The 254,703-nt window shown below is 50.5% G+C and overlaps 2 protein-coding genes across 5 annotated transcripts; one reads left to right on the top strand and one right to left on the bottom strand.

Annotated features, from left to right (window-relative positions):
* Positions 1 to 14,417: 14,417 nt before the first annotated feature.
* On the bottom strand, positions 14,418 to 85,852 carry mfsd9 (major facilitator superfamily domain containing 9). Of its 2 annotated transcripts, XM_072476636.1 has the most exons (6): positions 85,695 to 85,852; positions 70,493 to 70,580; positions 63,772 to 63,815; positions 51,037 to 51,166; positions 25,461 to 25,670; positions 14,418 to 19,981 (listed from the first exon to the last, which is right to left on the bottom strand). In XM_072476636.1, exons 1-6 carry the CDS (start codon positions 85,791 to 85,793, stop codon positions 19,167 to 19,169), a joined length of 1,386 nt encoding a protein of 461 aa, XP_072332737.1. In that variant the 5' UTR covers positions 85,794 to 85,852; the 3' UTR covers positions 14,418 to 19,166. The 2 variants fall into 2 exon arrangements, with proteins under 2 accessions (XP_072332737.1, XP_072332738.1); XM_072476637.1 differs by lacking the exons at positions 63,772 to 63,815; positions 70,493 to 70,580 and having other exon boundaries at positions 85,695 to 85,851.
* Positions 57,917 to 209,074, top strand: tmem182a (transmembrane protein 182a). Of its 3 annotated transcripts, none has more exons than XM_072476640.1 (5): positions 57,917 to 58,069; positions 140,342 to 140,462; positions 164,830 to 164,928; positions 166,982 to 167,119; positions 208,126 to 209,074. In XM_072476640.1, the coding sequence occupies exons 1-5, from the start codon at positions 58,025 to 58,027 to the stop codon at positions 208,350 to 208,352; spliced, it is 630 nt and encodes a 209-aa protein (XP_072332741.1). In that variant the 5' UTR covers positions 57,917 to 58,024; the 3' UTR covers positions 208,353 to 209,074. The 3 variants fall into 3 exon arrangements, with proteins under 3 accessions (XP_072332741.1, XP_072332742.1, XP_072332740.1); XM_072476641.1 differs by lacking the exon at positions 57,917 to 58,069 and adding an exon at positions 86,040 to 86,069; XM_072476639.1 differs by lacking the exon at positions 57,917 to 58,069 and adding an exon at positions 109,310 to 109,789.
* Positions 209,075 to 254,703: the final 45,629 nt, after the last annotated feature.

Here is a 254,703-nt window from a genome sequence, read left to right on the forward strand (position 1 = left end):
AAGGCTGTCCAGAACCCAGCAAGCTTGGGACAAGCCCAAAACATGTGGGTGTGGTTGGCCGGGCCCCTCTGGCACCGCTCACATTTGTCCTCCACCTCCGGGAAGAACCTGTTCTGGTCAGGTGTGCTCTGTGTACCACTTTGAGCTGCATTAGGCTTAGCCTTGCGCAGGAGGAGGTGGAGTTCACCCTGCTCAGTGCTTCGCTCCAGAGTCCCCATCCTACTCCTGTCCCCAGTTCGTCCTCCCATTTTGGTCTGGTCTTGTCCAGTGGAGTCCGGGCTCTGTCCAGTAGCTGTCCGTATATTTTCCCACATAGCCCCCCCCCCCCCTTCTTGTTGCTTGTGCCTATCAGGTCCTCTAGTAGTGTGGTGTCTGGGGCCCCAGGGTACCCCACTGTCTCTTTGCGGAGGAAGTGTTTTATTTGGAGGTGTCTCATTTCCTGTCCTTTTGCTAGACTCCACTTCCTCGCCAGTTCATCTAGTGTCGCCAGTCTGTGCCCTACGTAGAAGTCCCCGACTGTCAATATGCCCCCGTCCCGCCTCCATCTTTTGAAGGTGGTATCTAGCATGGCTGGGGGGGGGGGAATCTGTGATTGCCGCAGATGGGGGCCATGGGGGACATTTTAGTTATCCCGAAGTGTTATCTGAGCTGGGTCCATGTTCTCAGCGTGGCCGCTACCACTGGGCTCGTTGTGCATCTTGTTGAGGAGGATGGGTGTGCTGCTGTGGCCAGGGCCCAGAGGGTCATTCCTTTACAGGATGCCTCCTCCATTTGTACCCAATCTGTGTCAGGTTCTTGTACCCATCCCCTCACGCTTTCTGCCGTTGCTGCCCAGTGGTAGTATTGTAGGTTTGGTAAGGCCAAGCCCACTTTGATTGTCCTGCTTTGCAGTGTCTGTTTTGGGATTCTCAGGTTCTTACCCCCCCCTCCTCCACACACACACACACACACACACACACACACAAACACCATGATTAGACTGTCTACGTTTTGGAAAAAGGCCTTGGGGATGAAGATTGGAATGGATCTAAACAGGAAGAGGAACCTTGGTAGTATGTTCATCTTGATCGTCTGCACTCCCCCCGCCAGGGAGAGTGGGAGTTGTGGTGTTGGGTGCTCTGATGCATAGATGAACCAACACAGTTGTATTTGGTACAACTCTATTTTATTTTAACTTCTATATACAGTTCGTTCTGGATACTCTGCACGTTGTGTCTCCCTGAGTGTGTAGTGTAACAGGTCTGTCCTTGTCCTGGTCTCCAGCTAATACTGGCCACCAGGTGTCGTGTTTGTCCTTTCATACTGTCACTGTCCTTGTCTGTGATTGGTTGTGGTGTTGTGTGTTCTGATTTGTCTGTTGGTGTGTCTATCATGATGTGTGTGTTTGAATATCATGACATCCTCCCTTTTTACAAAGATATGTGCCTACTTGGTTATAAATATAATCGTGTCGTGTGTGCATCTAAGAGTGTGTGTGTGTTATTTACGGCATGTGCATACGACGTAACTATTTACATGGGGCGATGTCGGGTGCGTCATGCTAATGAGGTTGTACCGTAACAAAACATGAATGCAAAAAAACTTTGACTAGTGGTCCGGTCAAACGATATCTGGAACGATAAAACAACAGCAGGTTATAATACAGCAGTGTTTAACGTTTAAACGTATGAGCAGTGTTATAAGTCCAGTCTAATAGGTGTGCGACAAATTCAGGTTGACCGCCTCAAGGGTGGGTCAAGAACCACCGGCTGATGTGCCAGCCTGGTCAACTTCTGTTTGTTCATTTTCGGCATTACAAATATCTGTCCCATTTTCTGGTTCTGTATCCTCGCGAACATGTTTGTCGACTTCATTGAGGTGGCCTGATTCAGGCACCTGTGACACCTCAAGAAGAGGCTAGTCCTCAAGTCGGTTCAGTTGTGGAGATTCGGGTTCACACTGGTTCACATTGGACTGTTGGAGGTGATGCTGTTGCCGAAGTCTCTCCTTTTCCATTTGTTTTACTTCCTGCAGTGCTTGGTTTTCCATTCGTGCAAATATAACATTCAACATCTGTGTTAGTGTTGCCTTGGCTGTGGTTTGGTTTATTAAGTTTTTGCTGGCCAGGTAAATATTGTAGCACGTTCTAACAGCCTGTAACACAGTTCCTTCGTGTATTTCTATATGCTGAGATGTTACTGCAGTTAGTAAGGCCTTAATTATCTGCAACTGAACACCTTCGTCGGTTTGTGGTCCTTGAAAACAACCACATATTGTCTCTATGATTCTATCAATTAATTTCTTGCCAGGTGTTGTACTGTCTGGGGCATTACCAGTGAGATGCCCATAGGCAATTAATTTCTGTAAACAGTCAAGTGATGTGCTGACTATGCGGGGACATTTCGACTGGCATGCCAACTCAAAAGGGAGAAAATACATGTCTGCTTCAATAAAGTTTGCCTTGGATTTGACAGGTGGCAAGGTCCCAGAAACAGCCTTAGCTTCTGCATGGGGAGGATTTTAGCTGCTGTGGCCTGGTCACGGGTGGCGATGGAAGGGGCATGATCCGTGGCAGCTCCACGAAGTCATCCTTGGGAAATAGTGGAGGATCCGGCGTGTGTGCACGGTTCAGTTGCGAGCATGGAAGGCGGCGCAAGGCTCGCCGATTGCGCCTACGCACCAATCCATCCGCCATGCATACCAGGAACGAGATGGAGTCTTTTTTCTTTTTCTTTTTGTGGTGGTGTCGCTGGACGGCATCTTGTAGCCGATGGGTCGTTGCCATTGAAGAAGCACCATCACTAATGTCATGCAAGGCGATGAATGTGCCAGATGTTGAAGTCGGCCGAGACCGTGCACGCTGGTTCCGGCCACATGCTGTGCTGGAAGGGCGACTCCGCAGAGGAACGTTGAAGCATGTCGCCTTGGAGAGAGAATTGTTGCTCGCATCAACGTCTGGCGATGGCGCAAATTGGTGTATCCGTCTTGGACCGCCGGTGCTGGTCGCCACTGCCGACCCAGTGTGACTGCCACGTGATCCATTCCCTGTCGCCATGGCATCCGCCGTCACCCTGAACGTGCCATCATCGAGGCCGCGACACTGCCCGTCCGGAGCAAAGTCTGGCGTACACGAATCAGAGTCGGCGTTTGGCTGCTCCTCATCTGGAGTCCGGTCTGCCTTCCGTCGATGCTCCCCGTCCGGAGTCCGAACAGGTTCACTGGAGGCAGCCGAGATTCCCTGAAGCTGCACTTCTGGAGTCGGAACATGCAGGAATGCATCGACCAGTGGAGAGGCTCGAGTCACCAAGGGTGGAAGCGGTGCGGCGCCACCGCAGTCGTCAGTGGTCCCACCATGATCGTCGGGTGCCTCTGTACGCACTAGGCGAGGTCTGTCACCTTGCACCTTTTGCATGGGAAGCGGGATGGTGTCTTCACTCGTCTCACATCCCGTGGATAGATCCTCATTAGCAGCTTGCTGTTCACTAGGGTTGGGTAAATTGTCAGAGTTTTCATCTGGTGGTGCAAACCATGTCAGTGGACTGTCATTGTCTTGTCGTTGTCCTTCATTTGGGCTTTTCTTCTTTGGAATTTTAAATCTTCCCCCAGACATTGCAGAACCTTGTTTATTACCCTCAAATTCTCCCATATGTATGGTCTCGAATGTAGGATCCAATGTTTCTTTCGACATTGTACTATTTTCCAAAGAACATTCCGTTTCAATTTTCTTCTCAGTTACCTCATATGTATCTTTGTCTAATGTACATGCCTTCATAGTCTCTGGGTCTGATTTTGCTGGGACTGGCATAGTCACAGTCTCTCTTTTACTGTTCTCAATTACCCACATTATACTCCCCAGACATAACTGCTTAATCTCTGGGGTTAGTGTGGTACAATGGATAATCGGGTCGACCTTATCTGCATCTTCACCATTAGTGGAAAGCACACTTGGTTCACTTGAAACTGCTGCGGGTTTTAAGTTCTTTATCTGGCTACTCGATGTCGGTGTCCTCAGGATTCTTGCTCCAATGTTCTGCTCATTTATCAGTGGAGTGTGTATAGATTCAATGTAGTTAATGTTCCCCTCAAGGTTTGAAGAGTCATTACTGACTAACTGCTGGTCTCCGAAGTTGGGACTTTGCGGTGTTGTGTTGAAGGGAGACATTTGTCCCTGCTGTAGGTATGATTCAGGTTGTGTTATTTCCATTAACTGAGGATCAATGTCTTGTCCATTTTTTTTATCCGTACTAAAACACTGGCAATTCTCAGTCTGCTCCTTGCAAGTTAAACATACAAGTAATTTCTTTAGCAAATCCTCAGCATCCTTCTGTGACCGTGCAGCATTATTAATCTCTGTTCGGCTATAATGATCCTGAAGGTCAGCGCATAAACCTTTTTCCTTCGGGCTTGGAAGAGGAGATTCCTTTGGCTTGTCTTCAGTTGGGCTTGAACAGTCATCAGCGTTGTGCCCTTCATTGTAGCACGAGAGACCGTCATGGTCATGCTGCTGTGCAGTGGAGCATGGTAGGCTGTTATAGCCTTCTTGCTGTTCACGTGAGCATGGCAGACTTGCATCGTCTGCCGCTGGTTGGTCAGGAGAGGTTGCTAGACCCTCATGGTCTTGTTCCTGCAAGGACTGCGCATCGGAGTCAAGCGTTTCTTCTTTCGTGGAGTCTGTCCACGAGCTCGCTGCGGAGGCTTGTGACTCTGGAGTCACTTCTTGTTCATGCAAGGACTGCGCTCTGGAGTCTTGCATATCTTCTTTCATAGAGTCGGGAACGCTGAGCGGGACGTGGACCATGCTCTGTGTGGCAGCAGGCCGCTCCCTGTCTGTTAATTTCAGGCTGCGGCATCATCCTGCACTGATGAGTTGGGACGTCATATCTGCTGGGTTGAAGATCTTCAAATCCGAAAAATGAATCCGCATCTGTGTCGGATTCAATGCGAGGGTCGCCAATGTGCAACACGAAAGGTTCGTCTGAGTCGTAGTCGTCTAGGATCTTGGAGCTGTCATTGGGCTTGCGAGGTCCAGAAACAATGTAAAGATCGGTATCAAAGTATTTGAGGTCGGAATCATCGGCTTGTGCGTAGGTAACTGCTTGTTGCAGGGTTCTTTGGAGGTCAAATTCATCTCCTGGGTCAATTTGCGGCAATGTGCTGTCATTCCAGGTGAGGGAAGGTTGTTTTACAGCTTTAACAGATTTTTGTTTTTTTTATTTGGGACGTTTCCCTTTTAAATTGGATTTGGGACGTTTCCCCTTTAAATTGGTGCGGTCTGGGGTCTCTGACATCCTGACGCTCGGTATGTAGCACGTAGGAAGCGACTGCGCATGCGCAGTTCCTTTACCGATGGCCGTTTTCTTGACTGCGCATGCGCAAACGAAACTTCCGGTTCTGCGCACTGCTCGCGCAACTGTGCTAGCGTGATACCTTTAGCAAGATGGCCGCCGACCTCGACCCAACTCTCTCTCAGGCCCAGGATTTCGGCCTCTGGGAATTCGGCCTCCGGGATCCCGGCCACGAGGTGAGTACTGCCGCTTTTCTTACCTTTACTTGCCGATTGGAGTGCGTTTTCCTCACAGTACTTGGCGAATTTGTCCAGGACTGCCTGGTAATCGTACCTTTGTTGCCTCCTGAAGAACCTGAACCTTGTGAATATTTCTTTTGCTCTTGCACCGGCGATGGTGAGGAGAAATTCAATTTTTTCATTATCATCCAGGTCTTTGAGTTCAGCTGCCAGCAGGAACAATTCAAACGCTTGCCGGAATCGCCGCCAGTTTTCGCGGAGATCGCCGTGGCACTGGAATGGCTGCGGAACCGGGAGCCAATAAATCTTGCCTGGGTACTGCTGGTTGTCTCTGTACACTGAGGTATGCCGGCAGGTATCGATCCACTCCTGTACCATGTGGTGTTGGGTGCTCTGATGCACAGATGAACCAACACAGTTGTATTTGGTACAACTCTATTTTATTTTAACTTCTATATACAGTTCGTTCTGGATACTCTGCACGTTGTGTCTCCCTGAGTGTGTAGTGTAACAGCTCTGTCCTTGTCCTGGTCTCCAGCTAATACTGGCCACCAGGTGTCGTGTTTATCCTTTTATACTGTCCCTGTCCTTGTCTGTGATTGGTTGTGGTGTTGTGTGTTCTGATTTGTCTGTTGGTGTGTCTATCATGATGTGTGTGTTTGAATATCATGACAGGAGTGAGCCCCACCTTTGAAGGTCTCTTCTTACTTCCTCCACCAGGCTGGTCAGGTTCCACTTGTGTATCTGTGTCCAGTCTCTAGCTATCTGGATCCCCAGGTAGCGGAATCTGTTCTGGGCTGTGTTTGAACGGGAGCCTCTCCAGCTCTCTCCCTCCCCCGTTTGGGTTCACTGGGAATGCTTCGCTTTTGTTTAGGTTAAGTTTGTAGCCTAAGAAGGTTCCAAACTCTTTCAGCATTTGCAGTATTGCCTTCAGTTCTTCCTGTGGCTTCGAGACAAAGAGGAGCAGGTCACCTGCATAGAGTGAGACTCTGTGCTCTCTGTCTCCTCCCCGGATTCCCTTCCAGCTTTTCGCGTCCCGCAGGGCTATCACCAGGGGTTCGATGGCTAGCGCGAACAAGAGTGGGGACAGGGGGCAGCCCTGTCTTGTTCCTCTCTGCAGAAATATTTAGAGCTGGTGGTGTTAGTTCGGACGCTGGCTTTGGGAGCGTTGTACAGGAGACTCACCCGGGCGATGAACCCCGCTCCGAGCCCAAACTGTTCCATTACCTCGAGGAGGTATTTCCATTCAACTCTGTCGAAGACCTTTTCTGCGTCCAGGGAGACGATCACCTCTGGTGTTCTCTCCCCAGAGGGGGTCATTATTACGTTCAGCAGCTGCCTGATGTTCGCTGTGAGCTGCCTACTCTTGACAAAGCCGGTTTGGTCCACTGCGACCACCTCTGGCAACAGCACTCCAGCCTTTTGGCCAGGACCTTTGCGAGTATTTTCGTATCCACGTTCAGCAGTGAAATTGGTCTGTATGATCCGCATTCCGTCAAGTCTTTATCTTTTTTGGGTATCAGTGAAATTGTGGCCTTCGCTAGCGTTGGGGGCAGGGTGCCCCTTGCCAGTGAGTCCGCGAACATGTCCCTTAGGTGTGGGGCCAGGACTGGTGCAAATCTTTTGTAGAAGTCCGCCGGGAATCCATCGGGTCCCGGTGCCTTCCCCGCCTGCATGGAGTTGATGCTCTCCATGATTTCTCCCAGGTCTATTGGTGCTTCCAGCTCCGCCCGTCTGTCTTCCCCCACAACTGGTAGTTCCAGTCCGTCTGGGAACAGTTTCATCCCCGCGTCCCTGTTGGGGGGCTCGGAGGTGTACAGTCCCCAGTAGAAGGTCTCAAATGCCCGATTGATCTCCTTTGGTTCTGTTGCCAGTCTGCCTCTGCTATCATTTACCTGTGCCATTTCCCTTGAAGCTGCCTGCTTTCTCAGCTGGTGAGCCAATAGGCGGCCAGCCTTGCCTCCGTGTTCGTAGAAGGTCCCCCGTGTCCGACGGAGTTGGTACACTGCTTTCCTAGTGGATAGCAGGTTAAAGTCCATTTGCAGCTTTTTCCTCTCCGCCAGCAGCTCTACGGTCGGGGCCTCGGAGTATTTTCTGTCGACTTCCAGGATGGAGTCCAGCAGTTGTTGCCTGGCCACCCTCTCTTCCCTATCTCTACTTGCCTTGTAGGCTATGATCTCTCCTCTAATCACGGCCTTCAGTGCCTCCCAGAACGTTAAGGGTCAGACCTCCCTGTTTTGGTTGTTACTCACGTAGTCGCCTATGGCCCGCGATGTTTTCTGACAGAAGGCCTTGTCGGCCAGGAGGTCCGTGTCCAGCCTCCATGCCGGGCGCTGGGCACGGCCTGTCTCCAAACTCACATCCATATAGTGTGGAGCGTGGTCAGAGATAACGATCGCGGAGTACTCCGTTCCCGTGATCCCTGGAAGCACCGATTTCCCCACTGCAAAGAAGTCGATACAGGTGTATACCTTGTGTACTTGTGAGAAGTATGAAAATTTCTTCTCTCCCGGGTGCAGGAACCTCCATGGGTCCACCGGCCCCATCTGCTTCTGCTTCATAAATGCTCCTAGTTCCCTTGCCATGCCCGTCTTTTTCCCTGCTCTGCGGTTTGATCGGTCGGTCAGTGGGTCCTGTACACAGTTGAAGTCGCTCCCCCATGATCAGACGGTGTGTGTCAAGGTCGGATATTTCTGCCATGGTCTTCTTTATGAATTCTGTCTCGTCCCAGTTGGGAGCGTACACATTTGCCAGTACGACCGGTGCCCCTTCCAGGACACCGCTGACCATGACGTACCGTCCCCCTGGGTCCGTAACTGTCTTGGTTTCCGTAAACCTCATCCTCTTACTAATTAATATTGCTACTCCCCTAGCCCTCGTCCCGTAGCATGAGTGGTATGTCTGTCCCACCCAGTCCTTCCTTACCAGCCGTCGGTCCTTCTCCCTCAGGTGCGTCTCTTGTAGGTAGAATATGTCTGCTTTCAGGCTTCTTCGGTGGGTGAAGACTCTGGATCTTTTCACTGGGCCGTTGAGTCCCCTTACGTTCCAGGTAACAATCCTGGTGGCGGGTTTTTGACCCCCCCCGGTCCTGCGGGGTCACCCAAACTTACCTGGTGGATGCGCCCCTGCCCTCCGAGGTTTCCCTTCGTTAGGGGGCCGTACAAAATGGCCGTGGTCACCGCTCTCACCATGAGGTCAGGCCCCAGGGCTCCTGGGTTTCCTTTTGTCCAGGGGGCATCAACCATGGCCGCTAGCTGTGTGTACGCCACGTGGCTGCGCCCCTGCACTCCAGGGTCTCCCTTCATCCTGAAGCCCTCCCGAGTTGCTGTTTGTGGCACCGTCTTGGTTCCTCGCCCTGCTCCATGCCTGCCGAGGCCTGTGTTCGTGCTGCTTATCTACCCCACCCTTCCCTTTGCTTCTCTTTTGTTCTGCGCTCCCCCCCCCCCCGACTCCTCTCCCCTCCCTTAGTCCGTTCCTCTGTCCCCCCACTGTGTTCTTCCCCCCCTTCTGCCCTGCCCCCCCTTCTCTTTGTGCCAGGCGCTCCCTCTCCCCCGAGAAGCGTGCCACGGCCCTCCTTTCTTCCTGCCCTCCCGTGTTAGCCCTCCTCGCTAGCACGGTGGGCCCCCTCTCAGTACTTGCCCTGTTCTGGTCCTGTTTTACCGTCCTTTTGCTAGCCCTTGTCTCGCCCTCCTGTCCGTCTTTTTCACCCTCATTCGCCTTGCTTCGCTCCCCCCCATTGCATTGAGAGGTGGAACGAGCCCGGGAACGAGTTAGCACAGTCCCGCACAGTGCACCAAACACGTGTGTACAGTTCTTGATCGTGTTGTCTCTGTTTGCGGTCTGCCCGCTGTTCTTTGTTCCGATTCTTCCTTTCTTTTCCATCCCCGTCGCTTTCATGATGGCCGTTGTGGCTGTCCCTCCCCCAGTTTGTTCGCTCTGACGAACACCTCCGCTGCCGCTGGGGTGTTAAAAAACCGCTCCTTCCCCTCAAATGTTACCCAGAATTTGGCCAGGAATAACATCCCAAATTTCACATTTCATTTGTAGAGTGCTGATTTGGCCCTGTTGAATTCAGCCCTTCTTTTGGCCAGGTCCGCCCCAATGTCCTTGTACACCCTTATGGTCTTCCCTTCCCATGTGCTCGCTTTCGTCTGCCTGGCTCACTTTAGGATTTTTTCTCCGTCTTGGAACCTGTGCAGCTTCACAATAATCGCTCTGGGCTGCTCCCCAGATTTGGGCCTGGGTCGGAGCGACCTGTGCGCCCTGTCGATTTCTGGGGGGTTTGGAAACTTCTCCCTTCCCACTAGCTTGCCCAGCATTTGGGTGACGTAGTCTGTTGGGTCTCTGCCCTCCAACCCCTCTGGCAGACCCACTATTTTAACATTCTGCCGCCTGGACCTATTTTCCTGGTCCTCCACTTTCCTTCTTCGGCTCCCCTGGGTCATTGCCAGCCTTTTCACCTCAGTTTCCTGAGTTACCATCCTGTCGCTCTGGTCCGAAGCGGCCCTCTCCAACTCCTGAATAGTTTTCTCCTGCACCTCCATCTTCCTTTCCAGGCCGTTGATGGTTCGCTGCATTTTTCTGTTGTCTCCGCCAACATCTCCTTCATCATTGTGTGGAGCTCCGTCCTGAGTGCCTCCCTCATGGCGTTTATCTCAGTTTTTATCTCCTCCTTTATGGCGTTTATTTCCGTTTTCAGCACGCTTCTCCATTCCTCCCCCTGTGCAGGGGGGGGAGGGGGGGGGCGATGGTCGCCGCATCCTGTTCCTGCTCAGCTGCTCGGCTCGCCAGCTTTTCCGCTTCCTGGTTCGCCTGAACCTCCGCCTCGCCCCGTGGGGTCGTCTGCCTGCGCGGCCGCAGCTCCTGCTTTTTTCCTTCGCCTTCGCTGCTGTTCCTTCTTACATCTCGCTGACCCCTCAATTTATTATTTGGAGGCATATTTCTGTCTGTGCCTTCCTTTTAAAAACGATTTTTTTTTATAAAACGGGATTTTTTTTTTTGAAAGTTTTTTTTTCCCCTTTAAAAAAGTTTTTCTTTTTAAAAAAAAATTTGCAGGAGAGGAACAAGGAAGGTTGAATTTAAAAATTCTTATTTTGATCTTGTGATCCTCTCCGTGCTCCGACTTTCAGGCCGTTTCTGAGCGATCCCCATTCCGCCTCCAAGTGCAGCTCACCGGGACCAGTCTCTTCTTTTCTTTCCCTCTCCCTCTCCAGCTCCGTGGATCGGAGCTTTGGCGCCTGGGCAGGGCCGAATTTGCGGGGCCTCAGGAATTTTTTTTTAGGTTGAAAATTCCCCAGGAACCCCCCCCCCCCCCCCCCCCCCAAAAGGTGTGATTTTGGGGCTGTGCGGGAGCGTCTTTGCTGCGGCCGCTCCGTTCGCGATCGCCACCGGAAATTGAAACCAAGTTATTGAGGAGTTTCCGATACCCTCAAGACAAAGGGAAATAATGTGAGTTCTTGGCATTAGTGGATTTGATCGAACAATTGTGCAAAAGTTTTGTAGCGTGATTGCTCCACTGATGGACTTGCTGAAGAAGCGTAATAAATTCCAGTGGACAGTGGAGTGTCAACATGCATTTGACTGCATAAAAGCTGTGATAACCAATGCTCCTGTGTTGGAGAATTACAAGGGACTCTGTGATCAGATTGAACTAAAGTATCTGACTTTAAAGAGAAATGCCGAGGCGTAGAGAAATGGACAGATCCTGCAGAGACCTTCTGGTTCAAAGAGACTGTCAATCGAGAAGGATTTCAGTTGGAGGAAGATAAACAAAAGAAAAATGGACTATATTATTATACCTGTTTGCGTGTGTTGTTTTTTTAATCGATTAAATATATACACTGTGTGCATTTCTTAAAGGATAGTGAAAAGGTGAACAATGAAACTATCTTGAAGTTGATGGTTTATTTTTTTTTCTTGGGGGGTGGTGTCATGTGAGAGTACCTTGAAGAAATGGGTGTTTATAAATGGGTGTGTATATAAATATCTGTAGTGAGAGTACCTTTAAGAAATGGGTGTTTACTACTGCAGTGATGTCAGAAGTGGGTGGAGCTGTGCTGTCTGTCTGCTTTTTAATTTCGTTTTCGTCTGTTTGCTGCAGGGTGTGTTTTAATTTCGTTTTCAGAGCTGGATAGCTGCAGTCACAGCCAGAAGGTGTATAAATCTCTCTCTGTAATCTAAAGACTGTAAATCGATCCTGGTGATTTAAAACTAATAACAGTAGTGACTTTAACCTGATGTGCTTCTGGTAAAAGGTGTTTTAAGTCTTATGGATGTTAAAAGGAAAGCTTAAAGGATTACTTAGTGTTGTATTATTTGGGGGTTGTATTTGAATTAACGGTTGCTAAGATGCTCACTGTATGTTTCAAAAAGGTTAACGAGTTCATAGAATAAACATTGTTTTGCTTAAAAAAATACTTTTCCATTTTTGCTCTACCACAGCTGTAGAGTGGGCCGCGTGCTCCCCATACCACAATCTATATAAGTTGTGGGTCAGGTGAACTCCATGATTCACCTTGGGGTTCTCTAAACCATGGCCCGTAACACTACTATCATACCAACATATGAATTAGAAGTAGGCCACTTAGCATCATGAGCATGCTCTGCCATTTAATAAGGTCATGGTTGATCTGATTTCTCCACATTCCTGCCTACCCCCTATAATCTTTCACTCAAGAATCTATCTACTTACGCCTTAAAAATATTCAAAAATCCTGCCTCCACTGCCTTTTGGAGGAAGAGAGTTCCAAAGCCACTTCTCTGTGAGAGTAACATTCTCCTAATTTCTGTCTTATTGGGTGATCCCTTATTTTTAACCACTGCCCCTGGTTCGAGATTCTCCCACAAGAGGAAACATTCTTTCCACATTCACCCTATCAAACCCCTCAGGACCTCATGTTTCAATAAACTCATCTCCTTGTCTTCTAAACTCCAGTGGAATCAAGCTTAGCCTTTACAAAGTCCGTATCACAACCCGACCATTCCAGATATTAAGCTGGAAAATTGTCTCTGGAGTGCTTCCAATGCATGAACATTATTCCTTAAATAATGAAATCAATACTGTACAAGGTAGTCCAGATGAAAACATAATCTCACTGCCTTTTTATTCAATTCCTCTTGCAAAAAATGATAACATTCTATTAACCTTCTTAATTACTTGCTATACCTGCATGTTAACCTTTTGTGATTCATGCACTAGGACAACTAGATGTCTCTGCATCTCCAAGCTCTATAATCTCTTACCATTCAGATAATCTACTTTTTTATTCTTATTGCCAAAATGGATAATTTTACATTTTCCCACATTTTTCTCAGTTTGCCAGATCTTTGCCAACTCATTTAACCCACTAATAACCTAGCTATATCTCACTGTCACCTCCTTATGTCCGCTTCACAACTTACTTTCCTACCTATCTTTGTCATTAACAAATTTAGCAAACCTACCGTACGTCCCTTTTTCCAAGTAATTTATTTCAATTGTTTTAAGTTGAGGCCCTAGCACTGATGATGCCTTTTTCTCCATCATATGCTCATCGAGTGGGGATGTTCATTACCAATTTCACAATGTTAGACTCCTGCCATCACGCTGCACCGGAAAAGCAGCTCATTGCGGATCAAGTGCCTTGCAAGATTCAACATAATATCGCGAGACGTTGCAAGGGGAATCCCACCCACAATAACCTCGGGCGAGCGCCGTTCTGCTCTGGTCCCCACAAATGGGGACCAGACAGAACGGCACTCGTGGGGGTCTCCAAGGGAATTGGACGTCCTGAGCTGCATGTCCTATGGGCAGCCTGATACCCTGGCACTGCTGGTGCTACCTGGGTACTCTGGCACTGCCAGCCTGGCAGTGCCACCTGGGTACCAGCCTGTCACTGTCAAGGTGCCCAGGTAGCATTGCCAACTGGCAGGAGCACTGCCAGGTTGGCACTGCCAAGGTGCCATGTTGTCATTTTTTTTGCGCATGCGCGATTGGGCCAGGCCTGCCTGATGTGGGCCTTGGGGGGTGGGGGAGGTCAGGGATTCTTTTCGGTGTCTCGGAGATCGGGACGGCATTTAAAAACACTTGGGAGTACCGGTGAGCAGAGCTCCCCATTGTAGAAAACGGGGCTATATGTGGTTTCAGCCGCACTTTCCCGTTCAGGCCCCTTATTCAAAGGAGTCGGTTTGAATAGCCATATTTTTCTCGGCACTGTGAGTGCGGGAAACACGCAACTAAACGCGCTCGTCCGGGGACTTCTGGAAATATCGCGTCCAATATGTAGACCTGAGCAGACAAATTGTTGCCAGTACCTTTTCCACATAAGCGTCACGTAATGACCATAACCAATAAAGTAATGTCCAACTACCTCTAATGTCACCATCGCGATTACGTTCCCCCCGATCCCCAACCAATATTCTGGGGTTGGTATCAACCAGAAGCTTAACGAGACCAGCTGTAGCAATATCATCTAGTATTATGAGCTACCAGCATAAGGAAGGAGTGAGGTTTCCTGCTATAAGTGGCTCCCCTCTTGATCTCTCCTTTACCATTTACGTGGTTCAACTCGGGTCGGGTAACGGACCATTTATGACCTGCTTGGATGTTTGCAGCCACAACTAAACCCAGAGAAGTTGACACAATCAAGGATAATGCCAATGGCTTGTTCAATGCCACATCTATTGAATTCAATATCCACATTTGCCACTGGTAGTGTTGCGGCAGTGTGGACTAACGGCATGTAATACCGCAATTTGCCAAACTTGCTCCTCATCCAGCTGCATGACTTCAATTACCAAGGGCAACAATATTATGAGAACCCTTTTGATCCAATACTACTGGGGGAGCATAATTTCTCAAAGAACTGAAATAATTCAAGATGGCCCTCTTATTTTTTCACAACAATGTTATCCGCATCCTGAAAACAAATGGAAGTTTATTAGTATAGCCATTTTATTAGCCCCAATGCACAGTTCAATAACATAGATTTATATTTTGTCTTCAAATGTTTTGTGTAATCATTTAACATTTAAAAAGAAACATTACCACAGAATAGACTAGAATCTTCTGTAAACCACTGTCACACTAAATTCAAATAAATAACCTGTATTCCCCCATTCCTGTTTGTAAGCTCATTATACAGTTCTGGCACAGAATATTGGGTGACATGATCCATACAAAGATATACATAGCTAAAGTAAAACCTGCCACCAATCAGGTTTTTCTGGGAAATTACAATAAATGCATCATCTCTCCCTACCCCCACCCCACAAGATAAAATAATTTGATAAAGTTCTTGTGATTGAAAATTTATATAAATAAGGATGTAAGAAATAGGATCAGGGAGTAGCCCATGTGGCCCCAATTAACCTGCTCTGTCATTCAATATGATGGCTGATTTATCTGCCTCAACTTCATTTTCACTTCTATTCCCCATAGCTCTTGATTTACTGAGATCAAAACCATTTTATCCAGGCCTTGAATATATTCAATGATGAAGCACTTGCAACCTTCTGGAGTAGATATTTCCAAAAATTCACAACCCTCAGTGAATAAATTTTTCCTCATCGCAGTCCTAAATGATCAACCTTCTCATTCTGAACTTGAGGCCCATGTTCTAGATTCCACAGGTAAGAGAAACAATCTCTCCAGTATCTACCCTGTCAAACCCCTTCAGAATCTTGCATGTTTCAAAGAGATCAACTCTCAAACTTTTGAGCTCCAGAGACTATAGGCCCAATTTACTCAGACTCTTACTGGAGGGCAACCATTTCAACCCAGGGACACAATCACTTGAACCTTTGCTGTACTACCTCCAAGGCAAGTATATTCTATCCTTCTTTAAATATCCTTCTTTAAATACTCAATATTCTAGGTGTGGTCTCGCCAAAACCCTATAATAATAATCTTCATTAGTGTCACAAGTAGGCTTACATTAACACTGCAATGAAGTTACTGTGAAAATCCCCGAGTTGGCACACTCCGGCGCCTGTTCGGGTACACTGAGGGAGAATTCAATGTCCAATTCACCTAACAGCACGTGATTCAGGACTTGGGACGCGGGAAGAACGTGCAGACTCCGCACAGACAGTGACCCAAGCCAGGAATCGAACCTGGGACCGTGGTGCTGTAAAGCAACAGTGCTAACCACTGTGCTACTATGCCAACACAATTACAGCAAAACTTCCTTGTTTGCATACTCCAGTCCCCTTGCAGTAGAGGCCAACATGCCATTTGTTTTCTATTGCCTGTTGAATATCCACACTAACATTTTGTGTTCCTTGTACCCAAGTCTCTCTTGAAAAAAAAATCTGCTTTTCTATTCTTAATTGAATAACCTCACACTTAACCATATTATCCTCCATCTGTCACATTGTTGCCCACTCACTTAATCTGCCCAAATTTCTTTGCTGCCTATATGCTTCTCACAGCTTGAAAATCATCACAGGGTGTAAATATTTGAAGAGGGGAATAGTGAAAAGTGAAAAGTAATTAGTCGTAAAATGAAAAAAACATCTTTGTTATTTTAAAGAAAAAAGATAAATACTAAAACAAAGATAAATATACTTGATCATGAAAGGAACTCATGTTTTTTTATCTATTAGAGATGTGACGGATATTTTAAATACAAAAGATTTGTATTTATAGTGTTTTTCATCACTACCAGACATCTCAAAGGGGTTCACAGCCTATGAATTACTTTTGAAGTATAGTTACTAGTGTGATGTAGGAAATCATCTTCTTCCGTTCTCTGCCTGAAGGTTCTTGGTGATTATTTGAAAAACAAAACATATCAAAATGCCATGATTTTCAATAGAGACAGGGCAAGGAAGGCAGACCCTGAATCTACCTAAGCTAGAACAGGGATCAAATCCTGTGCCATTGGCACTAATTTGATCCATATTCCAACTGTCTGCCAACTGAGCTAACTGATAAAAGGGCTGTCAGGAATGTAGACAGTATGAGAGCATTGGGAAATATGTAGTTATCTTGGAGAATGAGAGGTGGAGGCAGGAGATCATGCAACGGGAACACTGGAGGAGAGAGGAGAAGGTTACTAAGCATAGAAAGATGGGCTGGACTGGAAGGTAGTCAGGTGCGGCAGCAACGTGGAGCAAGATTCAGGGTGTGACAGGACAGGAAAAGAAAATGGTGATGAGGTTGCTGATAAAAACTTAACATTTGAGTTTCTTTAGGGTTGCTCAGGGCAGTGGAGAGTGAGTGGAACAAGATAGCCGAGATGAGCAATGTCAGTGAGAGGAAGCACATAGACCTCAGGAAATGTGGTGGTGATGGGGTGGGTGGCTGGGAAGCAGTGTCTTAGGCCTAATGTAGCAGGGCTGGGGAACATGCAATGGTGAGGCCAGAATGAGTACTGGTGAAGATGCTGACTGATACCCCGTGTGGTTGAAGAGATGGGAGAGAAGGAAATCAAGAAGAGGCAGGTATCTACATTGGAAAATGGGCGAGATCATAGAATCTACATTGCAGAAGGAGGCCATTTGGCCCATCGAGTCTGCATCGGCCCTTGGAAAGAGCAATCTACCTAAGCCCACACCTCCACCCTGTCCTCATAACCCAGTAACCCCTCCCAACCTGTTTGGACACCAAGGACAATTTAACATGGCCAATCCACCTAACCTGCACATATTTGGACTGTGAGAGGAAAGCGGAGGAAACCCACGCAGGCACGGGGAGAACACGCAGACTCCGCACAGACAGTGACCCAAGCCAGGAATCGAACCTGGGACCCTGGAGCTGTGAAGTAACTGTGCTAACCACTGGGCTACCGTGCCCCCCGATGGGACAGGGTTTACAAAGTGGGTGACACTTTGCAGTATACGGTCAAACAGCTACCTTGATTATCCACACAAAAGTAATTGCACTTCAGAAAACAATTAATCCAGTGGTTGACAAGTGCTTTAGGATGTGATATCATATGAATGCACATTTGTTCTCTGTTTAATTTGGAAAGACTGTAAAGTCAGCACAATAAGTATATATTACAACTTAAAACTACACTACGGCTGTGACAGAAGTAGGATAGCATGGCTATTTTATAAGCACAGACGATACATAAGTTCTAAATTATGGGGTAATAAATAAATTAATTTACATCGTGAAAATTCCTGTCCTCTGAAGGGAATAACTCTTGCTCGATTACAGATGTGCAAGCAGCGGGTAATAAGTGACTTCCCCACATTCATATTCTTCATCTGTAGATCTGGATGCTGACTGTCAGCAGGATCTTTGAAAGTCTTTATTTGTCATCCACTGGCAAACAGAAGTGATTGGAACATGACCCAAAGCAGGAACTATGATTTTAAATTCCCCCCTTACATACCATCCAAACTACTGTCTTGGTTAAGATTAGGTAATTCAGCACAGACTAAATTTCAAATCCCTGGGGCCTATTTTGTGCTTCACAAGGAGGTCCAACATTTGGGTTATTTAAAAAAAATAAATGTAGAGTATCCAATTATTTTTTTTCCAATTAAGGGGCAATTTAGCATGACCAGTCCACCTATCCTGCACATCTTTTTGGGTTGTGGGGGTGAGACCCACGCAAACATGGGGAGAATGTGCAAACTCTACACGGACAGTGACCCGGGCCGGGATCGAACTCGAGTCCTCAGCACCATGACGCAGCAGTGCTAACTACTGCGCCACTGTGCTGCCGCTACATTTGGGTTAGTTTATTTGATTTGACATTAAAGATAGATCTTCAGGTTGAAATCTTTCCTTTTATCATTTATTTTTTTCATTCATAAATTTAGAGTACCCAATTATTTTTTTTTCCAATTAAGGGCCAATTTAGCATGGCCAATCCACCTACTATGCATGTCTTTAGATTGTGGGGGTGACACCCACGTAGACACGAGGAGAATGTGCAAACTCCACATGGACAGTGACTCGGGGCCGGGATAACCTGGGACCTCAGTGCCATGAGGCAGCAGTGCTAACCATAGCACCACCGTGCCGCCCCCTCCTTTTATCATATACAAACCGAGCAAAATCCTCTGGCCTCCCCACAGTGTTTTCTCTTGGCGGCAGGAGGCAGCCCGTTGTTGGCCGATGGTGGGATCTTCTGGTCCCGCCGCTGTCAATGGGATTTCCCATTGAACCTGCCCCATGGCGCCAGGAAACCTGCGGCGGGGGTGCACCATCAGCCGGGGTGGAAGATCCTGGCCACTATGTTTTCTGAAAGGAGCCATTGTACAATATTCCTGTTTGTGGCAAATCACAAATCACAGTGGCTGAGGTCATTTATATTGTGAGCAACTTTAGCCTTAGTGCAATTGACAGTTTTCCGATTAACGATGGCAATGGTTAAGACATTAAAGCTAGCTTCTGAACAGAGGAAAAATCAGCACGTATTCTGATCATTGGGGTGGTGGGGGGCAATACAAATAAATGGACGGTGGTTGAGGTCAAGGTTGGGATGAACTACAGCTCCTATCTTGGTGCACAGCTTGCTGACATTCACTGTCAAGACTCTGATATAATGGGTACGAGACAGGAATCAGCATCTATGGAACTGTAGTCCAACAAAGATGAGTGTAGCCAGAAATAAGGAATAAAGAACAGGAACTGGCACAAGAGTGGAATTAAACATTATTATTCTTTTGCCCATATTTCTCTTCAAAAAAGTTTGTATTGCTTCCCAATACTTTCTGCAATTTCTTAATGTAACTTGACTTTAGCCTCTGTAGGTTTACTGAGTTTTGAATGAATGGAGGTCATAAGGAAGATGGCTAGCAAAGCTAAGGCAGCTCCAAGTCTGGGTGGACCGCACACACTGAATTCCTGAACAATCCCAGAAAGCAAGGGGGCAAATATACGTGCAACAGCGGTCACTGACTGACTAGCTCCTATCAACGTACCTCTGGTTTGCCTCCTGCCTTGGCTCAGTTCCATGTCAATGATGCACATGCGGCCAACAGTGGTTGAAAAACTCAAAGCAGTTGAGCACAATACAACTACCTGTAAGGATGTTGCAACAGAGTACATCATCATCATGCAGCATGTGAGGATGCTTGAATGTAACAGCAGTAAGATCATTTTGTCATTATAGAGCCTGGTTACAGAGCCAACTATAAAACTTGATAGCACTCCAATTAGTCCACCATAGCTGATGAGATATCCTATTAGTCTGGGCGTCAGTTTAAATCTTTCTTCAACAGCAAGAACAAAATTGCTGTAATACAGGAGATTAGCTAGGGCCATCAGAAACCTTATCAGAAAAATGTTCCACAGATTAGATTGGATTAGTCCTTTTATATTTTCTCCCACTGACAAACACTGACTCCAGACAGAATTTAATATTTTGTGGCTTGCCACTCCATTGGTTGTTGTAACTACTGGGTCAGTGGTGCTATTCTTAATGTTTTCTTTCCATGAAGTAGTGCACTTGGTCTTGCAATTAATTTCAGTAGTTAAGTGCAGTTCATTTGCTGGAATATGTAGCCACTCTTCGTAAGGCAAACTCCAGACAACACCTATAATAGTAAAATATAGTTAAACAGTAAAACTACACCATACAATGAAACACAATCTCTGACATTTGTATTTAACTACAGCAATGTATACATCCTCAGCATCTCTTTTGTGTCGCACGAGAGCTTACTACAGGCTGGTGGACAAGGAGCAAACGGAGCAGGAACAGCAAGGCAAGGCATTTAACATTTCCGAGGGTCAGAGAATAAAGTTTGACAACAGATTAGCTGTGCAGGAGGCAGGCTTTAAGGTCAAGCTGTAAACCGAGATTCTGCATCTCCAGGCTCAACTTGAGATAGAGATTGAAGTCAAAGCAAACCATGGTGAGAGCTAACAATGGTTCAGTTTGTCAACATTTGGCTTGAGAATATTTTGGTTCATTCAGACCCTAATGTTGAATAGATAGAGTGAGCCACTGTCTGGGGATCAGTGTAGGAGGCTGAGATATAAGAACATAAAAACTAGGAGTAGGCAATTCAGCACCTCAAGCCTTCTCCACCATTCAACAGTAAAGTCTCCATAGTCCCAGATGACCACAGGCTGCTTTCGCCTTTGAGGGGGAGAGCTGACTGGTGTTGATTTAACCTGAGGGTCACCACGCCTCAAGCGAGGGGCAAAGGTGAAAAGGCGAGCCTTCGTGAATAACATCAGCCAATACTGGATTGAACCAGTGCTGTTGGTCTTGCTCTGCATCACAAACCAGCTGTTCAGCCAATTGGGTTAAAACCGGCCTCTGCCATTCAATACGATCATGGCTAATCTCATCTCGACCTCAACTTCACTTTCCTGCTGATTCTGCATAACCCCTCAACCCATTACGAATTAAAGATCTGTCTATCTCCTCCTAAAATTTACTCAATGTCCCGGCATCCATTGCTCGCTGGGGTAGTGAATTCCACAGATTCACAACTCTTTCAGAGAAGTAGTTTCTCCTCATCGCGGTTTTAAATCTGCTACCCCTTATCCTAATGCAAGATTATTTGTGTGAAAAGGTGGTTTGTTCACTTTAAATCTGATATTTTCTTATCTTTTTAAGGCTTCCTGGTGGTTACGGTTAAACCTATTTATCCTGATTGTATTGATATTAATATTATCAGAAATGTGTCATAGCTAAATGTGAAGCACAATATGAAGCACCTAGAGAATGCAGTAAAAGTATTTATGTACTCCATTGAATTATCTATACTCATTGTGAACCATGAGCTGACTGAAATATGGAAAGTTACCAGAGTGCATTTAATTAATATTCAAAAGCATTGTTAGCAAATAATATACCATTTGCAGTGATTCCAAAATGATTAGGAGCACAGTTTGTAGATGCGAAATGGAATTCACTGGGATCTGGACTCGATCAACACAAATAACAGCATAATCTGGATTGCTTCAAAACTGGCAACATGTTCTATAACCTACAAACCCTACTGTTCGGTAGGAAACTATTTTGCAGAGTTATGAATCACATTATTTTTAAAAATAAATTTAGAGTACCCTATTGTTTCTTTTTCCCAATTAAGGGGCAATTTGGCGTGGCCAATCCACCAAACGTGCACATCTTTGGGTTATGGGGGTGAAACCCACACAGACATGGGGAGAATGTGCAAACTCCACACGGACAGTGACCCAGGGCCGGGATTTGAACCCGGGTCCTCAGCGCCGCAGTCCCAGTGCTAACCACTGAGCCACATGCTGCCCGAGTTATCAATCACATTAGACGAGTAACGAAAGAGATCGCCAACAATGGCCCATGAGAGTAGAGATGTGATGGGTTTCACTCAGAAATAGGGCCCTAGATTTTCCGATTTTGCAGTTATGTGCCAACACCGGTGTGGGAACTGTGGCGTTTTACGACACCAATACTCCCGGCTCCCGAGGCAAAAATGGGCGGAGAATGGTGGGGTCCGTGGCCGCACATGTGCATGGCGATAACCTGCAGTGGTCACGCCGTACAACATGGCGCCAGTTGCGCACGGACCCGACTTGCCAGATAGTGCCCCCCTGGACCCTCCCTCGCCACCCTCGGACCATCCCCCTACCAGTCCCCCCCAGCGGTCGCCGAAGCCCCCCCGGCCAGTGGTATGGCTCCCCCTCCCGACTGTGGCGCCGCTGGACACAGTTTGCAGCCGCCATGCGAGGTTAACGAAAACTCAGAGCACAAATGAACCGCGTCGTCGGGAAATTGGCCCATTGGGGGCGGAACATTGGGGGAGGGCCTTCAGGTGACTTCCTGAGGCTGTCCCAACGGCATGTGGCGTACTCATCAATGACGCCGTTTTGGAGGAAGCAGAGCATACAAAAACAGGCGGTGCCCCCAATTCGGTCGTAAAAACGGTTTCTCCGCCCAATCGTGTTTACAATTTCGGCTTCAGGCAATGGAGAATCCCGCCGAGGGTTTATATTAGTCTTGCAAGTGCTGGCAAGAGAGAAAAAATGAATGGGTGGCAGACTTAATGGAGGATTCTCTCACAGTACTAAAGAAAAACATTTATACTGGTGGTTGTGTTCAGACGGAATCCATATTGAGAGTTGAAGAATAGATGGGGAAATGCTCAACATGCCACCAAAATAATATGCCTAAAATAGATGGAGATTTGCAAGAACGTTTATCCCAAAATCGACTCGAAAATAGATAATGGATGTGTTAAACTGGGAAACACCTTTCAAATCCATTCACACTGCTTCTTGGATCAATAAGATTCTGGACCAAGAATAAGGAAGCATTGCTGAATTTAGTTCTGGAAATGAAATGGGATGTGAAAGTAGCGGCACGATTCTCCGGAAAGATTTCTAAGTCTGGTAGCGGTTGGGAATTACCACGAGGCCAACAATGCTATTCAACATTAATTGGTCCACTTAAAGATGCCTCAAAGGCTTCTCGTCGCAAATTAAAGCTTGCCAGCTGATGCGTTGGGACCGTGCTCGCCAGCCCCCCGCGAACAAGGTCGAGCAGCACTTAAGTAGCACTTGCTCAGCCAAACCCAGCCAGCTCGCAACAATGGCGCCGAGGAGACCAGCCCCAAGATTCGGGACACTGATCTAGGGAGGCTGCTAGATGCAGTCGAGGCCAGGAGGGATGTTCTGATCACTGGGGGTCCCAGAAGGTTAGCCATAGGGCAGCCAGTTGTACCTGGGATGAGGTGACGGCGGTTGTGAACTTCGGGAGTGTGACCTGGAGGACTGACCGTCAGTGCAGGAAAAAGGTCAATGATCTAAACCAGGCAGCATGTGTGAGTAGACACCATAGCCCCCCCACCCCACCCCCCGAGACCTATCCCCCACAGAAATGTCTACCCCCCTCCAACTTCAACCTCCCCAACCCTTCCTTCAACCTCCCCAACCCACCCCCGCCTCCTTCAACCCGCTCAACCCCTCCTTCACCACCCTCCCCCCACCTAACAACACAGTGAACCATGCGTGTGGCTAATGATGCTCTCTCTGTGTCACATCAGTAAAAACTCTCCCACAACCGCTGGGAGAGGGCCCAGACTGGCTGTGGTGTACAGGACATAAGAATCCTCACCACATTCAAGGAGTGTGCCTGGAGGTGACTGGGGTGGCTGAGGACAGGGCTGTCACCAACGTGGAGGCCGGCGGATGCTGTAGAGGTGAGGAACCACCAGGCACCAACCAGAAGACCTGTCAAACATGAGCCTTACTGACTGACTAATCCATCCCTCCCACCGACCATATGTCCATTCTCCCGCAGGTCCTCCAGCCAACAGCGCCGGCCCATCCCGGGCTGCACCGTCTCCAGCCTCCCAGGAAAGTACCTCGGAGGAGCACCGAGGATGCCACCACAATAGTCGCGGCACAACTGTCATCCCCACCCTCCACCAGTGCAGATGCATGCACCTCGGTGGAAAACGTTAGTGGTCAGGCTTCTAGGGCACAATCTGGTGAGCACCACACTGCTGCTGATGTACATCAGGTGGAGGCAGGAACTCCCAGGCGAGACAGCAGTCAGAGAGGCTGCTGGATCCCAGGATCTAGTTGGGTCCCTGCCTGATGCTGAGCCTGTCCGGGCTACCAAAAGCTAATGGAGATGTGAGGGAGCGGCTGGGACATTCAGAGGGATATGTCAGCGACACTCCAGCAGATCTATAGTCGCGCAGGAGATGGGGTCAGCAATGAGTGGCAGAGGCCAACACTCCTTGGGCGGAGACCGCAGTGGAGAGCCTGGCTCATGACGTGAAGGAGTTCAAGGCATCACGCAGTCAGTGATGGCCATGGCTGAGGGTCTAGGCAGAATTTCCACTTTGCTGGGAGATGTGACCCAGTATCAGGCTGATCTTGATGAGGTTCTGTGGGACATGTTCCGCTCCCAGATGGGCATGGACGAGGCATGGCAGAGCATGCCCTAGTCACTGAGGAGCATCGCCGAGGGCGTCGACACGATGGTGCAGACCATGGGGACCACCAGGGCTGACAGAGCCAGACTTTGGAGGCGCTGGACACAGTCTGCAGCCGACACGCGAGGTCCCTGAAAGCTGAGAGGACACGCGACCAACGCCGTCGGGAAGTCAGCCCATTGGGGGCGAAGCATCGGAGAGGGCCTCAGGTGACGTCCTAAGGCCGTCCCAACGACGTGCGGTGTACTCAGCAATTACGCCGCTTTTGAGGGCCGGAGCATTTGAAAAATGGCACCACCCCTGATTTTGGCGTAAAAACGGATTCTCTGGCCAATCACCGAATGTGATTTTGATGTTGGCAATCGGAGAGTCCAGCCCTTAGTCTCAGAAATGGAGAATCCCGCCCTCTAACTTTTCCTGGGTTACTATTCTGCTGAGTAAGTCAGACCATCCAAAGTCTCTGCCTCTAATTCAGAGTTTTGGAGGTTTCCAAGCGCAAGATAATTACCCAACAGAAGTTGAAACTTCCCAGGTGATCCCTATGTAGTCAATGAGTGGAAAGTGTGAGGTGTTCCCCAGCCATCTTCTGGGGTACCTCCGACTATGACTGGAGGTTGGAAGATCTGGACTATAAATTGCTATTTCATCTGGAAGAATGTGTTTGGTCCTGGCATAACGAGGAGAGAGGAGGCAATGGAACAGGTGTTGTATCTCCAGTGCTGAGGAGAGAGGAGCTGAAAAGGCTGAAAAATCTCCCTTTTTGTTCATTTTCCCAATCTCCGCCACCCCCCTTCACTTGTTTAAAACTTTTTACAATTCTAACTTTTCCTAATTCCGATGAAAGATCATCAAGCTAGAATGTTAATTATTTTCTCTTGAACAAAATGACCGAGTATTTCCAACGTTTTCTGATTTTATTCTAGATTTGATACTTCAATAACACAACTGTCTCCAGTTTCTCAGTCACTACCCCCTTTTAATGAATGTCCTTTGGTTGAATCTAAATGTTTTGGGAATCTGCTGCCGGGAATCTTCCTGACACAAGTAACTGCAAAGTAGAGGATGTAAAACAATAGGTATCTTAATTGGGAACAAACTGAATGAATGTACTCATATTCTGTACAGAGAAACGTACCTGCATCCACAAAGAAAAGAAAACAGCAAATAAAGGAAGTTGTGTAGAAACCTCCATCCAGCTCAACAAGATATCCACTAAGTACAGGGCCCAAGATGAATCCCACCTTAGAAGCTGCACTAAGCCTTCCCATCACTTGGGGGCGTTCATGGTCAGGAATCAGATCTGCCAGAAGAGCTTTCAAAATAGATTGCGTATGTTTGAAGAGACCTGAAAGTAAGAGAACAAATAAAGATGCCAATTAACGAGGACACAGGTATTAAACAAGGAGGTATTAATACAAGGAGACAATTTAGTTTGATAATTTCAAGTATACGACTATTTGCTTCAGAGATATACAATCGTGCACTTCACAATGTTGTTCATTTCGGCAGCATTGCAGAGTGGATCTCAGTTAGCTCAGTAGGATAGAGGGCTGGTTTGTGGATCAGATAACCTGAACAGCATGGGGTCTGATCTCCATTCTCGCTGAGGTAGGTCTCCCGCGGGGCCTGCCTCCTCACCTTAGCCATGGGATAAAAATGGCAGTACTTTGCAGTGGTTCAGAGAACATTCACCACGGAACTGCCTTCAGGCAGAGAACTCAAGGAAAAAAAGAAACACCTTTCATTTTGCCATGCAATGCTGAAGCAGTCTTGGGCAGCATGGTAGTGCAGTGGTTAACACTACTGCTTCACAGTGTCAGGGACCAGGGTTCAATTCCAGCCTTGGGTAACTGTGTGAATTTTGCACATTCTTTCAGTCTCTATGTGGGTTTCCTCTGTGCTCTGGTTTCCCCCCATAGCCCAAAGATGCCCAGATTAGGTGGATTGGCTATGCTAAAATGCCCCAGAGTGTCCAAAGATATGCAGGTTAGGTGGGGTTACGGGGATAAGGGGGAGTGGGCCTCGGGAGTGTGCTGGTTCAGAGGGTCGACGCAGGTTAGGTGGGGTTACGGGGATAAGGGGGGTGGGGGTGCGGGGGGGGGGGGGGGGAGTGAGCCTCGGGAGCGTGCAGTTTCAGAGGGTCGGTGCAGGTTAGGTGTGGTTACGGGGATAAAGGGGGTGGGGGGCCTCGGGTGCGTGCTGGTTCAGAGGGTCGGTGCAGGTTCGGTGGGGTTACGGGGATAAGGGGGGTGTGGGTGCGGGGGGGGGGGGGGGGGGGGGAGTGAGCCTCGGGTGTGTGCAGTTTCAGAGGGTTGGTGCAGGTTAGGTGTGGCTACGGGGATAAGGGGGGTGCGGGTGCGGGGGGGGGGGGGGGGGTGGAGTGGGCTTCGGGAGCGTGCTGTTTCAGAGGGTCGGCGCAGGTTAGGTGTGGTTACAGGGATAAGGGGGGTGAGGGTGCGGGGGGGGGGGGGGGGTGGAGTGGGCTTCGGGAGCGTGCAGTTTCAGAGGGTCGGTGCAGGTTAGGTGGGGTTACGGGGAGTGGGGGTGCGGGGGGGAGTGGGCCTCGGGAGCGTGCTGTTTCAGAGGGTCGGTGCAGGTTAGGTGGGGTTACGGGGATAAGGGGTGTGGGGGGGGAGTGGGCTTCGGGAGCGTGCTGTTTCAGAGGGTCGGCGCAGGTTAGGTGTGGTTACGGGGATAAGGGGGGGTGTGGGTGCGGGGGGTGGAGTGGGCTTCGGGAGCATGCTGTTTCAGAGGGTCGGTGCAAGTTAGGTGGGGTTACGGGGATAAGGGGTGTGGGGGGGAGTGAGCCTCGGGAGCGTGCTGTTTCAGAGGGTCGGTGCAGGTTAGGTGTGGTTACGGGGATAAGGGGGGTGTGGGTGCGGGGGGGGGGGGGGGGGGGTGGAGTGGGCTTCGGGAGCGTGCTGTTTCAGAGGGTCGGCGCAGGTTAGGTGTGGTTACGGGGATAAGGGGGGTGTGGGTGCGGGGGGGGGGGTGGGTGGAGTGGGCTTCGGGAGCGTGCTGTTTCAGAGGGTCGGCGCATGTTAGGTGGGGTTATGGGGATAAGGGGGTGGCGTTGCGGGGGGGAGTGGGCCTCGGGAGCGTGCTGTTTCAGAGGGTCGGTGCAAGTTAGGTGGGGTTACGGGGATAAGGGGTGTGGGGGGAGTGGGCTTCGGGAGCGTGCTGTTTCAGAGGGTCGGCGCAGGTTAGGTGGGGTTATGGGGATAAGGGGGTGGCGTTGCGGGGGGGAGTGGGCCTCGGGAGCGTGCTGTTTCAGAGGGTCGGTGCAGGTTAGGTGGGCTTCGGGAGCGTGCTGTTTCGGAGGGTCGGTGCAGGTTAGGTGGGGTTACGGGGAGTGGGGGTGCGGGGGGGGAGTGGGCCTCGGGAGCGTGCTGTTTCAGAGGGTCGGTGCAAGTTAGGTGGGCTTCGGGAGCGTGCAGTTTCAGAGGGTCAGTGCAGGTTAGGTGGGGTTACGGGGAGTGGGGGTGCGGGGGGGAGTGGGCCTCGGGAGCGTGCTGTTTCAGAGGGTCGGTGCAAGTTAGGTGGGCTTCGGGAGCGTGCTGTTTCGGAGGGTCGGTGCAGGTTAGGTGGGGTTACGGGGAGTGGGGGTGCGGGGGGGAGTGGGCCTCGGGAGCGTGCTGTTTCAGAGGGTCGGTGCAAGTTAGGTGGGCGTCGGGAGCGTGCTGGTTCAGAGGGTCGGTGCAGGTTAGGTGTGGTTACGGGGATAAGGGGGGTGGGGGTGCGGGGGCGGGGGGGGAGTGGACCTCGGGAGCGTGCTGTTTCAGAGGGTCGGTGCAGGTTAGGTGTGGTTACGGGGATAAGGGGGGTGGGGGTGCGGGGGAGAGTGGACCTCGGGAGCGTGCTGTTTCAGAGGGTCGTGCAGGTTAGGTGTGGTTACGGGGATAAGGGGGGTGGGGGTGCGGGGGCGGGGGGAGGTGGGGGGGGAGTGGGCCTCGGGAGCGTGCTGTTTCAGAGGGTCGGTGCAGACCCGATAGTCTCCTTCTGCACTGTGGGAATTCTATGATTATTATGAGCAGCACTATCACCTTGCAGGCCAGTAACAAACAATTAAGTTATGGTTTTGATCAATGGCCAACACTATCCCAAGTAATAACATGTAAACAATTGGAATTGTTGGCTCCGCAGAGGTGCAAAGATTTTCTAGTTTCTGGCAGTTTGTGTGCTTGAGCTCAGCCTTATAGGTGAGTGAAGAGTACGTCCACTCTATCAGAGCAGCACTGGCACAGTCTGACAATGGAACATCTGGTCACAGATGGAGTGTGACTTGGGGACACAAATAAAATCGCACAATACTGAACAGAAAACAGTGAACATTCTTGTAATGACTAGTCACTTGCAATTTTTCTTTCCTTCCTAAATGCATTTTTTCTTCGAATGCATTTTGAATATTGAAAACAAAATTAAAAGCGCTAAGAACTAAAGAAGGTGAGAGCAATAAATTATGTACAAATTTTTCAAAATTACGCATTATCTTTGACATATCTAACGGTTGGATGTATAATGTCAGATGAAATAATCAAATCAGTTTTCTGAAACAATGGCCTGAATTTTACAAGGAGCCATACCGCTCACCCCGCCCAGAAGAAATGTCAGGCATGACTGACCCGCTAACGGAGGGAGGCCTTAAGCAGATGAGGGTGGGGCTTCTACCTCTCAACGGGAAGAAGATCACCCCTCAAGAGCCACTGGCCAATCTGATTGGCTGCCAGCTCATACAGTCCCAGCAGCATCGGAACTCAGTGGTGGGAGCAGCTGCGACTGCAGGTAGGCCCTGGGATGAAGACAACATGGCGTCTGGAGTGAGGCAAGTCTAGGGTTTTGGATGGGGAGGGATTCGGGAGCCTGTGGAGCTTGGCAAGGGGTGTGTGGGGATGGGTGGGCTGTGGTGGCCAGATGGGAACTGACAAAGGGAGGGTAACATCTTGGGATGGGGGTGCCAATGATGCACACAAGACATTCCCATAGGATATACCATCTTTCCATCTCATCTTTCAACAAGTTGGATTAAAAAAAACACCTTCCCACTCCTGCCCATCTGCCCCTGCCATTATACCATGGGCAGTGTAATAATTTAGTCAATTGGCTTGTTACAAGCTCACCTACCCGTCAATTTATTTTCTAAATCATGGGTGACTTGCCGAAATCATCGCCATCCACCTATCATTTTATGGGGACTGGGCCGGATGGGCAGAAAGTTTGGGGGCTAGCCATGCATCATATTTTACATGTCTCTCCTGCCAAAAATATGTGCAGTATGGGGTGTCCATAAAATCCAGCCTGATACAACATGTTCCAAAATCAACACGAGGACAGGCATAAACAGATTAAGTAATGAGTCATCATCAGCCAAATTTAGTTAATAATCTAACAGCAAGGAAAATTTATCTAACAGAGATCATAATGTATTAAATTTAACATTTGGTTTAAAAATGAAAAATATAACCTACTTAATACGATTCTGCATTTTGGTGTGGTTCACTTGAACAGGGTGAGGCAGGGACTGACAAATTGCAAACTGATCAAGACTATCATTGGAGTAAGCTACAAATGAACAATGAGAGGAGGGGAAAGGTCATTGTCTGAGGTCTTTCAGCCATAGTACACTGAAGGGACTGGAAAACTTGTAGAACCCCTTGGGCTGCATATTTAACATTGAATATGAAAACAAAAGTATAGAATTTGCATTGAGGCCCCTCAGGGAGGAACACATTGCATGAAGAAAATTTAATCATAGTGCACATTTTGTTATTTTTCTTAAGTAGGCCACAGACAAGTCCAAGTCAAGTAGGTGAAAGAAAACTATATTCATTGTGAAGCAATTATATTTACAATATACATCAGATCCCAACCGGGTGTGGCCGACTTGTACAGAACTCAATCCCTGAATTTCTTTGGGCATCCCGCCCCCTTAGCAGGTGAGCTCATACTCAGCGAGATTCACGGGAAACTGATTGCTTCAACCCCGTAGGTCTCGTGCGAGTTATAACATTTTCAATTTGAAATGTTTTGCGCCCATGGCTGATATGGAAAGTACATTGAAAATATCAAAAGAATTGCAATTGTACAGAGGCATTTGAATGGAACACTGTATGGAGACGTGTTGAGTTTTAAGGCACTTCTGTAATTTTACGTTGAAATGTTTAGTGATGTAATTTTAGAAATGTTATGAAAAAATAATCTTTCTGGATTAAAAAATAGTTTATTACAGGATCTGCACATAGCCATAGGGGAGCTAGGTCTCCTTACAAAATAGCCATGGTCCAAAAAACAAGCAAAAGATAAAATTAAACTAAAATAAAGACTATAGTGCTAGAATAGGTTGAATTTAAGGGATGGAAGAGATAATTGAAGAGGGAAACAAAAAAGCTAATAAGAGCTACAAAAAGGGAATATGAAAAGAAATTTGTGACAGATATCAAAATTACCAGTGAAGACTAAAGACTGTTGTGTAGCACCACTAGATATTAATATAATTGAAGAAATTAGGCCATGCAGATAACAGCCAATGGCACCAGATGACCCGGGGAATTGCATAACAGTGGCGCTATGCGGACAGATTTTCAGCCCCAATTGTTCTATAAATACAATCACTGATGAACATCATGGGGGTCACCATTCACCAGAAACCTAATTGGAACAGCCTATGGCTACAAGAGCAGGTTAGAGGCTGGGAATTCTGTGGTAACCAGCTCATCTCCTGACTCCCCAAAACCTTTCAGCAGTGTGACTGAAGACTCTCCGTTTGTCTAGCTGAGTGCAGCTGTCGCCATCTGGGATGGCCACTTACGACAAGAAACATGGACGTTAGCAAAGCCTAAAGGTAAATATGGACAATGGAAGATTCAGGCAGACACAGAGCCTGCATGTATATTCGTGAGCAGAGAATCCAGCCAGCATCGAAACCCCCAACCGATTAGCATTTTAATGACCCATCTCCGTAAGACAAAGGACTGATACTCAGATAACCGATACAATTCCAGACACATCGGCGCCACTCCCTTTACTCAGGAAGCATAAACAGCAAGGCCAATGACCGCTTAGGACACCAGCCATCAAGGCACCCACCCCTTTATTGGCTCAGATCGAAGGCAGTGATCGAAGTCTGCCGAATTATTGGGTCTTAACCTAAGGACCGCCCAAAAGAGCGCGAAACCCCCCAAGGGTAAAGAGAGATACTGCCATGTGTTCGATCTCTTTTGGACCTGGCGCTCCGGCAACGTCCATCTCCAACTGCAGCACCATGACCAGAAGCAAGTCCAAGTTCAACGCTCGCTACCAGACGGATGGGCCTAGCTGAACCGCAGTTACTTCTCCAGACCCAGCAGATCCAGATTCAAACAAAGGCCACTGTTCCTCTGACCTAAGCCGGGTGCCTGAAGTTAAGTACAGGTTGACATAGTGTTAGGTGTAGTTTAGCTCGTAGTGTTTATGTTGCATGTATAAGTTAATCTTGGGTGTAAATAAAGTATTATTGAACTTGAACTAACTAACTGGTTGTTGGGTCTTTGATCGATATCCGGTCGAACCTTGTGGAGGTATCATTTGATACCTGGCGACTCTGAAAGCAATATAATATCGATATCTAGACAAAAGAAGGGCAACCTTATTGACTGCCATATTTATCGCGAGTAAATATAGCAACACAGCTTCAACATAATTCAAGAAGCTCGACACCATCCAAAATGAAGCAGGCACTTGATGAGCATCCCATACACCATGTTAAACATTCACTTTCTCCACCACTGCTGCAGAATGGTTGCAATGTGCAATGTCTCAAAGATGGACTGTAGCAACTCGCCAAGGTTCCTTCACACTGGGCTAAATCGCTGGCTTTTAAAGCAGACCAAGGCAGGCTAGCAGCACGGTTCGATTCCCGTACCAGCCTCCCCGAACAGGCGCCGGAATGTGGCGACTAGGGGCATTTCACAGTAACTTCAATGAAGCCTACTTGTGACAATAAGCGATTTTCATTTAATTTCATTTCAATAGCATTTTTCAAACTCAAGACCTCCGATACCTAGAAGGACAAGAGCAGCCGACATATAGGAAAGCCACCATCTGCATGTTCCCCATCAAATCTCAGACAATTCTGATTTAGTAATGTGTCATTACTTTAATGGTTATTGGGTCAACCACATGGACTGGAATGGTTGAAGAAAGTGACTCACCATCAATTTCTCAAGGGCAATTAGGGATGGGCCAAAGCCTGCTGTGTAGCACCACTAGATATTAATATAATTGAAGAAAGTAGGCTGCATCAGTAAATGCTGGTGCTGTTTTCTCCCCACTCATTCAGGGGATGTAATTGACACTGGCTAGGCCTGTGTTTTTTGCCCATCCTTAACTGCACTTGCGAAGGTCATGCAGAGTCGCCTCTTGAGCCGCTGTAGTCCATGTGGTATGGTGACTTTTAAAGTGATGTCAGGCAAGGTGTTGTAGGATTTTGACCCAATGACACTGAAGTAATGCCGATATATTATCAGGCCAGTATTGTTGCGACTTGGAGGGGAACTTGGTGGTTTACCAGGCATCTTCTGCCCTTATCTTTCCAGGTGTGGAATGCTGCAAACATCTTTAACCAGAAGTGTTGAGTTCGGCCTCCTCTTGAGGTCCCCAACATGCTCGCCTTCAGCCAACTGTATTCACTTCACATGATACGAAAAAATGGCTTAAGGCACTGGATATAAGAAAGCTTTTGGGACCCAGCATCATCCTGGCAGTTAAGTTGCAGAACTAGCCGTGTCCATGGCCAAGCTCTTTCAGTACAGCCATAATACTGAAATCGACTGATAATGAGGAATACTGCCCAGGTGTGTGTCTTGTCCACAAAAAGCAGGAAAAATCCCAAGCTGTTCAATTACCTGCATAGAAAAGTGAAGTGCAGCAAAACTTCATCAGAATCTAACAGTGTTCCAAAGGTTAGATTAACAGGAGAGATTGTGTAAACTAAATTTTTATCCCTTGTTAAGTGATTTGATTGAAGGTATAACTTTGAAAAGAATGTTTTTCGAATAGATAGGGAGAAACATTTTCTTCTGGTGATGGAATCTAGGACACGGGGATATAACCTTAAAATCAGAAACAGACCATTCAAAGAGAGAAATAGTGCTTCTCGTAAAGGGTGGTTGATGGGGTGGAGCACTCTCTGACACAAAGTGTAGGATACTAATGCAAATAATTACTTTAAATCTGAGGTCAATACATTTTTGCAGGGTAAGAAGGACAAAATAATTCCTGTTGCATTTATATAGCGCCTTTCATGACCACAGGACATCTCAAAGCTCTTTACAGCCAATGAAGTCCTTTAGAAGTGTAATGTTACAAGTGAACATATTAACAAGGAGCAGGAATAGACCATTCAGCCCCACGAGCCTGCTCCACCATTCAGTAAGATCATGGCTAATCTGATTGTAACCTCAAATCTGCATCCTGCCTACCCCCAATAGCCTACCAAGAATCTATCCACCTCTGCCTTAAAAATATTTAAAGAATCTGCTTCCACCGTCTTTTCAGGAAGAAACCGTGTGGAAAAGTTTTACCTCATCTGTTTTAAATGGGCATTCTCATATTTTGAAACATGATGCATAGTTTTAAATTGTCCCACAAGGGAAACATCCTCTCCACATCCACCCTGTCAACACCCCATAAGCTCTTATATGTTTCAATCAAATCACTTCTTACTCTTCTAAACTCCAGAGGATACAAGCCGAGCCTGTCCAACATTTCCTCATAAGACAACCCACTTATTGCAGGTATTAGTCTGGTGAACCATCTCTGACTGCTTCCAACTCATTTACATCCTTCCTTAGATAAGGTGACCAATACTGTACACAGTACTCCAGATGTGGTTGTGGTAGTAGAGGTATTACGGTACCTGGTAATGATGGAACACCATTGGTAGAAATTGTATGCTTCCTATTGGTTAAGCTGTATGGTAGCTCCGCCCTGCTAGGCGGGGTATAAGAGCCCGTGCCGCCCCAACAGCTTTCATTCTGTACCTGAGCTGCTGGGGGAAACATCGAGCTTATTAAATCCTTCAGTTGGACTACAACCTCGCTTTAGTGGTCATTGATCGTGCATCAATTTAATAAGCTAGATTTAAAAGGATGGAGCTCCGAATCAAGCCGGTGTGTCTGCAACTCAGCCCCCACGCGGCGAACTCATCGGCAATCTTCAAGCACTGGCTGGCGTGTTTTAAAGGATATCTCGGGACGGCCGCAAACACACCCACGGGAGAACAGAAAATGCAAGTCCTGCACTCGAGGGTGAGCCCGGAGATTTATACTCTCATCGAGGAAGCGGAAGACTTCGATGCGCCAATAGAGCTGCTAAAAGGACATTATATTTGCCCGGTAAACCAGGTCTATGCCCGACATCTGCTAGCGACGAGGCGACAAATCCCTGGGGAATCGCTGGAAGAATTCTACCGTGCACTCCTGGTGTTGGGGAGAAACTGCAGCTGCCCGCAAGTTTCGGCGAGCGAACAGACTGAACTCTTGGTCCGGGACGCTTTTGTGGCAGGTATGCTGTCCTCCCAAATCCGCCAGCGATTGCTGGAAAAAGACACTCTAGGTCTCAAGGAGGCATGGGCTCTTGCAGGCTCCCTGGATGTGGCCTCCAGAAACGCCCGGGCTTACGTTGCCGACCGCGTGGCAGCCCCCTGGGCAGCGTGGAATCCCTCCGCAGCCGACCCAGAGACATACCCCATCCCCCCGCAGGCTTGTGCTGCAAGGCGGCCTGGCAACCACGGGAGGCCCCGCTGCTACTTTTGCGGGCAGGCCAAGCACCCCCGCCAGCGCTGCCCGGCCCGCGCATCCACCTGCAAGGGATGCAGTAAAAAGGGCCATTTCGTGGTGGTATGCCAGGCCCGTGCGGTTGCCGCGTTCTCCGGCGGCCCGCCACCACAAACCTCTCCACGGTCCCAGTGCGGTCAGCGGGCTCCGCCATCTTCCTTCTCCAGAGGCCATGTGCGGCCCCCGGGCGCCGCCATTTTGTCCCGCGGACGCCACATTAGATGTATGGGCGTCGCCATTTTGTGCACCCCCAGCCATGTGCGACCAATGGGAGCCGCCATCTTGGATGGACCCCCAGGACCCCAGCTCGGCTAACCACGCACTGCCCGAAGAGAACACTCAACTGCTGCGATTAGCCTCGCTGACTCTGGATCAGTCCCGGCCTCGAACACTCTCAACTGCAACGACGACGGTATTTATCAACGGGCACGAGACATCCTGCCTAATCGACTCTGGGAGCACGGAGAGCTTCATACACCCCGACACGATAAGGCGCTGTTCTTTCCTCGTCCACCCGGTTAATCAAAAAATCTCCCTGGCCTCCGGTTCCCACTCAGTAGAGATAAAGGGGTTTTGTGTAGCAAACTTCACAGTCCAGGGAAAGGAGTTCAAAAATTACAGCCTCTACGCCCTTCCCCACCTCTGCGCGGCCACACTCCTAGGTTTAGACTTCCAGTGTAATCTCCAAAGTCTAACCTTCAAATTTGGCAGCCCTATCCCCCTCTTCACTGTCTGCGGCCCCGCGATCCTTAAGGTCGACCCGCCTTCCCTGTTTGCGAGCCCATCCCAGATTGCAAGCCCGTCGCCACCCGGAGCAGACGGTACAGTGCCCAGGACCGGGGGCGCGATTCTCCGACCCCCCACCGGGGGGGGGGGGGGGGGGGGGGGTCATATGGTATGATATGGTATAATAGCTAAGAAAACAGATGCCGGAAATCTAAAGTCTTTCTAATTAAGGAAACAAGACAAATGAAGAGAAGTGACCAAGATGTCTTGAGTTAAGTGAAAAGGAACCATGGCATGGTTCAGAAGAATTCAAGGAAGAGTAAACAAGCTGTTCTGAGTTAAAAAGACAATTTCAGGAAGTAGGTTTAAAGCGGGACAGCAGCCTTCAAAGTTGAATCAAATGGGACGCCATTTTTAATACACTCTGGCAATCGAGAGTTAAAGTAATTGTGAGCAGTTTGCACAAAAGCAAAGACAAAGGAATACAAAAGGGGTTGGTGTAAATTCCTGGACTAGGTTCGCTGTTGAAGGTGGAGTGGAAGAGTTATTTGAAAGTGTCATTGGGAAAACCTGGTCTGGACTTTGGAATGCCAACTGCTAAGGGGAAGAATACTTATGAGAGAAGATTTTAAAGTGTGTTTCTGGGTGTGGAGTTTGGACACTACCACGTGACAATAATCCAGCGGGATTGTGAGAACACATTCGCAAACATTCACTTGGGGTTCTGAGTGTAGAGTGTATTTATCTACAGGCATCCTGTGTGCTTCAAAGGGACTTTGTGTTAATAAGACCATTGTAGATTAAGATGTACATTGCAATTAGTATCAATCCAAAAAAACTGTGTGTAATAAAATAACTAAAGGGGGAAATAAAAACATATTGTAACATCATCCATTTTTTTTCATGATTAATAGATGTTTTATTCCTGTTGTTAAAACGAATTAGCGGCCCTGTGACTTTGTTCTTCCACATTTTCTAAAAAAAAAATAAAGGTTATGCGATGGGATTCTCCATTTCTGAGACGAAGTGTTGACTCCAATGCTGAATTCGTGGATTTTTACTACATCAAAACTGGGCCACACCTGGACCAATTACGCTACTGTTTAGAGGCTAGCACCAGCTGCTTCCGGATGTGGAAGGGGAAGGAAGAATTGGGGATATATACAAGTGGCTGGGGAAGCAGGGAGGCAAGCGGGTGGTGAAGATCAAGGAGAAACGGGAAGCGGAGTTGGGAGGGGAGATCAATTGAGGCGCTGCGTAAGCTAAACGGGACCTCCTCTTGTACAAGGATGAGCCGGATACAGTTTAAGGTGGTACGCAGGTTGCATATGACTCGGGCGAGAATGAGTGGTTCTTTCAGGGGTAGCATATGAGTGTGAGAGGTGTGTGCGGGGGCCAGCGAATCACGCGCACATGTTTTGGGGTTGCGAAAAATTGGGAAGATTCTGGGTGGGAGTGTTCGCGGTCTTAGCCAGGATAGTGGAGGAGGGAGTGGACCCGGACACTTTGGTGGCGATATTTGGGGTTTCAGAGAAGCTGGAGCTCAGGGAGAGGAGGAAGGCCGATGTCTTGGCCTTCGCCTCTCTGATTGCACGGCGGCGGATTTTGCTGGAGTGGCGGTCGGCCTCGCCACCGGGTGTAGCGGCTTGGTTGGGTGACCTCTATGACTTCCTGCGATTAGAGAAGATGAAGTATGAGTTAAGGGACTCTTCAGGGGGGTTTAAGGAAAGGTGGGGGATGTTTGTGACCGTGTTTGAGGGGCTGTTCATTGCGGGGGAGGGGGGCTGAAAAAGAGGAAAAATCTGTGCAGACTGTATAGTTGATTGTTGGGAAGTATGTTTCCCGGGGCGTTTGTTCGCTGTAACCTGTTTCGATACATGTTTGTAATGGAATACATTTTTAAAAAAAGTTAAGGGGCTAGCACCAGCACCATGTGGAACACAATCGATTCCAATGAAAAACAGTGTGGGATTCACCGGGTCCATGATTGACACTTGGGAGGCTGACAAGCTGCAGCTGCATATACACATTACAATCCCCACACACACTCATCCCAGCCATTAAGATGGCACTGGTTGTGCTGGAGCGCGCCCATACAGCTGATGGGTTGGCTGGGGCCAGAGGGCATCTGGAGGGGTGCCCTGGGGAACACCTATATGACCCGTCGTCCGACGTTCACAGTGGTCTTCAGCGGCGTGCGCAGGTGCACGGTGTTGCTCTCTTTGGTTGGCTCTGAATATGGTGGTCAAGATGGTCGCCTTCCTTAATTCTAATTACGTTTGTTCTAGAGCCGCCAGGTATCTTTCGATACCGCCACAAGATTCAAAACCAAATACTGATCAAAGACTCGGTACACCAGTGTTAGGTCAAAGTCAATGCTTATTTATTTACACACACAGTTAAATCTACTCATGCACAAATACTACAGACTAAACTATCACTACTGCTAAAGCCTATACTTAGCTTTGGGCGCCCACTCAGTCAGAGGAACAATGGCCATTGTTCGGTTCTGAGGCTGTTGGGGTCGAACTGGTACAGGGGACCAGCTAAGGTCGTCTGTCCAGTAATGTGCGTTGACCTTGGACTTACTTGCTTCTGGTGCAGCTGGTGGACGGGTCTCTCCGCTGTGAGAACCGAGTCCAAGAGAGCGATTCTCTCTTGGGGGCTCCTTCTTATACCCAAAGGGGCTTCGTGCTCTTTTGGGTGGGCCTTGAACTTGGCCCCAATCAATTGGGCCGTTTCTCGATCATTCTTATTGATTTCATCCAATAAAGGGATGGGTGCCCTGATGGCTGGGCGTGTCCTAGGTGGCCGTTGGCCTGCTTTGTTTCGGTCTCCTCTGGCGCCGGGGTGTCTGCCTTAGTATCGGTTACTCAAATGTTACTCTTTTGTTCCTGGAGATGGGCTATTAGTATGCTAATGGGCCTACAGTTTTGGTCTTGTCTGGGAGCTGCGGCTCCAATATACAGACAAGCTCTGAACCTGCTTGTTTTCTCAGCATTGTCCATTTTCCCTGCAATCTTTGCAAAGTGTCCATTTTGTAATCGGGAATTGGCCATCCCAGATGGCTACAACGGCCGCCTTGCCGGTTGCAGCAATGGTGTTTGGCACCCGTCCACCCCGAATCCACAGCACACCTAGCCATCCCCCACTACTCCCCCTGGCCCCAGCAGAAGCCCCCCTACCAGTGGCACAACTGTCACCAAACTATGGTGATATTGGACACTTTCCGTACCCCCTCTCTCTCCTTCAGCAGCCTCAACGCTGGTTTCATGATTTTCAAAAGCACAAGTGAACCGCACCATCAGGAACTGGGCCCATCGGAGGAGTAGAATTGAGGAGGTCATGGTGAATACTGGGTCGGACCCGCTAATGGTATGCAAACAGTGACCACTGTACGTGCGTTCCGGTACGCATTGATGCCGCTGTCGAGGTGACGGAGAATCGCGATTTGGGATGTCGAATCGGCCCCGCCCCGATTTTGCCGTTGAACCTATTCTCCGCCCAATCGCGTTTCACAATTTCAGTGTCAGCAAACTGAGAAACCTGTCCACTGTCTTTTGAGCCAAGGTTCCATTCTGCGATTCTCCCATCCAGTTCTAACATGAACTGGTATTTTACCATCTCCAGTACTCTAATTTTTCCCTCCTTCTTAATTTTCTAGTCATCCTTTGCTATTCCTTATATTCTGTCCAATCTTCTGACCTGCCACCTGTCTTTGTACAGTTCTATGCTTTTTCTTTAAGTTTGATACTGTTATGGGTCCGGGTTTACAGAACCCCAAAGTGTTTCATGGAGTTCAACCGACCTACAACTTTTCATAGATTGTGGTGTGGGAAGCACACAGCTTACTCTCCAGGCATGATACAGCAATTATGGACAAATGGTTTTTAAAACAAAACAATGTTTATTCTATGAACTCAATTTAACCTTTAAAAAAACAAACATTGAATATCTTAACACCCATTACTTCAAAGATAACCCCAAAAGACTACAACACTAAATAATCCTTCAAACTGTTCCTTTAAACATCCAAAAGACTTCAACCTCCAAAAACAGACATGAGGTTACATTCAATATATTTATAGTCTTTAGATTTGCAGACATCAACAGACCAGCTCTGTTTCTTCCTGCAGCTCTCAGCAAAACACACAGACACTCCCAGCTTTCTCCTCAAACTGAAACCAAAAGCAGAAGTGAGCTCAGCTCCCCCCACCCTCTGACACCACTTCAGTAATATGATCAGCTCCATTTCTTAAAGGTACATTGCTTAAACATTCATTTCTTAAAGGTACTCTCACATGACAATACTAGTTAACCATGGATAGTGGGTTCACCCCTTGGATGTTGTCTTACTCATGTATATTCTGTGCATTCTGAAGGGCCCCCTTAAATATTTGCCACTGCGTCTCTATTGACCTATCCCTTAACCTAATTTGCCTATTCACTTCAGTTAGCTCAACTCTCAAAATTGTCCTTATTTAACTTAAAAAATATAGCCTCAGACCCAATCCTTTCTCCTTTAAACTGAATGTAAAATTAAATTATGGTCACTGCTACCTAGCGCCGGCTTCGTTATGACATCATTAATTACTCCCATCTCATTGCACGAAACCAGGATATATAGACAGCTCTCTGGTTGGTTCCACAACATGCTGTTCTTTTTTATAACTTTAGAGTACCCAATTCATTTTTTCCAATTAAGGGGCAATTTAGCGTGTTCAATCCACCTACCTTGCACATCTTTGGGTTGTGGGGGCAAAACCCACGAAGCACGGTAAGAATGTGCAAACTCCACACAGACAGTGACCCAGAGCCGGGATCGAACCTGGGACCTCGGCGCCGTGAGACTGCAGTGCTACCACTGCGCCACCGTGCTGCCCCTCACAACATGCTGTTCTAAGAAACCAACCCGAAAACATTCATTGACCTCATCCAGGCTATCTCTGCCCATCTGAATTTTCCAGTTTATTTGTAAATTAAAACGCATTATTATAATCCCATGATTATTGCGCACCTTGCTTTTTTACCGATTAAGGGGCAATTTAGCATTGCCTATTGAACTACCCTGCACATTTTTGGGTTGTGGAGGTGAGACCCATGCTAACATGGTGAGAATTACCTGGGGCCGGGATCAAATCCAGGTCCTTGGCACCCTGAGGCAGCAGTGCTAACCATTGTGCCACCATGCCGCCCATCGTTGTACCTTTCTTTTTTTTTTAATAAACATTTTATTGAGATATTTTTTGGTATTATAACAACACAATAAACAATGTACAGAAAACTATAAGCATATTGCAAAAGCCGTCTCCCTTTAGGGAAACCCTTACAGGTCCCATCTTTATTAACCCCCTACTCGAAGCTAAACTACCCCCCCCCCCACGATTAATTTTTCGCGAAGAAGTCGATGAATGGCTGCCACCTCCGGGCAAACCCAAACAGTGACCCTCTCAAGGCGAATTTTCTCCAAACAGGGAAAGCTAGCCATGTCCGATAGCCAGGACTCCGACTTCTGGGGCTTTGAGTCCCTCCAAGCTAATAGTATCCGTCTCTGGGCTACCATGGAAGCAAAGGCCAGAACGTTTGCCTCTTTCTCCTCCTGGATTCCCGGATCTTCCGACACCCCGAAAATTGCCACCTCTGGACTCAGCGCCACCCTTGTTTTTAACACCATGGACATGACATCTGCAAACCCCTGCCAAACTCCCCTAAGCTTCGGACATGCCCAGAACATGTGGACATGGTTCGCTGGTCCTCGCTCACATTTTGCACACCTGTCTTCCACCCCAAAGAATCTGCTCATCTGGGCCACTGTCACGTGAGCCCAGTATTGTATCAGGCTGAGCCAGGCACATGTTGCGGACGCGTTGACTCTACTCAATGCGTCCACCCATAGACCATCCTCTATCTCTCCTCCCAGCTCCTCCTCCCACTTGTGCTTCAGCTCCTCGGTCTGCATCTCCTCTGACCCCATAAGTTCCTTGTAAATGTCCGAGACGCTCCCCACCCTCTGGAAACTACCCTGGCCTGAAACCCCCTTGTGGTAGGAGCAGGAAGGTTGACACCTGTTTACGTAGGAAGTCCCGCACCTGCAGATACCCGAATATGTTTCCCCTCGCCAACCCAAACTTCTCCTCCAGCGCCCTCATACTCGGAAAGCTCCCCTCTATAAATATATCCCCCATCCTCTCAATCCCTGCTCTCCGCCATATCTGGAACCCCCTATCCATACTTCCCGGGGCAAACCGGTGATTATTACAGATTGGGGACCAGACCGGTGCTCCCTCTGGTCCCACATGTCTCCTTCATTGCCCCCAGACTCTCAGGGCCGCCACCACCACTGGGCTGGTGGCGTACCATGCCAGCAGGAACGGCAGAGGCGCAGTTATCAACGCCCCCAAACTGGTGCCCTTGCATGAAGCCGCCTCCATACGCTCCCATGCAGACCCCTCCCCCACCACTCACTTCCTGATCATGGCTATATTCGCCACCCAGTAATAGTTACTAAAATTTGGCAGCGCCAGCCTGCCCTCTCCCCGACTCTGTTCAAGCATTACCTTCCTTACCCGCGGGGTCTTGCCCGCCCAAACAAAGCCAGAGGTCACTTGGTTGACCCGTTTAAAAAAGGAAAGCTGAATAAAGATGGGGAGACACTGAAACACGAACAGGAATCTCAGGAGGACCGTCATCTTCACCGTCTGCACCCTCCCAGCTAATGACAACGGAAGCGTGTCCCATCTCCGAAAATCGTCCTTCATTTGGTCTACTAGTCGGCCAGATTTAATTTATGCAGTCGGTCCCATTCCCGCGCCACTTGAATGCCTAGGTACCTAAAGCTTCCCCCTACTAATCTAAACGGCAGCTCCCCCAATCGCCTCTCCTATCCCCTCGCCTGGACCGCAAGCATCTCACTTTTCCCCATATTTAGCTAATATCCCGAAAACCAGCCAAATTCCTCATGATTTCTTCCATTCCCTCTAATGGGTCCGATACATACAGAAGTAGGTTGTCTACATAGAGCGAGACTCTGTGCTCCAACCCCCCCTCCCCCCAGACCAGCCCCTTCCAGCCCCTTGAGGCTCTCAGAGCAATTGCCAACGGCTCTATAGCTAGCGCGAACAACAGTGGGGAGAGGGGGCATCCCTGTCTCCTCCCCCGGTGCAGTCTAAAATAGTCCGACGTTGTCCTATTCATCTGTACACTTGCCACAGGAGCCTGATACAGCAACCTGACCCAGTCAATAAAGCCCCGCCCAAATCCGAACCGTCCCAGTACCTCCCACAGATAATCCAATTCTCCCCGATCAAAAGCCTTTTCTGTATCCATTGCGATCACCACCTCCACCTCCCTACCTTCCAGGGGGCATCATGGTCACATTTAACAACCTTCTTACATTGGCCACCAACTGCCTGCCCCTAACAAACCCCGTCTGGTCCTCCCCAATCACATCCGGAACACAATCCTCAATCCTGGAGGACAACATTTTGGCCAGCAGTTTGGTGTCCACATTCAACAGGGAGATCGGTCTGTAGGACCCACACAGCTCCGGGTTCTTGTCCCGCTTCAGAATCAGCAAAATCGTGGCCTGTGACATCTTCGGGAGCAGCACCCCTCTTACCCTTGCCTCATTGAACATCCTCATCAACACCGGCCCCAATATCCCAGAGAACGTTTTATAAAACTCCACTGGGTACCCGTCCGGCCCCGGGGCTTTACCCAACTGCATGGCCTTCAGACCCTCCACTATCTCTTCCAACCCGATCGGGGCCCCCAGCCCTTTTACCAGCTCCCCGTCCACCTTTGGGAAATTCAGCCCCCCCCCCGAAGAAGTGCCTCATCCCCTCCAGCCCTGTAGGGGGTTCCGACCTTTACAGCTTACTGTAGAAATCACTAAACGCCTTATTCACCCCGGCAAAATCTCCAATCAGGTTCCCATCCCCGTCATTTACTTTCCCTATCTCCCTGGCTGCCTCCCTCTTTCTAAGCTGCTGTGCAAGCATTACTGCTGGCCTTCTCTCCATACTCATAGATCATCCCCCTCACCTTTCTCAGCTGCTCCACCGCACTCCCTGTGGTTAACAAGCCGAACACCGCCTGTAGCCTCCGCTGTTCCTTTAAAAGCCCTGCCTCTGGGGTCTCCGCATACCTCCTATCGATCTGTAGTACCTCCTTAACCAGTCGGTCCGTCTCTGCCCTGTCCACCTTCTCCCTATGGGCCCGTATCGAGATCAGCTCCCCTCTGACCACCGCCTTCAGTGCTTCCCAGACCATCGCTGCTGAAATTTCCCCCCCGTGTCGTTGACCTGCAGGTAGTTCTGAATACATTTCCTCAGCTGCTCGCACACCCTTTCGTCAGCCAAAAGTCCCACATCTAACCTCCAGTGTGGGTGCTGGTTACTGTCTTTACTAACCTGCAGGTCAACCCAGTGTGGAGCATGGTCTGAGATTGTGATCGCCAAGTACCCTGTGTCCACCACCCCTGCCAGTAAGGCCCTGCTCAAAATGAAGAAATCGATCCGGGAGTACACTTTATGCACGTGTGAATAGAAGGAGAACCCCTTCACCCTCGACTGCCCAAATCTCCATGCCCCCCCCCCCCCATCTGCTCCATGAACCCTTTTAGTTCCTTTGCCATTGCTGGCACGCTGCCTGTTTTTGAGCTTGACCGGTCCAAGCCAGGGTCCATAGCTGTGTTGCAGTCCCCTCCCATGATCAACCTGTGCGAGTCCAGGTCCGGTGTCTTCCCCAGCATCCTCTTTATAAATTCTACATCATCCTAATTTGGCGCATATACATTTACTAATACCACCTGCACCCCCTCCAGTTTCCCACTGACCATAATGTACCGACCTCCCACGTCTGAAACTATTCTACCCGCCTCAAAAACTACCCGCTAATTGATCAGGATCGCGACCCCTCTAGTCTTTGAATCCAGTTCCGAGTGGAAGATCTGACTGACCCAGCCTTTATCGTTGTACCTTTCTGACAAGCTCCAATGATCCCTTCCTTTCTGCTCCACCCTGCCACGCGAGTACTTTCAGGGGGCCTGTACACTACCCAAATTACTTCTTACCTTTACCATTTCTCATCTCTACCTAAATCATTTCCACATCCTGGTTTCCTGAACTTAGGTCGTCCCTCTCTGTTGTGCTAACTAACAGAGTCACGCCTGCACCTTTTCCTGGCTTCCTAACCTTCCTAAATATCCTGTACCCTTCAATATTCATGTCCCAATCCATGTCCTCCTGCAGCCATGTCTCCGTAATGGTTTTCAAATTGTACTATATATTTCTTTTTTTAAAAAAATATTTATTAAAGTTTTTTAACAGCACAAGTTTTCCCCCTTACAAACAATAACCCCCCCACCCGCCCCCCCCCCCCGCCCCGGTACCAAAATAACCCCTGCGCAGACCCTCTCAAGGCAAATTTAATCCTCTCCAGCTTTATGAACCCGGGGGTAGCTCAAACTTCTCCTCCAGTGCCCCGAGGCTCGCAAATGTCCCGTCAATGAACAGGTCCCCCATTCTTCTAATCCCCGCCCGATGCCAGCCCTGGAACCCCCCGTCCATCTTCCCCGGGACAAACCGGTGGGTACCCCTGATCGGGGACCACACCGAGGCTCCCACTGCACCCCTGTGCCGTCTCCACTGGCCCCAGATCCTTAACGTTGCCGCCACCACCGGGCTCGTGGTATACTTTGATGGCGAGAACGGCAGCGGTGCCGTCACCAACGCCCCCAAGCTCGTTCCTTTACAGGACACCATCTCCATCCTCTTCCATGCCGCACCCTCTCCCTCCATAACCCACTTGCGGATCATCGCCACATTTGCTGCCCAGTAGTAGCTCCCTAGGTTTGGCAGCGCCAGCCCTCCTCGGTCCCTACTGCGTTCCAGGAACCCTCTCCTTACCCTCGGGGTCTTATTAGCCCACACAAACCCCATAATACTCCTACCTTCTCTCTTGAAAAAGCCCTTGGTGATCACGATGGGAAGGCACTGAAACACAAACAAAAACCTCGGAAGGACCACCATTTTGACCGACTGCACTCTACCCGCCAACGAGAGAGGCAACATGTCCCATTTTTTGAAGTCCACCTCCATTTGGTCCACCAATCTCGTCAGATACAATTTGTGTAGGGCCCCCCAACTCCTGGCTATCTGGATCCCCAGATACTGAAAACTCCCCACCGCCCTCCTCAGCGGTAGGTCCGCTATCCCTCTTTCTTGGTCCCCTGCATGTAATACAAAAAGCTCACTCTTCCCTACATTGAGCTTATAGCCCGAGAACTCCCCAAACTCCCTCAGAGTTTGCATGACCTCCACCATCCCCTCCACTGGGTCCGCCACGTACAGCAGCAGGTCATCCGCGTATAGCGACACCTGATGCTCTTCTCCCCCGCCGACCACCCCCCTCCATTTATTAGACTCCCTCAGTGATATGGCCAAGTGTTCGATCGCCAATGCAAACAACAGGGGGGACAGGGGGCACCCCTGCCTCGTTCCTCGGTACAGCCGAAAGTACTCCGACCTCCGCCGGTTCATCACCACACTCGCCACCGGGGCGCTGTAAAGGAGCTTAACCCAGCTAATAAACCCTCCCCCGAACCCAAACCTACGCAACACCTCCCAGAGGTACTCCCACTCTACTCGGTCAAAGGCCTTTTCCGCGTCCATAGCTGCCACTATCTCCGCCTCTCCCTCCTCCGATGTCATCATTATCACGTTTAGGAGCCGCCGCACATTAGTATTTAATTGCCTGCCCTTTACGAATCCCGTCTGGTCCTCATGAATCACCCCCGGGACACAGTCCTCAATCCTCGTGGCCAGAACTTTTGCCAATAACTTAGCGTCCACATTGAGGAGCGAAATCGGCCTGTACGATCCACATTACAGTGGGTCCTTGTCTCGCTTCAGAATCAAGGAAATTGTCGCCTCCGACATTGTCGGGGGCAGGGTCCCCTCCCCTCTTGCCTCGTTAAAGGTCCTCACGAGTAGCGGGGCCAACAGGTCCACATACTTTCTATAGAACTCCACCGGGAAACCGTCCGGCCCCGGGGCCTTCCCCGCCTGCATACTCCCCAAACCCTTACTCAGCTCCTCCAACCCGATTGGTGCCCCCAAACCAGCCGCCTCTTGCTCCTCCACCCTCGGGAACCGCAGTTGGCCGAGGAATCGTCTCATCCCCTCTTCCCCCCCTGGGGGCTGAGATCTGTACAGCTCTTCATAGAAGGCCTTGAATACCTTGTTTATTTTCGTTGCACTCTGAACCGTGGCTCCCCTTCCATCTTTGATTCCCCCTATTTCCCTCGCGGCCGTCCTCTTACGGAGCTGGTGTGCCAGCATCCGACTGGCCTTTTTCCCGTACTCGTAGGTCGCCCCCTGCGCCTTCCTCCACTGTGCCTCCGCCTTCCACGTGGTCAACAGGTCAAACTCCGTCTGGAGCCGTCGCCTTTCCCCAAGTAATCTTTCCTCCGGGGCCTCTGCGTACCTCCTGTCCACTCGCAAAATCTCCCGCACTAACCTCTCCCTTTCCATGCCCTCTGTCTTCGTCCTGTGAGCCCTGATGGAGATTAGCTCTCCCCTGACCACCGCCTTCAACGCCTCCCATACCACCCCCACTCGCACCTCCCCGTTGTCGTTGGCCTCCAAGTACCTTTCGATAAACCCCCTCACCTTCCCACATACCACCTCATCTGCCAGCAGTCCCACATCCAGCCGCCACAGCGGGCGTTGGTCCCTCTCCTCTCCCAGCCCCATTTCCACCCAGTGCGGGGCATGGTCCGAAACGGCTATGGCCGAATACTCCGTCCCCTCCACCCTCGGGATGAGCGCCCTGCCCAGAACAAAGAAATCTATCCGGGAGTAGGCCTTGTGCACGTGGGAAAAGAAAGAAAATTCCCTGGCCTGCGGTCTTGCAAACCTCCATGGGTCCACTCCCCCCATCTGATCCATAAACCCCCTGAGCACCTTGGCCGCCGCCGGCCTCTTTCCAGTCCTTGATCTGGAGCGGTCCAGTGCTGGGTCCAGCACTGTATTGAAGTCCCCTCCCATTATCAGTCCTCCTACCTCCAGGTCCGGAATGCGCCCCAACATGCGCTTCATGAATCCAGCATCATCCCAGTTCGGGGCGTATACATTTACCAACACCACCCACGTCCCTTGCAACCTACCACTCACCATCACATATCCCCCTCCGTTATCCACTACGATCGTCTTGGCCTCAAATGACACATGCTTTCCCACCAGAATTGCCACCCCTCTATTTTTCGCGACCAGTCCCGAGTGAAATACCTGTCCTACCCATCCCCTTCTTAACCTAACCTGGTCCGCCACCTTCAGGTGTGTCTCTTGGAGCATAGCCACGTCTGCCTTCAGTCCCTTCAAGTGCGCGAACACTCGAGCCCTCTTCACCGGCCCATTCAGGCCCCTCACGTTCCACGTTATGAGCCGGATTGGAGGGGCTCTGCTGCTCCGCTCCTTCTTGGCCCATTTCAGGACCCTCTCTCTGTCTGTAAACCGGTGAAATCTCACCACCATCGCCCTTGGTGGCTCATTTGCCTTGGGCTTCCTCGCCAGCACCCGGTGCGCCCCTTCCAGCTCCAGCAACCTTGGGGGGGGGGGGGCTCCGCACCCATTGTGCCCGCATATGCCGCGGCGTCGGCCCCCTCCACTCCTTCTGTGAGACCCAGGGTCCTCAGATTATTTCTCCTCGACCTGTTCTCCAGGTCTTCGAGTCTTCCCGCCCATGTCTTGTGTAGCGCCTCATGCCGCTCCACTCTCACCGCCAGGCCCAAGAGCTCGTCCTCATTCTCACTCCCTTTGTCCTGGATCTCCTGGATCTTCACCTCGTCGGCTTACTGGGTTGCCCCAAGTCCTTTAATTATTGCCAACATAGGCGCCGCCATCTCCTTACGCAGCTCCTCAAAGCAGCGCTTGATGAATTCCTGCATCTCCTCTTTGTCCCCGGCCGCCGCAATTTCGCTTGTTTTCCCTCTCTTCTCCCGCTGCTCCAATGCCACTTTTTTGGCCGTTTTGCTGCGGGTCCGGTCCATACAAGTTGGTAGGGGACCTCTCTCCTCTTTTCCCCACGGGTTGGCTGTAACAAAAGTTCCGTTGGGGCTCTTCTATCGAGCCCGAAAGTGTTCGCGGGAGCTGCCGAATCGTGCAGCTTAGCTCCGCATAGCCGCAACCGGAAGTCGTACTATATATTTCTATATGTCCTCTCAGTTCATCTATTTTGTATTAAATGCTACGTGCATTCAGATACACAGCCTTTAGTTTTATCTTTTTATTCTTTTTATAACTTGCAGTCTCATCTGTTGATATACTGTAGATTTGTACTCTCTATCCCTTCCCGTCATGGGGCGGGAAGCTCCCCTACTCGGCGGGGCGGGGTGTTCCGGCATAATGGAGTGGCGGGAACCACTCCGGCTTCAGGCAGCCCCAAAAGGTGCGGAAGTCTCCGCACCTTTAGGGGCCAAGCCCTCACTTTGAGGGGCTAGGCCCGCGCCGGAGTGGTTTGCGTTCCACCGGCTGGCAGGAAAGGCCTTTGGCGCCACGCCAGCCGGGGCCGAAAGGTCTTCGCCGGGCGACGCATGCGCGGGAGCGTCAGCAGCTGCTGACGTCATCCCCGCGCATGCGCAGGGGAGGGGGTCCCTTCCGCGTCTGCCATAGTGAAGACCATGGCGAAGGCGGAAGAAAAAGAGTGCCCCCACGGCACAGGCCCGCCCGCGGATCGGTGGGCCCTGATCGCGGGCCAGGCCACCGTGGGGGCACCCCCCGGGGCCAGATCGCCCCGCGCCCCCCCCCCCCCCCCCCAGGACCCCGGAGCCTGCCCGCGCTGCCTTGTCCCGCCGTTCAAAAGGTGGTTTAATCAACGCTGGCGGGACAGGCATTCCAGCAGCGGAACTTCGGCCCATCGCGGGCCGGAGAATCGGCGGGGGTGGGCCCGCCGACCGGCGCGGTGCGATTCCCGCCCCCGCCGAATCTCTGGTGGCGGAGACTTCGGGACACGGCGGGGGTGGGATTCACGCCAGCCCCTAGCGATTCTCCAACCCGGCGTGGGGTCGGAGAATCCCGCCCCTGGTCTGTTTTTCATTTTCAGATTTTTAAAAATTCAAATTCCACCACCTGTCATGGTGAAAGTTAAATCAGGGTTCTCAGAGCATTATCCTGGGTCTCTGGGTTACTAGTCCAGTGACAATACCAATGCGTCATTCCTCTCCCACCTCTGCTCTTTGATTGACCACATTTTCACAAATTTGATCCCTGTTCAGTTTAAAATCCTCTCTACCTCTCTTGTTATGCGGCTCGCAAGAACACCAACCCCAGCACGATTCAGGTGTAGACTGTCCCAACTGTACGGATCCCACTTTTCCCAATGCTGGTGACAGTATCTACGAACAGGAACCCATTTCTCTCATCCCAGTTTTTGAGCCATGTTTTAATTTCTCTAATCTGACGTGTCCTCTGCCAATTTGCATGTTGTAATGTAGGAAAGATGCCAAGCAATTTATATTATTTCCAAGATGAGCAAGGAAATTATCCTGGTGGCCTGGCCAACATTTATCCCTTCAACATCATTGAAACATGTTATCTCGTCACCATCACGCTGGGAGCTTGCTGTGAGCCATGTTTCTTTAAATTACAACACGTGACTACACTTCAGAAGTAGTTCACTGACTTCAAAGTGCTTTGGGACAATTTGAGCTTGTGAAAGGTTACTATATTAAGGTAAATCCTCTTTCCACCTCTCCCCCTCCCTTGAGAAGATAGTTTAAGAATTATTAACTAAATAATATAAGTTAGAACCAAAAACCAGAACATCTAACTTCAGCACACAGGTTGTAGATGAGTGAAATTCCCGTCAGCAGAAAATACAAAGCAATCTGAGGGTTTGAAATTCAGAGTTTATGAAATGACTTTATAAAGTAAAGTCCAATTGAAACCACATCACATTCTTAACATGGTCTACCACACATTTGACAGCAAACGATTAAAATCTACACAGAAACAGGCAGTTTAAAAACAAGTTTTTTTCTGACGTTGTGGAACTCACTGCCAGTAACTTGCAGGTTATAAAATCCCTTTAAAAGTATCATTTTCAAATCTGTCACATAGCCTAGATAACATACCAAAGATAATGGGCTTTTGTGGGTTCCGGTTTTATGCTTACCCGTGCAAATCCTAGCCAGCATTAGCAAAGGGATGCTACTGGAGAGGCCAAGTAGACAGTAGCTAAATCCGCTAAATATCAAAGTGATCACCAATACGTTTTGTCTTCCTACAACATCAGTCCACGAGCCCTAGGCAAAAGAAAAAAATAGTTTAACTGCTTGTAATCTTAATTACTATCTTACACTTTAATCATGATGATATCAGCATTTTGAATGAGGCTCTAAGCAGTCAGCAACATTAACTCCTGTGGCCAAAACCATTGTGTCGCTCTTCCACTAATAGTTCTGTCTGTTATCAAGGAGAAAACAGACGGCAGCATTTTATTGGAGCTCCACACTTAAATGAATGAAATAAAATGAAATGAAAATCGCTTATTGTCATAAGGAGGCTTCAAATGAAGTTACTGTGAAAAGCCCCTAGTCGCCACATTCCGGCGCCTGTTCGGGGAGGCTGGTACGGGAATTGAACTGTGCTGCTGGCCTGACTTGGTCTGCTTTCAAAGCCAGCGATTTAGCCCAGTGCTAAACTAGCATTAGAAATGAGAAGATTAATTTATAATGATTTGTTTCAGCTTGTAATATTGAACAAATGGGATCCCAAATTCATTTTTTTCAGCAATTTGGCATCATTTTCCACCTACAAGTATAAGGTCCATGGGTTCTATGAAGCAGAAGACAGCAGCATACCAAATCTAGATCGTGGGGGCCCTCTTCTGGTCAGCTGAGAGTTTACACTATCTAGGTGCAGCAAACAATGCTGTTTACACTATCTTCTAGGTGCAGCAAACAAGGTCTCTAGAAAAATATAATCAAAATTAGCGGCTGATAATTTTACTGTCACCTTGAAATTTAGTACAAACGTTTGCCAGCTCTATTTTGATTGCATTTTTAGGTCTCAGAAATAAAAAGCGATACCAATGACAAATTATATTCCACAATTGCAGAATATCAGATTGTTTATTAGACTGCACTCAAGCTCAGACAAATTATAGTACTTAAAAAAATAACAGAATTGGCGTCTGTTCTCTTGTCCATCACAACATTCACAATACAGTGTACAATTAAGTGATAAAAGTACTTGATGCCTACCCCGATCTGTGAAACAATACCATTGTAAAGAGGATTACATTTTTAAGCCTACCCAAATACAAGGTCTTGTACCACAATAGGTAGCTTCCCTGCCTCTGAGCCAGGTTCGAGTTCCATCCCAGGTCAAAGAAGGTGTGTTCATAACCCGGCCAAACAGATGGAGTGTCAACCTGCAAATCCTTCCATAGTGGCAATGGCCGGCGGTAAGAGCGGGAGAGCCCCTGGTCAGCCATACATGATGCGGAGTGGTGCTCCTCAAGCTATATGCCTCTGGTGACAGACTAGTGACTTGTTCCAGAAATAACTAGCTCGACAAAAGTTTGCCTTAATGCATCACTAGATGCGGGAAGAGAATTAGAATTGGAACCAAAATACATGGATAATTGGTACATTTATTATAGACTTACAGAAAATTCTGAATATGGTAGTTTACAGATTAAATAACCAGGGACACAATTGTCATTGGACTCTTGGATGAAGCATTATCTGACTAGTTGCAGGTGGCACAGTGGTTAGCACTGCTGTCTCACAATGCCAAGGATCCGGGTTCGACTCTGGTCTTGGGTGACTATATGTCTGGAGTTTGCAGCCTTGGTTGACTGACTGTCAGTATGGATGTTGCAAGTTCTCCCCGTGTCTATTTGGGGTTTCCTCCAGGTTCCCCGGTTTCCTTCCACATGTCAAAGATTGGCCATGATCAATGCACGGGGCTACGGGGATAGGGCGGGGTAGAGTGCACTTTCGGAGGATTGGTGCAGATTCAATGGGCCGAATGGCCTCTTTCTGCATTGTAGAGATTTGATGGATTCTATTAACCTTAACAAAGGCAATTCAACTGAGCAGACAAGCTGAAATCTGGAAGCAAAATCAATCAGTGATTCGGAGTGACAGGGTGAACCATATCTCAAAACTGACTAACTCAGCGGGGTATGTTCAATGTGAAAGCAGAGAAATGGCTGTAAAAGAGCAAGGGAGGCAGGAAAAACTGTCCATTGACTGCCCCAGCTAACTGCAATCAGTGTAGCAGGAGAAAACACAGGTGTAAAAATTGTCCCAGTGAAGAGACAGAAAGTTAATTTACAGAAACAAGGGTCACTTTCTAGCTGTGTGCTACAGCAAGAAGCCTGCACAGAGTAAGCAAAAAGAAAAGCCTTCAAAAGGTAGCAAGATTCATGAAGTAGAAGATATCAATCATATTGAGATGCCTTTTCTTGGAGAGATCCAGGAAAGATCCTGGAAAGCTGATACCCTAATTGGGAGAAACAAAACATGCGTTAAGTTCGACACAGCTGAGAAATTTTGTTTTTTTTCTGATACTGAACAATGGTTGAAGGAAAGTTTTCTTCAGCCATCAAGCATATAACTGTATGGGACAGGAAATATAGAACTCAAGGTCATAGGGCAACTGAATGCAACCCTTCAATATATCCAGAGAAAAATTATTTAAACCGTATATATGTGCTACTGAACCAGAGTTGTTCTCTCTTAATCAGAAAAGCCTGCATCAATTTCCATCTGGGCCGGCGCAAGGTCGGAGAATCTCCGGGGGGAGACGCAAATCCCGCCTTGCCGCCGGCTTTCCTATTCTCCGGCACCGTTTTTTGGGCGCTAGTGGGATTCCCACCACTCCGGTCGGGGGCCGTTGACAGCGCCCCCCCCCCCCCCCCGCCCCGGCGATTCTCCGGGCCCCGATGGGCTGAGTGGCCGACAAGTTTTGCCCAGTTCTGCCGGCGTGGATTACTCACCTCACACATGGTGGGACCTGGCAGGTAAGTGTGCGGGGGCCGTCCTGGGCAGGGGGGATCCGACCCTGTGCGGGGGCCCCCATGGTGGCCTGGCCCGCGATCGGGGCCTACCGATCGGCGGGCAGGCTGGTTCCGTGTGGGCCTTCTTTCCTCCGCGCCGGGCCCCTGTAAGGCTCCGCCACATTGCCCAGGGGCCAGCGTGGAGAAGGGAACCCCCGTGCATACGCGGAAATACGCTGGCCATTCTGCGCCTGCGTGGACTCGTGCGGGCCGTTCCCCGCCGGCTGGAGCAGCGGGGACGACTCCAGCGGCAACGTTGCCCCCTAGAAAGGTGAGAATCCCTCACTTTCGGGCGCCGTTGATGCCGGATTCGTTGGCGCGGTTTTCCTGCCAGCATGGGGACATGGCCCCATTTTCAGAGAATGTTCTGGGAAAACAGCAAATTACTGCAGATGCTCTTTTGCCAGTGACAAAGCCTGTACAACGTGATGTAGTCCTTGTTGACAAGGTAGAAACCTTTGCATCGACAACAAGCACAAGTCTACTAGCAATAATTCAGTGGCTGAATGAAATTGGAGATGCACAAAAATCTGATGAGAGATGTGCTCAGGTCAGCGAGCACAGTCAAAGGATGGCCAGCATACATGCCAAACAATCCCACCCTCTCAGACATTACTATGAACAGAAAGAACACCTCAGTGTAGTTGATGATTACTCATACATGATGAGAGAGTGGTCATTCCAAGAGTTCAGAGACTCAATATACTACATTGATCACATCAAGGACATTTGGGCATCACAAAATGTCCAGCCAGAGCAAGATGTTCTATTTGGTGGCCAGGTCTCTCAAAAATCGCTGCTCCCCCCTCGCCCCTAACCAAGCTCTGCTGCTGGGAGTTCTAAACTGCTCCCTCCAGCCTGCAGGGAACTTAAGAGGCAAATTGGAAAACCCAAATCAGCCTCTCTTAACAGGCCTTAATCGGGCCATAATTGGCTTAATTAGTTACCCGCTGCATATAGGCTCATAGCACTGCTCCCATCCCCATGCTGCTTCCAGGAAAATGGCCCAGGGGCAGGATAGAGAACCGGGAAATGGCACGCCAGCCGGCAATGCCACTTTCAGCACCCTCCTGCTTTCTTCCATTCGGGCTGAAAGTTAAGCCCAAGAGTGGGAATCTGGGATGGCATTCTCATCGTTACCCTGCAGGCCTGGATATTGCAGTGGGGACAACGATGGAATTGTCAGTAATTACCAACATTCGCTGAATGTCTAGAGTCTGCACATGCATGATGTAATCTGAAAATCCAGAAGCTTCTGTCAAATATTCTCCACTTAACCAGATGCTGTGCTTGAGGCACAGCTCCAAACGGCACGAATGTCAAATTTCTCCATAATGTTACCACACTCTAGGCCGGTGCAGTCAATTCCAGCCCCACTTGACCAGCACAACACAGTTGAAATTAACCTTTATTTTAAAATACCCAAGGTCTTTGACTGCCCAATAACTACAGTCACCATGTCAGTAAATTTAAACACAATTAATTTTTTTACAGTAACTATAATTAAATAGGCAACAAATCCAACTGTTTAACTACTATCTAATCTTTGAATTCCCCCCCCCCCCCACTTTAAACTTGCCCCACCCTCTGCACACATACAGACAAACGAACACAAAGGGGAAAGAGAGGTGCAAAACAATGATGAAAGTAAAAGGATAAGAGTCTTTGTGCGCAATTTCATGGAAACATTTCCAAGAGTCATTTGCGGCAGATTTTGCTGGGAGTTTCCCGCTGGCGTGTTCCCCACCCATATCTAATAACAGGGCAGGATTTACCGACCAATACACCGCGTGGTTTTTTGCGGCACAGGTGGCCCGCCAGCAGGATTTAATGACCCCGCTGCTGTCAACAGAATTTCCCTGGACTGCACCCGGGAAACTGGTAGGCCGGCGTGGGACCAGAATATCCGGCCGCGTGAACAGCCAATACATTGCTTCCTCAGTCACTTTTTTGGCCTGGGGAGTTTCACACCGGTTTAACCCACACTTCGAATTTTTTTCATCACTGTGGAGCTGAACTCATAGATTGGGCCAAATTTTGAAAGGGTACCATGATCTCGAATTGAGCTTGTGGGTCCCCCACAACCCCCACCCATGGCCAATATCACCTCCACACACATGGGCAGTACTCCACACCCACCCCAATTGAGGACACCCCACTATGGGGTCCCTGCCCCCAGCCCCCCCCCCCCCCTCTCCCCCTTTCAGGCCGCCCCAGGCCCCCTTACAGAGCCCCCTCCCAGGACCTCACTCATCACCCCACTCCACTCTTTTCATGGGCATGGCCCCCCGCCCTCAAGCCTTGACCCTGGGCAGTGCCACCCTTGTCCCAACCCCCTTGCACTGCCATCCTTGGCAGTGCTCCTGCTAGCTTGGTAGTGCCACTTAGGAATCTTGGCAGTACCAGGGTGGCAGTGCCAAGGGCCAGCCCAGGCAATGCCGAAGTGCCCACACTCCGGGGGAAGGCCAGGGGGGGCCACCCTGCACTATCCCTGGCCACCCGGGGGGCCTCCGATGGTCTAAGAGACCTCCCAGGTGCCATTCTGCCTGATCCACATTTGTGTGGATCAATACTGAATGGCACCCAGCTGGGGACACCCTGAAGAGGCTGTTAGATGTTGGGAGGCCGGTAGATCACGGATAAGTAGGCGTTAGTAGGCTTAAGGCCTACATCCGCAAGTGCAGCTTGGTCCGCCCATTGTGGGCGTGATCCTGATCCCAACACCTCGTAAGATCTAAAGTGTAGTGGCTGCCGGAAAACCCATGGTCGGCTTCACCCAGCATCTACTGGCCACGTCGCCCTCCTGTTCGAGGGCGACGTGGCCAGTAGATCTCGCCCTTTGTTTCAGATGGACGTCTTCCAGTTAGTTTCTTCTTCAGTCTAGGCTTTCAGATGGATGTTCCCTATTCTTTCAGCTTGTAATGGTTTTCACTGTAGAGTCACAGAAATAGCACGCAGCCAGCATTCGAGAAGAGAGAGACAGCTTCTTCTTTCAGGGTCTAGGAACTTCTGCCTTCAGACAGCAGGCAGCAGGCAGCGGAGAGAGATAGCTGCTTCCACCTTGAGGTTCCAGTTGCTTTTCCTGGGTTCTCTCCGAAAACCGCCACCTGACTGGAACCAATCGCTATCGATTGCTGGGCGAAATACTGTCCCTGGCCAATCCTTCGGCCACCAGCCAATTAATTGAAATGAACCGCTCCAATATCTTGGCTGCCACGAAATCTGGGTTCTTCTGCCCAAAGACAAAACTTTATAACACAGTGTACTGTTTTGACACTTCCTTTGCTCAACTTAAAGGTATGTCTCCATTATTGATCCACTGAACAAAATAAAAGAAATAGGAACTAAGTGAACCAACAGAAAGGGCCTTTACAATAATGATAAACCAATTCTACAGATGTTAAAATACGTTTTTTTAAGGAGCTTGTTTACCTTTAGTTTAGATTCTATCTTAATCCAATCATAATCATTTAATACACTACCGATCATAATCATTTAATACACTGTAGGATAATAAAGTGCTTTTAACTTCCTGGTTAGTTGCATGTGGACACTTTGATATGACTGGTGCCTCCCTGCTTGATGACAGCATTCGCTTGCCAGTAGATATAAACTGCTGCGGGTAAATGGCACAAACATGTCACAGATATCACTGGATCATTGTGAGCTGTTTTCTTTGGGGTCAGCACCCTTGCTTCACCGCTGACTGCAAAATCTGGATATTGGGCCAGTTGTATCATGGCTGCTGTCTCAATTAAGGTACCTCGTGTGGTAGTCGGTATTAGGGGTATTACGGTACCCTGGATAATGCTGTAAGATTGGTACCTCCTGCTGTACCTCCCATTGGTGTGGGAGGTACCTGAGACAGCAATATCATTGGTGAAGCCTGCCTGCTGGTTCCGCCCAGTAAGGCGGAGTATAAGAGCCTGGGTCTCCTGAGCAGCTGTATTCTGCACCTGCGCAGCTGGGGGAATCATCCAGTACAATAAAGCTTTCAATTGTCATCCAAGCTTGCTTCTGGACTTATTGATCGAGCATCAGCTAGCTCAAGCAGAGTGGATTTCAACCGGGGACTTCGGGACGTGTGTAGTTAATGCCTGTCTGGAAATCCACGATTAACAAAAAATATTACGTGAAGGTGAGTTGACTCCAGAAAATAATCATTTGGATTGACGGATTAGTGCAAAGTGTCCTCACACCGTATTCATATTTTTGTCGAAGTTTAAACCAACAGATAATTCTATTAGATACCTGACAGTTTTAAAGTAATTCTTTAAAAATTCAACCATATTTAGAGTTATTTTGGCTGTAAGGATCGCACCAAGTTTCATTTCCATTTAAACTGCAAACCAATTCTGTTCTATTTAAAAACACGTGTCACATTGAATCAACCGATTTATTTCAGTGAGACAAATTTCAAACATTTGCTTCAAGCTGCTGACTTGCCAAGAAGGGATAGAACATGTGGTGCAATGGATTCCTGTGGAATTAATATGTTCATTGCAAGAATTCAGAGACTGTAGTTTTGCTTTGGTAAACATATTTGCGGTTCCGAGAAACCCAGCAAAGAATTTAACTGCATGATGTATTGGATGAGATCATGTCAACTGAAAAATGTTTGTAATACAACCAAAGCAAGATTTCTTTTCACTTTTTTGTGACAGGGCTGACGTTGAAGCACTAACATGTGAATAATTGGTGTACTAATTGTTGTTCCTCGGTATCAATAGTTAATCTGAGATTGTTCTCATTTGCTCACAATGAGAAACATTGGGCAGGATTCTCCGTCCCGCCAGGCCCGTTTTCTGACGCGGTGGCCCCCGCCGACAGCGGGATGTTCCATCCTGGCAGCTGGCCACCCCCAAGCCGCCGGGAAACCCGCGGCGGGTGTGCGCTGCCCACGACACGGAGGATCCCGCTGACAGAGAATCCCGCCCATTATTTTGATCCATGGATGATTAATAGACATGTGTCTTTAGGGCAAGCAGCCTGCTGGTTTAGCACACTGGGCTAAATCGCTGGCTTTTAAAGCAGACCAAGGCAGGCCAGCAGCACGGTTCAATTCCCGTACCAGCCTCCCCGAACAGGCGCCGGAATGTGGCGACTAAGGGCTTTTCACAGTAACTTCATTGAAGCCTACCTGTGATTTTCATTTCATTTCATTTCATCTTTAACTCAAGCAGAAGAATCCAGAAGCAGGAGAGATCACTTTGCTAGCCTTTTTGGATCAATAATCTAATTTTCAAAGAGTGCAAAAAGTAACTACAGGTGCCTGACCCCCTAACTGCTGTCCCAAAATCCAGAAGTGCCAAAAACTAGGTCCCGCCATAGAAACTACAATCCCATCAGGCATTTCTGTCTGTCATATCCAGATTGCCGCATGCTGATTTGCTGCTTTATGTGCTTGACTGTGGAAATTAGAAATAGTTCTTATTCTTATGGTAACTGTACAGGAATTGCATGAAGCCTCAAAATAATGTTTTGTTTTAAGTATTTTGTGCAAATGTGATTGAATGACCCAAAATCTAGAAAATCCCCGTATGCAGCACATGATACCAGGTCCGGTACTTGTATTTCAACGGGAGCTTCAACGCATGCCATGGAACCTTGTGGGTCTCACACAAAGCTTGTATGAGTGGATCCATTCCTTTGAAACTATCTAAAGCCAGTTGTAATAAAATATATTGCTGATCAGAGTCTGCGGTGGCTCAGGTGGTGACACTCCCGCCTCAGAGTCAGAAGGGTCTGGACTCAAGTCCCACTGCAGTATCCGAGCACAAAATTCAATAATGACATGCTAGTGCAGTCTTGAGGAATGCTGCACCACAAGTGGTGCCTTCTTTTGGATAAGGTGTTAAACCAAACCTGCGTTTTCAGGTGAAAGTAAAAAAATCCCAGGGCACTATTTTGGAGAAGAGCGTCCTGGTCAATATTTATCCCTCAATAAACATCACAAAACCATATAATTTGGTCATTATCACATTGCTGTTTGTAAGAGTTTGCTGTGGGCAAATTGGCTACTGTATTTCCTACATTACAATAATGACTCGTGTATTCCTGTTTATTCCCCCATTGGGCAGCACAGTAGTATAGCGGTTAGCACAATTGCTTCACAGCTCCAGGGTCCCAGGCTAGATTCCCGGCTTGGGTCACTCTCTGCGCGGAGTCTGCATGTTCTCCCCGTGTGTGCGTGGGTTTCCTCCGGGTGCTCCGGTTTCCTCCCACAGTCCAAAGATGTGCAGGTTAGGTGGATTGGCCAAAAGGTTGTGCTCTGCCTAGTAACATGTTGTGATTGCATCTTATCCCACTGGTATGTTTTTCGGAGTCCCAAGGTTTCAGTTTTGATTCTGGCAGCATGGAGAAAAGATCCAGACAATTCTGTCCAGAATGCTGCTGTGAGCGCTATCCCCCTCTCCAGAAGGCCTGTGGGGGCTGTATTCCTGAAACTACAGAACCACGAACTGAAAGCAAGGTTTGAAGAGAAGTATGGTACCTTTCCAGGAAGTTTGTGAGCAATGCATTTCTTTTTTTTTCAATTAAGGAGCAATTTAGCGTGGCCAATCCACCTCCCTGCACATCTTTGGGTTGTGGGGTTACAACCCATGTAGACACGGGGAGAACGTGCAAACTCCATATGAACAGTGACCATGGGCTGAGATAGAACCCGGGTCTGTGGCATTGTGAGGCAGCAATGCTAACCACAGTGCCACCATGCCACCCTCGTACTGCATTTCTAAACTACAGAGAACCTGAATAACAACAATAATAATCTTTATTGTCACAAGTAGGCTTACATTAACACTGTAATGATGTTACTGTGAAAAGGTCCTAGTCGCCACACTCCAGCGCCTGTACAGGTACACAGAGGGAGAATTCAGAATGTCCAAATGACCTAACAGCATGTTTTTCAGGACTTGTGGGAGGAAACCGGAGCACCCGGAGGAAACCCACGCAGACACCAGGAGAACATGCAGACTCCGGACAGACAGTGACCCAAGCCGGGAATCGAACTGGGACCCTGGCGCTGGGAAGCAACTGTGCGAACCACTGTGCTACTGTGTGAATGGATCCACAGAGAAGACCATTACAGGCTGCAAAGCCAAAGACTTTAATCTGCAATCTTATTGTGAAGAAAGGTCTGTGGAAAACCACCATCTGAAACAAAGACTCTTTTTCCTTTCACTTACAATATTTACCCCTTTCTACCCCTCTGCGTTTATCTGTCTGGTTTGTGCATGCAGAGGGTGCATGGGAGCAAGTTAAAGGGGAGTTAGGAATTAGTTAATAGTTAACCAGCTGCCTTTACTGCATATTCCATTATAATTCTTGTTATAAATAAACAGTAATTATGTTTAAATGTACAAACCTGCTATCTGTAATTATTGGGTAGCCAAGGGCCAAAGACTTTGGTTATTTTTACAAGAATTATTGATTAATTCACTTTTATTGTGATTGTAGAACAGGTATGGCTGGAATTGACCATTCACTAGCCCAGGGTGTCATAACACTACACTTCAAAAATACTTCATTGGCTGTAAAGAGCTTTAAGACATGTGGTGGTTGTGAAAGGTGCAATATAAATGCAAGTCTTTCTTTCTATTTTTTAATCGAGGCCGGAATTCTCTGGCGATTCTCTGGTCTCGCTGGCGCCACACCCCCACCCGCGTGTTTCCTGGCGGCGTGGAGTGGCTTAAATGAGAATTCCCATTGACGGTGGCGGGAACAGAGATACCTGCCGCCAGCGAACGGCGCACTGCCTCCTGCTGCGGCTGGGGTCCGGAGAATCCTGCTCTAGATTTAGGATTTATCCGCTAATCAGGCAACAGCACCATGCACTCCTGTCCAGGCTCATGATACTTAAACAGCACAACCTGGTCAGTGAGAAATACACAAATTGAAATACTTTGCCGTGGCTTTGTGGACAGGATCATCCGGGCTCAAAGATGGGAAATGTTTTATCGGTCATAGCTGAAACTTCATTTAAATCAGGGATGCCTATCAACATAACAGATCAACTGGCTGGAACTACAAGAGAGGGCATGGAATGAATTGTTTCCAGATAATCATTCCAGCCTGCCTTGTCATGGCCTGTACTATTTTATTTCTGCAACACCTTGTCCAAATCCCCGAAATCATTTCTTAAAACACCGGAATATTAATCGAATTTCACCTAAACTACTCAATCAAGGTCATTGCTTTTACACAGTGGCCATGTTCGAGGTCCCAATGACAAATGAACCATTGCGTTCTGTGGAGTTATTAAAATGTGCAGGTGCTGTTGTAGAGGTCCTGTTTTAGCCTAAATCAAGGAGACCAGAAGTTACACTGCGTCCTTATCGAGGCAACTGTCTTGGAAGCTGATGAAAAATTGGATCCACAGTTTGTTGCTGGGTTTGCAGTGCAATTACCAGGGGTTTGCTTATGTTAAACACCTGCAACAAGAACCAAAATAGATTTTACTTGGAATTTCCACAAGTGTTCACACAATTATGTTGGGCATCTCCTGTTTCAAATTCACATTACTAGCAGGATGGTGCCGAGGTCTTATAAAATTCAGACAGTGACCGTGGTCAAGTAAAATCATAGCACAGACCTTGCATATTTATACTCGTATTTTGACAATGCAGTAAGGTGCTTTGAGCAATGTGTTATGGGCCAGGGATTAGAGAACCCCAAAGTGTATCATGGAGTTCACCTGACCCACAACTTTTACTAGATTGTGGTATGGGAAGCACACAGCTCACTCTACAGGTGTGGTACAAACAGAGCTTTACAGTACTTTAGAACAATGTTTATTCTATGAACTTAAGTTAAACTTTTAAAAACATACAGTGAACATCTTAGCAACCATCAATTCAAATACAACCCCCAAAGAATGCAACACAAGTAATGATCTAAGCTTTCCTATTAGCATCCATAAGTCTTAAAAAAACCTTCAAAACAGAAAGACATCAGGCTTAACTTCACTACTGAGAACATATATAATCCTGAATTCACCAAATGATCAAGAGATAGTCTTTTGATGGCAGAGAGAACAGCAGTACACCTGCTTGGTCTGGCTTCAGCTCCAACTGAAAACAAAACTAAAACACACCCTGCAGCCTGCTCAAAAATGAAAGTAAAAAGCTGACAGACAGCCCAGCTCCACCCACTCTCTGACATCACTGCAGTAGTAAACACCCATTTCTTAAAGGTACTCTCACTACAGATATTTATATACACACCCATTTATAAACACCCATTTCTTAAAGGTACTCTCAGATGACAAAATGTTTTGTTACTTGCAAATGAAAATATGTAAAGTCAAAAAGAGATTAGTGCTGAATAATTCCACGCAGAGATTCCTCTGAGCCTCAGTCAATGCACTATGTGATGTGGTACAGAGCAGTACTAAGCAATAATGTATGAAGTTCAGTCCCTAGTTTGTGCTGATTATCTGGCAACAGCCAGGAAAGCATTCGACCTGCTGCAATTGGTTTGTGCGCCAATGGTTCAAGAAAGACCGAATCATTCAGCCAAGGTTGCACTTCTGATCACTACTCAGTCATCTCAACATATCTAGATTAGGTCATGATTGAACTGGGCATGATTATTCAACTGGCTACTGATACTGTCACATGAATAATGGTCATTTCGTGAAGGGCTTTCAACATTTGTCACAACCTAAAGGCGAAGGGGACATAGGAAAGAAAAATACATTTCACTTACCGAATAATGACATTTATTTTGCGTAGCAAATTGCATTTGACTGAAAGATTGAAACCAAGATCATTTAAATTTTCTAAAATGCTCATCACAACTTTAACACTTATTACAATACAAATGAGATATGATACTTACAATTATTGTACTAGAAAATAGTTGCAGCAGTCCATACACAGAACCTGAAATAAAGATGCATCCACATAATTTTATTGCATCATGCAACTGTTACTTGAACAACATTTTTCACCCCACTAACAACTGTGAGGTAAGAAGGGAGTTATAAGACCATAAGATGTAGGAGCAGAATTAGGCTACTTGGCCCATCGGGTCTGCTCCGCCATTCTATCACGACTGATATGTTTCTCACCTCCATTCTCCTGCCTTCCCCCCGTAACCCCTGATCCCCTTATTAATCACGAACGTATCTATCTCGGTCTTAAAGACACTCAGTGACTTGGCCTCCACAGCCTTCTGCAGCAATGAGTTCCACAGATTCACCCACTCTGGCTAACATTGCATTTGCCTTCCTAATTGAACCTGCATGTTAACCTTAAGAGAATTCTGAGCTAGGACTCCTACGTCCCTAAGGGCAATTAGTGATGGGCAATAAATGCTGGCCATAACCAGCATTTAAATTAAACAAAGATCTTCTTCAAACCCTGGGGGTGTAGTCCAACCGGTCCGGGTGATTTATCCACTTTCAGCCTTTCAGCTTCCCCAGCACCTTCTCCTGAGTGATGGCCACTACACTCACCTCTGCCCCCTGGTACGCCACTGGTGTCTTCCACTGTGAAGGCTGATGCAAAATACCTATTCAGTTCCTCTGCCATTTCTTTGATCCCCATTACTATTTTTCTATCCTCATTTTCCAGTGGTCCAATGTCCATTATTGCTTTTATATATCGAAAAAATCTCTTGCAGTCTTCTTTTAAATTATTAGCTAGCTTACACTCATATTTTATCTTCACCCACCCTTACTGCTTTTTTAGTTGCTGTCTGCTCACTTTAAAGGCTTCCCAATCATCTGGCTTCCCACTAATTCTCGCCGCACTGTATGCTTTTTCTTTTTCTTTTATGCTAACCCTGATTTCCCTTGGTTGCCTTGTCCTCGCCTCAGCATGTTTCCTCTTTCTTGGGATGAATTTCTGTTGAGCCTCCTGAATAAACCCCAAAAATCGCTTGATGAATTGTACACCCTACCCAGAGACACTATTCATCGTGGCCGGGGACTTCAACCAGGCCAACCTCAAGAGTACTGCCAAAATTCCATCAACACATTCCTCCTCATCTCCCTTAGTCTGAGGCTCTGCCCTTGGCTTCTAGTCTCTCCTCCCAGTGGAAATATCCTCTCCACGTTTGCTTTTTCCAGGACTCTCAGGATTCTGTAAGTTTCAATGAGATCCCCCCTCATCCTTCTAACCTCTGTCGTGTACAGACCCAGAATCGTCAACCACTCTTCATTCTGGGATTATTCTTGTGAACCTCCTCTGGACCCCTCCAAGGCCAACACACCCTTCCTTAGATACGGAGCCCAAAACTGCTCACATTATTCTAAATGGGGTCTGACCAGAGCCTTATACAGCCTTGGCAGTACAACCCTATTGTATTCTACAAATGAATGCTAACATTGCATTTGCCTTCCTAATTGAACCTGCATGTTAACCTTAAGAGAATTCTGAGCTAGGACTCCTACGTCCCTAAGGGCAATTAGTGATGGGCAATAAATGCTGGCCATAACCAGCATTTAAATTAAACAAAGATCTTCTTCAAACCCTGGGGGTGTAGTCCAACCGGTCCGGGTGATTTATCCACTTTCAGCCTTTCAGCTTCCCCAGCACCTTCTCCTGAGTGATGGCCACTACACTCACCTCTGCCCCCTGGTACGCCACTGGTGTCTTCCACTGTGAAGGCTGATGCAAAATACCTATTCAGTTCCTCTGCCATTTCTTTGATCCCCATTACTATTTTTCTATCCTCATTTTCCAGTGGTCCAATGTCCATTATTGCTTTTATATATCGAAAAAATCTCTTGCAGTCTTCTTTTAAATTATTAGCTAGCTTACACTCATATTTTATCTTCACCCACCCTTACTGCTTTTTTAGTTGCTGTTTGCTCACTTTAAAGGCTTCCCAATCATCTGGCTTCCCACTAATTCTCGCCGTACTGTATGCTTTTTCTTTTTCTTTTATGCTAACCCTGATTTCCCTTGGTTGCCTTGTCCTCGCCTCAGCATGTTTCCTCTTTCTTGGGATGAATTTCTGTTGAGCCTCCTGAATAAACCCCAAAAATCGCTTGATGAATTGTACACCCTACCCAGAGACACTATTCATCGTGGCCGGGGACTTCAACCAGGCCAACCTCAAGAGTGTACTGCCAAATTCCTAGGTGTGTACATCACCAACAATCTGTCCTGGACCACCCCCACGTCAATGCTACGACCAAGAAAGCACAACAGCGCCTAAACTTCCTCAGGAAACTAAGGAAATAGGCATGTCCACATTGACGCTTAGCAATTATTACAGATGCACCATACAAAGCATCATACCTGGCTGCATCACAACCTGGTATGGCAACTGCTCGGTCCAGGACCGTAAGAAACTACAGAGTCATGAACACAGCGCAGTCCATCACATGTATCTGCCTTCCATCCATTGACTCTGTCTACACCTCCCGCTGCCTTGGGAAAGCAGGCAGCATAATCAAAGACCTTTCTCACCCAGATTATTCTCTCTTCCAACCTTTACATCAGGCAGGAGATGCAAAAGTCAGAGAACACACACTAACAGACTCAAAAACAGCTTCTTCCCCACTGTACCAGACTCCTGAATGACCCTCTTATGGACTAAACCAGGCATTGTCAAACACGGGGGCGCAACCCGCGGGTGGGTCGCGGGCAGATGTTGGGAGGGTCGCAGAGCGAGGGTTGCGCTCCAATCGCGCAAATCCACGCGCTACAGCCGCAGCAGCTGGCTTTTAATAATGCCGGCTGGAAGCGGTCTTCAAAATGGCCAGGAACAGATTAAAAACATTTGCAAAACTATGCGCATGCGCACCGATGATCGGGCACGCATGCACAGTGCGGTTGCATTTTTAAAATATGGTCACAGCCTTTTTTTATCAAGTCCGGGGGGCCAAAGGAACCAAGGGACCATTGGGGCCAAAGGGACCCAAAACCATTTCCTCCATTTTTGTCAGCAACAAACAAGGTCAGAGAAAATGGTGGGTCGTGCAGGTCGGCCGGCGTGGGCCGCGAAGGTCGGCCGGGTTGGGTCCCGATGGTTGGCCGGTTGGTAAAAATGGGTCCCCGGAAAAAAAGGTTGAAAAACACTGGACTAAACTGATCTCTGCAAGCATCTTCTCTACTGAATAGTACTATACTCCGTGTGCTTCACCTGATGTCTGCGTCTATGCATTTACATCATGCATCTATCGTATGTCCTATGTTTCTTTCATGTATGGAACGATCTGTCTGGACTATATGGAAAACAATACTTTTCAATGTACCTCGGTACATGTGACAATAAACCCAAATCCAATCCAAAACTCCTGCCATTGCTGTTCCACCATCTTCCCTGCTAGGCTCCACTTCCAATCAACTCTGGCCAGCTCCTCCCTCATGTCCTTGTAGTTACCTTTATTCAATTGTAATACCTTTACATCTGATTCCAATTTTCCTCTCAGATTGCAGGGCGAATTCTATCATATTGTAGTCACTGCCGCATAAGGGTTCCTTCACTTTAAGTTCTCTAATCAAGTCTGCCATATTACACATCACCAAATCCAGAAATGCCTGTTCCCTACTAGGCTCTGTTACAAGCTGCTCCAAAAAAACATCTTAGACATTCCTCAAATTCCTTTTCTTGGGATCCACTACCAACCTGATTTTCCCAGTCCCCTGCATATTGAAGTCCCCCATGGTTATTGTAATATTGCCTTTCTTATATGCCTTTTCGATCTCCAGATTTATTTTCTGCCGCACATCCTGACTACTGCTGAGGGGCCTGTACATAACTCCCATTGGGGTCTTTTTTACTTTGCAATTCCTCAACTTTACCCACAGAGTCTACGCTTACCGACCTTATATCGTTTCTTGCTATCGATTTAATTTCATTTCTTACTAACAAGGCAACCCCGCTCCTCTTCTCATCTGCCTTTCCTTTCAATAGGACACATATCCTTGGATATTTAGATCCCAGCCCTGATCCCCTTGCAGCCACATCACTGTGATGCCCACAGCATCGTACCCGCCAATTTCAATGTGCGCTACAAGCTCATTTACCTTGTTTCGTATACTGCACGCATTTCGGTACAACATCCTCAATCCCAAGTTGACCGACCCCCTTCTCACAGTTGTCCCCTTATCTGCTGTGCCTGAAGTTAGATTCCTGCCGCTTTCTATACTCTGTTCTATTACTTATTATGGAAACTTTACTGAGCTCTCCCGAGCTCTTGGCCTCTTTAACTAGTTTACAGTCCTCATCATTGACCTGGGAGAGGAGGGAAGGAGGTGGTTGAGGTCCTGTCGCATTTGGTAGCGAAATCTGACTTAATTTTCTTGGATTGGTTCCCCAACCATAGCTGGCTGAATTGAAAGATTGGGAGGTAAGTGGAATATGCACAGTAGAATATTCAAGGTCAGGTGGGTTAATGGAGGTCAGATATCAGTTAGAACATAGGGCGATCGGGGCTGACTGATTCAGGGAACCATGGATCAAACGAGGGTTTACAGCATAGATTCAGGGCCCGGGGAAGGACTCCTGCCCCATAAACATTTACCCGTTCCATCTAGGCATTCTTGCCTCTCTTCAGATTGGCACATTCTCCTCGTGTCTAATTAAGTCGGTTACCCTCAAGCATCCAAATGCAGCTCCCTGGGAGAACTGCACAAAATCTATTATTTTAACTTCCCATTTTTGGGGGTTAAAATTTATCCCTCTTTGTTCTCCTCAAAATCATACCTTAAAACTAATCAATTCCATGATTATAACTTATATGTACAGCACGGTGGCACACTGGTTAGCACTGCTGCCTCACAGTGTCAGGGACCGGGTCCAATTCCGGGTTTGGGTAACTGTTTGTGTGAAGTTTGCACATTCTACCTGTGACTTTGTGGGTTTCCTCCAGGTGCTCGGTTTCCTGCCACAGTCCAAAGGTGTGCAGGCAAGTTAGGTGGATTGGCCGTGCTAAATTGCCCCTTAGTGCCAAAAGATGTGTAGGTTGGGTGGGGTTATGAAGATAGGTGGGGGAGTCGGCCTGGGTACGCTCTCTTTCATGTTAATCTGAAAAAAAGACAGATTCAGGGCGGCACGGTGGCACAGTGGTTAGCTCTACTGCCTCACGGCACCGAGGACCCAGGTTCGATCCCGGCCTCAGTTCACTGTCTGTGTGGAGTTTACACATTCCCCCCCCCCCCCGTGCCGGCAGGGTCTCATCCCCACAACCCAAAGATGTGCAGGGTAGGTGGATTGGCCACGCTAAATTGCCCCTTAATGGGGAAAAAAATAACAGGGTACTTTAAATTTATTTTAAAAAAAGACAGATACTCTTTGATTTCGATGGGATGAAAGAAATTAGGACCAAATAGTCTGTGGTGTTCTTCATTTGACATACATCAATGATAAAACAAATACATAAATGAAGGATGTTACAAATTCCTTCAAAAAAGGAAGTCCCAAGGAAAAAGGATTTTCCATGCAGTCCCAATGGGCACCAAATCTACATCATTCAAAACCTCACACGGACAACTGAAAAAATGCCTCCCACCAGCACGGCATCAATAGTGCGGCATCTGGTTCAGTGGTAAAGTGTGAATTGTTCGGAAGAATAAAGAAACTAACCAGACAATTGGAATCTTACCTCACTGAGAACAGGAAATTGAGATGCTCTTCCCCCAAAGAGAGAAATATTAAAAGTTCCCAGATTAAAGCTGCACTCACTAATGCTGCAGAACTAAAATCAAAAATTTGGCAGCAGAGGTCAATTACAGCCCACCCACCTCAATTGCCATGGAACACTCAGGAGCAGCAAAATAGGAAGTCACTGAAAAAGACTACTTGAACTTAGGCCTACTAAGACAATGTGAATAGGGGGCAGTAATCAAGTTACTTATCTGTAACTGTACCCTTCTCCAAACATTTAAACATACACACGAGGTACTCAAATAGTGACGGTGAATTAAATTACTTTTAAAGCCAGTTGGTCTATTCAGTTCAATTTTTAATAGTTTTCTTTGCCAATTTTTGCTTCTTATTTCTTTTTCTCAGGGTGGCATACTGCTATATAGTACGAAGTCTTACAACACCAGGTTAAAGTCCAACAGGTTTGTTTCGATGTCACTAGCTTTCGGAGCGCTGCTCCTTCCTCAGGTGAATATAGTTACATATCTGCTATATAGTTCCACAGCTGAGCACAGTTCCTGTGTCCCTCACTGAAATTTATACTTAAGCCTCAAAAATGAGTATTGGCAGTCCATTTACAGCACGGTTCAATTCCCGTACCAGCCTCCCCGAACAGGCGCCGGAATGTGGCGACTAGGGGCTTTTCACAGTAACTTCATTTGAAGCCTACTTGTGACAATAAGCGATTTTCATTCGAATTTGAAGGATGTAGCAATAAGCTCAAGTGCTGTTCTCTGATAAGTAACCCACTTACACATACAAAAGCACTGAACAGTAGGAAGAGGCAAGGCCAATTTCTGTTCCTTTTTACCTGGAATTCTGAGATAATTACAATGCCCTCTTCACCAATGCAAGAGCTAATCAGTTAACACAGCGAGACAGGCAGTTCAAAGTAACAATGATCCAGCAAACACTTTACATATGTGAGCCCTCTTGGAATGGAATGGAACACACTAACCTACTAGTCCTGCTACTGTTGCGCTTCCTCCAAGAAGCCGGATGTGTCGACTTAATAAAGGAACGACCATACTCACAGCAAACAAGTCCTAATAAACACACACACACAAAATAAATAAAATCGCGAAAAGGTATTTTGATAAATACAAACATAGTCAACACGGATTGTATAAAATGTGGCTTCAATATCACTTAGACCAGTTCTTAGGCAATGCAGCAAAGGGTCTGCTTCCTCGCCCATCCATAAAAATCGTACTTCAGTCAAAACCACTGGAGAAGCACTTATCCAAAACCAGCAAATATGTACAGAAATCATATGGAATACTGTGATTCTGCACATCCAACCACAGACAGGAAAAGACAAAAGGCAAAATTGATTATTTTTAATATGGTCAAACCTATCTCTTAATCCTTTCTTGTTCAACATCTAATTATCCCTTGAACTTACTTATAATGGGGAAGTGTGAAACAGTACATGAGCTAAACTGTGGAAGGGGCGGTCAAAGTAAGGTTAACTTGGCTGTGTCCTGCAGGTTGCGTCCAACCCTGCCTGCAGCATCAGGACACCAAGCTAAAAATGCCAATCATTTCACTGGAATGACACTTCAACCTACATTTAATTTTAATAAAATCTATAGGTCTCCCACTGGAACCAAAATGGGCATTCTACTGCAATAAAAATCAAGCAAATACTCGAATAAATACTCAACCCCCACAGCTGCTTTTTTTTAAAACCTCCCACTGGGAAAGGGTTTGTTCAGAGTGTTTGTGGTGAAAGATTAGATTCTACACAAAAGAGGTTTCGAGACTTAGATCTGAATGGATGGCACCTTGGCTGTCTTAGATGGACCATAGGTAAGGAGCAAGCTGATTATCAACTGCAGCTAAATAGCCTGTGTGGGGAGACCTGCAAGTGGTAAATGGAGAGGGAAGTAGCAGAGAGTGATTGAGCTCACAGGGGGTGATATCCATGAAACAGGAGACTTAAGCAGAGGCTCAGCTTACTTGACTTCTCAGAACAACAGTCTCTCCAGTGACTTGGGTTGTAGAATCAGATGATGTAGCAGACCTGCCACCCTCTTAGACCAAATGGCCACAGTTGTGAAAGTGACCACCACTCTCAATACCTTCTCCTTTGGATCCTTCCAAGACACATCCAGAATCTCCAAGTTGATTGGGCACACTGATAGAATGTTTGCCAGAGCTGGCAATTAAGCTAACTTAGATGCCAGTCAGAATTAACTGGCACCAACTAGATCAGGGTGACTTCTCACAGGTTCAAATTATACATATGTGGAAATCCACATAATCCCAGATGAATTGTGGAGACCAGCTTCATATAGATCATTAAAGCAGGCTGCTGTCCTTTTGAGTGTCCAAAGTCAATTTTCATGATTGCTATCTCCATTCCAAATCTCCCAACTCCTCCCAAATTCCATTTTTGGATTTGGCCTTTAAATACCGGAGTTGAACTCGGATTATATGGATCCACATGACACCCACTGCCATGCAATCAATGCCAAACGCAGAAGTAAAATGATAATAAGGTGCTTGGATTAAAATGTCAGATTTCCTGTGTGAAATTGGACACACGGTTCCCAACACATCTTAAAGTTAATATCAGGGTCATAATATCTAATCGCTTTCCTCAGTGTCATAACATTTTCTATCCTTCGGATGAAAATGGTTTATGACTTCCTTCCTCACTTCTGACTTGCTAATTTTTTTGAACACCTATTTGAATTTTTGTTACATTGAACAAAGTATGAACAGATTATAACTTCATAAATTGGCATAAGCAATACTAAAAAAAGAACAATATCAGTGAATCACTTCGCACAAATACATTTCTTTAAAAATTACTGGGTAGTAAAGTACAATACACAATTGCCTTTCTGTAACTGTTAGCCTGCATTGTGTACCTACCTGTGGTGAATGATATCTGTATACATATGTACCCTAAATGCGTAGGCCCCTTTAAAACCGGGTTTAGAACCCTGGGAGACACCGCCTCTGGCTCCGCCCCCAGGAAGCTGTATATAAGGTTACGTTCAGTAGGCAGCGTGCAGTGAGCACACTTCTCGGCAGCTGTCTGGTTTTCTGGTTATTAAAGCCTTTGTAATATCGAACTCCTCTCCTGAGTCGTAATTGAGGGTATCTCAATTTAATAACCAGACTACATCAAGATGGACAGCGGTCTAACGCCGGAGAAGCTCAATTTGGACGCTCGGTCATTTTTAAATACTGAAATTTTTAAATACTGGCTCCGGTGCTTTGAGGCCTATCTGAATTCCTTAGAGACTGAAGTAGACGGACCTCGCAAGAAAGCTACGACGTATGAAACGGCGGTCAAAATGCTACAGAAGCGCTTCGTAAAGCCGATAAACGAGGTACACGCCAGACACTTGCTCTCCACCTGCCGCCAGCGTTCCGGGGAAATGCTAGATGAATACTTGGAGAGACTCACCGCGCTCACCAGGAACTGCGACCATAAAGAGGTGACGGCAGAAGTCCACATGAACTTACATATTCGTGATGCTTTCGTGTCTGGTATCCGATCCACGTACATCCGGCAGCGGCTCCGAGAAGACGGGGCGAAGGACCTCCAAGGCATGGTAACGCTCACCTCTTCCCTGGAAGCGGCCCACCATAATCTCGCACGTACTCCGCGGACCTTGCGAACCTCTCTCGATCCCCTCCAGACTCGGCTACGCTTGAGGCCTGCGCCGCACGGAGACCCGCTCACACCGGGGGCCCCCAATGCTATTTCTGTGGGCAAGGCCAGCACACACGCCAGCGTTGCCCGGCCTGCTCCTATCTGCGGCGAATGCGGAAAGAAGGGGCACTTCGCGAAGGTCTGCCTGGCTGTGCCCAAAGGCCAGAAACAAAAGTCTCATCGGGCCCAGAAATCGAACTCCCGGGACCACAGGCCACGCAACGCGGCCGCGCGGCGTCGGCCTCGTGTGAGTCATGGGTGCGGCCAGCTTGGCGGTGGCCATCTTCAAAACTCAAAACGTGCGACCGACGGCAGCGGCCATTTTGCGAGTCCGATTCAACCGAGGACTCTCTGACTGCCCACAACTAGGAGCGATGATGCTCGATCAATCTCGGCCGAAGCACCTGCAAAACTCAATGATGCAGGTTCAAATCAACGGCCGCGACACCTACTGCCTTTTTGACTCCGGGAGCATGGAGAGTTTTATCCATCCAGACACGGTAAGACGCTGCTCCCTGCGCACCTATCCCGCCTCCCAAACTATCGTCCTCGCATCTGGGTCTCATTCGGTCCAAATCACGGGGTATTGTGTCACGAACCTCGCGATCCAAGACGCTAAATACGCCCGTTTTAAACTTTATGTCCTCCCTCCTCTGCGCCTCCCTGCTGCTCGGTCTGGACTTTCAGTGCAGCCACCGAAGCCTGACCCTGAAGTTCGGCGGACCCCTGCCCCCACTCACGGTATGTAGCCTGGCGACACTCAAAGTTGCACCACCCCCCTCTTCGCAAACCTCACCCCCGACTGTAAGACCGTCGCCACCAGGAGTCGGCGGTACAGTGCCCAAGACATGACTTTCATCAAGTCAGAGGTTCAGCGGCTACTAAAAGGGGTCATAGAGGCTAGCAACAGCCCTTGGAGGGCACAAGTACCGGTAGTCCGCTCCGGGGAAAAACAATGTATGGTGGTAGACTATAGCCAGACCATAAACCGCTTTACGCAACTCAATGCGTACCCACTTCCCCGCATAGCAGAAATGGTGAACCAAATCGCCCAGTATCGAGTATTCTCCACGGTCGACCTAAAATCGGCCTATCATTAACTCCCTATCCGCCCAGAGGACCGCCCCTATCCAGCCTTCGAAGCAGCCGGTCGGCTCTTCCACTTCCTCAGGGTCCTTTTTGGTGTCACAAACGGAGTCTCCGTTTTCCAAAGGTCAATGGATCAAATGGTGGACCAGTACGGCTTACGGGCTACATACCTTGGTCAACGTCACCATCTGCGGCCATGACCAGCAGGACCATGACGAAAACCTGAGGAAGTTCCTCCAGACCGCCCGGGCCCTCAATCTGATACAATAAAAAGAAATGCGTGTTCCACACAACCCGGTTAGCCATCCTCGGCTACGTCGTGGAAAACGGGGTCCAGGGCCAGACCCCGACCAAAGTTAAGGAACTTCCCCTCCCCCGTAGCCTCAAGGCACTCAAACGGTGCCTGGGGCTCTTTTCCTATTATGCCCAGTGGGTCCCCAGGTATGCGGACAAAGCCCGTCCACCCATTAAGACCACGGCTTTTCCCCTGACGGCTGAGGCTCAGTCAGCCTTCAGTCGTATCAAGGCCAATATCATCAAGGCCACCATGCACGCGGTGGACAAAACCATTCCCTTCCAGGTAGAAAGCGACGCATCGGACGTCGCCCTGGCTGCTACCCATAACCAGGCGGGCAGACCGGTAGCGTTCTTCTACCGAACCCTCACCGCCTCGGAAATTCAACATTTTGCAGTCGAGAAGGAGGCACACGCCATAGTGGAGGCTGTGCGGCACTGGAGGCACTACCTAGCCGGTAGGAGGTTCGCCCTCGTCACCGACCAATGGTCGGTCGCCTTTATGTTCGATAACGCACAACGAGGCAAAATAAAGAATGATAAAATTCTGAGGTGGAGAATCGAACTCTCCACCTACACGTACGATATTACATATCGTCCGGGGAAGCTCAACGAGTCCCCAGATGCCCTGTCCCGCGGCAACGAGTCCCCAGATGCCCTGTCCCGCGCCTACGCGCAGAAAGACCGCCTGCAGGCCATCCACGATGACCTCTGCCACCCGGGGGTCACCCATTTCATCAAGTCCCGCAGCCTACCTTACTCCACCGAGGAGGTCAAGTCCATGACCAAGGCTTGCCAGATCTGTGAGGAGTACAAACCGCACTTCTATCGACCAGACAAGGCCCGCCTGGTAAAGGCCTCTGGGCCCTTTGAGCGACTAAGCGTGGATTTCAAAGGGCCCCTCCCGTCCACCAACCGCAACACCTACTTCCTCACTGTCATCGACGAATTCTCCTGCTTCCCATTCGCTGTCCCCTGCCCCGATATGACCTCGGCCTCCGTAATCAAGGCACTGCACAGCATCTTCACCCTGTTTGGTTTCCCCACTTATATCCACAGTGACCGGGGTACACCGTTCATGAGCGATAAGCTGCATCAGTATCTGCTCAGCAAGGGCATCGCCTCGAGCAGAATGACCAGCTATAACCCGCGGGGAAACGGGCAGGTGGAGAGGGAGAACGCAACAGTTTGGAAGGCTGTTCTTCTAGCCCTATGGTCAAGAAGTCTCCCAATCGCCCGCTGGCAGGAGGTCATACCCGATGCCCTACACTCCATTAGGTCGCTCCTCTGTACGGCCACGAACGAGACCCCTCACATCCGTTTGTTTGTCTTCCTCAGGAAGTCCACCTCTGGGGTCTCGCTTCCACGTTGGCTGACGACTCCTGGATCAGTTCTACTCCGGAGGCACGTGAGGAGCCATAAGACAGATGCACTGGTCGAGAGGGTCCAACTTTTACACGCAAACCCTCAATACGCCTACGTCGAGCACCCCGACGGCAGGCAGGACACAGTTTCCCTGCGAGACCTGGCACCCGCTGGCTCGCCCACCGACGCCCCCCTTCCACCGACGCTCCCCTCCACGCACCGGCGGTTGGCTCCGACAGCGCCCCCCCCCCCCCATAGCACCCCCCTCCCCCCAGCTGGCACCGGTACCTAGTCATCCCGGATACCCCCCCCTGCTCCAACGCGGGCAAAGGCTCGGACAACCGTGCTCCCGGATATACCACCACCGAGGACGACCGTATCCGCCGCACCACCGCCGGAGCTGAGAAGACTGAACTTGTAATTCCACTTCACAGTCGACGGACTATGCGTTTTTTTTAAACAGGGGGTGAATGTGGTGAATGATATCTGTATACATATGTACCCTTAATGCGTAGGCCCCTTTAAGACCGGGTTTGGAACCCTGGGGGACTCCGCCTCCGCCCCCAGGAAGCTGTATACAAGGTTATGTTCAGTAGGCAGCGTGCAGTGAGCACACTTCTCGGCAGCTGTCTGGTTTTCTGGTTATTAAAGCCTTTGTATTATCGAACTCCTCTCCTGAGTCGTAATTGAGGGTATCTCACTACCTCATGTTAAAATCAATGCATATTTTGTGGCTCAGATATGGCTGAGACAGGCTATTCAGAATAAATATGTGACAAGTCATTGACATAGGTTTCCCTGGTGCAAATAGCAATGTAAAATATCCTGGAGCTAGTTAACAACAAATGCCGCTGCTGTTACTTGATGCCGCCAGATTCTTATTGCGAATCTATGCAGTTGCCTTGCCAAAGTAGGTTGTGTGAACTCTGTTGATCCCGAACTGATACCTAGCCATTAATGGGGCTGTGGTAGCAGAGGTCTCGCACGAGTCACTTTGGTTCTAGGAATGGATTTATTAAATGCTACCCAGAATGTAAGAGAATAAAAGCAAACAGGTATAAACAGTAAAATATTGCCGCTGAAGGAAATCTGAGACACAAAACAAAAGCTCAGCAGGTCAGGCAGCATCTGAGAACGTCTCAAACTTGATTCAATGACAATGGTCATATTTAAGCCAGAAATTAGAGTACATAATCTATGATGACCCTTCTGCACAATATTGAGTGAATGCTGCAATGTCAGTAATGTCCTTTCAGCTGAGACCTTAAAGCAAGGTTCCACCTGCATTTGCAAGTGGACATGAAAGATCCCACAGCATTATTTGAAGATAGGCAGAACATTCTCCTAGTTTCTGGATCAACATTCATTATTTAACTGATAATTTGGCTAATTATCTTATTGCTGATTGTGGGAACTTGATTATGCAAATGATCTGCTTCATTTTTCTACATTACATCAGCAACTAGACTTCAAATATTACTTAATTGGCTGGAAGCTCTTAAAGGTGCCAAGTTGGGACAACTAGTAGAAAAAACATTGAATAATAGTAAATAAAATTATTATTTCCATTCTAATATTTCAATTTGGATTAGTTCAGTAGTTTAAAAGAAAGAATTGAAAAACTGCAATAACTAAGAATACAGGGGGATTAAAAAACACAAAGGTTCACTGCAATTTTTAATGTGGTGGGTTTGGGAGCATCCAAGTTCACCTTCTGGAGAAGTGGGGCCAGAGGTGCCCTCCTTCAGATTGGGACAGCTACATAAAGTTAAGGTTAGTTGACCAGATTTCCCAGGGTTCAGGTTCAGAGAGTGGACGTAATCAGATCAAGCAGGTAGGTGAACACTGTTTATGGGGCAGGAGTAGCAGCAGCACTGCCCCATGACGCCTCAAATGATTCTTCTGACACGATAGGCCGACCCACCCCTCCTTCTCAACACCAACAACCTAGAATCTCGCCTGGATCTCCCCTCCATCTTAATTGCCAGTCCATGTCTTACCATCATCACATGCTCCTGCTCAGTTTTCAGAAACAACGAGGGCTTCTGTGTCCCAATAGTTCGTGTGGTGGTGGAGGTGGGGAGCCTCCCAGCCACTGAGCCAGAAGTTCCGGGTTCAAGTCACACCTCAGGACTTAAACAAAAATTCCAATTAAGGGGCAATTTAGCATGGCTGCCACTCCCAGTGCAGACTTTGGAGTTGGGAGGTAGTTGCTGTGGTGGAGAGTGGCTGCTGCTGCTCTCTCTCTGTTGCTCAGTCTGCGGCCTGTTCCATTGCTGTTTTCGGCTGAGCTGCCTGGAGCGAGGAGGGTAGGGAAGGAAGGAGGAAGAGACGGGAGGAGAGAAGGACAACTTTCAACATCAAGGTGGGAGTAGAGCCCTTTGGGCAGCCTGTTTGTTGGGCCCTTCCGGGCTGAGGGCCCGGCCCTCCAGCCGATTAATATCTGCCTCCAGCAATGACGAAGCCAGGACAAGGGATCCACCAGACGTGCTGTTTGCTGCTGAGCTGCCTGGAGAGAGGAGGGAAGGAGGAGGAAGAGAAGAGAGGAGAGGACAGGAAGAAGGCAACTTTTAACAAGGGGGGAGTACTGCCTGTCTGCTGGGCCCTTCCCAGCCCTCCCATCCATCAACGACTGCCTCCAGCAAGGACAAAGTCAGGACAGGGAGATCCAGGAGACGGTGTGCTTGCTGAACCCCTCCTGGGCTGCAGACCCACTCGCATACCAGCAGCTTCCTTTGGTGGGGAGGACGTCTGATTCTTCAGTGTAGTCATAGAATCATAGAAGTTTACAGCATGGAAACAGGCCCTTCGGCCCAACCAGTCCATGCCGCCCAGTTTTTACCATTAAGCTAGACCCAGTTGCCTGCACTTGGCCCATAACCCTCTATACCCATCTTACCCATGTAACTATCTAAATGCTTTTTAAAAGACACAATAGAATCATGGTCGTTCCATGGTAGGGAGCATGAACTGTGGTTTTGCTGCACCCTTTATGGGCTAGTGCGGAGAGGGTAGCGCTCTGACCCCTGCCCCTCGACGTTACACCGTGCCCCCAGAAGAAAACAGAAATGATTAAACGTGTTTCGACCTCTGAGCAGTTGCAGTCCCCCGAGCAGGACGCCTCAGGATCGAGGGCTCGTTCCGCTAGATGCAATTTTGTCCCCCGGAGGTGTTCGTTTTCATAACGTCGGAGGGCTGTGGCAGATCCCTGACCTCAAGGTTATTGGGCGGTGGTGGCAAGGAGAGCCCCCCCTCTCCATCGCAGCCTCCGACGGCGGGCGTCCCCATCTCCATCGCGGACCATTTTCCGGAACTGTTCCCAGATCTATCCAGTGGCCAGGTGTCGCAAGAGGAGGCGGGGCCTGAGTCGCCGCCTCCCTCTGGCCTGATACCCAGAGAGGATCCTGCGAGGAACCCATCTGTCGACGATCCGGGGGGGGGGGGGGGAATTGAGGCAGACCCAGCACTAGTTGGTGGGTCTGTGCCGTCCGTCACACTCAATGTGGTGGAGGACTCGGTCCCAGACGGCGACTCCCGGGAGGAAGATGGCTGCTCGGTGGGGTATGGTTTTGGGTCCATCTGTAGTGTGTGGTGACTCCCTCGTGCCCAACACCGAATTCCCTGAGGGGAACTTCGGGATTTACTATATGCCAATCGTGGTCACCGAAACTGAGTGCAGTAGCCCTTGACCGGTGGTCAGACATGGCTCTGTTCATTACGTCTTCCCACACCTACGTTAAAGAGGCGAGAGACGCGGACGCCACTGAGAAGTGCTGGCTGAAATCTTTTCACACCGGGCTCCAGGGGGATCTGAGGGGCACACACTCCTCTGCTCTCTCCGAACTCGGCAAAGTTGGCACTTTACTGCTGACATGGAGGTGACCATAGCCAACCTCAACATCAACAGCAGCAGGGACGTGCTCCGCAAGTTCTAGAACTTCTTGGTCCTCCGGGACAGGACGTATGCGGCCTGGTCCTGCAAGAAAACCACACCGCTCCGGAAGACTCCACTCCACATGGCTCCTGGAGTGACGAGGGGGTTCTACACGAGACACCTAAGCTCACATTTAGGCAGTGTGGCTATCTTGTTGGCCCCACATTTTCAGCCAGAGATCCTGGCGGTCACGGAGCCAATGCCAGGCCGGCTGCTGCACCTGACGGTCCGCGAGGGTGGCGAGGTACTTCATCTTGTGAATGTCTATGCACCCCAGGCTGGCTAGCAGCAGACGACGTTCTTCGAGCAAGTATCCACTCATCTTGACACCATCGCCACGGGTGAGCGCATCGTCCTTGGAGGGGGATTTTAATTGCACCCTCGGGAGAAAGCACCGCCTCAGTAGCCAGTGCAGCTCTTGTGCAGTGGTGAAGTTAAGGAACCTGGTCGGGTTCTTTGACTTGGTGGACTTCTGGCGGACTCGCTATCCTGACTCCAGTGTCTTCACTTTTGTGGGGCCTGGGGTCGGAGCGTCCAGAAGCATGTCAGGGTTATGCGAGGTGGTCGACAAAGAGGCTGAAATCCAGGGTCGAGGAGTTGGAGAAGGAGGTGCTCGACCTGGAGTCACATCTCGATCAGCCCGATGAGGACCCAGCCCTGCGGCTGGTGTACAGAAAGAAGAAGGGCACGCTGCGGGACCTGCAATGTATCGGGTCCCATGGCGCGTACGTGAGGTCGCGGATCCAGATCCTCACAGACATGAACCACAGCTCCCCCTTATTCTACTCGCTGGACAAAAGGCGCGGGGTCCGTCACCAGCTCCTTAAGCTGCTGGTCGACGACGAGTCCCTCGTCTCGGATACGGAGGAGGTCAGGGCCCAAATTCAAAACTTCTACAGTGCCCTTTGCTCCCTGGATCCGTCCAGCGAGGATGCTTGCAGAGATTTGTGGGACGACCTGCCGCAGGTCAGCCCGGAGAGCGCCGAGAGGTTTGATACCCCTATAAGCTTGGGGGAGCTGACAGGCACCCTCGAACGCCTGTCCAGGGACAAAACGGGCTGATCGTGGAGTTCTTCAGGGTGTTCTGAGACCTCATGGGGAGCGACTATTCGGGGGTCCTGGGGAAAGTATCCCAACTGGGCAGATGCCCCTCTCATGGCGTAGAGCCACCATTACCCTGCTGCCAAGAGGGGGGATCTCCGCAACCTTAAAAACTGGCGACCGGTCTCCCTCCTCAACATGGATTATAAGATCTTTTCCAAGGCGATGTGTTTGCACCTTGGCACCGTGCTGGGCCACATGATCCACCCTGACCAGTTCCACACGGTCCCAGGCCGCACAATCCACGACAACATCCATCTGGTCCGGGACCTGGTCCATCATTCCCAGATGACTGGTCTGTCGAGTGCTTTCCTTTCCCTTGATCGACAGGGTGGATCACGAATGTTTATTCGGGACTCTGAAAGCATTCAGGCATTTCATCGCCCGCATCCAACTTCTGTACACTGCTAGAGTGACTCGTTAAGAGTCACGGGTCCCTGATGGCGCCCCTTCACTTTGGCAGAGGAGTGCGTCAGGGCTGTCCCTTGTCTGGCCATCTTTATTCTATTTGTGTGAAGCCTTTCCTGCGCCTCCCGTGGAGGAGGTTGTTGGGGCAGCTTCTGCGCAGGCCGGGGATTGGGGTGGTCCTCTTGGCCTGCACTGATGACGTGCTCCTCATGTTCACCGACCCTGCTGACCTGTGGAGAATGTGAGAGTGCCAGGCTGTGTACTCCACTGCCAAGTGTTCCGGACTCCTGATCGGTCCGTGGCAGATGGACCCCCTCCCAGAGGAGCTCAGGCCTTTCACCTGGAGCAGGACGAGCCTCCTCTACTTGGGAGTCCACCTTTGCCCGGCTGAGGAATCCTGGCCGGCTAACTGGCAGGAGCTGGAGATCAAGTTAACCGCTCGCTTGAGATGCTTGACAGGACTGCTCTGAGTGCTGTCTTACAGGAGTCGAGTTCTCATCATAAACCAGCTGATAGCCTCTATGTTATGGTACCGGCTGTTCATTTTGACCCCTTCCCCTGACCTTGTCACAAAAATCCAGAGAATGCTTGTAGAGTTCTTCTGGGACAAGAGACTACACTGGGTCGCTGCTGAGGTTCTGACACTCCCGCTTAGGGAGGGCGACCAGGCGCTGGTGTGCCTACGCACCCAGGTGACGACCTTCCACCTTCAGAACATGCAGCGATACGCTGAGCCCCCTCTATGGTGGTGTGCCGTGGCAACGCATTTCTTCCGCCAGGTACATGGCCTGAATTATGCAGTTCATAGATCTGCAGGGTCTTTGTTTCCCTCTGCAGGCGCTGCCCATCTGTAAGCAGGACCTGCTCAACGTCTGGAACATGGTTGTCTTGCGCCGTAGCTCCACCCCCCACGTCAGGAGTGGTGGCTGTCGTCAGGGAGACGCAACTCAGGAATCCGCAACTCGAGTGGCTGACGGGGGAACGTGCTGTGGCTGCCTGGGTGACCAGGATCGGGGACACGCTGGGTGGTGGAGGAGTGGGCTGGATGACACCCCATGAGTTAGCACAATGCGTGGCGGTGCACGTCTGGTTTGCAGCCAATGCTATCCGAGACCTCAAAACGGTCGTGCTCGGACGCGATGGCACTCGCGGTTTGGAGGACACGCAGGTGTGCGGTGGTATCCCGTCTGGGCGAACCCCTGCCTGGACGGAATTCCACATTGGCCACAGGCCCTGAAACCTCCCTCGGGGTGCCCCACAATCCTAGCCGCCTCTCAATGCCCTCTGTACTTTTTTGCACTGCACAAAGAGGTTTCCTCTACGGGCTGCTGCTGCACACCCTTCTACTTCGTACTCTCGCCCGTCTCCCGGACACGCAATGGCGTACCTTGTTGCTGTCCGGTGGCGGAATTCCCCTCTGGAGGTCCCTCTATGGAGTCCTCCTCCTACAATCCTGGGGGCGTAGAGAGGAGGGTGTTGCATGCAGCAGTCACGTACAATCACCGATTGCACCGGTTCATGGACTCCCAACAAGCCAGCCATTTTTGCAGTCTTGTGGAGTCCGCGGACCATGTCTATATTACATATGTTAGGTTGCACTCTCTTTTTGGTTTTCTGACCAATCTTTTGTTGACATTTTGTTTGCACTTCAGCTCCACACTCCTGATCTACGGGCACTCTGTGCGGATAGGGGAGGGGAAAGCGGAGGACCTCCTTGTGAACCTGCTCCTGGGCCTGGCGAAGTGTGGCATTTATAGGCCCCTCTTCCGCGGCTACATTCGCGATCGGGTGTCCCTGGAAAGGGAGTATGCGGTGTCCCCGGGCACAATTGAGGCCTTCCATGCCTGGTGGGCACCGCAGGTGTTGGGGTGCTTTATTGACCCCTTTACTTTTTTAATAATAATCTTTATTGTCACAAGTAGGTTTACATTAACACTGTAATGAAGTTACTGGGAAATGCCCCTAGTCGCCACATTCCGGCGCCTGTTCAGGTACATGGAGGGAGAATTCAGAATGTTCAAATTACCTAACAGCATGTTTTTCTGGACTTGTGGGTGGAAACTCCGGAGCACCCGGAGGAAACCCACGCAGACACAGGGAGACGTGCAGACTCCGCACAGAAAGTGACTGAAGCCGGGAATCGAACCTGGGACCCTGGTGCTGTGAAGCAACTGTGCTAACCACTGTGCTACCGTGCCACCGCACTCTAATTTGATGTTTTTAAAATTTCCGTTGATCTTTGTTATGTTCGGGCAGTGCCCCTAACAGGAGCGGCACTTTTTACTTTTTCTCTAAGTTTGTTTCCTTTCTTCTATTCTGTTGGTGGACCTCAAAAGAGTGGCCAATCTACCTGTCGAGCTCAACTGTAAAACACTGAGATGTTGATTAAATGACAGAAGATACATCCATGTGACAAAATGAATCATATGAGCGAAATCACAGAAATGGCAATATAAAACAGAGGCAATATGAATAGCTAAAGGTGGCTAACTGTGTAGAAAAGAGGAGCCGGTTCCAATGGCCCAGAGTGTGATGGAAGAACCGTGCTGTTTGATTCTAATAATGAAATGCATTCTGCCAGCAGGAAGCAGGAGTCTCTCCAGCCTGTTGGGTGATCAAGATTTCACACAAAGGCTCGAATAAAGAAAAAGGTTTGACACTTTAGCAACTGTAGCTTCATTACTTCATAAACGTAGAATAGTTTTCAAATGTGGCAGGACAATTGCTTCACAGCTCCAGGGTCCCAGGTTCGATTCCCGGTTGGGTCACTGTCTGTGCGGAGTCTGCACGTTCTCCCCGTGTGTGCGTGGGTTTCCTCCGGGTGCTCCGGTTTCCTCCCACAGTCCAAAGATGTGCAGCTTAGGTGGATTGGCCAAGCTAAAATTGCTCTTAGTGTTCAAAATTGCCCTTAGTGTTGGGTGGGGTTACTGGGTTATGGGGATGGGTGGAAGTGTGGACTTTGGGAGGGTGCTCTTTCCAAGAGCCGGTGCAGACTCAATGGGCCGAATGGCTTCCTTCTGCACTGTAAATTCTATGATCTATAACTATGGGTGTACCTATAATTTAAATATTTCCAATAAAGACAGTTTAAAAGTTTGAATTACTGGATTAGAATTGCCTCTCTTTACATTTACTCCCTGCCTCTTAGATGCATTTTGCTTTTTTATTTGGTTGCATTAGCTTCTTCCAGGACTCTAGATCTATATCAAAACTCCGAAATGAAGCCTTCAGTGTTCTTGTTGCGATTTCTTTGACTGCCATGAGAGCACACCCCAGACTCATAGAATTCTCACAGTGCAGATGGAGACAATTCGGCCCATCGATCTGCACCAACCCTCCGAAAGAGTACTCATAAAAAGAGCACTCCACCCAGGTCCACTCTCCCACCCATTGCCCTCCCCCTGCTCTATAACCCGCACATTCCTGGACACCAAGGAGCAATTTAGCATGGCCAATCGACCTAACCTGGACTTTGGACTATGGGAGGAAACCGGAGCACCCAGGGGGAACCAATTGCAGACATGGGGAGAACTTGCAAACTCCAGTCACCCAAGACTGGAATCGAACCTGGGTCCCTGGTGCTGTGAGGCAGCAATGCCACCGTCCCACCCGAAAAGATAAGTGTCAGGCGTACTGGTTACATGACTATGCAACTGGAATGTGACAGAGAGGAATTTCTGAATGATGTACAGGCCTGTTAGGTCAGAAGTGACAAACTAGTAGCAGGTGTTCAAACCCACCCATCCAATGGAGCTGAACAAATAGGCAACTTGTGAAACGGAAATTTATATCTAAACTTTTTTTGGAGTCCTACTTCTTAATGTAACTAAAACCTCATCCAGACCAAATCTGTATCAAGGTTTTCCAGTTTTATTTATTTATTTACAGTTCCTCTCGGGAATGCTCTTTAACTCGATAGAACTGACATCTCGTGTTGTTACATGTGATCATAGCTCTACAATCATGAAGTGGTATTTTGTCCTTTTTCAATCAACCTTGAGTTGGTGATGGATGGAAAGATTGACTTCATTACACCAGGGCATATTGTACACAAGTTTAAGCATCTGAAAGGATTTGGGGTTGGAGGTTGTGGCGATTCACTTTAAAACACATTTTGGCAGCAGTGCAGAGAATTTACAGGCGGAGCAGATGACAGATGCTCTCCCGACCAGTCCTTTGAAGGGTATTTTAAAGCGGGGGGGATTTATAAGGCGACCATTTACCTCCCCACTTCCTGCTTTCTCAGCCAGTGGCGCCACTGAGTGATCACTCACATGACGGCACAATGTCACTTACCAACAAGCTGACCAGATAGAGGCGGAGCAAGAGAGCCGGGTGACGGACGGCGCGCGGGCTGACCGGGTGGCGGGGGGCGCGCGGGCTGATCGCCCCCATTGTCCCAGCGGCAGGCTCGCCAGCGCGCGCACGCACCAGCGGCCACCCCGCCTCCAGCCGAGCTGCACATGCGCACACCGAGCAAGCAGCTCCTCCCCCTCCCCAGGCATGAATCAAATTGACCAATCCACTTTTTTCCAACTTGGGCGTGACCAGATCTTTCAAAACGAAGGAGCCGTTGAAACGACTTGAGAAACCCTGTGCCCAGTGAGGCAACGCGTGGCAGGAGTCGGTGGGCAGATGCAGGCCAGAGGTCGAGCCATGATGTTTCCTGGAGTACGTCCAGTCAGAGTTGGTAAAACACTGTCAAGACATTGGGGTTCCTGCCGTGTTGGGTGTCCTGATACACAAATGATCCAACACGGCTGCAGATGGTACAACTTTTCTTTCACATTACAGCGCAGTACAGGCCCTTCGGCCCTCGATGTTGCGCCGACCTGTGAAACCACTCTAAAGCCCATCTACACTATTCCCTTATCGTCCATATGTCTATCCAATGACCATTTGAATGCCCTTAGTGTTGGCGAGTCCACTACTGTTGCAGGCAGGGTATTCCACGCCCTTACTACTCTGAGTAAAGAACCTACCTCTGACATCTGTCCTATATCTATCTCCCCTCAATTTAAAGCTATGTCCCCTCGTGCTAGACATCACCATCTGAGGAAAAAGGTTCTCACTGTCCACCCTGTCCAATCCTCTGATCATCTTGTAATCCTCAAGTCACCTCTTAACCTCTCTAACGAAAACAGCTGCATGTCCCTCAGCCTTTCCTCATAAGATCTTCCCTCCATACCAGGCAACATTCTGGTAAATCTCTGCACCCTTTCCAATGCTTCCACATCCTTCCTATGATGTGGCAACCAGAATTGCACGCAATACTCCAAATGCGGCCGCACCAGAGTTTTGTACAGCTGCAACATGACCTCATGGCTCCGAAACTCAATCCCTCTAACAATAAAAGCTAACACACCGTACGCCTTCTTAACAACCCTCTCAACCTGGGTGGCAACTTTCAGGGATCGATGTACATGGACACCGAGATCTCTCTGCTCATCCACACTGCCAAGAATCTTACCATTAGCCCAGTACTCTGTCTTCCTGTTATTCCTTCCAAAATGAATCACCTCACACTTTTCTGCATTAAACTCCATTTGCCACCTCTCAGCCCAGCGCTGCAGCTTATCTATGTCCCTCTGTAACTTGTAACATCCTTCCGCACTGTCCACAATGCCACCGACTTTAGTGTCATCTGCAAATTTACTCCTTCTACGTCCTCCAGGTCATTTATAAAAATGACAAACAGCAGTGGCCCCAAAACAGATCGTGTGGCACACCACTAGTAACTGGACTCCAGTCTGAACACTTCCCATCAACCACCACCCTTTGTCTTCTTCCAGCTAGCCAATTTCTGACCCAAACTGCTAAATCTCCCTGAATCCCATGCTTCTGTATTTTCTGCAGTAGCCTAACATGGGGAACCTTATCAAACACTTTACTGAAATCCATATGCACCACATCAACTGCTTTACCCTCATCCACCTGTTTGGTCACCTTCTCAAATAACTCAATAAGGTTTGTGAGGCACGACCTACCCTTCACAAAACCGTGTTGACTATCTCTAATCAAATTATTCCTTTCCAGATGATTATACACCCTATCTCTTATAAACCTTTCCAAGACTTTGCCCACAACAGAAGTAAGGCTCACTGGTCTATAGTTACCGGGGTTGTCTCTACTGCCCTTCTTGAACAAGAGGACAACATTTGCTATCCTCCAGTCTTCTGGCACTATTCCTGTAGACAAAGATGACTTAAAGATCAAAGCCAAAGGCTCAGCAATCTCCTCCCTAGCTTCCCAGCGAATCCTAGGATAAATCCCATCCGGCCCAGGGGACTTATCTATTTTCACACTTTCCAGAATTGTTAACACCTCCTCCTTATGAACCTCAAGCCCTTCTAGTCTAGTAGCCTGAATCTCAGTATTCTCCTCGACAACATTGTCTTTTTCCTGTGTGAATACTGATGAAAAATATTCATTTAGCACCTCTCCTATCTCCTCGGACTCCAAGCACAACTTCCCACTACTGTCCTTGACTGGCCCTACTCTTACCCTAGTCATTCTTTTATTCCTGACATATCTATAGAAAGCTTTAGGGTTATCCTTGATCCTACCTGCCAAAGACTTCTCATGTCCCCTCCTGGCTCTTCTTAGCTCTCTCTTTAGGTCCTTCCTAGCTAACTTGTAACTCTCGAGCGCCCTAACTGAACCTTCATGTCTCATCTTTACATAAGCCTCCTTCTTCCTCTTGTCAAGTGTTTCGACTGCCTTAGTAAACCACGGTTCCCTTGCTCGACCACTTCCTCCCTGCCTGACAGGTACATACTTATCAAGGACACGCAGTAGCTGTTCCGGGACATGCGCGGCCCCTGGCAATTCTCCCACCCGGCGTGGGGGGGTGGGGCGAATTCCGCCCATGGTTAGCACAGATGCTTCACAACGCCAGATACTGGCTTCAATTCCAAACTGGGACGACTGTGTATGGAGTTGGCACATTCTCCCCGTGTCTGCGTGGGTTTCCCCGGATGCTCTGGTTTCCTGCCACATTCCAAAGATATGCAGGTTAAGTGGATTTGCCATGCTAAATTGCCCCCAAGTGTCCAAAGGTTACGTGGGGTTACAGGAATAGATAGGGGGGATTGGGCCTGGTTAGGGTGCTCTTTCAGAGGTTCGGTGCAGACTCAATGGGCCGAATGGCCTCCTTCTGCGATGTAGAGATTCTGTGATTCTACATGCATAGAAGTCCCAACCATGTTCGTTGACCCAGTTGGGGGTGGCAAAGGCGTTTGCTGAGCTCATGAGGGAGATGGGAGGAGTGGACCCATGGTGGTTTTTACACCCAAGGGATCGAGAGCATTGTTTTTCTCCCCGGTGTACAAAGTGTATTCGAGGATTGACTTTTTGTGGTGGGAAAGGCACTGTTGGCTGGGGTTAAGAGGTTGGAGTACTCGGCAATTGTGATCGCGGATCATGCTCCGCATTGGATGGTTGTGGTTTTGGGAAAGGGGACAGCCCAGAGGCCGGGGTGGAGAATGAATGTGGGATTATTGGCGGACCGGAGTTTCTATGACAAGATAGGGAAGGTGATTGAGGCATGGCGATTGTGGTTTACGTGCACGGGGAAGGTCTCGCAGTCGGTGGTCTAGGAGGCTCTGAAGGCAGTGGTGAGGAGGGACGTGGTCTCGTTTAAGGCTGAAGTGGATAGGGAGGAGAGGGAGGAACACCAATGACTGATAGAAGAGATTTTGGAGGTGGATGTGAGGTATACGGGAGACACGGACCCGGGTCTCCTAGCAAAGAGGAAGGAGTTGCAGGCGTAGTTTGACCTATGGTCCACGGGGAAAGCAGTGTGTCAGTTGGGAACGGCGAGGGGAGCTGTCTATTAGTATGGAAGAAGGCAGGGTGTATGTTGGCAGGTCAGCTCGGCAGGGCGGCCGCAACGAGGGAGATAGTTTGGTTGTGAAATAAGCCAGGGGTGGTGAAGGCTGATTTGCTAAGGTGGGACAATCTCCCTCTCTCAATGGTTGCCTGGGTGGAGGCTGGTAAGGTGGTGGCTCCGCAACAGATTAATGAAGTGTTCGAGGAGTTCAATAGGGACCTGTATAGGTCAGAGCCACTGGAGGAGGAGCGGGAGATGAGGAGTTTCTGGATGAGCTGGAGTATCTGCGGTTGGGGGAGGCAGAGAGGGCAAGGTTCGAGAAGCAGGGGGGTCCTTGAAGGGGTTAAGGCAAAGTGAGAGGAAGAGTGCTGGAGGAGGGTCTGTGGTGTGAGGTATTGCGGAAAAGGCTTTTGATCGGGTGCAGTGGGGTTATTTGATGGCGGTATTAGAGAAATTTGGGATTGGGCCGAAGTTTGTGGCGTGGGTGCAGATGCTATATAAGGAGCCGATGGCGAGCATGCGCACAAACAGTATGAACTCAGGGTATTTTGCATTACTTCGGGGTACAAGGCAGGGATGGTCCCTGTCGTCCGTCCCCCCTTCTGTTTGCATTGGCTATAGAACCGTTGGCTATTGCGCTGAGGAGCTGGGGTTATGGAAGGGGACAATGGAGGGAGGGGGGGTGGAACATAGGGTATCCTTATATGAAGATGATTTGTTGCTGTATATTTCCGAGGCGAGCACTTCGGTGGGGAGCATAATGGGGTTGCTCCAGAGATTTGGGACATTTTCAGGGTACAAACTGAAGTTAGGGTAAATTGAGTATTTGTGGTCTCCCCTCCGGGAATGGGAGAGGGTGGGGGAGGGCTGCCATGCCGCCTGGTGGCATCTCATTTTAGGTATTTGGGGGTATAGGTGGCCCGGGATTCATGGAATCATAGAATTTACAGGGCAAAAGGAGGCCATTCGGCCCATCGAGTCTGCACCGGCCCTTGGAAAGTGCAACCCACTTAAGCCTACATCTCCACCCTAAACCCGTAACCCAGTAACCCCACCTAACCTTTTTGGACACAGGGCAATTTTGCAAGACCAATCCACCTAACCTGCACATCTTTGGACTGTGGGAGGAAACCGGAACACCCGGAGGAAACGCACACAGACACGGGGAGAACGTGCAGACTCCGTACAGACAGTGACCCAAGCCAGGAATCGAACCTGCGACCCTGTAGGATTCGGCAGGCTTCGGAAGTTTAACTTCATTAGTTTGGTAGGGAGGGCGAAGGCTGATTTGCTGAGGTGGGACAATCTCCCTCTTGTCATTGGTGGGACGGGTGCAGGCTGTAAAGATAAATGTTTGGCCGCAATTCCTGTTTTTGTTTCAATGACTGCCAGTCTTTTTGCCCAAGGCATTTTTCAGGGGGTGGATAGGTTGATCTCCTCAGTTGTTTGGGATGGGAAGATGGCCAGAATTAGGAGGGTGATACTGCAGAGGGGACGGCAGGCGGGGGACTTTGGCCTCCCAAATCTGTTCGGGGAGTCGGGATTGCAGGGCTTGGTAATGGCACCGCTCTCGATGGCCCCAGGGAAGTATACAGTGAGTCCTGTGGTGGTGGTCACGTTAAAGATCTGGAGGCAGTTCAGACAGCATTTTAGGTTGGGAGCTAGATTGGGGGGATGCCGCTTAGGAGGAATCATGGGTTTGAGCTGGGGAGGATGAATGCGAGGTTTTGGGGATAGGAAGAGAGGGGGTTTAAGAAAATGAAGGGTCTGTCCTGGGAGGGCAATTTGCGAGTTTGGGTTGGTATGGGGCGAAAGTTTCGGGTATATGCAGGTGTGGGACTTTGCAAGGAAGCTCTTTCTGACCTTTCCAATAGCATCTGCCTCCTCGTTGCTGGAGGCAGTGCTGACAGTGAGGGGGTTGGATAGGGGGCATGTCTCGGCGATTTACGGGAGTATTTTGGAGGAGAATGGGGTGGAAGAGTAGTGCTGGAGGTGTGAAGTGTTGCGGACGGTAAATGGACACGAGGCTGAAGATAGTGTACAGGGCGCACCTCACAAAATCCAGGATGAGTCTGCTGTTCGAAGAGATGGATGATGTCTGTGAGCGATGTGGGAGGGGCCCTGCGAACCATGTGCATATGTTTTGGTCCTGCCTGAAGCTGGAAAGATTTTGGAGGATGGTGTTCAGCAACATTTCGGGGGTCTTACATGTGAATGTGGAGCCCGGTTCCCTAGACGTCATATTCGGGGTGTGGACTGGCAGGAGCTGCAGGTGGGTGAGGAGCAGATGTTTTGGCCTCGCTGATTGCTCGTAGGCTGGTCTTGTTGGAGTGGAGGTCAGCTGCTCCACCCTCAGCCACGGCGTGGCGGGGGACCTGCTGGAGTTTCTGACCCTGGAAAAGGTCTGAGGGAGGCGAGTGATGGGTTCTACAAATGTTGGGCTTTGTTCATCATGCATTTTCGGGAGTTGGTTACCATTGACTGTTGAGCGGGGAGGGATTTGGGGGGCTGGAGTTTTTTTGTGCGGCCACAGAAATGCCTGTCTGCACCCTTCGCTATTGAGTCGCCAACCACTATTGCCTCTCCATTCTTACTCCTTCCCCTTTGTGTAGCTGAGCCACCCACAGTGCCGTGAACTACGCTCTGGCTGCACTCTCCAGAGGAACCATCAATCTCACTGTATCCAAAACAGAAAAGCGGTTCTTGAATGAGATGCATTTTAGGGATATCCTGACTACCTGCCTGCCTCCTTTCTTCTGACTGGTGGTTGTAATGATATGTATATAGTCAGGATAGTGAAGGGTTAATAATTGCATCTATGTGTAAATGAAACACACTAGAGGGCATTACTAATTCACTGCATTTAAGACAGCCTCTCTAGGAATTCTGGGAGAAACTGATGAGAACATGGAGAGCAAAGTGAAAGTTTTTTAAAATAAATTTAGCGTACCCAATTCATTTTTTCCAATTAAGGGACAATTTGGCGTGGCCAGGCCACCGAGACTGCACATCTTTGGGTTGTGGGGGCGAAACCCACACAAACACGGGGAGAATGTGCAAACTCCACACGGACAGTGACCCAGAGCCGGGATCGAACCTGGAACCTCAGCGCCATGAGGCAACAGGGCTAACCCACCACGCCACCGTGCTGCCCTTGAGCAAAGTGAAAGTTGATTAGAGATATATAGGTCAAGTCATGGTGTAGTTAGTAGTTAGAATATTGAATACTGTAGTACAGACTCAATATCATTTGTTTATCATTTATAACTCAGTAGAGAGTGCAAACTTCATTTAATTAGTAGTGTAATAATAAATTAGTTTGTTTCAATCTTTTGATTGATATATTCTTTGTCACCACCACATTGGGTCATTCTGGAGGAAAAGACAGAATACAACATATTACCAGTTGTGGTAATATAACAGTGGTCACCTATTCTCTCTCTGACTGCACTTCCTTAAGCTGTGGCTGACCATGCCTAAAAATGTACTACCCATGAACCTCTCAGCCTTGCAGATGCTCTGCTGAGTCACCAGTCTACGCACAAGCTCTGAAACCCAGCTCTCAAGTTGGCCAAAACTTCCTGCAAATGTGGTCATTCAGATAGCAAAGAGTGTCTAGGAATTCTCACATAGTGCAGGCCGTGCAAAACAAAGGAATGAGCTCCCCAGTCATACTTTAAGTTGAAAGATGTTTATGTTAATTTTTTTCCAAGTGCAAGTATTTTTAAAGTTATTTTAACTCTTACCGTTCCTTAATGTAGCTTTAAATTGGAGAAAAACAACTCACCTACTATTTACCAATCAGCGCTCGCCCTTATAGCCTCTGTCAGCTCAAGATGCTGCTGACTTTCTGTCCCAGTATTCTCCTCCTGCACTCTCCTCTAGGTTCTGTCCACGACGATGGCACTCTCTTTGCACTCTTTATTGAAGACTTCCCTCTCTCTCTCCACTCTTTATTGAGCTCTCACCTGTCTCTCTCCATGCTCTTTATTGAAGTCTCGTCTCTCTCCCTCCATGGTCTTTACTGAAGTCTCGCCTCTCTTCCTCCGTGCTCTTTACTGAAGTCTCGCCTCTCTCTCCAAATACAAGGATCTAAATAATTCTGCTACAGAACTGTGAACTGAGCCCCATGCTGCCTGGTCTTGCCCAGGTTGGGTTCTTGGTGTTCTTTCTGTTCCTCTCTCTGCTCCTTCTGGGCCTTTTGTAGACCCTGTACTGTCTGGCCTTGCCCGGGTCGGGTCCTGACCCAATGCTTCACTGCAATGCTGACTGCAGGAAATGCTTTCCCAACTACTTCACAGTGATGCTGACTGCAGAACACTATTCTCACACTGCTTCACTGCAATGCTGACTGCAGGCACAACTCCGCCCCCCCCCCCCCCCCCCCCCCCCCCCCCCCCCCCCCCCCCCACACACACCCAGAAAGCCAGCAGTGTGGTACAAATGGGTTGTTCATCACATGACTTGCCCCATGCTACAGCCATTGGTCGGCCAACACACCCATCCTTGTGGCATGATACCAATTGGAATGCAAAAAGACTCATTGCCCATTTGGATAATGCTCGACTGTCAGCCAAACAGCAAACCCCCTACATTTTCATTTTTTTAATATCTGGGAAAGATAAATGTGCAAAGAAAATGTAAATTAAAAAAAAATTAATATTCCAATGATCTTTCTCCAGGATTGCACACAGTGTCCTGGAGATCGATCTTCCAATTCCTGGAGACTCTGAGACATTCCTGGAGGGTTGGAAACCCTAGGTCTCAGGGAGCCCAAGAGGGGAAAACAATTCCTTGAGGAAAGTTTCCTATTGTGAGTGGCCCTATTTATATGGAGCAGAGTTGAAAATTCAACTGCCCAACCATTGCACCTCATTGTAAACTAACAATCAACAGGAGTTCAGTGAACTGCCCTGAGGCTCATCTTGTCTGAAGGTGGGAACTTGAAAAACATGTAAATGCTTCCAATTCCTGTCTGGATTAAAATCTCATGAAGACTGATATTTTCCACCCCCCAAAATAAACTTCCATTAGCATAATCTTTCACCAAAAGATAAAGAGGAAAAGCTCATTCGGCAATAACTTCCTGGCTCCCCAGCATCGCACTTGGGGGTACCCAATGATGCCCTGGGGAATCTCTCTTGGACGTTCCTGTCGTGTTAAGCACAGTAAGATAACACGGGCTGCAACTGGATGCAGCTTTACCTGAGAGATACTCCACACCTTTAAGTTAGTTCAATATGATTTATTGAACCTGTCACACAGTTAGCTCAATCCTCTATGAGTTTGACTCTCTGCTAACCTAGTGTGATTAATCTGTCTGACTGAACCAGACAGATTAATCTCTTAGCCACGTGCTGTAGGAGTTATATGATATGTACACCCTGACTCACACTGTAGATGCCACCAGTGGAAAGAGGCGGAGTGTGAGTGCCTCGTGCCTTTTGTAGTGGGAAACCATCCCCAAGTGTTCTGCCTGCTGATTGGTTATGTCCTTGTCTCTGTATTCATTAGCTGCCTGTTTGTATCTCATTATGTGCATGTCTGCATATCATGACAGTTCCCACATAAGGGATTATCCAGCAATTGTCCAGAAGGGCTAAGTTTCCCTGGACAATTGCACTGAACTGGGAACCATCCGATAAAACAATTTCAATCGTGAACATTGGACGGCTATCAGTTTTACACTCCGAGTTACTCTGAAAGAGTTAAAAGGAAAAAAAAACACATCTAATTTCAGCATAACACGTCTAAAGACCCAGACAGAGTCCCGCATGGGAGACCCCCGCAAAACCCCGAGCCTCAGTAAACTCAGTCGCCCACACCACCCCCACTCCCGAGCCTCTAGAGGTCAACCCAACACTGTTCCACCCCCAAATGAGTAACCCTCCCCCCGCGGTCCAACATACACCGCCCACTCCCACCCCCACTCTGCCCAGATCCAAGTCAGACTCCAACCAGCCTTCTCTTCCCAGTTCGATTATCCAACTCCACTTCCAGTCTAACACTTCACCCTCCCTTTCCACCCTCCACATCCCTAACATCGCTCCCTCCCTCACGGTCCCCAACACCTGCCCTGACATCCCAGTCCATCCCCCCCCCTCCCCTACACGGTCCGAACCTTGAACCTTAAACGTGCCCTTTCCAATTTGACCCGCTGTCTGACTCAGGCCCCATCAGTCCAATATCTGAACCTCCAACCACTTACCTTTGAAACTTACCTTCTCCCTTTCAGTAGTGCTTTTAAACATTTGCTTTACGGCAGCTAGTACCATAAAAAGGGGATGTGACACCCTTCTCTGCGCTTCATTATACTTCTGCAGCTGTGATAGCACAGTGGTTAGCACTGTTGCTTCACAGCACCAGGGTCCCAGGTTCGATTTCCGGCTTGGGTCATCATCTGTGTGGAGTCTGCATGGTCTCCCTGTGTCTGCGTGGGTTTCCTCCGTGTGCTCCGGTTTCCTCCCAAAAGTTAGGTAACTTGGACATTCTGAATTCTCCCTCTGTGTACCCAAATAGGCGTCAAGAGTGTGGCAACTAGGGGCTTTTCACGGTAACTTCATTGCAGTGTTAATGTAAGCCTACTTGTGACAATAAAGATTATTAAAAAAAATATATCCTCCTGTCCCTCTCTCCTGCAGTAGCTGGTGCCGCTCTGCCTGACCTCATGTCCTCCTTCAATTCCTTTTGCAGACTAGCGATCACTTGTAAGATACACGTGGCCAAGTATTCCCTTTCTCTTGATGACTCCTTTAAAGTATCCAAAAAGGTAGAGCAGATCAATACTCACTCTTGTTAAATTAATTCTCAGAATTTCCTGAATAAATATTGATAGAGTGTTGGTGCAGATTTGACAGTGCCCCAGAAATTCTCCTGGTGTATTTCAAAAGTTCTGTTCAAACCTCCACCAGCAAATGAAGAGTAAAAGGTGAAAGACCTTTAAGTAGCACTCAAAATCCTGCAGAATTGTTTACTCCCAATTGCCTGGCCCCTGCTTGGAGAGGACAGTAGAGAAGGTGTTATCCATCAACATACCATGCAGTTTTGTTAATGAGCATGGGCAGGCAATTTAAGTGGCAACAGCTCTTTAACCATCCTATGGTCGGCTGTTCCTCGGGCAAACATCAATTCTTTCACCAAGATCGTGTCTTGTGCTAAAGTCCAGCTAAATCATCCTTTCATCTCAAGGCCCTCAACGTGGCCACTTTGGAGGCTCTTTGCAACCGAAAAAGCATTTCAAAATCACTCTTTTTTTCTCTCTTTTAGTTATTGGATAAATATCACTCTCTACTAGGTTCATGGAGACAGGCTCACAGGCCTTACTAACAGTGCTATAATGATCAATGTATAATGATCATACTAACAGTAGGATAGATTTTCAACTTGTCTCCCAGATATGAAAGTTGCATTGTGGATAGATTATGAAACTACCTGATTTTAATTTCCATTGAAATAAATGGAAATGAATATTGAATGATTTGTATAACAGATGGATGATCCACAACATCAGTTTATGCCAAGCAACAAATTGAGATTCTAACTCATGCCCTCTCTTTATGTTTTGATTTTTCTCTCAAACTTATTTTATTATTCCCAAGTTAAGTGATTTGGAAACATGTGTTGTAATGTCACAAATCACACGTAGTATGGCTTGCTGCATGACTTCTAAGATGTTACACAAAAATAGGCAGTAAAAATAGGCATCTCCGTGACAACAAGCATTTCCCATTCTAAAGCATTGCCAGCATTGTGTGTGTCGAACTTGGTTTGAAAAGAATTGATAGCTACTTTTACAAAATCACAAAATATGGAAACAGCTCAATGGAAGATGCTGATTTAATTTAATACTTCCACAGCTGCAACAGCTTTTCCCAGCTGGGAATATAGATATTTCTGAGGCTAGAAAGGGCATGTGGGTGCCTTTGCACATTAATAGGAGTGTTAATAAATAACTCTCTAGTCTGGAATGCTTGGAACCAAGTCATTGTCTGGATTCCAGAATTTTTTGAATCATGCAATAGCATTAGAATGTCTAATCACAAATGTATGAAATAGAAAACACTGTTTTATATTTAGATATAAATATTTTCTAGAAGCATAAGCAGCGATAAGCAATTACGATGCATTATAATCAATGTATGGACTGATGCCATACAACCAGGGCAGCACGGTAGCACAGTGGATAGCACTGTTGCTTCACAGTGCCAGGGTCCCAGGTTCGAATCCAGGCTTGGGTCACTGTCTGTGCGGAGTCTGCAGGTTAGATGGATTGGCCATGATAAATTACCCTTGGTGTCCAAAAAGGTTAGGTGGGGTTATAGGGTTGCAGGGATAGGGTGAAGGTGTGGGCCTGGATAGGGTGCTCTTTCCAAGAGCCGGTGCAGACTCAATGGGCTGAATGGCCTCCTTCTGCACTGTAAATTCTTTGAACCTGATGGCTTCTCAGGTTTGCCTCCTCATCAACTCTTCGTGGTGTTCGGACGTGGTGCCCCTGGCGAACTACTGCTCCCCAGACCTGGAATACCTGACTGTGAAGTGCCGCACAGACTACCTTTCACGCGAGTTCATCTCTGCCATCAAAATGGCGATCTGGATACCACCCCAGGTGGAAGTGAAGAAAGCGCTTGATGAATTGTACACCGCTATAAATAACAACAAAACAAAATACCCTGAGGCCTTGTTCATCGTGGTCGGGGACTTAAACCAGGCCAAACTCAATAATGTACTGCCAAAATTCCACCAACGCATCTCCTGTCCCACCAGTGGCGCCAACATCCTTGATCACTGCTACACAAACATCAAGGGCACCTACCGATCCATCCTCCGACTGCACTTTGGAAAATCGGACCACAAGACAGTTCTCCTTCACTCGGCATACAAACAGAATCGAAAGCGGGAGAATCCAGTTAAGAAGATCATGTAATCCTGGTCTGAGGCAATAGAAGACCTCCGATGCGACTTCTTGGAGTCAGTAGACTGATCCGTATTCAAGAACTCAGCGGCCAACCTGAACGAGTATGCCACTACTGTCATAGACTTCATCAGCAAGTGTGTAGAAGATTTTGTGCCAAAGAAGGTAATACCATGGTTTAACTGGGGGATTCACTCCCTCCTGAAGGCCAGGTCTGTTGGTTCAAGACAGGCGACCCTGACCTATGCAAGAAATCTAGGTATGACCTCTGCATGCCATCAGATATTTTGCATCCGCAATACCAGACTAAACTGGTGTCACAGACGAACGACAGACTCAGTTCGGTTGTGGCAAGTCTTAAATAACATAATGGACTACAAAGCGAAGCTGAGCAGAATCTCCGGCAACAGCGCACCCCTCCCCGATGAACTCAATGCATTCTACGCTCGTTTCGAGCATGAAACCAACAAACTTGTCAACTGCCCCAGCAGCCTCAGGCACATCCATACCTACCAGCTTCCAAAATCAGATCGGCCTTCTTGAAAGTGAACCTTTGGAAAGCAATGGATCCTGACGGAGCCCCAAGTCATGCACTCAATCCTGCATGGACCAACTGGTGCGTGTGTTCGCAGACAACTTCAACCTCTCACTACTCCATTTTAAGGTTCCCACCTGCTTCAAGAAGACCACCATCATACCGATGTCAAAGAACAACCAGGCAACTTGCCTCAATGACTACCCATCCGGTGGCCTTGACAGCTATCATGAGACACATCATACTCCATACTCCCAGAATGCCTTGATCCACTTCAATTCGCACACTGCCACATTCAGTCCATAGCAGATGCCATCTCCCTGGCCCTGCACTCATCCCTGGAGAATCTCAACAACAAGGACACCTACATCAGACTCCTATTTATTGACTACAGCCCCGCCTTCAACACCATAATTTCAGCCAAGCTCATATCAAAACTTCAAAACCTAAGACTTGGCTACTCCTTCTGCAACTGCAAGCCTAGAAGTTTGCTGATGACACAATCTGAGTGGGTCGGATCTCGAACAATGAAGAGTCAGAGTACAGGAGGGAGATAAAGAACCTAGTGACGTGTTATAATGACAACATTAAGGGGCGGCATGTGGCGCAGTGGATAGCACTGGGACTGCAGTGCTGAGGACCCGGGTTCGAATCCCAGCCCTGGGTCACTGTCCGTGTGGAGTTTGCACATTCTCCCCATGTCTGCGTGGGTTTCACCCCCACAACCCAAAGATGTGCAGGTTAGGTGGATTGACCACACTAAATTGCCCCTTAATTGGAAACAAAAATAATTGGGTACTCTAAATTTATAATAAAAAAAATAATGACAACAATTTTTTCCCCAACGTCAGCAAAACTAAAGAGCTGGTCATTGACTTCAGGAAGCAGAGTGTCTGCATCAATGGTGCCGAGCTGGAGATGGTTGACAGCTTCAAATTCCTAGGTGTGCACATCACCAATAATCTGTCCTGGTCCACCCACGTCAAAGCTACGACCAAGAAAGCACAAAAGTTGCCTATACTTCCTCAGGAAACTAAGGAAATTTGGTATGTCCACTTGCCGCCTTGGGAAAGCAAGCAGCATAATCAAAGATCCCTCCCACCCGGATTATTCTCTCTTCCAACCTCTTCCATGCAAAAGTCTGAGAACAGCTCACAGATTCAAAAACAGCTTCTTCCCCACTGTTACCAGTTTCCTGAATGACCCTCTTATGGACTGAACCGATCTCTCCACGCATCTTCTCTACTGAGTAGTATTACACTCAGTATGCTTCACCCAATATCTGTGTCTATGTATGTATCGTATGTCCTATGTATTTTCATGTATGGAACAATCTGTCTGGACTATATGTAGAACAATACTTTTCGCTGTACCTCGGTACATGTGAGAATAAATCCAAACCCTAGGACTGATCATTTAAAAAGTACTACTTTCCCAAATGACCAACAGAAATAACCGAAGGACAAAATTTCACATTTTAATATTTTTGTTACTAATTCATGGGATGTGAATGTTGCTGCCTAGACCAGCATTTATTGCTCATCCCTAATCTCCTTGAGAAGCTTGTGGTGAGTTGCTTTCTTGAACCCTTGCAGTCCATGTGATGTAGGTATATCCACAGTGCTGTTAGGAAAGTGGTTCCTGGATTTTGACCCAGCGACAGTGAAGGAGTGACAAATTTATTTTCCAGGTCAGGCTGGTGAGTGACTTGGAAGGGAACTTCCAAGTAGTGGTGTTCCCAATGGTGATGTGTCTTCTGCCGTCTCCTCCTACATGGTAGCAGTCGTGGATTTGGAAGGTGCTGCTGAGGGAACCTTGGTGAGTTCCTGCATCTTGTAGGTGGTACAGCGGCTACTGTTTCAGTGTGAAGAGAGTGAATGCTTGTTGAGTGGGCTGCTTTATCCTGGATGGTGTGAAAAGCCCCTAGTCAACACATTCCGGCACCTGTTCGGTTACACAGAGGGAGAATTTAGAATGTCCAATTCACCTAACAGCACTTAACAGTCTTTTGGGACTTGTGGGAGGAAACCAGAGCACCCGGAGGAAACGCACGCAGACACGGGGAAAGCATGCAGACTCCGCACAGACAATGACTCAAGGGGGAATCGAACTGGGACCCTGGATCTGTGAAGCAACTGTGCTACCCACTGTGCTACCATGCCACCGTCTGCGTTTATGCTTCCAAAGTACTGTACTAAAATGTTTGGACAGATGGTATTTCAGAACAATAGATTTCTTAATCAAAGAGGTTACAGTGTATGTATAATTGGCTATCAAATAAAATTATGAGCAACCATAAGCACTTAAATTTCAGATCATTGGCTTTTATAGCTCAGCAATTATAGCTGAGCAATAATTGTTAAATTGGTGTGACAAATGCAATATTTTAGATATATTGGATTATAAACATTTCACAATTTAAGGGTTAAAAGCCTGGGTTAGAATCTTGTTTTTCGGAGCCAGAGATGAAATTGACCAGAGTAAAAAGCCTGGGTTGTTTGCCCAGGTGGCACTGCCAGCTGGCAGGACTACTGTCAGGTTGGCACCGCCAAGGTGCCAAGCTGGCATTCGTTGCGTGCTTGCGATTGGGCCGGGATTGACCACCATGGGTGTTAGAGGATGCGGGGGACAGGGGGGCTGGACCCTCCCATGTTGTGTTCAGTCTGGGGGGAGTTAAGTGATTTTATTTGTGGGCCTCGGAGAGCGGGACACCATTTTTAAATGGCGTCCCGATCTCTCGCTACAATGGGCAGTTCCGGCGAGCAGAGCACTCCGATGTAAAAAACGGGGCAATGTGCGGCCTCGGCTGCGCGTTCCCCGTTCAGACCCCTTATTCAACACGGAGAGCATTGAATAGCCACATGTTTCTCGGCATTGTGAGTATCGGGAAACACGTGGCTAAACGCACTCGCCAGGGGATTTTGTTCCCTTTTGGGAAGATCGTGCCCAATGTGTTTTCAGCCTGGAGAGTTAATGTGATTTCAGCCTGGTAAGTTAATTTCTTTCCAGCTTGGGAGATTATGTCATTGCTGGGTGGAGCTAATGCATTCAGACATTTAGTGAAAGCTTTTGAGTGGAGATTTTGATCTAGCTACTCTTAGACCACAAGTAAAGTCTCTTAGCATAGGTTAGTAAACAAAAAAGATTAATAGTATTTAAAGCAGTGCCAACTTTTGAAACAGCTTTTTGAAGATTTCCAGCCAGAGTCTGCAGGTGTTCTAACTAGAGCCAAATCCGTTCCGGAAAGCAAGTATTTCTCTGTGCCATTCGGATGTCGAGTGGAGTAGATTGAGAGCTGTATGTTTTTTTTCTTATTGATTAATTGCTAATAGAGATAGTAATTACGGGTATTACATATATTGTATTTAGTGGTACTGTTTAAGGAGTAGTTGTAAGCTATTTACGGGTGTGTTGTTAAAGAGTATAATATGGTGTGAATAATAAAGCTTGTTTAAAATACCAAATCCCTATTTCTTCGTGAAGTATTATTTCCACACAGTCTTACAAAATAAACTGAAATATTGGGGTTTTAGTCCAGTATTCCTAGCCACTGTTGGGGTCTGGTCTAGGATCGTAATATTGGTTTATGACAGTTTATGCGTCAAAGGCATCATATAAATACACTTTGTTGTTGTTGCTGCCCAAATGTTTTAGATCTAATAGTACACATTTTATCTACACCCAATGTCCTTCACTTATTAATATTAATGGGAATACTCCATTGTCAATTACAGTTGGAATTTAAGAACTGGAAATGAGAGACTGGAATTCCTTAGTATCTTCATGTTAACAGGAATAAAAAATACATCTTTTGGTTAAAGGCACTTGCTTCTCTCATTACAAACATTTAATTTTGTTAATTAAAATACATATATGTTAATTGTTCCTATTGCAACTTCACCATGAGTCATGGGGACGGATAAGAATTCATTGTGGTAATAATTATTTTACAATTGACAATCAGGACAGTCACATTGACAATGGCACTGATATATTGACATTCACATGTGTCTCTTTGGAGAGTCCACAAGTTCACAAGGGGTGGCTTAATGAAGGCGATTCAAACATCTTACTGCTATTTGCAGTATCAGTGTTAGTTTATTACGATGTATTGCGGCTATCATGTGTAAAATGTGCTGTATTTGTGACAAATATATCTGAACATTATGGCATTTTGAGCACTTTAATCATTAATTTATTCCATATTCTTGATTTTCAAATTAAAGTATATTTCATTATTAGTGGACCGTAAAACGGATGAGCAATTAGAACTCTCTATTACCTATGCAAACTGAAAGTTAACAGCATACATAAATGTTTCTAAGTAGTGTGAAGAAGCAACATAGCTGTTAGTCAAAGGAATTGTTTGGTAAAGTGATGTGCAAGGAAGTTTACTGGGTTGGGTAATAATGTAATCAATTACACAACATTGCTATATCATGCATTCTATTGCTTAATTAAGATGAAGGAATGGATTATAAATGAAACAGGCTGTCTGGAAACTCATCAGTTCATATCTTTTTATTAAAACAGTAAAAATACATACAAGGCCAAACGGTACAAACACTAATTTTGTGTTGGAGAAACAGGGTACCCTCCCCTCAGTATCAACGTATGGGGAGGGGGGTAGGATATTCTGATTATTAAAACAGTTCACAACACATTTCTACAAAAAACAAATGGTACACGCACTAAATTTTGCGCGGGAGAGACCAGATACCCTCGCCTCTGTACCAACAGAAGGGAAAGGAAGGGGGTGGTGAGGAGAGAGGGGAAAGGAAGGTGGTGGGGAGGGAGGGAGTCGGGGTGTTGGTGGAGGGGGGCCCAATAGGGCACTGCCTGAATTATCTACAGAGGCAGAAAAAAAATAAAAGAACGTTCAATTATGATGTGCCAGGTTCCGGACACAGCAACCATTAAGTAACATGAGTCAGAAGTGAAGGTCAGTGAATCGGGTTTTTTTTTTCCAGGAAACTCGGGAGTGCAACGCCTCCATTTTTACGCCGGCATGGGGACATAGCCCCATTTTGGGAGAATCCAGCCCATGGTCTATTTTAATGGTTAGCTGCCCGCCCAAAACAGGTATCCTCAGACAGCTTGCTGGCTTTGAGCCTCGAAGATCAAACAGCTCAGAGGCCACTAAATAATAAATAATCTTTATTGTCACAAGTAGGCTTACATTAACACTGCAATGAAGTTACTGTGAAAAGCCCCTAGTCGCCACATTCCGCATCTGTTCGGGTACACAGAGGGAGAATTCAGAATTCTCAGCTGGTACGGGAATTGATCCCGCGCTGCTGGCCTTGTTCTGCATCACAAACCAGCTGTCTAGCCCACTGAGCTAAAATAAATCCTTTGTGGAGGGGTTTCAACAGATTTTCATACTTGGGAAAAGAGAAGCCTGGGAGGACAGCTACCCAATCCTTTTCCATGGAATCCGGAGGAGTACTGGGTTGACTGTCCTGGCATCTGGATTGGTATCACTGCTCCCACTTTTTGTTGACAATTTGAATTCAGAAACTCATTACAAACAAGGAGGGGGGTAGCTACTTCAAAATGACAAAAGAAGTTGGACTAAACTTGTAAATGGATGGCATTTGACCATGGCCAATTATATTGCTGCTCACAGGAAAGCTGACTCACAAATTCTGTAGTGCGGATAAGGAATGGTGATGAAATAGCTGATAAAGAGAATTTGGGATCTTAGTCGCCTCATTTCTCAACATATACAAATACAGAACCATTTCAGAAACAACTGGATAACACATTGAAGGCATTTTAGGGTCAGTAGATGAGCTACAATGGGCCAAATGCCCTTCTTCCATCATGGCAAATTATGAAGGAGAGTTGAAAAATAACTTTGCAATAGAAGGTAGTCAACAATATATGTACAAGAATCTTAGTTATCCCTTGTAGATTGTCTACTTCTCCAAAATGGTATGGGAGATGCAATTATACAACATAAAACACAAAAACTTCTGGTTTGAATTTTTGTGTTTTATGATGTGTTATTCTGCACAGAGAGGATAAAGCAGATTTATAAAATGTGGTTTAAGCCAATTATACTTCTAAGGGAATTCCACTGTTTCTGTGACATTGATTGCCAATGCATGTTAAATCTGTTGACATACCTAATGAAATTATCTATTCTGGAGGGACTTTTTTTGTGCCCATTCATTCATTCAGAAGCTAAACCAGTAAATGTTAATATACAGATTGACAGGCCATGGAACCAACAAGCTTAATGTCTCTTATTGCTGGATCATTAAGAAAAATGTCTGAAGAAGCTAATAATAGCCAGACATCTAACCTTGCAAGGTATGGGATCTGCTGGCTGCACTTTGATGGTTGATTTCAAAAGAAGTGTTGTAACATAAAATAATTCCCACAGCATCATTAACAGCTCAGGTTACTCAGTTCCAACCCTGGTTGGCAATCTGGACTCTGAATGCATTGGAAATTCATATCACTGCACTGTGACTTCTTCATCCAAGGCCTGTTAATAATCACTCCTGTCTATTTAGTGGGCCCATGTCTTCGCATAGCACACCCACTTCCTTTTTAAAAAAAATCTTTTTATTGGCATTTCTCATATTTATGAACAATTGTATATAAAGATCGCGGGCGAAATTCTCCGGTATCGGCGCGATGTCCGCCGACTGGCGCCCAAAATGGTGCAAATCAGTCGGGCATTGTGCCGCCCCAAAGGTGCGGAATGCGCATCTTTGGGGGCCGAGCCCCAACCTTAAGGGGCCAGGCCCGTGCCGGATGAATTTCCGCCCCGCCAGCTTGCGGAAAAGGCCTTTGGTGCCCCGCCAGCTGGCGCGGAAATAACATCTCCGGGCGGCGCATGCGCGGGAGCGCCATCAGCAGCCGCTGACGGCATTCCCGCGCATGCGCAGGGGAGGGAGTCTCTTCTGCCTCCGCCATGGTGGAGACCGTGGCGAAGGCGGAAGGGAAAGAGTGCCTCCATGGCACAGGCCCGCCCGCGGATCGGTGGGCCCCGATCGCGGGCCAGGCCACCATGGGGGCACCCCCTGGGGCCAGATCGCCCCGCGCCCCCCCCCCCCAGGACCCCAGAGCCTGCCCGCGCCGCCTTGTCCCGCCGGTAAGGTAGGTGGTTTAATTTACGCCGGCGGGACAGGCATTTTAGCGGCGAGACTTCGGCCCATTCGGTCCGGAGAATCGTGGGGGGGGGGGGGCCCGCCAACCGGCGCGGCGTGATTCCCGCCCCCGCCGAATATCCGGTGGTGGAGAATTCGGCAACCGGCGGAGGCGGGATTCACGCCAGCCCCCGGCGATTCTCCGACCCGGCGGGGGGTCGGAGAATCTCGCCCCACATTTTTCTTACCCGCGTTAATTTACTTTATTTTACAGAGAGGTTTATTTTGTCTTTCATTTAATTGACCTTATATACATTTTGCGGCCCTCTGGATCCTCCCCCCTCCCCCCCCCCCACCCCTCCCTTCCACTCTTCCTCCCCCCCCCCCATTTGGATTCAGCTGTGATTTGCTTTTATTTTCAGGGAAAGCTCCCTCCTCTTCTCTTCTTATGTGGTTTCCCCACCTTCCTTCCATCTCTCCCCCCCCCCCCCCCCCCCCCACATGCCACCCCGGATTGCGCACTCCTTTGGTTCTTCATGTATCTTGGTTTTTTATTCTTAACTTACTCCTCGCTGCTGGCCTCAAAGAGGTTTTTGAACAGGCCGACAAACCACCCCCCAAGTCTCCAGGATGCCTTCTTCCAACCCTCGGATGGCGTACTTAATCTTCTCCAGGTAGAGAAATTCCGAAAGGTCAGCGAGCCAGTCTGCAGCTGTGGGTGGTGCTGATGATCAACAGCCGAGCAGATTTCTCCAGCGTGCAATTAGGGAAGCGAAAGCAAGGGCTTTGGCCCACTTCCCCATGTGTAGTTCTGGCTGCTCTGATACCCCAAGATTGGCATTATTGGGCATGGCTTCACCCTCACCCCCTCAACCCTGGACATTGCCTCGGCGAAGGCTGCCCAGAACCCAACAAGTTTGGGACAATCCCAGAACATGTGGGTGTGGTTGGCCGGGCCCCTCTGGCACCGTTCACATTTATAGCACATCCACTTCCTAACTCTCATCCACCCTATTGGAACTCAGAACTATGTGTGATGGCCTAAACTGGGGCACAACTCAAAGGTCTCTTGTCCTTCTCTCGCATTCTTCTCCTTCAAGCTCCACTCCAGTATTTATGAATAATGACCTACCTGAAAGGGATATAGGCAGATTTCCCAATAACTTTCAAATGGTTGATATATACTGGAGAAGAAAACCTAAAGGTATGGGTAAAGAGTAAGGTAGTGGAAATACATTGGTTGCAATTTCAAAAAAACACATGATGACCATGTACTGGTAACATCCAACATTTTCTTTTGCGTAATGTCCCTTGAAGACCAAAGCGGACCAAAGGTGGTTAATTGGTTCCAAATCATGGCATCTTTAGCTTCCAAGAAATTCCTGTGATTCAAGGTTGCCATGCGAATAAATGGCTACGAAGCACAGGGAAAATAGGAAGCTAATTGCAGTGAGATTGGGTTTGAATTTTCTATTTGACAGATTAAAACACACTGAGAATTCAGATGAAGAGACAAAGCAAGCTTCTCTGTAAATTAAACAGCATTATGTTTGGTATTCTTTGAACAGATCGTGATGCAGAAACAGGCTTCTTAGATAGCGCAGAGACTGTATTATTGTGCATGTTATACAGTTGGAAAGCACAGAGAACAGAAGACAGCGAGGACAAGGACTTATGAATTGGACAATACCAATTGTTGCTGTTCAGTATCGCTGGAGCTAAGCAAGCTGTTTATAAGAATCAATGATGGAAGTCTTTCCAGATTCTGTGCCATCTGCACTGTTGTGACGTGAATTACAGAGAATCCAGACATGTGGCCTTGTTGGTGGTAACCATATCGGGGAACATCACGTGGAATTGGGCTGTTGGTGATTGAGACTTAAGGATCAAAATGATTGAGTGGGAACTGAGAGATCCGACATAGCGAAGGCTGAGTTGGAAAGATTATGAGATTTTAAAAACATTATAGATCTCTACAGGGATCGTAACAACCAATATGATGGATTGAATGGCCTTTTGTGTTGTAAAATGTTATGATTTCAGGAATGAAATTGTCAGAAATAGATTCAAGCCTTTGCGGATTGATTCTATTTTTGTGACCTTTTTTTACCAAGGTATTGAACTCTAATTATCTCACAATGTCTCCGAACTTCTGTGTATCATTTAAGTATTAGGTGAAACAAATAGTTTGAACCTGTAACGTTGAGTTGAAAGTATTATTTGCTGCTTTTCAAAAATGTGGAATGTGGAGGGCAACCCATAGAATCTCCAATGATCAGTACAACAATTGGGGGAAATAATTAATTCTTGGTTCACTTTCTTGGATTTGATAGTGAAATGTCGGCTTCGATCATTATCTTTGACGTTTACCTTCCTCTGATAATTAAGCAGTTTAGGGAAAGTTTATAACAATACATGATGTGGTATGCTGTCAGATGTAGGCTCAATTGGCCAAAGGGCATGTTCTTATCCTATACTGTATATTAATCATCATCGTTTTGTGATGATGATCTTCCAAATTCATATTCATATCATCAATAAGAATGCCTATTTGCTCCTCTGTATTATTGCCTGACTTCATCCATGTTTTATATCATCTGCTGTTGAAACCCTCATTCCTGCTTTTGTTACCTCTAGGCTTACTCCTTCCTGGTCTCCTATATTCACCATCCATGCGCTTGAGGTTAACCTGCTGCCAATGTCTTAATTTGCAGAAAATCTCTTTCCCCTATTACCTCTGTACTCACGGACCTACACGGGGACCTGATTTAGAAACAGCTTAATTTAAAAAGTTGTATTCTTTCTTTTGAATCTCTCCATGGCCTCGCCCCTCTCAATTTCAGTTTTCTGCAATTCTCTGATTCTGGCCTCTTGGGCATCTCCCAATTTGCTATATAAATGCTATGGTTACAAAAGCAAATCAGAGTTTGAAAATCCCATGGCGAGTAACTCACCTTCTGACTACCCAAATCCTGTCCACCATCTACAGGGCACAAGTCAGGAGTGTGATGGAATACTCTCCACTTGCCCGGATGAGTGCCGCTCCAATAACACTCAACACCATGCAGGACAAAGCAGCCCATTTGACCCATCACCTTAAACATTCACTCCCCCCACCACCACCACACACAGCAGCAGTGCTGTCACTTGCAACATGCCCTGCAGTAATGTGTCAAGCCTCCTTGAACAGCTCATCCAGACCTGAGGCCATTATCACCCATAAGGACAAGGGCAGCAGACACATGGGAACACCAGCACCTGCAAGTTCTCCTCCATGCACCATCGTGACTCAGAACAATATTGCTATTCCTCCATTGTTGCTGGATTAAAATCCTGGAATTTATGTTGCATGTATTAAAATATGTTGTTATTGTTACTCTCCATATCGCCAGCATCTTAAAGAAATATTCACAAACTACTGAAAAGACATGCCGAGTAACAGGATCACATATGAGGCAATTTGAAATGATTGTGCTGCGTGTTGGCATGGAGCTAGTCACAAGCATTATACACTGTCCACAAATAGCTATCTGCAGAGGTGCCATGTCATTGCTCAGTGTATTGCATTCTCCACTGTCCCAATACTTTTGAGATCAGAACGCAGAGGGAGAGGTCAGTAAGTCTTTTTCTAAACCCTGCTCTGACACTTGCATGGGAACGACAATACGTTCCACTCATGGTTACAAGAAGGTCGGTTATTTTTGAATCGCCGCACCCGTGTGCAAAGAGGAGGAAAGCAAGATCAGATTCCTAAAACAGGGCAAAGACGGAGAGTGAGAGCGAACGGGGGATCTGCCTGAGGAACTTCCTTCATTCAATTAGACAACGGTTAATAATATAGAACAAACTACACGGATCACTATGAAACTCAGCGTGGCCTTATTCTTCGCCGGGGTATTTGGAGCTCTCGGAGTTCTACTCTTTCTCGTGGCTTTCGGCACAGACTACTGGCTGCTGGCCACTGAAACATGTCCCTCCGTCCAAAATAGAACGGATTCAATCTCTGCAGAGGTTAGTGTCAATCTCCGTTATGTTGCAGACTTCAGCAACCAGAACTAGTGGAGGAGCAGAGAATAAAATCGTCCAAACAACTAAGTATGATAAAACCTGGATGTATTTGATTGCAATACATGAAAATTAAAACGTAGTGGTTTCATTCATTTCTGCATTATCTATTCACACGACCTGAAATTAAATTTTGTTTGGGAACGCCGAAAGGGGTTCTGGCGAATACAGATGATCAATTTCGAGGATGTAACATGTATTCAAACTTTAAACTCCACAGTATATCGCTCAGTATTCCAACAGATACTGGTCGCTGTCGTCCTAAGACTTCTATGATTTAACGGTAATAAATGTCCTTTATGAAGCATTCCTGCCAGTTTATACTAAGTCACCATTTTAACACTAGCAGCTTTTAAATATAAAATGCAATGTATTTACTCATGGTGAATTGCACTTACAACGTGAATTATTGTCCTGGAAGAAAATAATAGTGGATAATACAGTAAAAAAAAATTAATAAATTGTGAAATTAAACTCGTTTTCTCAACCAGCATCTAATTAGTACATGGCAGTATTAACCATTAAGATTGCAGAATAAAATATGCTGGATATTCAGCATTTCAGGCAGTAGCAATCAAAATTCCATTACATACTCTCCTGCACTCTGGAAATGTCTTTACCGTCTTAAATATTACTGAATAAAGCTCAGAACCTTGGCCAAAATTTTTACTGATGTAGTGAAAATTAAGTAAATTAAGAGAGGAATGTACTACTACCATCATATTGAAATTATTTCAGTGTTTAAAAGTTTGAGACTTAATAATGCCATGGTAGGTGGTCTCTGGATTGAGTGTGAAGTTGGGAGCTCAGTCCATGTTCTATTGTGACAGCCTGGTTCAGATTGAGATACTGGCTGCACAGGGGGATGGCCTTTGCCACAAGGGAATAGAGTGTGCGCTGGACCAAAGATTACGGTTTCACAATGTTTAACTGGTGGAATTTGCAGCTCATACAACACTGATGCTGGACAAGCTGTCCGACAACATAGACTGGTGGAGCTCGGTGTTGTCAGCATACAAATGGAATCTCACCCCATGTTGGTGGATGATGTCGCAAATTTGGTGTGTTGAAGAGGAAGGGGACAACAATAGATAAAAGGTAGACTCCAGAGTTAATGATGCAGGGTTGAGAAGTGAAACTATTTTGAAAGATGTTTTGGTTACAACCAGATAGATAGGAGTGGAACCAAGTAAGGGCAGTTCCACTGAGCTGGTGTGGTGCACATTGCCAAAGGCTGCAGAGAAGTCAAGGAAGGATGATGCATTCCTAAAGTACAATGCTAAGGATTTTCTCATAGGTCCTCCAATGTGGGCACTGTTGGTTCAGCAGAAGGTCAGCAGATACCCAAGAAACCCTGAGGAAATAATTTGTGTAATAACTGAGTCACTGCAGGAAAAATATAAAGCAATGGAAAAGGTGCAGCATTGGTTCACTAGGATGTTACAAGGAATGAAGCATTACAATTATCAAGAGATGCTTGAGAAGGATTACTTCTGTTCTGCCTGGAATGGACGTTGGAAACTCTGCTAGCCCCCCACCGGGCGGAGCATCGGTGCGAGGGTGGCACCGACCGTTTGGTCTTAAGACTAGACGTATGCTCCGGACATAGCCTCAAAATCAGAGAATCCAGCCCTATTTCTTATTGTTGGAGAATCTAGATAGTTCAAGGGGTGGACTTGGTCTGTTGGGTATTAGTTGTGGCAAATGCCATCCATTTTATTTGAAATAATAGAAAGAAAAGATACAAGTAATTTCTTTCTGCAGATAGATATCATGGAATTCTTTATCAGAAGGAATAGAGGAGGCATAAACATGCACATTATTTGAGAAAAAAGTAAGTGTACACTGGAAGCAGAGGAAAATACAGGATTATGAAGGCAGAGCAGGGCAGTGGGATTAGCTTTGGATCATTCAAAGATCAGACTCCGATGTGACAAGCTGAATGACCTTCTTCTGCAGGGTAAAGATTAATGGCTTTTTGATAGCGTGAGATAACTGAAAGAACAGCTAATTTACCAGACCTCAAAACTGCACCTACTCACTCATCTTCATTCATCGCCTCCTTTGCTCTATCATCACCAGTGTCTTTCACCCAATCTTTCCTGAAACACTTGACTATTCACATTTCAAAAGCTTGAATCCATGCTTTGTTTTCTGCAAATTCAGTAGGCTTGGATGCTACTGTAGCAAATGTTATTCAGCAGACGACTAGGCTTTCTGCCATCTGTGAAAATAGAAAACAAACTATAAATACACAAGCACATTTGTTTATTTGAGTATTTTATAGTCATTATATAAAGGTAGAGAATGTTTTTTTAGTGATTCTCTCACAATTTGATTTGTGTAGCGGTTGCCAATACACTTCCAGTGGAGTTACAGACGCAGACTGAAAGCAGATCCAATGAATTTCAAGCCAAGCTATTAAATACATCTGCATAATCAGTCTGCATGGACATGTTGACATATATTATTGAATATTGTAATATACTTGTTGATGCTTTGGTCATTCTTTTAAAAAAAAGTATTTATTAAAGTTTTTAACACAATTTTTCTCCCGTACAAACAATAACCCCCCCCCCCCCCCACCTCCGCCCCCCTCCGTAACAAAAAAAAAGAAACGAGAAATCGCGCGGGGCAAGATATATACATGGCAAAATAGTATATTTACATAGCTTTGTACACTGGCTCTCTCCCATACGTGCCAGTTTCCCCGACTCTTCATGTTATCTCTTGCTCATCCACCCCCCCAGGCAGCTCCCCCCCCACTCCAGGTTGCTGCTGCTGCTGACCGACCTTCCTCTAACGCTCCGCGAGATAGTCTAGGAACGGTTGCCACCGCCTGTAGAACCCCTGCGCAGACCCTCCCAAGACAAACTTAATCCTCTCCAACTTTATGAACCCAGCCATATCATTTATCCAGGCCTCCACGCTGGGGGGCTTCGCCTCCTTCCACATTAGCAAGATCCTTCGCCGGGCTACTAGGGATGCAAAGGCCAGAATACCAGCCTCTTTCGCCTCCTGCACTCCCGATTCGTCCACTACTCCGATTATTGCTAGCCCCCCCCCAGCTTGGCTTGACCCGGACTTTCACCAGCTGAGATATTGCTCCCGCCACTCCTCTCCAGAACCCCTCCCGTGCCGGGCATGACCAAAACATACGGACATGGTTCGCCGGGCTCCCTGAGCACCTTCCACATCTGTCCTCTACCCCAAAGAACCTGCTCAACCTCACCCCCGTCAAGTGAGCTCTGTGAACCACCTTAAATTGTATCAGGCTGAGCCTGGCACACGAGGAGGAGGAATTAACCCTACCCAGGGCATCAGCCCACAGACCTTCCTCGATCTCCTCCCCCAGCTCCTCCTCCCATTTACCCTTCAACTCTTCTACCAGCGCTTCCCCCTCTTCTTTCATCTCCTGGTGTATTGCTGACACCTTGCCCTCCCCGACCCATGTACCCGAGATCACCCTGTCTTGAATTTCTTGTGCCGGGAGCAACGAGAATTCCCTCACTTGTCGCCTCACAAAAGCCCTCACCTGCATATATCTAAAGGCATTTCCCGGCGGGTAACTGAAACTTCTCCTCCAGTGCCCCAAGGCTCGCAAACGTTCCATCAATGAACAGGTCCCCCATTCTTCTGATCCCCGCCCAATGCCAGCTCTGGAACCCCCCGTCCATCTTCCCCGGGACAAACCGATGGTTACCCCTGATCGGGGACCACACCGATGCTCCCATTGCACCCATGTGCCGTCTCCACTGGCCCCAGATCCTTAGCGTTGCCGCCACCACCGGGCTCGCGGTATACTTTGTCGGCGAGAGCGGCAGCGGTGCCATCACCAACGCCCCCAGGCTCGTTCCTTTGCAGGACGCCATCACCCCCGGGACACAGTCCTCAATCCTCGTGGCCAGCACTTTTGCCAGCAACTTTGCATCCACATTAAGGAGCGAGATCGGCCTGTACGATCCACATTGCAGTGGGTCCTTGTCCCGCTTTAGGATCAAAGAAATTGTCGCTTCCGACATTGTCGGAGGTAGGGTCCCCTCCTCTCTTGCCTCATTAAAGGTCCTCACTAGTAGCGGGGCCAGCAGGTCTACGTACTTCCTGTAGAACTCCACCGGGAACCCGTCCGGTCCCGGGGCCTTCCCCGCCTGCATGCTCCCCAAACCCTTGCTCAGCTCCTCCAACCCAATTGGTGCCCCCAGACCAGCCACCTCTTGCTCCTCCACCCTCGGGAATCTCAGTTGGTCTAGGAATCGTCTCATACCCTCTTCCCCCGCTGGGGGCTGAGATTTGTACAGCTCTTCATAGAAGGCCTTAAATACCTCGTTTATTTTCGTCGCACTCCGTACCATGGCTCCTCTTCCATCTTTGACTCCCCCTATTTCCCTCGCTGCCATCCTTTTACGGAGCTGGTGTGCCAGCATCCGACTAGCCTTTTCCCCATACTCATAGGTCGCCCCATGCGCCTTCCACCACTGTGTCTCTGCCTTCCCAGTGGCCAACAGGTCAAACTCCGTCTGGAGCCGTCGTCTTTCCCCAAGTAATCTTTCCTCCAGGGCCTCTGCGTATCTCCAGTCCACTCTCAAAATCTCCCCCACTAACCTCTCCCTTTCCATGCCCTCTGTCTTCTTCCTATGAGCCCTAATGGAGATTAGCCCTCCCCTGACCACCGCCTTCAACGCCTCCCATACCACCCCTACCCGCACCTCCCCGTTGTCGTTGGCCTCCAAGTACCTTTCGAAACACCCCCTCACCTTCCCACACACCACCTCGTCCGCCAGCAGTCCCACATCCAGCCGCCACAGCGGGCGTTGGTCCCTCTCCTCTCCCAGCTCCAGTTCCACCCAGTGCGGGGCATGGTCTGAAACGGCTATGGCCGAATACTCCATCCCCTCCACCCTCGGGATGAGTGCCCTGCCCAGAACAAAAAAAATCTACCCGGGAGTAGGCTTTGTGTACATGGGAAAAGAAAGAAAATTCCCTGGCCTGCGGCCTTGCAAACCGCCATGGGTCCACTCCCCCCATCTGATCCATAAACCCCCTAAGTACCTTGGCCGCCGCCGGCCTCTTTCCAGTCCTTGATTTGGAGCGGTCCAGTGCTGGATCCAACACTGTATTGAAGTCCCCTCCTATTATCAGGCCACCTTTCTCCAGCTCTGGAATGCGCCCCAACATGCACTTCATGAATCCTGCATCATCCCAGTTCGGGGGGTATACGTTTACCAACACCACCCACGTCCCTTGCAGTCTACCGCTCACCATTACATATCGCCCTCCATTGTCCGCTACCATAGTCTTGGCCTCAAATGACACCCTCTTTCCCACTATTATTGCCACCCCTCTATTCTTTGCGTCCTGTCCAGAGTGGAATACCTGTCCTACCCATCCCTTTCTTAACCTGACCTGGTCCACCACCTTCAGGTGAGCCTCTTAGAGCATGACCACGTCCGCCTTCAGTCCCTTTAAGTGCGCGAACACTCGAGCCCTCTTCACCGGCCCATTCAGCCCCCTCACGTTCCACATTATCAGCCGGATTTCACCCCACCCCCTGCCGACTAGCCATCTCCTTTTCTGGGCCAGTCCCGTATCCACGCCTCCCTCACCCTCCAGTCCCCCAGACGGGGGACCCCCGTCCCGACCACCTCTTCTATGTCCCATTCCCTTTCGGAGAGTGCAGCAGCAACCCTCCCCCCCCCTTTCCTCCCCCCGCTAGACCCCTGTCTAGCTTTTTTGCTCCCCCCATGTCACTCCCGTAAGTCAGCTGACACCTGCTGACCCCGGCTACCCCCGCTATCCCATTGACCTCCCCGTGTGGGAGTTCCCCCTCCCACCTTTCTTCCCGTGCGCGGGAAAAACAAAAAACCCCGCGCTTTCCAAAGCCCGCTCCGCCCCCTCTGGCGCAGCGCTTTGGTCATTTTAACTTCACAAGGCCACAGGAACACAAGAGCGGGAAGCAAGAATAGACCATATGGCCGATCGAGCCTGCTGCACTATTCAGTATGGTTTCAACTCCATTTTCCCACTCACCTCCCTATCCTTTGATTCCTTGAGAGACCAAAAATCTGTCTGACCCAATCTTAAATGTATCCAATTTTGGAACGTTGACAACCCTCTGGGTAAAGAATTCCAAATATTCACAACCGTTTCAGTGAAGAAATCCCTCCTCATCTCATTCCTAAACGATTGTAGCCTTATCCTGAGACTGTGCCCCTGATTTCTAGACTTTTGGACCAGTGGAAATAATCTCAGCATCTACTCGGTCAAGCCCCTTCCGAATCTCGTATGTTTCATAGAACATAGAACAATACAGCGCAGTACAGGCCCTTCGGCCCACGATGTTGCACCGAAACAAAAGCCATCTAACCTACACTATGCCATTATCATCCATATGTTTATCCAATAAACTTTTAAATGCCCTCAATGTTGGCGAGTTCACTACTGTAGCAGGTAGGGCATTCCACGGCCTCACTACTCTTTCCGTAAAGAACCTACCTCTGACCTCTGTCCTATATCTATTACCCCTCAGTTTAAAGCTATGTCCCCTCGTGCCAGCCATTTCCATCCGCGGGAGAAGGCTCTCACTGTCCACCCTATCCAACCCCCTGATCATTTTGTATGCCTCTATTAAGTCTCCTCTTACCCTTCTTCTCTCCAACGAAAACAACCTCAAGTCCATCAGCCTTTCCTCATAAGAATTTCCCTCCATACCAGGCAACATCCTGGTAAATCTCCTCTGCACCCGCTCCAAAGCCTCCACGTCCTTCCTATAATGCGGTGACCAGAACTGTACGCAATACTCCAAATGCGGCCGTACCAGAGTTCTGTACAGCTGCAACATGACCTCCCGACTCCGGAACTCAATCCCTCTACCAATAAAGGCCAACACTCCATAGGCCTTCTTCACAACCCTAACAACCTGGGTGGCAACTTTCAGGGATCTATGTACATGGACACCTAGATCCCTCTGCTCATCCACACTTTCAAGAACTTTACCATTAGCCAAATATTCTGCATTCCTGTTATTCCTTCCAAAGTGAATAACCTCACACTTCTCTACATTAAACTCCATTTGCCACCTCTCAGCCCAGCTCTGCAGCTTATCTATATCACTCTGTAACCTGCTACATCCTTCCACACTATCGACAACACCACCGACTTTAGTATCGTCTGCAAATTTACTCACCCACCCTTCTGCGCCTTCCTCTAGGTCATTGATAAAAATGACAAACAGCAACGGCCCCAGAACAGATCCTCGTGGTACTCCACTTGTGACTGTACTCCATTCTGAACATTTCCCATCAACCACCACCCTCTGTCTTCTTTCAGCTAGCCAATTTCTGATCCACATCTCTAAATCACCCTCAATCCCCAGCCTCCGTATTTTCTGCAATAGCCTACCGTGGGGAACCTTATCAAACGCTTTGCTGAAATCCATATACACCACATCAACTGCTCTACCCTCATCTACCTGTTCAGTCACCTTCTCAAAGAACTCAATAAGGTTTGTGAGGCATGACCTACCCTTCACAAAGCCATGCTGACTATCCCTGATCATATTATTCCTATCTAGATGATTATAAATCTTGTCTCTTAAAATCCCCTCCAAGACTTTACCCACTACAGATGTGAGGCTCACCGGTCTATAGTTGCCGGGGTTATCTCTGCTCCCCTTTTTGAACAAAGGGACCACATTTGCTGTCCTCCAGTCCTCTGGCACTATTCCTGCAGCCAATGATGACATAAAAATCAAAGCCAAAGGTCCAGCAATCTCTTCCCTGGCCTCCCAGAGAATCCTAGGATAAATCCCATCAGGTCCCGGGGACTTATCTATTTTCAGCCTGTCCAGAATTGCCAACACCTCTTCCCTACGTACCTCAATGCCATCTATTCTATTAGCCTGGGGCTCAGCATTCTCCTCCACAACATTATCTTTTTCCTGAGTGAATACTGACGAAAAATATTAATTTAGTATCTCGCCTATCTCTTCAGACTCCACAGACAATTTCCCATCCCTGTCCTTGACTGGTCCTACTCTTTCCCTAGTCATTCGCTTATTCCTGACATACCTATAGAAAGCTTTTGGGTTTTCCTTGATCCTTCCTGCCAAATACTTCTCATGTCCCCTCCTTGCTCGTCTTAGCTCTCTCTTTCGATCCTTCCTCGCTACCTTGTAACTATCCATCACCCCAACTGAAACTTCACACCTCATCTTCACATAGGCCTCCTTCTTCCTCTTAACAAGAGATTCCACTTCCTTGGTAAACCACGGTTCTCTCGCTCAACGCCTTCCTCCCTGCCTGACCGGTACATACTTATCAAGAACACGCAGTAGCTGATCCTTGAACACGCCCCACTTATCCAGTGTGCCCAACACTTGCAGCCTACTACTCCACCTTATCCCCCCAAGTCACGTCTAATGGCATCATAATTGCCCTTCCCCCAGCTATAACTCTTGCCCTGCGGTGTATACTTATCCCTTTCCATCATTAACGTAAACGTCACCGAATTGTGGTCACTGTCCCCAAAGTGCTCTCCTACCTCCAAATCCAACACCTGGCCTGGTTCATTACCCAAAACCAAATCCAACGTGGCCTCGCCTCTTGTTGGCCTGTCAACATATTGTTTCAGGAAACCCTCCTGCACACACTGTACAAAAAACGACCCATCTATTGTACTCGAACTATATCTTTTCCAGTCAATATTTGGAAAGTTAAAGTCTCCCATAATAACTACCCTGTTACTTTCGCTCTTATCCAGAATCATCTTCGCCATCCTTTCCTCTACATCCCTAGAACTATTAGGAGGCCTATAAAAAACTCCCAACAGGGTGACCTCTCCTTTCCTGTTTCTAACTTCAGCCCATACTACCTCGGAAGAAGAGTCCCCATCTAGCATCCTCTCCGCCACCGTAATACTGCTCTTGACTAGCAGCGCCACACCTCCCCCTCTTTTGCCTCCTTCTCTGAGCTTACTAAAACACCTAAACCCCGGAATCTGCAACATCCATTCCTGTCCCTGCTCTATCCATGTCTCCAAAATGGCCACAACATCGAAGTCCCAGGTACCAACCCATGCTGCCAGTTCCCCTACCTTGTTTCGTATACTCCTGGCATTGAAGTAGACACACTTCAAACCACCTACCTGAACACTGGCCCCCTCCTGCGACGTCAAATCTGTGCTCCTGACCTCTATACTCTCATTCTCCCTTACCCTAAAACTACAATCCAGGTACCCATGCCCCTGCTGCATTAGTTTAAATCCCCCCAAAGAGCACTAACAAATCTCCCCCCCAGGATATTTGTGCCCCTCAGGTTCAGATGTAGACCATCCTGTCTGTAGAGGTCCCACCTTCCCCAGAAAGAGCCCCAGTTATCCAGAAATCTGAATCCCTCCCGCCTGCACCATCCCTGTAGCCACGTGTTTAAATGCTCTCTCTCCCTATTCCTCATCTCACTATCACGTGGCACGGGCAACAACCCAGAGATAACAACTCTGTTTGTTCTAGTTCTGAGCTTCCATCCAAGCTCCCTGAAAGCCTGCCTGACATCCTTGTCCCCTTTCCTACCTATGTCGTTAGTGCCAATGTGGACCACGACTTGGGGCTGCTCCCCCTCCCCCTAAGGACCCGGAAAACACAATCCGAGACATCACGTACCCTTGCACCTGGGAGGCAACATACCAAACGTGAGTCTCTCACGCTCTCACAAAATCTCCTATCTGTGCCCCTGACTATAGAGTCCCCAATTACTAATGCTCTGCTCCTCTCCCCCCTTCCCTTCTGAGCAACAGGGACAGACAATAAGATTACCTCTCATTCTTAATCCAGCGTTATGAGGATAAGGCTGTAAAGTGGAGTTGAGGATTGTATCAGATCAGCCATGGTCTCATTGAATGGCTCAGCAGACTTGATGGACCGAGTGGCCTATTTCTGCTCCTACATCTTATGGTCTTATGAACTCCAGATAATATAGGCCAAATTTACACAGCCTCTCATCACAGGGCCACCCTTTCATCCGAGGAACCAGCCTAGTGAATCTTCACTGTGATGCCTCCAATGCAAGTATATCCTTCATTAAGAATGGAAATCAAAACTGAACACAGTGCTCCAAATGCGGTCTCACCATATCCTGACAATTGTAACAAGACTTTGTTATTTCTGGACTCCAATCCCCTTGCAATGAAGACCAACATAGTGGGCGGGATTCTCCGGTCTCCAAGGCCGAAATCGCATTCAGTGATCGGCTGGAGAATCTCCGTTCGAGCTGAAATCGTACGCGGCGCCACTTTTGCGATGCTCCGCCCCCTCCTGAATGGCGTACTCGCAGAGTATGCCGCATGGCGTTGGGAAGGCCTGAGGACGTCACCTGAGGACCTCCCCTGATGCTCTGCCCCGGATGGGATGAGTTCCGATGGCGTGGGGCGCGTGTGCTGTTCTTTTTCGTGAATCTGGTGTAGCGGCTGCGGATTGAGTCCAGCGCTTCCACAGTTGGGGGGGGGGGCGAGTGATGCTCGATCAATAACTCCAGAAGCGAGATTAGATGGCAATTGAAGGCTTTATTGGACTAGATGTTTCCCCCAGCAGCGCAGGTACAGAATGCAGCTGCTAGGGAGACACAGGCTCTTATACTCCGCCTTACAGGGCGGAATCAGCAGGCAGGCTTCACCAATGATCTTCCTGTCTCAGGTACCTCCCACACCAATGATCTTACAGCATAAACCTAGGTACCGTAATACCCCTAATACCGACTACCACATTCACCCCCTGTTAAAAAAAGGAGTCCGGCGGGGGTGGTGGTCTCGCGTTATACAGTGGTAGAGGTTGAGGTTATGATGGTACCTGGTATACATTAGTGCAGTGTTTTGCCTCATTACATGTCGCAACTATTTACAGTATTTATTTACATTCAAAATGAAGCATTTAGTTGGTTGGGAGCCCTGGCTGTCCTCTGCGATCGTCGCAGTTTCGGCGGTGATTCAGGCGCTGGCTTGGGCATCCATGGCTCCGAAAGCGTGGATTCGGCTTTCTCGGCAGCTTCATCACCCCTAGATGGGGCCAGTGGGAGAACCGATCCACCTGTGAAGGGGGCGGCTGTGGAGTGCGCCAGTGGGAGGGAGGGTGGGGTTGGTGGTGGGGGTGTGGGTGGGGACCCAGCGGGCGCCAGGTCCTGTAGCGAGACCGTATCCTGTCGGCCGTTGGGGTATGCCACGTAGGCGTATTGAGGATTAGCGTGAAGGAGGTGGACCCTCTCGACCAATGGGTCTGACTTGTGCGCCCGCACGTGTTTGCGGAGCAGGATGGGTCCAGGAGCTGCCAGCCAGGTTGGGAGTGAGGTCCCGGAGAAGGACTTCCTAGGGAAGACAAGGAGACGTTCGTGAGGTGTCTGGTTGGTCGTGGTACATAGCAGTGATCGGGTGGAGTGGAGAGCATCCGGGAGGACCTCCTGCCAGCAGGAGACTGGGAGATTCCTGGACCGTAGGGCCAGTAGGACGGTCTTCCAGACTGTTCCGTTCTCCCTCTCTACCTGTCCGTTTCCCCGGGGGTTGTAACTGGTCGTCCTGCTCGAGGCAATGCCCTTGCTGAGCAGGAATTGATGCAGTTCGTCGCTCATAAAGGAGGACCCCCTATCGCTGTGTATGTTGGCAGGAAACCAAACCGTGTAAAGATACTGTGGAGGGCTTTTATGACGGTGGCTGCGGTCATGTCGGGGCAGGGGGTGGCGAATGGGAACCGGGAGTACTCGTCAATCACGTTCAGGAAGTACGTGTTGCGGTCGGTGGAGGGGAGGGGCCCTTTGAAGTCCATACTGAGGCGTTCAAACGGACGGGAAGCCTTTATCAGGTGCGCTTTCTCTGGCCTGTAGAAGTGTGGCTTGCACTCCGCACAGATTTGGAAATTCCTAGTGGCGGTCCTGACCTCCTCGATGGAGCAGGGCAGGTTGCGGGTCTTAATGAAATGGAAAAATCGAGTGACCCCCGGGTGGCAGAGATCCTCGTGGAGGGCCCGGAGTCGGTCCACTTGTGCATTGGCACATGTGCCGCAGGATAGCTTCCCGGGACGATACAAGATCCCACAGTTGTAGGTGGAGAGCTCGATCCTCCACCGTAAGATCTTATCGTTCTTTATCTTGCCCCGCTGTGCATTATCAAACATGAAAGCAACCGACCGTTGGTCAGTGAGGAGAGTGAATCTCCTGCCGGCCAGGTAATGTCTCCAGTGCTGCACAGCTTCCACTATGGCCTGGGCCTCCTTTTCAACTGAGGAATGGCGGATGCGTGAGAAGAAGGCCACGGGTCTGCCCGCTTGGTTGAGCGTGGCCGCCAGAGCTACGTCGGACGCGTCGCTCTCGACTTGGAAGGGAAGGGATTAATCGATTGCGTGCATCGTGGCCTTTGCAATGTCCACTTTGATGCGGCTGAAGGCCTGGCGGGCCTCTGCCGACAGGGGAAAAACCGTGGATTGAATTAGTGGGCGGGCCTTGTCCGCATAGTTGGGGACCCACTGGGCATAATATGAAAAAATCCCAGGCAGCGTTTCAGGGCCTTGGAGCAGTGGGGGAGGGGAAACTCCATGAGGGGGCGCATGCGTTCGGGATCTGGGCCTATAACTCCATCATGCACTACGTAGCCGAGGATGGCTCGACGGTCGGTGCTGAACACGCATTTGTCCTTGTTGTAGGTTAGATAAAGGATTTTTGCGGTGTGTAGGAATTTTCGGAGGTTGGTGTCATGGTCCTCCTGGTCGTGGCCGCAGATGGTGACGTTATCGAGGTACGGAAACGTGGCCTGCAAACCGTACCGGTTAACCATTCGGTCCATCTCCCGTTGGAAGACCGAGACTCCATTTGTGACACCGAAGGGAACCCTTAGGAAGTGGTAGAGCCACCCATCTGCTTTGAATGCAGTGTACTTGCGGTCGCTAGGGTGGATGGGGAGCTGGTGGTAGGCAGATTTTAGATCCACCGTGGAAAGGACCTTGGTATTGTGCAATCTGATTGACCAGATCAGATATGCGGGGGGGAGGGTACGCGACGAGCTGCATATACCTGTTGATGGTCTGACTATAATCGATGACCATCCTATGCTTCTCCCCGGTCTTTACAACCACTGCTTGAGCTCTCCAGGGACTTTTGGTAGCCTCAATAATACCTTCCTTCAGTAACCGCTGGACTTCCGACCTAATGAAGGTCCGGTCCTGGGCACTGTACCCTCTGCTCCGGGTGGCGATGGGTTTGCAATCCGGGGTGAGATTCGCAAAAAGGGAAGGCGGATCGAACTTGAGGGTCGCGAGGCTGCAGACAGTGAGGGGGGTATAGGGCCGCCGAATTTAAAAGTTAAACTCTGGAGGTTACTTTGGAAATTCAACCCTAGGAGCGTGGCAGGGCAGAGGTGAGGAAGGATGTAGAGGCTGAAATTTTTCAATTCCCTTCCCTGGACCATGAGGTTCACTACGCAGAACCCTTTGATCTCTACAGAGTGAAACCTGGAGGCCAGGGAGATTTTTTGATTAACTGGGTGGATGGGAAGAGAACAGCGCCTTACCGTGTTGGGGTGTATGAAGCTCTCTGTGCTCCCGGAGTCGATCAGGCAGGATGTTTCGTGCCCATTGATGAGCACGGTTGTCGTCGCGGTCGAGAGCGTTCGGGGCCGAGACTGGTCCAGGGTCACCGAGGCAAGTTGTGGCAGAAGTTGGAGGTGTTCCTCGGGAGGTGTGTGGTCATCCGAACCGGGATCCTGAGATTCCAGCTAAGATGGCTGCGCCCACTGGTTGCATATGGCTGGGGGTGTACAAGATGGCGGCGCCCATCCGTCACACGTGGTCCGCGGGGAACAAGATGGCTCGTGGAGAGGGTTGGGGTGGCGGTCCCAGTTCGCCCCCGGAGACCGCGGCGATGCCCAGGCCTGGCATACTGCCATGAAATGGCCCTTTTTGCCGCACCCTTTGCAGGTGGAGGAGCGGGCCGGGCAGCGCTGCTGGGGGTGCTTGGCTTGCCCGCAAAGATAGCAGCGGGGCCCCCCGGGGTTGCCTGGTAGTCGCGCAGCGCAAGCCTGTGGAGGGGATGGGGGATGCATCGGAGTCGGCCGTGGGGGGGGTTCCACGCTGTCCAAGGGGCCGCCGCGCGGTCTGGTACATAAGTGCGGGCGTTTCGGGAGGCCACATCCAGGGAGCTAGCAAGGGCCCATGCTTCCTTGGGGCCTAGTGTCTCTTTTTCTAGCAGCCGCTGGTGGATTTGGGAGGACAGCATACCTGCAACAAATGCCTCCAGTATCAGAAGTTCTGTGTGGTCGCTGGCTGAAACTTGTGGGCAGTCACAGTTCCTACCTAACACCAGGTCCTCCGTAGGTTCAGTCGTGGCTGTCCTGAGGTACACTTTGAAGCATGCCAGCCAGTGTTTGAAGGTTGCCGCTGAGTTTGCCGTGTGGGGGCTGAGTTGCAGACACTCCGGCTTGATTCGGAGCTCCATTCTTTCAAATCTAGTCCAATAAATTGATGCTCGATCAATAACTCCAGAAGCGAGATTGGATGACAATTGAAGGCTTTATTGGACTAGATGTTTCCCCAGCAGCGCAGGTACAGAATGCAGCTGCTGGGGAGACTCAGGCTCTTATACTCCGCCTTACTGGGCGGAACCAGCAGGCAGGCTTCACCAATGATATTGCTGCCTCAGGTACCTCCCACACCAATGGTCTTACAGCATCAACCTGGGTACCGTAATACCCCTAATACCGACTACCACAGCGAGCCTGTCCAAAAGGAGGCACTATTTGGCAGCCGAGTCCACGAGTGGCCAGCACCATGTTGCACGCCGCTGCCGCTGCAGGCCGCCGCCATGCGCATGCACGGCCACAGACCTGGCAATTCTCCGGCCGTATCCGCAGCTAGAGCCGGGGGCTCTACGCTGCGTGCCTGCTAGCCCCCTACCAGACAGAGGATCGGTGGAGGTTTTGTGCTGTTTTTTGGGGGCTAAAACACCACTGTTCCCAAGCCGCTGTCAGCACATAACCTCCCAAACGGAGAATCCAGACCATTATCTCACTTCCTAACTGCTTGCTGTACCTGCACGCTAGCTTTCTATAAATTAACATAGACTGTAAATAGCTGAAGCCCAACATTGATCTTCGCGGCACCACCAGCCCCAACTTGAAAATGCTCCAGTAATACCTACCGTTTGTTTCCTCTGTGTTCAACAATCCTCTATCTATGCTACTGTATTACCCCAACTCAATGAGTCCTTACCTTGCCTATTAACCTTTTGTGTGCCACTTGCTGAATGTCTTTTGGAAATTTAAGGTCTACTCCATCAACTTGTTCCCTTTTATCTACCGTACTAGTTACATTTTCAAAAGGTTCCTAAAAATTGGTCAACAACAATTTCTTTTTCACAAGCCATGTTGACTTGATATCACTGTCAACAACCTCTTCCATCACTTTACTTTTGGTTGCCAGTAGACTTATTGTATGATAGTTGTTGGATTGAATCTGTTCTGCTTTTTGTGGACATACCTGGGCAATATCCCACATTGTCAGGTAGATACCAGTGATATACCTACACTTGAACAGCTTGGCTAAAGGTACAGCTAGTTCTGGAGCACAAGTCTTCAGCCCTACAGCTGGGGTGTTGACGTGAACCATAGCTATTTTTGTACCTGTTTGCTGAGCCACTTCTTGAGGTGAGATGGACTGAATCAAATTGGCAATAGTGATGATGGACATCTCAGGAGGATACACATTGCACCTCTGGATGAATATAGTTGCAAAACAATTTGTCCTTGTTGATGGCTCTCACGTGCTGGTTAATACCCTCAGGGGGGACTTTCGGGTGCGGCTATGCAGAGCTAGGTCGCATGTTCGGTAGCTCCCGCTTGGAACGGACCTTTGGGCTCTTTACACGGCCCCCACAGCATTTGTTTGACATTTCCCCGTGTGGGAAGAAGACTGCAACATTTCCCCGACAGTGTCCCCCAGGAATGGTATGTCTCTTGGTTACCAGACCCGGCAGAAACAGTAAAAGATTTGGCTTTAACTGCAGGATAAACAAAGCCTCTTCCAGCATGCAGGCGGGGGAAGGGCAAGCTTAGAGGCTGCAAGCTGACTTCAGCGCCTTTATTAAAGGTGAATTCTAGCAGCAGAGGGAACAACTGTAAAAAGATCTACCAAGGCCATTGAACAAGCGGGGACGAGGCTTCCGGTGGTGGCCATGGAGGAGTAGGTCGCGCATTCGGCAGCTCCCGTCTGGAACGGACTCTCAGACCTTTTTCAGGAGTTTCCACAGACTTTTTGGGGCAGATTGGTGAAGTGAACACTGCCAAAAGGATTCCCTCTCGAGACTTCCAGTTGCGGCTATGCGGAGCTAAGTCGCACATTCGGCGGCTCCTGCAAAAACGGACTTTTGGGCTCTTTTCAGGGCCCCCAAGGGCACTTTTTCGACGTTTCCCAGTGTGGGAAGGAGTTAATAATAGCTCCCCGTCAGTATATGGCTTTAACTAGGAGGGGGTGACAAAAAAGGTGGTGGTGGACCAGACGAAGGGAGGTAAGAAGGACAAAATTGCGGCAGGCGGAGACCAGGCAGCGTGGAGGCAGTGGGCGGAGGAGCAACAGGAGGGTATCCAGCGCTGCCTCAGAGAGATTAGGTAGGTGGAGAGCGCGGGCTTTTTTCCCACGCCGAAGACTGGTGGGGGCGGGGCCGGGCCGGGGAAGCGAGGGGGGAGGAATCGAGTTGCTGCTGCTAAGGTCAAGGAGGAGCTGGAGCGAGTGGGGGGGGGGGGGGGGGGTCGAGACGGGGGGGGGGGCCGCTGTGGGGAACGGGCCGGGTGTGGGGTGTGGGCGTGTGGCTGGCCGAGGAGGGGTCATGGCTAGTCGGCGGGGGAGGGGGGCGGGTCGCCCCCTGATCCGGCTGATAACTTGGAATGTAAGGGGACTGAATGGGCCAGTTAAGCGGGCCTGCGTGTGGGCACACCTGAAGGAGCTCGAGGCGGATGTGGTTATGCTCCAGGAGACACACCTGAAGGTGGCAGACCAGGTAAGACTGAGGAAAGGGTGGGTAGGTCAGGTGTTTCACTCGGGGTTGATGCCAAAAATCGAGGGGTGGCGATCTTGGTGGGAAAGAAGGTGTCATTCGAGGCGTCGAGCATTGTGGCAGATAATGGCGGTAGGTATATAATGGTAAGTGGTAAGTTGCAGGGAGAGAGGGTGGTACTGGTCAATGTGTATGCTCCGAACTGGGACGATGTGGGTTTTATGATGCGTATGTTGGGTCGGATCCCAGACTTGGAAGTGGGGGGGGCTGATAATGGGGGGAGACTTTAACACGGTGTTGGATCCGGCACTGGATCGCTCCTGGTTTAGGACGGGTGGGAAGCCGGCGGCGGCTAGAGTGTTGAGGGGATTTATGGACCAAATGGGAGGGGTGGACCCTTGGAGATTTGCAAGGCCGGGGGCTAGGGAATTTTCATTCTTCTCACATGTCCATAAGGCTTATTCTCGAATTCTTTTCATTTTGAGTAGGGCGCTGATAGCGAGAGTAGAGGACACCGAGTATTCGGCAATAGCCATTTCGGACCACGCCCTGCATTGGGTGGATTTGGAGATGGGGGAGGAGAGGGACCAGCGCCCGCTGTGGCGCTTAGAGGTGGGGCTGTTGGCGGACGAGGAGGTGAGCAAGCGGGTCCGAGGAAGGAGAGAGAGGTACTTGGAGACCAACGACAACGGGGAGGTCCGAGTGGGGATGGTATGGGAGGCACTGAAGGCGGTGGTGAGTGGAGAGCTGATCTCCATTAGGGCCCACAAGGAGCGGAGGGAGTGGGGGGAGAGGGAGAGGCTGGTGGGGGAGATGGTGAAGGTAGACAGGAGGTATGCGGAAGAGCCTGAGGAAGGATTGTTGAGGAAGAGGCGCAGCCTCCAGGCCGAATTTGACCTGGTGACCACCAGGAAGGCGGAGGTGCAGTGGAGGAAGGCCCAGGGGGCGGTCTATGAGTATAGGGAAAAGGCAATCCGGATGCTGGCGCATCAGCTTCGGAAGCGGGACGCAGCTAGGGAGATCGAGGGAGTTAAGGACAGGGGAGGGAGCGTGGTGCGGAGTGGGGTTGGCATCAATGGGGTCTTCAGGGACTTCTACGAGGAATTGTACCGATCCGAGCACCCACGGGAGGAGGGAGGGATGGGAACTTTCCTGGACCAATTGAGGTTTCCAAAGGTGGAAGAAGGACTGGTGGCGGGACTGGGGGCCCCGATTGGGCTGGAGGAGCTGATCAAAGGGATAGGAAGCATGCAGGCGGGGAAGGCACTGGGGCCAGACGGTTTCCCGGTCGAGTTCTACAAAAAATATATGGACCTGTTGGGCCCGCTGTTACTTAGGACCTTTAATGAGGCAAGGGAGGGGGGGGCTTTACCCCGACGATGTCCCAGGCTCTGATCTCCTTGATCCTGAAGCGGGACAAGGATCCCCTGCAATGTGGGTCTTACAGACCAATTTCCTTGCTAAATGTAGATGCCAAGGTGCTGGCGAAGGTCTTAGCCACGAGGATTGAGGATTGTGTGCCGCAGATCATCCATGAAGACCAGACGGGGTTTGTGAAGGGGAGACAGTTGAACGCGAATGTGCGGAGGCTTTTGAACGTTATCATGATGCCGGCGAGGGAGGGGAGGCGGAGATAGTGGTGGCGATGGACGCTGAGAAAGCCTTCGATAGGGTAGAGTGGGGGTACCTGTGGGCGGTGTTGAAGAGGTTTGGGTTTGGGGAGAGATTTGTCAGGTGGGTTAGGCTGTTGTATGAGGTCCCGATGGTGAGTGTGGCCACAAATAGGAGGAGGTCCGAGTACTTTTGGTTGCACCGATGGACGAGACAGGGGTGTCCCCTGTCCCCCCTGCTCTTCGCACTGGCGATTGAACCCCTGGCTATGGCACTGAGAGAGTCGAGGAACTGGAGGGGGTTGGTGCGGGGTGGGGAGGAGCATAGGGTGTTGCTTTATGCGGACGACCTGCTGCTGTATGTGGCGGACCCGGTGGGAGGAATGCCAGAGGTAATGACGACCCTTAGGGAATTCGGGGACTTTTCGGGGTACAAGCTCAATATGGGGAAGAGCGAGCTGTTCGTAGTTCAGCAAGGGAGCAGGAGAGGGGGATTGGCGAGCTCCCACTAAAAAGGGCGGAGAGGAGCTTCAGATATTTGGGGGTCCAGGTGGCCAGGAGCTGGGGGGTCCTGCATAGGCTTAACTTTACAAGGCTGGTGGAGCAAATGGAGGAGGAGTTCAAAAGGTGGGACGCATTGCCGCTGTCCTTGGCAGGTAGGGTGCAGTCAATCAAAATGACGGTGCTCCCAAGATTTTTGTTCCTGTTCCAGTGCCTCCCCGTGTTTATCCCGAAGGCTTTTTTCAGGCGGGTTAACAGGAGTATAATGGGTTGTGTGGGCGCGAGGGGCTCCGAGGGTGAGAAGGTTGTTCCTGGAGCGGAGTAGAGATAAGGGTGGACGGGGACTGGCGCTGCCCAACCTCTGTGGGTACTACTGGGCCGCCAATGCGACGATGGTGCGCAAGTGGGTGATGGAGGGGGCTGCATGGAAGAGGTTGGAGATGGCATCCTGTGTGGCTATGAGTCTGGGGGCGCTGGCAACGGCGCCGCTGCCGCTCCCTCCAAGTAGGTATACCACGAGCCCGGTGGTGGTGGCGGCCCTCAAAATTTGGGGGCAGTGGAGGTGGCATAGGGGGGAAGTTGGGGCCTCGGCGTGGACCCCATTACGGGGGAACCACCGGTTCACCCCAGGAAGAACAGGTGGAGGGTTTTCGGGATGGCACAGGGCAGGGATACGAAAGTTGGGGGACCTGTTTGTGGACTGGAAGTTTGCGAGCTTGGGGGAGCTGGAGGAGAAGTAGGGGCTCCCCCCCGGGGAACACCTTCAGGTACTTACAGGTAAGGGCGTTTGCCAGACGGCAGGTGGTGGAATGTTTTGTACTGCCACCCACAGTGCAGGACAGGGTGCTCTCGGGGGGGGGGGTGGGTAGGAGTGGGGAAGATCTCGGAAACTTAGCAGATGATGCAGGAGGAGGAGGAGGCCTCGGTGGTGGAGTTGAAAGGTAAGTGGGAGGAGGAGTTGGGAGAGAAGATCGAAGAGGGGACGTGGGCAGATGCCCGAGGGAGGGTGAATTCTTCCTCTTCGTGCGTGAGGCTCAGCCTCATACAGTTTAAGGTACTACACAGGGCACACATGACCGGGACAAGGATGAGCCGGTTCTTTGGGGGTGAGGACAGGTGTGTTTGGTGCTCAGGGAGCCCAGCAAATCACACCCATATGTTCTGGGCATGCCCAGCGCTGGAGGAAGTTTGGAAGGGCGTAGCGAGGACGGTGTCGAGGGTGGTAGGATCCAGGGTCAAACTGGGCTGGGGCTCGCAATATTTGGGGTGGCAGAGGAGCCGGGAGTGCAGGAGGCGAAAGAGGCCGGAATTCTGGCCTTTGCATCCCTGGTAGCCCGGCAAAGGATTCTCCTTCAGTGGAAATCCTGGATCAGCGATATGGCAGGGTTCATTAAATTGGAGAGGGTGAAATTCGCCTTGAGAGGGTCGGTGCAAGGGTTCTTTAGGCGGTGGCAACCGTTCTTAGACTTTCTGGCAGAACAATAGATATTGGTCAATGGCAGCAGCAGCTCGGGGGCGGGGGGGGGGGGGGACGGGGGTGTTTACTTTATTTTTGTTTATGTTATTTACACTGGAGGGTCTGAGGGGGTGTATACACCTGTTGTGTTAAGTCGGGGTGTTAATGTTAATTTATTATTTATGTACAGTGGGGGAGGGGTTTGGGGGTTGCTTTTTTAGATTGTGTTTTGTACTTAACCCTGTTGGGTTCTTTTTTCTTTCTCATTTTCTTATTGATAATTTATGAAAACCTTTAATAAAAATTATTTTTTAAAAACCCTCAGGGAATGGTTTAGCACAGGGCTAAAGAGCTGGCTTTTAAAGCGGACCAAAGCAGGCCAGCAGCACGGTTCAATTCCCATACCAGCCTCCCCGAACAGGCGCCGGAATGTGGCGACTTGGGGCTTTTCACAGTAACTTCATTTGAAGCCTATTTGTGACAATGAGCGATTTTCATTTCATTTCATTTCATGTGGGATGAGGATGTTCATGAAGTCTCTTTCTTTCTGTTAGTTGTTTAATTGTCCAGGGGTATTTATGATTGGATGTGGCAGCACTGTAAATCTTTGATCTGATCCTTTGGATATGGGATTGCTTAGCTCTGTCTACAGCATGTCTGATATAGGATAATGTAAATAATGCATCGAATAGAGCCAGAGTCTTGGGTGGGGATGTAGTGTAAAGAATCAACATTAAATATGTAAATAGACAGTGTAAATCATCGAGATGTAATATCACATGACAACAGAGCGTGGTGAGAGATAGTAATACGTTAAGTCTTGTGCTGAGCATTGCACTGTAGATAGTTCGGTGAATGGTTAATAAAAATTAAAGTTTGCCAACAAACTCACCTCCAGTTTCTATCAATCCTGGTTGAGAAAAACCTAAGCTAAGACCCACAACAATGATAAACAAAGAACAAAGAACAAAGAAAAGTACAGCACAGGAACAGGCCCTTCGGCCCGCCAAGCCCGTGCCGACCATGCTGCCCGTCTAAACTAAAATCTTCTGCACTTTCTGGGTCCGCATCCCTCTATTCCCATGTTATTCATGTATATGTCCAGATGCCCCTTGCCTCGTACATCTCCTCTAAACCTTGCCCCTCGCACCTTAAACCTATGCCCCCTAGTAATTGACCCCTCTACCCTGGGGAAAAGTCTCTGAGTATCCACTCTGTCTGTGCCCCACATAATTTTGTAGACCTCTATCAGGTCGCCCCTCAACCTCCGTCGTTCCAGTGAGAACAAACCAAGTTTATTCAACCACTCCTCATAGTTAATGCACTCCATACCAGGCAACAAACTGGTAAATCTCTTCTGCGCCCTCTCTAAAGCCTCCACATCCTTCTGTTAGTGTGGCGACCAGAATTGAACACGATACTCCAAGTGTGACCGAACTAAGGTTCTATAGAGCTGCAACATGACTTGCCAATTCTTATACTCAATGCCCCGGCCAATGAAGGCAAGCATGCCGTATGTCTTCTTGACTACCTTCTCCACCTGTGTTGCCCCTTTCAGTGACCTGTGGACATGTACACCGAGATCTCTCTGACTTTCAATACTTTTGAGGGTTCTACCGTTCACTGTATATTCCCTACCTGCATTAGACATTCCAAAATGCATTACCTCACATTTGTCCGGATTAAACTCCATCTGCCATCTCTCCGCCCAAGTCTCCAAATGATCTAATTCCTGCTGTATCCTCTGACAGTCCTCATTGCTATCCGCCATTCCTTCAACCTTTGTGTCGCCTGCAAACTTACTAATCAGACCAGTTACATTTTCCTCCAAATTATATAGACTACGAACAGCAAAGGTCCCAGCACTGATCCCTGCGGAACGCCACTAGTCACAGCCCTCCAATTAGAAAAGCACCCTTCCACTGCTACTCTCTGCCTTCTATGTCCTAGCCAGTTCTGTATCCACCTTGCCAGCTCACCCCTGATTCCGTGTGACTTCACCTTTTGTACCAGTCTACCATGAGGGACCTTGTCAAAGGCTTTACGGAAGTCCATGTAGACAACATCCACTGCCCTAACTGCATCAATCATCTTTGTGACCTCTTCGAAAAACTCTATCAAGTTAGTGAGACACGACCTCCCCTTCACAAAACCATGCTGCCTCTCACTAATACGTCCATTTGCTTCCAAATGGGAGTAGATCCTGTCTCAAAGGATTCTCTCCAGTAATTTCCCTACCACTGACGTAAGGCTCACCGGCCTGTAGTTCCCTGGATTATCCTTGCTACCATTCTTAAACAAAGGAACAACATTGGCTATTCTCCAGTCCTCCAGGACATCACCTGAAGACAGTGAGGATCCAAAGATTTCTGTCAGGGCCTCAGCAATTTGTTCTCGAGCCTCCTTCAATATTCTGGGGTAGATATCATCAGGCCCTAGGGACATATCTTCCTTAATATTTTTCAAGACGCCCAACACCTCGTCTTTTTGGATCTCAATGTGACCCAGGCTATCTATACACCCTTCTCCAGACTCAACATCTACCAATTCCTTCTCTTTGGTGAACACTGATGCAAAGTATTCATTTAGTACCTCGCCCATTTCCTCTGGCTCCACACATAGATTCCCTTGCCTATCCTTCAGTGGGCCAACCCTTTCCCTGGCTACCCTCTTGCATTTTATGTATGTGTAAGGAGTCTTGGGATTTTCCTTACCCTATTTGGCAATGACTTTTCGTGACCCCCTTCTTGCCCTCCTGACTCCTTGCTTAAGTTCCTTCCTACTTTCCTTATATTCCACACAGGCTTCGTCTGTTCCCAGCCTTCTAGCCCTGACAACTGCCTCCTTTTTCTTTTTGACGAGGCCTACAACATCTCTCGTTATCCAAGGTTCCCGAAAATTGCCGTATTTATCCTTCTTCCGCACAGGAACATGCCAGTCCTGAATTCCTTTCAACTGACTTTTGAAAGCCTCCCACATGACAGATGTTGATTTACCCTCAAACATCCGCTCCCAATCTAGGTTCTTCAGTTCCCGCCTAATATTGTTATAATTAGCCTTCCCCCAATTTAGCACATTCACCCTTGGACCACTCTTATCCTTGTACACCAGCACTTTAAAACTTACTGAATTATGGTCACTGTTCCCGAAATGCTCCCCTCCTGAAACCTCTACCACCTGGCCGAGCTCATTCCCCAATACCAGGTCCAGTACAGCCCCTTCCCTAGTTGGACTGTCTACATATTGTTTTAAGATGCCCTCCTGGATGCTCCTTACAAACTCTGCCCTGCCTCAGCTCCTAGCACGAAGTGAGTCCCAGTCAATATTGGGGAAGTTGAAGTCTCCCATCACAGCAACCCTGTTGTTTTTACTTGTTTCCAAAATCTGTCTACCTATCTGCTCCTCTATCTCCCGCTGGCTGTTGGGAGGCCTGTAGTAAACTCTCAACATTGTGACTGCACCCTTCTTATTCCTGATCTCTCCCCATATAGTCTTGCTGCCCTCTGAGGTGTCCTCCCGTAGTACAGCGGTCATATTCTCCCTCACCAGTAGCGCAACTCCTCCACCCCTTTTACATCCCCCTCTATCCCGCCTGAAACATCTAAATCCTGGAACGTTTAGCTGCCAATCCTGTCCTTCCCGCAACCAGGTCTCTGTAATGGCAACAGCATCATAGTTCCAAGTACTAATCCAAGCTCTAAGTTCATCTGCCTTACCCGTAATACTTCTTGCATTAAAACATATGCATTTCAGGCTACCAGACCCACTGTTTATAGCAACATCTCCCTGTCTGCTCTTCCTCAGAGCCATACTGGCCCTATTCAATGGTTCTCCCTCAATGCTTTCACCTTCTGGCCTATTGCTCCTGTACCCACCCCCTGCCATACGAGTTTAAACCCTCCCGTGTGACACTAGCAAACCACGCGGCCAGGATATTAATTCCTCTCCAGTTTAGATGCAACCCGTACTTCTTATACAGATCACACCTGCACCGGAAGAGCTCCCAGTGGTCCAGATAACGGAAACCCTCCCTCCTACACCAGCTATTTAGCCACGTGTTTAGCTGCTCTATCTTCCTATTTCTAGCCTCACTGGCACGTGGCACAGGGAGTAATCCCAAGATTACAACCCCAGAGGTCCTGTCTTTTAACTTTCTGCCTAGCTCCCTGATCTCCTGCTGCAGGACCTCATGCCCCTTCCTGCCTATGTCATTAGTACCAATATGTACAACGACCTCTGCCTGTTTGCCCTCCCCCTTCAGGATGCCCGTTCGGAGACATCCTGGACCCTGGCACCAGGGAGGCAACATAGCATACTGGAGTCTCTTTCACGTCCACAGAAGCGCCTATCTGTGCCCCTGACTATCGAGTCCCCAATGACTATTGCTCTTCTGCGCTTTGACCCTGCTGATACCAGATGGCAGCAGCAGAAAAAATCAACAGAAAAGGCACCACGGAAAAAGCCCAATGACTGAAAAGGTTGCAAGGAAAATGATTCAGAAGAAAGGACAATATGGGAATAGTGTCACTAGAACTCGAAGAAAGGCTGGAGTGAAGAAAAGTCATGGAGATGATCTTACTTTTACCAGAGTACTTTGAACATGTGAAAATCCAGATCAAGCCAAGAAGTGGCAGAACTGGCATTGTGGATTTACTAGGTGCAAAGCCGCTTTGGGACTAGCAGAGGAGCTTAACAAGGAACAGGTCAGTATCCTTCTCTACACCACAGGCAGTAGTGTAGATGACATATTGGCCAGACAGGACATAAATGAAGAAACTGTGACATATTAAAACATTCAAAAATCTTTTGATACAGATTTCAGCCATAGCAGGAACACAATCTTAAAAAGGGAGAAGTTCAGTAGATGTACCCAAAGATCTGATGATTTGAGAAATACGAAGATAGAGCCCTGAAAGAATTAATTCAAGATCACATTGTTATAGGAGTCTTGGAGGAGGCATTATCAGACTTTCTACATTCAAGGGAGGATTTATCACAATCAAAGGTTATGCAGTTAACAGGGCCAGCAGAAGTGAAAAAGCAAAAATGTATATTGTCTCAAGGTAACGGGGAGATTTCATGTATCAAAGTGACTGAAATAGTGCAGATTGTAGGAGTCAGAAGTAGCAGCGCACCTACTCAAAATCAGGGAAAGAGTGTTGAGGATGCGGTCACCGCCATTACTCAGTGTTGTCACTGTGGCGGGAAAAGACTGCATCTGTGTGAAGAATGTCTTGCTAACAAATGCAGAATGCCCTTCCTGTAAGAGCAGAGGACATTTTAAAATAGTATGCTGCAGCAAAATGCCCCCAAATCAGAAATTAAAGGAGAAACCAATTGAAGTCTGTAGGCTTGAATTATTGTGATATTTTTAGGTGCACGTCCGACGTGCCCTGATATCATCATGCATACTCATCATATTTTGGATGGCGTGCGGCACGCGCGAGTCGCAAGCACACCTTCCGACAATTAATTCGCTTCTTTAGGCCATTAAAAGTGCAATCAACTAGAATTTAATGCTGTTCATGCAATTTTTAGTTCAGAACATGGGCAACATGTGCAGGTGGCCATCCCTTTCTTTCACAATTCTCATTCAAGCGAGGCATAAAAGCGGGCTGGAGAAAGTTAGGAGATCGGGGAGAGGTTGGTGTTGCTTTAATCCTGAGATATCAGATCTTTTCCTCTGTTTGAAGTATTTTTTTTGTTACCCTCTGAGGATGAAGAGGTGAATCCTAGGGATAGGAGACCAGATGTCTGTAGGCAACTCCACAGGAAGATGTGGGAGGCAAGGCCTAGGCATTTGGGGTGTAGGACCAGTAGGGCGAGCAAGCTGTACTGCACTGCAGAAGATGCCACTACCCTGCTGCCAGAGTGTACAGCTATCGCAACATGTCTGAGGTCCACTGCTGCAGGAGGCTCCACCTCTCATGGGACACCATGACATCGTTGTGCCATATGATTGGGGTAGAGGTCACCTCCAATTGTGTGGGTGAGCATCGAATGCCAGTGGCTCTGAAAGTCACAGTATACTCAATTGTTATGCATGGGGATTATTCCAGCGGTCAGTGGGGGATCTGCATGTTGTTTCCCAATCAGCAGCCCATTGATGCGTCAAGCTCGAAACTAACATTCTGTTCATACTGCTCCGCACCTAGCAGAGAGATTGGGGTCGTGTGAGGGCTTGCATGTCCAAGCGCAACACCAGGGACCCCTGAGTCTTTTACTTGAGCTGCCTCTCCATGACAGTCACCACTCTCCCAATAGAGGAGGCAGTGCACTCAGAGCTCCAGATCAACGCAGTATCATGCTGCACATGGACTCCTCCATTACAGAGACCATGGCGCCAGACCCTCAGGGATCTCTGACAGACCTTCCTGCGCATCCTCCAAGAAATCCAGCATCTACTGTCTGATGGACAACACCTGAGGCTCACCATCTGCCCCAGACTCAGCATGGCCCTGGTGTACAGCAATCTTCCAACTGCCAGTGCTCTGGACACTCTCTGTCACCACCTGTATCTGTGTGGGTGCTTGGTGCAGAGATATGGTGAGCTGCAGGTACATCAGTAATCAGTGTGTTAATGGAGGGTTCTGGCGGGCCTGATTGGCTCTGGGGGATGGCTCATCAGAGGAGGAAAACAATTGGCCAGTATATTACTCATCACACAGTCAATGTCCATGCTAGGCAGTCAGTTTTGATTGATATCAGCAACATCAGAGTGGCTTTGTGATTTGCTGAATAACTAGGGATTCCAGCCATCAACAACACAATTCCATAGTCCAGTAAGCATTCAACTGAAGGTCGAGGGACAGGTGAGTGTAAAGGCTACATGTCCAGTCAGTCAGAACTTGGCCACCTAGGTCAATGGTAGTGCGGCTGAACCATTCTTGGTGATGGGCATTGAAATCCCCTGCCCAGAGAACATTCTATTCCTTTGATACTCTCAGTGCTTGAACTAAATTATGTTCAACAGACATTCACTTGACTTATGAAGAAAGGTTGAACAGGTTGGGCTGTACCCATTGGAGTTTAGAAGAATGGAAGATGATCTGATTAAATATTTGGGATCTGATTTTTGCCTTGGCAATAGAGTCGGTAACAATGGCGTTTTAGGGCGTCGAGGGATTGGAGAGGGATTGTGTGGGTGGAGTGGGGGGGGGGGGCATCGAGCAGAGGGTCTCATTGTATGCGGACGATCTGCTACTGTGTATTTCAGACCCGGTGGGCAGCATCGGAGGCATCATGGGGATCCTGGGGAAGCTTGGCTGGTTCTCGGGATAAAATTTGAATATGGGGAAAAGTGAGGTGTTCCCGACTGAGACTAGCGGGCAGGAAAGAAGACTAGGGTAGCTACCATTTAGGGTGTTCGGGGCGGGTTTTCGGTATTTGAATTTCTGGTGGTGCGGGGTTGGGCGCAGTTGCAAAAACAGAACCTGGCTTGGTTGGTGGAGTAGATGAAGGCAAACTTTAAGAGGTGGGATGTGCTGCCGCTGTTGCTGACAGGACGAGTGCAGACAGTAAAAGTGACAGTGCTGCCAAGGTTTCTGCTTGTATTTCAGAACCTCCCAAGTCGTTTTTTAGAAAGGTTGATAGGCTGATCTCTGGGATTGTGTGGCAGGGTTAGACGGTCTTTCTTGGTTGGAGTGGAGGGGAGCATGCATTGCCGAATTTGATGAATTACTACTGGGCGGCGAATATTGCTATGGTTAGGAAATGAGCCGTGGGGGTGGGATCGGTGTTGGGACACAGGGAATGGATTTACAAACCTGCAGATTTGGGACTTTGTAAGGAGAGAGTTGCCGTCTTTTCTTGGGCTGCCACCCCTGGGGTTGCAGGATAAGGTGCTGTCGGAGGACGAAATAGGGGGAGGAAGGTGTTGGATGTTTATAAGAAGTGGATGAAGTGGGAGGGTGCCCGGGCGGGATATTAAGAGGAAATGGAAGAAGGAATTGGGAGGAGGGGGGGGTGCTGGGACATGGTCGGAGGCCTTGCGGAGGGTGAAAGTGTCCTCATCACGTGAGGCTAAGCCTCATCCAGCTCAAATGGCACAAAGGGCTCATACGACGGTGGCGAGAATGAGTAGGTTCTTTGCTGGTGTACAGGATGTGAGCAGTGTGCGGGGGGGGGGGGGGGGGGGGCGCTGCAAATAAATGTCCACATGTTCTGGGCATGTCCAAGTTTGAGGGGGTTCTGGCAGGTGGTCTTGGACATGATGTCCGAGGTGCTGGGGGTGGAGGTGGTTCCGAGACTAGAGGTGGCGATATTTGGGGTGTTGGATGACCCGATATTTGGGGTGTTGGCCTTTCCCTCCCTGATAGCCATTGGGGGGGGGGGGGCTAAAATGGGGAAGGCGGGATGTAAGGAGGGGTTGGAGCCAGGGGAGTAGGGGGGAGTGGTCATGGGAGTTGGGATGGACATGAGGAGAATTTTTTTATCTGAGAGTGTTGATCTGTGGAGTTCTCTTCCCTAAAATCCGGTGGAGGCTGTGCCATTGAATTTGTTTGGGGTTGAGTTGGACATTTATTTAGTAGACGGGGGATTGGAGGTTTTGTGTGCAGGCAGCAGGGTGGAGTTGAGACCACAGTCCGATCAGCCATGATCTTATTGAAGGGAGGAGCAAGCTCGAAGGGCTGAATAAAATGAAAATGAAAATCGCTTATCGTCACAAGTAGGCTTCAAATGAAGTTACTGTGAAAGCCCCTAGTCGCCACATTCCGGCGCCTGTTCGGGGAGGCTGGTACCATTCTCCCAAATTTAATTTGGAGGTTAATGAACAGGAGGAAGAGCTGGTAACCTGCTCCTCCTCCTAAGTCCAGATGAATATTCATTCATTGGCTGAATTACAGCAGTGGGTGATAATCAGGAGGTTTCCTTGCCCATGTTTGACCTGATGCCATGAAAATTTATGGAGAGTTGAATGAAGACGTTGGGATGTGAATCCCACCCATTGTGGGCGGGATCACTTTTTTGAAAATGTGCATATTAGAGCGAGGCAGTAAGCCTCACTCTAATATGTAGATTCCCAAGGTACCTGAGGCTTTGAGATCCAATCTCTTCGCCTCAGAGAGCTTGGGCGAGTGCCGTTCAGCACTGATTCCCACAAATGGGGACAAGATGCAACGACACTCGTGGGGGTCCCCCAGGGGATCCCCAGCTTCATTCCATTTGGGCAGGTTGGGAATCTCGGAGATTGGAATGCAATGTTAAATTTGGGAGAATGGTGCCCCATAAGGTACAGTTTCAGATTTCTGCCTCTTAATCAATCTTGTGAAGTGCTTTGGGGTGCTTAACTGCATTAAAGGTGCTGTATTGTTGTCATTGTTTGCTGATGAGGGAAATTGATGCCATTCTCATTAACAGATTCCAAAAGAGCCAAGTAAAGCAATTAGATTATTTGCATTCTATTATTCCTTCCATTTCCTTCATTGAGTTGGCAATCATTTTTGCAGGTTTTGTTCCTGAAATGCGGTATTATGGTGGCGCTAACATTAACAAAGCTTAACTTTAAAAACCATGATATTTTTGCCACATATAGATCATATATGATATTGGACGTAAATGTGAATGTTTTGAGGGGCACTGGCTGATACAAGAGTTCACAATGCATTTTAAAATGACAAGTTTTGAGTATTAATTTATCTTAATATATATAATCAATGTTTTAATACAATTAATTCAGTCAAATAAAGTTTTCTTTCAATAATGGTCATGAAATTTTTCACTTTAATGGAAAGTGGTGCAGAAAAGAATTTGAAAAATAATTTGGTAAAATTGATTTTGGTTGTTTTGTATTCAGTCAACTTAATTGGAATATTAACAGAAATTTTAAAAAATGAAGATGATATTTTAATAATATGTTTTTGAATGTTGTAATACTGCAAGTGATGGAATGATTCACATTTCCTTTCATGTTTAGAAGGGCGATATAATTGTGCAACCCCATCAAGCTGGTGCCACTTTTCATCATGAGGGTTTTTTCTGGAGATGCTGGTTTAAGGAAGCAGTGGTCGATGATGACATCTGGAAATTCTGGTTCAGTGAGTAAAATTATCTTTTAATTCAGAACTTTGCATCTGTCACTCACTATGCCTGTCCTTGCATCTGTCTTTACCAGGGAAGGAGGTGTTGCCCAAGTCCCAAGAAGGAAGCAGTTAAGTGGGCAGCACGGTAGCATTGTGGTTAGCACAATTGCTTCGCAGCTCCAGGGTCCCAGGTTCGATTCTGACTTGGGTCACTGTCTGTGCGGAGCCTGCACATCCTCCCCGTGTGTGCGTGGGTTTCCTCCGGGTGCTCCGGTTTCCTCCCACAGTCCAAAGATGTGCAGGTTAGGTGGATTGGCCATGATAAATTGCCTTTAGTGTCCAAAATTGCCCTTAGTGTTGGGTGGGGTTAATGGGCTATGGGGATAGGTTGGAGGTGTTGATCTTGGGTAGGGTGCTCTTTCCAAGAGCCGGTGCAGACTCGATGGGCCGAATGGCCTCCTTCTGCACTGTAAATTCTATGATCTAAGACACGTGAAGGGCTAAAATTTGAAAAGGGAAAGTATTTGAAAGGATGGCTGTACTTTAAGTTGATAAGTCGCCAGGCGAGGATGAGATGCACCCAAGGATACAGAAGGAAGTAAGGGTGGAAATTGCAGAGGTATTGGCCATAAGTTTCTGATCCACCTTATATACAGCCAGAGAACTGGAGAATTACAAATATTACAACCTGATTCAAATCAGGGTGTAAGGATAAGCACCGAACAAAAGGAAAGTTCAGGGAAACATTAGGGAGGGGTAGATTAAATAATAAAAATGTCATGGAACAAAAGGCAAAACGAGTGGTCACTGTGTAGTAAAGAAACAAAGCCTGGTTCCAAAGTATGTGTTAATGGCAGAAAAAAGGATAGATCTGATTGAAAGCAAAATATGAAAATGAGATACAAACTGGCATTTGGGGAAAAAAAAATCAAAATGGAGACCACTGGAGAAGATAGGTTTATTTTCCTTAGAGAACCAATAGTAGATGGGGAAATACTGTTTCCATTGCTGGTATGATTTAGAACCAGAGGACAACAATTTAAAGTGATTAGCAAAAGAAGCAACGACAACATGAGGAAATGCTTTTTTACATAGTAAGTGGCTTGTGTAATGTTCTTGTCGGATGATCTGATTTATAGTACAAGAACACTTGTAGCTAAAGCTGTAAATGATTTATTAAAATTAAATGTGGGTCAAATATATACAAAACAACAGATGAATAACAGTATTAACATGGACAAGCAACCTCTTTCCCAGCTCCCTAGTCAGTCTGAGCTCATCTGACTCTAACATTCACTTATATACTAATGAGACTCCTAGTGGTCAGTCGGTGAATTATAACACAACCATGATATCACTACTTCTCCTTTCCTTTGAAGGAATAAATTAATACATTATCATCAGTATATATACATGTGATATAATTAGCCTGAATACTAACAGCATTACTTTTTTCTTTAACATTTTAAAAACTGGTTTAATAAATATAATGATATATATATGCAAGAACTTCAAGCGTAGTGTGTACAAATAGTCCAAATCTACAAATTGAGTCAATCAGCTTTTTTTCTGACTCTGGTTGTTCTTCTCAAAGTTTGACCTTGCTGCTCAGAACTTGTAGATTCAATGTTCTCCATGACATTCTCATGCTCAGTGTTATGGGTCAGGGTTTAGAGAATCCCAAAGTGTATCATGGAGTTCACCTGACCCACAACTTTTAATAGATTGTGGTATGGGGAGCACACGGCTCACTCTGCAGAAATGGTACAGCAGAAAATGGACCAGTGGTTTTTAAAACAAAACAATGTTTATTCTATGAACTCAAGTTAACCTTTCTAAAACAAACAGTGAACATCTTAGCAACCAGTAAATCAAATACACCCCCCCAAAAAATGCAACACTAAATAACCTGTATGCTGTCCTTTTACCATCCAAAAGACTTAACAAACCTTCAAACAGGAGCACATTAGATTTATATTCAATACTGAAAACATTTATAATTCTTCTGAAATCACCAAATGATTAAGTGATAGTCCTTCATGGCAGAGATCAACAGCAGTGCAGCTCACAGACTCACCCAAGCTTTCTCAAACTGAAACTCAAAAAGCAGAAGTGGAGTTCAGCTCCACCCACACTCTGACATCACTCCAGTAACATGAGCAGCACCATTTCTTAAAAGTACATTTCTTAAACACCCATTTCTTAAAGGGTACTCTCACATGACACTCAGGAACTGCTGAACTATCTGACACTGCAGCTGATGTTGATTCTGACATCTATTCGTCATCCATCAGGTTGGTGTGAAAGTCTCCTCTGATTTTCAAGAGTGCCCGACGATTTCGTCTTCAAACCAACCCTTCTTCTGTCTGTGCATTATAGGAATGAGGTGCTACTTCTTCAAGTACAATGGTTTTTCTCGACCAATTGCCTGAATCTTCTATTCTCACAATGTCATCAGTACTCAGAGGTGGTAAAGTTCTGGACACTATCATAGAACTGCTTTTGTTTTCTTGCAGTACCACTGCATTCTCCCCCTTTTCCAAGTATGGAAGTGTTGTACTTCTATTAATGATTAACTCTGCTGGCGATCAACCATGTGACAATAGTGACGCTCTGTAACTCAATAGTGCGAGATATGGATCAGATTAGTTATCCAATGCCTTCTTCAACAACTGCTTGACAATATGTACACCTTTTTTGGCTTTGCCATTGGCTTGTGGGTACAACGGACGTGATTGAAATCATATGTGACTGCGAAGTGTTGCCACATTTTACAGCTAAAACAAAGACCGTTGTCACTTACGATGACTTGAGGAATTCCGTGTCTAGCAAAAATTGACTTGGTATGCAGTATTACACTGCTTGCCGTTATGCTTGACAGTAGCCATTTCCGGATAGTTCGAAAAATAATCTATGATAATTAAATAATCTTTCCCTCGTAGGTGAAAGAGATCCGTAGTTACTTTCAGCCATGGTGCTGTCGGTAAATCAGATATTTGCATGGGTTCTCTTGTTTGCTTGCAACGATGCATCTAGCATGTGTCACAACAACTGACCATCCTGTCAATATCCTGGTTTATACCTGGCCAGTAAACAGAGTAGCGAGCTCTCCGTTTACATTTCTCAATCCCAAGATGTCCTTCATGTCCTTCGTTTATCCTCTTAAGTACATCCTTGTGAAGAGATTGAGGTATAACCATAGTGTTCAAATGACATACCACTCCATTAATGACACTGAGTTCAGACCTTATATTGTAGAACTCCATACATTGACCTCTGGGCCAGTGTGAGTTGATGTTTCTCATCACCTCTTGAAGAGTTTGACCTTTCCTGGTCCCTTCTTGGATCTCACCTAGTTTTGTATCTAACACTGGTAGTAGTGTGGAAATAAGGTTGACATGCAGATCTAAATCGTCAGCAATTTCACTACTAATATTTTGTATCGGTGCTCTCGATAATGCATCTGCTAAGAACAAATATTTGCCTGGTGTGTAGATTAGATTGAAATCATAGTATTGTACCATCATCATCAACCTCTGAAAGCGCGGAGATATTTGGTTGCGATACTTCTTGATGATGAAGGACGATGATCTATCTCAACTGTGAAAGTTGTAAGCCCATACATGTAGCCATGGAATTTCTCCAAGCCTCAACTTAACCTAGGAATTATTTTTCAATTTGAACATACCTCTGCTCTGGTGTCGTCATGGATGTGATGCAAATGCGACTGGTTTCCAATCGCCATGCTCGTGTTGCAGAAGAATTGCTCCCAGACCATCTTTCAACATGTCTGTTGACACTTTAATCTGCTTAGCTGGGTCAAAAAATGTGAGAACTGGCCTGGTGGTTAGTGAAGTCTTGAGCTTCTTCCACTCTTGCTCATGTTGCTCAGTCCTAGTGAAATCCGTTGTCTTGTGCAGGAGATCACATAGATGTGTTGTTTTTGCTGACAGGTTTGGAATGAATTTCCCGATAAAATTGAGCATACCCATCACTCTTCATGGTAACACAGTGGTTAACACTGCTTTACAGCGCCAGGGACCGGGGTTCGATTCCCTGCTTGGGTCACTGTCTGCGTGGAGTCTGCACGTTCTCCCCTTGTCTGCGTGGGTTTCCTCTGGGTGCTCCAGTTTCCTCCCACAAGTCCCCAAAGACATGCTTGTTAGGTGAATAGGACATTCTGAATTCTCCCTCAGCGTACCCGAACAGGAGCCGGAGTATGGTGACTCGGGGATTTTCACAGTAACTTCATTGCAGTGTTAATGTAAGCCTACTTGTGACACAAATAAAGATTATTGTTATTAAGATGGCTTTCTTGCTGTGTAGTTTTGGCATGTTGAGAATTTCTTGAATCATTGTCAGGTTCAATGCCAGGCGATGAGAGCTTGTCACCTAGGAATGTGACCTCAAGTTATTCTAAATTGGCACTTTTGCTTGTTGAGCTTCAGCCCATTTCTCCTGACGCTCGATAGAACTTTAAGCAACCTCGGATTATGCTCTTCTATGGTTGAGCCCCAAATGATAATGTCATCCAGGTACACACGTACACCTTCGATGCTTTCGATTATGAGCTCCATGGCATGTTGAAAAATTTCTGATGCCTAAATTATGCCAAACAGCTTTCTCAGAAAGCAATATCGTCCAAAGTGCAGTACTTTGTTGCTCTCGCTTTAACTGCCAGAAACCTTGGGATGCGTCAAGTTTCGTAAAGAATTGTGCACCAGCCATCTCAGATGTGATTTCCTCACGCTTTGGTATTTGGTAGTGTTCTCTTTTGATGTTCCCATTAAGATCTTTGGAATCCATACATATGCAAATATCGCCATTCTTTTTCTTTACACATACCATGGAATTTACCCAATCAGTAGGTTCTTCTTCATAATCTTTATGATTATTTTTAATTTTGTCATTCTGTCTACCTTCTTTTTGAGGCCATCCTGAAGAGGCGCAAGCACTCTTCTTGGTGCATGTATCACAGGTTTTACATCCTCTTTTGAGTTGTATCTTGTAGGTGTCATGGGTGTTTCCCTTTAAGAAATGTTTTTGTCTTATCACATGGCTTCAGCGATGTAATTGTGTGGGTGGAGCTGTGCTGTGGCTCTGTGAGTTTTAACTTTCACTTTGAGTTTGGAGCTGGTTTGTGGCTCTGTTAGTTTTTACTTTTGCTTTGAGTTTGGACTGGTTTGAAAAGCACAGGTTGAAAGAAGTGTTTCTCTATCTTTATTTTAAAAGCTGTTCGGAGACTACTTGATAACTTAAAAGAGATAATTGCTTTCTGGAAGGAATTCAAACTTGTTGTTTTAAAAGGGGAACAGAGTGTCAATGCCAAGTCTTATACCAGTAAGAGTGCCGGGTGCTGGGCCACACCTTTATAAAGGGGTTTCTGGTTTTACTTGGATTTTGTTATTGAATTGGAACAGTTAAAAGGGGGAATTCATTAAGGGTTATACATAGATTTCTGTAGCTTGTTTTTTGATTAATAGCACCTAAGAACTCTGTTGAATAACACCTTGAAGGCAGGCTCTTGTGTTCATCCTAATCAAAATCAATAAACAGTTGTAGGTCAGGTGAACTCCATGATATACTGTGGAGCTTTCTAAATGGGTCCATTACAAATTGGGAGCTTGTGGGATAAAAGTCTATCTCTCGTGAAATTAAAGACAGTAAGGGGTGAGCATATTTGTGTTTGTTTTTGTGTTGTATTCAAGTTTAAATAGGGAGTGTGTTGTGGATAATGGCTCTTTCAGAGGCTGAGAGGTTTTAGGGGTGGAGAAGGTCACACGCAGTACCTTACAAACGGAGAGTAAAAATGGCTTTCAGATTTTGCAAAAACATTGCAATTAACATTGCATGATAAAATACAAAAGAAGAGGTAATTGTGGTGGTAGTTGAGCGAGCATTTAAAATTGCCTGACACACAGTCAGAATGATAGGAAATGGCAAAAATTCAATTGCAGATCAAGTGGCTTGAACATGAAAAACAATTAAAGCAGCTTGAATACGAAATGAGGGAAAAAGAGAAAAGGAGAGAGAAGAAAGGGGAAAAGAAAGAATAGCCCGAGAAGAACAAAAAGTGAGAGAAAGCGAGGTACAGATCAGGGAAAAAGAGAGAGAGACTTTGAACTTCAGAAACTGGCCATGAAATGTGAAAGTCAGTTAAAATTGGCGGATGTAAAGAGAAACATACAGTTGGAGGATAGTGAGAAAGAGCATCATAGTCGAAGGCTTGGTGCAGATAGATCTATTTAAATATGTCCAAGCATTGCCAAGGCTTGATGAGAAGGATGTAGAAGCCTTTTTCATTTCATTTGAAAAGATAGCTAAACAAATGAAATGGCCACAGGACATGTGGGTATTACTGATTCAAATAAAGTTGGTAGGTAGAGCTGGCGAAGTGTATGCATCACAGTCAGAGGAGGTATCTGGGATGTTTGAGGAGGTGAAAAAAATCCATGTTTGGTGCATATGAACTAATCCACGTTAGGTGCATATGAACTAGTGCCTGAAGCCTACAGACAAAGGTTTAGACATTTAAGGAAAGAACCTGGTCAAAAGCACTGGAAGGTTGATGTGGTAAAACAGAATAAGCCAGTGGGGTTTGTTAAAGTTGTAAAGGAAAGCCCAAGTGAAGTGAAGGAGGTGCAAAAGATTGGACAGCCTGATCAAAAGGTGATTGATAAGAAGGTGCCAGATCTCTTCAAAGAATTTACTTACGTGGGTAAAGTTTACTCATGTGTACCAGGAGGAGTAGGTAAAGAAGTCAGAATTTTAAGAAATATGGGAGCGCGTCAATCTTTAATAGTAAGAGATACGGAGTTATGTAGTTTGGGAGGAATATTGCCAGAAAAGATGGTAATATGTGGAATTCAGGCTGAGAGGAGAAATGTTCCATTATATCAGGTGAGATTGGAAAGTCCAGTGAAGAGTGAAGTGGTAATAGGAGTAATAGAGAAACTATCTTGTCCAGGAATCTATTTTGGGGAATGATATAGCTGGATCGCAGGTGGGAGTGATGCCTACTGTGGTTGATAAACCAGTGGAAAATCAAACAACTGAATTGTTGAAGGATAAATATCCTGGGATTTTTCCTGATTGTGTAGTATCAAGGTCGCAAAGTTACAGGTTAATAATAAAGGAGAAATCAAGAGTGAAGATCCAGTTGAAGTTGAATTATCAGAAACGTGTGTACTATCAAGGTCGCAAAGTCACAGGTTAAGGAAAAAGGAGAAATCAAAGAGTGAAGATAAAGTTGAATTATCAGAAACAATTTTTGATCAGATGGTTGGAAAAGAACAAGAACAGGTGGAGGATGAGGCGGATATTTTTAGTTCAGGAAAGTTGGCCGAACATATAGAAATAAAATGGATGTATCCGAAATCATATATGGAAGAGGAATTTGAGTGCATACCAGAATGTTATTACCTTAAAACTGATGTCTTGATGAGAAAATGGAGACCTTTACATATGCAGGAGGATGAAAAGTGACAGAAGTTCATCAAGTGGTATTTCCGGTAGGGTATAGAAAGGAGGTGTTGCGAGTTGCACATGAGGTACCAGTCGGAGGTAATTTGGAAGTAAGGAAAACTCAAGCTAAAATACAAAAACATTTTCATTGGCCTGGACTACATAAAGATGTAGTTAAATTTTGTCGATCATGTCACACATGACAAGTGATAGGGAACCTCAAGCGATGATAAAACCAGCGCCCTTAATACTCATTCCAGCATTTGAGGAAATTTTTACAAGGGTCTTAATTGATTGCGTAGGACCGCTTCCTGAAACAAAAAGTGGGACACAATATCTTTTGACTTGTGGGAGAAAACCAGAGCACCCAGAGGAAACCCATGCAGACACAGGGAGAATGTGCAAATTCCACATGGACAGTGACCTGGGTCTGGGATCGAACCTGGGTCCTTGGCGCCTTGTGGACACCTAATAAGTATGGAATATATGAGAGTTTAAGCACAGCATCTGAAGAGTCAAGCTGGTGCTCCAAAATGTGAAGCATGCACACTCAACTAATCTTGTTTTCATAAGAAAATGTGGAAAACTGAAATAATCCCCTAAAATTCCACAAATATATCAATTGCAAATATTTGCAATATTTATTGCCCACCCTTGTTTGCTCTAAGAAGGTCATGGTAGGTCTTAGGAATATTGTAAGATATTGACCCAGTGATAGTGGAGGAATGCCAATATATGTCAAATTTATTTCAAACATAATGGGCGAAATTCTCCGGAAATGGCGCGATGTCCGCCGACTGGCGCCCAAAACGGCGCAAATCAGTCGGGCATCGTGCCGCCCCAAAGATGCGGACTGCTCCGCATCTTTGGGGGCCGAGCCCCAACCTTAAGGGGCTAGGCCGGCGCCGGACGAATTTCCGCCCCGCCAGCTGGCGGAAAAGGCCTTTGGTGCCCCGCCAGCTGGCGCGGAAATGACATCTCCGGGCGACGCATGCGCGGGAGCGTCAGTGGCCACTGATGGCATTCCCGCGCATGCGCTGTAGAGAGAGTCTCTTCCACCTCCTCCATGGTGGAGACCGTGGCGAAGGCGGAAGGGAAAGAGTGCCCCCATGGCACAGGCCCGTCCGCGGATCGGTGGGCCCCGATCACGGGCCAGGCCACCGTGGGGGCACCCCCCGGGGCCAGATCGGCCCGCGCCCCCCCCAGGACCCCGGAGCCCGCCCGCGCCGCCTTGTCCCGCCGGTAAGGTAGGTGGTTTAATCTACACCGGCGGGACAAGCATTTTAGCGGCGGGACTTCGGCCCATTCGGGCCGGAGAATCGCGGGGGGTGGCCCGCCAACCGGCGCGGCGCGATTCCCGCCCCCGCCGAATATCCGGTGGTGGAGAATTCGGCAACCGGCGGGGGCGGGATTCACACCAGCCCCCCGGCGATTCTCCGACCCGGCGAGGGGTCGGCGAATCTTGCCCATTATGTCCGATTTGCAAAACAATAAATGCACTGTAGGATGGGATACACAGAGATAAACAATGGGGGCTTATGATAAAGGTACAACAATAATCATGGGTGATTTAAATCTGAGTAAAGAATAGATGAATCAGATTGGCAAAGGTAGTCTGGAAAATGAGTTCATAGATTGTTTTAGGCAATTTCTTGGACCTGCATGTACCACAGCCAACCAAGGGGCAGGTTAGTATAGATCTGGTAATCTGCAATGGGACAGGATTAATTAATGACTTCATAGTAAAGGCGAGCCTAGGTAGCAGTGATCATAACATCATTAAATGTTGTATTCAGTTCGAGGAAGAGACGAGTGGGTCTAAGACTAGCGTTTTAAAATGAAATAAAGGCAATGATGAAGATAGGAAGACAGAAATGGCTCAAGTGAACTTGTAAATTATGTTCTGGGATCGGTCAGTAGTGATGCAGTGCAGACATTTAAGGGGATATTTCATGACACTCAGCAAAGATAGATTCCAGTGAGAAAGAAAGACTCTTGGGGAAGGATGTACCATCCATGGTGAAACAAAAAAGTTAAAGATAGCATCAAATTGAGAAAAAATAAGTATACAGTTCCATGAAGGTTAATGGCTGGTGAACAGATTGGACAGAAAAAGCAGCAAAAGTTGACTTAAATATCATCAAGGAGGGAGAAATTGGAGTACCAAGAAAAGAAATATAAAAATAGATCGTAAGAGTTTCTGCAGGTATTTATGAAAGAAAAGAGTAACTAAAGTGGGGGTTGATCTTTGTGAAAGTGAGTCTGGGGAATTGATGGAAAATAAGAAAATGGCAGATGAATTGAACAGATATTTTGTGCCTTTCTTCATTGTCAGTCAAGAGTTGAATGGGAGGGTGGAACTTAAAACCATTAAAATCATCAGGGAAAGGGTGCTGAGAAAATTGCTAGAACTAAAATTTGACTTCACCCTAGGTTCTTTGAAGAAGTGGCTGCTGAGATAGCAGATGCAATGGTTATGATTTTCCCAAATTCTCTAAATTCCATCAAATTGGAAATAGTGAATATAACTCCACTATTCAAGAAAGGAGGGAGACAGATGATAGGAAACCGCAGGCCAGTTAGCCTACCATATGTCATAGGGAAAATGCTGGAATCTATTATGAAGGAGATTATAGCAGGCACTTAGAAAATCTCAATGTGATCATGCAGAGTCAATATGGTTTTGTGAAACGAAAATTGTGTTTGACTAATTGATTAGAGTACTTTGAGGAAATATCAAACAAGATAGATCAAGGAGAACCTATGGATGTGGTGTCCTTAAATTTCGTGAAGACATTTGACAAAGTCCCCCATCAAGCGTAATTAGCTCATAATTTAAGAGGTAACATATCAGTACAGGTAAAGGATTGGTTAACTAACAGGAAATAGAGAGTTGGCATAAATGGGTCATTTTGGGGTTGGCAGAATATAATGAATGGAGTGCTACAGGGGGTCAGTGGTGGGGTCTCAATTATTTACAATCTATACAAATTACTTGGATGAAGGGGCTGAACGCAAAGTTGCTAGATTTGCTGATCATACAAAGATAGGTAGGAAAGTAAGTTGTGATGGGGAAATTAGGAGTCTGCAAAAGATTTTGTAGATGAAGTATGGTTTGAGGAAATGTAAACCCCCCCACTTTGACAAGAAGAATAGAAAAGCAGAATATTATCTAAATGGAGAGAGCTTGCAGTACTCAGAAGTACAAAGGGATCTGGCACATGAATGACAATGTATAAGCTGTTAATATGCAGGTACAGTAAATGATTATTAAAGCAAATGAAATGTTGTCATTTATAGCAAGGGGATCGGATTACTGAGTAGGGATCTTTTGTTACAGTTGAAAGGGCATTGATGAGACCACGTTTTGAGTACTGTGTACAGTTTTGGTGGTCTTATGTAAGAAAGGACATCATTGCGTCAGAAGCAGTTCAGAGAAAGTTCACTCTACTGATTCCTGGGATGAGAGCATTATCTAATGAAGAAAGGTTGGACAGCTTGGACCTATATCCATTGACATTGTGAAGAACAATAGATGATCTTACTGAAACATACAAGATCCTGAGGGGACTTGAGGGTGGAGCCTGAAAGGGTATTTCTCATTGTGTGAAAGACCAGAAATAGTGGATGTAGTTTAAAAATAAGGGGTCGCTCATTTAAGACAAAGAAGAGGATAATTTCTTTCTCTCAGAGTGTTGTGTATCTTTGGAACTCACTTCCCCAGAGAGTGTAGAGGCAGAGTCATTGAATATTTTTAATGCAGAGGCTAACAAGAGAGTCAAAGGGTATTGGCGGTAGGCAGGAAGTGCCTTTGACAGCATAATCAGTTCAGCCATGATCTTATCAAATAGCGGAGCAGAGGGTTAAATGACAATTCTGTTTCCAATTTGTATGTTCATAATTTGGGAAGGTGATAGTGTTCCAATGGTTTTGCATGTCTTGCTTTTTTTTGGTCCAGGAGTTTGCAGGAAAAAGGGGTGCTGTGATCTTAATTTTGATGAGTTGCTATAGAACTTGCAGATAGTTGAGAAGCTTTGAGGGTCATGTGGTGAGGTGCTCGTCGCAAATAACTAATCCATTTGAAGCCATGGTGTGGATGTGGCTGGGCTAGTTACGCTTTTGGTTAATAATAATTCCACAATGTTGATTGGAAAGGTTTTTGTGATGCTGATGCCTTAAAAGACAAAAGAGAAATGGTTAGCCTTTCTTTTATTTGAAATGGTCATTGGCTGACACTTCCATGGCTACATGGCCTAGATGCTATCTGCTACGTCTCAGTCCAAGTCTGGATGTTGTCCAGATCCTGCTGAAGAAATGTAATGGCACGAGTTGCCTCATTGTTGGTGAATTTGAGAATGCAGCTGAATATTGGAGAATCATTAGCTAACAGTCCACTCTACAACTTATTATGGAGTGAACGTCAGTGGTGAATTAGCTGAGGATGGTTTGGCTGAGAGCATTTCTCAGAGAAGCTTCTGCAGCAGCAGTGTTTTCCTGAAGCTTGATGAATGGCTTCCATCTACCAGAACGATTTTCCTTTACATGACATGACTTCAGCCACGGGAGGGTTTCCCCTTTGGTGCCTTTTGATTTCAGTTTTACTCAGATTCTTTTCATATCCAGTTGAATATTGCCTTGATGTTCAGAACAACTACTTGGACCTTTCCTCTAGTCTTCAGCTTATGTCCTTGATATGTTATTGATATTATTAGAATTATGATTAAATTATATATTTGTGATATGTAAAGTCAAGTTGTTCAGGAAGAACCTGAATTAAGCATTGGTGAGCCGGATATTGGGAAGTCGGGCTCACCTTATACCAGTGTTGGTGATTCCTTTCATCACTTTGCTGATAGTTGGGATGAGGATTAAAAGGATAGCAATTGGTTGATTCAGATTTATGCTATGTTCTCTGTGTACACCTGGACTTATCTGGACAATTCAGATTGGTGGGTAGATGACAGTATCATAGTTTAATGGTATAATTTGGCCAATGGAGCAGCTAGTTCTGGAGAACAGGTCTTCAACATTTCAGTTGGGAGATCGTCAGGGTCTGCGGTTTTTGCACTAAACTGCTTTTTAATGCCTCACATAATTAACTAAATTAGCTAAACACTGGTAACTGTTTAAGCAGGGACCTCATGGAAATGTTAAGTAAGATCATCCACTCAGTGGACACGTACAAACTTCAGTCTTGTCCCTGTTGAGGATGGGAATGTTTATGCAACCTTCTCTTTTGATTATTTTTCTGTTCTGAACTGGATTTCATCGATCTTCAGAGCTTTGATCAGATTCATTGTTTATAGAATCAATTAGCCCTGGCTATAGCCTGAATGGTGCTCAGCATGCATGGAGCTTTGTGTAGTGGCTTCACTGGGTTTAAGAACATAGAACATACAGTGCAGAAGGAGGCCATTCGGCCCATCGAGTCAGCACCAACCCACTTAAGTGCTCACTACCAACCTATCCCTGTAACTAATCCCTCCTAACCTTTTTGGTCACTGAGGGCAATTTATCATGGTCAATCCACCTAACCTGCACGTCTTTGGACTGTGGGAGGAAACCAGAGCAACCGGAGGAAACCCACACAGACACGGGGAGAACGTGCAGACTCCACACAGACAGTGACCCAGCGGGGAATCGAACTGGGACCCTGGCGCTGTGAAGCCACAGTGCTATCCACTTATGCAAAGGCATTCCTTTTCTAAAAATAAATTTAGTGTACCCAATTATATATTTTTTCCAATTAAGGGGCAATTTGTCATTGGCCAATTCACCAAACCTGCATATCTTTGGGTTGTGGGGGTGAAACCCATGCAGACATGAGGAGAATGTGCAAACTCCACACGGACAGTGATCCAGGGCTGGGATTCGAACCCAGGTCCTCAGTGCTGCAGTCCCAGTGCTATCCACTGCGCCACATGCTGCCCTATGCAAAAGGCATTCCTGACATACCCTACCATACTCCCCACTGAAACAGGATTGGTTTCTTGGCTTGATGGCAATTGGGACTGAGGATGGGTGGGAATTGGGGGTGGGGGTGGGGGTGGGTGGGTGGGGGGGGGGGGGCATTTGGGGTTGTTACAGGCCATGAGGTTGCAGAATGTGGTAGCATACAATAGGCTCAACAGAAAACTCAGTAACACTATAATATTAACACAGAAACATAAGAACAAGAATAGACCATTCAGCCCCTTGAGCATGTTCCACTATTCAGTGACATCACGGCTGATTTGAATTCAACAAAGATATTAAAATCAGTCTGTTCACATCTCCACAAAAATACCAACTCTACAGTTGGTATGGGAGGCGTATCTGATTTTATTCATTCTATTTTTACGATCCTAGCTGATGTTATAACTGGATGGGAAGATCCCAGAATGGAACACTGCTCCAAAGTAAGTTTTACTTTCTTAAATATAAAATGTGGAGGAACAGAGTCACAGGACCGTTAATTTGTTTTATCAACAAGGAAAAAACATTTATCAAACATGAAAAAATTGAATTATGACACAATATTTCTTTACTCCTTCCTTAACTTAAAAATTACACACAGGTTTTAGAGTCAATGTGGATTGCAAAGTACATCTTAAAGTACAATGGTCTCCTTAACACAATAATTCCCTTGTCAGCACACAAAGATGACTGTAGTCAAATAAACACCAATCTGAACCCAAGTTTGTGTCTGTGGTTTTCTCCTCACAATCCCCCAGAGAGTCATATGGGAGTTTCCAAACTCCACTCCCAAAAACATGTTTTAAATTATTCTCTCAAAGTAATGCTTTCCCTGTGTCTTCTACGTCACCATCACTTTCTTCTGTTCATTCATGCTGTGCATATCAACTGGAGCACTTTCCTCCAACTAAGTATGGAAATCTCATAGAATAAAGATACCTGAATTTATATGATTAGTTGAGGTATATTACATGCTGAGGTGCTGCTTTGCTCACTATCATTAGATGCATATTGTTCCTATTATGGCACAAAGCAGGAGAAAGAGAATGTTGTCCTTTTCTGAACCCTTTGGTTTTGGCTTTCAGAAAGGTGAGTGACATGTTCTGGGCTTCAGTATGTGTTTAGTATCAGTGAGAGTGAATAAGCTGAGAATCGAAGCAGGAGAAGACTAATGTAACTATAACCGATGATAATTCTTTCTTCTTATTATTTGTTGCTTCTTTTCCCAGTATTTACCAGAGCTCCCCCCCAGCATAGGACAGAAGACATTAAATGGCACTGCTCTAGGATGTGTTTTAATCCCTAATATTGGGGGCAGCACGGTAGCATTGTGGATAGCACAATTGCTTCACAGCTCCAGGGTCCCAGGTTCGATTCCGGCTTGGGTAACTGTCTTAGCGGAGTCTACACATCCTCCCCGTGTGTGCGTGGGTTTCCTCCGGGTGCTCCGGTTCCTCCCACAGTCCAAAAATGTGCAAGTTAGGTGGATTGGCCATGATAAATTGCCCTTAGTGTCCAAAATTGCCCTTAGTGTTGGGTGGGGTTACTGGGTTATGCAGATAGGGTGGCGGTGTGGACCTTGGGTAGGGTGCTCTTTCCAAGAGCCGGTGCAGACTCGATGGGCCGAATGGCCTCCTTCTGCACTGTAAATTCTATGAAAAAATAAGTGCTATCTTCTGCAAGCAGAGCAAAACTGCTGAAAAATATGAAATGCCAGGATGTGACACTGCATTGCCCATAATGGGTGCGGTTGCATGTACACCAATCATACAGCTACAGTACAAAGGAGAGTGATGCACTATCAATTACGGTGAGAGTAATCGAGGCTTTATTACACAGAGATGTGTGGCCTCCTACAGCTGCTGTCGAAATGGCTGCAGCTCGGAGAGCACACACATTTATACTGCGCCTACTGGGCAGAGCCAGCAGGCAGGGATCTACTCCTGTACCTGTAGTACAGGGGCCTTACCCGAATACCTTGTATGCAGTGCCATGTTTACAATATAATACAACAGTGGTGACTACCACATTCACCCCCTGTTAAAAATGAGTCCAGCAGGGGTGGTGGAAAACTATTTACGTACAGGTTGTCATTAAAATTTCAGAGAAGGTTACAAATTTAGACGGTCGGGCGCCTTGATCCGTCGTTGAGAGTGCCGCAGTGCTGGTGGCGAGTCAGGCGTCGGCTCGGTTGTCAGTCACTCCGGGAGCGTGTCAACATCCTCTTCATCCCCGGGTGGGACCAAGGGGAGGACGGATTGTCCTGGAGCGGGGGCTGTGGTGGGGTGCGCTGGGGGAAGGGAGGGTGGCGCCGGGGAAGGGGGAGGTGGGGGAACCAGCTGGTGCCAGGTCCCTGAGGGAGACTGTGTCTTGCCGGCCGTCGGGGTACTCTACATAGGCGTACTGCGGGTTTGCGTGGGTTTGTACCCTCTCAACCAACGGGTCCGCCTTGTGGAGCCGCACGTGCTTGCGGAGGAGAACGGGTCCTGGAGCTGCCAGCCATGTTGGGAGCGAAACCCTGGAGGTGGACTTCCTGGCGAAGACAAAGAGGCGTTCATGGGGGGTTTCGTTAGTCGCCGTGCACAGGAGTGACCGAATGGAGTGAAGTGCGCGGGGAGGACCTCCTGCCAGCGGGAGGCCGGGAGATTTCTGGACCGTAGGGCCAGCTGGACGGCCTTCCAGACTGTCCCATTTTCCCGCTCCACCTTCCCGTTTCCCCGGGTGTTGTAGCTGGTCGGCCTGCTCGAGGCCATGCCCCTGTTGAGCAGGTACTGGCGCAGCTCCTCGCTCATAAATGAGGATCCCCGGTCGCTGTGGACGTAGGCGGGGAAACCGAACAGAGCGAAGATGGTGTTGAGGGCTTTGATGATGGTGGCAGACATCATATCGGGGCATGGGATGGCGAAGGGGAATCTGGAATATTCGTCGACCACATTGAGAAAATACGTGTTGCGGTCAGTGGAGGGGAGGGGCCCGTTGAAGTCCACGCTGATGCGTTCAAAGGGACGGGAGGCCTTAAGCAGGCGCACATTGTCTGGCCGGTAGAAGTGCGGTTTACACTCCGCGCAGACCTGGCAGTCTCTGGTGATAGCCCTGACTTCCTCGATGGAGTAGGGCAGATTGCGGGCCTTAATGAAGTGATAAAAGCGGGTGACCCCTGGGTGACAGAGATCGTCGTGCAGGGTCCGGAGTCGGCCCACTTGTGCGCTGGCACATGTACCCTGGGACAGGGCATCGGGGGGCTCGTTGAGCTTACCGGGGCGATACAAAATCTCGTAATTAAAGGTGGAGAGCTCGATCCTCCACCTCAAGATCTTATCATTTTTGATCTTACCCCGCTGTGTGTTGTTAAACATGAAGGCAACCGACCGTTGGTCTGTGAGGAGAGTGAATCACCGCACAGCTTCAATGATAGCTTGGGCCTCCTTTTTGACGGAGGAGTGCCGAAAAGAACCCCAGGCATCGTTTGAGGGCCTTGGGGCAGTGGGGAAGGGGGAGATCCATGAGGGGGCGCATGCAATCGGGGTCGGGCCCTAGAACTCCGTTCTGAACCACATAGCCGAGGATGGCTAATTGGTTTGTGCTGGACACACACCTTGTTGTAGGTTAGGTTGAGGAATTTGGCGGTGTGGAGAAAGTTGGAAAGGTTAGCATTGTGGTCCTGCTGGTCGTGGCCGCAGATGGTGACATTATCCTGGTACGGGAAAGTGGCCCGCATTGCCTACCGGTCAACCAGTCGGTCCATCTCCCGTTGGAAGACCGAGACCCCGTTAGTAACGTCGAAGGGGACCCTAGGGAAATGGTAAAGGTGGCCGTCCGCTTCAAACGCGGTGTACGGCCGGTCTGTCTTGCGAATGGGGAGCTGGTGGTAGGCAGATTTCAGGTCCACTGTCGAGAAGATCCGGTACTGTGCAATCTGATTGACAATATCAGATATGCGTGGGAGGGGGTTAGCGTCAAGCTGCATGTACCGATTGATGGTCTGATTGTAGTCAACGACCATCCTGTTTTTCTCCCCCGTTTTCACCACTACCACTTGGGCTCTCCAGGGGCTGTTGCTGGCCTCGATGATACCTTCCCGCAGCAGCCGCTGGACCTCAGACCTGATGAAGGTCCTGTCCTGGGCGCTGTACCGTCTGCTCCTGGTGGCGACAGGTTTGCAATCTGGGGTGAGGTTTACAAAGAGAGAAGGCGGGTCGACCTTAAGTGTCGTGTGGCCACATACAGTAAGGGGTGGTAGGGGCCCGCCAAATTTCAGGGTTAGGTTCTGGAGGTTGCACTGGAAGTCCAGGCTGAGTAGCAAGGCAGTGCAGAGGTTGGGGAGGACGTAGAGCCGGAAGCCGCTGAACTCTACGCCCTGGATGGTTAGGGTGGCGATGTAGTACCCCCAGATCGCCACGGAGTGGGATCCAGAGGCCAGGGAGATTCTTTGGTTAATGGGGTGTACCGCGAGGGAGCAGCGCCTTACCATATCGGGGTGGATGAAGCTCTCAGTGATCCCGGAGTCCAGAAGGCAGAATATCTCATGCCCGTCGACCTTCACCTTTGTCGACGCGGTCGCGAGGTTGTGCGGTCGGGACTGGTCGATCGTGATGGAGGCGAGACGCGGCTGGTCGGCGGCGGTTGCAGGCGATGAGCAGCCCGATGAGGTGCCCAACGGGCAGGTGTCCTGAGGCAGGCAAGATGGCAGCGCCCTCGGGCCGCACGTGTCCTGGGCCAGGCAAGATGGCTCTGCCCACTGGTTGTGAGGCAAGCAAGATGGTGGCGCCCACGGGCCGCACATGTTGTGAGGGGAGCAAGATGGCGGTGCCCACTAGCCACACGTGGGGGTGCAGGGACAATAGCGGCGATTGAACGGGCCTGGCACACTGCAGCAAAATGTCCTTTCTTGCCGCAGGCTTGCAGAGCGCGCTCCGCGCCGGGCTGCGCTGCCGGGGGTGTTTTGTCTGTCCGCAGAAGTAGCACTTGGGTCCCCCAGGGTTGGTTGGTTGCCGTGCGATGCAGGCGTGGGGTTGGCTGGGGGCGGTCGCTGATGGGGTCCACGATGGGGTGGCCGCTGGCAGGGTCCACGATGCCCAGGAGGGGTGCGCGTGCGGTCGGGGGCATACGCCTGTACGTTGCGTGAGGCGACTGTGAGCGAGAGTGCTAGTTTCTTGGTCGCCGCGAGGTCAAGCGTAGCCCCTTCTAAGAGGCGCTGGCGGATGTAGGCCGACTCTAACGCATCTCTCATTAGCAGGTTAGAATGTTCAGCGGCCAAAATGGCCTGACAATCACAGTCTCTCACCAGAGTGAGCAGGGCATGCCAGAAATCTTCCACAGACTCACCGGGAAGTTGGTGCTGCGTGGACAGGAGGTGCCTGGCATAGATCTTGTTGGTCTGCTGAGCGTAGTTCTCCTTCAGTAGCGCCATGGCCTCTGCGTAGGTAGGCGCGTCCTGGATGAGGGGAAAGACATCGGAGCTCAGCCGCGTGTACAGAATCTGAGGCTTCTGTGCTTCTGGGATTGGGTCTGTTGCAGATCCGATGTATGCTTCAAAGCAAGCTAGCCAATGTGCAAAGTCCTTTTTGGCGTTGTCTGCTTGAGGGTGCAGCTGCAGGCGATCCAGCTTGATGAGGGGATCCATCTTTGTAAAATCTCTGTTTAATAAATTGATGCACTATCAATTACGACGAGATGAGAGTAGAGAGTAATCGAGGCTTTATTACACAGAGATGTGTGGCCTCCTACAGCTGCTGCCGAAATGGCTGTAGTTCGGAGAGCACACACATTTATACTCCGCCTACTGGGCGGAGCCAGCAGGTAGGGATCTACCCCCATACCTGTAGTACAGGGGCCTTACCGTAATACTCTCGTATGCGTGCAGTATATACAATATAATACAACAGTGGTGACTACCACAGAGAGTTTGTATAGGAAAACGTAGTCCCAGTTATGAATGAAGTAGCATTTACAAGGGAAGATGATGCAATGAAATGAGCCTTGGTGCATAATTGAAATTCATAATTATAATTTAAAATACTCTCAGACTGTGTCAGGGGAAAGAAATTCTTGATGACATGCAGCTTAATAAACGGCATTAATATGTTATAGTGGGGATCTTTTATTTCTACACTTGGGAGGATTTCTTAACCAGGTGACTCAAGGTACGATCATTTTGTGTTTTTCCATAATGAAGTGCAACAGTCTCTGACTACGTTACATGTATGATAAGCGTCATTAACATTGCCCGGATCTTACAAGCAGCGGCAATGATGGTTGGATTGGATTTGTTTATTGTCACGTGTACCGAGGTACAGTGAAAAGTATTTTTCTGCGAGCAGCTCAACAGATCATTAAGTACATGAGAAGAAAAGGGAATAAAAGAAAATACATAATAGGGCAACACAACATACACAATGTAACTACATAAGCACTGGCATCGGATGAAGCATACAGGGTGTAGTGTTAATGAAGTCAGTCCATAAGAGGGTCATTTCGGAGTCTGGTGACAGTGGGGAAGAAGCTGTTTTTGAGTCTGTTCGTGCGTGTTCTCAGACTTCTGTATCTCCTGCCCGATGGAAGAAGTTGGAAGAGTGAGTAAGCCGGGTGGGAGGGATCTTTGATTATACTGCCCGCTTTCCCCAGGCAGCGGGAGGTGTAGATGGGGTCAATGGATGGGAGGCAGGTTTGTGTGATGGACTGGGCGGTGTTCACGACTCTCTGAAGTTTCTTGCTGTCCTGGGCCGAGCAGTTGCCATACCAGGCTGTGATGCAGCCCGATAGGATGCTTTCTATGGTGCATCTGTAAAAGTTGGTAAGAGTCAATGTGGACATGCCAAATTTCCTTAGTTTCCTGAGGAAGTATAGGCGCTGTTGTGCTTTCTTGGTGGTAGCGTCGACGTGGGTGGACCAGGACAGATTTTTGGAGATGTGCACCCCTAGGAATTTGAAACTGCTATCCATCTCCACCTCGGCCCCGTTGATGCTGACAGGGCTGTGGACAGTACTTTGCTTCCTGAAGTCAATTACCATCTCTTTAGTTTTGCTGGCATTGAGGGAGAGATTGTTGTCGCTACACCACTCCACTAGGTTCTCTATCTCCCTCCTGTATTCGGACTCATCGTTATTCGAGATCCGGCCCACTATGGTCGTATCGTCAGCAAACTTGTAGATGGAGTTGGAACCAAGTTTTGCCACGCAGTCGTGTGTGTACAGGGAGTAGAGTAGGGGGCTAAATACGCAGCCTTGCAGGGCACTGGTGTTGAGGACTATTGTGGAGGAGGTGTTGTTGTTCATTCTTACTGATTGTGGTCTGTTGGTCAGAAAATCGAGGATCCAGTTGCAGTGGGGTGCCCAGTCCTAGGTTTTGGAGCTTTGATATGAGCTTGGCTGGGATTATGGTGTTGCAGGCGGAGCTGTAGTCAATAAATAGGAGTCGAATGTAGGAGTCCTTGTTTTCGAGATGCTCTCGGGATGAGTGTAGGGCCAGGGAAATGGCGTCTGATGTGGACCGGTTGCAGCGGTATGCGAATTGCAGTGGATCAAGGCGTTCTGGGAGTATGGAGGTGATGCGCTTCATGATCAACCTCTCAAAGCACTTCATTACGACTGAAGTCAGGGCCACTGGTCGGTAGTCATTGAAGCATGTTGCCTGGTTCTTCTTTGGTACCGGTATGATGGTGGTCTTCTTGAAGCAGGTGGGGACCTCGGAGTGGAGTAGGGACAGGTTAAAGATGTTCCTGAATACCTCTGCCAGCTGGTCCACGCAGGCTCTGAGTGCACGACCAGGGATCCCATCTGGGCCCGTCGCCTTCCGAGGGTTCACTTTCAGGAAGGCCAATCTGACTTCAGAAGCTATGATGGTGGGTCTGGATGAATTATGGGCTGCTGAGGCACTCGCCAGCGGATTGTTGGTTACCTGCTCGAACCGAGCATAGAATGCATTGAGTTCATCGGGGAGGGGTGCGCTGCTGCCAGAGATACTGTTCGGCTTCGCTTTGTAGCCCGTTTTGTTGTTTAGTCCTTGCCACAACCGCCGAGAGTCTGTCTGTGACTCTAGCTTGGTTTGATATTCTCTCTTGGCATTCCGGATGGCTTTGCGGAGGTCGTACCTGGATTTCTTGTATAGGTCAGGGTCGTCTGCCTTGAACGCCTCAGATCTGTCCTTCAGTAGGGAGTCAATCTCGCGATTGAGCCATGGTGGTGGCATACTCATTTAAGTTGGTCGCTGAGTTCTTAAATATGGACCAGTCCACTGTCTCTAACCAGTCATGTAAGAGCTCTTCTGTCTCCTCGGACCAGCATTGCACAACCTCCTTAGCTGGATTCTCCCGCTTGAGTTTCTGCTTGTATGCCGGGAGAAGGAGCACTGTCTTATGGTCTGATTTCCCAAAGTGCGGTCGGGGGATGGAACGGTAGGCGCCTTTGATTTTTGAGTAGCAGTGGTCAAGAGTGTTGTCGCCCCTGGTGGGACAGGAGATGTGCTGGTGGAATTTTGGCAGTACACTCTTGAGGTTGGCCTTGTTGAAGTCTCCGGCCACGATGAACAAGGCCTCCGGGTGTTCTGTTTCGTAGTTGTTTATTACTGTGTATAGTTCGTCCAGCGCCTTCCTCACTACTGCATGGGGTGGGATGTAGACTGCTGAAGTGAACTCACGTGGAAGATAATATAGGCGGCACTTTACGCTGCTGTACTCGTTAATGCCCCGAATCGATGGGTGCATTTATTCTGGCACCTTCCCATCCCAGTTTTCACAGAAATGTGCAGTTCAGCGTTCCTTGGGGAACTATGCTGCAATGGAGTACAGTGAGGGGAAGACAGGGCAAATCCCCTTTTATGACATTAGCTGGTGTATGTTAGGTAAGACGGTCCGGTCATTGAATTTTCAGGAATAGAATGAATGGATGAGTGAGTAAATGGGTATGTGGGGAGGGTGGACAAGGTGAGTAGTTGGGTAAAGAGGGAGGTAGGTAAGCTGGAAGCTGGATAGGTGTTTACATTAGTAGGGATCTGTATAGGTAGGTAGAATGTGTAGGTGGGTAAGTGATTTGCCGCATAGGATGGGTATGTGGCTAATTGGGTCGGGTGGGTAAGTCAGTAGGTGGGTAGAATTAGGAGATTATTCATGAAGGCTCGCCTTCTCAACCTTACCCCTTGCCTGAGGTGTGGTGATCCTCAGATTAAATCACCACCAGTCAGCTCTTCCCCTCAAAGGGGAAAGCAGCCTATGGTCACCTGGAACTCTGGTGACTTTACTTTACTTTAGTATTAGGAGGTGGGTGAGGTGGGTAGAGCGTGTAGGTATGTGAGGTGGTAGGTGGGTCTGAATGGGAGGGTATTCGGCTACAAGGGGGAGTCGAGTTTGGTCGGTGGTAGTCAGATCGTGGGGGTATGGTCAGGTCTGGTTAGAAGAGTAATTAAGTTATCAAGAGGGTAGTTGGGTTGGGGTGTAGTCGGATTGGGTTGGGATACAATTGTGTTGTTTGGAGGGGTGGCTGTGTCAGATCGGAGGTTAGATAGGTGTTCGAGGGGTAGTTGGTGGTCTGAAGGGTAGATGAGTTGTCAGTAGTATTATGTGAGTGTCCCTTTAAGAAAGGTTTGGTCTCTTACCATGTGACCTGCAGCATGGCTTCGGTGATGTCATTTGTGGGTGGAGCTGGGCTGTGGCTGTCAGGTTTTTGGGTTTCAGTTTTGGTTTTGTTGCTTTGGACTGCAGAAGGCAAAAGAAATGTTTCCCTGCTTTTCTCTGTTTTCATTTTAAAAGCAGTTCCAGTGAAAAAGCCTATTGGGTGTGGCAAAATGCCTTGGTAACTTTAAAGATAGAGTTGCTTTCTGGAAGGAGTTTGAATTTGCTGGTTGGAACTGGATCAGAATTTCAGGGAAAGGACCAGTCCCATTCAAGTGAGGATACAGTGTGCAGGGCCACACCCATGTAAGGGGGTTTTGGTTTATTGGATTTTATTATTGAATTGGAACAGCTCAAGGGGGATTCATTAAGTTTTATATACATTGATTACTGTAGCTGTTGTGTTTCTTTATGTTCATAATTGATAAAAAGTTCTTGATGTGTTTTTATATATAAATATATATTATATGTTAACTATGTTCTTAGAATAAACCTTGTTTTGATTAAAGCGCCTAGGAAGTCTGCAGAATCACACCTGAAGTGAAGGATTTTGTGCTCATCCTAGCCAAATTGAACATAAAAGGTTATATGTCAGGTGAACTTCATAATACACTTTGGAGTTTCTAAGCCTTGGCCCATAACAATAGGTGAAGTCAGTTGAAGAGAAATAGTCAGGTCACACGGTAGTTGAGTCGTCGGAGGCATTTTGGTGGGTAGACAAAGTTGAGTTATGTCTGGGATGTTGTCAGGGGAGATGTTTAGGTGGGGGAGGGATGATTGGGAGGTAGGCATAGTTGGGATACAGGGGTGGACGATAATGAGAGTGTCAGTTATGTAGTTACTCAGGTGTTAGGTTTATATATGTCTAACATTTCCAGAGTAACAATACAGGTAGGTACTATGGAATTATCCAAAGTCTCTGATTCTAGCTCAAGTTGGAGACACTCAAGGAAGATCCGGGGTGTAGGCCAATTTTCCATCTAAAGTTGAAACTTCCTGCACAATTCCTACATAGATTTACAGGTCAGGTCTTCAAGATGGGAAGATTTGATCCATTATCATTAATGAATGGAGCCTTTGGACTATCAGCTATTAGGAACAGGCCTTGAAATTATACTGTGGGATATAAATTTACAAATGGTTAACCTGTTCTTATGAAGCATATTTTAAATGGGTTTAAGCCTCTACTAAAGCAACACAGGAGAAATTTGATATATGTGTAAAATGTTCATATATTAGTTAGTATCTGAGAGCATAAGTCTACATCCATAAATCATAAACATGTAGTTGCTGAGCTTTTGTGAGAGTTTTATGATTAACACATGCTGCTCACAATATTTGCTTTCTTTATTACACAGCTAATCAACCTCCTTCGAAATATTGTATGCACGCCTATCTCCTCCCTTTCCCTCTGACAGCAGAAACACACAACTCCACTGCTTATGAGACTGCAATCAGTAAGTAAACATTGTCATTACCTAGAATAATAGAAATTCTTTGGATAAAATGGAGATGTTGGCAACTTGGCAGTGATTGACGGTGATTCAGGGATTGGGCAATTATAAACCTCAATAATAATGGGCTTGGTTATCTTAGTTTCTGAAATGGATAATGAGGTTGCAGCCGAGACACCATTCCAGACTATTGGTTTTATGCCATCGTTTTGCCAACAGCACACTGCCATTGGTAGACTCAGGCCTTTGATGTTTTATGTCTTCCACAATTCAAGTTATTTACAAATAACAAACAATTGTATGCTGGGAACTAATTTGACCAAAATAACTTGTCTAGTTTCATCAGGTAAGACCATAAGTAAACATTTTAAACCAAACCTTTATGTATTTAGGTGAACACAATTAATTTTGGCTACTTGCATTTGTTTACATACATTATTGGGAATAAATTGCTGCAGGAACTGCTAATTATGTAAATCGAAGGCTCAGAAAACGTGAGATCAAAAGCCTACATTTGAAACGTTATGTGAAGACTAAAGAACATAAATGCTAGTATTAATATTGTGCTTGGTTAAATGCTACAGATCTGTATTACAAAATACCTCAAGATATCTGAATCAACCACAATAAAAATAGATTGTGTTGCAAGCTCATTGGAGTCACAAGTAATCTTGTGTACTTCAGTCATAAGGTGCAATTTTTTACATTTTTAATCCCTTCAGTTTAAAAAAAAAATCTCATCTGAATTATTAAGTTATACGTTAACAATATATTCACAACTGATGAAGTCCTTCAATTGTTTAATAGAAGAGCATTCCCCTTTTTCTGGATTAATGTTCCCTTATGGTCCAGTGTTTGTTTGGGAACAAGTGTACACATTGGAAATTCAGCACATGGAGGGTCACCAGCATGAATCTATAGGTGTCACATCTTCACGCTGCAGGGCTGCATGATGTTACACCACCTCACAATTCTGTACACTCCTCGATCACTGGCACCACTTTTTATAAACCACACTGAATATTGGACAAATAGTACCCGGCAATGAGAATAGTTAAAAAAGATCATTTTGAAGGTGCATAAACCAACTATGAAGTGACAGCAAATGATTTTAGAAAATAATATATTTTATGCCATTTTAACACGACATTTTAAAACTTTTTTTTTAACCTGTTTGTTTATAAGAAAATAGGAAATATAATTGTTTTCTTAATGTAATTTGTTTGTCTCAATTGCAAGACATTCTCAGGCTGCTTAAATAACTCCATCTATATGAATTGCTACTTGATCCTAAATGTTTGTGAGCCTATCTCCCTGAATAACATTCTTAGTCACAGGGTGGCATGGTGGCGCAGTGGTTAGCACTGCTGCCTCACGTTGCCGAGGACCCGGGTTCGATCCTGGCCCTGGGTCACTGTCCGTGTGGAGTTTGCACTTTCTACCTGTGCCTGTGTGGGTCTTAACCCCACAGCCCAAATAATGCAGGGCAGGTGGATTGGCCACTCTAAATTACCCCCAAATTGGAAACAAAAATAATTGGGTACTCTAAATTTATTTTAAAAAAACATTCATAGTCACAAGGATATTTCAGTCATTCTTTGTTCCTGTGCTTAATGAGACATCACTAATGTTTTTTGTTAATATATCGCTGTTCCCTCACTTATGCTGGGTCATAATCCTGAAACACCCTATCTGTTGGCTTTGTGGGAGCTCCTTCACCACACAGATTGCAGCAGCTCAACAAAGCAGCTCGCCACAACCCTCTCAAGGCAATTTGGGCTGGATGATAAATCCTGGCCTATTGCAGGCGACATCTGATGAATAAATAGCAGAAACGAGAGAGTGATGTCTTGCTTAAAAATATTCATTACATGGGGATTCCAGTGCCACCATTAGGATGTGGTGCCCGTGGCTTATTGTTTCTGTTGAAGAACGACATATATAGGTTTCTCAGATCGTAATATTTGTAACAATATAGACTCATATAGTTATACTTAAACAAACAATATTGGTCTTCACAATCAGTTACTAAACATGACTTTGTCTGCATTTTCAGTTTACCGTGGTTTCTGGTCTGTATTCATGATGTTGGGTGTTATTGCTGTCACAGTAGGAGGCTTCATCATCATCTGTGCAGCTCCATTTTCTAATCATAAACTCTACAAAGCGGGAGGTGGACTATTTCTGTCTGCCGGTAAGTGCAATATTCAGATGATGAATACTTTGCAGCAACTAACTGCTTCATATTTGTAACAGAATGAACTATCAGCTAATGGAAGTGGATATTGATTCAATGGATTGACTCAAAATTAACTGGCTTTCTACTTGGTTTATCAATGAGTTGAGATAAATGAATTCTGGTAAAATAAAGACAGATCACAAGATCAGGACCTGGATGGGACAATGGGCATTATCAAATTGATATTCATTTTTAAAATTGTGAACATTACTAGCTAGGCAAGCATTTACTGCTTAACCCTGGTTGCTCTTCAATAGGTAGTAGTAAGAGAGCTCCTTGTACACTGCAGCGTTAGTGTACTTGCACCCGTAGTGTTGTTAGGGAGTTCCAGAATTTTGACCCAGTGATAGTGAAGGAACGGTTGGAGGCTTGGAGGGAAACGTGCATCTGGTGGAATTCCCCTGCATCTGCTACCCCTGTTCTTCAAGGTGGTAAATGTCATGGGCATGGAAGGTGCTGTCAAAGGAGTCTTGGTGAGTGCTACAGAACACCTTGTAAATAGTTCACACTGTTGTCATTGTGCGACAGTGGTGAAGGGAGTGAATGGTGAAGGTGGTGGTTGGGGTGCCAATCAAATGGGCTGCATTGTCCTGGACGTTGTTGAGTTTCTTGAGAGTCATTGGAGCTGCATTCCTTCAGGAAGACGGAGAGTGTTCCATCACACTCCTAACTTGAGCCTTGTAGATGATGGACAGGATTTGGGGAGTCAAGAGGTGAGTCACACGCTACAGAATTTCCAGCCTCTGGCCTGCTCTTGTAGTCATAGTATTTATATGGCTGGTCCAGTTTGGTTTCAGGTCAATGGTAGGTGAATAATAGGTGCTTTGCATTGCTATACACACATATATATAACATATATATAACATATATATAATGGATAGGAAAACTGAAGAAAAGTCCATCTTAATAATAGTTATAACCTCCACCCGATTAATCTCCCAGGGAGCCATGTGGAGTATGAGCCCTTCTGCTCCCATCAGCGGGCTCATTAATTCACCGCTAGAAAAGCCGGGCCAGGTAGGAGCCGAGCTGCAGAGTATTTCTGGCTGAGACTTGGACTGTTGCATGTAAATACTTTCCTTTTAGAAATAAATCAATTTTTGACTCTCCTTCCGGACTCAGCCGAGAGGACCCCATGGGAATCCGTTACTGAATTTTGGCACAATTGCGACTATGGGCCATCTCTACCCGAGATGCTAAAGGGCCGCCTTGTATGTGGAGCAAGTAATTTGGCGACCCAGCTGAAATTACTGACTGGGCCATTGCTGGACCTAAAAAAAGGCTGTCAAGATCTTCTACTCATGGAAGAACGCAGAGAAGGGAGCCCAGGAACTCCAGAGAATGTCAGGGATGGAGGTAAACAGTGTAGCATGCCTACCATTCATCAAACAGTGCACCCTAGGACAGGTACTCCCGGAACCCCACCCTGGCCCGAACACCGTCGGGATCCGGCCCATTGGCCATGGTCCGCTGCAACCAGGTGGGACACCTCCCCGGAATTGATCGAAGATGATCCAAGGCATTTGAGGCCGGCAAAACCATAGGGATAGGAAACCACAGGTCAGCCAGCAAACTCACTGCCCTTCCTGAGGGAGGTGCCAGCCCAGAGCCAGGATCCCCCACCTAGAACAGCCTGATGATGAGGATTGTATGCAATTGCATTGCATTGCTGCGCCACGAGCTGCCCCCATTAGGATTACTGTCCAGTTGAACAGCCACCCATTAGAGATGGAGTTGGACATGGGGGCCCGCAGTTTCAGTCATGGGAAGGCAGGTCTGCGAGAAAATCAGGACTGGATTTCAACAGCTGAATTTGCAGAACACCAAGCCAAGGCTAGCGACCAAAAGGGGGGCTCCTAGCCATAGCAGGAATGATGATAATCTCAGTTACTATGGACAGCAGTCCGTTAATAACAGTGAGGGGCCCTAGACCATGTCCACTGGGACGTGACTGGTTACATCGTGTCCGGCTGGACTGACAACAGATCTTACAGATGGGCACTGGAGAACTTTACAAAGTCTGGGGGAATTACTGAAAAGTGTTCCAAGATCGCCTGGACAAAATTAAGCGGGCCGTGGCCAAGATATATGTAGACCCTGAGGCTCAGCTAAAGTACATCTGGGCCCATCCGGTCCCCTATGTATTGCTGCCGAAAGTCGAGGACGTGTTCAGCTGATTGGAATGCGTCGGTATCATCCGGCTGGTACAGTTTGCTGATTGGGCAGAGCTGCAAGTCCTGATACTAAAACCTGACAAAACTGTATGCCTGTGCGAAGATTAGAATTTATCCTAACAAATAAACAAGGCGTCTCATCTGGACAAGTATCCAATGCCGCGGGTAGAAGAACTATGTGCGAAGAGCTGGGGGTCATTCCTTTTCCAAACAGGACATGAGTCACGCCTATCTCCATCTGAAGCTGGATGCCGATTCCAGACATTATGTAACCATTAATACCCACAGAGGCCTCGATGTGTGTACACAATGTTGCCGTTTGGAGAGGGCCACCATGTGTGGTGGCCTACTTGGATCACCTAGTCACCAGAGCCACAGAAGGGGAGCATCTGAGCAACCTGGAAGAAGTCCTCTGCCGATTTACGAGACGGGCGTCCACCTATAGAGGGAATCCAGGGAATCACATACCTCGAGTATCGGGATGTCCTACACCCGGTTAAGGAGAAGGTGCGGGAGATAAAGCAAGCCACCACTCCAGAAAATAGAACAGATTACAATCGTTCTCAGGTCTCGTAAAATACTACGGGGAATTTATTCCTGGCCTCGTGACCATCCTCACCCCACTACACACATTGCTGAAGAAGCACCATGAATGAGCGTGGAGAGCACCTCAAGGTAAACCTGCACCAGGGTGAAGCAGCAGCTAACGTTGTTGGGATTGTTGGCACATTACAACCGCTCCAAGACCGTTTTGGTGACATGCGATGCCTCGCCTTACAGAATCGGAGCTGTGCTGTCACACCACATGGCTGATGGAAAGGAAAGGCTGATAGCATCAAGGACCTTTTGCTGCGGAGCGCAATTATGTCCACATTGAAAAAGAAGGGTTGGCTGTCAAATTCGAGGTGAAGAAATTTTATCAATACATGCACGGGCTTTGATTCACTATTGTGAAGGACCACAAGCCATTGCTAGAGCTTTTTAAAGAGGACAAGGTGATCCCGCCAATAGCATCTGCCAAGATACAACTATGGGCCCTGTTGCTAGCAGTGTATAAATATGCCTTTGTGCATTGCCCAGGCATACAGATTGCGAATGCGGATGTGCTGAGCAGGCCCCAACTGCCGACACACCCGCCAACCCCACTGACAGCTAACAAAGCCATTTTGACACTTAACTTCATGGACACCAGCTGGTCACCGCTGCCCAGATACACGACTGGATGCAAAAGGACTCAGTATTGGCAAAATTATGCCACATCATCTTGCACGGGGGCGAGCAAGGGTAGCTGCCCGAAGAGCTATGGGCCTTTGATGGCAAGATGCAAACGCTCAGTGTGGAAGACGGCACCTTCCTGTGGGGGGCAAGCATCGTGGTCCCAAGCCAGGGCAGACAGGCCATTCTCCAGGATCTGCACAAAGACACCTGGGGGTGTCGAAAATGAATATACTGGTCAGAAACTATGTGTGGTCGCCAGACCTGGATGGCGCAATTGAATGACTGGCCCAACATTGTACCACTTGCCAGGAACAGCAGAAGCTCCCACCAGCTGCCCCACTACATCTATGGGAAAGGCCAGGCTGGTATTGGGGCGCCTGCATGCCGGTTTTGCTGGGCTTTTTCAAGATTCAACGTTTTTACTTGTGGTAGATGCTCATTCCAAGTGGCTGCAAGTCCATTGGATGTCGTCCATCATGTTGAAGGCTACTGCTGAGAAGCTATGGCTATCCTTCAGCACCCAAGACATTCCGGGGGAGGTTCCCTACCAAGTGGGGACCCATGAATGGATGGTGTGGAAGCATCTTGACCACTCTGGAAAAGGGGGCCAGTGTTAAGACTTGTCCCACCAGTAGAACCATCTTCCAGCCACATTGCCCCGGAACATGAGAGCCCGGGGTGTCACCCCCTGGGGGCCACGACACTGAGATGCAAGGGGTCGTGGACTCAGACTCCAAGTCCACTAGGCATCCAAGCATTTCCCTCTGAGGTGCGTGTATCTGTGCTGGTGGAGAGTGGGGTTCACAGCTGTGCCGCGTTTACAGTGGCATCCTCGGAGCTCTCCTCCGAGGTGTTCTCCTTGAATTCAAGATAGAGTGTCGCTCGTGATGGGCCAACGCTGTCGGCTGGAGGACCTGAGGGAGAATGGACATGTGGTCAGTGGAAGGCATAGATCAGTCAGTAAGGCAATCACTACTCACATTTGACAGGTCCCCCAGGTGGAGCCCAGTGGTTCCTCACCTCTGCGGCATACGCCAGCCTCCGCACGGGTGACCGATCTGTCCTCGGTCACCTCCAGGGCCCGCTCCTCGAAGGAGGTGACGATTCTTATGTCTGGCACCCCACCGCCAGTCTGAAGCCTCTCCCACCGATTGTGGGAGATCTTTTCCTGAGCAGACACAGAGAGAGCATCGTTAGCCACACATGCGGTTCAGTGGTGGGCGAGTGGGTGTGAAGGTGGGCGGGGGGGAGGGAGGGCAGGGGGTCACTTGGAGAGTTGGGGGGTGTATGCCCCCTTGGGAGCTGTAGGGGTAGTGGGGGCTTTGGTGTCTATTCACTCGTGCTGCCCGGTGTAGGTCGTTGACTTTCTTTCTGCACTGCTGGCCAGTCTTCCTGGTCATACTGCTGGAACTGGCGGCTGCCACCACCTCATTCAAGGCAGCACTGGTTGCCTTGTGGCTCACCCTCCGGGTCCCCCGGGGGAACAGGACATCATTCCTGGTCTCTACCACACCCAGAAGCCTCCCCAGGTCAGCATCCCCGAATCTTGGGGCCGGTCTCCTCGGTGCCATTATTGCGAGCTGGCTGGGGTTGGCTGAGCAAGTGCAGTTTAAGTGCTGCTCGACTTTGTTAGTGGGCGGCTGGCGAGCGTGGTCCTGGCGAATCAGCTGGCGAGGTTTTATTTGCGGCAAGAAGCCTGTGAGGCCTCGTTAAGTGGACCAATTAACGTTGAATAGCATTGCCCATTTCACAGGGCCGAGCATCGGGAAGCTCATGACAATTCCCACTCGCTACCACACTTGGAAATTTTTCTGGAGAATCGCACCCACTGACATTACTCCTTCCAGAAACGCCCAGTAGCTTTCAACAAAAGGAACTCTTTACTCCACGATCGGCAGACTGCACATGTTGTTATTCTCAGAGGGGAAATTATGACAATATTGACCAATTTGTCATTACAATTATAAAGACCAGGCTAAATGGTAGTACATTTATAATGTATTTCTTTTTCTTTACCATGAGAAATGAATGATAACCGTTGTTAAGATAAGCATATTCGTTATTAGAGTTTTTTTCCCCAAATGTATGCTTCCATTATGAAGGTTTGCAGTGTGCATATATGGAAATAGCACGAGTTTTCAACAACATTAAACTAAAAGAATGAAGAGTTAAGGAGGGAGTCCTACATTTCTGCAAATGGATTACATGCAGGTGGGGTTCCATGTCAAGGATACATTTGGAAAACAGAATTACTGAGAAAACATCATTGATATAGGTCAGAACATCACCTTCTCCCACCTGTGGGTCTTTCGGCCGGGGGTGGGGGGACCTGCCCTGACCACGCAACTGTCTTATGCTGGGGTGGGCAAGCCCTTGACAGGGATCTTGCCCTTTCCCCAATTATGGCCTTTAGGTGGCCAATTAGTGGCCACTGAATGGTCATTTCCTGCCCAACCTCAATTTATAGGTAGCGGGAGTATTGAACATGCACGAGGGCTGCCTGAAAAACAAAGGAATTAGATCGCGGGCGGGAAGGAGGAGTTGGTGTTGGGAGGTACAGGACTTCCATCAAAAGCCTCTTTCTGAAGTTGGGTCCCCCTCTCCTTTGGTTCTGGTGGATTCCAGACCTCCCTCCCACATTCCGCACCTCCTTCCCCCGAGATCTTATTTGCCACCTTCGCACCGCCTTCCCTATTGCATCCCCACAGGCCTTCCCTTGAACTTACCAGATTGGCCAGCAGCTCCCGAAGGTAGGACATCCTCCTGAGTGAAGGGCGGGAGTCTTGCCTGCAGCCACTTAATGCTCATTTGAGTATGAAATGGTTGCAGGGCACTCAGAGTTGGTGGGGATGTGTTCCCCGGTAACTCTTCAGATGGTGGGAAGTGAAATCCCACCATCCAAAAAATTCAGGCCATAAGGGAAAAATTTTATTTAGCTGACCCAGCTGTGAGTAACCCACAATCCTGGGTATTCAGGGTGCACCCTCACACTGGAGTTTTAGCTCCAATGCTAATCTGTGATGTCACTGACAGGAAGCTAGTTAGTGAAGGTTGCCTGAGCAGGGACGTCCGTGCCAGAGGTTGTGGGTGTGGGTGGCAATTGCTGTTGGTGGGGGAAGGTTGACTTTGATAGAGGGAGCTTTGTATGTATTCTGGTCTCAGTTAAAGCTGATAGTGGGCCTGTTGGAGGTGCGTATGGAAGAAGAAATAATTTTCAGACTTTAACCCACTTTGTTGTTTTAAATTAAAAGTCCTCCACTGTTGAAATTGCATGTATTTTATGAATTGATTTTTAAACTGTGTTACTGTTGACATTTATTGCCCATCCCTAGTTGGCCAGAAGCGGTTTGATACAACTTAGTAGCATGCTTGGCTCCATAGCGAGGGTCTACCACATTGATGTGGAACTGGGATCACATAAAAGTCAGACTGAACAAGGGTTATTAGTTTCCTTACTTAAAATACATTGGTGGGCCAGTTGGTCTTTTAGGAATCCCAACAGCTTCATGATCACTTTTACTGATACCACATTTTGACTCATTTTTAAAGTTAATTCCAATTCTCCTATTGTCATGGTGGAATTTGAACTTACGTTCAATGGATTATTATTTCAGGCTAAAGGAAGTTGATTGGTTATGTTACTGGACTCTATGTCTATCGGAGTTCTGTGACTTGACAACAGGCAATTTCTCCAATTTTGTGTGTTCACAGTGACTAATCAGGGCCGCAATTGCGAGGAACCTATCATTGCTATAGTTGTCTCCAGCCTCTTCTTCAGAACCTTGTTTGCTATCTATAAATTATATCTTGCAACTACTAAGCTCATATAGCTATTAAAGAGGAGACAGTGGAGCAGTGGTAATGTCACTAGACTAGAAATCTAGAGGCTCAGGCTAATGCTCTGGGGACACAGGTTCAAATCCCATCATGGCAGCTGGTGGAATTTAAGGTCAATTAATAAATCTGGAATCAAAAGCTATTATGACTGTAAAACCATTGTTGATCATCATAAAAAAAACATCTGGTGTTAGAAAGAGTGAATGTTCCCTAGTACTTAAGTTAGAATTAGGGTTTTAATTGTTTAATAGACTGCACATATTGTTTAATAGATTATATCAAATACAAAGGGAATACAGGTGACACTGTAGTGTTGTTGGAGAAGTGATTGCTGAACACAGTAACTTGAGAGTTGAAGAAGTCAAGACCTGCTTTCTAATTCTTGTTATAGAGTCACAATTGGAGCTTAACATCTGGCTCTCTAATGCTTCTTTATAGAAAGAAATCTGCCATGCTTACCTGGCCTGGTCTTCATGTGTTTCCAGTCTAGTTGATTCTTAACTGCTCTCTGAATTGGTCCAGTAAGCTACTCAGTTGGATCAAACCCCTGCAAAGTCTGAAAGGAATGAAACTGGGCAGACCATCAGGCATCAACTAAGGTGGGGGGGGGGCACGGTAGCACAGTGGTCAGCACAGTTGCTTCACAGCGCCAGGGTCCCAGGTTCGATTCCCAGCTTGGATCACTGTGCGGAGTTTGCACTTTCTCCCCGTGTCTACGTGGGTTTCCTCCGGGTGTTCCGGTTTCCTCCCACAGTCCAAAGATGTGCAGGTTAGGTGGATTGGCCATGCTAAATTGCCCTTAGTGTCCAAAAAGATTAGGTGGAGTTACTGGGTTAGAGGGATAGGGTGAGCTCTTTCCAAGGGCCGTGCAGACTCGAATGGCCTCCTTCTGCACTGTAAATTCTATGATTCTATGAGACACCAGAGATGACAACAGCACACCCAGTCTGCAAAACCCTCCTTATTACTATATTGGATTGTACCAAAATTGGGACAGCTGTCCCAAAGATGAGTGAAGAACAGCCTGATAATAATAATGCTCATGGAGACAGTGTCCCAGACACCACCATCACCATCCCTAAGGTGGTGGCACAGTGCTATGACGGCACGTTAGCACAGGATCCCAGGTTCGATGACCGCTTGGGTCAATGTCTGTCCGGAGTCTGTACGTTCTCCCCGTCTCTGCATCGGTTTCCTCCACAAGTCCCAAAAGACGTGCTTGTTAGGTGAATTGGACATTCTGAATTCTCCCTCTGTGTACCCGAACAGGCGCCAGAATGTGGCGACTAGGGGATTTTCGCAGTAACTTCATTGCAGTGTTAATGTAAGCCTTCTTGTGACAATAATAAAGATTATTATTACAGTTGAGAGGATGTTTCACTGGGAGCCTATGAAGCCTTTGGCATTAGGTGAAACATGGGCAGGGAAACCTCCTGCTGATTACCACCTTGACATTCAATGGAGTTCCCATTGCTGAAACCTTCACTGTCAACATCCTGGGGGGTGACCATTGACCAGAAACTGAATTGGACCAGTCATACAAATACTGTGATACTGTGACTGTGGAAATATTTCACTGTCGCTATCACTTTACTGTCACTGGGTTAAAGTCCTGGAACTCCGTCAGCATTGTGGGTGTATCATCACCACATGGACTGCAGCAGTTCAAGAAAGCAGCTCATCACCACCTTCTGAAGGGCAGTAAGGGATGGCCATTAAATACGGGCCTAGCAAGCGACACCCATGTTTCATGAACAAATACAAATAAATTACAGTTGTTGATTATGAATGCTTCTAAAATTATCAAATTTCATTTTAAATGCTACAGCAGTAGAAGCTGCAGTTTACAGGACAAGAAATATTTGATACACATCCAAGCTACATATTGTCAAGTTCCCATGCTAGATTTAGATCAAAATGCAGCAACTGCTTTGAGTATGCTGGTGACGAGGACAAGGATCTTTTTGATCAAGCTGTAAGAGACAGATTGAATTGCACTGGAATTGAGTTGCTTATTGAAAGCATTCCGTAAATTCCACAACAATTTCATGGACATGAACCAGAAATAATTGATTAAAGTCAACCCACCTCCCATATACACTGACAGTGGTTAAAGTTCAATAATGAAAGAATCTATGGGATAAAAGTGCCCTTGGTTCGGAGGTTTGAGTTGAACGTTGTAGTTTAAGTCTCAGTGCTGATTATTTTTCATACCAGGGGTGCGATTCTCCGACCCCCCACCAGGTCAGAGAATCGCTGGGGGGCGGCGTACATCCCGCCCCCGCCGCCCGCCGAATTCTCCGAAGGGTGAAAGGTCGGCGTGCCGTCAATCGCGCCGCCCGCCTCGGAGAATGGCAGGGGCGGGAGAGAGACAATGGACTCCGGGGCTGCCCATATTCTCCGGTCCGGATGGGCCGAACCCGTCGGCATAAATCAAAACACCTTTTGAACGGCGTCAACCAGTGCTGATGGTTGACGCAGTCCAGCGTGGAGGTAGGTCGCGGCCTGGGGGTTGGCCGCAGGAGAGGTGGTGGCGTGGCCGCAGTCTGTGTGTGTGGGGGAGAGGTGTGTGTGGGTGTGTGTGCGGCGGCCGGGGGGTGGGTGGGGTGGAGTGAGGGGGCTTTGGGGGAGTGCCGGGAGGGGGAGGTGAGTGCCGGGGAGGGGGACCGGGGGGGGGGTGCGTGCCCGGGAGGGGGAGGGGGGGGGTGCGTGCCGGGGAGGGGGACCGGGTGGGGGGGGGGGGGTGCGTGCCGGGGAGGGGGACCGGGTGGGGGGGGGGGGTGCGTGCCCGGGAGGGCGACAGGAGGATGAGTGCCAGGGATGGAGACGGGAGGATGAGTGCCGGGGAAGGGTAGGGGGTGGGAGGATGAGTGCCGGGGAAGGGTAGGGGGTGGCGGGGTGCGTGCCGGTGAGGTAGACGGGATGATGAGTGCCGGGGAGGGGGCCGGGGGGGGTGGTGCGTGCCAGGGAGGGGGACGGGAGGATGAGTGCTGGGGAGGGGGACGGGGGGGTGCGTGCTGGGGAGCGGGGGGGGGGTGCATGCCGGGGAGGGGGACGGGAGGATGAGTGCTGGGGAGGGGGACGGGGGGGGGTGCGTGCTGGGGAGGGGGAGGGGGGTGCGTGCCGGGGAGGGGGACGGGAGGATGAGTGCCGGGGAGGGGGAGGGGGGTGCGTGCCGGGGAGGTAGACGGGATGATGAGTGCCGGGGAGGGGGCCGGGGGGGGGTGGTGCGTGCCAGGGAGGGGGACGGGAGGATGAGTGCTGGGGAGGGGGACGGGGGGGTGCGTGCTGGGGAGCGGGGGGGGGGTGCATGCCGGGGAGGGGGACGGGAGGATGAGTGCTGGGGAGGGGGACGGGGGGGGGTGCGTGCTGGGGAGGGGGAGGGGGGTGCGTGCCGGGGAGGGGGACGGGAGGATGAGTGCCGGGGAGGGGGAGGGGGGTGCGTGCCGGGGAGGGGGACTGGAGGATGAGTGCCGGGGAGGGGGAACGGGAGGATGAGTGCCGGGGAGAGGGAGGGGGGGGGGGGGGGAGGGTGGTGCCGGGAAGGGGGAAGGGGGGGTGCGTGCCGGGGAGGGGGCCGGGAGGATGAGTGCGGGGAGGGGGGGGGTGCGTGCCAGGGAGGGGGACGGGAGGATGAGTGCAGGGAGGGGGAGGGGGGGTGCGTGCCGGGGAGGGGGACGGGAGGATGAGTGCCGGGGAGGGGGACTGGGGGATGGGGGACGGGGGGGGGTGAGTGCCGGGGAGGGGTGGGGGGGGGGGGGGTGCCGGGGAGGGGGATGGGAGAATGAGTGCCGGGAGGGGGACGGGGGGCGGGGGGGTGAGTGCCGGGGAGGGTGACGGGTGGGGGGCGTCCGTGCCGAGGAGGGGGAACGGGAGGATGAGTGCCGGGGAGAGGGAGTGTGGGGGGGTGGTGCCGGGAAGGGGAAAGGGGGGGTGCGTGCCGGGGAGGGGGCCGGGAGGATGAGTGCGGGGAGGGGGGGGGGGGGTGCGTGCCAGGGAGGGGGACGGGAGGATGAGTGCAGGGGAGAGGGAGGGTGGGGGGGTGGTGCCGGGAAGGGGGAAGGGGGGGTGCGTGCCGGGGAGGGGGCCGGGAGGATGAGTGCGCGGAGGGGGGGGGGGGGTGCGTGCCGGGGAGGGGGACCGGGTGGGGGGGGGGGGGGGGGGGGTGCGTGCCCGGGAGGGCGACAGGAGGATGAGTGCCAGGGATGGAGACGGGAGGATGAGTGCCGGGGAAGGGTAGGGGGTGGCGGGGTGCGTGCCGGGGAGGTAGACGGGATGATGAGTGCCAGGGAGGGGGCCGGGGGGGGTGGTGCGTGCCGGGGAGGGGGACGGGAGGATGAGTGCTGGGGAGGGGGACGGGAGGATGAGTGCTGGGGAGGGGGACGGGGGGGGTGCGTGCTGGGGAGCGGGAGGGGGGTGCGTGCCGGGGAGGGGGACGGGAGGATGAGTGCTGGGGAGGGGGACGGGGGGGTGCGTGCTGGGGAGGGGGACGGGGGGGGTGCGTGCTGGGGAGGGGGAGGGGGGTGCGTGCCGGGGAGGGGGACGGGAGGATGAGTGCCGGGGAGGGGGGTGCGTGCCGGGGAGGGGAACTGGAGGATGAGTGCCGGGGAGGGGGACGGGAGGATGAGTGCAGGGAGGGGGAGTGGGGGTGCGTGCCGGGAGGAGGACGGGAGGATGAGTGCCGGGGAGGGGGACGGGGGGGGGGCGTCTGTGCCGGGGAGGGGGACGGGAGGATGAGTGCCGGGGAGGGGGACGGGGGGGCAGAGTGCCGGGGAGGGGGACGGGAGGATGAGTGCCGGGGAGGGGGACGGGGGGGCAGAGTGCCGGGGAGGGGGGGCTGCGTGCCGGGGAGGGGGCCGGGGGACGGGACGGGAGGATGAGTGCCGGGGAGGGGGTGCGTGTCGGGGAGGGGGTGCGTGTCGGGGAGGGGGACGGGAGGATGAGTGCCGGGGAGGGGGACGGGGGGGTGCGTGCTGGGGAGGGGGAGGGGGGGTGCGTGCCGGGGAGGGGGACGGGAGGATGAGTGCCGGGGAGAGGGAGGGGGGGGGTGGGGGTGGTGCCCGGAAGGGGGAAGGGGGGTGCGTGTCGGGGAGGGGGACGGGAGGTTGAGTGCCGGGGAGGGGGAGGGGGTGTGCGTGCCAGGGTGGGGCACGGGGGGGAGGGTGGTGCGTGCCGGGGAGGGGGACGGGAGGATGAGTGCCGCGGAGGGGGATGGGGGCGGGGGGGCTGCGTGCCGGGGAGGGGGCCGGGGGGGGGGACGGGAGGATGAGTGCCGGGGAGGGGGTGCGTGTCGGGGAGGGGGTGCGTGTCGGGGAGGGGGACGGGAGGATGAGTGCCGGGGAGGGGGACGGGGGGGGTGCGTGCTGGGGAGGGGGAGGGGGGGTGCGTGCCGGGGAGGGGGACGGGATGATGAGTGCCGGGGAGAGGGAGGGGGGGGGTGGGGGTGGTGCCCGGAAGGGGGAAGGGGGGTGCGTGCCGGGGAGGGGGACTGGAGGATGAGTGCGGGGAGGGGGGGGGGGGTGCGTGCCGGGGAGGGGGACGGGAGGATGAGTGCCGGGGAGGGGGCCCGGGGGGGGGAGGGTGGTGCCGTGGAGGGGGAAGGGAGGATGAGTGCCGGGGAGGGGGACGGGGGGGGGGGGAGGGGGGAGGGGGACGGGGGGGGGAGGGGGGGGGGGAGGGGGACGGGGGGGGGGGAACGGGGGGAGGGGGAGGGAGACGGGGGGGGAGGGGGGGGGGGCGCGAACGGGGGGGGGACGGGGGGGGAGGGGGGGAGGGGGGACGGGGGGGGAGGGGGGGAGGGGGGGACGGGGGGGGGAGGGGGGACGGGAGGGGAGACGGGGGGGGAGGGGGGCGGGGGGGAGGGGGACGGGGGGACGGGGGGGGGAGGGGGACGGGGGGGGGGGAGGGGGACAGGGGGGCGGGGGGGGAGGGGGACGGGGGGGGAGGGGGACGGGGGGGACGGGGGGGGAGGGGGACGGGGGGGACGGGGGGGGGGAGGGGGACGGGGGGGGGGGCAGGGGGACAGGGGACGGGGGGGGGAGGGGGACGGGGGGGGAGGGGGACGGGGGGGGGAGGGGGACGGGGGGGGGGGGCGTGCTGGGGGGGGGAATGGGGTGAGTGCCGGGGAGGGGGATGGGGGGTGCGTGCCGGGGAGGGGGAGGGGGGGTGCGTGCCGGGGAGGGGAGGGGGGGTGCGTGCCGGGGAGGGGGAGGGGGAGGGGGGGGGTGCGTGCCGGGGGACGGGAGGGGGACGGGGGGGGGGCGTGCTGGGGGGGGGGAATGGGGGGAATGGGGTGAGTGCCGGGGAGGGGGATGGGGGGTGCGTGCCGGGGAGGGGGAGGGGGAGGGGGGGTGCGTGCCGGGGAGGGGGAGGGGGGGTGCGTGCCGGGGAGGGGGAGGGGGGGGTGCGTGCCGGGGAGGGGGAGGGGGGGGGTGCGTGCTGGGGAGGGGGAGGGGGGGTGCGTGCCGGGGAGGGGGACGGGAGGATGAGTGCCGGGGAGAGGGAGGGGGGGGTGGGGGTGGTGCCCGGAAGGGGGAAGGGGGGTACGTGTCGGGGAGGGGGACGGGAGGTTGAGTGCCGGGGAGGGGGAGGGGGTGTGCGTGCCAGGGTGGGGCACGGGGGGGAGGGTGGTGCGTGCCGGGGGACGGGAGGATGAGTGCCGCGGAGGGGGATGGGGGCGGGGGGGCTGCGTGCCGGGGAGGGGGCCGGGGGGGGGGAACGGGAGGATGAGTGCCGGGGAGGGGGTGCGTGTCGGGGAGGGGGTGCGTGTCGGGGAGGGGGACGGGAGGATGAGTGCCGGGGAGGGGGACGGGGGGGGTGCGTGCTGGGGAGGGGGAGGGGGGGTGCGTGCCGGGGAGGGGGACGGGATGATGAGTGCCGGGGAGAGGGAGGGGGGGGGTGGGGGTGGTGCCCGGAAGGGGGAAGGGGGGTGCGTGCCGGGGAGGGGGACTGGAGGATGAGTGCGGGGAGGGGGGGGGGGTGCGTGCCGGGGAGGGGGACGGGAGGATGAGTGCCGGGGAGGGGGCCCGGGGGGGGGAGGGTGGTGCCGTGGAGGGGGAAGGGAGGATGAGTGCCGGGGAGGGGGACGGGAGGGGGGGGGGGGAGGGGGACGGGAGGGGGGGGGGGGAGGGGGGGGGGAGGGGGAGGAGGGGGGGGGAGAGGGGGGGGAGGGGGACGGGGGGGGGGGGAACGGGGGGAGGGGGAGGGAGACGGGGGGGGGAGGGGGACGGGGGAGGGGGACGGGGGGGGGGCGAACGGGGGGGGGGGACGGGGGGGGGAGGGGGGGAGGGGGGGACGGGGGGGGGAGGGGGGGACGGGGGGGGGAGGGGGGACGGGGGGGGGAGGGGGGGAGGGGGGGACGGGGGGGGAGGGGGGACGGGGGGGGAGACGGGGGGGGGAGGGGGGCGGGGGGGAGGGGGACGGGGGGGGGACGGGGGGGGAGGGGGACGGGGGGGGGACGGGGGGGGAGGGGGCGGGGGGGGGAGGGGGACGGGGGGGGAGGGGGACGGGGGGGACGGGGGGGGAGGGGGACGGGGGGGGGGAGGGGAAGGGGGGGGCAGGGGGACAGGGGACGGGGGGGGGGAGGGGGACGGGGACGGGGGGGGGAGGGGGACGGGGGGGAGGGGGACGGGGGGGGGGGAGGGGGACGGGGAGGGGGACGGGGGGGGGGGGCGTGCTGGGGGGGGGAATGGGGTGAGTGCCGGGGAGGGGGATGGGGGGTGCGTGCCGGGGAGGGGGAGGGGGGGTGCGTGCCGGGGAGGGGAGGGGGGTTGCGTGCCGGGGAGGGGGAGGGGGAGGGGGGGGGTGCGTGCCGGGGGACGGGAGGGGGACGGGGGGGGGCGTGCTGGGGGGGGAATGGGGGGAATGGGGTGAGTGCCGGGGAGGGGGATGGGGGGTGCGTGCCGGGGAGGGGGAGGGGGAGGGGGGTTGCGTGCCGGGGAGGGGGAGGGGGGGTGCGTGCCGGGGAGGGGGAGGGGGGGGTGCGTGCCGGGGAGGGGGAGGGGGGGGTGCGTGCCGGGGAGGGGGAGGGGGGGGGTGCGTGCCGGGGAGGGGGAGGGGGAGGGGGGGTGCGTGCCGGGGAGGGGGAGGGGGAGGGGGGGTGGGGTGCGTGCCGGGGAGGGGGAGGGGGAGGGGGAGGGGGGGGTGCGTGTCGGGGAGGGGGAGGGGGAGGGGGGGGTGCGTGCCGGGGAGGGGAGGGGGGGTGCGTGCCGGGGAGGGGGACGGGAGAATGAGTGCCGGGGAGAGGGAGAGGGGGGGGGGGGGGTGGTGCCGGGGAGAGGGAGGGTGGTGGGGAGGGGGGGGGGGAGGGTGGTGGGGAGGGGGGGGGGGAGGGTGGTGGGGAGGGGGGGGGGGAGGGTGGTGGGGAGGGGGGGGGGGAGGGTGGTGGGGAGGGGGGGGGAGGGTGGTGGGGAGGGGGGGGGGGGAGGGTGGTGGGGAGGGTGGTGGGGAGGGTGGTGGGGAGGGTGGTGGGGAGGGGGGGGGTGGGGAGGGTGGTGGGGTGGGGGGGGGGGAGTGCCGGGGAGGGGGCCCGGGGGGGGGGAGGGTGCTGGGGAGGGGGATGGGGGGTGCGTGCCGGGGAGGGGGAGGGGGAGGGGGGGTGCGTGCCGGGGAGGGGGAGGGGGGGTGCGTGCCGGGGAGGGGGAGGGGGGGTGCGTGCCGGGGAGGGGGAGGGGGGGTGCGTGCCGGGGAGGGGGAGGGGGGGTGCGTGCCGGGGAGGGGGAGGGGGGGTGCGTGCCGGGGAGGGGGAGGGGGGGTGCGTGCCGGGGAGGGGGAGGGGGGTTGCGTGCCGGGGAGAGGGGGGGGGGTGCGTGCCGGGGAGAGGGAGGGGGGGTGCGTGCCGGGGAGGGGGAGGGGAGGAGTGCCGGGGAGAGGGGGGGGGTGGGAGTGCCGGGGAGAGGGAGGGGGGGGGGAGTGCCGGGGAGAGGGAGGGGGGGGGGGAGTGCCGGGGAGAGGGAGAGGGGGGGGGGGAGTGCCGGGGAGAGGGAGGGGGGGGGAGTGCCGGGGTGAGGGATGGGGGGGGGGGGGAGTGCTGGGGAGAGGGAGGGGGGGGGGAAGTGCCGGGGAGAGGGGAGGGGGGGGGAGTGCCGGGGAGAGGGAGGGGGGGGGGGGGAGTGCCGGGGAGAGGGAGGGGGTGGGGTGGAGTGCCGGGGAGAGGGAGGGGGGGGGAGTGCCGGGGAGAGTGGGGGGGGGGGGGGAGTGCCGGGGAGAGGGTTGGGGGGGGGGAGTGCCGGGGGGGGGGGGGGAGTGCCGGGGAGAGGGGGGGTGGAGTGCCGGGGAGAGGGGGGGGGGGGGGAGTGCCGGGGAGAGGGAGGGGGGGGGGGGGAGTGCCGGGGAGAGGGAGGGGGGGGCGGGCGAGTGCCGGGGAGAGGGAGGGGGGGGGGGGGAGTGCCGGGGAGAGGGAGGGGGGGGGGGGGAGTGCCGGGGAGAGGGAGGGGGGGGGTGGAGTGCCGGGGAGAGGGAGGGGGGTGGAGTGCCGGGGAGAGTGGGGGGGGGGGGGGAGTGCCGGGGAGAGGGGGGGGGGGAGTGCCGGGGAGAGGGGGGGGGGGAGTGCCGGGGAGAGGGGGGGGTGGGAGTGCCGGGGAGAGGGAGGGGGGGGGGAGTACCGGGGAGAGGGAGGGGGGTGAGTGCCGGGGATGAGTGCCGGGGAGAGGGAGGGGAGTGCCGGGGAGAGGGAGGGGGGGGGGGAGTGCCGGGGAGAGGGAGGGGGGGGGGGGAGTGCCGGGGAGAGGGAGGGGGGGGGGGAGTGCCGGGGAGAGGGAGGGGGGGGGAGTGCCGGGGAGAGGGAGGGGGGGGAGTGCCGGGGAGAGGGGGGGGGGGGAGAGTGCCGGGAAGAGGGGGGGGGGGGGAGTGCCGGGGAGGGGGACGGGAGGATGAGTGCCGGGGAGGGGGGGGGGGGGTGAGTGCCGGGAAGAGGGAAGTGGGGGGTGAGTGCCGGGGAGGGGGACGGGAGGATGAGTGCCGGGGAGGGGGACTGGGGGTGGGGGGGGGGGGGGTGAGTGCCGGGGAGGGGGGGGGTGGATGAGTGCCGGGGAGGGGGGGGGGGTGGCTGCGTGCCGGGGAGGGGGCCCGGGGGGGGGGGGGGGGGGGGAGAGGAGGGTGGTGCGTGCCGTGGAGGGGGACGGGAGTATGAGTGCCGTGGAGGGGGACGGGAGTATGAGTGCCGGGGAGGGGGACGGGAGGATGAGTGCCGGGAGGGGGGGGTGCGAGGGCAAGGGAGTATATCCGCCTGGCCAGGTGCCATTCTCCAACAGTCGCGCCACCTGGCTGGGGGGAGGGGGGGGGTACGGGCAATGATGACATGTCGTCGTTTCCACCACCCCCCCTCCCGCAGGCCATCATGTTTTCTGATCAGCCAGCGATGTTGGCTGCCGTGGCGGCAGCCGCTATTCTCCATGTTGCCCTGGATGAGGAGAGTGCCAGAGAGGCGGCGCAGGCTGCCGCAGAGGTGCAGGCGGCAGCCGCCCAGGCTGGAGGGACACCCGCCCTACAGGATGAGGAGGAAGAGGAGCAGGGGGAGTACGTATTTGAGGAGGAACACGAGGAGGGGGAGGAGGACGTCGCGGCGCCACGGCAACAGAGGCACCCGAGTGCGCCCTGTGTGTACCGGCCCCAGCTGTCATACCAGGAACTCATGGACCGGGAATGCAGGAGGAAACTTCAGATGAGCCGGAAAACCGTTGCACACATCTGCCACCTGCTGGCACACCTGGCACCGCGTGGCACTGGGGGGATGGGACAATCCTCTCCCCGTGGCCGTCAAGGTTACGGTGGCCCTGAACCTTTATGCCACGGGGTAATTCCAGACGCCAGGTGGGGACCTGTCCGGCATCTCGCAGACATCGGTGCACCGGTGCATCCGGGCATATGCCATTGCGCACCGCTACATCTGCTTCCCTGTGGATCGGGCCAGCCAGGATGCCCGGGCCGTGGGCTTCTCTGCCGTGGCCGGGTTTCCCATGGTCCAGGACGCGATCGATGGGATGCACGTCGCCGTGCGGCCACCTGCAGATAACAGGGCCGTGTTCACCAATAGGAAGGGGACCTATTCCATGAACATCCAGGTGGTCTGCGATCACCGCATGATTATCCTGCACGTCTGCGCCCGGTACCTGGGAAGTGTACATGACTGATACGTGTTGTCACGGTCTTACATCCCCAGCATGTACGAGGGACGCCACCCCCGGAGAGGGCTGGTTGCTGGGCGACAGGGGTTACCCGTTGCGGTCGCGGCTGATGATGCCTATACGGAGGCCACAGAATGGCGCGGAGAACCGCTACAATGATGCCCATGTAGCGACCAGGGGTGTGATAGAGAGGTGCTTTGGCGTGCTCAAAATGCATTTCAGGTGCCTGGACCTCTCTGGGGGCGCCCTCCAGTACCCGCCAGATTAGGCCGGCCGCATCGTTGTGATCTGCTGCTTCCTGCACAACATAGCCCAGCAGAGGGGCGATGTGCCGCAGGCAGAGGAGGGGGAAGGGGAGGAGCAGCAAGACGAGGCGCCGACCTCCCCAGATGAGGGGGATGGGGGCAATGGTCAGGGCAGACGGGCTGGACATGGCCGGGAGGTATCCCACCGTTACCGGCTGGGCCAGCAGGCACGGGACAGGCTGATAGACGCCCGCTTCACTGACTCGGGGGCGTGGGAATCGGCGAGTATGGCCACATACCGCACACCATGGCAACACCCGAACACCCTCACGCCCCCCCACCCATCCACCCACCCAGCACCCTCACCCCCCCCCCCCCCCCCCAACCCCACCCAACCGACCCACATGCACACCACCCCTCCATTGCAGATCCACCTGCGGCACAACGGGCCGGGCTCACACAGTCGCCGGTGGAAGCGTGTCTATTGCAGGCCATGGAGGATGATGACAACCCGCCCTGCGATGAGCTCCTGGCTCCACAACGTTGGACGATGTCTGACCCATGGCCACAGTACCACCATCCACCCGGACCATCCCTGCATGCGGCTGTGACACTGCAGCACACGGTTCCGTCCTCTGTCCAGGGGGATGTTGATGGCGGCCCAGGGGGAACGGGGCAGACTCACCTGGGGCTGAGGTAAGACCACCCCTCACACACACACTGGCGCTCAACGTACATGACACCCCCCGCACGCTTCAGACAGAGCACAAAGGCAGCTTCCGTAGGTGTAAAATTGATTTCAATAACAAAAACAATGCATACACGTGCCCTAGCCCCTAAAACTCATTTGTGCCCTGCACCCGTGCCAACTTACTCAGTGTCTAATTGTTTGGCCTTACGGGCCCTTTGACTACGCCTAGGTTGTTCCCCAGATGGTACAGCAGAACTGCAGGTGGACTCCTGTGATTCCTGCCCTCTGACTCGGGATCCCTTTGGCGGCCGTTTCCTGGGGCGTCCTGGCCTAGATGGGCCAGGCTGCGGCCCGGGCGACTGGGATGGCGAGCTGCCAGCCTGTTCTGCCTGTTGTCCACCCGATGCACCTGGGACGGAAGGGGGGGGGGGGGGGAGTCCGAGGTGTCGAGGTGTTCCAGGACCTCCCCTACAGGGGGACCCGGGACGGGCCCCAGCACCTCCTCCTCCCTCGGGGTGCCTGATGGCCCCCGGGCCTCTACATGGGTCGGGGTGCGAACGGACTGGCCATCCGACGCCCCTCGGCCCATGCTGGTATCGACAAGGTCTGCAGGTTTGCAGCCATGGAGCTCAGGGAGTTGCCCCAGCCCTGTCTGTGACTGTGCAATGCCGGCTAGCACATGGGCAATGGCGCCGATGCCCTCAGCGATGGCCAACTGAGACTGCGCCATTGCCTGCAGAGACTGGGCCATGGCCTGCTGAGACTGGGCCATGGCCTGCTGAGACTGGGCCATGGCCTGCAGAGACTGGGCTATGGCCTGCTGAGACTGGGCTATGGTGTTGAGCGCCTCTGCCATCGGCCGCTGGGTCTGGCTCATGGCTTCCTGTGAGAGGGCAGCCATGTCCTGGGCCACAGACGTCGCCTGCACGGAAAGCCCCAGGCCTCGCAAACCGCTCCCCATGTCTGACACCGTCGCACCCATTACCTCCACCGCGGACGCCACCCGTGCGGTGTCGGCCTGGGTGGCACGCATGCCCGGCACCACTCCCAGCTCCTGGACGCGGGTGGACTCCTCTCTCTAAATGTTGGAAAGACCAAGGGACTGATCATCGACTTCAGGAAGAATAGCGCGACACACGCACTCCCGTCTGCATCAATGGCTCCGAAGTAGAGATGGTCGATAGCTTTAGGTTCCTGGGGGCCACCATCACCAACAGTCTGTCCTGGTCCACTCACGTTGATGCAACAGTCAAGAAAGCCCAACAACGTCCCTACTTCCTACAGAAGCTAAAGATATTCGGCATGTCTGCATCGACTCTCACAAACTTATACAGATGTGCCATAGAGAGCATCCTATCCGGCTGCATCACAGCCTGGTATGGCAACTGCTCAGCCCAAGATCGCAAGAAACTGCAGTGTGGTGAACTCAGCTCAACGCATCACATAAACTTGCCGTCATCCCATTGATTCTGTATACACTCCCACTGCCTCAGAAAGGCAGACAGCATTGTCAGAGACCCCTCACATCCAGGCTTTGCCCTCTTCCAGACCCTTCCATCAGGCAGAAGATACGGAAGTCTGAAAACCCGCACATCCAGACATAGGAACAGCTTCCCCACAGCTGCCAGACTCCTCAACGAACCTCCCTAGGACTGATCTGTTCCCTGTAAGAACACTGGGCGAAATTCTCCCGAAACGGCGCGATGTCCGCCGACTGGCGCCCAAAACGGCGCCAATCAGACGGGCATCGCGCCGCCCCAAAGGTGCAGAATGCTCCACTTCTTTGGGGGCCGAGCCCCAACATTGAGGGGCTAGGCCGACGCCGGAGGAATTTCCGCCCTGCCAGCTGGCGGAAACGGCCTTTGTTGCCTCGCCAGCTGGCGCGGAAATTACATCCCCGGGCGGCGCATGCGCGGGAGCGTCAGCGGCCGCTGACAGTTTCCCACGCATGCGCAGTGGAGGGAGTCTCTTCCGCCTCCGCCATGGTGGAGACCGTGGCAGAGGCGGAAGGGAAAGAGTGCCCCCACGGCACAGGCCCGCCCGCGGATCGGTGGGCCCTGATCGCGGGCCAGGCCACCGTGGGGTCACTCCCCGGGGCCAGATCGCCCCGCACCCCCCCCCCCCCAGGACCCACCCGCGCCGCCTTGTCCCGCCGTTCAAAATGTGGTTTAATCCACGCCGGCGGGACAAGCAATTTATCGGCGGGACTTCGGCCCATTCGGGCCGGAGAATCCAGCGGGGGGGGGGGGGCCTGCCAACCGGCGCGACCCGATTCCCGCCCCCGCCGAATATCCGGTACCGGAGACTTCGGCAACCGGCGGGGGCGGGATTCACGGCAGCCCCCGGCGATTCTCCAACCCGGCGAGGGGTCGGAGAATGACGCCCAAGATTCACGATGCCCTCTGCTGCTCTTGTTTGGTCCTTGTTTTGCTCTGTAACCAATCACTATTTGTTGATGTACCATTGTTAATGTACTCTGTTGATTATTCTTTTGTCTACTATGTACGTACTATGTACGTTCCCTTGGCCGCAGGAAAATACTTTTCACTGCATTTCGGTACATGTGACAATAAATATCAATAAAAATAAAAAATAGCAAAAAATAATCAGCAGTGGGCAGAGGTCATGCCAGGCAGTCTATCACCAGGAACACCCTGGCTGGTAGCGCGTGGCTGGTTGGGGGAGAGGAGAGGGTGGTGGTGGGGGGAGTTGTCCCTTCTTGTCAGACACTCAGTTCCTGCTTTAAGCACCCATTTGTGTGAATGGAGGGACCTGGAATAAGAACCCTTCTACTCTTTAAATTGATCCCACTCCACCCCTCTCGCTCGGGTCTACTCTCTTGCTCTTGCGAACCCACACCGCTATTCTTTTTCTGGGGCACCAGTGACGTTCCATGGTTTGGGCCGCACTGCAGTTGTGGCAAGGGTCACTGCTCTCGGTGGTGATGCCAGTATTGAAGAACGGCAGCTCTTAGGTGCAGAACATCTGCCCTACAACAGGATTTCCAGGAGCAACATTCCCCTGACAGGATCCAGAGGACCCAACGGAGAGCAATCAAGCCAAATGGGAATAAATCCCATCATGCTTCCCAAAAATGGCCATGGCAGGGCTAGCCCTGATTTTCCAGTTGGTGGGTGACCCCCGGCCACTCTTCCACAACCATTAAATTCTGCGCATTGTATCTTACATGAAGAAAAATACAGTTTAAGGCCGAACATGGTGACATTCCTCTTCAATGTGGCTGAGAATGATCAGTTTGAATGCACAATAAAGCAAACGTTAGCAGAGGTTTGAGATTTCAGGAGGGTAATCTTAACATAACTCACCAGATAGCAACTGACAGTCAGAATAGCTTCCCTCTTGACATGCCACCTAACTGACCAGAATCAGTTCAGGGCTCCAGGAAAGGGCCAATGCTGGAGTTGCCGTGGCTTTCTGCCACCACCTGCAGTCAATTCCAACATGCAGTTCAGATTTCAAAGTGAGGAGAGTATTATACCTCACATTTAAGTCCTGTACTGGGTGATGATCCTGGAGAGGTCTTGCTGATGTAACTAGGTCATGATTTCTGGATTTAAATTTGGCTTGTGCTTGTTTGGAGCGGGGACCTTGGTTGAATTGACGATGTGTTGAAGCAAGAATTGTGCAACTAGTGGACTCAGCCTGATCCAGCTCCTCCCTCACAGGATCCACGCTGGGTGAGGAAAGATAAAATTGATTCCTATGTGTCTGACTCTGCATAACCTTGCAAGAGGTTTAACAAATCACTCATGAGTACAAACTTCACCTGCTTATTGAAAGCAATCAGTAAATTCCACAACAATTTCATGGACATGAACCAGAAATAATTGATTAAAGTCAACCCACCTCCCATATACACTGACAGTGGTTAGTTCAATAAGGAAATAATCTGCTTATTGAAAGCATGATTCTGTGTCCATTAGGTAATTAACAGCCTGGCAATGTTGCCCCGATTTCTTGAAAGGATGAATGCCTGTCTGCATGAGTTGCCAGCCAATCAGGGGGCTGTCAGCTGTTCAGTCCCAGGAGTACCACTGGGAGTGGTGGCCAAATGTTGGGATTGCATCCGATTCAGAACAACCTCTTGGTTGCTGCTCTGGAACCCAGGCGGGTAGATTAAGGGGCACCAGAGTATGTCAGGCACACCTTGGCAAGGTGGGTGAAAGTGTTTCCGTAGGTGTTCCTTGCAGCAAGGAGGCTCCTCCATGGGCCAGAGGACACCACACTGAAGGACCCTCCACCACCACCACATCCCTTGCCCCAGCCCAGAGCGAGGCCACCAGTTTTTAGGTGACAGGGGATTCTCCCCCCTGCAGACTGGAATGCCAGTAGACCTTAAATGGCACTTAACTGATGGCTTAAAGGCCTCAATTGGCCTCTGGGTGGGAAAGCCACCCAGCTGCTGGGACAATTGCACAACATCGGGAAGGTTAAGAGCATTTCACCCCCTGTCTTCCCTCTATAGTCCCATCCCCTCTTGCTACCCACTCCTGTGGGCCACTTTAAATCCTTTCCACAGTGTGAAAACTAATGTTACACAGACACCAGATAGGATTCCATTCCTAAAATGACATTAGAGAACCATCAGCTTTCAGAGTTAGATTTTCTGATAGAGTTAACATGATTGAATGCAATTCCACAATTTATCATTGTCAGATTTGAACTCATAGCTTCAGGGTTTTTACTTCAGTGCCATAACCACTGTACCAAATCAAATGTTCTTTGAGAGAAAGAGTGAGGGGGCTACTGGATAAGAAACCACAAGAATGGTAAGAATGATTTGGAGATAACTGCTGATCTCTGATGAAGTATCTACACCTCACTCATTACATCTTTACTAAGATTGGAAACAGGCCATAACCCACATCCTGGGCGTCATTCTCCGACCCCCCAACGGGTCGGAGAATGGCCGTTGGCCGCCGTGAATCCCGCCCCTGCCGGTTGCCGAAGTCTCCGAAGGGAGAAAAGTCGGCGGGGCGTTAATGGCGCCGCTGACGTCGGAGAATGGCACGGGTCTGCGCAAGGCAGCCGATTTTCGGCCTGCCGATATTCTCCCTTCCGGATGGGCCGAAGTCCCATCGACGTGATGACCGTTCATGTCAACGTAAATCAAACCTCCTTTTCATCGGCGTGAACCTGTGCTCCAGGTTCACGCCGACCAGCGTGGAGGTGAGTGACGGCCTGGTGGGTTGGCCGCTGGGCAGGCGATGGCGTAGCCGCAGTCTGAATGTGTGGGGAGAGGTGTGTCTCGGGTTGTGTGTGTGTGCGGCGGGGGGGGGGGGTGGGGGGGGGGGTGGTGGTTAGAGTGGGCTGGGCTCCGGGGGAGTGCCGGGAGGGGGGTCCGTGCTGGGGAGGAGGATGGGGGGTCCGTACCGAGGAGGAGGTTGGGGTCCGTGCCGGGGAGGGGGGGTGGGGGGGGGTCCGTGCCGGGGAGCGGGATTGGGGGGGGTCCGTGCCGGGGAGGGGGTGGGGGGTCCGTGCCGGGGAGGAGGTTGGGGTCCGTGCCGGGGAGGGGAATGGGGGGTCCGTGCCGGGGAGGAGGTTGGGGTCCGTGCCGGGGAGGAGGATGGGGGGGCCCGTTCCGGGGAGGAGGATGGGAGGTTGGGGTCCGTGCCGGGGAGGAGGATGGGGGGTCCGTGCCGGGGAGGAGGATGGGAGGTTGGGGTCCGTGCCAGGGAGTGGGATGGGGGGGGGTGTCCATGCCGGGGAGGGTGATGGGGGGTCCGTGCCGGGGAGGAGGTTGGGGTCCGTGCCGGGGAGGGTGATGGGGGGTCCGTGCCGGGTAGGAGGTTGGGGTCCGTGCCGGGGAGGAGGATGGGAGGTTGGGGTCCGTGCCGGGGAGGAGGATGGGGGGTTCCGTGCCGGGCAGGAGGATGGGAGGTTGGGGTCCGTGCCGGGGAGGGGGATGGGGATGGGGGGGTCCGTGCCGGGGAGGGGGATGGGGGGTCCTAGCTGGGGAGGGGGATGGGGGGGGGGGTGCGTGCCGGGGAGGAGGTTGGAGTCCGTGCCGGGGATGAGGATGGGGGGTCCGTGCCGGGGAGGAGGTTGGGGTCCGTGCCGGGGAGGGGGAAGGGGGGGTCCGTGCCGGGGAGGAGGATGGGAGGTTGGGGTCCGTGCCGGGGAGGGGGTGGGGGGGGGTCCGTGCCGGGGAGGGGGATGGGGGGTCCGTGCCGGGGAGGAGGTTTGGGTCCGTGCCGGGGGGGGGGGGGGGGGGGTCCGTGCCGGTGAGGGGGATGGGGTGTCTGTGCCGGGGAGGAGGTTGGGGTCCATGCCGGGGAGGAGGTTGGGGTCTGTGCCGGGGAGGGGGATGGGGGGTCCGTGCCGGGGAGGGGGATGGGGGGGGGGGGGGGTCGTGCCGGGGAGGGGGATGGGAGGTTGGGGTCCGCGCCGGGAGGAGGATGGGGGGGTCCGTGCCGGGGAGGAGGATGGGAGGTTGGGGTCTGTGCCGGGGAGGGGGATGGGTGGGGCGTCCGTGCCGGGGGGGGGGTCTGTGCCGGGGAGGGGGATGGGTGGTCCGTGCCTGGGAGAGGGATGGAGGGTGGTCCGTGCCGGGGAGGAGGTTGGGGTCCGTGCTGGGGAGGAGGATGGGGGGTCCGTGCCGGGGAAGGGGATGGGGGGTCCGTGCCGGGGAGGGGGTTGGGGGGGCCGTGCCGGGGAGGGGGATGGGGGGGGCGTCCGTGCCGGGGAGGGGGATGGGAGGTTGGGGTCCGTGCCGGGGAGGTGGATCGGTGGGTCCGTGCCCGGGAGGAGGATGGGAGGTTGGGGTCCGTGCCAGGGAGTGGGATGGGGGGGGGGGGTGTCCATGCCGGGGAGGGTGATGGGGGGTCCGTGCCGGGGAGGAGGTTGGGGTCCGTGCCGGGGAGGGTGATGGGGGGTCCGTGCCGGGTAGGAGGTTGGGGTCCGTGCCGGGGAGGAGGATGGGAGGTTGGGGTCCGTGCCGGGGAGGAGGATGGGGGGTTCCGTGCCGGGCAGGAGGATGGGAGGTTGGGGTCCGTGCCGGGGAGGGGGATGGGGATGGGGGGTCCGTGCCGGGGAGGGGGATGGGGGGTCCGTGCCGGGGAGGGGGATGGGGGGTCCTAGCTGGGGAGGGGGATGGGGGGGGGGGTGCGTGCCGGGGAGGAGGTTGGAGTCCGTGCCGGGGATGAGGATGGGGGGTCCGTGCCGGGGAGGAGGTTGGGGTCCGTGCCGGGGAGGGGGAAGGGGGGGTCCGTGCCGGGGAGGAGGATGGGAGGTTGGGGTCCGTGCCGGGGAGGGGGTGGGGGGGGTCCGTGCCGGGGAGGGGGATGGGGGGTCCGTGCCGGGGAGGAGGTTGGGGTCCGTGCCGGGGGGGGGGGGGGGTCCGTGCCGGGGAGGGGGATGGGGTGTCTGTGCCGGGGAGGAGGTTGGGGTCCATGCCGGGGAGGAGGTTGGGGTCTGTGCCGGGGAGGGGGATGGGGGGTCCGTGCCGGGGAGGGGGATGGGGGGGGGGGGGTCCGTGCCGGGGAGGGGGATGGGAGGTTGGGGTCCGCGCCGGGGAGGAGGATGGGGGGGTCCGTGCCGGGGAGGAGGATGGGAGGTTGGGGTCTGTGCCGGGGAGGGGGATGGGTGGGGCGTCCGTGCCGGGGGGGGGGTCTGTGCCGGGGAGGGGGATGGGTGGTCCGTGCCTGGGAGGGGGATGGAGGGTGGTCCGTGCCGGGGAGGAGGTTGGGGTCCGTGCTGGGGAGGAGGATGGGGGGTCCGTGCCGGGGAAGGGGATGGGGGGTCCGTGCCGGGGAGGGGGATGGGGGGTCCGTGCCGGGGAGGGGGATGGGGGGGGCGTCCGTGCCGGGGAGGGGGATGGGAGGTTGGGGTCCGTGCCGGGGAGGTGGATCGGTGGGTCCGTGCCCGGGAGGAGGATGGGAGGTTGTGTTCCGTGCCGGGAAGGGGGATGGGGGGTGGGGTCCATGCCGAGGAGGGGGATGGGGGGTCCGTGCTGGGAGGGGGATGGGGGGGTCCGTGCCGGGAAGGGGGATGGGGGGGTGGCCGTTCCGGGGAGGAGGTTGGGGTCCGTGCCGGGGAGGAGGATGGGGGGTCCGTGCCGGGGAGGGGGATGGGGGGTCCGTGCCGGGGAGGAGGTTGGGGTCCGTGCTGGGGAGGCGGATGGGGAGTCCGTGCCGGGGAGGAGGATGGGAGGCTGGGGTCCGTGCCGTGGAGGGGGATGGGGGGGTCCGTGCCGGGGAGGGGGATGCGGGGTCTGTGCCGGGGAGGAGGTTGGGGTCCGTGCCGGGGAGAGGGACGGGGGGGGGGGGGGGTCCGTGCCGGGGAGGGGATGGGGTCCGTGCCGGGGAGGGGGATGGGGGGTCCGTGCCATGGAGGGGGATGGGGGGTCCGTGCTGCGGAAGGGGATGCGGGGGGATCCGTGCCGGGGAGGAGGTTGTGGTCCGTGCCGGGGAAAGAGATGGGGGGGGGTTCGTGCCGGGGAGGGGGATGGGGGGTCTGTGCCGGGGAGGAGGTTGGGGTCCGTGCCGGGGAGGAGGATGGGGGGCAAGTGAGTTGGTCCACCTGGCCAGGTGCCAGCCTCCAACAGTTGGACCCATGCGGTCCATGCCACCTGGCTGGGGGGAAGGAGGGGATATGGGCAATGATGACATGTCATCGTCCCCCCCCCCCCCCCTAACAGGCAGTCATGTTTTCCGATCATCCAGCGATGTTGGCCGCCGTGGCGGCAGCCGCTAATGTCCATGTTGCCCTGGATGAGGAGCAGGCTGCCGCAGAGGGACAGGCGGCAGCCGCCCAGGCTGGAGGGACACCTGACCGACAGGACGAGGAGGGGGAGGAGGACGTCGCGGCCCCACGGCAACGGAGGCACCCGAGGGCGCCCCGTGTGTACCGGCCCCGGCAGTCATACCAGGACCTCACGGACCGGGATGCAGGAGGAGTCTCCGGATGAGCCGGGAAACCGTGGCACACATCTGCCACCTGCTGGCACACCCGTCACCGCGTGGCACTGGCGGGGGACACCCTCTCCCCGTGTCCGTCAAGGTTACGGTGGCCCTGAACGTTTATGCAACGGGGTCATTCCAGGCACCGAGTGGGGACCTGTCCGGCATACCGCAGACATCGGTGCATCGGTGCATCCGGGCAGTGACAGATGCCCTTTATGCCATGGCGCATCGCTACATCCGCTTCCCTGTGGACCGGGCCAGCCAAGATGCCCGGGCCGTGGGCTTCTATGCCGTGGCCGGGTTCCCCATGGTCCAGGGCGCGATCGATGGGATGCACGTCGCCGTGCGGCCACCTGCAGATAACAGGGCCGTGTTCACCAATAGGAAGGGGACCTATTCGATGAACATACAGGTGTTCTGCGACCACTGCATGATGATCCTGCACGTCTGCGCCCGTTACCCAGGCAGTGTACACGATTCATACGTGTTGTAGCGGTCATCCATCCCCGGCATGTACGAGGGACGCCATCCCCGGCTGAGGGGCTGGTTGATGGGCGACAGTGGCTACCCATTGCGATCGTGGCTGATGACGCCTGTACGGAGGCCATGCAATGAGGCGGAGAACCGCTACAATGATGCCCATGTAGCGACAAGGGGAGTGATCGAGAGGTGCTTTGGCGTGCTGAAGATGCGTTTCAGGTGCCTGGACCTCTCTGGGGGCGCCCTCCAGTATCGGTCAGATAGGGTCGGCCGCATCATTGTGGTGTGCTGCGTCCTGCACAACATAGCCTAACAGAGGGGCGATGTGCCGCAGGCAGAGGAGGGCGGAGTGGAGGAGCAGCAGGAAGAGGCGCAGTCCTCCCCAGATGAGGGGGATGGGGGCAATGGTCAGGGCAGACGGGCTAGACACAGGCGGGTGGCTGTCCACCATTACCGGCTGGCCCAGCGGCTGGCCCACCGTGCCAACTTACTCAGTGTCTAATTGTTTGGCCTTACGGGCTCTTTGACTACGTCTACGTGGTTCCCCAGACGGTACAGCAGAACTGGAGGTGGACTCCTGTGATTCCTGCCCTCTGACACTGGATCCCTTTGGCGGCCGTTTTCTGGGGCGTCCTGGCCTAGATGGGCCACGCTGCGGCCTGGGCGACTGGGATGGCGAGCTGCCAGCCTGCCCTGCCCGTTGCCCACCCGATGCACCTGGGACGGGAGGGGGGGAGTCCGAGGTGTCGCGGTGTTCCGGGACCTCCCCTACAGGGGGACCCGGGACGGACCACAGCACCTCCTCCTCCCTCGGGGTGCCCGATGGCCCCCAGGCCTCTACATAGGTGGGGGATGCGAACGGACTGGCCATCCAACGCCCCCCCGACATCTGGCGCTGCCAGTCCTGGAGGCCCGTGCTGGTATCGACAGGGGTCTGCAGGTTTGCAGCCATGGTGCTCAGGGGATTGGCAAACCCTGTCTGTGACTGTGCGACGCCAGCTCGCACATGGCCAATGGCGCCGATGCCCTCAGCGATGGCCTGCAGAGACTGGGCCATGGCCTGCTGAGACTGGGCCATGGCCTGCAGAGACTGGGCTCTGGACTGCTGAGACTGGGCCATGGCGTTGAGCGCCTCTGCCATCTGGCGCTGGCACTGGCTCATGGCCTCCTGTGAGAGGGCAGCCATGTCCTGGGCCACAGACGCCGCCTGCACGGAAAGCCCCAGGCCTCGCAAACCGTTCCCCGTGTCTGACACCGTCGCACCCATTGCCTCCACTGCGGACGCCACCCGTGCGGTGTCGGCCTGGGTGGCATGCATGACCGGCACCACTTCCAGCTCCTGGACGCGGGTGGACTCCTCCACCTGCGACTGCAGCCGCCGCAAGCCGGCCGTCACCCTCTTCGCTCGTCTCCGGGTCCGTGGTTGCATCGGATCTATGTGTGGGTGTGGTAACTCCAGGAACCCGGGATCCATCTGGGCGGCAGATGTTCGCTTGGGCTGGGCTGCCCTCCGACCGCCCGGCCCCTCTGCTGCTCCTACCTCCACCTGCTGTACCGGGACGGCTGTGTTGTGCGCACCAGTGAGTGTACCAGGCGCCTCATCACTAAAGTGCCCAACCGAGGTGAGTGTTTCTGCGATGGTGGAGGGTGTTGGTGACAGCAGTGGCGTTGTGTCGTGCTCTTCGTCCCACTCTGAGTCCATGGCACTTTGGGGTGGGGGTTCTTCTCCACCCATCCACTCTGAGTCACTGCCCGGTATTTCGTCTTCCTCGGTAGTTCTGTCCCGGGTAGGGGTGTCCTGGGCAGTACTGTCCTGGGCAGTGCTGTCCCGGGTAGGGGTGTCCTGGGTAGTGGTGTCCTGGGTAGTGGTGTCCTGGGTAGTGGTGTCCTGGCTTGGATGTGACGGGGGCCTGTGGCTGCCCCCCTCGTCGCTGGGTGGCACACGCCTGCCTCGTCGCTCCCGCACGTGACGGGGGGTGTCATCTCCCTGTTGCTCCAGGTCTCTCCGTCTCCCGTAGTGTGCGAGGGGCATCCTGCGGGCGTCGCATGCCGGAGGGTCCGGGTCTCTCCGTCTCCCGTGGAGTGCGAGGGGCATCCTGCGGGCGTCGCATGCCAGAGGGTCTGGGTCTCTCCGTCTCCCGTGGAGTGCGAGGGGCATCCTGCGGGCGTCGCATGCCAGAGGGTCTGGGTCTCTCCGTCTCCCGTGGAGTGCGAGGGGCATCCTGCGGGTGTCGCATGCTGGAGGGTCCGGGTCTCTCCGTCTCCCGTGGCCTCCAAGGGGCATCCTGCGGGCGTCGCATGCCAGAGGGTCCGGTCTCTCCGTCTCCCGTGGCCTCCAAGGGGCATCCTGCGGGCGGTCTGCATCTGCGGGGATGGGTGCCTTGACGTTTGCTCCTGAGATACACAATGAAGCATGCATGGTTAGACACGCAGGCAGTGATCAGGTGATATGGGGGAGGGGGGATATGGGGGAGGGGGGGGATATGGGGACGGGCTGTCGGTGGCTCACTTGCTAGTACGCCCCCGACCTCTGCATCAGCAACCTCCCGGTCGTCAGGGTCCGCCAGCCAGTTCAGGGCCCTTTCCTCGTGTACGGTCAGTGGCCTCTCATCAGCGGGGCCTCCTCCAGTCCTCACATGCTCCCTATTGTTGTGTGCGCGCTTCTCCTGTGGCGGGGGGGGGGGGGGGGGGTGGTGGGGGTGGCGGCAGGGGTAAAAGGCAACAGTGTTAGGCAGGTATATGAATGCACGCCATCGGTTGCGCGTGCATTGCAGAGGTTAAGGTTAGGGCTGGATTCACTTGGGGATATGGGGGATATGGGGGAGGGGGGATATGGGGAGGGGGCTATGGGGGAGGGGGGATATGGGGAGGGGGGATATGGGGTATATGGGGGAGGGGGGACTGCAGCCGCCGCAAGCCGGCCGTCACCCTCTTCGCTCGTCTCCGGGTCCGTGGTTGCATCGGATCTATGTGTGGGTGTGGTAACTCCAGGAACCCGGGATCCATCTGGGCGGCAGATGTTCGCTTGGGCTGGGCTGCCCTCCGACCGCCCGGCCCCTCTGCTGCTCCTACCTCCACCTGCTGTACCGGGACGGCTGTGTTGTGCGCACCAGTGAGTGTACCAGGCGCCTCATCACTAAAGTGCCCAACCGAGGTGAGTGTTTCTGCGATGGTGGAGGGTGTTGGTGACAGCAGTGGTGTTTTGTCGTGCTCTTCGTCCCACTCTGAGTCCATGGCACTTTGGGGTGGGGGTTCTTCTCCACCCATCCACTCTGAGTCACTGCCCGGTATTTCGTCTTCCTCGGTAGTTCTGTCCCGGGTAGGGGTGTCCTGGGCAGTACTGTCCTGGGCAGTGCTGTCCCGGGTAGGGGTGTCCTGGGTAGTGGTGTCCTGGGTAGTGGTGTCCTGGGTAGTGGTGTCCTGGCTTGGATGTGACGGGGGGCCTGTGGCTGCCCCCCTCGTCGCTGGGTGGCACACGCCTGCCTCGTCGCTCCCGCACGTGACGGGGGTGTCATCTCCCTGTTGCTCCAGGTCTCTCCGTCTCCCGTAGTGTGCGAGGGGCATCCTGCGGGCGTCGCATGCCGGAGGGTCCGGGTCTCTCCGTCTCCCGTGGAGTGCGAGGGGCATCCTGCGGGCGTCGCATGCCAGAGGGTCTGGGTCTCTCCGTCTCCCGTGGAGTGCGAGGGGCATCCTGCGGGCGTCGCATGCCAGAGGGTCTGGGTCTCTCCGTCTCCCGTGGAGTGCGAGGGGCATCCTGCGGGTGTCGCATGCTGGAGGGTCCGGGTCTCTCCGTCTCCCGTGGCCTCCAAGGGGCATCCTGCGGGCGTCGCATGCCAGAGGGTCCGGGTCTCTCCGTCTCCCGTGGCCTCCAAGGGGGCATCCTGCGGGCGGTCTGCATCTGCGGGGATGGGTGCCTTGACGTTTGCTCCTGAGATACACAATGAAGCATGCATGGTTAGACACGCAGGCAGTGATCAGGTGATATGGGGGAGGGGGGGATATGGGGGAGGGGGGGATATGGGGACGGGCTGTCGGTGGCTCACTTGCTAGTACGCCCCCGACCTCTGCATCAGCAACCTCCCGGTCGTCAGGTCCGCCAGCCAGTTCCAGGGCCCTTTCCTCGTGTACGGTCAGTGGCCTCTCATCAGCGGGGCTCCTCCAGTCCTCACATGCTCCCTATTCTCCTCCAGTCCTCACATGCTCCCTATTGTTGTGTGCGCGCTTCTCCTGTGGCGGGGGGGGGGGGGGGGGGTGGGTGGGGGTGGCGGCAGGGGTAAAAGGCAACAGTGTTAGGCAGGTATATGAATGCACGCCATCGGTTGCGCGTGCATTGCAGAGGTTAAGGTTAGGGGCTGGATTCACTTGGGGATATGGGGGATATGGGGGAGGGGGGATATGGGGAGGGGGCTATGGGGGAGGGGGGATATGGGGAGGGGGGATATGGGGTATATGGGGAGGGGGGGATATGGGGAGGGGGATATGGGGGAGGGGGATATGGGGAGGGGGGATATGGGGAGGGGGGATATGGGGATATGGGGAGGGGGGATATGGGGAGGGGGGATATGGGGGATATGAGGAGGGGGGATATGGGGGAGGGGGGATATGGGGGAGGGGGGATATGGGGGAGGGGGATATTGGGGGGATATGGGGAGGGGGGGACATGGGGAGGGGGGATATGGGGGAGGGGGATATGGGGGAGGGGGATATGGGGAGGGGGATATGGGGGAGGGGGGATATGGGGAGGGGGGTTATGGGGGGATATGGGGAGGGGGGATATGGGGGAGGGGGGGGATATGGGGATATGGGGGAGGGGGGATATGGGGAGGGGGGATATGGGGGTTATGGGGGTATATGGGGGAGGCGGGATATGGGGGAGGGGGAGATATGGGGAAGAGGGGAATATGGGGGGGGATATGGGGGAGGGGGTTATGGGGGAGGGGGAGATATGGGGAAGGGGGAAATATGGGGGAGGGGGGATATGGGCGAGGGGGGGATATGGGGAGGGGGATATGGGGGAGGGGGGATATGGGGAGGGGGAGGGGGATATGGGGGAGGGGGGATATCGGGGGGTTATGGGGGAGGGGGGGATATGGGGAGGCTCACCCTGCCTGCTCTGACGGGGTCGTTCACCTTCTTGTGGCACTGGGTGCCTGTCCGTGGTGTCAGGGCCGCAGCGGGTGACGACCTCTGCCACTTCCCTCCACAGACGCCGGCTGTGGCGTGGGTCAACTCTGCGGCCGTGCCCGGGATACAGGGCGTCCCTCCTCTGCTCCACTGCGTCCCGGTGCGCCTCCACATCCCGTGACTGGAACCTCGGGGCTGAGCGGCGGCCAGCCATCCAGTCGGGTGTTCTGGTCGGGTGTTCCGGTCGGGTGGGGGGGGGAGCAGCGTGGCCTTATGAGCCGTCACTCCGTGCGGCATGGATGACGCTGCACGGCGTGAACCACGTGCGCAAGCGCGGATCCCGTTCCGTCATTGCTAGCCCATTTCGGCCGGAGACGTTTGACCCATTTTTCCGGCGTGACGCAAGTCGGATTTGCGCCGTTTTTTTCGCCGATCGGCGGACTTTGCGCCGATAATGGAGAATTTCGCCCCCTGTTCCTATCTGACTGTCTCGATGACTGAACATGAGCAGAAGAGATAATAATTGCAACTATTTCGGATGCCTAATGTGCACTAGAGATTTGGCATTGCTGGCAGTGGGGTGTGGGTGGTCAGGAGAATGGGCAGAGGGCTTAGCATTCCGGGTAGAAGGATTATGGGGTTGGCAGAATTAGGGGCTAGTGAGAAAAAGCCACAATTGACAAGGTTTAGTTGAGGGAGCTGGGTTGAGCACTTCTACCACTCAAATAAGTGCAAAATGCAATCAAGAGCATTTACCTTCTGCAGCTAGCTGCTTCTTTATCTACTTAGCTACCAGACTTCCTGATGTTTGAGAAACTCAGCCAGCAACTGTTAAGCTTAAATCAGACTCCTAACTGCATCATGAGAGCCTGAATTTAATATAATGAAGCGGCCCGTGTCTCGACTGCAGCACAGAGAACAGCATGCATCTTGCTGCTGTAAAAATGTGATCAGAATCATATGTAGTGGTGGAAGGACACATTTTGACATTTTAATTTTAAATCGTCCCTTAGGGCCATCATCATGTGGTTAATATCCACACCCTAGTGGCCACTCATTTACATCTTTTATGAAGACCTGATGTAATGGGAATTTATTTAAGGGTTTAAGATTTCCCTCTACGGGTCATTTCGGTCACTGCACATGAGAATAATATTCTGTCGAATATTTCCAACACTGAAAGGGCAAGATTTTATTTAACGTCTTCCTTTTAGCAAACACAGCTGAAATAAACTCATTTGATATAAAGGCTGAGGCAACAGTAAATAAAAAGTTATAATTAAATAACTCTCAATTTCACGTTCCCCTTCTTCAATATCCAAGCTTCATTCCAATGTTCTCCTGGCCACAATCCAACTGCAAATCTCCGTAAACCTCCAGTGTCGCAAGAATGTCAATGACCTACACCATGCAGCAGGGGTGAGTTAACACCAATACCCCCCACTCCCCCTCCAGAGGCCTTTCTACCCCCACATGAGTATCCCCCCGACTCTCCATTCGGCCCCTGACCCTCCCTTCACCCGCCTCTCCCTTCAACCACCCCCAAACCCTTCCCTCACATTGCCCCTCCAACCACTGTGAACCATGCGTGTGGCTAACGATGACCTGTCTGTGTCTCCGCAGGAGAAGTTCTCCCACAATCACTGGGAGAGGGCCCAGGCTGGCGAAGAGGTGCCAGACATAATAATCCTCACCATCTTTGAGGAATGGGCCCTGGAGGTGACTGGGATGGCCCAGGGCAGAGCGGTTGCCAATGTGGAGGTTGGCGCACGCCACAGAGGTGAGGATCCACCGGGCCCACCCGGAGGACCGGTCAAACATAAGTTGTTATTGCCTTACAGACTGACCCATCTCTCCCACTGACCACATGTCCATTCTCCCGCAGGTCGTCCAGCCAGTTTGGCCCCCTCCCAGGAGAACACCTCGGAGGAAAGCTCCAAGAATGCCACAATTGACGTGTCACAGCTGTCATCCCCACCCTCCCACCAGCGCAGATACACGCACCTCGGTAGGAAACATTAGCGGACAGGGTCTGGGACACAATGTGGTGAGCCAGAGTCTGGGTCCCAGCCAGATGCTGAGCCTACGGAACATGTATATCCGGAGCTGATGAAGACATCAGGGGGCAGCCGGGACATTCAGAGGGAGATGTCAGAATCACTCCAGCAGGTCCATAGCTGATTGGAAGAGTCCCAGAGGCTACGGGTGCAGGAGATGGTGCCGGTAATACGTGGCACTGAGGCCAACACTTCTCGGGTGGCGATCGCAGTGTAGAGCCTGTTGTATGACATTGGCGCCATTAGTGGAGGTGTCCAAGGCGTGGCACAGTCGGTGACGGCCATGGCTGAGACCCTCAGCAGAATGTCTGACTCGCTGGGGGATGTGAACCAGGCTGACCTTGATGAAGTTTTGCAGGACATGTCCTGCCGTCAGGTGGGAATGGCCTAGGCACTGTAGAACATGGCCCAATCGCTGAGGAACATCGCCGAGGGTAGCGACACAATGGTGCAGAGGCAATCATGGCTGGCAGAGCCAGATGTTGCATGGTCAATCGGGGTTTGAACCAGCTGCCCCTCCAACCTGAGGTGACCAGGACCTTATAGGACCGAGCGGGAGGAGGGGTTGCTGGGTGCCAAACCGGACCCGTCCCATGGAGTTTAAATGGAGGCCAACAAGTCCCCCGAGTTCCACTTCTCTGATGAAGCCGTGTCTCTACGTTGGCACACGGGGCAGGGCACCACGGCTGTGCATGTGCCGTTGAGAACTGCGCCAGAGCCCCCAGAGGAAGCCCGCCAGGGGCATCAAAGGCCACAGGACGTGGGAAGCAGCTGGCTGCCTCCACCTCAGATGTGCATCCTGGGGAGACACCTAGAAGTAGTGGGAAAACAAGGAAGGCTAAGCACATTGCGGATCACTGAGGGCACCGGGGAAGGGGGAGAGAGGAGGGTAGGTAGAGGATAAGGTGGGGTGGGGGTGAGGGAGTGGTGGAGAGAGTGGGGCAGCACTATTGGGAGAGTGGAACATCGTTGGACATTAAAAACCTTTGACCACAAGCAGTATGACGTCGCTGTCACTTTCTTCCACAATGTGGGCTGACCTCCAAACCCTTGGCTTGTCTCCCCAGGCATATCCCCCTCCTCGGGCACATCGTATGCAGGTGATGGGTGTGAGCGAGCGCTCAACAGATAGGCAAGAGTCAGACTGGCATAGATTGAGGGGCACTGGCACTCAAGCTCTCTGCGGGTTATCATCTCCCCCCCCCCCCCCCCCGTGCCCTCTGCAGTGACCTGCTGACAGTGCCAGCGCAGTCCTAACATCCTGGAGTGATGTGACACATTTGCTGGGAGGGTGGGAAATGGAGGTGGGTAAGGTAGCGATGATGGACCAGGCCATGCCCTATGTGATGCGGGCAAGTATGAGGGCCTCCCTGGCCCTCTTGGCTTGCAGGACCCTCGCCGCTGCCACCAGTCCTGCAGCCTTTGGCTGGTCCTCTGGTTCATCCCCGGGCTCATCGTCCCACCCCTGCTGGTCTGGCGCCTCCTCATTGTCTTCTTCCTCCTCCTCGTTCTCCTCCTCAGCGGTGGGCACATGTTCCTCATCCCCAATCTCCAGCAACGCCCTGCCGCTGTGCCAGGTTGCGGAGGACACGGCAGACCACCACAAAGCGGGTGACCCTCCAAGCGGTGAACTGGAGTGCACCACCGGAGAGTTCGAGGCATTGAAATTGCAACTTGAGGAGTCCAATACACCACTCCATGACAGCCCGGGAGGCCACATGGGTTTGTTTAATCGGGTCTCCAATTTGGTCTCCGGCTTCCGTACTGGCGTCATTAGGCAGGTCCTCAGCAGGTACCCCTTACCCCCCAGGAGCCAGCCACCCATGCTGGAGTCGTGCTCGAAGAGGCCGGGGATGTGTGACTGCCCCAGGATTTAGCTGTCATGCACACTCCCTAGGAAGCATATACACACATGCATGATCTCATGTGGTGGTCACACACGAGCTGAATGTTCAGGGAGTGGAACCCCTTCCTGTTAATGTCGGGCATTCCCAGATGGCCCGGTGAGCGCAAGGCAATATGCGTGCAGTCTGTCAGCCCCTGAACCTGGCACAACCCGGCGATGGTGGAGAATCCTGCTGCCCGGGAATCCTGGTGGGCTTGGTCCATGTCAAAGTTGATATAGTTTTCTCCCCGGCATACAGGGCATTCGTGTCCTGTCGGATGTACCTGTGGACTGTGGCCTGCGAGCAGGTCCCCACTTGAGCCCTGGATGGATCCCGAGGTGTAGAAGTTCAGAGCTGCAGTGACCACCGGGAGCAGGTGTCCTCCTCCTCCACGCGGTGCCAAGTCCGCGAGGACATGGCACAGATGCTGCACCATCTCCTTGTTTAGGCGGAGCCTCCTGCAGCACGCGCTGTCCATCATCTGTTTGAATGACCACGACACCTGTACACCCTGGGCCGTTGTGCGCCCCCCACCCTCTGGGTCCCTCCCTGGCCTGATGGGTGGCCGGGTCCTCAGGGTGTGGGGCGGGGTCTGGCATCTGGGCCGCTGGCCCGAGCATCTGCAGATGGTGCTGCCGCCATCTCCGGCGTCTGGCCTAGCAGCAGCACCACTAGGGCAAGTTCTGCTGGATCCAAAATACCGCCCATATCGTTCAATAGCTGTAAGGAATTGCGAGGGGATGTTGGACTGCCGAACAGTGATGTCTCCCACCCCGGACACTCCATTCCCCCATTGAACTCCCCCTCCTTTATGCACGCATGCCCTGCCCACACACTCTCGGCCGCAGCGGGCCTCACTCAATGAATCCCAGACCCTGTTCCCCAGACACCCACAGATAATGTCCCCTTTGTGTAGCACTCACCCACCCTCTGACTGTCAACAAGTCCCTGAAGCTGTGTTCCATCCCCTGTGTGTTCGGATCTCAACTGCTGCGTGTGTAGTGTTGCCTCCCGCAGTGTTCAGGCACAGTGTCCATGCATCAAGGTGTGATTGGGCTGCTAGGCAATGACTCACACATGCTACATGACCCGCCCACCAACGGGAGTACACTTGGGATGTGTGAAGTGCTTACTTAATCATGATTGCCAAATCCCTATTATCGATAGCCTTCAGTTGCACGGCCAGAGGCCTCAGCAGTTGATGGGGGTTATGGGTGGTTGATGCAACAGATGGGCAGGGACAAGCGTTCCCCCGGAAAGGGTACACACGATCCAGGGGTTGGCATGGTGGAGCCTTGTGCAGTTGTCCCCTCAGCACCTCCCACCCACCTTCTCACGGGGTTCCACCCCTGTGGAGGGTGCATCCCCACCCCGGAGTGTACCCGTCAAGCATTGGGGGGGGGGGCAAGCCCAGCGCCCCAGGGCTCTTTACTTGTGAGAAAAGATGGCTACTCACCTCCTCGGCTCCCCACAACTGCTGATCTGCCAGTTTCATGTTTTGAACAGGGAGTACTAATCGTCGCCAGCGTGACCACTTGCTGTGGAGGCTGCTGAATGACGGGAGGCTGTTGGATATGGGGTGGCTCCCGTTAATTGTATGGGAATAGGGCTCAAGTGGTGATAATGGTTTCTCGCCATGCTATGGAGATCCCGATTTCGCCTATGGGAGCGAGCCGGTTGCATCGCAAACTGAATGGCATCTGGAGCAGTTCTTGTTTTTGGTCTCTCCCACTATTCACCAGCCTTGTTTTGCTCGAGCGAGAGTGCAACAAGGCTGGAGAATCGTGCCCTATGACTGAGCCTCCACAGCCATCTGGAGTAAAGAATTCCAGAGTTCACCAGCCTTTGACTGAAGAAATTTCTCCTCATCCCAGTCCTAAATGGCCTGCCCTTAGTCTGAGATTGTGTTTCCTGGTTCTATACCCGCTAAGCAGGGAAACATCCTGCCTGCATCCACCGTGATGTGCTCTGTAAATGTTTTGGACACTTCAAAGAGGTCACCTCTCATTCTTCTAAATGCTGGAGAGAACAGGTCCAGTCTCCTCAATATTTCCTCGCAATCTTGCTTTCCCAGGGTGAATCTTTCAATGGCCAGTATATCCTTCCTTAGATAAGGAGACTAAAGGTGTGCGCAATACTCCAGGTGTGGTCTCATCAAGGCTCTATAGAACTGGAGCAAGACTTCTTATTCTTGTACTCAAATCATCTTGTAATAAAAGCTAACATACCATTTACCTTCCTTACTGCTTGTTGCAGCTGCATGTTCACTTTCAGTAATTTATGAACAAGAACACCCAGGTCCTTTGGACGTAAACACCATTTAAGAAATACTCTGCATTTACGTTTTTCCTACCAAAGCAAATAAGTTTACATTTGTCCACATTCTTTTCCATTGAATTAGATGCTGGTCTGGCAACACCTCAAATCTAAAATTCTCTTCCTTGTTTTCAAATCCCTCCATGGCCTCACCCCTTTCACCTCTGGAACTCTCCTTCAGCCAGTCCAATCTCCAAGATGCCTGCTCTCCTCCAGCACCGGCCTCTTGCACATCCTTGATTTCCATCATCTCACTATTGGTGGATGTGCCGATACCCTAACCTCTGGAAGTCCCTCTGTAAATATTTCTACCACGCCATCTCTCTTTAAGATACCCATTTAAACCAACTCAGATCAAGATTTAGGTCATCTGTCTTAATATATCTTTATGTAGCTCTGTATCAAATTCAGACATGTGTGATGTTTCATAATTACTGGGAAGTGTCCCCACTGGTCCCTGGCTGCAGATGGCTAGCCTGGCAAACTGTTTGACTGTTGGGCAGGAAAGACAATTAAGGAAAAATAATGTTTGATTCACATTCCTGGAATTTCCAAATTCATTGCTGCCTCCCTGTCTCTCCATAAATATTGTGACCTAGGTATTTTCTTTTAAAGTACTAAAAATTACAGCCCATTATCCATTTTCTACAATTGAATGCTGCATTCATTGCTTCTCTCCATAGTTATATACTTCTAGTCTGAAATGTATTACTACATTGACTACATCAGCAGCTAGTTCCAATCAAAATCTTCAGCTCTCTTGCATGTAGGAGATTGTAGAGCAATCAGTTGTTCTGAGCTGGTGGTGGAAACAGGGTAGAGCAAATCATGTAACATTTGAACAAAATGTTGTTTTAACTGATCTTATTCTTTTTTGCCTCCCCAGGTATAATATTTACAGTACTTGTTATTATGTATGTCATCTGGATCGAAACTGTTATTGATATTCAAGAGTACATTCAGAAACAAAGAATCCAGCTCTGTCCTGATTTTGCACTAAACATTCAGTATGGATGGTCCTTCATAGTTGCACCTATTGGGATATTCTTCTCGTTGTCCTCAGGCTTGCTGTTCCTCCTCGCAGGCCACACCATTCACGTTCATTATGGTTAAAAGAAGGTTTCCTTCAACCAAGTAGAAATCAATGCTTTTAATGTAACAGTTTGATAAATATGCATATTGGAAATGTTAGTTCATCTGTCGAATGTTTGTATTTCCAAACGGTACTTTGGTTATTTTCTCCATATACTGTATAGCTTTTGTGCTGCTTACTATTTGCCTAAAAATGAAATTGTTGTTTGAAGATGAATTAAAAGCAACCACAAACCAAATGTTTAAAATCTTACAGTATTAGGTTTTCACTTGTGACAATTGCCCCACCCTGCATAAAGAGACAGTAGTTTTGCTTAACAATTTATAATGTATTTACTGCTGCCACCCTAAGGAATATCTTTTTTTCTTGATTTCTCATAAGCCAAATGTAATGGAAAAACTGCAATAGTTTAAAGAGTTTAGAAAATTTAGGGGTGAAATTCAGAGTGTTGATACTGTTTTCAATGCCTAATGATATACCAGGAGCAGTTTTGATGTGCACATTGAACCAGTTACCCAGTGGATATGGAGTTTATCAATAATCAATCTTGGTTTGTGATGTTGGTAATTTAATTATGAATCAGCCATGAAAGCACCAATTAAATTCATTGACTGATATCAGATGAAATTATGTGGGCATTTATATACACATTTTGATCACTTAATCTTTTTGTATAGGTGTAACCTACACATGAATCCAAAACGACTGTCCGTGGAATAAACCAATTTAGCAAAAGGACAAAGCAGTGGATTCTTTATTCTGTTGTTGGTAATAGGTAGAATTAATCTGAGGTTTCTATGTGCAGATTTCCACAATTTTAAACTAAGGGAAATTCCTGTGTCAAGGTGAGAAACATCAAAGTACAGATCATACATGCATACAACCTTATCGTCACAGAAAGCATGACACATTTTTGTACATAAATAATTGTTGGATACAATAAATGTGCCACAGGACAAGTTAACTGTTTTCCTTTGTTACATTGGTAGGGAGGGGATGCAGCCATTTGTAGGGAGGGAGGGTCTCTGATCGGAAAAGAGAGCCGGGAAGGAGTCATCACTTCCTCTTTTCTGCCCAAGACCCAAGCAGGTTTACCTATCAGGCTTCCCAGCCTGCGCTGACACCCTGCCACTGGCCAGAATATTGCGACTGGGTGGGAATTGACTGTTGAAGTGGCCATTAATTAGCTACTTAATTGGCTTTTTAAGGACCTCAATTGGTCTGAGGGCAGGTGGCCCAAGGCCTTGCTGGCTGCATGTTAAATTGTGACTAGTTTGGGGGTGAGTTGATAGGGGGCACAAAAGGCTCCCTTGAAATTTTACTGGCACATGCCTGCAGCAGGCCTTGAAATTCTTCTTGGTGTTTATATTTGTAAAAAGTGATTGTGACATTTTCCATGACTGAAGCTTGTCAACTTGTGATGTCAATGGTCAGAATTTTAGGTCTCCCCCTACCACCCAGCAGATTCTGAGGCGAGGGCGAGCAATAAACCTGCATGAAGGGGATTCCCTCAGGGATCTCTCCCACCTCAACCTGGTAGCAATTTTATGGGGTGGGGTGGGTGGGGTGGGTGGGCGGGCATCACAGGGGGGTGGGGCGTGAATCCAGCTTTGCCCCAATTAAAACCTGTGAAGGGCCTTTTCTCGCTCAGCCTCAGTTTTTAGGCTGACGGGCAGAAGACAGGAAGTAATTGCACTGGATAGGGTGCAGAGGAGATTCATCAGGATGTTGCCTGGGCTGGATCGATTCAGCTATGAAGAGAGACTGGATAGGCTGGGGTTGTTTTCCTTGGAGTCCAGATGGCTGAGAGGGGAATTGATTGAGGTGTCTAAAAGTATGAGGGACACAGATAGGGTGGGTAGGAAGGTACTTTTCCCATTAGTGGCGAGGTCAGTAACTAGGGGGCATAGATTAAGCCAACTTGTGACAATAATTAAGATTTTAATTATTTTTTTAAGGTAATGGTAAGGAGGTTTAGAGGAGATTTTTCACCCAGAGAGTGGTTGGAATCTGGAACTTACTTCCTGAAAGGGTGGTAGAGGCGGGTACCCTCACAACCTTTTAAAAAATATATATTTTTATTAGCATTTGGAGTTAGAAAAAACAGAGTTTTGCATATAAATGACAATAGAACAACAATGGTATATAACCAAAAATAGAAACAATGAGACATGAGCCCCTCACTGTTACCATAAAGGTCACTGAAGCTCCACTACTAATTTACATTTTTACAATAGTGTTCATTTTAACAGTGTTTTGCAGGATTCCTACAGGGGTAACTACCGCTTGGGGAAAGGCCCCCCCCCCCTCCGTCCCCCCCCCTGAATTTGAGTTTTCGAGGGAGGGTGAGTCTGTTTGTTTCCCCGGTTTCTCCCCGTGTGTGTGGGCTTTGTGTCCCTCCTGGGGGTGGCCCTCCGCCCCGTATTTTCTCTGTTCCTCGCGAGCCCCGCTCCCTCTAGGCGACTTTACCTGCCCCCATTTTCTGCCCCTCCCCCCTTAACCCTCACAACTTTTAAGAAGTATTTAGATGAGCACTTGAAATCCCAGAGCATATAGGACTACGGATCCAGTGCTGGAAAATGGGATTCAAATAGGTTTTTTTTAATAGATGTTTTTTATTGGATTTTTGAACAAAATATATTTACCGTTATGTACACAGAATAAGATATATATATATACATACATATATATAAGAGAAGGGCGCACACAAACATACCAAAAAAAAAGTAATAATAAAAAATAAATAAAAAATAAAATAAAGTAACTGGTAAGGTATTACGCACCAGCTCAACAGCAGCAACTTTGTACAACTGGCAATATTATTTACAACACATAAGTAGGCATCTGTTTGTGGAGGGGCGGGGGGCGGGGGGGGGGGAGACTGGGGAGGTAGACATACATTTGTGTGCCTGAGAAACAATGACAGAGGGCAATACGCAAATGGGTTTGGTGTTGGTGTTGTCACTTGCGTCTCCCGGACGGGTTTCGCTGCCATTGTAGTCTTGCGCTCACCTCCGCTTCAGCCGTTCGTCCCGTCTTTCGCCTGGATTCTCCTTGCTCTCTGTTCCTGGTGATGCCAAGTTTGTTATCGTTTCCCGTGCCCTCCTTCCGGCTATCATTTCCCTGCCTACCCCCTGCACCTCCCTGGTTCTCCTCTATTGTTCCCTGCCTCTTCACTCTCTCCCCCCCCCTGCTTCTGCTCCCTCTTGTGGTTTGCCTTTCTTTCCTCTTAGGTTTAGCTGTCCCCCCGCCCCTCCCCCGGTCTATCCCTCCCTCTCATGCCTTGGCTACTTTCCCCTGATTCTTGGCTACCTGCCTATTCTTCTGCTTGTTCGTTGGCCACAAACAGGTCCCGGAACAATTGGGTGAATGGCTCCCACGTTCTGTGGAAGCCGTCGTCTAACCCTCGGATGGCGAATTTGATTTTCTCCATTTGGAGAGATTCCGAGAGGTCGGACAGCCACTCTGCAGCTTTGGGTGGTGCTGCTGACCGCCAGCCGAACAGGATTCTATGACGGGTGATCAGGGAGGCAAAGGCAAGGGCGTCCTCCCTCCTCCCCAGGAATAGATCTGGCTGATCTGATACCCCAAAGACCGCCACTTTCGGGCATGGCTCCACCCTCATCCCCACCACTTTGTACATTGCCTCGAAGAAGGCTATCTAGTACCCTGCAAGTCTGGGGCAAGACCAGAGCATGTGGGCGTGGTTGGCGGGCCTCCTTGGCACCGTTCACATCTATATTCACATTCGGGAAGAACCTACTCATACGGGTTCTTGTTAAGTGGGCTCTATGTACCACTTTTAGCTGCATCAGGCTGAGCCATGCGCACATGGAGGTGGAGTTAAACCTGTGCAGTGCTTCGCTCCAGAGTCCCCACCCTATGTCAATCCCCAGGTCCTCCTTCCATTTCTTTCTTGTTGCGTCCAGTACGGTGTTGGCCCTCTCTACCAGTCGGTCATACATGACGCTACAGTTTCCTTTATCTAGGATGCTTGCGTCCAGTAACTCTTCCAGTAATGTCTGTCGTGGCGGTTGTGGGTACGTCCTTGTCTCCTTTCATAGGAAGTTTTTGAGCGGTAGATACCTTAGCTCGTTCCCCCTGGCTAGCTGGATGTCAGTTCATCCAGTGTTGTGATCCTGCCGTCCGTGTATAGGTCCCTGACTGTCAGTGTCCCTCCGGCCTGCCTCCACCTTTTTCAAGGTGGCGTCAGTCAGTGCTGGTGTGAACCTATGGTTGTTGCAGATGGGAGCTTTGTCCGACATTTTAGTCAGGCCAAATTGCTGCCGTAGTTGGTTCCAGGACTGGAGGGCGGCTATCACCACCGGGCTGCTGGAGTGTTTTTTGGGTGGGGATGGGAGTGCTGCCGTGGCGAGTGCCCGGAGGGAGGTCTGCATGCAGGAGGCCTCTTCCGCGTGCAGACACTCGGCTTCTGGCTCCTTGATGCATCCCCTTATTCGCTCGGCCGTCGCCGCCCAGTGGTAGAATTGTTGGTTTGGGAGGGCTAGCCCCCACTTGGATTTTGTTTTTTGTCGGACCTTCTTTGGGATCCTAGCATTCTTTCTCTCTCTCCCCCCCCCCCCCCCCCCCAATATGAACGCCATGATTAGTTTGTCTAGTGCTTTGAAAAAGGCCTTGTGGATGTAGATCGGAATGGATCTAAGTAGGAAGAGGTACCTGGACGGTACGTTCATTTTGATTATCTGGACTCTCCCCGCGAGGGAGAGTGGGAGTGTTCCATCTTGGCAGGTCCTTTTTTACTTCCTCCGTCAGACTGGTGAGGTTCCATTTGTGGATCCCTTTCCTCATGGGCTACTTGGATTCCCAGGTAGCGGAATTTGCGTTGGGCTTGTTGAAACGGCAGTCCCGTTAGTGCTGTCCCTCCTACTTGTGGGTGTACCGGGAAGATCTCACTTTTGCTCATGTTGAGTTTGTAGCCCGAGAAAGCGCCAAACTCTTTCAGGAGCGCGATGATTCCGTCCATGCTGCTTTGTGGGTCCGAAATGTAGAGGAGCAGGTCATCTGCATAGAGTGAGACTCTGTGCTCTCTGCCGCCCCTTCGGATCCCCCTCCAGCTTTTTGCTGCTCTCAGCGCGATTGCTATTGGTTCGCTCGCTAGAGCGAACAGCAACGGGGACAGTGGGCATCCTTGTCTGGTGCCCCTGTGCAGCTGGAAGGATCGGGAGTGGTGTTGTTGGTCCATACGCTCGCCATGGGAGCGTTGTATTGGAGATTTACCCAGGAGGTGAACACTGTGGATTCAAATAGGTGTTTGTTGGCCGGCGCGGACATACTTGGTCGAAGGGACTCTTCCCATGCTGTAAGACTGTATGAAGCTCAGGGAGAGAAACCATAATTATACAGAGCTGGATCTCAGGTGGGAAGGGGATGGGCGCCTCCATCTGAAAACCCTTTTCTGGACGCCTTTCTCTTCAGACCCAATGACCCAATGACCTGCGGGCGGCAGTCTCCACCACACCCCCACCCCGGCCTATCCCCCAAATCCCCGATCACCTGCCTGGCGACCCCCAAGCATTCCCTATCCTCCCCATCCTGGGACATCTGCCATTTACCCGTCTTCAGTTCTTGGCACTTAGTTCCAGGTAGCTCCCTGCCGTGCCTCTTCCAGCTCCAGTAGGGCTATGCCTGGGGGCACTGGCCAATCCAATTGGCCGGCAGCTCTCCAAGCTGGCATGTCCTTTCGAGTGAGGGCCGTTATTCCGCTTTATGCCAATCAGTGCGCGTTGGAACGTAATATGGCATTGAGGTTGATGGAGTCGGCGGGGATGTGTTCCCCAATGTGCTCTGTAGGGTAATTCTGGTAGCTACCATTTTACGATGTTGACATTTTCATCTGGGCATTTTAGATTTTTGCCAGGATTGGCTGAAGGAATGGAACACCTCAAGTTGTCACTGTGAGCGCTTAAGATGTTTCAGGGGAATCCTGCAAGTCTCAATACTGAAGTTCCTTATCCGAGGTCTCCTCCTTTGAGTGCAGTTGATAGTTACCCACTCATAATTGCTAGTATTTATTTCAGGAGATACCACTTTACATTCATAAGTTTAGCGCAATTGTCACTCAGAGTTGACAAAGTTTTCTCCAGATCTTTCTAACTCTGCAGAGTTCCTTGAATTTTAAACTCAGTATGGGACTGGAGCATTTTAAAACCGGCTCCTCTGTTGCTATGTCCATGGTTCATAGAGGGTTTATTGTAAGTACTATATTAGTTGCGATTTCATCTATGATAAATCATTGTATTATGAATGATTCAAAGGTCTAAGACATTGAATTTGTTTGAGATAGAGAATGATCTCTGTAACAATTCCAGTATATATTTGACCACTTCCAAGACTTTCCTAATAGAGGGAAAAGGTGATAGATCCATTGTGCTTATATGCAGGCTAATCACTAAGTTTTGAGGCTGTACATAGTTTTTGATCAGCACCCTGTCATTGTGTGAGTGGTTTCTTATGCAGTGTGTGATTGGATGGAAATGATATTCCATGCGGGAGCAGAAGAGTGGATATTAGTAGACCATTGCAATTGGTTAACTCCAACTTACTTTCCAGTCTAAAGCTTACTCTTATAATGTGATGATATCCGATATCAGAGCTTTGAACTCTTGTGACCCAGAACTTGAGATCAAGATTGATGAAAGGCCAATTTCCACTTCACTATTTTCTAACATCTGGCAAACCTTTCCTGACTTATGCAAGACTACGTGAGTGGGGGAAATAAACTGACATTGTTGGTGATCGGCTCCAGGTCAATTTTTGGCAGAAGCTATAGGAATCACATGGTAAGCAAAATATTTCAGACCTCCCACCCTTTTCCAGTTGAAAACTTTATTTTGAAATAGATTTTGAATGACGAAATCATGATCGGCCATGCCAGATCATGGGGCGGGATTCTCCGACCCTGCGCCGGGTTGGAGAATCGGCGGGGTGCCGTGCGAGTCGTGCCACGACACGATTCTCTGCTGAGCGGAGAATTGGTGCCATTGGGGCCGGCGTGGTTGGCGCGGCACCGGAGCGGCCCCCCCCCCCCGCGATTCTCCTGCCTGAATGGGCCGAGCAGCCGTAAAAAAAAAGTCCCGCCGGCGCCGTTCTAACATGCTCTGAGCCGGCAGGACCTCGGCATTGAAGGGTCCGGGGGCGGCCTGTGGGGGAGGGAGGGGTGGGCCTCTAATGTGGCTTGGCCCGCGGTCGGGACCCACCGATCGGCAAGCCGGCCTCTCTGACTACCGGCCTCCTTTCGTCCGCGCCGGCGCCTGTACTCCTGCATCATGTTGGGTTGGGGCCGGCACAGACAAGGGAGACACCGTGCATGCGTGGAAATCGCGCCAGTGGGACTGCGCATGCGTGGGTTCGCGCCGGACCCACTGCGCCTGCGCGCATCCCCTGGCGCCCATTCCATGGCTGGATCAGCAACTGGAGCGGCGAGAACCACTCCAGTGCCCTGCTGGCCCCCATGTAGGGGCCAGAATTGCTGATCCTGGGGCCTTGTTGACGCCATCGAGAAACGCGATGGCGTTTCCGACAGCGTCAACACTTAGCCTCAGGATCAGAGAATCCCACCACTGATTGGTGACTATTCTGTTTCCCACAGAAATTGAAATGTTTCATTTCCAGACTTTGACCTTCTAAAAATCACTTTCGAACAGTTTGATTTAGCCTTTTGATTGGGCAATGGGGCAGGATAACCCCGTTTAAATTCTTGATTGAATAGGCGATTTAGGATCGCTACCAAAATTAAATAGGAAACCACAAGGATCATCCGAGGATAGGCGACAATGGGTAATACTTTAGATAGCACAGCTGATAGTGGAAGCGTGCTTCAAACTCTTTATGAACAGTATCCGGAACATTCTCAGCAGCTGCGGCAGTTATCGGGAGAATTGCATAAAAATTTGGGAAAGGGGAAATAGCCCTGGGAGGATCAAAAGATTTGCCTACGATTATAGAGGCACAGCAGATTATTTGGCAACATAACCGTAGCTCCACGGCTAAGAAACTGATTGAGTTATGGCGGGAGTACTGCAAAAAAAAAAATTAAAAGATGCATCTTATTGGCTAATTGACAGGCTAACGCTTTAAAATTGGGGATTGAATTAACAAAAGGGGGAATTGTTAAGACTGCGGGGGGGGGGCTTTGAAAAAGGAATGTGCCCACCATTAAAAAGACCTAAGTCTGTAAAAAAAAACATTTCTAAATCAGGACCGTATGGTCAAATGGCCTGCCTTGCCTTGACCGAGGGAGACGATGAGGATGACCCTGAAAATTGGCACTATAGGGGACAACCGACCGTTACACCGCCACTACGACCGCCTCCACCTTACATTCCCAGGGTTCTGATTGTCGTTTAAACTGTTCTAAAACAAATGATGTTTCAGACAAAAAAACCTCTTTATTCCTCTGGTGTGACCATGTTAGAAATTACATTAAAGATGTGTACATTCAAGCCCTTTATCCACTTTATCCCCCGCCACTATCACCACCTCCACTGTCGCAAGGAGGTCCGGCGACTCGCACTCGTTCTAAAACCCATGCTAATCAATTCCCACAGATGAATCAAGAGTTAGTCCTGGGAAAAGAGGGGGCACTAGAGGTGGATTTCCCTGATTACCCAGACGATTATCAGCCGCAGTGTCAGTTTCCTGTCCGGCAAGTTCCCAATATAGCATACAACCCTGCCAACCCCGGGGCCCAAAAACCAGGCATTTCAAAATAATTATTATAATTAATAAATTAATCAAATTTGATACTACTGATTCAGTATTAATAAATTATACAATATAATACAGTCAAACAGTTGATTGATCAGTAACATTTCAATAATAGTATTTCAGCTCAAATTCATCAATTGGGGGCACAGTTGGAAGATAAGTTGGGGTGGATCAAGTTTTTGATTTCTTTTTGGATATGTAATGCCAAATCTTTAACTTCTTTAGAGTTATTGGGAATGAAAGTACAACATTCTGCAATTTGACATCTTCCGGATTATACGCAAAAGCTTGTTGAAAGGGTTAATTTTCTTGCAGAGACAAAAAGAGGCGTATAGCTTGGAATGATGCCATTCGCATCTCCAAACTTAAAAAAAAAAATATTTGCCGCTCAAATGGACTGGGAGTAAAAGTTGGATTGCTGCCAAATTCCAGTTATCAGTGGTGTCCTTGATTGATCTGTTCCCTTTAATCTGAGTTGTTTTGGTTTTTGTAAAACCAGCTTCCATTGTTTGAAGTTTTGATTTCCAGGCTGGTTCGAAACATTTATTTTGAAATATCAAACACAATAACTTATTAAACATATAGGTTTTCTGTGGATTAATTCGTCAATTCTATTGAAGAAGGCACTACTAGCAAGATATGTTGGTTTCTTAAAATTAATAAAGCAATATTCAGAATAATGACAGTTCTCTTAAGTTGACAGTTCTTGACTATCCCTGTAGAATTCACTAGAGGCACTTAGACAGAATCTTATTCGGCAACAAGCTGACTCACCAATACCAAATGCTGATCTGAACCTATTCACCGATGGTAGTTCATCCATCGGTGAAAGGGGGGATAGATTATCAGGGTATGCAATTGTTAACCAACAAGGAGAAACGCTTGAAGCAGCAGCATTCGAAACAAACTCCCTTTTCCGCCCAACAGGCTGAACTTTTTGCATTTATTCGAGCTTGTGTATTAGGGAAAGATAAAATTGTAAATATCTACACTGATTCCCGATATGCCTTTGGGGTCACACACGATTTTGGCCAATTATGGAAAAACAGGAGATTTCTGACGTCAGCAGGTACTCAGATATCTCATAAACAATTAGTTACACAATTATTACAAGCTCTAATGCTTCCAAAACAGATTGCGGTTATAAAATGTGCAGCACATACAAATGGAAAAACTTTAGTGGATGTGGGCAATAGGCAGGCGGACCATCAGGCCAAAGAGGCTTCTCGCTTAAAAGACATGTGGTACCAAAAATGATGAGCCAGACTAAAAACCTAGATAGTAAGTCTCCCTCTGAAAAGCCAATGCCGACCATCACTGACGTCATTCAATTACAGGAGGACGCTCCTGGCTGTGTAAAAAGACTATGGGAAGAATTGGGATGTTGTTATGATTCTGCAAACAAATTGTGGGTCACCCCGGCAGGGCAGACTTGTATGCCCGATGCATTGGCAGCCTGGGTTACCGAATGTGTTCACTTTGGAACTCATTGTGGTGCGTGAGCTACGGGTGATGTATTGCTCAAAACATGGTGGCATCCAAGACTGCAAGATATAGCACAAAACATTAGCAGTCGTTGCCTAGTATGTCAGCAGTATAATCCTGGTAAAGCAATACCCTGTGAAATGGGTAAGACCCCGCTACCGGAAGGTCCCTTTGAGACATTCCAGATGGATTACATTGAGTTGGAAAGATGCCAATGTTATAAACATGTATTAGTTATTGTTGATGTATTTAGTAAGTGGATAGAAGCTTACCCCTCTGTAGATAACAAAGCTTCCACGGTAGTAAAAGTTTTGATGCGAGAAATTGTTCCTAGATTTGGGATCTATATCGATTAAGCTCTGATAATGGACCTCATTTTGTGGGACAGATCAACAAAGAATTCTGTGCTCAGCTGGGCATAAAACAACAGTTGCACTGTGCATATAGGCCACAAGCAGCAGGAATGGTGGAGCGCGCTAACCAGTCATTGAAAACCAAACTAGCCAAATTACAGGCTGAGACAGGCGCTACCTGGCTCAAACTATTACCCATTGCCCTTTTTCAAATTTGCGCTACACCCGCAGTAAAAACTCGATTAAGCCCTGCTGACATATTGTACGGAAGGCCTTTTCACACTCCATGGGATCAGGACAAGCCAAAAGATGTCAACTTTCACCACATGACCACGGAAATGGCCAATTACGTTATAGCTCTAACAAAGGTTTTAAAGGGTCTCCACTCGCGGGTCCGCGGGGAAGTACCCCCCTTATCCAGTACTGTCACCATTCACCCAGGCGAGTACGTTATGATCCGGAACTAGGTTCGGAAAGGGCTGGAGCCGCGATGGGAAGGACCGTTTCAGGTTCTCCTAACTACCCCCACAGCCGTGAAAGTGGAAGGCCGAAATGCTTGGATTCACATTCACCATTGTAAGAGTGTAGCAATGCAATAGAGACTAACTCTTTTTCTTAAGTTCTAGGGGGACGATAAAGTTGAATTGTGGTCATGAATATCGTTCTTGTCGCTCTGACCTTGGTCGGTCTCATAATCCTGGAAGGAGAAACTATACGAAAGGTCTGTCAGCCCCAGCGAAGGAGCCCTCACCGTCTTTGCCAAGGGGACACCCTGCATTGCGCTAACCAAAACCTGCAAAGGATATCATGGACCATGATGCCCGTTGACCGATGTGCAGCTCAGTTCCTGCGGAAGGGCCAAAACCGGCCCTTGGATACGACACACCGGCATCGCCTATCCTGCGACCAGCATGCCTGCAAATGGGATTCTGGATGCAGGCACGAAAACAGAACAATGCCGTTACAATGTGACTTGCAGAAGCAACTATCCCGGGCTAAACGAGAACTGCATGTGTACGTAAAGGATATGAATGTTTCTGGCTGCTGGGTTTGTACACATATCCCGACCCATGCTAAGGGAGGGATCCCGCTCAGACCTGTTCCCCTTAACCTGTCGGAAACAGTAGAATGGTATATTTACCAGAATGGTACTCGTCAATCCCCCAGGACTATAAGAATTGCATCTGTGGTAAGACACCCAGACGGCGGGGCAGCTTCTAGTTTATCGTTTCTCCCCATATCCCCAAGACCTTGGAAAGAGGGGGGCTATCCAATGAACACCTTTGAGATGTGGTACCAACCAAGTTATAACAAATCCCACCAGCCTACGTTTCTTACCCTCACTAATACCACCAACATGGGAAGACCACTGGGAATAATATGTTTGGTAAGGAATGTGGTTAAAGGGATATTTGTAGGTGTGAGTCAATGCGAGCACAGATTTGTGGTGGCCAACATATCCGAGGTCTATCCCGTATATACGTCTCCTCAGTTTTATGGGTGTACACTGGACATCCCATACGCAAATGGGACAGGTACCTTCAAGTACTCCCTGATGGCCCAAGGGTTTGATGTGGACAAACTCACTTCGTACAACGGGACGTACTTTATTTGTGGAAACAAGGCATATCCCTGGCTGCCAGAGAATTGGACGGGATCCTGTTATCTGGGGTATGTAGTCCCCTTTATACACCACCTCACCAATTTAGGCGACCATTACCAAATGATGAAGCGACAAAAGAGAGAAATAACCGAAACGCAACGATACTTTGGGATCCTGCTTCCCCCTATCGGGGTAGCTCTTGCAATAAAGGAAATAAGGAAGATAGCAAAAATCCTGGAAGAGGTAGCAAACGACACCACTGAAGCATTGACTGAGATAAATAATGAAATGGTGGCAATAAGAACCGTCGCCCTACAAAACTGAATGGCCCTCGATTATCTCCTTGCAAACAAAGGTGGGACTTGTGCCATGATAGGTTCGGAATGTTGCACCTACATCCCCGATAGTTCGGAGAACATCACCCACCTCGTGGATCATATCCGCACAGAGGTTAAGAAACTGCATGAAATATCAAGAGATGGGTGGTTAGATTGGTTGTTTGCCGGATCATGGGGGTCTTACCTAGTGCATGGATTGATAATCCTGGTAGTTGTAATACTTGTAATAATTATGCTTAGCTTCCTAATGAAATGCTTGTGTAAAAGTGTCAGTGCAGCAGTAATTTCTCAACAGTTAATGCAGCAACATGAAGTGCGCCTTGAAGAGTTAATGGATGTGAAAGAAAGTGCAGAGGAATATGAGGAAATGATCGAAATGCAAATAGAATGGGAGAGATTGAGACGATTGACTATGGATTAGAAGTTATCATGAAATGATAAAAGGAGGGAATGAGAGTTTGGCTGATGATCGATAAATGAGAGTTTGGCTGATGATCGATAAATGAGAGTTTGGCTCAAGATGGATTGGAACTTTAAGGGAAAATCAAAATGTTAGATAAAGTTTTGTGTGAAGAAATGTCAAGACAGACTTTCTGGTAGCAAAATGTATCACTTGTTTTTGAATCAGACAAATTGCAGTAACGGCCTTGAGAATGGGTGCACTAGGCTTAAAGATAATTATAATTGAGGGGGCTGAAATTATAATTAAACTGAAAGCACAGATAGAAATGCAAGGGAGCTGCCCTCAGAAATGAAACAAAAATGTATAAATCCTGCTGTTAGATGTATTGACTTTGGCTTGCTATTGTGACTCTCAAGAGACACAGTGGTCTTAGACCCGGCCGAGAAATAAACAGCTGTTAAAGTTACGAGGTGTTCGACTGATCATTTCATCCGGACTGGCTGCAAAAGAATCCTCAGCCTCACTAGTAACTTGTCAGCCCGCAGCTCCACCAATTTGCTCAATTCCACATCCCCAGTGATCGTCAATTTCCTGAGTTACTCCCTCTCCATTTCCTGATTTACAGCTATTAAGGGAAATTATTTGTATCCTCTGTAGGGCAATGCAAAGTACCCTTTTTTCCATTATCAATCCCCCGGATATACTTACTATAGGATTAACACTTTGTTAACTACTTTCTTATTTAATTATCTACAGAAACTTTTACTTTCCACATGACCAGAAGGATGTGGAGGCTTTGGAGAGGGCGCAGAAGAGATTGACCAAGGTGTTGCCTGGTATGGAGGGCATGAGCTATGAGGAGAGGTTGAATAAACTCGGATTTTTCTCACTGGAACAACGGAGGATGAGGGGCGACCTGATAGAGATCTACAAAATTATGAGGGACATAGACAGAGTGGACAGTCAGAGGCTTTTTCCCAGGGTAGAGGGGTCAATTACTAGGGGGCATAGGTTTAAGTGGAGATGTACGAGGCAAGTTTTTATTACATAGAGGGTACTGGGTGCCTGGAATTCGCTGTCGGAGGAGGTGGTGGAAGCAGGGATGATGGTGACGTTTAAGGAGCGTCTTGACAAATACATTAATAGGATGGGAATAGAGGGATGCGGACCCTGGAAGTGTAGAAGATTTTAGTTTAGACGGGCAGCGTGGTCGGCGCAGGCTTGGAGGGCCGAAGGGCCTGTTCCTATGGTGTACTTTTCTTTGTTCCATCTTTCTATTATTCACTAGCTTTCCCCAGTACTCTAGTTTTCCCCTCTTTATCAATCTTTTTGCCAGTCTTTGATTTCACAGAATCACCAAATTATTATGGCACAGAAGGAAGTCATTTATCCCATTGTGGCTGCACCGACTTTCCAAACGAGTATCATGACTTATTGTCATTCCCTGCCCTTTCCTTGTACATCTGCATATTTTTTCTATTCAAGTAATCATCTCATGCCCTCTTGATTTCTCGATTGAACCTACCTCTGCTACATATCCAGGCAGTGCATTCCAGAGCTGAACTACTCTTTGCATGAAGATGTTCTTTCTCACATCACAAGTGTGATTCACCAAAATTTTCAAAGTGTCATTGAATCCTTACAGTGCAGAAGGCGGCCATTCAGCCCAAAGAGTCTGCACCAACCCTCTGAAAGAGCACCCTACCTAGGCCCAACACCCCACCCTATCCCCATCACTCCAGCTAACATTTGGGCACTAACGGATACTTTAGCATGGCCAATCCACCTAACCTGCACATCTCTGGACTGTGGAAGGAAACCGGAGCACCCGGAGGAAGCGCACGCAGTCACGGGGAGAAAGTGCAAACTCGACACAGACAGTCACCCGAAGTTGGAATCAAACACTAATCCTTGCGCTCTGAGGCAGCAGTGCTAACCACTATCCCACTGTGCCAGCCCAAGTGTCATGTTGGGTGAGTTTGGTGGGGTGTTTCCCACTGGCTTTTTGGGTGAGATCCAGACCAGGATTCATCCTCACTTAGGGCATGATCGCACGGCCTCGTGCTCGACTCGAGACACGACAAGGCCGTTAAATCCCAGGAGAGGCTTCTCATGAGATTTGCGATGCTCGGGACGCCTTGGGAGATCTGATGAGGTCTCACGAGGTGTCGCGATCTGGATCTCACCCTCATTGGGAAAATACAGATTTACATATTCAAGTAAGCAGTTAGCCTCTCTTAAATACATCTGTGTTGGATTCTCCCAAGGTCCGGGATCGAATGCCTGTGGCTGGGAGACCTCGCCGTGGCAAACGTGGACCAGGTGTAATGACACCTGGGGGGGTCTCACAGGCCATCGGAGGCCCCAGGGTGGCCGGGTTCTGCTCAGGTACTCTGGCAAACCTGCTGCCACCTGGGCACCTTCAGACTGGCACTCTGTCATCCTGGCAGTGCCCATCTATATGTTTTATTAATTGCTCTTCCCACCTGTTCTGCCACCTTGAATGATCGACCCACATATACACCCAGGTCCCTCTGCCCCTGCACCCTTAAAGAATTTTACCACTTATTTTATATTGTCTCTCCATTTTCTTCCTACCAAAATGCATCACCTCACACTTCTCCGCATTGAACTTCATCTGCCACACATCTGCCTACTCCACCAACCTGTCTATTACCTTTTGAAGTTCTACACAGTTCTTTACAGTTTACAATATTTCCACGTTTTGTGCCAATTGCAAACTGTAAAATTTTCCCTTGTGCACAAAGATCTGGATCATTAATATGTATCAGGAAAAGCAAGGGTCCTAATACCAACCCGTGGAGAACACCACTATAAACGTTCCTGAAGCCTGAAAAATATCCATTGACCTCTCTGCTTCCTATTATTCAGACAATTCTGTATCCTTTTGTATTCTTTAAATGGGGTGGCATGGTGGCACAGTGGTTAGTACTGTTGCCTCACAACTCCAGGGCCCTGGGTTCTATTCCGGCCTCGGGTGAATGTCTGTGTGGAGTTTGCACGTTCTCCCCATGTCTGTGTGGGTTTCCTCCTGGTGCTCCGGTTTCCAGCCACAGACTAAAGATGTACAGGTTAGGTGGATTGTCCATGTTAAATTGTCCCTTCATGTCCAACGGTGCGGTTACTGGGTTAGGAGATAGGTTAATGGCGTGGCTTAAGTAGGGTGTTTGTTCCAAGGTCTGGTGCAGACTCGATAGGCTGACTGGCCACCTCCTGCACTGTAAATTCTATGATTCTATGATAATGTTCCTATATTCTGACGTGTCACTCATCTTTCTGCAAATATATGCTTTTCTTTAAGTTTAATACTGTTCCTTAACATTTTTCACCATGGATGAAGGACCTCCCCCTTGGAATTTTTCTTTCAATAAGTTTTCCTTTTATGACCCCTTTTAGCCTTCCTGACTTCTTGCTTAAGTTTCTTTCTACTTTCCTTGTATTCCACACTTGCTTTGTGTGTTCCCAGCCTCCTAACCTTGCCAAATGCTTCCTTTTTATTTTTGACTCGACTCACAATATCCCTCGATATCAAGGTTCCTGAAACTTGTCATACTTATCTTTCATCCTTACAGGAACGTGCTGGTCCTGAATTCCTATCACCTTACACTTGAAGGCATCCCACATGCCAGATGCCGATTTGCCCTCAAACATCTGCCCCCATTCTATATTCTTCAGTTCTTGCCTAATATTATTATACTTATGTGTGGTGAACCACTGTAATAGGAGATGTAAGGTAGGACCTGCACTACAGGTTCGCCGGTAGCTCCTGCCGGCTGGCTCCGCCCACGGAGAACTGTATAAATATGCATGACCTCCAGTGCCCTGCCATTTCACCAGCTGCAGCAGGAGGCCACGCATCTGACTGTAATAAAGCCACAGTTGTACCCAACTTTAGTCTTTGTGCAATTGATCGTACATCAACTTAGTCTTACACAATACCAAGTTTCATATAGACTGCCCTCTGGTTGGCTCCAGAATGTGCTGTTCGATGAAACCAGCCTGAAAACATTTAATGAGCTCCTCATCTATGCTACCTTTTTTCAGATGATTTTTCCAATCTATATATAGATAAAAATCTCTCATGATTATCGTTGTACCATTATGACAATCTCCCATTATCTCTCCTTTTATACTCTTAAGTTTCCTGAACTTAGATCATCCCTCTCTAATGTGCTGATACCATCATTAATCAACAGGGCCACCCCTCCACCTTTCTTAACTTCCTCTCCTTCCTAAATGTCACATACCTCTCAATATTTTGGTCCACATCTATGTCATCCTGTCATCTCTGTGCTGGCTATCAGATCGTAGTTATTAATTTCTATTTGTGCTATCAGTTCATCTGATTTGCTTTGAATGCAATGTGCGTTTCGATACAGAGTCTTCAGCTTTGTCCTTTTGTACTATTTAGCCGTACCTGCTGATTTACTTTTAGATTTGTATCTCTATCCCTTCCTGTTACAGTCTTTATTATTTCCCATATTAGTACATTTGTTTCTTACCATGGGTACAATTTAACGGGTCAGAAACAGAGTCCCGTTTTGGGCATGTTTAGCGGGGTGTTTCTTGGTGCCTGCAGCATCAACAACACCGCTTTTTAATGGGACCTTGCCGTTTTCTTTTGGCCTCAGCGAGAAACGGCCCACTAAGGACGCACTTACCTCATTTCCCACACCGAGAAGCTCAACTCCCCTGATCTGCGGATCGAGGCGCCATTTTTAAATGCCGCCCTGATCTTTTGACTCCCCTCAACCACCCCACCGTGGCCTCTGGGCCTCTCTCACCGCCCCCCCTCCCCCCCCCTGCACCCATCTTACCTCTTATTGGATCTTTGAGCACCCTCCCCTCACCCCACCTCTTAATGGCCAGGCACCCCCAGATCCGATCCTTGGCATGGCCAGTCTGGCACCTGGGACCTTGGCACTGACCGTCTATCCGAACTGAATTAAAAGAAAACAGAACTGGAACGGCAGTATCCAGATTGAACCAGTTAGCTAATCAACTACTCAGCTGCCACAGCTTAGAGGAGTTTACCCGGTCTAAACTGCTACACACAAGTCTGTCATGCCCACTGGAGCACACTGATGCTTTATCTGCAGGCTAATGAAGTGACCGAGTTAAAAAGCCATTTGTAGGAGCGCTTTGAGCTGGCTTTTACATGGGGTTCCTTCCGCATAGTTACAGCTCAGCTGAACACACAGACCTGCAGACACATCGGGTTGGATTCTCCGCACCCCGACGCCGAAATCGCGTCCAGCACCGGGGGCAAAATTCTCCCCAAATGGCGCGATGTCCGCCGACTGGCGCCCAAAACGGAGCATTCCGCACCTTTGGGGGCCGAGCCCCAAAATTGAGGGATTTCCGCCCCGCCAGCTGGCGGAAACAGCCTTTGTTGCCCCGCCAGCTGGCGCAGAAATGGGGCGCAATTCTCCATTATCTGCGCAAAGTCCGCCGATCGGCGCAAAAAACGGCGCAAATCCGACCTGCATCACGCTGCCAAAAACGTCGCGACGTCTCCGGCCCGGAATGGGCTAGCAGCGACGTGACGGGATCCGCGCTGGCTCACGTGGTTCACGACGTTCAGCGTCATACACGCCGCACGGCGTGACGGCTCATAAGGACGCGCTGCTCCCCCCCCACCCGACCGGAACACCCGACCGGAACACCCGACCGGATGGCCGGCCGCCGCTCAGCCCCAAGGTTCCAGTCACGGGATGTGGAGGCGCTCCTGGACGCAGTGGAGCAGAGGAGGGAGGCCCTGTATCCCGGGCACGGCCGCAGAGTTGCCCCACGCCACAGCCGGCGTCTGTGGAGGGAGGTGGCAGAGGCCGTCACCGCTGTGGCCCTGACACCACGGACAGGCACCCAGTGACACAAGAAGGTGAACGACCTCGTCAGAGCAGCCAGGGTGAGCCTCCCCCCCTGCCCGATATCCATATCCCCCCTCCCCCATATCCCCCCTCCCATATCCCCCCTCCCCATATCCCCCCTCCCCCATATCCCCGTATCCCCCCTCCCCATATTCCCCCTCCCCATATCCCCCCTCCCCCATATCCCCCCTCCCCCATATCCCCCTCCCCCATATCCCCCATCCCCCATATCCCCCCTCCCCATATCCCCCTTCCCGATGTCCCCCCTCCCCATATCCCCCCTCCCATATACCCCCTCCCCATATCCCCCTCCCCCATATTCCCCCTCCACCATATCCCCCTCCCCATATCCCCATATCCCCCCTCCCCATATCCCCCCTCCCCATATCCCCTCTCCCCCATATCCCCCATCCCCCATATCCCCCCTCCCCCATATCCCCCATATCCGCCCCTCCCCCATATCCCCTATATCCCCAAGTGAATCCAGCCCTAACCTTAACCTCTGCAATACAAGCGCAACCGATGGCGTGCATTCATATACCTGTCTAACACTGTTGCCTTTTACCCCTGCCACCACCCCCCACAGGAGAAGCGCACACACAACAATAGGGAGCATGTGAGGACTGGAGGAGGCCCTGCTGATGAGAGGCCACTGACCGAACACGAGGAAAGGGCCCTGGAACTGGCTGGCGGACCTGAGGACCGGGAGGTTGCTGATGCAGAGGTCGGGGGCATATTAGCAAGTGAGCCACCGACAGCCCGTCCCCATATCCCCCCTCTCTTATATCCCCCTCCCCATATCACCTGATCACTGCCTGCGTGTCTAACCATGCATGCTTCATTGTGTATCGCAGGAGCAAACGTCGAGGCACCCATCCCCGCAGATGCAGACCGCCCGCAGGATGCCCCTCGTACACCACGGGAGACGGAGAGACCTGGAACCTCCGCATGCGACGCCCGCAGGATGTCCCTTGGAGACCACTGGAGATGGAGAGACCTGGAGCAACAGGGAGACGACGCCCCCGTCTCGTGCGGGTGCGACGACGCAGGCGTGTGCCACCCAGCGACGAGAGGGGCAGCCACAGGCCCCCGTCACAGCAGCGCCAGGACACCACTACCCAGGACACCATATCCCCCCGTACCGGTTAGGCAGGGAGGAAGGCGTAGCGCGAGGGAACCGTGGTTCACCAAAGAAGTGGAATTTCTTGTTAAGAGGAAGAAGGAGGCCTATGTGAAGATGAGGTGTGAAGTTTCAGTTGGGGCGATGGATAGTTACAAGGTAGCGAGGAAGGATCTAAAGAGAGAGCTAAGACGAGCAAGGAGGGGACATGAGAAGTATTTGGCAGGTAGGATCAAGGAAAACCCAAAAGCTTTCTATAGGTATGTCAGGAATAAGCGAATGACTAGGGTAAGAGTAGGACCAGTCAAGGACAGGGATGGGAAGTTGTGTGTGGAGTCTGAAGAGATAGGCGAGATACGAAATGAATATTTTTCGTCAGTATTCGCTCAGGAAAAAGATAATGTTGTGGAGGAGAATGCTGAGACCCAGGCTATTAGAATAGATGGCATTGAGGTACGTAGGGAAGAGGTGTTGGCAATTCTGGACAGGCTGAAAATAGATAAGTCCCCGGGGCCTGATGGGATTTATCCTAGGATTCTCTGGGAGGCCAGGGAAGAGATTGCTGGACCTTTGGCTTTGATTTTTATGTCATCATTGGCGCAGGAATAGTGCCAGAGGACTGGAGGATAGCAAATGTGGTCCCTTTGTTCAAAAAGGGGAGCAGAGACAACCCCGGCAACTATAGACCGGTGAGCCTCACGTCTGTAGTGGGTAAAGTCTTGGAGGGGATTATAAGAGACAAGATTTATAATCATCTAGATAGGAATAATATGATCAGGGATAGTCAGCATGGCTTTGTGAAGGGTAGGTCATGCCTCACAAACCTTATCGAGTTCTTTGAGAAGGTGACTGAACAGGTAAACGAGGGTAGAGCAGTTGATGTGGTGTATATGGATTTCAGTAAAGCGTTTGATAAGGTTCCCCACGGTAGGCCATTGCAGAAAATACAGAGGCTGGGGATTGAGGGTGATTTAGAGATGTGGATCAGAAATTGGCTAGCTGAAAGAAGACAGAGGGTGGTGGTTGATGGTAAATGTTCAGAATGGAGTTCAGTTACAAGTGGTGTACCACAAGGATCTGTTCTGGGGCCGTTGCTGTTTGTCATTTTTATCAATGACCTAGAGGAAGGCGCAGAAGGGTGGGTGAGTAAATTTGCAGACGACACTAAAGTCGGTGGTGTTGTCGACAGTGTGCAAGGATGTAGCAGGTTACAGAGGGATATAGATAAGCTGCAGAGCTGGGCTGAGTGGTGGCAAATGGAGTTTAATGTAGAGAAGTGTGAGGTGATTCACTTTGAAAGGAATAACAGGAATGCGGAATATTTGGCTAATGGTAAAGTTCTTGGAAGTGTGGATGAGCAGAGGGATCTCGGTGTCCATGTGCATAGATCCCTGAAAGTTGCCACCCAGGTTGATAGGGTTGTGAAGAAGGCCTATGGAGTGTTGGCCTTTATTGGTAGAGGGATTGAGTTCTGGAGTCAGGAGGTCATGTTGCAGCTGAACAAAACTCTGGTGCGGCAGCATTTGGAGTATTGCGTACAGTTCTGGTCACCACATTATAGGAAGGACGTGGAGGCTTTGGAGCGGGTGCAGAGGAGATTTACCAGGATGTTGCCTGGTATGGAGGGAAAATCTTATGAGGAAAGGCTGATGGACTTGAGGTTGTTTTCGTTGGAGAGAAGAAGGTTAAGAGGAGACTTAATAGAGGCATACAAAATGATCAGGGGGTTAGATAGGGTGGACAGTGAGAGCGTTCTCCCGCGGATGGAAATGGCTGGCACGAGGGGACATAGCTTTAAACTGAGGGGTAATAGATATAGGACAGAGGTCAGAGGTGGGTTCTTTACGCAAAGAGTGGTGAGGCCGTGGACTGCCCTACCTGCAACTGTAGTGAAGTCGCCAACATTGAGGGCATTTAAAAGTTTATTGGATAAGCATATGGATGATAATGGCATAGCGTAGGTTAGATGGCTTTTGTTTCGGTGCAACATCGTGGGCCAAAGGGCCTGTACTGCGCTGTATCATTCAATGTTCTATGTTCTATGACACCACTACCCAGGACACCACTACCCAGGATACCACTACCCAGGACACCACTACCCAGGACACCCCTACCCGGGACAGCACTACCCAGGAAAACAAAATACCGGACAGTGACACAGAGTGGATGGGTGGAGACGAACCCCCACCCCAAAGTGCCATGGACTCAGAGTGGGACGAAGAGCACGACACAACGCCACTGCTGTCACCAACACCCTCCACCATCGCAGAAACACTCACCTCGGTTGGGCACTTTAGTGATGAGGCGTCTGGTACACTCACTGGTGCGCACAGTTGGATAGCACTGGATAGCACAATTGCTTCACAGCTCCAGGGTCCCAGGTTCGATTCCCGGCTTGGGTCACTGTCTGTGCGGAGTCTGCACATCCTCCCCGTGTGTGCGTGGGTTTCCTCCGGGTGCTCCGGTTTCCTCCCACAGTCCAAAGATGTGCGGGTTAGGTGGATTGGCCACGATAAATTGCCCGTAGTGTCCAAAATTGCCCTTAGTGTTGGGTGGGGTTACTGGGTTATGGGGATAGGGTGGAGGTGTTGACCTTGGGTAGGGTGCTCTTTCCAAGAGCCGGTGCAGACTCGATGGACCGAATGGCCTCCTTCTGCACTGTAAATTCTATGAAAAAAAAAACACAGCCGTCTCGGTACAGCAGGCGGAGGTAGGAGCAGCAGAGGGGCCGGGCGGTCGGAGGGCAGCCCAGCCCAAGCGAACATCTGCCGCCCAGATGGATCCCGGGTTCCTGGAGTTACCACACCCACCCATAGATCCGATGCAACCACCGAACCGGAGACGAGCGAAGAGGGTGACGGCCGGCTTGCGGCGGCTGCAGTCGCAGGTGGAGGAGTCCCAGGAACTGGGAGTGGTGCCGGTCATACGTGCCACCCAGGCCGACACCGCACGGGTGGCGTCCGCGGTGGAGGCAATGGGTGCGATGGTGTCAGACATGGGGAACGGTTTGCGAGGCCTGGGGCTTTCTGTGCAGGCGGCGTCTGTGGCCCAGGACATGGCTGCCCTCTCACAGGAGGCCATGAGCCAGCGCCAGCGGCAGATGGCAGAGGCGCTCAACGCCATAGCCCAGTCTCTGCAGGCCATGGCCCAGTCTCTGCAGGCCATGGCCCAGTCTCAGCAGGCCATAGCCCAGTCTCAGCAGGCCATAGCCCAGTCTCAGCAGGCCATGGCCCAGTCTCTGCAGGCCATCGCTGAGGGCATCGGCGCCATTGGCCATGTGCGAGCCGGCGTCGCACAGTCACAGACAGGGTTTGCCAATCCCCTGAGCTCCATGGCTGCAAACCTGCAGACCCCTGTCGATACCAGCACGGGCCTCCAGGCCTGGCAGCGCCAGATGTCGGGAGGGCGTCGGATGGCCAGTCCGTTCGCATCCCCCACCCATGTAGAGGCCTGGGGGCCATCGGGCACCCCGAGGGAGGAGGAGGTGCTGTGGTCCGTCCCGGGTCCCCCTGTAGGGGAGGTCCCGGAACACCGTGACACCTCGGACTCCCCCCCTTCCGTCCCAGGTGCATCGGGTGGGCAACGGGCAGGACAGGCTGGCAGCTCGCTATCCCAGTCGCCCGGGCCGCAGCCTGGCCCATCTAGGCCAGGACGCCCAAGGAAACGGCCGCCAAAGGGATCCCGTGTCAGAGGGCAGGAATCACAGGAGTCCACCTCCAGTTCTGCTGTACCGTCTGGGGAACCACGTCGAGGTAGTCAGAGGGTCCGTAAGGCCAAACAATTAGACACTGAGTAAGTTGGCACGGGTGCAGGGCACAGATGAGTTTTAGGGGCTAGGGCACGTGCATGAACTCCATTCGTTATTAAAGTCAATGTTACACCTACAGAAGCTGCCTTTGTGCTCTGTCCAAAGCGTGCGGGGGTGTCATGTACGTTGAGCGCAAATATGTGTGTGAGGGGTGGTCTTACCTCAGCCCCAGGTGAGTCTGCCCCCTTCCCCCTGGGCCGCCATCAACATCCCCCCGGGCAGAGGACGGGACCGTGCGCTGCAGTGTCACAGCCGCATGCAGGGATGGTCCGGGTGGATGGTGGTACTGTGGCCATGGGTCAGACATAGTCCAACGATGTGGAGCCAGGAGCTCATCGCAGGGCGGGTTGTCATCATCCTCCATGGCCTGCAATAGACACGCGTCCACCGGCAACTGTGTGAGCCTGGTCGTTGTGCCGCAGGTGGATCGGCAATGGGGGGGGTGGTGTGCATGCGGGTGGGGTGGGTGGGGTTGGGGAGGGAGGTGAGGGTGCTGGGTGGGTGGATGGGTGGGGGGTGTGGGTGGTCGGCTGTTGCCATGGTGTGCGGTCTGTGGCCATACTACCCGATTCCCATGCCCATCTAGTCAGTGAAGCGGGCGTCTATCAGTCTGTCCCGTGCCCGCTGGCCCAGCCGGTAACGGTGGACAGCCACCCGCCCGTGTCTAGCCCATCTGCCCTGACCATTGCCCCCATCCCCCTCATCTGGGGAGGACTGCGCCTCTTCCTGCTGCTCCTCCACTCCGCCCTCCTCTGCCTGCGGCACATCGCCCCTCTGCTGGGCTATGTTGTGCAGGACGCAGCACACCACAATGATGCGGCCGACCCTATCTGACCGATACTGGAGGACGCCCCCAGAGAGGTCCAGGCACCTGAAACGCAGCTTCAGCACGCCAAAGCACCTCTCTATCACTCCCCTTGTCGCTACATGGGCATCACTGTAGCGGTTCTCCGCCTCATTGCGTGGCCTCCGTACAGGCGTCATCAGCCACGATCACAATGGGTAGCCCCTGTCGCCCAGCAACCAGCCCCTCAGCCGGGGATGGCGTCCCTCGTACATACCGGTGATGGATGACCGCGACAACACGTATGAGTCATGTGCACTGCCCGGGTAACGGGCGCAGACGTGCAGGATCATCATGCGGTGGCCGCAGACCACCTGTATGTTTATCGAATAGGTCCCCTTCCTATTGGTGAACATGGCCCTGTTATCTGCAGATGGCCGCACGGCGACGTGCATCCCATCAATCTCGCCCTGGACCATGGGGAACCCGGCCACGGCAGAGAAGCCCATGGTCCGGGCATCTTGGCTGGCCCGGTCCACAGGGAAGCGGATGTAGCGGTGCGCCATGGCATATAGGGCGTCTGTCACTGCCCGGATGCACCGGTGCACCGATGTCTGCGATATGCCGGACAGGTCCCCACTCGGTGCCTGGAATGACCCCGTTGCATAAAAGTTCAGGGCCACCGTAACCTTGACGGACATGGGGAGAGGATGTCCCCCGCCAGTGCCACGCGGTGACAGGTGTGCCAGCAGGTGGCAGATGTGTGCCACGGTTTCCCGCCTCATCCGGAGTCTCCTCCTGCATTCCCAGTCCGTGAGGTCCTGGTATGACTGCCGGGGCCGGTACACACGGGGCGCCCTCGGGTGCCTCCGTTGCCGTGGGGCCGCGACGTCCTCCTCCCCCTCCTCGTCCTGTCGGTCAGGTGTCCCTCCAGCCTGGGCGGCTGCCGCCTGCCCCTCTGCGGCAGCCTGCGCCACCTCTCTGGCACGCTCCTCCTCCTCCTCCTCCTCATCCAGGGCAACATAGACATTAGCGGCTGCCGCCACGGCGGCCAACATCGCTGGCTGATCGGAAAACATGACCGCCTGGTGGGGGGGTGGGGGGAACGACGACATGTCATCATTGCCCACACCCCCTCCTCCCCCCAGCCAGGTGGCATGGACAGCATGGGTCCAACTGTTGGAGGCTGGCACCTGGCCAGGTGGACCAACTCACTTGCCCTTGCACCCCCCTCCCCCGCACGGACCACCCATCCCCCTCCCCGGCACGGACCCCCCATCCCCCTCCCTGGCACGGACCCCCCATCCCCCTCCCCGGCCCTCCCCGGCACAGACTCCCCCATCCTCCTCCCCGGCACGGACCCCCCATCCTCCTCCCCGGCACGGACCCCCCATCCCCCTCCCCGGCACGGACCCCCCATCCCCCTCCCCGGCACGGACCCCCCATCCCCCTCCCCGGCCCTCCCCGGCACGGACCCCCCCCATCCTCCTCCCCGGCACGGACCCCCCATCCGCCTCCCTTGCACGGACCCCCCATCCCCCTCCCCGGCCCTCCCCGGCACGGACCCCCCCATCCTCCTCCCCGGCACAGACCCCCCATTCCTCCTCCCCGGCATGGACCCCCCATCCCCCTCCCCGGCACGGACCCCCCATCCTCCTCCCCGGCACGGACCCCCCATCCTCCTCCCCGGCCCCCCCGGCACGGACCCCCCATCCCCCTCCCCGGCACGGACCCCCCATCCCCCTCCCCGGCACGGACCCCCCATCCCCCTCCCCGCCCCTCCCCGGCACAGACCCCCCATCCTCCTCCCCGGCACTGACCCCCCATCCTCCTCCCCGGCACGGACCCCCCCATCCTCCTCCCCGGCACGGACCCCCCATCCCCCTCCCCGGCACGGACCCCCCTATCCTCCTCCCCGGCACGGACCCCCCATCCTCCATCCAGGCCCTCCCCGGCACGGACCCCCCCACCCCTCTCCCCGGCACGGACCCCCCATCCTCCTCCCCGGCACGGACCGCCCATCCCCCTCCCCGGCACGGACCCCCCATCCTCCTCCCCGGCACTGACCCCGCCTCCCGGCACTCCCCCAGAGCCCAGCCCACTCTAACCACCCCCCCTGCCGCACACACATACACACAACCCTACACACATCTCTCCCCCACACATTCAGACTGCGGCCACGCCATCGCCTGCCCAACGGCCAACCCCCCAGGCCGTCACCCAGCTCCACGCTGGTCGGCGTAAACCTTGAGCACAGGATGCCACCGATTAAACGGAGGTTTGATATACGTCGACGTGACCCGTCATCATTTCGATTGGACTTCGGCCCATCCGGATGGGAGAATATCGGCAGGCCCAAAATCGGCTGCCTTGCGCCCACCCATGCCATTCTCCGACGTCTGCGGCGCCATTAACGCCCCGCCGACTTTTCTCCCTTCGGAGACTTCGGCGGGCGGCGGGGGCGGAATTCACGGCGGCCAACGGCCATTCTCCGGCCCGCTGGGGGGTCGGAGAATGACGCCCATGACATGTCGGGGCGGCGCATTCGCGGGAAACTGTCATCGGCCGCTGACGCTCCCGCGCATGCGCAGTGGAGAGAGTCTCTTCTGCCTCCGCCATGGTGGAGACCGTTGCGGAGGCGGAAGGGAAAGAGTGCCCCCACGGCACAGGCCCACCCGCGGATCGGTGGGCCCCGATCGCGGGCCAGGCCACCGTGGGGGCACCCCCGGGGTCAGATCGCCCTGCGCCCCCCCCAGGACCCCGGAGCCCGCCCACGCCGCCTTGTCCCACTGGTAAGAAAGGTACTTTAATTTACGCCGGCGGGACAGGCAATTTATCGGCAGGACTTTGGCCCATTCGGCCCGGAGAATTGAGCGGGGGGGGCCGGCCAACCGGCGTGGCACGATTCCCGCCCCCGCCGAATTTCCGGTTCCGGAGACTTCGGCAACCGGCGGCGGCGGGATTCACGGCAGCCCCGGCGATTCTCCGACCCGGCGGGGGGTCGGAGAATGTCGCCCCGGGGCAGAGAATCCATTTCCACACCAGGGGTGACAATCTCCGACCTTTTGGTCTGTTATAATGATTCAGATTAGACACCTTACAATCTGGCGTGAAGACAATTTGACGATGAAAAATATTCCAAATGTTCAAAACAATTCCGCTACTTCTGAAGATAGTAAAGTTTTAAGTTTGCAGATGGGAGTTGGCTTAATAGCAATTATTAATGTTTGTCAGTTATTTGATCATTTTAAAATTTACATTTAGTCTTATCTTATTTCCAGCTGCAAGTTGTATTCGAAGAAAGTTGGGGACAGCGGCTAAGGACTGTTCTAAGCCACTCCTTTATCACTCCTTCCTTTGTGTGTGAACAGGATTGCTGGATTTTCTCTTACATTTCTTCCCCAGAGAACGATATCAGACGGATATGACAGCTGACAATGGAATGGCCAGAGATAGTTATTCTGATTCACTGGCAGTCGTCGGACCAAAGAAGCTCGAGATCTAAACTGTGCTTCATATACTAAGCTCTGCGAGAAGGCAAAGTGTTACCGAGCCACTCTTGGTGATGGGCTTTGACGTCCCCAGTGTATATTCTGAGCCCTTGTTACCCTCAGTGCTTCTCCTAAATGGTGTAGAAGTAGGAGAAACAATGGTTCATTAGCTGAGGGAGGATAGCAGTTGACAAGCAGCAGGAAGTTTATTCCGCTGTTCATTTCTTCTGGGACCCTCCGTGGCCATTTCCACATAACTCATCCACCCAATCCTCCAAACAACACCTGTCCCACATGCGACAGTTCACATATAGGCTTTATCAGTTGTCAGAACCCATTGAACAGGAATGGAAGCAAGTCGTCATTGATCCCAAGAGATATCCTAAGAAGACAGGGAAATTTATTGAAAGGAAGCTTAATTCAGTTGGACAGTGTCAGGTGGACTTTAACTTTAAGAATACAATTTATTTTTAGTCATCGTGACCTAAAGTTATCTGAGCTAAGATGATAGATCAATGAAGCCATGGTGATGTAACATCCAGTCCATCATTGAAAGGAAAGGGTATGAAGAAGCTGTTAAGGTTACTTTGGCTGGGATTTTCTGGCCCCAGTGTGATGGATCCTATCGTGGGAGATTTTGAAGCCCAATCAAAAATCCATCTAGTGCATTTCTCTGAGCTAGAGCGAGAGACTTTGGACAGTGGTCCTTAACTGGACAGTTATCCAGGAACTGTCAAAAATATTCAAATCTAGTTTAAAACTTAGATAACTAGACAACTGGGCCGGGATTCTCCCCTACACGGCGGGGCGGGGGAATCCGGCGTAATGGAGTGGTGGGAACCACTCCGGCGTCGCGCCGCTCCAAAGGTGCAGAAAGGGGCCAAGCTCTCACCTTGAGGGGCTAGGCCCACGCCGGAGTGATTTCCGCCCCGCAATCTGGCGGGAAAGGCCTTTGGCGCCACGCCAGCCGGCGCCGAAAGGACTTCGCCGGGCGACGCATGCGCGGGAGTGTCAGCGGACGCTCACGGCCTCCCCGCCATACGCAGTGGAGGGGGTCTCTTCCGCCTCCGCCATAGTGGAGACCATGGCGAAGGCAGAAGAAAAAGAGTGCCCCCACGGCACTGGCCCGCCCGCCGATCGGTGGGCCCCAATCGCGGGCCAAGCCACTGTGGGGGCACCCCCAGGGGCCAGATCGCCCTGCGCCCCCCCCCGCAGGACCCCGGACCCCGCCCACGCTGTCTGCCCCCGCCGGTAAGGTAGGTGGTTCAATCAACGCCGGCTGGCGAGGGTTGACAGCAGCGGGACTTCGGCCCATCGCGTGCCGGAGAATCGCCGGGGGGAGCCCGCAGACAATTCGGGACACGGCGGGGGCGAGATTCACGCCAGCCCCCGGCGATTCTCCGACCCGGCGGGGTGTCGGTGAATCGCGCCCAGGAAATCACCCCGCCCTCCCCCAAATCACCACCTGACTGGAGCCCAACCACCTGATAATCCCTCAAATCTGACCTGACTACCACCCCACCTGACCTGACTACCCTTCAGACTTAATCTGACAATCCCTCTAATTACTACTCAACCACCCAACTAATTTCCCATCCACACGACTACACCATCAACTATCCCTCAACCCAACTCAACTACCTCTTGACCTATCCTTTCTAGCTAACCCTACTTTCCCAAACACCCAAAGCCCCACTCCCGACCGTCGACTATCCCCGGACGCTACTTAATTGCCCCAACCTGACTATCCACTTACTCATCGAACATTTCATCCATCTGCCATTCCCTCCTCTCTACCGCCTACCCAGTTCACCAACCGGCATCTCACCCACTGTACCTACCTCAATCTCCCAAACATTTCACTCACCCATCACTTTCACTTATTCATTCTCCAACATTCAAATTGGATCTTTAAAATTTACCATATTGCAGCTTCCTATCTTCCCCTGACGCAACTCCACTGTGACCGCGTTCCCCAGTGGACATTGCAAATGTGGAAGGCCGCAAATGAGCCTTCTTCATTTTTGTCAGTCAGAAGTCAGGGACGCCCATGAGCTGGCAGGGATGTTTGACCTCTTCAGGAATGTTTTAAGGATATCCCTAAGGCATTTCCATTGTCCTCTTTGGAATTTCCTGCTTTGTTTGAGTTCCAAATAGAACTGTTGCTTCAAGAATCTGTCAGTTATACAAATGGAGCTAGTTTTGAATGATTGGTGCCTCGGTGTTGGCTTGTGAGAGGATGCTGTTGTTGGACCACCTTATTTGTCACTAGGTTGCCCCGCTGTCAGTGCAAGGGCAGCCTCTGTCACTGGCCCTGCTTCACAAATGTTCTCTCAATCAAAGGAGCCAATGAGACCGACGATAATCATAGTGACCTGTAAGGGGTGACACCTCCCTCCTCATCGGGACTGCCTCAGCCGTTTGATGGGACTTTGGATCGCCGAAGGGGACCATCAGCTGGAATCCAACTAGCATCCACTCCATGCATCTTAGCACCATCAACATCACTGACCAGTCAAAGTTACAGTGTTGCAAAATTCTGTGTATGTCAGTGCCCTGTTCCTTCATCCAGTTTGAGTGCTGCTGCATCTGTATTTCCACAAGGCTGGCCACTCTCTCAACGGATCAGGTCATTGTTCAACACCCTGAGCCGTGGTGGAACATGGACCTTGTTGAATAGACCACTCCATACTTAGCCCATGACTCCACACAGATTCAGGGAACTCCAACATATCTCACACTCCTGGGGTCAAAGCATAGCTGCTCTGCTCCTGACTCTTTAGGCTGTGCACCTATACCCAGCTGAGCAAGGTTGTATCTATCCTTCATTGTCCAATGGGGAGTCCCCACCCTATCACCTTCTCCTGCTCGCTGATGCCATGCCATGTAGAGGCAAGACAGTGCAACCAAAAGAGGAACAATGATGCGACTAACGATGCAAAGGATGGCACAGTGGTTAGCACTGCTGCCTCACAGCATCAGGGACCAGAGTTCAATTCCCGGCTTGGGTCACTGTCTCTGCGGAATCTGCAAGTTCTCCCCGTGTCTGTGTGGGTTTCCTTAGGGTGCTCCGGTTTCCTCCCACAAGTCCTGAAAGACGTGCTGTTCGGTATTTTGGACATTCTGAATTCTCCTTCAGTGTAACCGAACAGGTGCTGGAATGTGGCAACTAGGGGATTTTCACAGTAACTTCATTGCACTCTTAATGTAAGCTTACTTGTGACTCCAATAAAGATTATTATAAATTCCAGTGACTGTGACTGAGGACAGGGTCACTGTCTGTATGGAGTTTGCACATTGTTTCCGTGTCTGTGTGTATTTCCTCTGTGTGCTCCGGTTTCCTCCCACAGTCCAAAGATGTGCAGATTAGGTGGATTGGCCATGCTAAATTGCCTCTTAGTGTCCAAAAACGTATAGATTAGGTTAATGGGTTATTCGGGGTAAGTGGTCTTGGATAGAGTGCTCTTTCAGAGGATCAGTTCAGACTCAATGTGCCAAATGGCCTCCTTCTGCACTCTGCGGATTCTATGATCCTATGATTCAATATAAATTACCCAGTATTTGTGAGAAATTTCAGGAGTAGCCCAAGCTGGGTTCCAGGAATTGTGGTTGCAACAAGACTGTTCTGTTATAAAGTGAGTGGATATGAAAGGATTCTGAGGAAACCTCTGAGGATCATGATTAATTGTTGTCCGCTGGAAGTGTTGCTGGCTGCCTGAGAAGTGAAGTGTCCAATCAGACTCTGACAGGCGAGAATATCGTTCTGACTGAAACCGAAGAGGTCAAAGCCTCAGCACCAGACGAGAGACGTTGGGCGTGATTCTCCACCCCCACGCCGAAGTGGCCGCGCCGCCGTGAACGCCGTCGAGGTTCACGATGGCGCGGAACGGCCCCGGTCCCGACCGATTCAGGCCCTGACAATGGGCCAGGATCGGGGCCGCGTCATCTACATGCGTCAGGCCTTGTTGCCCGCGTAAAAGCGGCGCCGCATAGATGACGCAGCCGGCGCCGCATAACGGGCGTCATCCGCGCACGCGCGGGTTGCCCAGCGCCAACCCGCGCATGCGTGGTTGCCATCCTCTCTAAGTCCGCCCCGCCAGAAGATAGGGGACGGATCTTGCAGGGCCGCGGAAGGAAGGAGGTCCTCCTTCAGAGAGGACGGCCCGACGATCGGTGGGCACCAATCGTGGGCCACCCCACATTCCAGGTAAAGCCTGGTGCAGGATCCCCCCTCGGCCCCCCCACAGGCCGCCCCCCCAGCGTTCACGCACCGCCCACGACTGCAGCGACCAGGTGTGGACGGCGCCGGGGGGAACCCGCCGTTTTGGCCTGGCCGCTCGGCTCATACGGGCCTCAGAATAGCGGATGTGCCGGAGAATCGCCATTTTCAGTGTCTCCGGCGATTCTCCGGCCTGCGGCCCGCGAAACTCGACCGGGCCGTTCCCGCCGCTTGGGAGAATCGCGGGAGGGCGTCGGACCGGCGTCCCCGGAAATTTTGGCGGCCCAGGCGATTCTCCCAACCGGCGTGGGAGTGGAGAATTGCGCCCCTGGTGTAACAGTTTCTACAGAAAGTAGCCCACAGATGCACCCTAGTTGGTGGAATTGCGCTGCTCTATGAGGAAGTGGAAGCCACTAGAGAGACTTAGTTTTGATGGTCTGTTCATTTTTGTAAATTACGTGGAACTGTATAAGTTAGTTATCATTCTGTATAACAAAGAACTTCAAGGGGGAGGGATCTCGTACTTTTTCCCTGGGTAGAGGGGTCAATTACTAGGGGGCATAGGTTTAAGGTGCGAGGGGCAAGGTTTAGAGGAGATGTACGAGGCAAGTTTTTTACGCAGAGGGTATTGGGTGCCTGGAACTCGCTGCCGGAGGAGGTGGTGGAAGCAGGGACGATAGTGATGTTTAAGGGGCATCTTGACAAATACATGAATAGGATGGGAATAGAGGGATACGGACACCGAAAGTGTTGAAAATTTTAGTTCAGACAGGCAGCATGATGCAGGCTTGGAGTGCCGAAGGGCCTGTTCCTGTGCTTTACTTTTCTTTGTTCTTTGCACCTAGCTCCTTTTCGAGGTGATCTCCTTGGTGCTTCTTCAAGATTAGTCAAGTGTCCTTCTCCGGTTGCAGCAAGAATCGGTACGTCCTCCAAATACACAATGACACACGGCAAGCCCTATAATAACATCCCATGGTTCTTTGAAATATGCTGCAAGCTGATGAAATGTCAAAAGCGTTCATACTGATATAATCCTTTATGGGTATTAATAGTCACATAGCCTCTGGAAGAATCATCCAACTCCAACTCTTGATATGCATGGCTCATATCTAATTTTCCATATGAATGTCCTCCAGACAGTCTTGCATTTAATCCTCTACCTTTGGGAGAAGATATCTGCCCAGCTTTGCTGCTTGGTTTACTGTTAATTTATGGTCTCTGCAGATGAGGACTTTTAAATCCGGTTTTACCACAGGCACTATGAGGGCCGCCCATTCTGCAAACAGGACGGGCTGGATGATAAGAACATAAGAACATAAGAACTAGGAGCAGGAGTAGGCCATCTGGCCCCTCGAGCCTGCTCCACCATTCGATGAGATCATGGCTGATCTTTTGTGGACTCAGCTCCACTTTCCGGCCCGAACACCATAGCCCTTAATCCCTTTATTCTTCAAAAAACAATCTATCTTTATCTTAAAAACATCTAATGAAGGAGCATCTACTGCTTCACTGGGCAAGGAATTCCATAGATTCACAACCCTTTGGGTGAAGAAGTTCCTCCTAAACTCAGCCCTAAATCTACTTCCCCTTATTTTGAGGCTATGCCCCCGAGTTCTGCTTTCACCCGCCAGTGGAAACAACCTGCCCGCACCTATCCTATCTATTCCCTTCATAGTTTTATATGTTTCTATAAGATCCCCCCTCATCCTTCTAAATTCCAATGAGTACAGTCCCAGTCTACTCAACCTCTCCTCGTAATCCAACCCCTTCAGCTCTGGGATTAACCTAGTGAATCTCCTCTGCACACCCTCCAGTGCCAGTATGTCCTTTCTCAAGTAAGGAGACCAAATCTGAACACAATACTCCAGGTGTGGCCTCACTAACACCTTATACAATTGTAGCAGAACCTCCCTAGTCTTAAACTCCATCCCTCTAGCAATGAAGGACAAAATTCCATTTGCCTTCTTAATCACCTGTTGCACCTGTAAACCACCTTTTTGCGACTCATGCACTAGCACACCCAGGTCTCTCTGCACAGCAGCATGTTTTAATATTTTATCATTTAAATAATAATCCCTTTTGCTGTTATTCCTACCAAAATGGATAACCTCACATTTGTCAACATTGGATTCCATCTGCCAGACCCTAGCCCATTCACTTAGCCTATCCAAATCCCTCTGCAGACTTCCAGTATCCTCTGCACTTTTTGCTTTACCACTTATCTTAGTGTCGTCTGCAAACTTGGACACATTGCCCTTGGTCCCCAACTCCAAATCATCTATGTAAATTGTGAACAGTTGTGGGCCCAACACTGATCCCTGAGGGACACCACTAGCTACTGATTGCCAACCAGAGAAACACCCATTAATCCCCACTCTTTGCTTTCTATTAATTAACCAATCCTCTATCAATGCTACTACTTTCCCCTTAATGCCATGCATCTTTACCTTATGCAACAACCTTTTGTGTGGCACCTTGTCAAAGGCTTTCTGGAAATCCAGATATACCACATCCATTGGCTCCCCGTTATCTACCGCACTGTTAATGTCCTCAAAACATTCCGCTAAATTAGTTAGGCACGACCTGCCCTTTATGAACCCATGCTGCGTCTGCCCAATGGGACAATTTCCATCCAGATGCCTAGCTATTTCTTCCTTGATGATAGATTCCAGCATCTTCCCTACTACCGAAGTTAAGCTCACTGGCCTATAATTACCCGCTTTCTGCCAACCTCCTTTTTTAAACAGTGGTGTCATGTTTGCTAATTTCCAATCAGCCGGGACCACCCCAGAGTCTAGTGAATTTTGGTAAATTATCACTAGTGCATTTGCAATTTCCCTAGCCATCTTTTTTAGCACTCTGGGATGCATTCCATCAGGTCCAGGAGACTTGTCTACCTTTAGCCCCATTAGCTTGCCCATCACTACCTCCTTGATGATAACAATCCTCTCAAGGTCCTCACCTGTCATAGTCTCATTTCCATCAGTCACTGGCATGTTATTTGTGTCTTCCACTGTGAAGACCGACCCAAAAAACCTGTTCAGTTCCTCAGTCATTTCCTCATCTCCCATTATGAAATCTCCCTTCTCATCCTCTAAAGGACCAATATTTACCTTAGCCACTCTTTTTTGTTTTATGTATTTGTAGAAACTTTTACTATCTGTTTTTATATTCTGAGCAAGTTTACTCTCATAATCTATCTTACTCTTCTTTATAGCTTTTTAGTAGCTTTTTGTTGCCCCCTAAAGATTTCCCAGTCCTTTAGTCTCCCACTGATCTTTGCTACTTTGTATGTTTTTTCCTTCAATTTGATACTCTCCCTTATTTCCTTAGATATCCACGGTCGATTTTCCCTCTTTTTACCGTCCTTCCTTTTTGTTGGTATAAATCTTTGCTGAGCACTGTGAAAAATCACTTGGAAGGTTCTCCACTGTTCCTCAACTGTTTCACTATAAAGTCTTTGCTCCCAATCTACCTTAGCTAGTTCTTCTCTCATCCCATTTTAATGTCCTTTGTTTAAGCACAAATCACTAGTGCTTGATTTTACCTTCTCACCCTCCATCTGTATTGTAAATTCCTCTGTATTTTAAATTCCACCATATTGTGATCGCTCCTTCCGAGAGGATCCCTAACTATGTGATCCTGAATCAATCCTGTCTCATTACACAGGACCAGATCTAGGACCGCTTGTTCCCTCATTGGTTCCATTACATACTGTTCTAGGAAACTATCGCGGATACATTCTATAAACTCCTCCTCAAGGCTGCCTTGATTGACATGGTTAAACCAATCAACATGTAGATTAAAATCCCCCATGATAACTGCTGTACCATTTCTACATGCATTCTGTTATTTCTTTGTTTATTGCCTGCCCCACCATAATGTTACTATTTGGTGGCCTATAGATTACTCCTATCAGTGACTTTTTCGCCTTACTATTCCTGATTTCCACCCAAATGGATTCAACCTTATCCTCCATAGCACCGATGTCATCCCTTACTGTTGCCCGGATGTCATCCTTAAATAACAGAGCTACACCACCTCCCTTACCATCCACTCTGTCCTTCCGAAAAGTTTGATACCCTCGGATATTTAACTCCCAGTCATGACCATCCTTTAACCATGTTTCAGTAATGGCCACTAAATCATAGTCATTCATGATGATTTGCGCCATCAACTCATTTACCTTATTCCGAATACTACGAGCATTCAGGTAAAGTACACTTATGTTGGCTTTTTTACCTCTGTTCTGAATCTTAACACCTCGATCAGTAACCTCTCCTAAGTTATATTTCCTCTTAACCTTTCTCCTAATTTTCCTTGTCGTTGAACCCATATCTTCATGTAACAACCTGCTGCGTCGCTTACCATGAATGTTTTCACTTCCCGTTTTATTTCTTTTAGTATTCCTGGTCCTATTCACTGAGCTCCCCTCAGTCACTGTACCTTTTACTGTCGCCCTTTTTGATTTTTGACTATGGCTTCTCTGCCTTACACTTTCCCCCTTACTGCCTTTTATTTCTGTCCCTGTTTTACTACCTTCCAACTTCCTGCATCGGTTCCCATCCCCCTGCCACATTAGTTTAAACTCTCCCCAACAGCTCTAGCAACCCCCCCCCCCCCCCCCCCCAGGACATCGGTTCCAGTCCTGCCCAGGTGCAGACCGTCCGGTTTGCACTGGTCCCTCCTCCCCCAGAACCGGTTCCAATGTCCCAGGAATTTAAATCCCTCCCTCTTGCACCAACTCTCGAGCCACGCATTCATCCTCTCTATCCTGACATTCCTACTCTGACTAGCTCGTGGCACTGGTAGCAATCCTGAGATTACTACCTTTGAGGTCCTACTTTTTAGTCTAACTCCTAGCTCCCTAAATTCAGCTTGTAGGACCTCGTCCCGTTTTTTACCTATATCGTTGGTGCCTATGTGCACCACGACAGCTGGCTGTTCTCCCTCCACCCCCAGAATGTCCTGCAGCCGCTCCGAGATGATACCCAGTTCTTTCAGCCTACTTAGCTTGGACTCGAGTTTCTCCAACAAAGCATAGGGCACAGGTCTAGCCATGGAAAATTTTGGAGGGACTTCTGGGTCTGCATGAATTTCTTGTTTTTAAACCTTTAATTTTCTCAAGTTCAAGTTGAAAAACATCCTGATACTTCTGGATTGTTTCATGCGGGCCTCCTTCAATAGTTCCAAAAATTTCCAACTGGTTGCATTTAATTTCTTGGAGCCAGTCACGGCCCACTAGACTTAGTTCTTGACCAGACACCTTGATTAATGGAGGTTGGGCAGATTGTTGCCCACAGCTCACAGGTGTTTCGGTCATCCCCACTATGTTAATGGCCACTCCCGTGGAGGTAGCCGATCTAGCTGCTGTGTTCTGCAAATCCAGAGGCTGAATCCCTTCTCGAAGATATCTGTAAGTCTGCTTTCCTACTAGGGTAGCAGACATCCCATATCTACTTCCATTCTTAATGATCTGCCATTGACTAACAACACCACAGTAATGGAGACTATATTGTCTGTTTTCACATTATTCTTCTGAAGAATATTCTGATCACTCGCAGCAAAATTTTTAACATTGTACTGATGCTGAACTGTTCACTCTATTGCTACTAGTCAGGTTCTGCTTGCTCTTGCATCTGTGCCTCAAATGGCCCTTCCAGTGGCATACTGCTTCATTGAATCTGAAAATCTCTGGGGAGTGATTTCCCCCACACCTGTAGCACTCAGTCATGGCCCTGCTATTCATTCTCCTGAATCTTATAACTCTACAAGCTTCTGTATTTGTTTCTTGGTTTCGACTGGTGTCTTGCTTTTGGCACCACTTCAGCCTGAATTTCCTACCCTAACTGATGGACCACACCATGCTGCGTGCTCTAAAGTTCCTGGGTACCCTTCTCAGTGTGGTGATACGCCTATGGGCTATATCATAGATGGATGGTGTGCAACCTCCAACGAGCAGGTGGTGATGCAGGCACACCATGCAGTCTCCAGACCATGGCCATGTGACCAGTGACTCCCATACAAGGGGAGACACATCCGGCCATCTTCAGAAGAAGATAGAGAGGTTAATAAGGTATACAAGTGAGTGGTCAGTGCTAGGTGCAAGTTCCAGAGGAGTAATAAGCAGACTCCATGGTAACGTGCTCTGTAACAGATTGCCATCTTACCACACGAGACTCAATAAAAGATTCCGGTTTGGACAAGTTGAGGTGTTTGGTGGATTCCTTCGTAAGGTATAAGAGCCCAAACACAACACTCAGTGCTCTCCATCACTAATGCTATTTCCAGCATTATTTCCCATGATTAAATTAGTCCATATAAGAGGGCCTGTACAACAGATGGTTCATGGACAGAGACTGATACCTAAAATAACTGAATGGCAAGGATCTTCCATTTTGTTGAGGACCTGCGAGGGATGAGTGTTTATTTTTTTGTACAAATGAAGTTTTGTAGTTTTGTGTTTATACAAATATTCTGGAGTGAAAAGTTGCTTGTGTGTGTATGGCGTGATGCCTTTTCTTTATTGACTAATGGTTGGTGTGATACATAGACTATTAAGTAGTTTGTTTTCATTTATTTGTGCATTAGTACTGTTGACTGTTTTACAAACAAAATATCCTCAAGTGGCTCCTTGTGGCTCCTGCTATGGCCTAGGCTGAGTGTGCAGAGTGAAATTCTCTTCAGGATGTAGCTGTCATGAATGCTCCCAGGCGGCTGGAAGCTGGATGGCACTCTGAGAGAAGGGAGGACAGGTAAGAGTGGGGAGGCTTGGGGGAATTGAGGATTCCGGGGTGGAAGACCTAACTGATTGTTGGTCTATCTCCTTCTTCAATTCCTTACAGATACCAAAATTTATAGAATTTACAGTGCAGGAGGAGGCCATTCGGCCCATCGAGTCTGCACCGGCTCTTTGAAAGAGCACCCCACCCAAGCCCACACTCCCATCCCATCCCCATAACCCAGTAACACCACCCAACACTAAGGGCAATTTTGGACACTAAGGGCAATTTTAGCACGGCCAATCCACCTAACGTGCACATCTTTGGACTGTGGGAGGAAACCGCAGCACCCGGAGGAAACCCACGCACACACGGGGAGAACGTGCAGACTCCGCACAGACAGTGACCCAGTGGGGAATCGAAACTGGGACCCTGGAGCTGTGAAGCAATTGTGCTAACCACTATGCTACCGTGATGGTGATGTTGGACCCGCAGAGGAAGCACTAACTGTGCTGGTGGCAGCCTAGGCAGTCAGACACCAGAGGGGCAGCAGCGTTGACACAGGCTGGAGGCGGCACCCCATGTGCAGGGGGCTGCCGCATACCCTAAAGACCAGGTCGAAGAGAACCCAGAGGGAATGTCAGCGACGGCCTAAGGTATACAGGCATTGTTGGTCTTTCGAGGAGATGAAGGACAGCATGTGCTGCAGGAAACTCCGTCTCAACAAAGAGACAGTGCAGCACCTGTGCCACGGCCTCAAGGACTTGGCACCCCGTGGAGGAGAAGGACACCCACTCCCAGTGGCCGTGAAGGTCACCGCAGCCCTGAACCTTAATGCTGCCGGTGCATTCCAGGGCACAAGCGCAAACTTGTGCGGCATTTCACAAGCTGCAGCCCACAAATAAATCCGTGAGGTCACAGATGCCCTGCATACCCGGGCAGCAGACTATATCAACTTTGAGCTGGACCAAGCCCATCAAGATGCCTGGACGGCAGGATTCTCCACCACCGCCGCGATGCCCCAGGCCCAGGGGATAATTGATTGCACGCATGTCGACTTGTGTGCGCCGGGTATCAGGGAGGGCCCTTCATTAACAAGAAGGGGTTCCACTCCTGAATATTCAACTAGTGTGTGACCACCACCTACAGATCATGCATGTACATGCACACTTCCCTGTGAGCGTGCATGACAGCTACATCCTGGGACACTCAGAGATCCCAATGATCTTCAAGGATGACAGATTGGCTCTTGGGGGACAAGACTGCTGAGATCCTGGCTGATGATGCCATTGTGGAGGCTGAGGCTGGGATCTGATATAATAAGGCCCCAGGCTCGCACACGAAGCCGAGGCATTCACCCTCCCCAACACCTTCTATCACAACCCTTCCTCCAGCTTCATCTCCAGCACTTCCTCCCACTTGGCCCTAACCCCCTCCAACGACACCATACCGTACTCCAAAATCCTCCCATAGATCACCAAGATGACCTTCCTCCCCCCAACACCGACAGCAGCCCTCCAACAACGAGGAGTGCGGTGTCACTGCAAAAGTCCGGAAAACCTTCTGTGCAAAATCCTGAACCTGCATATATCTAAAGGCATTCCCTCCGTGGAATCCCAATCTTCCCCGTCAACTTCTCCAAACTTGCGAACCGCCCGCCTAGAAATAAGTCCTTCATTTCCATCATCCCCCGCTCCTCCCAATCCCGAAACATGGCATCCAGCCTCACCGGCTCGAATACATGATTCCCTCGGATCGGCATAAGCTTCAACCCCGCAACAAACTTAAAGTGCTGCCGAAATTGCCTCCATATCTTCAACATCGCCATCACCACCTGACTCCCCGAATATTTCCCCAGGGCAAATGGAAGTGGTGTCATTGCCAGCGCCCGCAACCCTGACCCCCCTGCAAGAGCCTGCCTCCACCCTCACCCACTTAACCTCCTGCTCCCTACTCCAAATGCACACCTTCTTGGTGTATAATAATACAACGGGTTGGGAAGGGCCAGACCCTCTGACTGCTGCCCTCTTCTGAAGCATCGTATTCCAAATCCTTGCGAACTTACCTTTCCATACAAATGACAAAATCAACCATTCAACTCCCATAAAAACACTTTTGGCAAAAAGACCGGTAAGCACTGAAATAAAAATTTAATCTGTGGCAAGATATTTATCTTTACCGCCTGCACCTGGCGTGCCAGTGGCAGGGAGAGGCGGTCCCATCTCAACAGATCCACTTTGATCCTACCCACCAGACTCGTGAAATTCAATTTATGAAACCGGGCCCATTTGCGAGCGACCTGCACTCCCAGGTACTTAAAGCGAGTAGTTGCCACCCGAAACGAGAACCCTCCCAAGCCAGCTCCCGCCCCGGTAGAAGACACCAAAAAGCACTCACTCTTTTCCAGATTCAGCTTATAACCTGAAAAAGCCCCGAATCTCCTGAGCAATCCAATTATATTCCCCACCGTAGAACCCGGATTGGAGATGTACAACAGCATGAAAAGACACCTTGTGCTCCACCCTCCCTCACTCCCCCCCTCCACTTGTCCGCAATGGCCAAGGGCTCTATCGCCAGTGCAAACAGGAGGGCGGGACATGGGCACTCCTTCCTCGTTCCCCTATGTAACTGAAAATACCCCAAATTCACCGAATTTGTGTGCACACTCGCCTTCGGTTCCCTATATAACAATTTGACCCATGCCAAAACTTAGACCCAATCCCAAACCTCTCCAACACCATAAACAAGTAACTCCACTCTACATGGTCAAATGCCTTCTCTGCGACCAGCACCACCACCACCTCTGGCTCCTTCTCCTCTGACGGAGGGGGACCCACATTTAACAAATATTGCACATTCTAAGACAGCTGCCTAACCTTTATGAAGCCTGTCTGATCTTCCCCAATCACCTGCAGAAGGCACTCTTTTACCCTAAGAGGCAACTCTTTGGCAAGAACCTTACTTAGCATCCACATTCAGCAGAAATATTGGCCTGCATGACCCACACTCCACCAGGTCCTTCTCCTGTCTTAACAACCGTGATATGAATGCCTGCCACATCATCTCCGGGTGTACGTCCTTAGCTACCACATCCTCAAACATCTCTACCAGCAAAGGCGCCAGCCTATCCAAAATCTTTTATAAAACTCCACCGGGAACCCATCCAGCCCCGGTGCCTTGCCAGTTTGCATCTTCTCTTTCACCGTCCTAACTTCCTCATTTCCCACTGGCTCCTCCAACATTGCCTTCTCCTCCTCACCTACTCTAGGCCACCTCTCCAAGTAATCCCTCACATCTGCCTAATCCCCCAGGGGCTACAACCTGTACAACATTTCATAAAACTCCTCAAACGCCTGTTCACCCGCTCTGGCACCACCACCAGCTCCTTTGACCTATCCCGGACCCGAACAATCTTTCGATTGGCCGCATGCTGGCAGAGCTGGTCTGCCAACAAGTGACTGGTCTTCTCCCCATACTTATATACAATCTCCTTCACCCGCTTCGACTGCCGTTCGGCTTTCCCTGTGGACAGAAGGTCAAACCGTGCCTGCAATTCTTTTCGACTCACTAGAAGTTTGGACTACATACTTCCCATCCACTTCCCAAGATTTCCTTTACCAGCCGCTGCCGCTCCTCTTGACTCCCTCTCCACCTGAGCCTTAAATGAGATGCTCTCGCCCCTTACTACTGCCTTCAGCGCCTCCCAAACCACCAACGGTGAGACCTGCCCATTCCTATTGAACCCCACATAATCATCAATCACCTTTCCCAACTTCACACAAAAATTCAGATCCATTTGCAGCCCCACATCCATCCTCCACGCTGGTTCTGTGTAGGCCCCTTCTCCAAGACAAATGCCCACAAAATGTGGAGCATGATCCCAAATAACAGTTGCTGAGTATTCTGCCTTTCTCACCCCCAACAACGACTTCCCCATAATAAAGAAGTTGATCCTCGACTGCACATTAGCGCTGGCGAAAAGTAGGAATACTCCCTACCCACTGGTGCAAAAACCACCATGGATCCGCTCCCCCCATCTCTTTCATAAACCCAGCCAACACCTTCAACCCCCCACCCCCCTCACTTGAGGGGGCTGGCAAGCGTGGCCTAGACCGATCCACTTTCGGATTCAACACTGTATTTAAATCCCCACCCAAAATGAATTGATGCGTATCAAAATTCGGTATGGCAGCCACCATCCTCTTTATAAACCCTATATCATCCCAATTCGGGACATATATGCTAACCAACACAGCCAACCTCCCCTCCAAAGCACCCGGTACTATAATGTACCTTCCCCCCGATCCACCACCACCTTCTCCATCAGAAACCTCACTCTCTTACCCACCAGAATCATTACCCCCTGGGCCCTACTGTTGAAGCCCAAATATAAATATGACTCACCCAGTCCTTCTGCAGCCTCACCTGGTCCTTCACTCTCAAGTGGGTCTCCTGCAACAGCACCAGCTCTCAAGCTCTTCAAATGTGAGAAGGCACTCACTCGCTTCACCGATCCACCCAACCCTGCACATTCCATGTTGCCATTCGGACCTGGTATCTCTCCCCCTCCCTCACCCTCTTGTCTGCCATGATCACCACCCCTTGCTCCGCCCAGCGAGCAGAGCCCAACCCTGCCACAACTCAACATCAACCAGCTACCCCAGTCACCCTCCCAGAAACCCTCAATCACTTCCTCTCAAAACTCCTTCTCTCTGCATACTCCCCATCCCCCTCTCATTCACAATGCCCAGGCCCATCATAACCTGTCCACACAGGCTCTGATGGCTGCAGCTCCTCCCCCTGCCTCGCTCTCGTTCATTAGCCAACTTATGTTTGCTGGCGAGGTGACCCCTGCCAGATGGCCAATACCAAAAAAGCAGTGCAAAAGCCCCCCAACAACTAGTTCCTTCCAACAACCCAGCATAATAGACTTCCAAACAAAGGGAGACAAACCCCAACATATTACTCAATGCCCCAAAATCATCCCCTCCCAACCACAACCTGAAAGAAAACAAAGCCGAAACTCAGTTCAGTCCCAGTCCTTTCACCTTCATGAATGCCTCTGACTCCTCCACTGACTCAAAGTAATAGTCCTTGGAGTTATGTGTAACTCTCAACTTAACGGGTAGATCAACTCAAACCGCACGTTACTTTTGTACAACGGTGCCTTCGCCCTATTGGCGGCCGCCCGCCGTCTTGCCAGCTCTATCCTGTGGTCTTGGTATATGAATACCACTGCCTTCCCACCTCATCCCTTGATTCTGCTTCGCCCATCTCAGCACCTTCTCCTTTATCTGGTAGCTATAAAAACAGACTATCACAGCTCTTGGTGGTTCATTCACCCTTGGCTTTGGCTGGAGTGACCAGTGAACTCTATCCAGCTCAAAGAATGAAGCATCCTCCTTCTCCCGCAACAACTTGCCGAACATCTGTGCAAAATACTCCGTCGGCCTCCGGCCCTCCAGCCTCTCATGAAGTCCCACAATCCGCAAATTCTGCCGCCATGACCTGTTCTCCAGGACCTCCACTTTGGTTCTCCTCCACCCTCCACAGCTTCTTACCCATCGAGGTGAACTGGTCACTGTGCCTCCTCCAACACCTCTCCCTGCTCCTGCAAGGTATTGATGTTTTTCCAAGAACCTCCTTTATTGGGATCAGCATATCATCCACCAACTGCTTTTGAGAAGCCATGTTCTCCTTCCCCTGCCAGTCAAAATGCTCGGTGAACTGCTGCTCAAATTCCACCGCCATCACCTCAGCCAACTTATCCATTGTAATGGGTGCAGCCCCATCCAGCGAGCTTGCTCCCACCATCTTTCCACCAACAGAACTCCCCACCGAACACAAGCTCGCAGGTGGACTCTCAATCGCTCCTTTTCATCTCGTATTTTCCCGTTGGGTTTTTAACATCCTTAAGTTTCCACAACTCATATGAATGGGCCAAAAAATGAAAGCTCTAGCAAGAGCCTCCCAACATGCGCCCTGCACTTACATGTTGCCACCGGACGTCCCCAGCTTCTCCTTGTTTGCGACAAGGTGTTTAGGCGGGAGTCTGGCGAATCAGACGGTGAGACAGCCAATAATGATGAAAAGCTTGTGGAGGTTCATTTCACAGTAAGTGCCATTAAATAGGGACCACAATAAATGCCCCGCCAAAACATGCCCACAAGGACACTTAGAAATGTTTTTGTTAAATCGTGCCTATCATTTTTGTTGCCATCTCCCAGAATAAGCCCCATCAGAGTTGGGAAGCCTATCCAGTGTGGTGGTATACATCACTGTAAGTACACAAAGGGTTAATGTACATACACTACACCTAACTAGACACTAGAGGGAACACCAGAGACATGACACACAGGCAGTCAACCAATAGGTCAGTAAGATAGGACATGACCAATGGGCAGTCACGATACACACAGAGGTGACACTACCACAGGAGGGCATTACACCAACCCATATAAAAGAACACATCATACACGCTCAGTCTCTTTCCAGTGGAGACTCTCAGTGAGTACAGACACAGGGTTGATTACACATCACACCCACCACCGGATTGTAGCAGACTGGTTAGTCAGTCTGAGCAGCTATAGAAGGATTAACAGTAGCGTTGAATCCAAGTAGGAGAATTGCTAATAGTTCAATAAACGTTTTGAAGCTATCTCCAAGTCTGAACCTTCCTTTGTCAGAGTGCACATCAAGGAAGCAGCTTATGCTACGTCAAGAGCATAACAAAACATCCAGTTGCTCCAGACTTTACTAAGGCAACTGGCATTTTCTGCCACTCCCAGGCAGGCTGGTTTCATTTGGTTGGATGGCCTTTTCCCACTACATTCCGCAAGCTATAAAACCTCTTGCCATCCTCTCTTACTGCCTCAAAGGCTGCATCAGAGGCCATGGGGTAGCACTGGCATGGGTGTCAAGCCTCTGTCTCTTCTCCTGCATGCTGAGCTCAGGTTTCTGCAACAATGCAAAATTGCTGCCTTTAAATAAGTCTTGCGCTTTGCAAGTCCTGCTCCATCATGTGCTTATTACCACTCAAAACAAATAGCAGTCCACTACAGGCAAAATAAAGAGCTGTAGCTACTTCTCCTTTGGTGCAGTTAAGATTCGAAGAAAAGTGCAAAACTTTGCCCATTGCTTCTATTGCCAGCCATTTCTTTCTCTCCCTGTGACCAATACCAATATCTGAAGATCCAGCTGTAAATATATTCACCGCACTTTCATAGAATCCCGCCAATGCAGAAGTCTGCACCAACGCTCCAAAAGAGCACCCTACCTAGCCCCCCCCCCCCCGCCCCCCCCCCCCCCCCCCCCACCCCCACTGCCCAAACCCCACCTCCACCTATCCTGCATATCTTTGGACACTAAGAGGCAATTTAGTTTGGCCAATCCACTTAACCTGCACATTTTTGACCTGTGGGAGGAAA

Source organism: Scyliorhinus torazame, chromosome 15 (genome assembly GCF_047496885.1).
Source record: "Scyliorhinus torazame isolate Kashiwa2021f chromosome 15, sScyTor2.1, whole genome shotgun sequence".
NCBI classification, from domain to species: Eukaryota; Metazoa; Chordata; class Chondrichthyes; order Carcharhiniformes; family Scyliorhinidae; genus Scyliorhinus; species Scyliorhinus torazame.

Excerpts from the sequence above, each read along its gene's own strand:
- mfsd9 (XM_072476636.1), bottom strand. The coding sequence starts at position 85,793 with ATGGGGGCGATCAGCCCGCGCGCCCCCCGCCACCCGGTCAGCCCGCGC. Across the intron at positions 63,816-70,492 it reads AACAGTAGCAGGACTAGTAG|GTTCTGTGTATGGACTGCTG; the intron begins GTTAGTGTGTTC and ends TCTTTATTTCAG. Across the intron at positions 25,671-51,036 it reads GCTGGCTAGGATTTGCACGG|GTCTCTTCAAACATACGCAA; the intron begins GTAAGCATAAAA and ends TCTTACTTTCAG.
- tmem182a (XM_072476639.1), top strand. The coding sequence starts at position 109,640 with ATGAAACTCAGCGTGGCCTTATTCTTCGCCGGGGTATTTGGAGCTCTC. Across the intron at positions 109,790-140,341 it reads CGGATTCAATCTCTGCAGAG|AAGGGCGATATAATTGTGCA; the intron begins GTTAGTGTCAAT and ends TTTCATGTTTAG. Across the intron at positions 167,120-208,125 it reads TGGACTATTTCTGTCTGCCG|GTATAATATTTACAGTACTT; the intron begins GTAAGTGCAATA and ends TTGCCTCCCCAG.